The sequence below is a fragment of the Tetrao urogallus genome, assembly GCF_951394365.1.
Source record: "Tetrao urogallus genome assembly, chromosome: 10".
NCBI classification, from domain to species: domain Eukaryota; kingdom Metazoa; phylum Chordata; class Aves; order Galliformes; family Phasianidae; genus Tetrao; species Tetrao urogallus.
This window is the reverse complement of record NC_136823.1, coordinates 15143645-15425166: the sequence shown is the minus strand read 5'-3', so window position 1 is coordinate 15425166 and position 281522 is coordinate 15143645. Positions and strand designations below refer to the sequence as shown.

Genomic DNA, 281522 nt, shown 5'->3' with positions numbered 1-281522 from the left:
TCCTGTTTGTACAACATTGGCCCCAAATTGTTACTTATTTATTTTGCTAATTTCTGTATATAAAAGCTTAGTAAAACCATTGCTGAGGTGTTTTGATCTATGCGGATAAATGAGAATTTCAGAGAAAAGTTACTACTTTTCTCTTTCTGAATGTAAATACAAAGAAAAATTATTTACCAGTGTTCATATGCTAGATCTGTGGCAGAGCTGAGAATTGACCCAAACCTTATTACATCTGATTAAGCTTTTCTTGTGGGGAACATAAAAGAGGTACGTGACATGCCTTACAACGCCCACCTGGAAGGGGCATTCTGTGCCCCTGGGGAAAGGGAAAACTAGAGCATAAGTTTGATTGCATGGGATTATGAAATGCAGCCCACATGAATGACTTCCTTCCTAGATCCTCCGCTGATGACAAAGATTTTGTATTTCTAAAGAATCTTCGTTCCAGAGGATCTTGGGATGATTTACAGCCTTTTCTGACTCGCTGCACAAATGCTGTAATAGATACCTGTCTCTTTTTAGAGGATTGCTGTTTCTTCTAATGCTGTTGTCTGGCACCTCACACCGGTATTGCCCTTCTGCTGAATGATTGCAAAATTAAAGCCTTTGCCAGAGGCTCTGTTAGTAGAATAGATCAGCATCCCAGATTTGTCGTGTGTTCTCTATGGAAGTGGCTTAGTTTATGCATATCTGCTTCTAGAAGAGCAGCATTTGTAAGCAGCATGCTGGCAATCTCTGCTTACTTCCCACTGTTAAGCTTCTGTGAGTCTACAATGTGTGGTTCTTGTGTCCAGGTTTTTGTTCAGGACAGCATTGCCTGCTGCAATCTGGTTCAGAGATTGATCCCCTCCCTCTGTCCTAAAGCTGCCAAGTTTTGCCATATGATTTCTAACCAAAGGCTGTTGCAGACACTCACTCCTTTGGTAAAATATTATTCTGATAGGCAAGCTGAGCTAATTTATGTCCTGATTATACCTATATCTCACTTAACTCTGCTTTCTTTTCCCCTAATTAGTATGACCCTGATGTATTTTCCTTCACTGAATTGACATTTCAGTAGACAAAACGCTATTCACTGCTATTCTAGGCTTGCTTCTTTTCAGCTCATACCTTCTTGTTGGTATGTTCTTACCAGTTCTACTTCAGTGTGTGACCTGGAAGTTCTGTTGCTGAACTGTTACTCTCCCAGGCTGAGGTCACAGGGTGCTGCCTGTCCCTGTGCTGAGGACTTCTGTGTGCCTTGTGGCAGAGCCACAGCTGAATGATCCCAGGACTGACTGAGGAGGATGTCCACCATATCCCACTTTGAACAGCAAGTGCCATTGTTTGCTGCTCAGTGAGTTCCTCACGTTGTCCTTATCTTCGTCAATTAGACAGGGAAATCTCTGTGATATCAAAATAAATATATAGAAGAAGATGTATGCGCTGATATGTAGGTCAAACTAGATTCATGGCATTTTCTTTATCTGGAAAATAAGTTATCTTAATAGAAATCCTTGCCAGGTTTCTTTTGTGTGTTACAACTCTGTTAAATCCGTGATGGATTTTATTGCGTTTTCCTCTAAGTCTGTTATCTTCAAGGATTTCTGTTAGAATTGGTAACTGAAGAGAGTGAATAAATTTTTTACATTTGCTGTAATTTTTTCCAAAGGGTTAGTTCATAACAAACCTACTACAATAGAAAATGTCTTTAAAGTATAGCAGTTTGCTTGCAGACCGAGCAGCCCCTGAGCTAAGGCAGACAAAGCTTCTGTCACAGCATGAGATGCTTCTGTATTTACTGAAATACAGATGATCCTGTCAGAAACTTTTAACTATTTAGGATAAATAATTGCCTATAAACTGTTGCAGTGTGGTTTTAAGGACTGTTTTTCACAGCACAGAGTCCCAAAGTATTGCATTGTGGCAGTAATTCTGGCAGATTCAGAATGGATCTGCTCACCTTGGGATTCGGAACGTGCTGGTTATGGAGAGCCTCTCTGAGCTCATGAGGATGTTTCTTGGTGCTAATGGCTGCAGGGAAGCTTGCTGCTTTGAAAGAAGGAACATGAGAATGGGAAACTGATTTCCCCTTCAGTGAACTTAGTTCAGAAACAAAAGCCCCTTTCCTAAACAGGATTTTTTTAGACAGGTCTAAAAGGTGGGTTATTTATCACCTAGCCAATACAAGTTTTTCATTTTAGAAGGTATCTATGGGCATGATCAGACCACAAGTGGTTACATAGCTCTTAACAAGATATTGGCCTTAACCTGGAGTGCATAGAATGCATACTTGTAGTCTGCTTAACTAAGAAAGGTAGCTGTAACTCCTGTGAAGATTCTAGGTAGGAGTCTGTCACTTTTAAAGATGCACTAACTGTTTCATTTGTAGTTTTCTGCCTCTGCAGTAACCTGCATTGTGCCTGCCTGTAGGGACATTGGACATTTAGGGAAGTTGGACTGTCCAGCGCTACTAGACATCACTTCTTCATGCAGGGTATGAAAGGATTTTGTCTTTGCAAGTGAAATTTCGCAGACTCTTTCCACTTAGATCTTGGTACTGAGTCATCCAAGACTTCTCAGCTGAGGAGCTGAAACTCAAATATTTTGTCTACCCACTGAAGTTATGTTTCATATCATAGCAATCTATACTGGCACAAGATTGCACAGATTAGTAAAGTCGTTTACACAAAAGCTTGCAGACTTTAGGAATCTTGTATCCCTTCTCTTTAATGTATACACTGGGTGAAGGTTTACTAAGCCCACTCACATGGCTCTTAGCTATAGAGTTCTAATTTGTGCTCTCTGTGATTCAAGGTTGTGGGTGGGTGTACTTTCTTCTTTTTTTTTTTTCTTTTTTCTGTATTTCTTTTTTCTTCTTCTTTCTTTCTTTCTTTTTGTCTTAATTTGAATCATCAGGGAGTTTTTTTGCATAAATGCCTTCCAGCCAGGAATCTTTTTGCTCAGTCTTCTGAGGAAAGATTGTTTTGGGTGTGAAAAGAAAGCAAAGAGAGGGGCAAGCTCCATCTTATTGCAGAAATGATCTCTATGTGGAGCCAGAAGAGGTAATGTTGGTGAGATAACTTCACCTCAAGATACTTCATGTTATCTATATAGAGGATTATTACTTTATGGCATTTTCAAGAATGGTTGACCTGTAGCCTTTCTATTCCTGAGACTGAAGAGATTTGCAATAATTGGAAAAATAATTTTCCTGCACTTTAATGGAGTATCTAAAATGTCACCCATCAGCTACCACTAGAAGGAGGTGAGGAATGTTGCAACAGTGGAAAAGTAGCCTAAAAGATTATAAAAAATTGTGTATGCAATCAATTTATCTGCTGTATAATAGGATGTAGATCTGTCTAAGCTCATGCTTTGAATGACTCCAGTTTACAGAAGCACAATAATTATTTTCTTTTACTGTGTTTTTAACAAATAAGCCCATTGCTTAAAATTCACTAGAACAAGTGATTTGCAAGCAAAGCCGTCAGCTGTTTGCTTACCCTTTAAATTAATTGGCCTGAAAAGCAATCTACTACAGTGGCAAAATCAATGCAAAATACATTACTCTAAGTCCCTGCAAAATAAAATCGGTGCTTTGTAAAAAAAATGCTAGCATTCGCAGGACTGGACTCTGCCCTCACTTGGTTTCATATGAAACTCTTCAAGATGATGAGTTCACACTGGCCTGGATGAATGCACAATGTTCTCTAGTCTGTCTTTTGAAAATGTGCCCACAGTCAACAGAAGGATTAACAAATCCATGTGGAATGTTGCAGGGGGAGTAAAGGAATGGCACTGCAACTTTTCAACTAATCTTTGGCAAGGCAACGTCATTCTACTTTGGACCACTTCACAGCCTATGGGTTAGGCCCTACCTCTGTAGAGAGCATAATTATTCAATGGCTTCCAGCTGATGGCTAATGTATTTATTTGTTGGAGATTGTACAGGTTGTAACATAGCTGTGCTGAGTGCCTAAATATGTATTCCAGTCCTGTGTTTCACATGCCACGAGGGCACTTGCGCCCATAGCAAAGCAGATTGATGGGGCAAGTGTGAAGGAGCAGAGGAACTGAGCTTTTCTTTCATGTTGTGCTGTGCCTCTACACGTTCTTCTCTGTATATGTACTGCAAATTCTTTCTAGTCTTCTGACGGTAGGAAAATATAAACAATCACGAAAGGGGTGTGAATTCCTGCAGGAAGGGCTAAAAATAACATTTTTTGTCACTTATAGTATAGCAGACAAGGTAGTGTATCCCACAGGACACTAATGAGCCACCTGATACTACCAAGTGCACACCTGACCTCTTGACACATGAAGCGAAGATGACAGATGTACTGTCAAAATACAAATCTATCAACTTCATCATGTAAATCTACCCACAGATGCTTTACAGTAGGGGCCTGATGGGAAACAAACATTTTAACTTACAGAATAACCTTGTAAACAGGAACTTTTTACAAAAGACTCAGGTTAATAATTTATGAATTGTAACAGCATCATGAGAAAAGGATTCTTTGCATTGATTTTTGGCAGTGAATGACAAGAAAGTCAATCCCCCAGTTTCCACTATAAAAATACCCTCACCGTTCTAGTCTTAAGGTGCATTGATATTCATAATACATTTGCATAAAATCTTGCTTCTCATCTTTTCTATTATTCATTCTGTGCCTTCTGCCTCTTTCCCTAATGTGCTTTGTTGCTCCCTTAAACACATAGACTTCTGTTCTGCAAGTGGGAAACATCTCCGACTCACTTTGGACGCTAATTTTTGCTTTTTAATTGGGCTGGTAGAGCTTGCTACTTAGAAAAGGAATTAATATTTTTTCTTGCTTATAAGTAATTTATTGTGACCTCTTCAAATGACAGCACTTACCCTGTGTGAAGACAGTTAATTTTCGAAGATGTGACAAGCACAGTTTTTAATTAGATTTGGATAGCCCTGCCAAAAATGGTGCTTTCTTTTGTGAAGGACATAAATATTTGCATTTTTTTATTACGAGGTTTTTTTTTCTTTTCTTCTCCCTCGCCTGAAAATTAAGCCTAGCAATAAAATAGTTTTGGAATGCTGGAGCTGATGCACAAAGAAGAAATGCTGAGCTGTTTATAGTATCTTTCAGATCTCTGTTCATAAACTGCACTTGTTACACAGTATGCTTATTGATGGTGAATGCTTCAATATTTTAGTTTTCATTTTAAAAAAGTTTCCTCCAAAAATATTTGCAGAGAAGCACTCTTAATGTGAATTGTCTGGAACTCTGGTTCTCATGGTCATGCCTTTGTTGCCTCGTGCCCTTTCTCCACTTACTCACCCACCAGCTTATCTTCCTCACTGCAACAGCAGTTCATTACCCTAGGATCCTTTTCTGACAAGCAGTGATGAGAAATGGAGTTCTGTGAATGAGGAGGGGGCAAGTGACTGGCTGCTAAGATAGCTCTCACATGAGTTGGTGTAGCTCTTGTGGATCTCAGTGCAGCAGGCTGCAGTCAGTACAGTGACTGTTCATAGCTTTGGCCACTCCTTTCCCTAATATTTGCCTCTCAGGCTTCATTCCTCTGCTCCATCCACTAAGAATGTCACACATTGGTAAGGGCAGAGGCAAGAAAAAAAAGGAGTGTTTGGAACAGCAAGGAGAAAAGGAGAAGCAGCAGAAAATGATGGGCTCAAACTGGATGAAAACAGAAATCTATAGCTGCCGGTCTTTGCTCCTGGCTTATGAAGGGGGCTTGGCCAAGTCAAACGCAGCTGTACTCTACATCAGAGCAAAATTCTGGTAATGAGCAATGATACACCAAGTTCAGACCCTCCTGGACATTATCCCTTTGGAAAAATGCCCTGATGAATATGAATTGAGAAGTTTGGTTGGGCTGTGTGGGGAGGTTGTGTTTTGAGTTGATGCTATTTCGTAAGTGAAGTCTTGGTTTGTCCATTCAAGCATCACACTGGAGTTCTGTAGTCAGGATGTGTAAAAGGAGTGGGATCTGATGCCCCCATAAGCACCTCTGAAGAGGTTTTAGTTAATAGCTCTGATGAGGCTGTTTCAGTCTGCCAGACCAAACCAGAGTTTGCTCCTCCTTTTGAGAGATGTACATTTGCAGACCTATGGTTTAATGGGCTGATAGCAATTTCAGATATGCTACAGTCTGTTGAATTGCTGCAGCTGCATTGATAGGATAGACCCTACGGGCCTCTTACAAGCCATTAATGTCCACTGTGTGAAGAATATTTCAACACAGTTATGTTCCCAGGTCATTGATCTGGTGATCCATATGTATTTAGAATTACTTTCTGTCAGATGAACTCTGAAATCGAGTCAGGAACATTGCTTCTACTCTTCAACAATAGTTACATATTTTTACCTCAGGAGAGTCAATCTAAGGATTGGTTTGTAGATTCCAGAGGTTTTTTGTTTTGTTTTGTTTTGTTTTTTTGTGAAGGAAGGACAATGCTGAGCCTGCCAAGTATGTTCTTCCTGCTCAATAAATAGCCTCTGAAATGATAAACCAAATTCTTTCCCTTCTTAATTTTTTCTGCTATAGCACACTACATTCTGAGGTATGATCTACTGTATCCTGAAATTTAGGGAAAATCAGTGTTTGATGAATAGTATATCAATCCTTTCTATTTTTCTCTCTTAAGTCCATAAAAGTCCTGATGTATGATGGAGAAATTGCTTATTAAATGTCACTTTTATTCTAGGAAGCAGCTGAAGAACACTGCCCTCCAGAAGCCCTCTGTTACAGTTGTACTAGCAGTGTTCTAATTCCCAGTGCAGGACCTTATGAATGGATGGAATATTTTCCTTTCTTTCTCCTTACAGTTTCAGAAAGCCCTTTCCCAAAAGAGTTAATTCATAGCAAACCACCCTTCTCTGTACCAACAAAACTGGCTCTTCCCAAGTCTTAGCCCATTCAATGTCACTTCTCTCAGTTTATTTTGGAGAGTGGCCAAACAGAAGAGTAAGGGAGAAGGTGTCACCTGCCTGGGAGAAGCGCTGGGTTTGGTCCTGCACTTAATCAGAGTCCTGCAATGAGTGTGAGATCCACTTGCAAACTGTGTCGCACCCACAGAATGACAAAATGGTTAAGTACAGGCAGTCCTTTAAATACAGTGTCCATCTCAGTGCACGCATTTATCAAGTAGAACGTCTGCGTGAATGATGGAGCTGATAGGATTTCAATCAATGTTTGAAAGCAATTACATCTCTCTCTGCCTTGCTGCCTATGACAGCGCGGGCTAAGAAACGTCAGCCATTCCTTTTCCATCCCTGTGGCACAGGGCCAAGGGAGAAGCAGACGGCAGCGCTGCCTGGCTGTCTGCAGCTCTGATCTGTGCTCAGTAAGTCGGGGACGGAAGATGTGAAGAGCTTTGCCAACTTGCCTGTCAAACATTGACTGTGTGCTACAGCCACGAGGAATAACGGGATGTGCAGTCGAAGACTTGGCTGGGTGATAAAAGCTATGTTTATACTCATTCTACCCACAACGTAGATCCAAATTTTCCTCACTTCTGCCCTCTTTCCCCTTCCTCTCTTATATGTGTTATGAAGTCACTGAAAAGAAAGTGGAGAGAGATTTGTTCAAGTCTCCTGCACTGCTGTTTCATGGACAAAAGTAGACAATAACTTTCTTCCTTTCAAAATAGCATGTTATTCTTCAAATGCATTCATGGTGTTGTGCAGCAGGGGAAGCTCTTTGTAGCAGTGTTCCTGGTTGGGTCCTGCAGGCGGGTGCTGCAGCATCGCTTCCCATCAAGCACAGCTCAAGGTCTTCCAAATGCTCCCCAGTTGCAGCCAGATGCCACGCTGACACGGCACAGCAGACCTCAGAGCGTGTGGGAAGTTGTTATTTTGATGGTATTGCTCTCATTTACCCATAGAGATCATAACAAGTCACGGTGGAAAACTGTAGAAGGATTTATTTTATGAAGCTGGAAAGGCTTTTATGTTCTAATGCTGCAGCAGGCACGGAATAACTTGCATTATCACTTCAGCTGTTTGCCCTCTGCTACTCCATGATGAGACTGATATGGACTGCAGTAAGTGCAGACAGAACGCAATCCTGAGCCCACGGTCTGCGGAGAGACAGAGGTGGGGATTTTGCAGCACCAGCAATCTTTCCCTGGCTCTGAAAACTCCAGCACTAGCTTAGTCAGTAGAATGCTATCAGGGAAAGGACATGCCTTATCTACCACTGCTTTGCTCATTCGTGTGCCAGGGAAGTACTGAGAGGCAGAGCCTTGGGCTGCCATCATGGTGCAGTAAGGAATAAGACCACGACAGACAAGATGCTGTGAATCTAAGTTCTCCATATTTATTTCCTTCCTCTTCCAAATAAGCTTCATCTCCAGTGGTAGATTGAAGTTGTGTTAACTGAAGATGAAATATTTTATAACAAATTATAAGCAGAAAGAACTCTTTTACTTTCCCTGTCTAGCTGAATGAAATGTTTCATCTGCAGAGGTGCCATACTAAGACACACTACTGAAAATCTGTAATTGATAGGCCAACAATCAATTGTTTCACTTTGTTTTGCTTCTCTACCTCAAGGAGACTGTCTTCTGTGGCTCTGCAGATGTCTGCAAATCTTAATAAATCCTCAAACTTCTGTTAATGTCTTATGTATATTAGTCACATGTGAATTTAATCACCATTATGAGAGCCTACTATGGGTCATGGTTGCAAAACCCATTTCCCTTGGAAATAATTACCCTCAGCTGCAGTATAATGTGTTAATAGAATTGCTTCAAAGCAGGATAGCAGCCCTATTAACACTTGTCACTGCTCTGTGTATTTCTAGTATGCCTTTCTCTTCTATTGTGCACTATTAGAATGGGAATGGCTTGGATGCAGTAAATAGTCTGGTCTACACTGGCAGCTGCAAGCAATGAGCTGACAAGTGATTTAGTCACAAGGAGATATCTAACACTCCAAAGATGGGTGTTTTGCAGGCATTTTTGGACAGGCATAAGGTACAACTCTGCAGTTCCTGTGCTCAGAATGCTTAGGTGAAGCGGTCTGTTTAATTGCTCTTTTGTTGGTTGTTGCATGGTATTTGTAAGGGCTGCTGAATGGAGCTGGGGAGCTGCATGTGCCAATTATGGTCTATGACAAGCCTGTCTTCATTAAAATGACCTCAAAACTAGGCAATGAAACAGATTCACAAGTAAAAGGCTCCTCAGGCCTGTAAGAGAGCACACAGGTGTGTCATCTCTGCCCACACAACCTAGGGCTGCTTCAGCTGGTGGGAGTAGTTTCCTCCCCACACCAGCAGCAGTCAGGGGCACGTGCTGTGAGCTTTGGGGTGTGCTGATCTGATGGAGGAAGTGAATGACCCCACGCCTCATCTTCTGCAAGTGGTGCAAGCAAGGTAAGCAAAGGAGAGAATTAGAAAACCAGCTGGCTCTGGGATGGCTATCCTGAGTGTTTATTTTCTGCAGCACCAGCAAGCTTTCTCTGTAAAAGACTGAGCTCATTACATTAAATTTGAAGCAATTGTCGAAGACATGTGACTGTGGATCTGAATATTTTTTGCATTGCTTTGCTCTTGCAATTAACTTGTTGGCATAGAAGTCATTATCCAATGACTTCTGGGAACAAAACAAAGCGTTGTCTGGGATAAAGAATTCCTGCCCATCTTTGGAACAGCCATTGAGACAAACACTTATCTAGTTCCGTGCAAACAACCTGATCACTTTTTTGGCAAATGAAATCAGCTGGCATCATCGCAGTGCTTCAGATTGCATCCTGACTCCAAAGGTTGATAAGTTATAAATGCTGGAGTCTAACGTGACCTAATGCAGGCCTCCTGGTGCTGGGAAAAGTTCGCAATATTTCAGCCACAGCAGGTGCATTCTGTAATCCTTTATTAAAAACTGCTGCCACACATGCCACCAACATGTGATGGGGTCTTATGCTGATTAAATCTGACATGCTGTGGAGTCACCACAATCTTTTTCTTGCTCCTAATTAAAGGAAGAAAGCCCCCTCCTCCTGTCCCAAAATTAATAAATAAAGTACTTCTAAAAGTGAGGCAGTGGGCAGAAATGATGGTGCCGTGTTTGTCAGTTGCTGGGCCTGAAGTTCACTAGATGGGGAAGGTGCTTGACCTACTGCTCCTCCTGCTTGTGTGTTTAAATTAAATTGTAGGCTTTCTGTGAAAGGTAACTGACATTGTTTAATTAAAAGCCTCTCTTCTGTTCTACCTGGACTTCTAATTCCAGTACAGTGTGTGGGCACACGGTGCTTTGTCTTCTCAGGGTATAATTAGACTCAGTAATGCAGCTGTCCTGTTTACAGTGTAAATCCCTATATTGATAAATGGAGCAGAGTTATGGAGAAACCCTGATGGTACTTCAGACAGGGAGAGTGGCTGATCTTTGCAAATAGCTGGTGGGTAGAAAGTAAATCATTATCTGCTAATAAGGCTCTGATTGCTGGGTGTTTTATAGCAGGGAAGATTAGAAGACTTGACTTTGCTTTGGGTTAGACGTAGGCACATACAGGGAGCACGTTGTTTTACTGACAGGAAAGATCCTGAACTTGTGAATCTCTATGAGAGCTCATCTGGCATTGGAAGCCTTTTGGTGGTGCTGGTAAGACCCTGTGTTAAGTGACAGACAGCAAGAGACTCTGTGTCCCAGTATACCTCTGCCACCAAGTGATGGAGTGAATCAAGTCTGGGAGTGAGTTACCCTGGCTGTCAGGTGTTGGTCTGGCTTCTGAGGAGGGCAGAGCATTGACCACAACATCAAGGGATCAAGAAGAGGAGGTCACTTCAGCTGTCAGATTGCAGAAGCAGAGGGTGCTCAGCAGGGAAGAGATAGGGAACATATGGTGCCGTGGGAGGAGATGACAGTGGTACCGAAGAGCAAGAAATTATAATAAGCAAACTTTTGGTAGGGTGCCGATTTGGGAAATGTTGTGGCAGAGGGCAGGAATTGGTGCGGAGCATGGCTGCGTGTGCAGGGGAATCAAAGTGAGTTAAGGATGGGAGCTGTGAACAGGGATGAGTCTTGAGAGAGAGACTTGGGTGGTACAGTCAGCTTCTATCATGCACGTACTTCTTGTGGCATATGTCAGCCTGGAAGCCATTGAACTTCTGATGTGAATTAGAAGAGCATTTTGAAAGCTTGATGATCTATGCCCATATGTTGCTCCCCAAAGGAATAAAAGTTGGGGACCTCTGCTGGTTCTGAATTTAATTCAGGAGGGGACAAGAGTTATTTGCATGGCACGTATGACTGTGAGAGTCCTGGAGAGAGGGACTGGCTGTGGGAGGAGGTGTGCCAACAGCCTTTCCTTTCCTCATGGTGCCTGGGGTGGTTTGCTGGACTGAATGGAGTAGGACAGGGAAGTGAATGGGGAGGAAGTGACAGATGAGGAGTTCCTTCCACAAGACTGAGTTCTATTTCTCCTTGCCCACTGTGTGGGATCTGCTGGATTGCATTATTTTTGACAGTTTTATACCAAATTGTTGCAGTTCTTGAAGCAGCCGTTGCACAAAGGGATTTAATCTGCAGTGTCTAAAGCCAATCCTAGGTGATTTTAGCCCACCGAGGAGATAAATCGAGAAATAATTCATTAGTGTGTTCTCTGACAATGGTCAAGAACTTTTTGATGCCTGAAGACCTGCTAAGGAACTGTCCCAGATGGATTTTGGCTCCTTCTAGAGTTCGGGTATTGGTTATGGCTGAATGGGAGTTGTTTTCCTAAACTATAAGGAATTTGGGATCTGAAAAATATTGTTGTCCCAAATTAGGCGAAAAGATCCACAAAAATCTCAATTTTAATTCATCAGCCATGGGAATTTCAGAGGAAGAAAAAGAAAAATGTTTCAGCAAATTGTGGTCGCTGCAGTTGGAACAGAACCTTTTCACATTTAGAAGAATTATCTGCTGATCACTTTAAATTTCAGAGAAAGCAAGCAGTCTGTTTCAAGTAGAAACAAATTTTAGAAAGTAACTTAAACAGATTGCAGGGTTTTTTTCTAAAGCAATGGGTTTTTACAAAATGCTTTGATTTAGGTGAATTGGCATTTACTGATATGTTTTCTTAAAAAAAAAATTCTGCACCTGTTGTCCTCCCAGCCTGACTAACGGCAGTAGTCATCAGTGGCTTTTTGCAGATATATTTTGTGTATAATTATGCTAGAATTATATCAAAATAAAAAGATTTTTTTTTTTTTAAATAACAAAGATAACATCAGGAGGGATGAAAATGAATATCAGGCTGTCCATGAAATGCTCTGCACAAAGCGCAAGTGGCACTGCAAGTAAATACATGCTCCACTTTCAGGTCTGGGATGGTAATAAATTGAACACGAAGCATTATACAGACAGTGTCAGATATAAAATATATTAATCTTGTCAGAGAGTGTACTAACTCTCCCAGATTTATGATCAGGTGCACTTAAGTGCTGTTCTTCTCATTAATCTTGATTTACAAAACACTAGCCCTCAGAACAAGGGGTCAGAAAAGAGGAGAGAATCATAGATGTGTCACTTGGATAACCCACCTTTCCTGGCTCGCCTGTGCCTCTCAATGACATCCTTCCATCTTTAATTACTGAGAGGTCTTTAATCTTGTCTGTGTAGGGGGAGAATATGATGGATGTGAGGGGTTGCCTGTGCTGCTCTGACTGTGTTTTTAACAACTGATGCCAGAGAGATTGGTGGGAACAAGAAGATAATCTCAGCACTAACAGGGCTCAGTGCTGAAAAACATCAGCAGGAGAGGAGTGTTCAGGGGAGGTGAACAACAAAGGAGGAGAATGGTTGGAGCCACAGCCTTGTGAAATAATTCTGTTCCTGAAGCTTGGCACACTAGTGGTTATATGATTGTGCCCATCTACAAAAGAATGTCTCTCTGTAAGTCTTAAGAAGGTGGAGAGGTGGAAAACCAAAGTTCTTTCAGTGCAAATAAACCTTCCTTTTCCTTAATTCCTTTGAGGGTATTTAACTGCTGAAGCATTTGTACGTGGGCAAGATCGACTGAGGTGTTAAGATTCCAGTGGACTTAGAATCGTAGAATGGTTTGGGCTGGAAAGGACCTTTAAGACCATTTAATTCCAACCCTCCTGCTATAGGCAGGGACACCCTCTGTTCAAAGCCTCATCCAGTCTGGTCTTGAATGCTTCCAGTGAGTGGACATTCACAGCTTCATTGGACTTCTCAAAGCCTCTTCCAGTTCTCCACATGGGAGCAGAAAACTGTGGCAGTTTATCAGTAACAGATGAGAAAATTGAGAAAAGCTTGGGAATGTAACACTCGTCTGACTTGTATGATTAAATTATGAAATAAGTCTGCCCCAAAGACATCATGTCTGAAGTGTTCCACAGTCTGGATTTACCTCATCTCCATAAGAAAATTACTCCAGAGCTATTGACAAAAAGGGCATATTTTCTTCACAGTTCTCAAAACTTTACTCTGAGCTTTATGACCTCTCATAGGAGTACTGTTACCATGGGTGTTCATGGATGAAAATTCCATCTTTGGTGTCGTTGGGTCTTAAGACACTAATTGCTCTGACAAATGGGAGCAGGGCCCTAAGTTGGCATCAGATGCTGACAGAGAGCTCTGGGAAAGACTTGAGTGCAAATCAGATGTTCTCTTGGCTACGTGAGCCATAGAAAAAGCAGTTGTTCCCCACTCCCAACCAGCTGGAGTTGGTGTACCTTTCCCAAGTTGAGTTTCAAGACACATTGAGTTATTATATTACTTCCCAGAAGTGACATGTTCAGGGGCTAATGATGCAACCCAAGCAGCTGGAGTTTGCCAAGTGTCAGACACAAGGCACAGCTTTGGCAAATGTGGACAGTGTGCTTTTCCACGAAGGAAAGATGATGTTTCCATGATCCCTATTCTGGACCTGCATTTCGGCTGTGCTTGGATTCGTTCACTTCAGCCTCACTTGGATTCAGTTCAAGCCATCTGCTCCTCTCCAAGAGCTAATTTCCTGGAGGTGTTCTGGCATGCTGTTAGTGTCAATGGTTGTGTCTGTGGAGGACAAGAACTCTGACTGTCACTGCAGACTGTTGGCAGCCAAGCGTGCAGCACCTCTACGTCTCTCCTAATCATCCTGCATAATTAATGGAGAGAAGAAGGGATTATCAGAATGCCTGTGGGCTGTTCAAGGAAGGGAGAGCAGAACCTGTCTCCACTTCTCTACTATCTGATCACCAGCAATAGTAACTAGGTTGAGGATGAAGAGTCTACTTTTGGTATAAATTGTTATTACTAGCTTCTTTGATATTTTTTTTTGCATCAAAAGCTGCAGACTGAGCCAGTATAGCAAAGGTGGTGGTAGCCACGAGAACAACTACAGCACAGCTGTCTGTGCTGTGCCATTGGTGATAACCTCTCTGAGGCCCATGTGATTCCACTGGCAGGTAGGAGGGAGAGGTAACAGAGGAATACATGCAGGGATGTTAAAGGTCAAGGAGGAATTTCTGAAAAGCTTAAAGAAACTATTGATTGTTGGAAGAAGACCTTTGAAGGCTTTTTGTTTTTCTTTTAATATATTGAATCCTGTTTTGTTTTTTTTTTTTTTTTTAATGAAGTATTGTTTACTTGTATTTATAAAAGAGTCTTTTATTCTTCTCTGACTTTTAACAGGCAGGAAAGTCATTGATCTTTTTCATACATAGTGATTCTAGTTTTTATAGTATCTATATTTTTATCTGCCTCGTGAGAAAATCCAGATAATGATATGGGTTTCAAAATTGGAATACCTGAGAGTTTTTTGTGAGAAGAAGCTAAGGTGAAAAGGACTGTCTGTTCAAGAGTCAAAAATACCATCGAATCATGTTTTGTTGATACAAACAAGATTAAATACAACATCCAAACTGAAATCCTGGCTTGTATGATTGGCTTTATCAGCATCTGATCTTGTAGTCAGCTGTTAGAACATTAGAGTCCTTTTTTCCTTCCTTTTCATTCAATGGCATCGCAGGACAAGCATCTGGGCTCAGAACTGATTCCATATATGACATGATTGGAAGAAATATTTTCTATGGAATTAGGTGGAGGATGATATTCCAGAAACTTCATCTTGCTGGTTTCCACTTCTTGAGCCCTGAAAGAGGTAGTTTCTTTCTGCTCTGTTTTGCTCTGTAGTAGGAGATTGTTGCTTAGTTGGGTACAACTGATTTCACTGACTGAAGTATATTTCAAAGTGCTGGATGTTCTTGCAAGGCAGCAGAGCCAAATGTCCTAAGACGTTCCTCCAAGTGATGTGACTGAGGTCAGAGCTGTGGTTGGGGGGAAAAAAAAACCTTCAGTGAAGAACCATCCTGTAGTAAACAAGGAAGTGCAGTAACTGCAAGTACACCATTCATGGCACTTAAATCACTTAAATCTACCAGGGCGTCACGATGTGACAGTGTTCATTCCATGAACAATGCGTGTGGAGAGAGGTAACAGCAGGCTTTAAAGTTTCAAATCTACTACTTTCTAAATACGTAAAGCATAAATTAACACTGTAAAGAAAAGATGAAAATGTGATTTTATTTTTTTTTTTGTCCCTGAAAACCTCTGCTCAGTATGTTTCTTTGTTTTGTCAGACTGGAAAGACATCAAATTGATTTATTCATTATTTCTCCCTATGGAATGCTTTCCAACTTTCTATGTGTTGTACAGTTTGAAATCTTTTCAGATTGGAAATTAAAGACAAAAGGATTCCAATTTGTCTTGATAGTGCCTTGTATATTTTACACATGAGCTTAATGCATAAAACAAAAACAAATGAACAAAATAACCAAAACCAAACATGAGAAGAAATTTTTAATTTGATTCATTCCATCTAGAACAAATGTATATAGATCTAGAATTTACTAAAAATAAACATACAAAAAAAAATTAAAAAAAAAAAAAAAAAAAAGGACCAAACTAGAAAAATAAAAAATCTTGTTAAAATAGAAGTACAGCAGGATTCATTCCCAATAATTCTCAGAAAAGCTTAAAAAACATACTTCAAGAATAGTTTGTATAGATATTCTCCTCTGTCAGTATGGAGAGAGTAGGCTTTTTCAACCCCTTTGTTTCTCTGTCTTTTGTTATTCACTGCTGTAATGCATTTCTAACTAAGGAAGGATCATTTTTATAAGAGAAGTTTAGTAGTGCTACAGTTTACTTGGTCAAAGCAGCATGAAGACAAGATGGAGAGCAATAACTTTAGAGCTGGAGGTTTTCCATATCTTCAGCAGGACCTGGGTTATTCTCAGTATGGAGAAGGATCAGTGGGACATGAAGGCTGAGCTGGATTAATGAGTGCAGTTATATAACAACAGGGTTTTTTTTTCCTCAAGGTCAGACCACATTAAGTGTATGTACACAGTGACATGATGGAGGAGCAGGCTATAAAATGATAAAATGTGCAGCAGGTTGAGATGTCAAGTGGATGACTACGTGGGCAGACTCATGAGACCAAAGCACAGGTGTATCTTAACAGTAGTCAAACAAATGTCCACTAACGAGAGTTCCCAATTTGCAAAACTGCTAATACTCCAAGGAGAGTGCTCCTTGGGTAGGGACTGCTACTACATGCTACCTTCCAAGGATAAGAATAGGCTAAAAAGCACCTAAAGGGTGGATAACTCTCTTAATCCAAAAGCTGTGTGCTCTCTCTATCCTTGCGAAGCGATGTGATTTCCATCAGGACCACATAATCCCTAGTATGAGCAAGCATACATTATGAGATGCTGTAGAGGCTGAGGTTCACATCCCACACCATAGCAGTCTTGGAGGTTAGTAATTATCCGTGCTGAGCAATTCAACGTCCCTGGGGAGCCGGGTGGGGAGAACAGTGAGTTGCAGTGTGGTTTTGGCTTTTCTCACTATCAGTGGGTGAAAAGGAATGGTGTGTTGCATGCTCCCCACCATCATTTGCACCCAGAGGTGGATGGGGGGAACTAGGATGTTCCAGAAGATGTGGGTTTCCCTGTGCTTGTTGTGTCTCCCCCATGGAGGAATCACTGGTTTGTCAAACAGCAAGGATTACATGGAGATGGCTTTGTTGTCTTCAGTATTTGCTTGGTACAGGTTTTACCATCAGTGAAGCCACTGCATACCTTGATGCCTAATTTGATGGAATGAGCTTTAAAAAAAAAAACAGATGAGAATGTCTTCTAATCACCTAAGAAAGGGATGATTATCTGGGAACAGGAGACAGGAGAAGGTCATGAATGCTGAGCTTTCAGATGCTGCCTCTGATCAGGCTACTCTGAGATCTGCAATCATAAATTAGGATGTCCTATCTGCAGTGGATGGGGCTTCATGTGCATTGTGCTCAGAGTGCCTCCACAAGTCCGTGCTCATTTTCTTGTCTGTCCCTTCTGTTCCCCCAGCTCTCCTTGGAGTCACCTCTGCTCTCCCTGAAGAGGCTGATCTCCAAAGGTTGTTGTTGACTGAGTTTAGTGGTTGTGCCCAGGGGGCTGGATGGGGTGTCCCCCTCCTCGTGCCTTGGCTTTTTGGCTTTGCTGTGGGTTGTGGTGGAGAACTGGTTTTGGAAAGAATGCATATAAATGCATCCTCAGAGAAAAGTCCTGATGACAGATGTGATGAGACTGATACAGGAGAGAAACTATCAGATTCCTTTTATATTATGAGAGCTAGAAAGGAAGATAGTTATTGAGAGATGCTGGGGCTGCTTTGTTCTATTGCTTTGAAACTGAAGGAAACTCCTTTAATTAAAGGGTGGAGGAACAATCCTTGTGTTAAGTCTGAGTCTGCCAGGTATGGGAGGTGGTGTTTGAAAGAAACTCCTCTGTTATCAAGTCTCTTGCAACTAAATTCGATGCCTTTCTCCTCTGACAAGGGCTCTGGATGGAAACTGAGCAGCTGGAGGGTTCTCTGTGAAATCCTGAGAAGAATGTAGGGAGGCTGTCAAGGGGTGGAAGTCCTCACATCTCTGGTAAGAACACTCAGATAAGAGATTCAAAAGGAAATTTCAAAGGAAGTCAAAATCAGAAGGGCTTCAGATATCAGAAGAAGATGGAGGAGAATGCTTGTAAAGCTTCACCAGCCCAACCTCCAGCCGTGAGCCACAGAGAGAGCCTGTGTGAGAAGCCCAGCCACCCATGGGGCTCAGCCCATGCTGTGGGTTTTACTATCTCATTGCTGAGTGCCAGGTAGGTCAGTCAGGAGAGCAGTCATCATATTTCCTTCAGAAAAGCACTGATCTTATTTTGTAGGGGTCTTTGCAAGTGCTTTGAAAGTCTGTGGAGATGGGCTGATGTTGTTCCATCTTCCACTCTTTTGGCCTTGTTACAATGACAAAGATTGTATTAGAGGCTGAGCAGCTCATAAGGTCAGGGAGTTGCAGCTGTAGGCATTTCATAATGGGGAAATGGGGACTGGGTGCGTTTAGAAATTTGCATATGCACCACACCCATTGCTATTTAATTTGAATTTAATTTGCATGCATCGTGGTTAAATAATACTCATGCAATACTTTAAAAGGGTGAGGATTTTTTTTGAGTTTGTTTTTGATTTATATAGTTGTTGCTTGAAGTACAACTTTACATAGTTTGGAGAGCATAGAGTATAAAACAAATTAAAGTTCACAAAAATGATCAAATAACACTTATCAGCCATACATATCTTTTTGTTTTAAAAACAAAACAAAACAAATTTTGTTTTCATAAAGAAGCCAGACTAACAGTGCTGAAGGTGGAAGACTGCTGCTTATCAACTGTAAAATCATCACACGATACAATTACCAAATCCCCCCCACATGTCTGTGCATGATCTCCTCTTGTAGGGATGCTGGGCTGGGATGGTGGTTTAAGGCCTGATCCTTTCTTGTTTGCTTTGCATTAACAATCTTTCCAGGTTGAATGCAGGAGCAGAGTGCTGGTGTTTGTCCATCCCTGGATGGTAAATGATGCTTATGTAATTCTTAAATTGTGGTTAGAGTCTCATGTTGGAAGAGAGAGGCAAGAAATGTTTCAAGGTGTTTTTATGCATTGCTTTTCTTTTTTTTTCTCCTTTGTTTTAATATGAACTTTTCATGAATTCAAATGTAGAAAGTAAAACCACCAGCTACTGTTTGATTTGTGCCTGTCCTGATAGCTCAGAAATTGCAACACCCTTCTGAGAAGTGTGTTTTCCTTTGAAATCTAGCTGTTCTTTAGTACAAAGACCAGTTCTGTATGATCATTTATTTCTCTATAGGGTGAAGTAGGTGCACAGGCAGCTCCACAAAACCCCAGAGCAGAGGGATGCGGTGCTCCTAACATTGAGGGCATGGAAATTGCACTAAGCCCTGCCCAGGAAACAAAACATTTCAGTGTTTTCCTCCCTAAGGACATGAGCTCTTGTGCTTCTCTGCACCTTTAGGCACATAAGCATCTTTTAGCTCTGAGTACATCTTTGGTCATGCATTAAAATCCTTGGAGTACCATGGAATGCCACCTCCTCCTCAGTGTGCACTCAGAAACCTCACATCGCAACCACCCTCTCTCTAATGAAAAGGAACAAGAACAGCTTTTCCCTGGCAGCCCCACAATAAATTTGCTCTGAGACAGAATATTTCTGTGTGGCAAAACAGATAAATCCTTATGTGTCCCTTCGGTGACAGAAGCTCCACCAGCATCTGCCTCTCACTGTTTGCTGTGCTATCCGTAGGCTGCCTGAAAGGTTGAAGTTTACCTCCAGTGATCTTTCAGCTCAATAATAAAAATAACAACGTGTCACTTGAAACCTGTGCTTAAATTGGTTCAAGTTGGTTAGAAATGCTCTTGGTTTCTCCATAACCTCCCCACACTGGCAATAACTCAGGTGTGAATGTGCAGCCCAGCATTACTGTAAAGCTTTGACTCTTAGATCTGAGCCCTTCTCTTCCCCTGCTCAAGCCATTGGTGATGTGATGGACATGGAGAAGGTCTGCTCTGTGCTGATCAGCATCATTGTACCTGGGAGCATATCTTCCAAAGTCCCAAGTGTTATTTTGCCCTGATTGTTGGCAGCCCTTCCCATGGCAGGGGGTTGGAACTGGATGATCTTTAAGGTCCCCTCCAATCTAAGCCATTCTACGATGAATTTGCTGTGTTGGGATGCAGCCTTTTCATTGTTCTGAGAGCAGCTTTGCTGCTTCATTTTTGTGCTCATGTGAAGCAGCAAAACCATGTGCTGATTTTCTTTGTCCATATTGCTCAGATGGCCTCCAGCTCCTCTTCGCAAATTACAAATGGGTGTCAGTTTTCTCAGCTTGAAATTTATTGATGGGGAAATAGGTGTGTTCATGTAGGCTCAGAAAAAACCCTTTAAGTCTGTCTTTTCATCATCTGGCTTTGCACTTGAATGGCTTTCCTTAAATTCAAGACATGAATGATCAATGGTGTGTGAGAATAAAAACAGGGTTCTCCTGGTGGACTGCTGTGCAGGATTTCCGAATAAGATCTTGATGACTTAGGAACCCAGCTCACCTTTGAAGATGTGAACCCCTGGAAACAACTGCATGAAGCAACGCTGGATGCATTGCTCTGTGCCTTCCCACCCTGCTGCTACTGCTGGTGCAGAGGTGCTGTGTTCTGTGGGGATTGCAGCAGGAGGATGGGTTTGTTATCCCTCCCACCCAGCCCTGTCTGGCAGCCCTCTGAGGTGTAAGCTGTCACCTGCTCAGGCTGCAGGGCATTGCTAACCTTAAAATCCCCCTGTTTACCTGCAAGTGTCCTTGGTGCTGTCAGCTGCTGACTGGTGCCCTGATGCGTGCGTGAGCCCACAGCAGTGGTGCTGAGCTGCTTTCTGCCTCCATTTGTCTTTTCATGAGGCTGAGGTACGAGCGAGGTTTGGGAAATGGTCTGAAAGGAAGCTGGTTGCTTGGTCTTTGCAGAGAAACAGGAACATCCTGTAAGCATGCATCCTTCCCAAGTCTGAGTGAAATAGAGCAAGACACCAGGTCAAGGAAGAGACATATGTAACAAAAAGGGAAGTGGGAAAGAGAGCCATACATATTCAGTGAATGAGTGGGAAAACACATTCTGATTACAACTGTAGCTCTAATGTATGCAAATGTAATAGTTTCCTCCCCTACTAAGGCATCATGTATTACATACATTACATGATGTACTACTGTGTAACAACATTGCTTATGACTCCTAGGAGAAGCAAATCATAATTCACAGCCATTAACAAAAATAATAGTGCTTTCACCCGGAGGAGCTTTCCTTAGAAAGCCTGTACAGATTCTATCTAACCTAATTTAAGCAATGTCATGAGTTGGAACAGATCGCTATCAAGTCTGTCATGCTTGTCATAACATGGCACTTGAGTAGAAGACATCTCTTCCCAGGAGAAATTCCTGCTAAGGAACTGTATTATTTAATGGAGTTTAAGATTCCTTTCAAGTTTCAGAGCTTGTTTACTTGAAAATTGTTCCAGTAAAAAGCAACTGTTAGCCAGGATCCATTTAAAGAGAAATGAGTTTCCACGTACATGATTATAGACTGCTGTTCCTCAAAGTTATAATTAACCAGGGGCTGTGAAGGGGAAGTTGCTGCGGATCAGATGCTTTACATCTGGCATGTATTTTCTCAGGGATGAGGTTTCCTGAAGTCTGTGAATGGATATGGGTATTTCCATGAAGAGATGTTCCCCTCTGACAGCCAACTGTCTCTGTCACACCTTCCCTCAGCCCTCCTCATCCTCCTCCTTTTTATGCAAGCGGCTAATTAACTTCCAGCATTCTGTAACAGAGAGAGAACCAAAGAAGAAAGCAAGAGCCTCTGGCCTTACCAATGTGGTGCCAACCAGCTCTTGAGTGAGGTTGCTTATTTCAACCCTTGGATGGTCACCTTGAGACAAGTGAGCAGCTGCATGGGGTTTGCTATGGAGGGAGTGCTTTGTTTATTAGGGCTGGTCAGGAGTCTTCTCACTGTGGGAACTTTGGCAGCTTGTCACCACGTGTCAAGATCTGCTCCCCAGAAAGCAGAATTTGGGCTTAATGCAATAGAGATGGAGAAAATCGTGTTACTTACTCTTATTTGTTTAGTTGTACAAGAGCTTTTGGTTTTACATCTCTGTTAAAAATGGGTCAATGTATTTTTCTATTCAGATCCCTTAGTAGATATTTAAGGGATACTTAAGCAAGAAGTATAATGGCAGCAAGAAATACAAAGGTTTGCAAGGATGTGGAAAGGAAGGAACAGCACTTCCTTTGTCTTCCCTTTTCCCCTACCTATTAGCAAACTTCCTTGCTTGGAGCAGATCGTGGTCTTTGGAAAATTTGGTGTCTAACTCTGCAAATGTGTTCAAAGCAAATCTGGCCCCATCCTGTGATGGAGCATTGGGCTGATTGAGCCCCACTGAAGTCAATGGGAAGGCTTTCAGTAAAGGCAGTGGGCTTTGGCTCAGGTGCTAAAAGCATTATCATCACTCTCCAGCTGATCCCCTTGATACTGATTTTGTCATGAAACCCACTGACAGAAAGAGAAAATCTGGTCCCTGTTGGCTAAAGCAGCAGCTAAACACAGGCTTCTGACAGATTGAAACCACCGCTATGGAGAAATCAACTTTCCAGCACAGTGGTACAGAAACACATCTACTCACCCCCCTCCTGAGATTCAAAGCAACCCCAGCATTTGGGTTGGGACAGGGCACTGCTGGGAGCTGGAACTTGGGCAGCGCAGTGATGTCCTGGGAATCTCATGAGGTGTGTTTTGGGTCTCCTGAAGGGAGAGGTAAAGAGAAAGAACTTGCAGAGTAGCCAGAGGAGTGTCAGGAAGCCGAGTGCATAGCCTGAAAGGAACGGATATTTAACGAATATTCAGGACAAAAAGAAAATGCCACAAGTGATCAGACTTGCTCTTATTGCCAGTCCTGACATCCTGATACCAAACAAGGCTGTAGCAGAGAGCACACAGGTCTTGCTCTCGTTCCCATTTTAGCTGCACCACAGCTCGTGGGTTTGTTTGCAGGTGCTGCAGAGCTGGCAGGGGCACAACCCCCAGCTGCAAATTTTAAGCATCTTCTAACTTAAACAAGAAGAGAGAGCTAAACAAATCCCTCTTGATTCGATCAAATACCTCTTTCCAGCCAGCAAAAGTAACAAGCTTTGGGTGTTAGATGGCTGGCCTGAGTGGATTAATAACATGCTTTGTCTTATCAGCCGAGTTTCATCTAGAAATAAATCTCACCTGATCTCTGCGAACGTGGCATGAGATGATTCCAGAGGGCGCAGAGGATGAGATGCTGGATGAGATGCTCACATTCTGTGTGGTGCAGGAGGGCTCTGGACTGGCTTGGGGCCGTGAGGTCAGAGCTGGGACTTTGCCATGGCAGCATCATAGTGATGGAGTGAGACAGGACCGGGGAAGGAGGGGGGAGAAACCCAGCAGAGAATTTTTTTCTCCCTCTCTCAGACTCCCACCTCAAGGCTTAATTTTCACGATGCCTCCCATGGGAAATTCCGTGCGGTGTTTTAATTAGCATTAGAAAGACATTTAGAGAAGCTTGAGGCTCGCTACCTTTGCTTTACTCATCCACTTTGTGCACGCCACTCAGCCTTTTGTTCTTGGTCTAAGTCTGCAGTTTCTTTTGTTTCCATTTGTCATGCTTTTAAACAAAGTAAGAGCAACGTTAGGAACGATTTGGTAAAATATGCGCTTGGGTTTTCAGCTGATTTCTGTATGAACTTCTCTCTGTTCCTACAGCCCTGCTCTGGGGCTGAGCTTCTTGCAGAGCAGTGGCAGACCGAGCCCATGCGATGCTGTGCTCTCCCTCGGATCTCAGAGGATGGGCTCAGCCCCTGCTGGGCATCAGCACCCAGAGCTGTACAGAAGGGTTGTTCCCAATGGGACAGCTATTACGAGTGGTGGCCTTTAGATGGTTATTAACTCCTACCCCCAAACTAACATGAGACAAGAAATATGTAAAAATACTTTCCCTTTTTCCTGAGGTCACAAAATAGGGATTTTCTCCTCTTTGCCCCTTTTCACTGCAGAGTTTCTTTCTGATTTGGAAATGCTTTCACAGTCGCTGGTTAAGTTTAAATGCCTGAGATTTCTGAGCTGACCTGTGTCCCCCAGAGGATACCTGCATTTGTTTTAACCTGTCTCTCACCTTCTTTGTCTGCCTGAATCTGTTCTGTTGAGCCCTTCTGTGGAAAGAAGTAGAAAACTCTGTCCTTTGGTCTCCCATCCAATCCTGCTTGTTGGTGTATTTGGCTGGTAGGGGGATGCTGCCATTACCTCCAACCTCACTTCCTGGTTCCAAAGCCGACATCAGTGCTGGTGATACAGTGATCTGATTCCATCCCTCAGCTTCTCTGACAGGAGCTGAGAAAAGACACAAGGAGTTAAAATTTACAATGTAAAAGTGGAAGTGAACACAGTGAATACGAGACTGCAGGTAAAGAGCCATAAAGGGAGTGGTAACGTTGGTGAGGTAAAAATGGGGGTGAAAAATGGATGGGTGACCCAATGCTTCAGTGGCATTGGCAGCGTGAGGACCCTGGTGCTCCTGTGAACATGCAGCTTCCCTTGGCAGGGAGTGCTCCTGCACTGATATAAAACACAGCCTGGGGAAAATCAGTGCTATGGTGCAAGCAATCAAATCTCATGACTGTGATCCTTAGTTTGGCAAATCTCAAACTTTTCTTGATTTGTCCAGAAATCTTGATCAAGACTACACAACAGGGTTTACGTTTTTTCTTCTTTCCAGCTGGAAAAATATCATTTCTCTCTGTCCAAATAGAAAGGATGATTTTCTTGTCAGTCTCCAAATTGGCCTCCTTGGGACCATGCCCTGAGATGGTGATGTCTACATTACAGAATAGAGACAAGTCTCACCTTGCCAAAACAGAGAAGGAAAGAAAAATGGTGGTTAATGGAATCTCTCTTCTCAAAAAAAAAAAGAAAAAAATTACAAAAAAATTACAAAAAAAAGTCCTACAGGCAGAGAGCTCTCAGAGTGTGCTGTTCCTTAGGTTTTCAGCTTAGACTTCTTCAGGGACACTCCAGCCCAATTAAACTCCTAGGGAGACGTGTATGTATATACGTGTGTGTGTATATATTTACACATATATATAAATGCATAAGCCTATAAAAAACCCCGTAAGAATCTCTCTGTTGACTTCAAAGGCATTTCAATCTGTAGTAGTAATGCAACTGTATATTTGTAGCTGATTTGAGGATTTAGAGAATCTCTCTCTGAACTACTTCTGAAGGTTGTTTGAGATTACAGCATTACTCCAGGTAGTTCTATTAAATTACAAACCCTGCTCCAATTGCAGTCCTAGTCTGCCTGTGCTGCACTCTTTTTATTTCTGTCTTGGACTGAAAGTCCCAGACATAGTGATGCAGGATTAATAATGGATTGTGATGCTCCTGGAGGAGGACTTGTTTACAGCACAGAGGAACCAGAAGCTTTGGAAGTGGCAGGTCATCCTGAGGGGAGGGAGTTAGAAAGTCACGTAGGGAGGGTCAGTGCCTGTCCAAGGGAACTGTTAGGAAACCACGGGTCTGGAGCACCCTTTCTGGCAGCAGAGATGTGATGAGTCAGTGCTTGGTGGTAGAAGAGCCAGGAAATGGTTTTGTAGGGGAAGTCAGGGTGCAGAAGTGGCTGGGCCCTCCATTTTCTGCTCTCTAAATGTGAGGCAGGGAAAGTGAGGAAGTGTACGTGTGTATATACACACATGTGTATGTATATAAATCTACTTTTGTGTGTGTGTGTATATGTGAGAACTGTTGCCTTAGAGATACCTATGCCTGATTATTTCGACTTGCTTACAAAATGTTAAGCTGCAAGCTGAAGTACCCACTCTGAGACAGCCTGTGCTCAGGGGAATTTGGGAGAGCTGTCAGACGTTACAGCATTCGCCATTTGCTCAGATTTTAGTTCTGCCAGCGGGTGTCACAGTGACAACCTGCTGCTCCACACCCTGTCAGCACGAGAAGATCCAGGATCTACTGGTTCTCAGGAAATTGCAGCCCTCCATCCCTTCCCACCTTTTGGTTTTGGGACCCAAGCAAAAGAATCTGGATGAAAGAACTTGCCCCCAATATGTGGGTATTGTGGAATACAATTTCTAGATTCAAATGGAGAAGCTCCTATGGGCGGCATGAAGTGATATTGGCTTAGAGCTGCAGAAAGATTCCATGACTGCAGCTGAAGTATTTGCATTGCTTCCTACTAACACGTAAGTATTGAAGCATTCACATGTGCAATGCTAGTTGTGCAAAAAGCAAGGATGGTTTGGGGAAAAATCCTTGGAATGGTTTTCTGTTATTAATCCTCTTACCAAAAGGATAAAGAAGCAATATTAGCTGTTCTCCTTGTCTGGAAGATCTTTGTGACTTTGATCAAATCAGATGGCAACTGAATTTCTTATTGTTATGATTTGTTGTTAAAAATACATCCAAGATTAAAATGTGGTAAGAAAAAGATCAAACGGACAATAGGTGCACATTCAGTACTTGCAGTTCATTGCATGTAGAAGCAAAGATGTTTACAAATCATTGGAAATAGGAAATAGCTCCCTTATTGGGCTCTCATCATGTATTTGGGCCAATGCAATTTTTGTCTCTGATGTCTCCAGGCAGGGGCAGCTGTACTCCACTGAAGAAATCTAGGAGCTGTGCCTTGTGCCTTACTTGAAATGCTGTGTATAAATCTGAAACATCCCATATGCATCTGACCCTTGTCAAACCAGCTGGAACACATAATAAATTTTCAAGCTGGGGAAAAGGTAATGAAAGAAAAGATGCATTAACTCATATTTTGAGCCTGCTGTAAATTATACTGTACTGGGGAGGAAGAATTAAAGAGATTAAAGGAAATACTGTACTTGATGTGGGCAGATCTGTGGATGAAGTGTCTGTTCCTGAAACATGAATATTTAATGATCACTTTTCTGGGCACAGGATGGACATTATTAGTGGGTGAGAAAGTGCATGATGGCGGATGGTGGAGGAGAGTAGATGAATTGTAGGTAGTGCCTTATGTAGCACTACATTTGAACTCGTTGGCTGTGTAATTGTGGTTGTGAAAGTAGCAATGAGACCTTTCTGAGAGGAGGAAAGAGGCTCTCAGCATTACAGACAGCTTCTCTAGAGCAGTAAGTGTTGGACGCTGAAACAACATGAGGGCCAGAGTTGGGTCACAGAAGTAAAGACTGACTGGTGAAAGCAAAGCTTGAGGGCATTGGTAGTATCAATAACTGTAACTTCATGTTATAACACTGGTGTAATGCTTTGACATTCAGTGAACACTGAAGCGTGACGATGCAGGAATCAGGAGTTTGAATGGAATGGCCACAGCTAGTTGGTGTCTTTAAAATAAAAAAGTGTTTTTCCTCACTTATTTTCTCAAGTTCAATTAAAGCTTAGAGCTATTTAGCTGTGTAACAGCACGGAGGAGATAACAGGTAATTGAACAGCAACTTGGAGCTGCTTCTGTGCTGGCACACATCCATGGGAAGGCAGTGGCATCTCATCAGTCGCTCAGCAAGGCTGGGGGCAGAGAGCTGATGCTGCAGCAGCATAAAAATGAACCCTATTTACGGATGCATAAGGCTGAGGTTTCATGCATGTTGTTCTTGCAAACCAATGTTTTTCCTTTGGTGAAAGTATTAAGAGGAGCAGTCCAACTGTAATGGTTCTAACTGTTCTGCCAAGGATGAAACCCTGGTAAGCCAGGCCAGGGGAACACTGGGCTCCCAGGACTGCAGGGTAAGGGCTGTGCCACTGTTGCTCTGGTGTGTTGCTTGGCAGGAAGATTTCCTTATCTGCCTTTCTGAGCTTAGTTTAAATTATATTTTATAAGAAAGAGCAAGTTTCTAAGCCTTGTGTAATCTCCCCGCATTAGGTATTGAAGTACTACAGAAGCCTGTTATTCAACTGCAGGTAAACCAAAACAAAACAAGGCCCTAAAACCTAAAGGAAAATAAATCCCCTCAGGGATTTCTCCTGCTTCTTTTGCTTACAGTGAGCAGTACTTGATGCTGCAGGAAGGCAGTACTAGCACTACAGTTACTGGAGCTGGGAAGGTGTTTCCTGGGGAGAGTCACCAATCACAGCTGTATATATTGCACTCAACTGACAAGGTCTTGTTTTCTGAGGGAGATTTTTCCATTCTACTGAATGCTTAGATATTTTTTTTCTCTTAGCTGATGTATGCCTTTCAACCTGAACTATATCAAAGTCAGCATTTAGCACTGTGTATTTACTTTAGCTTGCATGCAATTTGCAAATGATATACTGTACTTTTCTACAGTTAATTTGTTCATTTCAGTGTATAATGCACCCATGAACTTTGTGAATTTTGTGCTGAAAATATGATAAGTGGGTTATATTATGTAGTGAAGGAGTTGTAATATGAAAACACTTCCATATCATCAATTATGTACCAGCTTAATACAAAATGGTATTAATACATGAATCAATAAAGGAAGTTGTATAATAGGATTCTCACGAGAACACGCAGCAGATGTTTATTAAAGATGTAAGTTCTATGTTAAGAAAGAATGCTTTTCTTTATTCATTTATTTGATAAGCAGCTTGACTGAGTGAAATGATTTTGTTATATATCCACAAGTAACTCTCACACGTGTTTCTCATTTTTCTCACAGAATTCAGAAATTTAATAACCAATACAGATATCATAAAAACCTGACTGTTGGTTTGTGGTCAACTGTGCAGTTTTCTTTGAGCAAAGAGGAAAAGAAATGTGTCTGTGTGTGATGGAGAGTGGCAATCAATACTAAGATGTGCACCCAGTTTGTTGGGAAAAGCAATGGGATATACAGGAATAATACAGATTGAAGGAAGCACAGAAGAGCTGAAGGGAAGCCCCTAAGATTCAGAGGCAATCTGTCTTCTCCCTTGCCAGGTAAGAGGGATCCTGTAGGAAGTTGGTTTGCTAAATACAGAACAAAAATTAAATGATGATTCCATCAAAGAAAATCTTTGCTCCTCTCAGGACCATTATGTGTAATTGCTGTGGGGTAGTTGAAATGAAAGTTACTCTGAAGCAGGGGTACAAAGCAAGAACGCTCCACATTTTGTTACTTATTTTCTTCTCCTGCCTGGCCAGCTTCCAGCCCTCCAGCCGAGGGGCATTTCAGGGTTTAAGAGCCATTTCCCAGCCACGCTGGTGTGGAAGGCAGCAACTGGCCCAAACAGTGTCCTTAAACAAAAGTCACTGAAAGTGCCATCCTCCATGCAATCCCTAGAGCAGACACGAGGAGCAAAAGAATCAGTAGGAAATCTCACTTATTTGTGTGATTGTATGTCCAATTTGTCATCCCCAGCATGCTGCATTGTGATGGATATGCATCTAAACCATGGGAAAACCTGAAGCAAGGAAGCACTCCTATCACTGATGAAGATGCATCATCACTGGGCTTGGTTCAAAAACCATTAAAGCTTCTGAGTGGTTCCAGTGGGAATGAGAACAACCCTTTTTCAGAAGTAGAGACATACATTAAACCTTAATTGAGAAGAGCCTCCACCAGGATTTTCCCTCTGAGGGGAAGGAGCTTTTGTGGATATAATTGTCTTGGAGGGAGTAATTATTCCATGGACATTTCCCAAGGTGTGAGTGATGGCTTTTTTTGCCAATTTTTCTGAGAGTGAGAGAGCTGTAGCAGTCTTATCAAGGACTGGTGGCACTACCTGGCAGGCAGGGGACAGGCCGCTGTTTCAACATACATACACAGCAGTAAGAACGAGTTTCTTATTGTTTGGCTGAATATTTCTCTATTATTCTTTCCCCTGCAGCACAACACAGTTTGCAGCAATTGATTGACTTAGCTGGACAGTGAGATAAAAAATTACAAATAAGATCGGCTGGAAGCTGTTCTGCTGCTGCGATTAGATGTAAAACAGCCACAGCCAGAGCTGTGTTTTGCCCAGAGTCAGATCAACAGACCACAGATTCTGGTTTTCTTTCTTTCTTTCTTTCTTTTTTTTTTTTAACATGTTAATTTTTACACAATTTCAGGAGGGCTGTCAATCATCATTCTGAAAAACCCTGCAAGTGATGATGGAGTTTCTCATTGTGAGCTGCGGAATCATCACTCCTTCCTCTTGGTTAGGAAGACATTGCAGAGTGGTGATAAGCGGAGGGCAGAGCTTGTGGAGATTGGGAAGGAAAAATGGACATAAATCTGGGATGGGATAGGAGTGAAGAGGGAAGATCTCTGAATAGACAGCTGTCATTGACACGTTACTCAGTGGTCCTGCTTGCTGTTTTAAGCAGCACTGGCAAAATCCTATGGACCACTCCCCACCTCTTGCTGGGAAAACTGCCATTGAGAGAAAACTGCCTGAATAAGGGATGAGCGCAGGCTGATCTCCTCAGCATAATCCATAAGCCCTCCTGGATGTGACAGAGAGATGTGGAGGAGGCGAAAGACACTTGAAACAAGATAGCTTAAAACCATTTTGTATCTAATTTGCAGCAAAGTTTTCTTTCATCATTTTCCTCTTTTCCGCCCAAGTCTCCCTATTTGTCTTATCAAATCTTGGCAGAGATAGCTGTGCAGAATAGGGAGCTGCTGTTGGGAAGCAGTTTTTCCAGCGATGTAATAAAGCAGTCTTACTGCAATGAATTTTAAAGGCTGTTTTTGCTGCCTCAAGAAATGCTGATTTATGACTTGAATGAGTCATGCTTTTTGCAATTAGCAGGACACTGTCTAGAACGTACAGAGCATCTGAGGCAGAAATAGACTTTGTCTCTTCTTTTTTTTTTCTTCCCCTGATATTTTTCTATTTTACTTTCATTAAACCACCAAGTGAAATACTCTCCAGGAATAAAGAAGCTTTTGCAGCTAGGCAAGGACAACTCTCAATTTTGCTTTGGAGCTGATAACATTATCAGTATGGCTCTCCAGGAAAAGATAAACTCATGGGCAGGTTGGTATATTTGATTGTATCATCTGTAGTATCCCTATGGGCAAATCCATAAACCTCATCCTGGGACATCAGGAAATTCAGCTGCAATACTCACTAATAGAGCAATTGCAAAAATAGTGATGTCAAATGTTACATTACCGCAGATTTGAGTAGCTCCCAACATTATATAGCATTATTAGATACAGTGGCAGACAATGAGATTGGCTTGAATGCCACACAATTCATTAAGCAAACTAGTTTTCATCTCAAGGCATTCAGATCTGTCACATTTCTTTTAATGAAACCCTGAAATTTTTTAATAAAAATGCTTAGCAAAAATAGAATTTCAATAATGAATCTGATAACATATTCAAGCAGATATCAATTAAAATTTTCATTATAAGGGATGGCTTTCCTTGAATTTTTCACAAGCTGTTGAAATTTTAATCAGTCATTAAAAATAACACTTTTTTGGGGTGGGGGGGGGGGAGAGGGAGGAAATAACTTTCAAAAGTTTAGAGAAGAATTATGTGTAAAACCTGAAACATGATAAAACCTGCTTATGAAGTCTTAATAGCCTAAAGGATATCCACAAGGTTACACATCTCTAGTAACGTTCTTCGAAGCATGGAAAGGCAGTTTCTATCTCCCTCTCTCAGGAATTCTCCTGTCCCATTTCGGGATGGGAAGGAAGGTGACAGCTTGCTGTTTTCCCAAGGACAGAAATTCTGAATATAACTGAGTTTTACTGAATGTCATGAAGGAGAAAATCAAGGCTACAATGACCACTTCATACATTGTGAGCAAGTTCAACACTTATCAGATCCATCAGAATCATCCAGCTTTGAACAGGGCTGCTCTTGCTAATAGAGTTCTCTTGAGTTTTCTATTAAAACATTTCCATTAATGCTCAGTGCTCGCATTTCTAAGAGACACTGCTGGAAATGGAGGAAAATGTACAGTGAAATACTAAGCAATAAAGAGGACATTTGACTCAAATGTAACCTTTGGAGAATGGTGAGTATGGAGGAAAGAGGTAAGCTGTGTAAGCCTAATGCAAGCACTAAGTCATTTGTGCTCCATCTTGCTGCAGAAATGAAGAAGAATATGCTTTTGGATGTTATGGAATAGAAATACTGCCCATTTTAGTGTTTGAAATAAACACATTTTCCTTTGCTTTCCATATGAAGCCATGGCTATTTATAATAGGAATCATTTATGGTTATTGTAATAGCATTCCTCCTTGCCATGTCCTGATTGGATGAAATACTTCTTGGTTTAGTATTAACGCACATTGTCTCAAAGAATGACTTCAGAAGGTAGGAAAAAAATGGAAGCCCCATGTTAAACTAGTAGCCACATTCAAAAAGCATTTGGTTTATCAGACTCCTGCTGTGCCTGTTATGTGCAGATTTTGAGGCAGCCAAGTGAAGTAATGTAAAGCGTGGAACATACAAGCCTTAATGATGGCTTTGGCTCTGTATTCACCATATTTACAATAACAAAAACAAAATGAAACAAACAAAAAAAAAAACCACAACGAAAACCTCTCCACATTTCAAAAGCAAAATATGACCTCAGGAAATAGAAGGTTTATATTCCTGCCAATTCCTATTGCAGTTTCCCAGGGTGGTGTTAAACCCATTATCAGTCATCATGGACAAAATCAGCACTTCCACCATTCAATGCCATTTGATTAAACATATGCAGTGAATGATAGGCTTGAAGTAAAAAATGGGTACTCTGCACTCTGTCCACATGTACATGGAGCCCATTGGGGTGAAAGGCTCAACCTAAACTTCCCATATCATTACTCATGCAGATTGCTCCATAAAGCTGATTTTCCTTTGCTTCTTTGAAAGCCCATCTAATTGTGGTTTCTACTCTTTTCTTCTTAGTTCTACAGAGTAAAAAGAGAAAGACAAATTATGATGTTGAAAAAATGATGACTTTCTAAATTTCCCAACAGTTTTGTGACAGAAATAAAGCAGGGAAATGTCAGTATCATTTGTGGTTGGAACTGCTAGCTATGGAGCGGTGTCTGTCAGCACTTCTTGTTTATACGGACTCTATCATGTCACCATTTTCTAGTTGCATTTGGTGGAAAAAGTGATCCAGTGTATATAGTCTTTTTATTGTTTTTTTTTTGGAAGGAAGACATTATGTAGTAGATAATGTTCTACTCTCCATCGCTAGAAATATTCCATTGCTGAATTTTATTTCTAAATCCTCTAATGAGAGAGAGATTTAAAATAAAGTCATTGTCTGTGCTGGTTGTCAGCAGGAACAGGATTACAAAAAGGGCACCCAGGTGTAATAGTAGCACAGGTATCTGAGGAAACCACTCAAAATGTCTCCTTGGGATCCAATGCCTGCAGTTCTAATGCCAGTGGTGTTTTGTAAACCAGTGCTGCCATGCTTTGATGTTACTTCTATGTGCAGGTATGTTATTTAAACATCCATGCCAATCATGTTACTGCTGTTAATGGTGTATAAGTGCAATGCCAGCTGAACTAATGAACTATTTGTGAAGAGTGGTGGCCTTCAGTCCCAACCAGGAATCCCAGCTCTCTGCTTCCTGAGGCTCGTGCACAGCTGGGACAGGAAAATAAGTTTGGGAACTCAAGATTTTGGACAGCAGCTGGCACGACAGCCTGGCAGGGACACCATATCCTGAAGCTCACATGTGGGATTTGCAGCAGGCTTCAATCAGACCGAGAAATGAGTGTCAATGTAAGTGCTTTCTTGAGAGAAATCAAAGCCTGGTGGAGGTGTTGGTTCCTACCCACTCTTTGAGGTAGGCAAGAAATGTCCTGTTACCACCTGACACGTAGATACATCGAAGTGCACTTACACTTGTACTTTAAAGACTGTAAGCCAGAGTGGTACAAAGTCCTAGCTTCAGAGAATTAAGCCCTGAGGCACAAAGGCCAGATCTGTACTTGAAAAAGCTCCTTTGTGTTGCTGTGCTGGCAAACTCTCCTAGAAGGAATGAAGCATAGGTAATGCCACACAGAGGAGCAAGAGAGTTTTAAAATAGGTATTTGTACACCAGGACTTACATGGATTAAAGAGAGGCTGCATAAAAGCTGTTCAGTCACTGAATAACCTTGCTGCACAGGCAAAAATTTCTGAATGGCCAAGCAGAGGCAGGTCTGAGCAGATCAAGCTCCATCCAGCTCTGGGAGCCAGGCTGAGACCTCACTGCAAGGCATGGAGATGCTGCAGAGGACTCTCTCAACTGCAGTGTGATGGTGACATCTGCTCTGGTGAGGATTTTGAGTTTATTACTGTTGCACTGCTTTTTGTCTTCTCCCAGGGGTCCTCTGCTGGGCTGAATATTCCCCTCTGATTCCTTTTCCACTGTTTCTGTATCCCAAATGGCTGTCTTTCAGACTTGTCCAATGAGAGGAGGTTCAAAGTCATTCTGCTGATGTAGAACCAGCAAGCTATTCTGTATAACCTTGTGGTTGTGCTTCCTTACACAGCTGGAATGCCAGGCAGTTAGTTCTTCAGAGCTGAAGCTGTTTCGAAGGATAGGTTTTGAGAGAAAAGGGAAGTGAGTAAGGATAATTCCTTTTGACTGTGCAAGTTCCTGTCTGCTTTTCAGAATTACAATTCAGCAGAAACAAAGGAGAAACCATGCTGGTGACAAACAAGCCCAGAGTGTTTGGCTGCTTGTTTTATGCAGAGCTCAGAGATTTTGGTTTTGTGCCTGCAGAGTCACCATATTTTAAAAATGGTAATTTCTGAGACCCATCTAAAAGGCTAATTGTTGCTGTTACTGATCTGCTTTAAAAGCCATGATTAAAACCAAAGAGAACAGTCGCAGTTCCTGCCAGCTGTGGGAAGCTTTGCAACTGCTTTGTCCCAATTACAGGGTTCTTTGTAGCGAGCACACTGTATTAGCATAGCTGCAGCTCCCTTCGAACAACGAGTAATCATGACAGACATTTAATGGCATGCTTTGGACCCTGCCTTCCTTCCCATTTCTGTGTAGTATTAGGAGTGAGAGATTCTGATGCTCCCAAAACAATTTTTACCAGTTTAATAACATGTCTGGAAAAAGGAAGCCAAGGTTCCACGTTTATGTATTCAGTATATTTATTCCTCTTCTCCAAAAGAAATAGCTGTCTCAAGGTTTGGGTGGCAGTTTTCGTTCATAATATGTGTCATCACGCTCTGCTTTGGCAGGGAGGGCAGCAAGGAGCCCACAAACAACCCCAGGTCTCCATTCTCCTGAAGTTCTACCTTCAGACTTTAAGGGAAAGGAAATGACTGTGAACAAATGTGCTTAGTAACATCTAGGGATGAGTATATTGCAGGGAAAGGAACACTGGACTAAACCAGGCTCCTTATCCAGCACTCGTCTGTAGCAGCCAACATGAAATTACCCTCAAAAACAACCAACCTCCCTTAGTAGCCCAAGCTCTCTGTTAGAAAGCTGTCCACTAACCTCAGCATTCTCATGGGCAAAGCAGTCTTCTAGGAACAGCATGTTGCAATAATGCTGCCCAGTTCAGTCATATTCTTCCTGGGACTTGATCCAAAGCCACAGAGGTCAATTAGAACCTCCCACTGACTTTGTAATGGCTTAAGCTCTGTTTAGTTGGAGCTAATAATGTGATTTCCACAGCCAGTGCTGCTGTCTGTGAAGCCCCAGTGCCGATACACAAAATCTCACTTGCTGCCAGCAGTAGCCTTGCTCTGGTTCCTGGTTGGCTCTCTCTGAAACAAAAAAGTTCCTACAGCCAAAGCCACAGAAATTTGGATAGAAGTCTTGCAAGGTAAGATAATTTGGGCCATGTCCATTGTAAATGGAAGACTTCCAAGAACAATTCAGTTTATGGATAAAAATCAGCCATATAATTCAATAAATTGGCACTGTTCTGATCAGTGCTGTTCCACATGTTTGTCATGTCAGGTTCCTCTGCACTAGGAGAGGTCATTTCTGGGAAGACACATGAAAATAAGCCAGTAGAGACTACTGAGGAATTCATCCAAAATGGGCATTCATAAATATGCTTGTTATCAATTTATTGAAGTAGTTGAAGATTGAAAGATTGAAAGGTCTCTTAATAGTTGGTGTGTGATAGTGATTCCTAACAGCCTGGGAGGGGCTTTTCCCCACAGACCTTACAGGGTTACTGTTATACTGCTGGAGGCCAAGGCTGTACCATGTGTTGATGAGTCTCCAAAATTAATTAGGCACAGTTACATCTAGGAACTGCTCCATTCTTCCTAGCTGGATGGGGAATCCTATTGCTCACTGGCTGGTGCTTAAAATTCCCTTCCTGCAAACATTGAGATGTGAACTTGATCCTTTTGGTGTTCACAGAGAGTGAAAACACATAGGAACTCAGTAGAACTGAAAAGAAATTAATTTTGAGACCAAGGTTAATACTAAAAACTGCTTGATTCAACTAAACATCTGAGAAGATGTGGAAAGGAGTAAACCAGTGTTTATTTCATGCTCTCCAGGTCACCTGTACAGAACTATATTGATTAGTAGAGCAGTTTAGTTAACTAGCACTTAGCATACATCCTAGGAAATGAAAAGGTCTTTATGACTGGAAGTCAATACCATTCCCAAAAAGGGTATCACATCCATAGCAAAATGGCCATTGAGCTGTGCAGTGTCCTTTAAATTACTGTTGAAGTTATCTTATACTTTAAGATTTCCTAAGTTTCTTTTAATTTCCAAGAAACTGGAGGTGAAGCAGCTGCTATAAATCCTGTACACCCAAAAGTGCCAGATGTATAACAGCAAGTAGTTTATCAACATCCATTTATCTGGGATTTCTTAAAACTTGTCAGATACAATGATGATCAGTGCTGACTTCCTACCAAACAGGTCAATAAAGGCTTCAGTCTCTGCTTCAGATGCCAGATGAGTCATCCATGAAACATCTATTAGGACACAGACCCCAGGTGTGAAAAAAGACAACAAACACCGTGGAGACCTTCTGAAGTAGAAGTGATTTAAGCCATGATACCTGCTTGCTTAGAAATAACTGATGAAATCAGTGATATGATTTCTTGTGATAGCCTGCCTGTTTTGAGGCAGGAAGATACAGCCTTGAAATGTCGGATTCAATGCTTTTAACCCTGTAGTGTTGTGCTAACAGATAGCTATTTGAGCAAGAGAGTTGTGCCATCTGTTTGGAGGGTAGGAGTGAAACACCTGTCTGAATTCTGGAACAGTGTTGGGAATGATGCTGAACATGGCATGGAAAGGAAATGTTCTCTGGAGGAAATGCACGTTGGCCACATAGAAGGTAATGGTGGTATTCAAGAGTCATTGTGCTATGTGCTGCAGATCCAAGAGGTTCAGAGCAGAGTGGGATAAGCTAATGCAGTACTCTGAGACCACGTTTGACTATTAAATCATCTATCATATCATTAAAACATGATAATTAGAATCTGTGCATTACCAAGGAAAAAAAAAAAAGACAATAATTAAAACCAGGCACAAAGGCAAGTGAATTCTCCAAGTCCATTTCTTGTAGATGTATTTGAGGTTTTCAGCAAAGCAGCTCTTTGTGAAGACTTCTGCTACTGCAATGAATCGCTCCAACTCTCTGGAAAAATAATCCAATTATAGTTAACACTATTATGTTATTTTGTGCTTTGAATACAGCTGTGGGTAATATTATGATTACTCCAAAGCAAATAGCTACGTGGTTCGATCTGACGTTTCACACTGATAAAAATATAGATATTTTATTAAAACAACGGATAAAGGAAATTATTCATTTCCATAGGTAGTATAACAAAAGAGGGGAGAATGCCATTGTTTTCCCAGCAACAGGAGAAATATGCTCTGCCAGACTCTGTTCTATGAATACATTTAATTAAAACATTGTATTCCTCTTCTCATGCGCTCTCAAAGCAGGTGAAACTTAACTTTCTCTTCTTTGAAATCTTCCCATATAATTTCCAAAATAATGTCTTAAGCATAAGGCATTCTGTTCACTTGAAGGCTCACAACTGCACCTGAAAAAGGAAGATTAAATATGAAAGAGTGGCATGAAGTCTGAAAGTATGTGTTTAAATCTTCTACTTCAATCTCAAAGAGACAGACTTCATTTTTATTTCCATTTTTTGTTTAATAAAGTTCCAAATGGAAGCCAATGAAGTTGGAAATGTGTTCACGTTGCTTTGTTTTCTGGTGCAATTAGTCACATATTGTTGAATGCTGTGTTAGATGGAACAAAACTCGCCATCAGCCTCTGTACAGAAATGAAAATGAAATTGGAATTCACTGCTTTCCCTGAAGCTGGTTTATTTTCATTACAATCCTGTTGCTGAACGTTCTTAGACCAGGGAAGTTACCTGATGTGATGGCTTTGTTGCCAGTGTTTATGGTGTGCTCAGTCACAACAAACCTCTGCTGGTATTTCTGAGACATATGTCAGGTAGTTGGACTGGTGTAGACTGAGAGTTGGTGTTACGGGAGGTTCTTTTCAATCTTATTTCTGCCCCTTGGGACAGAGTGGAGAGGGTAACTGAGTGGAAGTGAAAAACACACAAAGAGTGTCCTCTGCAGCCCTTATTGGTCCACAACTCTGCAGGTGATGCAGCTGCAGCATGGCAACCTTGTGCACAGCTCACGAGCTGCTCACTGCAGCTGTGCTCTCCATGGCGCATTTCTGCTCCTATGCCTCTCACCTGGGCAGCCAATTCCAGTGGCACCAGGAGGACTGCAAAGGAGCTTCTTGGGCACGTTTGCACAGGGCTTGAGCTCACGTACTGTGCAACATGGAATAGAGTAAAACCAGGCTTTGCTGAAACTACATTAGAGTGGAAGTGAGCCTGTCTGCTATTTGACTAGATGACTGACACATTATATCTCCCACTGAGAAAGCAAATATTTCTTCTGTCAAAATGCCTGTAATACAATCCATTCTCACCCTTTCCTCAGTGTAGAAGCAATAGCTTCTATGATTTTAATCAGTGCTGGATTCTGTGCTCCCACTAGTATTAGAAATCCAAGAACATACACTGCTGTACTCTGGAGACCACTGGAGCTATTCTTTTTTAAGGTCACTGCAAATATAATAATGCCAGCAGCTCATAGTGCTCTTCATTAGGCTGTGTGACTTTCTAACGCATCAATCACTCGGTGGAGGATGTTTACTTACTTTCTTTAATAGGGTGACTGTATTTTTTTTTCCCACTTGTAACCTAGTTTATGTTCTCCTTTCTGGGACAGATGGTGTCAACCCAGTTGCTATTGGGAATTTGGTGATGCAGAGCACAGAGCACAGCAATGGGATTTCACTACCCTGAGGAGGTGCTGAGCACATTCAGATGTCTTCAAAGACAGTGAGGTACCCAAAGCACCATGCATCCCCCTGCACCCTCCTCCTGTAGCATGGCTTGGTGTAGGATGGGGGATAATTGAATAGGTGGAATTTGTACTTGGAGGCGTCTTCTCTCTGTGCAGGTCAGTCCTATAATGAGCCCCTGTCGCGTGCCAGGAGTTGCTGAAGCTTTGGAAAGGAAGATTTTGCCTGCTACAAACCCTGCCATGGTATAGAGGTTAACTAGACACCTGAAATTGCAACGTTGGAGTAGATAAAGCAGCCTGGGATCAGCTAACAAGCTTAAATCACAGTTCACTCTGTCCTATATTGCAAAAGAAAAATCTTTGGAACTGAAAATGCTGAGCTGCATCTGCACATGGCTCTGAGGCATGTAGCTCTGGCCCTGGGTTTGGCTTCAGATGGCTGAATGGGAGCTCAAAGCACAGTGGAACAGGCTGCCCAGAGAAGTGGTGGATTCTCTGACCCTGGAGACAACCAAGGTCAGGCTGGACCAGGCTCTGGGCAACATGAGGTAACTGTAGCTGTCCTGGTTTGCTGCAAGGGAGTTGCACTAGATGACCATTAAAGATCCTTTCCAAAACAAATGATTCTACGGTCTTATGGTGGATGAATACTTTGGGTCTCCCAGTGGAGACTTAGCAGAAATTTAGAGACAAGCAGGAAGTCATGAGCTGGGGATCGGGATGAATGATGGGCATTGTCACTGCAGGCTCTGTCCTCTTCTGAGCCGTCCTGTGTCTGGTTGCCTTGTCCTGTCATAGTCATTTCTGTGGGAACTCTTCTTCCCTTCTCCTTGCTGAGGGCAGAGTACCCTCAGTCACGCTCCAACTGGGGTCTCCTGGTGCTCTGTACACCTCCCTCATGCCTTGGTGTGCAACGGTTTACATGAGCATCTTTAGTGGTATTTAATCAGAAATTTGGGCTCAGAGGGTTGTTTTGGGTTTCTTTGCATTTGTTTTCTTAGTGTTAGCTGGTTCCTGGGGACCTGCTGCCACCACCTGCACTGGGCTTTGGTGCAGTGCTGGCACTCACAGTGCCATTAATTGAAGGTGGGTGAGGACGAGGCTCAGCTCTCACCTCTCATGAGACTGCATGTGCCTTGCAGAGCTCTGCTTAATACGATAGCACTCAGCATTCGGCTGGCACTCAGCCTGATCCAGCCTCTCTATTGTCCCCCAAGCAGGGCAGGCAGGAACTCCGCAGCTGGGCGAGCAAAGAGGAGAGCAGTTCTCTGAATGCCTTCTGCTGAGTGGATGCAGGAGTACAATACAGCACAAGCACTCCATCTATCTGAAGTGCAGGTCCAGTGCTGCCAATAGATTAGCCTTAATGCCCCGGAATTTTTAATTCAGATAAGCAATTGTGTTTCTGAATGCATATGTGAAGCATTTCTTTGTGGTGAAAATCTTTTTTTCAGGAGATTATGTCTGTGGATGCCAGAAGGTACTTGGCAATAAGTGCCTTCTTCATTTGGCTCCCTGAACAATCTCCTTAATCCATTCACTGTCAGGAGATGGTCTTCAGCTGCAAAATTCAGATCCACATCTGAAAAGGCTTTGCTGTCTTAGAGCTTTCAGTTCCTGAAGTTTATCTGATCAATATCTCTCCTCCTCAGGAATTTGGTTTGGGACTAGCTGTTCATAAATTAAATAGTTCAATACTTTTTTTTAATTGTTAATGCTTTTGCAGTAAAGATACATCAGGAAATACTGAGATAATGAGTTTGAAGAAAATCCCAAGAAACCTGTCTGCACCTCTCCAAATAGGTCATCTGCCAGGCAACATCCCTGAAAATTTTATGGGGTACCTCTGAGATACCCTCCAGATTATTTATGGTGTTATAATTCAATTAAGTGGTGGCAGGGGATCAATGAGGGTGGCTGTGGGATCCTCATGTGCCAGATATTTCTGGATCCTACAGAGGAAGAAATGAGAATATTTAGGATCGAGTAATTACAAAGGTTAGGGCTTAATAGGGAATTCACACTGCAATCTGTGGATATTAGACTAGCAGAGTGATTTCGTATGGGGGCATAGTAATGAAAACACTCATTAAACAAGTAGTTATGGTGCTGCCTATAAATAATCAGTAAATGATCTACGGAAAGGAACAGATATGCTTGCACTGTGCTTTATGACCACTCCTAAATTATGGAGAAAGATGCTCTAGACTGTGAATCTGCCTTTTAAGAAGCAAGGTTTTAGGTCAGTAGTGCACAGAGGAGTTACGGGGTAAAACCAGTCGGATTCCTTTCTGCAACAAACCAAGAACAGATTTTTCCTTGAGTCATTTAGAGAGAATAGGGTAAGAACATGTTGCTGGAAGTATAATGCTTGTTTTAATGTAAGGGGCTGGAATGCTGGCAAAGTGCTTTCCCAAGGAAGGAGCATTAACTCTCAGGATCAGAACTTTCATGCTGGAGGTGTGGATGAAACATGACTGAGCTGGAAAACAAGCACTGTATTGCTTTATTTCAGCTACAGCAGAAAAATAGCAAAACTCCTGTAGTACCAGTGCAGTGCTCCCATGTTGGCTGAGCTTAGGACACCTCCTTCAGAGGGAGTCTTTCAAAATTTCAGCTCAGTGCAAGTCAACTGAGAGTAGTAATAAGCATTCCTCATTTGCTTAAAACATGCAGTTTTAGTGACAGGTTTCTTACTTTTTTTCACAAGACCTCAGCCTGCGTTTTCTGTATCTATCATAAGTAATCAAAAAACTGCAGGTTTTTAAAAAGTTACAGTCTTAGCCTCACCCTTGCCAGTTAAAAGTGCATAGGAGTTGTCTCCATCTGCTAATCCACTTGGTGCGGGGAGAGGGACAGCAATGGCATTCCTCTCTGTGGCTGCAGAGGATGCTGCCCCTGACCTTGTCAGAAGCTGTTGAATTGAATCACAATTCATCAAACCCTGGGTCGTTCAGTCAGTCCTACAGCAGAGCAGTTGTGTGCTTTCAGTCTGCATTACGTGCAGGCAGGTGAGCAAAGCCTTATTCCCAGCGGCTTTCAGGAAGCACAGCTGCATGCTGGGCTGCTCCTCTGAGCCAGTGAAGCCCACCATGCCCCTGCCTCAGGTGGAGATGAAAGCTCCATGATAACCCCACCTGCCCATCTTTGCCCTTTCTTTGAGTCTTCTTCACTCAAAATTCAGCTTATATTGCCTATTTAAATTTGAGGATATTGCTTTGATAAATGGGTGAATGAAATCCTAGAAGTGGGGGGGATGCCTGGCTATCCTACCAATGCTCTGCATTCATGCTGTTATTGTCTGGGTGAGAAATCCACATTTCTAAGCCCTGCTAACCATCAGCAGTGAGCAGCAAATCTGATTTATCTCCTGTAAAGCCATGAATGGACATGCTTTGGAAGGGAAAGGAGTATTTAGTGCTTGAAGTTTTGCAGTGGGATGGAGCTAGGCTGCGTTCAGTTCCTGCCTCCACTGCAGGGATCTAGAAGTCAGGGCAGGGTTTGGGCACAAGCCCCAGGGGGAGATTGCAGATATATGCTGCAGATATATGCTGCATTGCTCCACTGTGATGCTCACTTGGGTGCTCAGCCTCCTGCTGGGGACTTAAGAAAGAAAATCAATGGGGTCATGAAAAGGGAATAAGCAACACACAGCCTAACTTTTCAGCCTAGGGAGAAAGGGAGCTCCAGGTTCATTTCTCTGCTCCTGAGAAATGTACATGTTTTTCCTGGAAATACATAGGGAACATTCAAGGCTTCCTGGTATCAAGTCAGCACCCTGTGTGGTTCTGTAGCACTGCAAGTTATAATGACACCTCATGAGGTGCTAAGGATCTCTAAAATGGAAAGCTATGCTGTATTAGTAGTAAAAGAAAGCAGCTGTTTGAGAAGCTGCCCAGGAACTAGCTGTTCTCTGGATAATCAAATAATTTCAGTGTCTACTCCTACTGCTTTTGTCAGGCTGAAGAACTTCACACATAAATAAATAAATATAATGAAAAAATAACCCTGACATGCTCATTTGTCTAGCCTGTCACACTGATCTCTATTTTTGAGTGTATCTTGAGATGAATATCTGCAAAAAAGACCATGATCTTGTTTTGTAAAGAACAGGCTGTCCTTTTAAGCAAGATGATAGATTTATCGGGAGGCCAAGTATCCCTCAAGTATTAATTCCTGTTTGTTTTTAGGTAAACAAGACTTGTTTCTGGCTAGTGCATGGAGTCTCTAACTGTGGCAGTGGCATGTAGCTCTGCGGTGCTTCAAATATGCACCAAGACATCACTCCTGCTTTGCATTTCCTCCCTTTGACTGTCTCTGGTCAGTATTAATCATTAGGCAATTATGTTCTTTAAGATAAATCACCACAAATTCCTCTTCAGTAAACAGACAAACAGCTTTTCTTTGTAAAGATTGATTTAGTTGCCCTGCAATTTCCTGTTTAATTAAGCAGGATCAGTCTGACAAATGCAGGTTTTTAAACACTTTGTTTCCAGCTTTATTTCCTTCTCCTAGGAGTACACAAGGATGGACTTATTTTTCATGGCATTGAGAGGTTTTCTGGGTTAATACCAGTCACTCTGCCCTTGGGCATCGATTAATATCAACTACATCAGATAATCTCATATAAGGGAACTGTCAGAGTGATTCTGCACTGTCCTTTGCAGCCCTCTGCTTGTACAAAACTAAAGTCAGGCCATCCTGAACCAGAAGGTGTGCTTTGCTCAGATATGGGATGTCGTTGCCTTCATTTCTTCTCAGCTGCTCTTAGCCCTGCTTTGTTGAATGAAGTCACAGACCTGTATGTTGGGAATGTACAATGTCTTCTCCAGAGTGGTAAAAGGTCTTGTGAGCTGGGGCAGAGGCTGAGAAATATGTGGCTGCAAATGTCAGAAGTGTCATCAGGTGGGCTTTGGGGCTGTGACTTAAAACAGGTCAGACACAGCACTAATTTGAGGGCCTGGGATAGGGCCACTGCATTTGGAGGGAAGAAGGCTGAGGGGGATGTGGCCATGGGTTACCAAATCAGTGGGAGATGCTGCCAATGAGGAGCTGCTCACCATTTCCTTCAGCATTAGGGCTGGGGTACTCCGTGACCGATGGAAGGCTGACTTTCAAGGGAAATTTGCACAGTGGGTGATGAGGTGGGCATTTCTTATTGTCTTATGCCTTCCCCAGAGCCCATCAGCCCCATGTGCCATACCCCATAGTGCTGCACTAAAAAGGATGCTCTGCTACATTATTATCTTATCTCTAAACAGTCACCAAGATGAATTTAAAAGCCTTGGGAAACAGCACGTTGTCACATTTTTATTGGCTTTAAGATGAATGCTCCCTGACATCAGAACCATCTGCAGATTCACTCCTGCCACTCCTCTCATTCCTGTCTTTGTTTAAACAATTTCTTGAAAGGAGAAATCCAAAGGATTGTTTATCTCCTTTCCCTCTCTTCCTTTGTACCCAGCTGGGAATATTACTCATCACCTTATAAACAATTAGCACTCACTTTTCTCATATTCTTAGTGCCATTTGTACTCTGACAGGACAAAGGTACCACGTTTCTGCTGCCTGTTCTTGAGACCAATAGCAAGAGCAGGGATTTTTCTGAAAGAGATTTTGTTAAATTTCCCCTTCAGGGTTTTAAAATGACACTACATAGCTGCTGTGACCTGAGCTAACCCTAGATTGTGCTGAATGTTGCTTGTCTTTTGTTATTAGTTCTGTTTCAGCATAAACAGTTCCTATTGTCCTACTGGTTCCTATTAATCCCATTTGACATTTGGGCTGTGCTTGTAAGGTATGTCAGGGTTCCTGAGGTACAGATGAATGCAGAATAAAAGGTATTTTCAGGATTTTGGTAGCAGAGGTGAGGCAGCAGGGTGCCTCAGCCTGAGCAGGCTGCAGGGAGCAGCCCGGTTTGTAGAGACAGCCGGAGCTGAGAGAGAGCATCACCTCATCCCTTCGAGGCCTTCCTCGCTGCTTACCCTGCTGAAACATCTTCCCCTCGGGCTGAGTGGTTCGTGGCTCTCGGCTCATTGCTGTTACAAGACAGTTGTGTCTCATGGCAGATGGCCTACTGCACAACTTGTTCCTTGTCTAAAAAAGAAATAAGGTGCCAGGCAGGCAGCAGCTCCGTCTCAGGCAGCCCTGTATTGAGATTTCAGTATTATCTCACTTTTTTTTTTTTTTTTTTTTTTTTTTTAATTTTAAACTAGAAAGGTGTGAGGAGGAACAGGATATTTTTGTATGCAGACGTTTTGTCAGGTTTTAGAGGACTTCAACCACGATCCATCCTGACCAAGTGCATGCCATCGCTGTGACTTTATGCTACGCCACCCTGATTTTGACCTTGGCACAGTGATGTCCCTTCCGCACCTCCTTTTTGACCTGTGCCTTTTCGTAGGATTCATAGCTTTAATTTACAGTGCATTTCCATATACAGGGGAAAAAGTGCTACGGCTTTATCTGTCCGCGGAGTCCCAGCAGTCTCCGTTTACCAGATGTTCCTTCCTCTCTTAAACAGTGCACTGAGCTTTGCTCACTACGATAATTTTAAAATGCAAAGAGTATGGGGAGACATAATGAAGAGTTAGATGCGGTGGCTGTAAGAGTAAAACGTTGCAGGAAAAGATCTATTGCAGTGTGTCCAGCTGCATTACCATAACTGTGGGTATTAATCGTAGTGCTAAAAGCTTATGGGTCACTCTGAACTATAAATTATGTTTTGATTTCTTTTCTCAAGGCCAGCAACCTGATCAATAACCTTCATTTAAAAATAAGTCGGCATTTTCACTCAAAAAAGCCCGGAGATCACCAGATTGGTTTTACTGCAGCAGTGATTGTAGCTGTCTCTATGGTGAGAGGAAGTTTTGCACCCATTGCTCCAACCCATACCAGGACCCCCAGCATTTCCTCTGAGCATAAAGCTGCCAGACTCATGGCTTGCTGCAGAGGAAAGAAGGTGGGAAAGACAGTTTTTGTAGACATACTAATCAGGAGCCCTAAGAACTGACCTGATTACCCAGGGACAGACTCCTTTCTTGTAGCTTTTTGATTTTCAGTCCATTTGTGTCTCGCCCTTGCTCCCTGGAGCAACCCAGCCTGGGCCAGGCATCAGCCTTGGAGCAGAGAAGTGCAGTTCTCAAAGCACTGACAACCCTTGGACAACCTTCTTGAAATAGAACAAGCTCAGTAAACAAATAACTTTTCACCCAATTCACAGACAAAAAAAATCAGCTTTTTACCAGTTGAGAGATAATCTGAAGCTTATATTTCCTAGAGAAGTTGAAATGTAAGAAATCCACATAGTTACATAAGTATCTGCCCTTAAGAAATATAGGAAATCTTCATAGGGATGTAAGTTTATTACACTTTAAAATACATTCTCCTCCCCTCCAGTAAGTTACTGTAATAGTAAAAAAAAAAAAAAAAAAAAAAAAAAAATTCTCAATCATCTTATTCAAGTTTTCAGTAAATAGTTTTTGCTATATATTTACAGCAATATTTACATCAATTTTTTCTCCCTGAATTTTCTTGCATATAATTCATTTGAATGGAGTGGCTTCTATGTCATCTTTAATCTTATAAATGCATCTTATGTCCAAATTATAAGTCCTAGAAAGGAGTGACCTATAATGAATTCTTAACCACAACTATATTGCTGAACAAATACTATTCTATAATGTGCAAACTGTTAAATGTTTTCTTATCATACTAAAAGTGTGAATTAAATTATAATATGATGAAAAAGTAGCAGTTTGCAGTAATTCCAAATGTGGCAAATCTTCAGTAGTGCATAAAATTATTCAGTGAACTGTGGAAAACATCAGAGCAATTCTAGCCTTAAAGCTTTTCTTCCAACAACCAAAAAGTGCCAAAAACAAGCAAGCATAGCTAAGCATTTCATCTTGGAAGCAGCTTATTGAATTAATAAGACAAGTCAATTAATGTAATGCTCTGTTGCTTCAGGATAAAACATGAAAAGGAAAAATATGGAGCTGTTTACTGTAGTGAGATCAAGCAACCATGAAGCCTGTAAAGCTAAAGTTGCTCATTTCTCTAAATCCTAAAGAAGTGATCAGCATAACCATTGTATATGCTCTCTTTATTCGTAAATCATCTGTGAGATGTAGATCTTCAGCTGTCCAGACACTAGTTTTGATACCAATTTGTTCCTCTTGTGAGCATGTTTTTACCTCTATATTACACAAACTTGAAAGTGAATAGTCAGTATCATTCCCATCAGTGCTGGATGTTGGATCATGTTGAGTGGCTCACCTGTGTCGTTGGCATCTTGCTGCTAACAGGTGAGAAGCGTTACCGCTGAGGCAAGGAGGGTATTTTAGGTGGGTTTTACACTCAGTTCAGCCTGTGTGTTGTAGAGCAGTGCAGAAAATCAAGAGCTGCAGGTGAAAACCTTCTGAATTTCAGCAGAGCAGCCAGCTTTTCAATCGTGGCGAGGTTCCGATAAATTGAAAGTTAAGGTTGGTAATCTTTGCTTTCAGGTCAGTTCTTCAATTTTCGTTTAACTTAATGTTAGGCTTGTATGTGCTCAGAAATCCTGATTCTGGGTGCTGTAAGAAAGGGCTGAGAAGGATGGGGTCAATCAGCAATGAACAAATAATTTTCCTATATAATAGACAATATCTTCCTACCTATCCTCATAATGCAAACTTTGGTTTTGACTTGCAGAGTGATAAAATCCTGATCAGTGGCTTTTCTTGTTGTGAACCTATATTTTTCAGCTCTTCTACCCCGAACCACTGCGTTTGATTGTAAAACACTAATTAGATCAGTTTAAATAGGGCTACTGCAGGTTAATGAGGAATATAGCAAGCAATAGGCTTTTGGTAGAGTTGAGTACTTTAATTATTCAGGCACGGATAGCTTTCATGCCTCGCAGCAATATATGGACAACAAGCCTCCCACAGCTATTCCAATCAAATTCTGTTGGGAGCATAAGGGTAGCAGTAGAAAAATGTAAACTGAAGGCATCAATGCGTGGACTGGGGCTATGCGTGCTTTGTGAGGTATAGTTGGGTTTTGGGTCTCCTTTGCTCCTGTCAAGGCTGTGGATGATGTACTGATAGGAGGTGCTTCATAGTGGAGTTATTACAATGTCCAGGTTGGCGTGGGAAGGAAGGATCATAGGGGCTAATAATCAATTATGAAGATGTGCTAAGCTCTTTTTAAAGCTTTGGGCTGCTCTTTGTTGTTTTGCCCATAAATCTTGAACAGCACTGACTATAAGAAATCTTGTTATCTGTACTTTTTTTTTCTGCGTAGCTTTATTCTGTGATGGAGAAAGGGATGTGATGGGGTAGGAGACGTATAAGTATTTTTGTAGGATGTCATTAGAGGCAATATTGAGGTGCTGCTATTGAGAAAAGATGTGGCAGATTTGAGAGCTCTTGATGTTTGTCCCTAATTCAAATGTCTCATAGATCATACGTAACAGGCAGTCTTAACAGTCAAAATACAAATAACTATTGGGGGGGGGGGGGGGGGGGAAGCACTTCTAACTCAAGAGTGGAGCTGCGAAGCAATACTGTAAACAAGAAAACACTGTGGGTCAAATCCTTTTTTGAGGGAAACAGGTGTATCTGAGTTGGTTAAGTTTTGCTGTGCCTTCAGTTGAGGTGAGTGACAAGAGAAAAAATACTAACAGTAAATACTAAACCATCTAAGATGTATTTCAATTTGTAAAATATGTGAATGTCTGGATTGTAAGTTCAGGGTTGGCTGTTTCATTCTGTGTTGCCCAGGGATGGCAAACGTGGAACAAAATTCTTATTGGGAGAGCATTCCAAGCTGGAAACTGTGGGGTACACAGACACAAGGTCTACAGAGGAAAAATGGTAAGTTGGGGCCTGCCAAAGAGGAAAAAGATGGGATCTACAAAAAGGTTTTTCAGTTATGAGGGTAGAGTGGAATACTTGTTATAAGCTCATGGTGCAGCAAATGATGAGATTAGTTTTGCTGAATAAAACCAGTGGGCTCTTATCATCTGCCTTGTTTTGTATGTCAAGTAAAAGAATAGGCTTTTGTGTAAGCAGAATATAATTTTTTGCTACCTACAACAAAAACAGAGCAAAAATAGGCTGAAAAGGAGATAGGTCTATAAAAATATTCAGAAATCAGCTGTTGAGGGAATAGAAAAGCTTACAGGGATTCTGAAATTCTTGTAATAATCACATTTCTGCACGGGTGGGCAGGAAAGGCCAGCCTAGACGTGTAACACTTTTAGGGCTTCAGGTACTGGAGTTTTCTGCCCCTGACCCCTGCTTTGCTTTTCTAAATCTTCTCTTGTGTTAGCTCACGAGAAAGAGTTGTAAGGGCATACCAATTAAGGTGACTGTTTTTATCCACCTTTTTTTTTTTTTTCCTGTGTAGTTGCTGTTTGGTGCTGTTTTGAGCCTGCTAGTTCTTAGGAGTCAAGGTCAGAAGAAAATGAAGCAACACGAATCAAGCATTCATTAAAGCTAGCTCTTCAAGGCATACATGCAGACTGTGAGACTGTTTTTTGTTGCACTAGCAGGTGCTGCTTAGTTTTTTATGTCTTTGAGAGTCTAGTGGCCAAGATGAATGGAGTAAAATCACCAAGCTGCTTAAGGAAAAGCATCACCACCTGATTGTTCCTCTCGAGCAGCTTTGAAGATGCATCCCACTCTGATAAAAAAGCAGGAAGTTATAACAAGGTTGCATGCCTTCTTCTGGAGGGAAGCTTTATTTAGGTTCTTGTACTCCGCGGCAAAGCTGTAAGTGCAATTATCACGCATACATCAATCGAATTCAGGCTAGACTTAGATCAGCAAATTGTGTGGAGAAACAAACCTGCTTACAGCAGATCCAGTGCAGTCCTTTGGTAGCAAGTACTTGGTGTTGTAAATGTTGGACTTTCTGTTGGCAGAGTTGAAGAAAGGCTGGAGGGTGTCTGGAGGTAGTGCTGAGAGAGGCAGAGATGTCTCTGAGAGGTCTCCTTTCCTGCTTACATTCATTACAAAGATTTTAATGAGTCTCAGGGTGACCCGTCAGCTACCGCTCCAGGAGAAAACTAATGGAAGATTTGACCATGGGTTTGAATTCACTAAGAGCCAAGTCCATTTTGTCCTTAAGGATTTTTAGCTGATATTCAGCATTAATGTAGTACTGAGGTTCTCCAAGATGCAGAATTATTTGAAGGTTCAAATACTGTCTCAAAGATTCTTTTAGGAAAGATTATTTGAAGGAGAGGAACATGGGCAATTGGCTTCAACCTGTAACATTTCCTAACTGTTGCTCCATTTCACATTGGTGTGGGTGAGATACTAATGGGGCTTTATCTGTTTCCTCTACAAATCTGGCTGGAGTGTCTTTCTGAAATAAAAAAGAACTGAAAGAGTGGCAGGGAAAAAAGCCCAGACAAAAACTAGCATCTCTGTGCTTGGATCCCAAATAGAACATTTGATAGCAACTTAGGCTCTTGCCAACTTTAGATATCAAGTCCAAGAACAGTCCAAACAAATCAGTAGTGATAAATTTTCCTTTTGCAGAGGCATAAAGAAATGGCAGTCCTACAGTGATCACTGTTCTGAGTTCTTGGTGCTGGTCAGGGTGTAAAAGACTGTAGGTGATGCAACAAAGGGGACAGGTGAAGGAGCTGGCAATTTAGTCCTCTGCTGCAAACAAAGAATCAGCAGCAGCTGCTTGGTATACAAAAGGACACAGCTGAGGTGGATCCTGTGGCCTTGAGCTGAGGATTGCTGGTGTGTGCAGTGCAAATATTGGAGCTGCTGGCACGGCAACAGCAGCAAGGTCAGGCTCTCGTCTTCCAAAGTACACAAGGAAAAGGAAAAGAAAGATGATCACATAAATCACTGCTGCTGGGGGAACAGCTCTCTGAATTGGGTCTTGACAGTGCAGCTGCTTTTCGTTAGTTTGTGGGGTAGTAGTGGTGATAAAGGACTAATAGAGATGGATGAAAATAATTAGGTGGTGTGAAAAGAGGGGATGAGAAGAAATGAAAATTAAATGAAATAGGAAATGAAGAGGAATGGCAGGTGGGAGGAAGAAATTGCATATTTTCCCCCTCAGCAATATTTTAGGTTATGAGTAGTTTACTTCACATCTAGGTGGGCCTCTGACTCTCATTTCTAGCAGTATCAAGGACAGCCATCTGACAAAGAAAGCAGATGAGAAATAACTGGAAGCAGGTCAGTAACCCGATGCTTCAACATGTGCGCTGTTTCTGGTTATACAAATTTGATGGCATTGCTGCATGGTGGCAAAATGCAAGTTAGCTGACAATGAATGTTGAATGAATTCATATTGGCTGGGGCCCTGGGCAGCCTGGTCTGCTATTAAATGGGGAGGTTGGTGACCCTGCATGCAGCACAGGGGTTGGAGATTCACAATCCTTGAGGTCCCTTCCAACCCTGGCCATTCTGTGATATCCAGGCATGAGATATGGGAAAGACCTCTGTAGTCCAGAATTAGGAGCACTTGTCAAGCAACAATGGTTTTTTTTTGTTTGTTTTTTGTTTTTTTCCCTACAGATTTTCCAAATGTTCAACAGGTCAACGCTGTTTAAAATTACTGATGTCTTTTCCACTCCCTAGTTACTCTGTGTAGTATTTTCTCCTGTAGTAGTGATGCTCACGTTCTTCAGATGAATGAATACAAGTCCACTGTGTCTCCTGTTGGCTGCTTCAGGCACTTTCTGATGTCAGGGAATGTGTGCTTTCTCTGCTCCAAGTTAACATTTATATGAAAGTTATTCTATCAGCTGAGCATTTCTGAAGAATGGTGACCCTCCAAAAGCAGGACTTCTGGCTATGTTTGGGTACTTACAACCCAAATGTGTTGAGCAAAACCAGTTTCTGTGCCTTTTCTCATCGTTGGTCTGATCAGAGTAGCTTCCGTTCAGGAGCGACGTGGAGAAACCAGGATGGGACTGTGTCACTGTCCCTGTGGTAGCAGATGTTGGACCAGGACTAACAGTGGTCTTCCATGCATCAGTAGTTTGCAAATCTTATTTGAAGAGAGGTGAGCAAGCTTTACCTAGTTGACGCTTGCATGCTATTGTCCACGCTTGGCTGCAGGCATCCTGATTCTGCTCCCTGTGTCCCAATCTGAAAGCTGGGGTCTGCTGTCAGTGCAGTCACACTGATGTGACCCTTAGATGAACCATCTGTGGTGCTGTCCTCAATCCTTCTGCTGGCTCTACAAATTGGTGTAACTTGGGCAGGTCTCAAGTCTTCTGAGGCTTGGTTCCCTAGCTGCCGAGCAGAGGATTCAGTTGCTTTTCCTCAGTGGCAGAGTTTTATATAGTATAAATACCTGCAGTTAAGTGTTTTGACTGTGTATTTCAGGCAAGAAACCATAAATATGTGTCAGGACTATCATCTTGAATTCAAACCGGTGAACTAGAAAAAGTGTTGACAGCCTTAAACCAACTGCCCTGTTCTCCCTTTCTGTCTACCTGAAAGATCATTTGTGGAATGTATTTCTATCTTTGATTTAAAAAAAAAAAAAAAAAAAAAAAGGCAGAATACCAAGCAAAGGAGCATGACCCATTTCTTTTCAGGCAAGCTTTAAGCCCTGCATGCTGGGAAGTGAGTGAGGCAGTGATACAAAAGGAGCTCATATTAGGACACAGCACTCATCCTGCCACTAAAAAGAGACAAAGGCTGCCACCTTCAGATGAGATGGATATGCTTTCCAAGCTAAGGTAGCTTTATCTCCTCCACAGCTTCTCTATCATCTCTAATTATATTTAGACCATACAGTGAATCAGAAAAGCACTGCTTTACTCTGACAAAGTGACCATGAGAAATGCCATACAACTGGCAAGTGAGGAGAGCTCGAAACATAACAAATCATTTCAGAAAAGAAAAATATACAAGCAATACACCACTGCAAGTATCTGCACGCTCTGTTAATGATGGATCAATAGGTCTGATAGGAACATCACTCATCATAAACTGCATCAGTCACCTTCAGTGTTTATTCACAGGTCTTTCTGTGTGTAATGCCAGGTTTTGGTGCATATCATCCTGTTCAAAGTCACTGGCCATAGCATTGGACTTTCTCCACGGAACATTTTTCTTTAAATATAGCATGAAGCACATTCAAGGCAATATCAAATCATATCACGCTGAGCTCTTTATTACTAGAGACTTTTGGACAGAAACATGTAATCCAGATTCTCTGAATCAATAGGCAGATGGTAACTACTTTGTTGTTCAGTATTTTTTCAGCTGGTGCACTTCAGACTTAACTTGCTTTCACCTATCTGAAGAAGAAACGCTGATATAACTAAGTTTGACTGATATAACTAAGTTTGTCTTTGAGACATTTACAAATATTTGACTTTGTTTTTCCCGTTATCTCTCTCTCTCATCTTCTGCCCAAAACAGGGAACTTTAACATTCTCTTCTATTGAAGTAAATAACCTTTCACACTATGCAGGCTCTCCTGCACAAGGGTGGGGGACCCTTTCATTCTACCACTGAAACACACAGGGTTGCCTAGGTGAAAAGACAGCTCTGACATCTTCCCTCCATACACTGCATTGGTGCTCACATCACTCAGATGCATGATCATCATGACTTCAGGCTGGTTGGAGATTTTTATTTTTGTTCACTTAAACAATGACTGTTAGCTGCATCCAGCTCTTAATTTGACTTCATGTTTTATTAGCCATCATTTCTGCAAAGATCCTAATTCCCACTTTAAAACATTTTAATTAAAACAATTAAAAGCCGTTTCTGAGTGCTGCGCTTCATGAGCAGATTTTTCCTTCGGAACTTCAAAGAGACGCAGATGTTTACGGAATTTGGTGTGGTGATATTTGAGGCTGCCCACTGGCAAAGAAAGGATTCATAAACATCTTTAAGAAACTTTGCTGTGGAAAACGACAACATTTCCTTCTTACATTTTAGCAAGTCTAATATTTCCCAGTCTTAACAGGGGTGTTTCATAGACACAGATGTGAGCGTTGCTGTCTGCTCACATTCTGAGCTGCATCAGATACACTGCTGTGGGTTAAATGCTGCTCAGTGGTGGTACCTTGGAATGTGGCAAGAGGCCATGGGGGCTAGTTTGTTGTGTGCAAAGTAAGGTTTTAGATTGTTGCTAGATTGATCCTAAGTTTTCTTGTTCCCAATTTTTACTGTTTTCTATAGCCTGCCAATGGGGTTTTGAATGGCAGTTTAACTATGTGTGTCTCTGATCCTGCTGGTAAGGGAATGATGGCTCCTCCTATGTTTTAATCCCCTCTGATGTTTGTAGCAAGATCTATCTCTTAGTGCATCAAGTGTTTCCTCACTCTAGAGAGTCTTGTTTTTTTTTGTAATGGAGAATGCTAAGGATTTATTTGGGAAATGTTTCCTCTTATTTCTGCTAGTTAAACTTGGAGTTGGTGTGAAGAGCTCATTTTGGGAATGCCTCTGTCTGTGGGTGATGAGGCATGGAGTGGTCCCTGCCAAACTAAGAGGATGGGACTAGGGATGTACATTCATGGTACACCACTTCTAGCTCAGCCTAAGGCACAGGGATCTTCTGTGGTTTAGGTAGATGTCTGTGTCCAGACATGCACAGCCTGCCCAGCTGGGCCACCTGTGGGTCTGCTTGTGAGGCTCCTATTTAGTGTTTCTGTTCAAGGAAAAGAAAAAATCTTCTCATGGACCTTTCCATTCTGATCTGTTTTTAAAAGTGAAATAATAGAACTACTTGGAAGAAGTGTCTCTATTTCTGCTGTGAGCATCAGGCCAAGACCAGCATGGGAAGCCTTCATGGAGTTTTGCGTGACATGTCATGTAGCTGCTTTAATGTGCAGTATAATTACAGTGACAAATTTCTGCTTCTTGGAACATCAGGGACTGAAGTGGTTGCCCCGAAGGAGAAAGAAAGTTAGTGGGAGAATTCTGACCAACTTTAGGTTGGAAAGTGCAGCACTTCCTTTGCATTGGATTAAAAGTGATTAGCATGGCCAAAGGGGTCCTGTGAGAGATAGGTAAGCGGGGTGAAAGGAAATTGGAAATATTAAAAAAATGAACCTGGACTGGATAAAATGAGTTCTACACTTCTAAATTCCTCTTTGATTTGGTAGCATCAGGTGTGCTGAAGGGTGAGCTGTGCAGACTTATGCGTGACAGCAGGATGCCTTCCACATGAATAACCCCCTGAAACTAACTGAACCGCTCACAGAAGTGCCTGGCGATGTGATCTAGGCTTGAGCGTTTGAACCCTCAGATTTGATCTTTCCTCAGCAACACAAGGGCCAGGCTGAACAGTGAACAGCAATAGCTGCGCTAGAAATGTGAACTCAGACCATTCACTGCTAAGAGGCAAATGGCTCTGCCGACATGTCCCTGCTGAAGGGCATCTCAGCCCAGCTGCAAATTGGCTCATAAGAGGAGAAACCATATGCAAAAACCCTCTTCCATGTTAGTCTAGAAAGAAGGAGCTTTGTTGTTGTTTCAAAGAATTGAGCCAACAACGCAAAGCTTTGGAGTTGGTTATTGGGACTTTACTGTAGTCTCTACGAGCTATACAAAGTCTGAAGACACTGTACATACGGTACATCTTTAATAAGAAGGGAGCTCACAGTCTACCAAACTCTGCCAAATAAACTTTTAATACATACTGTACTTCACTCAGCAGTTGTCCATTTCTTCTCCACGGAATATCTAACAGCTCTAAAAATATTTTCTTGGAAGAGGATAGAATTATCATTGTTATATATCAATTGAGTATCAAGTATGTTTATGAAGCAAAGCCAGCATGCTAGTATTGCACAAGGGGAAAAGCCTCCAGAACACAAAGTGAAACAATGAAATGCCCTCAAAATTCTGCCGAAGGGAACGGGGAGCTCTGGATGCCATATCAGTAGGATCCGTGTAACTCTTAGGCGTCCTTGTACTGCAGCAGGTTTGCTTTGCCTCTTCACTGCCACGTTTCTCTCTGAAACAGGTAGGGATCTTCCAGACCATTACAATAAAGAAAAAAATTACAGCAGCTGCAGCAAAGTGTGGTACTATTTAATTTCTTGAAGAGTGAGGCTTTTATTTCAAAATATCATATATTAATATATATATATTTCTATATATATACTTTAAATGGTATAAAGTAAATTGTAGATCCAAACTTATACTGTTGTTTGTACTTTGTAATCTCAGAAACTTTAGCAAAGGAACCATTTTTCTTCGTTTTTCTTTTCAGCTGTCAAAAACCAGGGGCATTATTTCCGCAGAATGCTCTCTTTCACACAGTAAAGCCACTGTTGTCATCTGGTAAACAGTCAGAGTGCAAATAAGAAATCCATTTGGCTTGTAAATGCTGAGATGGTTTTCAACTTTCGATACTTTGTCCTCATAAATCAACTGGGTGTTCACTGCCTCCATGCAGGCTCTATTAGGTCCTTGGGTGGATCTGCAGGGTGAAAGTGTGAGAGTCAGTTACGTTAAAAATGTTAAGGGAGGGAAAAAGAGCGAGGCTTTTTGGTGTGTTGCCCTGCTCGTTGTACAGCTGAGCTCAAATCTCAGTTTTATGTTTTGCGTCGCTTTGGGCATGAATCCAAAAGCTGTCTACTTTCTCCTAGCTCCTGCAAGGAAGGACTTGTGGATGGGTCCACCAGCTCACTTACAGGGGCTGGGTATGAGAGAGAACCCATAACTCGGTCTGAGTTCATCTGCTCACCTCAGGTGAGATAAATCCACCTGCATATAACATCATAGTCCATGGAATCATCTCTCTCCATGACAAACACTGCACCTGATACATCTAGATGAATAGCAGAAGGGGGTCCAACACTTTGCTAGATCATCAAAGAAAAGCCAGGTGACTTGAATATGAGCTGGACTGTGCATTAAATTAGGGGTAAAAGTTGTCAGCTAAGCACCAGCTGAAACCATCAAATGCCACAGTAAGTCTCATAGCAAGAGATATTTGCTATTTTGTGCTCTACTGCTTTGAACTGGCCTCTAATTACATAGACAGTTATTGCAAAAATAGAGGGTTTTTTTCTATTTTTCTTTAAAGAAAAATGCAGTGTGACATTATTAAAATGCATCTAGTATTAATCTAGTTGGACAAATTAGGAAAAAAAGAAAAAAGCAAAACAAAAACAATCTGTTTCATTTCCCATTTCTTTTCCTTTCCTGTTGCCTTACTCCGCTCTCCCGGTTTGCTGCTGACAAGTGGGATTATCTTTCCTAGGGATGCATGCATCCCTGTCCTGCTAAATGGATGTGCATGGTTGGTGAAGGAGCAGGGAGTGCCAAGGGGCCCCCAGCACTTCAGGTGCCATTTGCTGCAGCATGAGATGAGCCAAAACTGCTGTGAAATGTGCTGTTCAGGTCACTGTAAAAATACATTTCTCCAATGGCAAAACGTGTGCTATAAACCAATGGGCTGCAATGGAGGGTGCAGGCTGTGAAGCTAGAGAGCTGCTCCAAGTGGAGCTGCTGTGCCAGTTCCCAAGTGCTGAAGGCTTTAATTTCCATTCTCCACGGGATCAGCAGAAAAACAGCTTGCTGAAGTACTCAGAGGGCTGCTATGTGAATGCCAGGTGCTATTAGTGCAGATTACTGAAGAGCATTTGGCAGTGCACACAGGACGGGCACAAAGCCCTGAGAGGAGAGCCCTTAGGGACCCTGCAAAGCGGTGCCCTGAAGGTCAGGTGTAGACAGCAGCCTGAGGTTGGGATTTGTGGTTTTGTGTTTATCAACAAGTCTGGTTCTCAGTGGTGTTTATTGTCTGCTTGGTGCACCATCTCCCAACATCAGGGCTGAGATCATGTGTTCCTCTCCTCCCTGTCCTGATTGCTCTCCTGAAATGTCACGGTGTAATTTCCAACCAGGTCCTGGTACTATTCCAAAAATAACCCACCACATTTTCAAAGAAAGCTTGGAAATTTACATTCTTCAGAAAAATAAATTAAAAAAAAAAAAAAAAAAAAAAGGAGTGAACAGGGACTCAAAAAGGGTTGAAACTGGTCCAAAAATTGAATTACAAAATGATTTCTTTCCAGTGTTTGTCACCTGCTCTAACTAGCAATAGAAAACAGATCAATTTACAGAGGTTGTGAGCTCTATATCTTTGACTTTAACAACTTAATTAGTGAGCTGTACTAAAGGACTGAGCCCAGGAATAAATACATGAAAAAGAAGGGGTGGAGGCCATGCTGGCAAAGTCTTCACTGGATTTGCTGTCCACCTTCTGACACTAATTACTTATTAATCACTCCTGAGAACCAAGTATGAAGTAATACACTGTAAAACTGCACACACTATATATACACATACAAACATACACGTGCTTATATGTGATACACTGCAGGCCTCAAAGATAACATAAATAGGTTTTTTTAATACTGTGAGTCATAAACCTGAATGTTTCCCTTGTCAGGACAGTAGCAGCCTAACATAAATGTATTTTGTGTAAGGAAAAGCCTTCATTAAAATAGTTTACAGCCTGTGGTGACTTGCTCTAGCTTTTCTGGCTAATCACCACAGATATATCTAGGATGTTGAGTGATTTGTGTTGCTGCTTCTGCTTTCTTAGCTTCCTTAACTACATAAATTAGACACACATGGCCCAATCTTGCAGCCCAGATTGGGGTCAGTGCAGATTATAGTGTAATCTCTTTCTCTGATGCCATCTGAAATGACAAAACAAAGAAAAAAAATGCCTGTTTCAGGATCTGATTGCTTCCATTAGTTTATATTTATGTTGCTAGACTTGACACAGAAGTACAGACTCAAGCAAAGTTTCAGGGATTATAAAATAGAGTTTTTACTTGGAAACTGCAAGAGACAGTTGCTAAAATCATCATGTCATGTTGCCTTTGTCAGTTGGGTTCTGTAATGATACTTAAAAGCAACAAAGCAAAATTCTACTGGAAGCAGTACCATAAGGTACTTCCCTCACAAGCTAATTAAAATAACTCCTGTGGGTAAATGACAGAAATATTTCTTCAGCTATGAGCACTCACTCTGTAAGTATTTAATTTAAATGAAATACAATAATGCATACTGAATAGATTGGGCCATACATCTGCATATTAATGAAGCTGCTAAATTTCTAGCAATCACTTCTAGATGCAGACTTGCCTAAAACGAGCTTATATGATGATGGTTGGGAGAGTTAAGGGTAGGATAAGTTCACAGAACCTAAATTATGTAACTTGCAGAGAGACTACAGAGCTACTATATTACTGTAATTTAAATAGAAAAGTACAATGTAGTTCTTCATACTGTTCATTACTTCTTTAATATCCCTTTTTTCCATTTTAAATTCCTAATTTAGCAAGAAAGCTGTTGTCTCATTGAAAAGGTCATACAGTGGTTTGTTGGGTTTTTTGTTTTTCGGTTGTAAGAATAAAAAGAAGCAGCATAACTTTAAGTGATGGTGCAAATAGCCATGCCAGGAGAAGATGAGGCTGCTATACAAATCATTCTTCCTGGGATAAATCACATGGAGGCAAAGAAAATAATTCAGGAGCCATGCTGATCAGCTGGAGAAAGATCCCCTTCAGTAAAAGGCATGGAAGACATTAAAAATGACCAGAGTTGGGATCACAAGAAAAGGGAGAAGCCAGAAAACGATGACTGTGAACTTTCTGTGAGTTAGAATCCAGGTATGGGCATGCTGTGCTTTTTCATAAAAAAGAAAAAATTATTAAGTATTTTGCTTCTTCCACTTAACAGGTTTCAGAAGGTATTTTTCACTTCACTGAAAATCAAGATGCATTCATTCGTAAAAAATATGTTTTGAGTTGGCAATCTGCATAAAAAAATTCAACTGTGGTATGAAAACAATCTAATTAAAATTGTTGAATACAGGTATAGATGGCAGCTTTATGAAAATATTTATGAAATATTTGGTCAATGTAAAAAAAATATATACTTTTGAAAGAGACTTCTTTTTTTTTCTTCAGAGGTAATTTCATAATGGGAGAAGCTCAGCCATTTGACATTCTACTTTCTCCATCTGCGTCTGTATCTCACTAAGCTGTAGCCAGAAGCACTGGCTGGCTTGGGAGGTGTGCAGCAAACTTTGGGACATTTACAGCAGACATGATGCTGGAAATGATGTGGTTGAGCTACAGTTGTTGACTCTCATCCCTATTGAAAACTCACAGCTATGGACAGAAAGACAACTTACTCTGGTGGTCTTGATTTTATTGCCGGTCGCACACATCCATCCAGAATTATCAGGCAATGTCTTACATTCCTCTCCTTCTAGGCAGGGCTCCATCTCACACCACCATTTCCCAATCACTATTGAAGCTAAAGGAAGAAAGACAATATCCATTGTTATGTTGTAATGAAAAGAATAGTAAATAATACCTCAAGAAGCCAGCACTGTATTTAAGAGATGAAACCTTTCATCTCAGGCTTAGTTGCAAGGAATTTACATTTGTACTAGCTTTTCATTAAATACTGTCCATCCAAAACAGTGCATTTCTTGCCATAGCTTTCTTATACACGAGATCTAGTCTACTGGGATGCTGTGATGATAGCAATACTATTTCAGAGCAAAAAACCAGCCACCCTAACAGCCCTTCACTCTGAATAGCCAGTCTGGTCTTTATAAATACATAAAAAAGAGTTGAAATAGAAATTCTACAGGTCTTCAGGACTTGTGGTTTGAGGATCTCCAAAATCAGCTGTACCTGATTTGCCTTGAGTACCCACAGCTGGCCTTTTCTCCCCCACACCTGTGCCTAATTGTGTGAACCCATGCAGCCTTTTATCTTCTGCAATATCCTGCTGTAGGGAGTACAACAACTCAACTGGAAATAGAAGGTAAGTTAATACTGAATTGCACAAGTTCTTTTTGTTGAAATGTGATTAAGACTTTTATGGAAACCGTGTGGTCACTAGCAGTTGCCTTTAATTTCCAAGCATTTAGCATTCAAAGTAAATTGTAGAGTTTGAGTCTTGTTGTTTGAGTTTAATTGGCATGAATGTTTACAACCTTGAGGGTATCTTAATGGAAGTTTTTTTTTGCCTGGGAATTGGTATCTTCCTATAACCTTAGCTGTATCTTAATGGCAATTTTTATCTGGGGATTTTGATAAACTTTAGCTGATCTTGCAAATTGCAGCTAATTGAGGATTGAGTGGCTCTGTTTGTGGCTTGTTTTCCCTGGCAAGAATTAATTTCTTGGTTGCACTCCTGAAGTCTAACTGCTAAGGATTCTCCTACACTCAGATAGAGGCTTAACTCTTTTCACCCTCCCCTCATAACTTCTTCAAGCTTATGTAATTCCTTTGATGCAGTAGTGTGAGTCGTGTCACACCAACTCTGGAAAATGCCCTTTTGTGCATGTACTGATTTAAGTGCATCCCAGAATTTATAATTAAATTATTGATTTATTTTTTATCTAGCAAAAATCTTTTTATCCTTACAAAGTCCAAAGGAAATGCTCAAAGACATGTGCTGCTCATTATATCTATCACCTCAATTCACAGGTACAGAAGCGAAGCTGTAGGAGAGCTTTGTCCACAAGCTGAATAGCTGTCCCAATAAGAACACGTTTCTCACACACAGAATTTACTCAAAACCCAGGGAGTAAACATCTTGGTGTGAAAAAACTCCTTTGGTCTTAAAGAAGAGGTCAGCAAGTTTGGAACAAATGAGTTAAGCTGTTTCCTCTCTCCTATTTTTTCTCACAGCTTGTATCTCATTTATATCATGCAATATACCATTTCTCCATGTGTACTGCACACACAAAAGACTTTACACCTGTGCTTGCAAGGCAATGTAATTATGCTATTCCCACATCACTTTCTGAAGGGTATCGTTAATGCTACTAACAGTGGAGAAAAGAATCTCTCTTTGCTATGTGTGAAAAGGCACATGGTGGTGAATCTGCACTCTAATAATACACTGTGCAATGGGCAAACTGCAGATCGTGTCCTGCTAAATGCCCTTCACTGCAAGCATCTGAGCTGGGCATCTTCAGAGTGCGTGAGGACAATCTGATGACATGGAATCAAAAGTGATGATCGTATTTATTTGTTAGTGTTAATGCTTTAGCAATAAGTAACCATGGAGAAGGAGCCTAAGATGCTAGGTGCTAAAATTCACAGCACGAAATGTACCGGCACAGGGAGCCTGCAATGCAAGACAGTGATATGATTTAATACAAGCTAAGGGGAGCATGGGAAAACAATGCTGTTTATTGCAATTAAAATGGTCTTAGCTACTCATTGATGTTGTTCCTCAAAACAGCTCAAGTATTTGGGTATTGACACCGAAAAAAGTCAAACACAAAGTGAATGCTGAACTGTGATGTCAACCCTTTCATCTATCAACATGCAGCTTTTAGTGTATGTGTCCATTTTTTGTGTGATCATAGTGCAATTGCAGTCACCAGTAGCCCTCATTCCTGGTCCCTTATCAGTACAGGTGGGCTGAGGAAAAGGTGGGGGTTTTTTTGTTTTTTTTTTGTTGTTGTTGTTGTTTTTTTTTTTTTTGGTAAAGGGGAAACTAAGGTCATTTAGATAAGAGCACCTATCTGTCTCTCATGCATAGGTGGATGCAGTCTTTGTAAGTCTGAGGCACTACAAAGCCCCCTACTGTCTTGTCCTCAGCCCCATGCTGTGGCAGGGGCATCCAGAGCCTGATGAAAGTTATTTCCTTTGAGTCTTGTGTTTATAGTTCTCCACTTCTATTAAGAGCCTTTGAATCTCTAGGACCAGCTATCTTTCCTGGGCACTGCTGATCCTTTGAGGTCTGCTCAATTTCAAAGTTTTACACTGCAGCTCTGTTCAAAGGACAAGGCAAAAGCTTCAAAATGAAGCACAGTTGGCTGTGTTTGAACTTAAGTACACTTGTGTAGGGAAAGGGTTTGGAGATCACAACCCAGGTTCACTGTTTAGGTGATGTCGCTTTGACGTGTGCTGCGGCAGCTGTGTGAGAGAACTGTTGAAATTAAGGTGCTTTCCCTTGGGATGGTCTATATTGGAGAGCTCCAGGATCAGGAGGAACCTCACCTCCTCTCTGAACCTGAGGTGCTAAACCCAGGTGAGAATTACAGGCTCCCCATAGTCACTGCTGTGAGTGCTCGCATAACGCTGAATGAGACAGCTGTAACATTTTGGAGCAGCTTTCACTGCGTTCTCTCTCACTGTCTGGGGAATACACGAAGTGAAGATTTTTTTTTTTCTTTTTTTTTTTTCATGCAAGGCTGATTTGACTGAGACAGACACCCTCAGCCACAGGGAGAGAAAGGGGATGTGATTTAAAAGAGGCTTGACGGCTCCTGCTTTGTTTGTGATATTTCTCCCCAGCTCCTGCTAGCGTAAATAAGGGATTGCTTCTATCTGAGTTCTTTTCAATAAGACGCATCTTTTATGAGAATATTAAACTCTGAGCACATAACTAATGGAGCTGGGGAGAAAGGGAACTTTCTTCAAAAAATTTTTTTTCCACTTCAATTCACTCTGGACTTTTACCACCTTTATAAAGCTATAGATTTTTTTTAATTTTTTTTTGTAGCAAAGCGTTTAACTTTGGTCGGCTTTAGTCTGCATGAATTAGCAGGCAAAAAAGCACTTGCTTGAAATGTCATTTTCTAATCACGTGTACCATCAGTGGAATAAAACAACAGATAAAAGATTTAATAATCCGACTGTGTATAGGGAAAGAGCAAGACCACAGCTTATGTTTGTTAATGCTTACACGACCCTACTGCATTTTGAAATGCATTTGTTCCCAAACACAGCACCCAAAGCCCTAGCTGGCTGTAGGGAACTTAGTCTAGACTGAACTCAATGGGCTTCAGCATGCAATGATGGCTTTTTGTCTCCTTGTGCACCATCTGGAGCACAAAAGTTGGGTACGTGAAGAGCGCTGGCTGGAGATGTTTTTCCCTTGAATATCAGAGACAAATTGTTCTATTACAGTGGTGCAGTAGAAACACACATGCACTCCCTCAAAAACCTACATCTACAAAATCAAATCAACATGGAGCTGTTAGACATTCAACTACCTTCCTCTTGATTCAAATGATATTTAAAGTCAATGCACAGTGCATCTGATTAGAACTTCCTTACTTGCAGAAACTCCTAAACTTGTTTTCACCTTTTCCAGTCTTCAAATTCTTGCATTAAATCGCAGCTACTGAGCCCTTTAAAGCAAAGTGCAAATCTCTTCTTGGTGCATGCAACGCTCATTTAACTTTTTGACATCTGTAATATTTTACTTTAGTTTTTTTTACATCTGTAATAGGAAATAGTTTTAACGATGTGACAAAGCATGTATGACGATGAGGATAAAGATGTATTTAACAAAATGACTCTGTATTGGCATATTTTTATATATAACTTAAAATTTATGCTTGTGGAAAGCCCTGAAGTATGGAAACAAAGCAAAGTCTCATCATGCATTCTTTCAGCAGCTCAGAAGAAGCATGTTATGTATGAAAGTGTTCCAAGATTACTTCTGCATTTGCCATTAGAAAGCCACATCGCTATCTCTTTTTGCCTGTGATAAAGTAGACGCATTTGGGTTATTTACAGATAGAATACAAAGGAAGAGAGATATTAGATTGTGCTTCCTCCTGATCATAGGTATCCAAGGAATAATGAGCAGAGATGGCTTGCAGAGCCAGTATGACACTCATTGGGGATGGGGAGGTTTTTACTGTAAGTGTAAAGCATTCCATTTAATCTAGTTTCTACCAGAGAAGATTGATATAAATAAAATTTAAATAGCGAACACATTTCACAGATGCCAGCAGTGAAAAAGACTTTGTCAGTCTAATGAAAAGATATCAATTTTCTCCACTTTATTCAATAAATTGTGAGTCATTTTCTAAATGGATTAGATTAAAGGAAAGTTCAAACTCCCTGTGAGAGACTCGTGTACTGATGGAGACTTTTGGCAATAGATATAGCACTGAGGTAAAATCTTCGAGGCCTTTTTTTTGCCTTTAAGAAAAAGAAATCTGATATAAGCAAGAATAGAACTGTTTGTATCTGTACCCTGTGCTCATATACTTTAGAAAACAAAATCTCAGAGAATTGAATGAGATGTCGTTTCTCCTATTTTATTGGGATGTCATGGGGTGCAGAATGAATTACAGGGAAGGGAACACTAGGAGGGTGAGAAAGCTAGAGAGAAAGAACATGTCATTTGAAGGGTTATGTATTTCATAAACAGAGCAAGGTACCATTTACTCCGGGAGCTGTAAACCAGCAGTCTGATAAGTTAAAGAATATAAATCCAAAACTGAAAAATTTCAGGTTGAATAATATTGTCTAGGAGAAATACAGAATTTTTCCTACTGGGAGTCCATCAATCTGCTTTAATTCAATCTCACTGCATTTTAGGAGCATCAATCTAATGCTCACTCAGTGCAATACTTCGCAGACTTTGATACCAGACCTCTAATAACACTGGGAAAACTGACATTTCTCCAGTTTAAAACAGTGTCATCAGTGAGGCAAGCGATGTGTCTTATTCCTAATTACCATAGAGCTGGTCTTGTGAAGTTAATTTAATGTTTTAATTGTAGTAGATGTTTAAAAAAAAAAAAATTATTATTATTTCTTCTAGAACTTCCCAATCCGCTCCCCAGGTTGTTAAACAATGCCTTATTAATTCTTTTCTTTTATAGAGGATTTGAGGTTTTTACATTTTTCCCTTTCCATCCAGAATTTTTTGCTTTTTCATTGTAATATATTCAGCGGCCAGAGCAAGATATTTTTTAAGGGTGTAATATGTGTCTAAAGAACTCTGTGGGCTGCATTAAAATACACCCATAAAATATGAAAGGGTAGATTAGATGCAGAGAATCCCTGAACAATTTCCATTTAAGATCTGCATAAGCCAGCAAAAATTCAACAGCGGGAGAAGACTCAGTAGTGAAAAAACACTTCCATTGCCATTTTCTAACAGTTGGCATACTGGTAGGTAAATTGGAAAAAATAACACGAGCGTGTTGTATGCTTCTCTCACAACAATGTGTCTAACAGAGACAGTGTTAGCTAATGGCCTGGGAACCAGAAACTCCTGAGGCTCCTTTAATGCTAGCTCTGCTTCTGACTTCTTCTATTATTACAGTTAAATCATCCTGTTGCTGTCTCAGTTTTTCATCTGCAATATTATTTACTTGAAGAGATAGTTTTGCACTGTTTCCCTACACGTTCCTTTCTGTATTTATTAACCTGTTGAGTTTCGATGCTGTATTGTAGCACTTTGGGACCAACCCTTCTTTTTTTTCCTCATTTGCACAACATTTAGAACGGTGTCCCAGGCAATAATGAGATACTTCACATACTATGGTAACCAAGAATAACATTAAAATTCTGTGATGTCCATCTGCTGCCATGAGGTTTTTAAGCATGTGCATTACTTTCTGCTGCATAGAGACACTCCGGTAAAGAGAAGATTTCAACCAAAATAGCTCAGAGTTTGCAAGAGAATTTCTGGCCCTCATGCTGCTCAGTTTGGAAAGGTTGGATGCTGCAGCTCTGTCATTTTTATCTACGTGCCCCTCTTTGCACCTTTGGAAATGAATGCTGCTTGAACATATGGCCAAGAGGCGTCTGTAACAGACGCAGGACTGCAGTCTCTCATGGGTGGCACCTTCATGGTGAGTAAATGTGCATCTTCACTTCCATGAGTGCATTAATAATGACAGCACTCAACTCCTCTGAGTACTTAGAAAATGAGTACAGCTGTTCAGAGGGAAAAACTCTTTTGTCAGCTAGGTATAAATACATCCAGGTTGTAAGGAGAGAAGTAGAATTTGTATGACATCTGAATGAAGTAAATCTGACAGATATAGCACTGAACCTTTGGCTTTTAGATTTCAGGAAGTAAAATTTGTTTCACGTAGGTGCTCTCACAAGTGTTTGTATTGGGGATTCTTAACCTCATGCACAGCATCATGCATCTAATGCAAGTATGGATCCACCTACCTTTATTTATAGTTTTAAGCATGTAAGCTTATCAGTGATTAATATAACCTCACTGCAAAGGGTGTGAGTTGCTTCAGAGCAACCAGCTGTCAATGAGTGCTAATGAGACTAATGAAAACACAAAATTCCTGCATGCAAAGAGCTGGAAGACATGCATATGACTGAGGATCCACCCCCAAACTACATGAGGAAAACTGATCTGTAGGTCAGGGAGATCCCTTGTTGCAATTACCACTAAGTTTGGAACTGAAGCTGAACCTTGCTGCAGGACAAAGCTGAGACCATGCTGATAAAATATTTGTGCAGTTTAGCAGTGTTATTTATATCCTATTTGAACTGCTTAATCTTATATATTTAATGAAACGCCTGTGAACTGCAGCATAATTACACATTTTTGGAGAGACAATAGGAAGCCACTTATAAATATTCACACTTTTCAGATCAGGGCTGAGGACTGGCATGCTGTCAAAGGAGAAAAATGCCTCCCTGCAATGTTAATTTTTCATTAGTAATAATTAATAGAGCAAATGGATGAGTCAAAATGGAGAGTGAGGAGATCCTAGTTGTGAGATGAAGATGATGGGGATACTTGGAGGCCGCCGGGTGGCCTTGCACTGCTATGCCTCTGGTTATGTACATATATGCACATATTGCTGTGAACTGTCATGGTCCTGCCTCTGCTGTGCAAATGGTTGCTCACACGGCTGCTGATGCCAGGAAATGGCAATGTTGAACCAGAGATATGATTGCTGTGACTTTGTCCTTTGTGCCTGTGGTACTGAGTGCCCAAGAGGAGCAATTACAGTCTTTGCATTAGAAACCAATGATCCATGTTTACGGTCTGAACCAATGCTTACTGAAAAAAAAAAAAAAACAAAAAAAAACAAAAAAAAACAGGGAAAAGGTCCTCCTTCATAGTCGTGGGCTTTTGAACCAAATCTGGTGTTTGTCAAACCTGATGTTTGCTCAAATGTGAATTCTCTGCATCCTTGGGTTTAGTGAAGTGGAAAGGAAAAGCTGCAAGATGGGGTCCAAAGAGTAAAAGTCTGTAATGAAATTTTTGTCTGAATGAAGTGCCAGAAACGTGGCTTAGCTGTAAAGACATGAAAGAACATTGGAAATGAATAAATTATATAAATGTAATGCATTCATTAGGTGTAACAAAACATGCATAATGCATTGGATGGTTATCAGTTATGAAATTAAGATCTGGTGTGCTCCTAGAAGTATTTGACTCAAGCTGTTTCCACTCTGTGTGTAAGATTCCTCTAAACAAATAAACACACAAAAAAATAACTTCCATTGAATTTCTGGAAATTAATAACATGCAAAGTAATTATGTGCCTCTAATCAGTGAAAAATACTTTTAAACTTTGCGTATGTTTTTTCCAGGGAAAAATGATTATTATTTTCTTTTTAATTATACTGTAATTATATCACACACACACACACACACACGTATGTATGTATAAATATATGTCACATCAAATCCTAATTATGTTTTGCTCTATTGCCCAGAAGGATGAACTCCTAAACTCTGAAAGTGCTGACATGTCTGGGGATACAGAATCTCTTTCTGTAACTGAGAGGGTTGTTGTGTGGGTATCTGCTGGTGAAAAAAGTGTGTGAGGACAAGAGAAATGGCAAAAGGAAGAGAAAAAAAAAAAGAAAAAACAAAAAGCATAATGACCAGATATCATGAGAGTAGGGAAAGGGTTGATGTTTCTCCTATAATCTGGATTTCAAGGAATTTTTGAAAAAGAGACCGCTTAAAAAAAAAAAAAGTGTGAAGTACATTAAACCATTTTCCACTCTTCTCCTAAAAAGGAGTGGAAGAGTTCAACAATCCAAGCTGGAAAATTCCTGAATCAAATCACCCCATAATTTGAAGTCTTTATAAGAATTGGAAGTCCTAAAAGGATCATTGTTGGGCTGGATCTCTTGCTGGGTTGAGAGATGTTGGCAGATCTAACAATATATTGATGAGTGCAATTAAAAATGAATTTCAGCTATTGCTTTAGTGATTTAGTTGTGCCTAAGATCTCATCCTTCTCATCCTTCTGCACAGGCTGACCCTACCATGTGCAAATGGGGCTAGAGTGTGCGCAGCCAGGAGCTGGCATCAGCATGGTAGCAGGACATGGTTCCCAAAGGTCCTACTTGTCCTCTCCAGTGCAATCATCAGTCAGTGCAGTCATGCTAAAATACCCATCTAGCACATGGCTTTTGTCTTTCTAATTGCAGGAAAGCTGCCTAACTGGTGATTGAAACTCTTCTCTGTTAATTGAAGTTCATCTGCTCTTGACCTAATGCCTCATAATACATTCTTGGTCTATTCTCTTTACACCCAAATATTCTGCCTGTTGTGTCTTGCAACTTATTAAAAAATGCATAGAACTCTTTGCCAGGACACTTAAGCAGCCTTTATTAGTTTCTTGTTGGTGTGTTACTGGCTGATTTTCAAGGTAAAGTTGTGGATCAAAGCCATACAAATGTAATCCCATGGGTGACCCCGAAGGAAAGAACGGGAATCCTCAAGGAAAGAATGGGAGCATCCCTTTAGTTTTTCCTAATTTTCAGGCCATTGCAGTCACAGAAATATGTTTATAATGGACTGGATTAGAGTAGAGCTGGTGTTATTTGAACTTACACCAACCCACAAACTCATGCTGTAAACTAGGGTCAGGTGCCCCTGCTTTCAGGATACGAGTGAGTCAATTTCAATGATAAACAAAAGCAGTTTTACTGTGGACTTACACATGGTGTACAACTTCATTCATGGCGGTACCAACAGGCAGAGCCTGCAAATTTCTTTGATGTAACTTAGGTAACTTGCAATTACTTCTACTGTGAAGGGAAGACATGGTCCAAATTCTTTTCTGTGAAATGGGGGATGCTGTGGTATAAATTATAGACCCGTAGAGCCCCTAAACCTCCCCAGGCCAACTCTCAGAAGGGCATTGTTTAAATTCTGAATGGAAAAAGCTGTTTTCAAAGGTTACATTAAATGAGCCAACTGCCACTCCACAAGGTAATTACTCATTTATTAAAAGTGCTGTATTCATGCAAATCTCTTTGTTCTGCAATGTAAGACAAGTCTAATTTTGTATTAAAGATTAAAGGAACATTTGTTTTTTGTAAACAAATCCCTAGCTACTATTACAAATTACATCATGCATAATCTTGACACGATAGATTTGGAGATATTTCATCTCAACAATGCCAGTGCAATCAGAACAAGAACTGTGAGACTGAAGAAAAATTGATGAATTGAGCACACAATACTTTGTAGCTTATATCATAGCTTAATTATGCTGCAGTATGCTTGAATAAGAGAAGTAACTAAATCATAAAAACTTATCAGCAAGACTTAAAAACAGCGCAGTTCATGAGCGGATATTAAACTGACCTTAACTGACAAGCTTTTCTTTGAAATTATGTTTTCCTTCAATGCTCATAATACTTATTTATTCTGAAGCATTTTACAGAGATGAGAACTCTGGGAATGGGCACTTGAAATTTCCTGGCCGTCACACTACTGGCACAGCTCCTGTCTTTTTACCTCCATTCATTGTAATTCTAAATTACATTATTTTAAAAGATTATAATTCACTACCATTACAGTGGTGGTGGTGGTGTCATTTTAACCTTGGAAGAGTCCCTGGAATGCACTTCTAACTCACTCCTCGCTACAGATAATTTATGTGATGACCATACTCTGTTTTCCTTGGGGTGAATTTATGCAAGGATCATTATCTCCTATATTTGTAATACACAAGATGCGTTCTTGAAAAAATAACCAGAGGGAAGGAGCTGTGAGTGTGGGACTCCAGATACTCCAGGAATCTCCTGCATACTCTGGTCAGATGATGCTTAGCTAGAAAGCCACAAGCTTTTTTTGTCATCATCATAAATACAAGTTTAATGCTTTATTTTTCACAAACATCTATCCTTGTTCTACTTGATTTCATTAATGCTTATACACAATGCATGTAAATGGAGCCTGAGCATTCCCAGCACCAGTACTTTTTACAAATTTGAGCATGAATTAGCATGAAATAATTTGCAGAATGTGTTCAGCTCTGCAAGTTGCAAAATGTCTGCAAGCAGAAGCCCTCCAAAGGTGAACAGCTAAACAAAAGTGCAATAGTGACTAACAAACAAAACAGGAATCTGTTTTAGGTGAAGTTTTGGAATACTTCTTGTTAATTTTTAAACTATTCAAGGTTGAAATAGTTGGTTTTCTCTCTAAACAGTCACCTTCACAAATTCTTATAACTGAATAGGAAATATAATTTGCTAGTGAATCTCTCAATGTGGCAATTAGGTTGCTGGCTTTTTTTTTTTTTTTTTTTGCCCTCTTTTATATTTTCCATCCCCTCAGATAAGAATACCTGTAAATTGCAATGGAGCTATCTACCATACAGTTGTGAGATTGATGTTCTTTCCTGCACTTACAGTGTCTGACCTCTCACTCATTCAGTTGACCTTGTTTCAATTATTCCAGGCTTCTCCCCTGTACCCCTATCTCCTCTTCTGCTCATTAATTCAGTCTCCACACCAGCGATCTCCAAGTCAAGGCTGGACAACAATGGCTCCTCCAAGAAAACAGTGAGTACAGGTAATTAAAAGCTCTCATCTGTGATTGTGTGCCACATTTATTACAACCACTCTAAGACTGAAGTGTTGATATTTCCGTTTAAACTCCAGGTACTGTTCTTTTATTTGATGCTACCTGGAGGTAATGCTCTTACCCTGGCCCTTGTGATGGCAGGCAGCAGAAATGTCTTTGTTGCAGCAGCTATCTTCAGAGTTTCACAATTTAACTTTCAATAAAGGCAGAGTATGATAATTTATTGTGAGTGCCTTTTGCATGGGCTTCCTCAAATATTTATAACCTCATTTAAATAATTAATACATGAGTTTTAATAAACTGTTTATATTCACAAAACGAATGTAATTTTCAGAAAGGACTGTTCAGGTGCAAGTAGCTACAGATAGACCGCATTAATTAAAAATAGTGCCTTGCATTTAAAGTTGATATGACCTTTTTCTAAGTTGTTGAAAGTTGCCTTCTTGGGGTGAAAAAGGGCTTCTATTAGTCTGTTACATGGTTAAGCTATTTGCGTTGCACAGACTATTGTAGGAAGAACAAGAGAAGGATGTTCTATAAGCCAGAGGATTATCAAGATCAAGATTTATCCAAAGAAACAAAATACATTGTATTAATTAAGCATTAAGTGTGTGGGTTTTTCTTTTTCTTTTTTGTTTGGGTTTTTTTGAGTAATTGTGGTTGCAAACAATTCTCAAGAAAGAACAAGATTTTAACTCCATAGAACACGTCTACCTTTATTACATCATCAGGTCATTATTTATTCGAACTTAATCTATCTAAGCCAGCTTGCAACCATCTTACTATAGTCAATAGCAATAAAATCCTATTAACAAAAGCAATTACTTGACAGGAAGCCAACCAGCTAGGACCTTCCCAAGTTGCCCAGTAATTTTCTTCTTCTGTCTCTGAAACCACGTTGAGCACGTGGCTCTTGTAGGCCATCCACAAGGATTTCAGATTCAGACTAGTGCTGGCCAAAGGAAAACAGCTCTCACTCTGTGAGTCCCTTTCTGCTAGGTTTTGGGGATTTAGTTAATCCTGATGCAAGAAGCCCACAGTGCTGAACTGAGCTCAGATCCCAGTGCAGAGTAGCTGGAAGGCAGAACTTCTTTGCCAGTGCTGGGCTCTCTCTCCAGTTCTCAGAAGCTAGACTGGGCTTGATGCTCTGCTTCTGCACTACACCCATGCAGCACCTGAAAACTATTGATTCGCTCCATCTACTAGTTGAGCCAACAATAGCAATTACTTATTGAAGCATATCTCTCAATACATGTCTGGGAAGGGTAATCTTTTGTCCTGCTATTGTTTACCCTCCTCAAAGTCAACTTTAAGCTTTCCATGTCACCACCTCAGTGCACGCAGGTGAGCACAAATGTCGAAACAAAGCCATGGTTGGTCTGTGAGCCCCCACACGAGCCCAAGTCTCTCTTACTCTGAGTGCCATCCCTTGAAGATACTGACTGCCCTCCCTGCTCCAGGCAGGGTGAACTCAATGTCACATCACAAAGTCAAACTCAAAAACAACGGGTAGAAAGGAAAAAAGGCAGAATGGTTTTTCTCCCCTCACCTTACATATGTAAGCACAAGGAAAAGCTTATATAAGCACTACATTTAGAAAGGTGATCATGGATAATTCAAACATCAAATAAATCCATGCTTATCTTGTAACTTCTGCTATCTTAAAACCAAGGGTACTGTGCTCTAGGAACACCTCCTCTTTGCTGCACCAGAGGAAAGCACTAGTAATCTCCAACTCCAGAGAGAAATGTAGCAAATAAACCAAGGTTGATACCAGGGTAGAAGAGGAAAGTACGCAAATTTCACCAGGCACACAATAATTACTAATTCACAGCAGAAAAGATCACAGTATTTCATGCTTATCCTATGTAATTCATTCACAGCAGTATTCATTTTACTATTAATTTTAATAGAATAATTACCTCTATGAGGAAGAAACTACGGTTAGCAGGTCAGGTCCTCAGGTGGTGAAGATATGGTGATTTATGCTAGTTTGATGAGTTTCATAATCTTCCTTTTTCCTTCCTTTGAAAAGGAATTTGGTAATTGATTGGTTGCTAGGCTTACTACGCTGTTGATCTATGCTAAATGAAGCAAAATAAGAAGAAATGGTGGAGCAGAGCAATGCTAATGCTCAGTTCTTAATTGTAAATTGTACATATGTGCATTTGAATGCTTATGTGTGCATGTGCCTGGTGGATTCCTACACACACACACAAATACCCATAAGTAAGTGTTAAAACACTTCCAGTGCCAAAGATGAATAGTGGGAGAAATAGCTCCCCTAGTGACACACATTGCTGATGCCTTAATGTTATGCATCCGGACTGAGCTCTGCAAAATGGTGAGCAGTTTGGGATTTCAATAAAATCCTTTCTTGAGATCTGGAGCACGGAGAAGGGTTTACAAAATGAGCTGTATAAATGACCAGCAAAATAAGGAGCAGCCAGCTGTTATCACCTCAGTGCTCAGAGAGATATGCAAACCACTTAAAAGTTTGCCTGTGGTCACCAGAAACTTTTGATAGACACACTTTGTTACCTGGAGCTGCTGCCATTCACGTATTTTCAGCAGCAGCTCAGGCCTTAAACCCTCTCGGTTGCTGCGCTAACATCCATCTCGCCTTTTCTCCTGTTTTTCCTGACATTTTCCTTTCTTGTTCCCTCATTTTCCTGCCTTGGTTCCCAGCAGCAGCCCCAGGTCTGCCTCCTCCCCGGGCTGGTGCAGGAGATGAGAGCCAGCAACTCGCAGCAGCTTCTGCTTTTTCCTCCCACCTTCACCCAGCTCTAGCTGCTCTAATGTGGCTACTTACTTCAGGGTGCTGTTTTATATTAATATGAATTGCATGGAGAATTACTAGTGAGATTAATTGAGCTTACGGTCCCATCCAGGAGCATATGCCCTCTTGCTGTAATTAAGACAATCCATTGCTTGAAACAGAAGTTGAAATATATGCCAATTCTGTTAGGCAGACGTGCTGTCATTGAAGATTTTACCTCTTGGAATTAAAAATAATAATAATAATAATTCGAGATAATTCTTTCCTTTCTCTCTGCAAAGGTTTCATATTCAACTATTTTATTTCAGGTTTCTGTTTAAATGGAAACTACCACAGCATTTTATGCAAAGAGAAACCAATCTCAGAGGGGAAAAAAAGCAGCAGCAAATTCAGATTAAAAAGCTGCCTCTCCACACATTTTGAAATATGAAAAGCCTGGCTCTGCATGTAAGATTAATGACAGCTCAAATCAGGGAAAGTTTTACCCTAAGTATCCACTGTTCCAAATGTTGAAACCCTAATTTCAACCAGCCATGCAGCAGGTGTGCGCTGCTCCCTTCTTCGCCTGCACCGCACAATGAGGTGAACAACAAAGAGAAATAATACCTATGCTTATAATCAACCCACATCACTTCGTGACAAAAAGGTAATTTCTCTCCCTGCATATCTTTTCTCCTCATTTTTATATGTGGTAATACATTGGCTTTGTTCGCTTCTTATTAAGAAATGCAGATACGGCACCAGTGACAGAGCCTTGTCTCACATTGCAGCTTATGAATGGAGCTATTCTTGTATTCTACATTGAAACTATTTTTTTTTTCCTGAAGAATGGACAGAATGAATATTCAACCCATGTGCATTCAGAGGCTCAGTTGGTGCCACGGAGCATCCAAACCTCAGCTCTGCAGTAGGAGCTCATGGGGACATCTCCAGCTCTGCCTCACAGAGAGGACGTTTCCTACAAAGCAGAGCCTTCTTCAGTGGCTGCTTCCGGATTTCGTATTTTAACAGAAATTAATTAGTCAAAAGGTATTAGCAGTTGTTCATTTAAAAAGCAGGTAGAAATAGGCAAGTTAGGATGGCTTTTGACTGCTCCTTTCAATAGTTAATGGGGAGGCTCAGGCACAGCAAAGTCATGATGATATCATTGTTGCCCTTAGTATTTCTTCCACCAGAATTTCAAACAGTTTCCAAGGTCTGCCTTGACATGGTAATCCTGCAACAATGGAAGCAGAAGTGTATTCCTGTCCCTACAGGCTGCTACAGAAAACATAGGCAGAAAGGATACCAAATATTTGGGAAAAATATTGGGTTATATTTGTCTTCTTTGCTGGGGAGAGAGAGAAGTGGAAAGTTTCCTTCCAGTTTCTGCAGGCAGTTGAATAAAAAGGCTCTGATTAATTGTTTGGGAAGGGTCATAACCTTTTATATAGCTATAAAAACAAGTTTCCCTAAGACTAAATAAATTGGACCCAAGAGAAACCTCTAAAGGCACACATGTATATTTATTATCACTGTTGAGAAGAAAACTCTTTGAAAGCTAAGGAGCTATATACAATTATTTTTTAAAGTCATTGTATTTCCTATTAGTTTCAGGTGGAGAAAAATTGAGAAAATATTACATGGTTGTTACTGCTTTTTTTTTTTTTTTTTCCTTCTTTTTTTTTAGAAATTGTAATTCTTAATTCAGACAAGCATTGAGACCAAGTCATGTAGGTCCAGCTGTGGAATTTAGGAGACACAGTGAGGGGAGGAGGAAAAACCCATAACAGCAATCTTGACAAACAGCTGTGAAATGGATTATATGTGTATATACAGTATAATACATTATCTGTACCATTTTGTTTCTATTTCAGGATGCTGAAAGAGATGGGCAATAAGGACACACCTTTGCAGCTTCATCTCCCTTTGTAGGATCACATCAAAAAGTGTCTGGTTGTATTGCAGAGAGGCTAAACTACAGCAGTAGCTCAGTAAGATCTTGCTAAATTGTGAAACAAAGGGGAGGCAGATCAGCACCATAGAGACAATATATATATATTCGATAACCCAAAGGGATTAGGTGTGATTGATCTCTCAGTGCAGCATGCTGTATTATGTATTTGTTCAGGAAGAACAGAATAACAGATGGAAACCATCAAAAAGAACCATAGATGCATCTTCTACCATTTTTTAAGAAACCTAAGAGAAGTCAGCCATGCTGTATGCAAAAGAAGGTCTGAGTGAACTGGAGTAAGACTGAAGACTTGACATTTAAATTGCAAGTCTGAAATGCATGCATGCAGCTATGGCTATGTGAGAAGACGAAGGGAAAGAATGAAGAAGCAAAGAAGCATTCACCCTCTGATGGTGGCTAGCAAAGATGAAGAGAAATTATTATATGAATGTTGAGCATGTCTCTATAAAATGCACTCAGTATTCAAGACAGAGAGACTGTAATCTGCTCATTTTGCTGAAAATGTTGGAAGATATGTGCATATAGGAAAATGGGTATTGGTTACAGTACTCATATTGCATTTCCAGTGATGCTAGATAAAGAATTTCCCACTTGCAGCATCTTATACAGCTTTTCTGTAGTTGTTATTTGTTTGTTCTATTGGCCATGAAATTATTGGCAAAAATCCCCCTCAGAAGCAGAAGTTTCCCTTCAGCTGATGCAGGTCTTTTCAAAGCTGGCAGAAACAGAGTTTTGAGAAACTCCACAAAAGTGCTACTGAAAAACCCTTTAGACTGAATAACAAAGACGGAGTTGAAAATGATTTATGTATAGAGTCAACTTATCTAATTTGAACAGTTATGTACAAATTACATTCTTCAGCTAAACTCCTTGCATTTTGGCTCACAAAGAGCTGGATTTATTTTTCCTTTAATTAATATTTATTAATTTACTTTTGGTCACAACTAGAATTACTGTCTTATCTAATTTCTTAAATACCAGAGGCTCACAATAAGCCTGCTTTCCATATGCCATCTGACCATTTCTCAGGAAAGCTGAATTGCAAGTGGAGGATAACTTTCTCCTAAAATGATACAGATCTCCTAAAATGATACAGGGATAAAAAATGATACAGATCCACTTCTGGATGTGGGAAAATTCACAGCTCTGATCCTCCTGCAAACACAGTGGAGTATGGAGAAAAAAGCAACAACTGCAGTCTCCAGCCTGACAATGGTGTGAATCTTCAATATTACAGCAGATGGACTTCAGCCAAGGCCCTAAGCTATAAAATATTCTAAAAATACCAAAAAACTCACTGCCCTAATTCACCTAGAAGGTGATGACTGTAAATATGCTTTACAATGTGCATGACAAACAAGGGTAGAATCAAACATTAAATCCACAAGCATTTGACAATGCAGGACTTCTTTCTAACCAGATATGCAATCTGTTATCCTGCTAATTTTGATTCTGTCTCTTTCTATCTTCTTCTTTTTAGTGGTGACTAGATATGATTAAGAATTAGTTTGCTCCATTTAATCCTAATTCATGCGTGTCTTGAACTTCCTACCTTGTCTGCCATTGCTGTGCACCTATAATGCTGTAAGTTATAGTTCTCAAGGTTCCTATGATGACAACAACCCAGAGAGAGAACTTAATTGCACCAAACTCATCATCAACTTTAACATAAATGTTGTCCTTTTACCCTCATCTAATCAGCCAGGGATCTTTGCAGATATCTATACCATAGAGAAGAATGGATGCCATAGGCTGCTGCATAGTGCAAGCAGATCCTTTCACTTCAAAAGGCATAGAAGAAGTCAGGACAGCTTGAAAAGATGATCAGTGTTCAGACATCATCTCAGCTGCCTCTTTGCCGCTTGAAGCATTTCCTCCAAAGCCTTCTTCCGAAGCAAGTGAAGGGTGAAAACTCACCCCAATGCACAACAAACCTCTGCTTGCTCAGCGAGCAGTACATGTACACCAAATTGTTCCTGTACAGTTTTTCCATTGGCAGCAGATAGTGGCAGAACACTATCACACAAGTTAGCCTTTGCTTATAGCAGTTGAGGATGAAAGAATAAAGTCAGCTGTGTGTTAATCTAGAAACAATGTCAATGGGATATCACAGAGAGACTAATTCAGTGCCTTAGAATCAGCATAATTTGAATGAGACTTGTTGATTCTCCTAGCAACAGAAGTTCCTTTTATGCTTTTATTGGCAGAAGGGTGAAACACAAGAGAAGCTCTTCTCCACAGGCAACATCAAGTGCTATTATAACTGTTGACACCACCCTGGCCAGAGATAGATATTCAATTAACCAACTCACTTTTTGACTGTAAGCTTCTGCATGCCTTGCTTTGTGATTCAGTTCCCTACACATACTGTACTCAAAACACCAGCACATCTCTGTCTGCTCATAACGTGAGGATAGGTACACATAGGCACAACACCTGAGTGACCTGAACCAGGGAATATCAGTCTGTCCTCAGAGCTGGGACTGTCAGACCTGCACAATTCATTGTGCCCTGTAATAGAGAACAATAAGTCACCTCTTTGCAGAGGCAGTCCTGTTAACATGCCAACGGTACAGCTTCAGCATAAAGCTCTGCTCTCCATCCTTCCCTTGGAAAATATTTTCCATAGAACATCCTGAGTTGGAGGAGACTCACCTTCAAGTGCAACTCCTGACTCAACACAGGATCACCCAAAATTCAAATCCCATGTCTGGCAGCACTGTCCAAATGCAAATTTGGGCAGCTTGGTGCACGACTACTGCCCTGGAAAGCCTATACTAGTACCTTTTATTCTTTCACAATAAATGATTATTTCCTTCTAATTCAGATGAAGTATGGAATCTTTGACTATCAAAAGATAAGAGAGCATTCCCAATTGCAAGAGCTACTAGCCACTGGAATACAGATACTGTGGAATCCCTGTTACCGGTGATTCAGAAGGTCAGACCAGATCAGTATTTGCCTGGAATGGAGCACAAGTATATTTAATTCTGTCTTTAAGTCAGGAGATAAGAATAGGTGAGCTCTTGTGGTCTGTACTTCAGTGAGAGGAGAATAAAACATTTTACAAATTCTGATCAAATTCACATTCTGCATGAAGCTGGAATATACACTGGGCCACGGATGTTCATGAAGTCTTAGAGTGGACCCAAAGATATATAATAGTGTCAACAAAGTATGCATAAATGTGATTAGCTCCTAACTGTTTTCAACATGTAAAAATCTCCCTTTTCCTTCCTCCAATCTGCTAAGGCAGCATTTTCTAAGCAAGAAAGAGAATCCCAGAAAACTCCAGCTTGAGTTGTGTTTTATCTGGATTTCAATTCTTGGGGCATCTTTAGAAAACTTCATTCATGGCCACACCCTTAATTACACAGAGCAGAAATGCACTGTAAGGGCAATAAATTCCTCACAACTGTCAAGATGCTTTTATTTTCTTCTCCCCATGACAAATTCCCTCCTATCCAAAATTATGTGAAAAGGAATAATTGTGAGAAGGCAAATTCATATTTAGCTCTCTTGATGATTTGGCAGAGTTGAAATTTGCAGACAGCAAGCACTGGTCATTTATTTATTTATTTTCATCCCCATATATACCAGGCTTGAATAAAATCAAAAGAATTCACAGTAAAGTACCTATTAATGACATTTCACAATGGAGAGAGACGTGGACAAATGTAGGTCAGAACTTCAGAGCAAATCTTGCTGAAGGTATTGACTATTTTGAGCTGAGTAACTTGCCACTCTCTAAAGATATTCGGTTTTCAGAGTGTATACATCAGATCTCTTAGAAAATGAAACTTCTATGAAGGTCTGTCCATTTGGTGATCCATCATTATGCACCACTTCATAAAAATCTCAAGTAGACTCTTCTCTAGTCTAAATGCTATTTCTGCTCTAAAGCTGTGCAAAAGAGGCTATACTCATTTCTTGTCAAGAACCTGAATCAACACTCCTGGAAAATTCCCATTAGCTTGAATGTGAATTGCCTCATGCCAATACAAGGTTATAAATATGGAATAGCCCCACTGGCACAGAACTGACAGTATTGTGAAATATGAGGAATGCTTACCGTGGTCTATTTTATTCTATGTGCTGCTTCAGTAATACAGCTTCCAAGGCCTACCAGGGTTTGCAATAATCCCCTAATTTGCATCAAATGTCTATCCTACCTTCAATGGCTTTTTAATGTCTCTGTGATTCCAGAGGGCAGCGATACTGGACATTGAGTTTTGGCAGAAGGCCACCTGAAATATGGTGTTTCCTTTGCAGCACTTTATTAGCAAAAGACTAGGTAATAGAAAGACTGTTCATGGAGGTGTAAAATAATAATAGCATTGAGATATTGATTTATAAGGAGCTGGTTTTAGTTTACAGCAGCATAAGCAATGCTTAAAGGCTGACAGCAAATAACAAGAAAAGTATTTGAATTATTACTGGAGAGAGAAATGTGAAATACAAGGAGCTACAAAGCAAGCAGCAAGCTGGAGATCAGAACAAGATGCATCATCAGCACAGGAAGTTCTAGAAGGTAGTGCAACACGTCAGTTTGACGCTAGACCTTGGTAAAGGCAATTAAGTCACTATTTTGCAAGCAAAGAAAATAGAAGAGGAGAGAAACTTGTCCAAGCAAACTAGTGGAAGAACCAAGAAGTCAAGAAAGAAGCTACGATCTTCATTTCATTGGCTGTAACATTTTCTTTTCAAACAAAATGATGTTAACATGGTGCTGCAACACCAGTGTAAGTGAAAGACGAAAGGGACAGATAAACCAAAACAGATTGCATCACTAAATCACCTTTCTTTCTGTCGGGGATGAAGATTAATCAAGATGGAACTAAAAGTGTGTCTTTGATAAAATACTTAAGTAGCCACACTTGAACTGCAAATTATTTGCATCAACTAGAGGATGAAACAGTAGTTTTCCACTATGCTGCAGGAAATAGCGGCTTGCTAAGTAACTCTTTTAACTTTCCTCTGACACCTATTGATTATATTCAATGGAAATTAAGAGTAGAAGGCAATTAAGTTCAAAATTTAATGATGTTCTGCTCCTGTTAATTTACCACCTGACCTGATCGATACATTTCACTAGATAACAATCTATTCCGGCATCCCTTGGTTCCTCCAGCATCCCTTGCATTAAAATTACTATAATGCCAAACAAGTAACTTTTAATCAAAAAATACATTAAAAAAATAATGTATAAGATAATTAAAAATTGGATTATTCACAGTTGCAGTGAAAAAACAGCTTAAAACTATATTGATATTTTCAACACAGAGCTTGGACTTTGTCAAAATATTGGATAAGCTACAACTTTAGCCCTGCAGAACCCTCTGGAAGTCAAAATATCAAACGAGTTTTAAACAGCTCACACACAGAGCAGCGTGAGAGAAACAAACAACCCAAACACCTTAATCTAGAGGGTAAAACTGCAATGTGAAACTAAAGATCAATAGCAGTGAAAGGAACAGTATTGTGCTGCAGTTTCTTTTGAACATAGCAGTTAAGGTCTCCAGGTGAACAAACACAGTGTAGATTTAGTGTAGAATGAGCTCTGTCAAAACCAAATAGAAGTTCTGAGTTGACTGACATTGGAATGATGTGGTGTAGGACCTCTCTCCAAAACTCAGCAAGCACTAAATTCACTAAAACATTAAAGAAAACAGGGATGGGCCAGCACTCAGCACCTCCTCTATTCCCAAAGGTGGCACATGAGAGCTGGAAGCTTACCCATCCCTCACACAACTTCTGGGCATCCCCTCATCTCTTTCCCTGCAGCTCCACACAGCACTGGGTGGCCTTGGTGACCACAGGCACTCTTCTGCCATCCCACCCTGCAGAAATAATCCCTAAAGTAGACAATCCAGTAGGAAATAATGACCAGCAGTACAGCAAGTGTCAAGCAACGGAGCTTTTCTTCTGAGAAAGGACTCCATCCAGCAGCAGAATCATCCATCATCTCTCTCTACGTGTGTGTTTATGTGCACACATGCATGCCAAGGTAGCTGGCTGAATTTCATCACTTCTTGTTTTTGTTTCTTTTTTTTTTCCCCAAAATTCAACATATCAGCATAAAGTCAAAACAAAACAGGATGAGGCTTTCTCAAAATTCTTCCTTGATCGGCTGTATCTCTACCGGCACTCACTGCGTAACCAGAGCACCATTAATCACTATGAAACATTTTCATTTATTTTGACACCCAAGAAAAATTAGAAGGAAAAACATTTTTGGATGGGAATGGAAAGCAGGCTGTAGGAGTATCTCCTTTTACCTTAGGCCTACCTAAAATGGAGCGTAAAACAGGACTCTGTCGGTCTGCCCCTCACCCTTCTACATGTGTTTATCTCATCCTTCACAGATACAGCAACAGTTGTATGGTTTTACTATATTTAGATACTGCACAGAAGCATTTGTAAGGAAGAAAGATTATGGTCCCCTGCTGGGGAAAAGAAACCAAGCATAGAACTCTCGGTCCCTGCAAAACTCCTGGCAAGAACTTCCCAGCATCCACAGGGCTGTTCTCTTAGAGAAAACAAACAAACAAAAAAAAATACTGTAATAATTTCAGGCACATGTCACTTTAGCTGAAAAATGTGGTGGAAAGCAGCAGCATCTACGTTCCTTGATATACTGCACTATGCCACAAAGTGAGTGAGTACAGGGGTAGACAACCAAAATATGTTGTACAGACAGGACACCTCTCTTACACAGCTGATTTATAGGCCATGGAAAGCTAGAGTTAGCAAGATCTAATATTTCAGGGAAAGCCAGCAGAACAAGCTCACAATCCACATCCTGAGCACAGGGATTTCACATAAAGCCTTGCCCGTAACTCTGCTCAAACCTGCAGGCTCAGCAGAACCAGGCTGTGCTCTAGAAGGCCCTCTTACTTCTTTTGGGACTTGCCAGCAGTGCTAATGCTCCCGGCTACGCATTTCCTCCAGATTCATGACCACCAAACAGTCATATTTGGGAAAGGAAAGTAAAAAAGTATCAATACCAGAATAAAAATCCTGCCAAATGCAATCAGTACTCTCTAATAGGTGTAGATATCCACTTAAATAAACCCAGCCAAACAAAAAACCACAAAGCCAAAGCTAGCACTCACAATGGCGGTGAAAATGCAGCAGAACAGGACATTAAAATCCAGATGGTTCTCACGTGATGCACTGTTGAAATCAAGAAAGTGCATTTACCACTTTGCATTTTCAGCAGCAGCAAGTAACAGAGATCCATGTGTTATATGTGCATCTTATTTCATGCCAAGTAAAGCAGAGCCTAACTAATGCTTCACAGTTAGCAGTTTATTTGATTTAGGAATGTGTCCTCCATCCTTGAACAGTCTGCTCACTGAGGGCACTGATTACCCTTTGGTTTTTTAGAACTACTAGATGAAAATTTCCAAGAGGACATTTTGCTTTCCAGCTCTCATGGAAGCATTTCAGTGCCCTACTGCCAGTTTGTCAGCTGAGCTCAAGTCCTTTGTTTTAAACCACCACCAATGTACTCCTGAAGTACTGCTTCCTCACAGGTCGTATGTATGGATTAGATCTGAGACCTCACAGGTTTTTAAAAGCAAGAATTTCTATTGCTATTTCTATTGGTTTAATAGTAATCCAATAATAAGTGATTCTAATCCCCATTTTCTTTCTAAATACCAGGCTACTTTTCTTTATGAATACAGAGAGGAAAAGGAAAAAAACCCTAATTAAAGCAGGTTAAATCAGTAGGGTAGAAGCTCCTTACAGGGTTTAAATTATAAAAGCACTCACAGGCAGTTTTTCTTCTACGCCAAATACATTTTTTAACAATTAGGCTGTAATATTATTAGCATTTCTGCCCCAGACTACCATGCTGCATCACATGCAGATACACGCAGACCTTTCATACCATCTCTTCTTACCTTTGCAGGACTGATTTCCTCACCATTGAAGACCAGGAAAAAGAAAAAGGAAGAAAGAAAAAAAAAAATCCAAAAACTTGTACTCCTGTACAAACAACACCCAACCTCACACTGAACTTTGGGCTTCCCTACTACCTGCTTAGCCAACAAAGCCCCAAGGTGCAAAGTGCCCACAGCTGCTCCTCCTCTCAGCCCTAAAGGAAGACCTCATTAAGACTGCATGGGAGCTCCCACATAGGGCTCCTTCCTAATCACTGATTTTGGAAACAGCTATAGAGCAGTGGGAAGCTGCCAACACTAACTTCCTAAAGGTTAATACTTACAACTACATTTTGGCTGATATTTTCAAAGTTGCCTAAAGGGAATGGATGCCTGGTCCCCATTAATTTTAATAGGAACTGGGCAGGAAGAGTCCTTGTGGGGCTCTGACTATTTCAGCCCATTACTGCTGGTGACATAAGGCTTGATATTGCAGGAGGCTGATTACCTGCTGAGAGTGCTGGAGCTAATGCAGCTCCCATATTTTGGCTTGAAAAATTGAATAAGTGAAATGCATGAAGAGTGTAGCTGTGCTTACCATAAATAATGAGTTTAAAATTAAAGTGGGTCACGTAGAAAGGGTCTCACCCAAAGCTTGATATAACTGAGTGTTCCTGATTCCTTCAGAAAAATACTGATTCAATGCAGGGTACGCCACGCAGACATTTTCACTAAAGATCTGTACGTAAGGGTCACTACATTCAGAGTTAAAGCTTTCTAATCTGTGTTGTCAATTTATTCTTTTCATCAAGAAACTATCATCTTTCAAACTGCTTCCAGCACCAGGCGGCAGCCAATGAGAGACCTCGATGGTATATAATTGAGTTTGAATTTTAGGAACTTTGAAACCTCCCCTATTCATTTTATTTAGGAATCCTAATTGTACACAATACACATAGACTGCATCCACTGTAATTACAGATCACTTCTGATCACAGTCCCCATCTTGCTGTGCGCTACTGAGCAAGCTCAGCTGGGAAATCTGTGAACCCAAACCAATGCTTTTTGTTAGGGATCCTCATTTGTGGGCACCAGGGATCATTTGAAGAGTGCAAGTCAGACAGGAATGCTGTTATTTTCTTAATTTGTGTGTGTGCAAGTGCTGTTTTTGCAAGCACTCTTTTTTCACACATAACTTGCGAGCAGTGTTTCAGAGAATTATTCGGGGCAGAATGCTTAAATCTGTATAGCACAGCTTCTTTCCACTCCACTGTCTTTTGCATGATAGTTACAAAAAGGAAAGGCAGCACTTTTAAAATATTATTGCATTTTGCCATACTACATCAGTGCTTGTGCTTGCTTAACCTTGAGCAGTTATTGCAGTGAACTGGGCGTTTCATGGAAACATTAACTGCCAAAGAGGAATAATGCTTTTCTGGGATAGCAGATTAGCAAACTGCTTTCTGACAAATATGGATGGAGACCTGCTTCAAAATCTGCAGGGTAGATATATCTGCTGAATAGGAAACTTGGCAAAAAGTCTGATTTGAAATAAAGCTTTTGCTTGAAATGTTACTTGGTTCCTAAATGTAAGGCAATTCTGCAATGTCAGTGCATGAAAATCACCCAGAAGAGGTTATGGGTAGACAGACATCAGGTCCTACAGCTACCTGCTGTGCTCTGGAAGGAGAGACTGGAAAGGTGTGTGATCAATTTTATGGATTAGCAATTCTCTGAAATCAATAAAACACCTGCTAACTTGTCTGCCTCTAGCTGCAGTGGCCAGATTAATCCATGGAGTTCAACACAATGGACAATCCTCGAGCTAAATTAGTGACTCTCATTGGAACTTACCGCATCAGTAAAAAGAATTAATGACTTGTATTCTTCTTACAACGGTTTGGTCATTGTCTCTTTAAAGCTGCATTCTGCAATAGCTTCAGGTTCTTGTCTCCTAAAGAGCAGCGTTTTCCACTTTTACTTAATCACCCATTTCCTTTGTGTTCATATCCTAATCCTACAAAACACATTCCAGCCTCATGAACTAGCTCCTTGTTTACAGACACAAAGTAGCTGTGAAAGAGAAGAAAAAATCTTCATGTTCTGCAATACTCCAATCACGCATTTTCTTCACCACGTTGGAGACGCCTGTAGGCAAGCAGCATTTCACAGCCCCAGCACACTGAAAACACGGTATCTGATGCAGAAAAGATGTACGACGTGACCCTATGCAGAATTAGCCACTGAGAAATATGGTCCCTCCTGACAAAGATAAATTGTCATCTGAATTACTGCAGAGGTTTGCTGCAAGGAGATGTAGTACAGATGCTAACCTGACCTTAATGTTTCTCTAAGCTCCTCTTGGCCACTGGTTAGCAGAATGTTGGCTCTTGACATTCCCTAAGCACCACAGGAAGGATTAATAGCCAGACACCATTCTCTTCATTTTCCAAAACTCAACAAACCATGTCCTCATTTGGCAGAAACCAGTGGCTCTCTCTGGATTTCCACAGCTGAAAACCTGGCTCTGGGTGTCTAGTGCTTTCTGGACGCATTTTTGTTGTCGTACTGATACCACACATGGGTGCCATGTCCCATGACACAGATAACCTCAGTGTTTACTTTAAAGCAGAGTGTAAATGTTTAAACCTGTACTTCCTGAGCTGTCATATATTCTATTTCAGCTGGCAAGATCGCTCCATAGTGCTTGGTAACAAAGCTCCTTCTCCAGCCAGCTTGCTGCCTCTGCCTCCAAAACCCTCTTTCCACTATTATGATTAACACTTAATTCCACCTTTAGGACAAGAAAACTCCTACTGCTTTTCCATTTAGCCTCTGGCTGGCTTATGAGAAGTTTTAGAGAAACGTTACTTTCCTCTATATGTTCCCGTGTGCCTTCCCACAGCTACGCAGCCATGCTGGGCTCTAATTTCATTGTAAAGTGGCTGCTTGTGCACCTTGGTGGCTGCAAGGGTTCTCCTCCCTCGCGTGGGCACTGAGGCTGCCAGCTGGGGTGTGGAAAGTGCCTGCTCGTCCTGTACAGGTGGAGGTACAGCCATGCTGATGGCTTTTTCCCTTCTTAAAAAAGAAAAGCAACAGCAAAATTGGAATAAAAAATGTTTTTCCTGTAGAAGAAAATAATTGGGATTGAAATGTGTGCTCTGCACGCTTCAATACTCCATCAGGGGTGAATTAGTCAGCTCTTTGGGCATGGTATTAGAGGGGTGATTGCTTTGCTTTGCAGGAAACCACAATGTCAATCAGAAAAGAAAGAAATATAAGATGTGGGGAGGGAGATAAACATCTTCAGAGATGAAGATGTGCTCAGGTGATCTCAATAGCAGCACCATCCTCACTCCAGAGAGGCAAGCTCACCCGTCATCCTCAGTGCCAAGGAGGGCTGAGGTCTGCAGGCAGCATACACACGGCACAAATGGGAACTTCATCCCATGTTGGTTACAAATTCAACCCCTGAATATCCTCCCATGGTGTGCCTCAGCCATCACAACATGCCTACACTTCCAAACAGCACTGGGTGCTACGACGAGGAGGATGACCCTCCATAAAGTCAGCTCCTCTGCACTGGCTGCAATGGCAGGGCAACTCCAAGGACATTTCAAGAAGACATGTTTCCAGACAAAAGCAAAGTCTGAAAATATTCCAGCACAAAGTTAGGCTTCTCTCTCTGCCTCTATTTAATAGTGTATGTGATACGCTGTGAATTTTTTTTTTTTTGAGCTTACTAAATGGGTGTCAGTAGGGAGCAGATACATTTTTTTCCTCTTCACAAATGAAGTCATCTGAATTCACCAAATCAAAAAATACGAGACTCCCGCTCAGTTCCGTGGTGCTGCAGAAGGACAGGGCTATAGATTTTCCCAGGAGTGTGAAATAATTCACCAAGCCTGCTCGTTATTCATACAGACAGTGCATTAATAATGTGGGACCCTGAGATCTCCTCTCATCTAGGCTCAAGCACAGCTAGAGGGATGAGAAGCTGACTCCTTCCATTGCAGAAAAACATCTTTTTTTCTCCTTTTTTTTCAAGAAATAAAAATGGATTGAAAGTATTTTCAAAAAGTGGAGGAGAGGGGGGGAAGAGGGGGGGAAGGCTTTTTGGTGATACCACCTAAAGTACACACAAGATAAACAGAAAACTATTGGCTTTGTGACGGCGAACCATTTTCACTCGATGTAAGTGCTGATAGATACAGGATTATATCTAACAAAGTATTTGCTGAGGATCTGACTCAAAGTCAATAGAGTCTTTCATCTGACTCTGCAGGGCTCGAATCTTGCTCTCACTCTGGGAGCTTTCCATATTTCCTTTGCCCACCTCTTGCTGGTATGAGTTGGGGCAGGGTGTGTGGGTAGGAGCCAGCTCAGGCTCCTGCAGGGGGTGAGCTGAGCCTCTTCTGGTGCAGGACCATAGCCCTTTAATTATGAATGCTCATTTTACAGCTGGCAACCTGTCCATAATTTACAAATAAAATAGCTTAAGCTCTTGTCAACAGCGTGGCTGCAAGTACTGTCTGCCCAAGGAGCGACCTATGAGCCAAGACCTTTTTATTGGAGGGCAGATGCCAGCAAAGAGCCCAAGTGTTGATGAATGTTATCCTTTCCCTGCTCCTAATAATGCACGGGAAAAATAATATGCAGTATCTATGATCAGAAGCACAGGGAGAGTTGTGAGGTGCTGGCCCAGAGCGGCATTAAAAGTCTTGGTGTTCCCAAGAGTCATTAAGACTTGTGTTGAGTTTGTTAGCACTGTCCTGACAAAGTCTGATGTAAATTCACAGGGCTGTATGGTGGCTAGTGATGGATGGTCCTCAAACTAATAGAAACCTGAAGTATGTACATGCGAGTGCATATTTCATATATTACAGAATGATTTGAAAGCTGATGTGCTCCAAGGCCAGGCTACGGGAATGGGAAACACTGGGTTCATTTCATTTTATAGTTTGTATCAGTGAGTGATTTCCCTCTGCCCTGATGCACGGCTGGTATAAAGCAGGCCAGCAGCAGGTATGTGGAGCTAGCACACTGGTCCTGCTAACACTTTAAATCCTGTATTGCTGACAACATGGAGGGGGATCACTTAGACCACAGCAGTGACATTTCCTAGAGGAACAACTTGGAGAGAGAGAGAATGCACTGAAACTGGGAATAGTTGTAGTAACGCCTTCCTCCTTTCTCACTGACTTTGACCAGTGCTAAAAAGCCCTCATTTCCTAAAAGCCAACATGCGCAGCCTGTGTGATGGTCCCTTCTTGACCAATTTCTAAAGCCAGCACATGTGCTTTTCTTTGATTGCATGCTCTGTGGTCCAATCAATTTCACAGAGAATTGTGTAAAAGATGCTGACTGGCTCTGACAGTTTGAAAGAGAGGGGAGGAAGAGTGAAGAGAAGGGAACAGGGAATTGAAGCATTTCAAAAATACGTGCCTGAGAGCATCATTAACCATAACACAGTAAACTTCAGTACTGTTGAACAAATTATGTATTATTCAAGGCGTTGAAGAACACATGGGCATAACCACCTGCTGAGTGTATAGAATGGCTCGATACCTCTGTAAATGACATGGTAACATGCACATTATTTGCCGCATGAAAGTGACAGTACTAAAATTATGAATATTTTGTATTCCTCTTACATTTTTAGAGCAATGATGTGAAGTATTTGAGCTGTGAGAATATTTCTAAAGCTCTTCTTTTAATACTTACACAGGAACCCCAGGGGGTCACTTGGCCTCTGTGCCCACTTCCTTCACATTTGCTGTTTGTGACCAGTGTAGAAAAGGTGTTCTACACCTGTGTCTGATCAAACACTCATGCTGGGTATACTGAGTACTAAAGTGTAGTACAATTAGCTTCCAAAAAAAGTCTTTGTCTGCAATAAAAAGGTGACCACAAGACTGCTTTGCTAATGGAGGCAACTGAAGAAAACTGCAAGTCATGGGTAGACAGTGGAAAGGGAAAGGGAAAGGGAAAGGGAAAAGGGAAAAGGGGAAAGGGGAAGACATGAGTTGAGTGTACAAATCAGTTCACTGGGTCACTTGCTCATTGTTGCTCTCTGGTTCACCGAGCCAGCTTGATTTGTGCCACAAAAGAAAATCTTATCCCGTTCAGAAAGGTGACGTCAATTTTGCATGAAGATTAGTTCAAAGAAGAATGATGGGTGGACATTACAGTCCTGACTCAAATGTGATAGCATTGGTATAACCTTCACGTTTGATGCTGTTGTAACAAAGTTATTTTAAAGCCTGTTTGAAGTTATCAGACCTCTAACAATGCTAAATCTGGTAGAACCACCAAAACTCAAGCAGCCCCCAGCCATGTATTTTAAGGAAGTGTTTTGAGTAGTAACAAAGCAAAAGTAAAATAAAAGCAGCCTTTTTGTGTGTGTGTGGAGCAATTCTGATTGCGATTCTGTTTGCAACAAACAGTCAAGCATTGACCTTGATGTGTTTTCTGATGCTATTGGACTGAGAAACTCCAAAAGTTTTCTTCTGATCCCATTAAGTCACAGTTTGGCTAATGGTATAAACAGGGCAAGACTGAGATTCAAGTTGTTTTATACACAAAGCTAAAGGAGATCATCACTACCACTATGAGTCAGACTGCTGACATGGTATCTCCTGGTTCCTCTCACCTCAAAAGTGGTTGACCTGTTTGGCTGAGAGTATACTGCTGTTCCTGAATGTCCCCAGTAAAGTAATGGATCCAAATAAGCTTTCTGAATGATGGATTGTGGTTGGACATCGTCCGCACTGTAAAACCCAATGTGGCTAAAAGGTCTCTGTCCTTTCGCTGCAGTAGGTGAACAAGATAACAAGTTGTACACGATCTTTGTAAATGTCCCCATGTAAAAAAGAGACAGCAAACTCCAGATCTTCATGTGAGTTAAAGTATTGCCATCTACAGATCTCTGACAGGAAGTTTTTTGCACCAAACAGGTCAAAGATCTGACTTTACACCGTTCAGTATGTCAAAAGTCACAAAGCAAAGTCTGGGATAAAACAAAGGCCAAAGGAAATGCCCATTCTATTAATTTTTATATGCAACATATTGGGCTTTTGAACTGTTCACCAGCCATTCTCAAAAGAAGCAATGTTCTGACTACAACAACTAAACTTGAAAAGGGAAGACATTCCTTTGTAGTTCACATTTTTGGGCTTTGAAGTCACCGTGAATCTTACCAGTGACTTCAATGGAACTAGCTTTGCACTTTTATATTAGTCATTGTTTTATCCTTAACTCCTTTCAAAATTCCAGACAAAAACGTTTCTTTTTATTGTAATCCTGATAAAGCAATTAGGCTCCAGTCCACACCTGCACCCAGCTTTCTTAACACAGCACTCTTTGAGCTCCTGTCCTCTGAGCAGAATTATGAGATCTGAATTAATGGTGTCTGCTCAACCCAGTGCCTCTCTTTCTCACGACCTGCTGAAGAACATGAGACCTTTCAAGGCTGTACAGCTGATCTCCAGTTAAGATCAGTGGTAGATTTCACCTATGGTTGTTGTTGGTTTTTTTTTTTTGACTGTGCTCAGCGGAAAAGTTTCTTTTTATTGAGTTAATTAAGCAATAATAAAATGACAGAATGTGGATTAAAGTGCAGTCTTTCAGAGGTCCATTCATAGTGCATTTTTAGTTATGAGTTCAGAAGCTGAATGGCATTCCCAGACTAACAAGACACAGATTACTGCCACATCACTTAAGACTTTGAAAGCCTTTTTGAAATCATTCAATATTTTCTTTTAGTCTTTAACCGAAATGCTTGCTGAGAAAACATTAGGTTCTCATCTCTTGAAGGTACCCCCAGTCTTTCACCTTCTTAGTGTAAAATGTAAAAATTAATGTAAAATGTAAAAACCTCTAAGCTTTGTCTACAAAGTCCTCCATTCTACGTTACCCACTGATTCTTCTGTCTCACTTCAGATACCCTTGAAGTGATGCAAGGAATAATTTCATCCAGTTATTTATTAAAGACTTGATTCTGCCACAATATCTTTTACACTGATCTGAGTGGCTGTACTGAATGCTTTACTCATATTTTTGTGAGTAAACCTCGGTGTGATCCATGTGCACAGCTTTCCTGTTGAGTTGAACAGACAACACAGCAAAGTTCCTACGTGAAATCTATAGACTTGAAGCTATTTACTGGATGGTACAGGTACATATATATATACAAGAGAAGCTACTTGCCATCAACACAGGAAGGTCTGTTTCGTGTAGTCCCAGCCACTTTCCCAGGTAGACAGGAACATTTTACTGTTTGTGATCTTTCCTCAATTCGATTCTTATTACAGCATCTGTGTGCTGCTATAACTTCACACGTTCCTCCTTCTGGCAGAAAAAGAAAAAAAAAGGGAAAAAAGAAAAAGAGACAATATTGACTTTCTGATTAGGAAGAGCAGAAGTAGTTAATCAAAGCACCCGGTGTGCTACTGTCCTTTTCTCTGCATGACTTCTATACAGCCCTACTACTACAATGCTATTTTTCTCCCATTGACTGTGACCCTTACTAAGACAGATGTTGATATACTTCCTATAGGAAATGCAGATTAATGACCCTCAAGAGCCGATATTTTTTTCCTGTCATGTATTAAAAGCTTCTCTGACATCTGTAGACTTTTGAACTAAGAAAATGAAGTAAGTCACAGTCTGGGCCTGAGGAAATGTAGGTGATGTACTACCTATGCTGCATGCAAAATGAAATAATTTTGGGATGATTTTATGCTTGTAATACTGGAAGATCTTTCTCCCAGATATTCTCTGTACAAATATTCTGTACAAAGATGGGGGTTATAGGCATCCATCTAGAAAGTACTTGATTCTAAGCCAGCTCACAGTCCATAGTGGGTGATAGTCAGCCTCTCCAAACTACAGAATGGTGCAACAGCATTTCCCTCCACTACCCCACTCACAAAATGGGCAGTTTAAAGCCAGAAATACTGTCATCATGGGCAAGGATTAATTTGTCTTCTCCTTCATTGCCCCTTATGACTATTTGCAATGATCTGTTTGGATGGAGTGCACAAAGGAGTGATAGGCAGAGAAATGAAGTCATAGGGTTCATGAATCCCTGGTGTCTGTGGCATACACTTAGACACAGAAATGAATTGTCACATGTACCATTCCCATTCACCTTAGCAATACAGTGCAAGGATTGCCACTTTGGCATTCCCCCTTTTACTGAAAAAGCTTTGAGAGCTTGTGAGCATGTGTAGATGCTGGCCCATATCTGGATGTGAAGAAGGAATCTGGCCTTCCAGGATGAGTCAGTGCATCAAAGCTGGTGAACACCCATTAAAGTACATGAGCTTGGGTTGCATGGTCTTGGAGTTAAGCACTGATGAGTCTGCAAGCTTGAGACAAGACTGCAGAAAATAACTGCCTCAGCTGGAAAGAAATGCTGCTGCATGTACTACTTGTTAGGTACATTTGATCTGCTGACATGGGATTTTTGAAAGCCAGTAGGTACCACAGAAGAGAGATCCCAACAATTCAGAAAGCCATTATTTGACAAAAGGTCATTTAGTTGTCTCTTTGGAGGAAGAGGAATTGTGACAATCAACTCAGCCCCAAATCCTTGTGTTTTTCTAAGAAATAGTTCTTCACATAAACTCCCTGTTCCCCCATCCAAATCATATTGAAAGCCATAAAAACATTCGCACTGTTTGACTCATTATGGTCATGTCCTAAGAGAAGAAGGATTTGTGATTTTATTGATTGCACGTACAACAATAAAAATAATGTATGTGGTAATAAGTATTTCTAATTTTAGATTATGTATACTGTCTGGTAAATATCTGTGAATAAACTAAAAGCTTCATTTCCTCTATTAATTTCCTGTATGAGTACTAATAACCACATGAGCTAGTCTTTCTCATTTGATTATCTGTTCAAAATAATGGGTTGTGGTTGATGAGCTTTATAACACCTTTAATTGTAATGTGGAAGCTCAAGTTGTTGCAGCAGTAAAGAATTTAACTACAAGTGCATAGCTGCATAGGAGTGGGAAAACATAACAAAACTATAAAAGCAATGTAAAAACCCTTTTGTTACCACTGGGTAGTTATGTACATTAATTGGAACTTTTAATTGTTCCGACTATAAAAATATCAGAATATACCCACAGTAATGCTACTGCTAAGACTAAAGATTGTGCAATGCATTATGAAGTTTTCTCTGCAGTGTCTGTTTCTTGGATGGAAACACAAGCAGAACCGTAGCTGGAAATATTTTCCTTGAGCAAAAGAAAAATATTTTCCCCTTACTTCCATTCCTCTAGTTGCTTGAGCTTCTCAGGTTTAATATTAAAGATTAATTCCATTGAAACCATTCCATGGGAGATGTAGCATGGAAGTAGCAACCTTACACACTGCCAAGAGGTGAATTGTTAATAAAACTACCAGTTAAACAGTGCACACAGAATATTTTGGACTTCACGCCACAAACACAAAGATTGTTTGTGCAGTGCAGGTGCATGATGGCATTTGTTCTCTCTTGATGCTGTTTGCTGTTTCAGTGTTGAAATTACATATGTCAACTTTTAGTTAAAAGGGAAGAAAAAGAAGATGTTGTTCACAAGAAGCATTGCATTTGGAGAGTCAACACATTTTGTTCACCTGCCTAGGGCTTGACACAGAATACTAAAGATCTTCTCACATGAGGAGTAAATTTTATTGAAACAAAACTGGTGTCCAGTCAAAAATGACATCTTTAATCCTGCTGGGTAACTATGGATTTCAACCCTAAGGGCACCCTTTGAAATTTGGAAACTGGAATATTCCCCCCTCAGTTCCATTACTGTCATAGAAATGAGAAGAGATTCAGAGAATATTATTTTTTATTGTCTTTCCAGTTGTCATCAGCAGATCTCTGACAAATCACAGCAATATGCTCAGTGCTCATATTATACATAAAAATATACATCTCATAGGTATATCAACTTGTTTTTTAAAAAAAGAGAGGGAACAATACTCAAAGACATTTTGTAGTGCCTACTAGGGATGACCTGGATGGTAGACAGAAAAATATTTATATTGCATGAATGTATTTCAAAACTGATGGACTTTTAAAGAACATGGATTATTGACTCCAAACTTCTCTTTGGAAGACATTCCCATCTGGGAATGTATACAAAGGAATACTTAGGAATTTAAATGACAATGTGGATTATTGACCTGATAGTCAATATATATGATAGATATATATATATAGACAATGATAGTCAATAGAGTGCAGTGGAAGTTTGAATCTTTGTCACAAACAAGAGAAATAACGCTTCTTTTTCTTCTTCTTCTTTTTTTTTTTTTTAAACAATTTATGGTCTGCTGAGCTAGTCTGTCTTCTGGCTTTGTTTCTACAATAATGGCCTTATCTAACTCATTTAAGACAATTGGGGATTCTCCATTGATTTTAAAAGGAGAGGAAAGCACCCTAAACACATCTCAGTTAAGAGTGCTATGACTGTCTTGCTGACAGCTACATCCCATGAGGTGGTTGCTTAAGTAAGAAGACAAGAGAAATAGCTTTGTTTGGTTGCTTATTTGCTATTTCCCCTCTTGCAGGAAATTGGGAAGATTAGAAATGCATCGGAACTCACAAATCAGGAGCAGTTTTGCTCTTTCTTCAAGAAACTTTGGAGATGAACAGAAATGTCCTATCATAACTTAAATCTTTTTTGACAACAGTCATTAGCAGGACTTGATAGGAAGAGCAGATAACCACTTCTAAGCACTCAGTTCAGGATGCCCTGAAATTTGGGAATTTGCTACCTATCTAAGCAAGAGGGACAGAATCAAATTCTGGAAAGGAATTTGGACTACCAAGGATTGCAACTGTCCGTGGCATTATGACTATCCTCAGATGTCCTAGCTTCCTGGAAGTCTTTATTCTGCATAAGTTTAAATATTAAAGTGTAGAAATTACCTATCATTCTTACTGTAGGACAGGGACAACTGTTTGCTACTGCCTGCAAATGGATTAATTCTAATTGGAAGACACCTAACTCCTGAAAACACGTTCATTTTTTATCTCAGTTATAAAGCCACCTTGAGTTTACACACCACAGAGTGAAATATTTTATCCTAAGTATGAACCTACAGCGGATGGCTGTGATTTAAAACACCTAATCAGCTACAGGCACTGAGCGCATGCCTGGCAGAAGCCAAGAAGCCATCTTCTAGTCATCTCTGTTCTTTATATCTCTAGCTGAGAGGTAATAATAAAAGCATATTTTGCACTTCAAAATTATAACTTGCCTCTGTATTCTAGCAGAGCCTGAACTTATCAGTAAACAAACATAAAAAAGGAAAAACAGCACTACTGATTTGTGTTATACATTGTGGAAGTCATTAACTATGACTCAGGTAGCAAAACTTATACGTTCTCTCTTTGACAGTGATGACAATTTAATAGTATTTGACTCTACTGAGTTGCACTGAGCATCCTGCAGCAATGAGAAAGGTTGTTTATCAAAATGATAAACATGTTTTCATTTCCTCCTTGGCTGCATGTATGTGATCAGAAGTCTAAGACCATCAAGAATTCACTTATTCTGGCCACCAGGCAGACATTAAGCTATTCAGGACCATCTGTGCTTGAAATGAGCTCCATTTAATGGACCTTCCTAGAGCAGGTCAGTCGTAATGAATGCGTGTGTGCATGAATGCATGAGCAAAGCAGCACTTCGGTGAGACTTCTTGGGCTGTTTGGCAGAGGCACAGGCGGCTGATAGATAAGATAGGCCTTTCTTTTTGGGGTCATATGCCCAGTGATTTTAGAATTCAGACCCTCTGTTGCATTTGTTTCCATCTCATCTTCAATGCATCACGCAACCTGATTCAGCTGAAGGTTGTTATGAGAAATTGTTTGTTTCTTTCAGAAAAACAGTGATACCCAGACAACTTATATGCTCTGCTGGTCATATTCTGCCCTCTGTTACACCGTATGTAGTAACTATAGGAAAGTGAACAATGGAGATCATTATGGATCAAATCCTAACAACATTTCCAGACATCTTACTAGAAATATGACTAGATTTGATAGCTGTACTTATTTATATAGCCTCAGTTAAGTCTGTTCCAGTGCTATCATCCTATGTGAAATCATACACCCAGTGACATTATTCTGAAAAGTGCTAAAGTATATGCAGATACTGCTATACCTAGGGGCAGTCACAGAAAACTTTAAACAGAATTGAAGTTCTTCAGAGTGAAAAAAACCAATAACATGACAGCAAAAATTCTTCAGATGCTTACAGATGCACTGCACAAGTGCTTACAGAAACCACAGGATAAAAAAAATTGCACATTTGCCACATCATGTCTTTATACAAACATCCTAGAGAACAAAAAGGTAATGCTGTGATGGTTTCTAAAAAGGATTCAGATTTGGGGGCAGCAGTTTGAAGTTTGTAGTTTGAATAAGCTTTGGAAACTTCCCAGGTGTAATTAATACATTCATACGCTTTAATCAAAATGTTTATGCCAGCTAATGTGCCAGAACCACAGACTACACTGTGCTCAGGGGAAAATATCATATTTTACTTTACTCTAAGAAATAATAAGCCACTACTCTATTACCTACAAAGGAACATTTTTGCTTCTAACAGCAATTCGCATACAAATGGAAAAACGAAGTCCCCATGCTACTCCGTGAGCCACTTCAGTGAACAAATAAAAAACTCATCATAGCCCCACTGCAATTATACTCCCATTTTTATTTTACATATCGTTCTCTGACACGCTGTTTCTGCTCCAGAAAGAGTAGGCTCAAGTTTACAGGACACATTTCTTCACATACAGTGACAATGGCTGCAGAGCAAGCAGGGTTGCTATTCATTTTGGTGAGGGAGGATAACTACAGCTCACCAAGTTACAGAACAGTTGAATTGGGCCCATGAACATTTAATAACACAAAGGTACCCTCAAAAATAAAAATAAAAATGAATGAAAGTATAAAATGGTAGTGTTAAGCCAGAACCCAGGTTTCTAATTCATATTAAATTCTTGCCCATTACGATAACTGACATAAATAGATTCATGGGCTACTAACTATATGCAGCATTGCAGTAAGGGTGGTATTTGTAACTCACTGCACGTGTTCTGTGTGCCTCCTGGTTATACACTGCATTACTTTTGCCCTGGGGATCAGAATAGGCTGCAGTGTTCTGTTTCCTAAATTTATATTTACATTTTCATTAATATTCAGTATTTTCTTTGTCATTACGTGGAACATATACTATTTTCAGTGTGGAGCACTCCATGCAACGCACACGACTCCCACTGTGAATCATTAAGTTTTAGGTTTTAGGTTGGGATATCATTTTTGCGAACATTGTTGCTATGAGAGATTTCTGGAGACAGAGGGTGTCTCCTGCAATGAAAATGCTATTTGTTTGCAAAAGATCAGAACAAGTATTTCCACAAGGAAGTAACAAAATTTGGTTTCTGACAGATTCACTTCATCAGGTTGGATACTGGAAAAAAAACCTTTCAAGAAAGAGATGTGAGGCAGTAGCATAGGCTGCCCAGGGAGTGGTGGAGTCACCATTCTTGGAGGTGTTCCATAGCCATGGAGATGTGGCACTGAGGGACGTGGTCAGTGGGCTGTTAGCGATGGGTTGGGGTTGGACTTGGTGATCTTAGTGGTCTTTTCCAGCCTTAATGATCCTATGATCCTGGCTTTCCGAGCTGCTACTGAAGCTTATTACGATATCTGATCATTTAAAGAATACTTGTGGAGATCACAGCTCAGCTTTCCTGGTGGGTGGTGCAATTTGTCCTCTTGGTTCAGGGCCCTAAGTCCTGTATCACTGATACAATGACCCTAATTTCTCATCAGACTAATCCTCTTGGTTCACACTGACCTGTGGCACATGTGATCTGAGTCTGAGCATGAACTGCTGGGCAAAGCAGGTCCTCTACAGCTGGAACAAATTGCATTAGAGGTAAAAGCTTTCACTGATTTTAGAGTTAGAATTCAAAACCTAAGATGGGCACTGTGCATTCAGCTAAGACATCTCTGATTATTTACTGTGCTCAAAGTTAATTTTCTGAGACCCTTTTTGACAGCAAGGGACGTTTCCATGAAATCAAACTTTTCTACAAAAAAAATCAAATAAAAAAAATCCAGAACAACAAGAAGAAAACACTGTCTTTAAAGTATTTTGTTCAAAGGAATGTTAATATTTCATTTGAATACTAACTCATTTCTTTTTTTTTTTTTTTTTTTGGTTGCATTTGTATTTTATTTCCCATTCAGTATAATAGTGAAAGCAGGGATATGCAAAGCTCTAATTAACACATGGATTTGTAGCCTTTTATAATTTTCTACTAATGCTCTCCCATCAGCCACAGGAGGCTTTTTATCTGGGAGATTTACAGATTCTTATACTTACACTCGGAATAGACTCTGATCCACAATAGCTGGTTTATTCACAGAAATTAAAAATAAGTATTTTTTGAAAAGGAGATACAGTATGGATTCTACTCTCGAATTCACAAAGAAAACGCAGAGCACACCAGTGTATAAGATGTGGGAGGATCTAGGGCAGGCTTATGGATTTCCATATCAAACCAATATACACACTAGAGAATAAGTCTTTCTACTAAAGAGCCTTGCAAATTGATCTCCTGAGAAATTCGCACAGAACCTTATTCTTATGCATATTAAAAAAAAAAAAAAAAAGAAATCTCTTAAAGATGAATCAAAGGAAAAATGGTATCCAGGAAAACAAGGCAGGCTTCGAGCAGCTCCTGCCTCTGGCACTGCATTTCAAATGGCAGTGCAATAACCAGAGCTGGGTGCAGCAGGACAACGGGGCAAGAGGGACTGGGGAGGAATGCTGATGAGGAGCTTCTAGCTTTTAAGTTAAGTTGTTGGTAGATTTGGTTATGATTTTGCATGCCTGTGTACTCATGTCTAAATGACAGAATTTAGGAGAAAATCCCACCTATTGTGTGCGTGTGCTGTTCCTGATAGGCAGCAGTGCAGTGCTGCCTGCAGAGGGCCATGCACATATCCTGTATGTCTGATTGCTTTTTTGTCACAGGAAGTGTTGAAAGTGAATTGTAATAGGTACTATTAACATTCTTGTATAGATGAACTACAAAAGGCAGAGATGTAACCCACGAGGCAGCCAAGAATCCAACGTTCTCTTAGTGGGGATCTTCAGTCTTTTAATGAGACTTTTCTACTTCAAAGGGAGATCAGCTTACAGCAACTTCAAGAAATTAGAAGTTTTGGCAAAATGTACAGCTCCTGAGTGACATTAAGAGACATATCTGAAGAGGCAGGGCTTTGACAGCTCAGAAAGAGAGGAATATTATTTTTGAGAGAACTTAAGTTTGATACAAAAATGAGTAATAGGCACCATGATTCGAATTGCCACTGAATTTCTGTATCGCTTGTAAATGGGATTTCTTTGACTAAGTGATGTCAGCCTGGACAACATGATCAGAAAACCTTGAATCTTTACAGAAATCTTGTCCTTTGTCGCTTGAGTGGTTTGCAAAGTTTAATATTTGATTCTTCAGAGAGGATCTGAAAATATAATACGTGGAAAATGTACTACGCCCGCATTCAGGCAGTGCTCCTTCTATAACTTAAACTGCAGCCAGAAGTACAAGCTAGAGACAGAAAAGACCCATGGTGCTAACAAAGCTGTGGAGAAATGAACTATCCTGCTATTGCCATCTCCAATTCCTTGACAGAGTGCAGACAAAATCTGTACAGGAATTAGGCTTGAAAATGTCCTAACAGAAAATTGAGGTGAACCACAGGATATTGCAAATCCAAAGAATGGATGTCAAATGGAATGAGTCTTAGTAAACGGACACAGTGAAAGATAGGATCATACTCTTTTCAGATGGAATAATTAAGCTGGTAAGAATTACGTGATTGAGGCGCAGATGTTGAGAGATGAACATGGGAGTATGCATGAAAAGCCATTGCTGAGAAAGTTTTGAGATGTTATTCTATGCCCGTGGTGTTTCTAGATCTTCAAAATGACCGATCCTTTTATTCAGTGCTTGCAGCTTCAGCCTATTCTTCAAACTAGTAAACTATACTCCTTTTCCCATCCATCTCAAAAGAGACTCCAAATTGCTGTTGCTATATTCATAATTTATCCTTTGCATGTTTCATACAAAGCTAGAAAATCTCTCACTTAGGAATTTGTGAAAACATCGATAATGAAAAAACAATTTAAAAGATCATCAATAACCAATTTTAAAATCCAGATTTTCAGTGGAAACAAAATGATGCAGGGTCCTTAAACTCGTCAAAAAGCAGAACCATGCGATTCTACACAGTTTGTCTTTTGACATGATTGCCGTAAATAAATTCATCCCCAGATAATTTTATCCACTAAGGTGATTAGCCTATGGAGAGACTATGATGTGTTTACTGAGCAGAGTAACATAGTTTATGGTAATGTTCTTGTCATGCTTTAAAAATGTGCGAGGTGGTTTTTATGAAGTAGTTAGATAAGGGGTGGTGAAAGTAATGTGAACCATAAAGAATGTACAGTGATGGAGAGCCAGGAATGCATAGATACTGAGGACAAACTGATCTAGAGAATTATTACCAGTGCAGAAGCTGCATTAATCTTCCACAGAATGGCAATAAATAAAATAACAATGAGGAACAGGACTGAGAGAATTTGACCAACATGTAGAGTGGCATCAAAGATTAGACATTTTAAATGGAATCTCTCATAGACAGGCTGTCTTGCTATAGTGGCAGTAACTTTTTTTGTCAATGGGGTTGACCACCTGCTAGAAAATTCATGAATAACAAAACAAAGGTCCGTAAGTTACGGCATATGTAATGAAAATGTCATTGTACAGGTGCTGTGTGACATGAGCAGTAGCAGTAAATTCTGTACTCCGTTGCAGCCACACAATGTCAAGCAGTCATTTCTCAGTGCATGAGTGTGCACATTATTCTATCCCATATATTTCTAGAGCCATTCATATCGTTTGGACCAGCAGCTGGTCTCATACTTGAGTAGAAAATGATCCTTTTTCCAGGAAGTGACTGTGCAATGGCACAGAGGGACAGAGGGTGGAGGTGAAGGACCAGAAGCAATCAGCTGGTTTTGCATTGGAAGGTGTTTCACACCGTATGTATTATCCGTAGCCATATGTATTGTCTATAGATGAATCTTATATTCTGCAGCCTAAGGAATTTATAGCATGTTCATTACTGAACTGTATTTAGTTAAATACTTAAGGAAATGTTACAGGCTGGATACGTGAAGAACAATGTTTTAATTTTCAGGCTAATCTACTAGGGTTATAAATTGATGAGTTTTAAAATGTTCTTTGTCAGAATAATCTATTAAATCCAGATTGAAGCATAATTCAACTGTTTAATGTCTAATCTGTACCAGAATAGGTCTGAGGGAGAGATGCAGAAGGTGATGTGGGTTTCAGAAGATGATGTGGGATTCAGCCTTTTCTCCTCTCAATTTTCATCTCTTCAGTGTGGCTACTTCCATGAGAAGCCTTAGTGGAAAGGTGGTTGCCTCCTCCTCAAAAATGTTTTGAAGATGAGGACTATTTTGAGGCACTTGTTTGGTCTGATTATAACGTTGGCTTCCTTGTATTGGCTTCTTTCTGCTTTGTTTCAGTGACGTTAATTTCAAACAGAACAAGTCTGATAGATTTCTCATTTCTCAAACTGATTCAGTCACTCCTAAGCCCTCTTTCCCCGTACATTTCTGAGCAGTCTCTACCCCAAGCTGCCTTTTATCTCAAGTCTCCGAGTTTTGATGTCTCTCTCCTCTCTGTTGCTGTTGATGAGCAATATTTTATTTCCTGTCACCTTGATTTGCTCTGTCTTTCCGCTCCAGCTCTCAGCACACAATTCAAACCATGATTTATTCTGGTTCTCTCTTTTTACCTTTTTTTGTAACTGCATTGAATGCTTCTCTCTTTGACAATTTCTTTCTCGTCTCTCTTGAAGCTCCTGGTGAACAACACAATACAATACTACCTCCTGATAATTGATCATCTGGCTCCTGTTCAGATTTGTACTGCTTCTTTGAATACATGTGCAATTCAGTTCACTCCATTCCCTTACAATACAAATAAAAAGGGCTGCATACTTGAGTGGAAATACATGAAGTCTAGTGAGCACATAATTTCCTACTTTCAAAGCAATGTGTGATACATTGCAGTGTTGGCTTGAAATTCATTTTAATTTATTTTTTTTATTAGTTAAACAGCAGCAGTGTGCTGAGAGCACAGAACCAAAGAGGCCAGGCAGAATATGTGAGTATTTTTCTTTCTCCTGTTTACCCATGATAATGATCAGTATTCATCTAAATACTATCTCTGAGAGTTTGAGGTAGGCTTTTTCTTAATTAATAGCTGCCTTTTAAATGGATATTTTTTTTAACTAAAACACTGTTTGTGAAAAATATTGACGCTCCATTGGCAAACATCAATACATTTCAAATCCAGAAAAAATCCCTGTCTCAAAGGGATTATTATTCAAACAGTTCATTTCTTTTTAGTGAATTCCAGTTTCTTTCCTGTATAGCCAACCAAGGAAACCGGAGCATCAACTACTTAAACTGTGTTGAGTGGTCCTCAGATTTGGGAAACTTCATCATTCTGGGCAGATTCATTTTCTCCATTCTCAGTTCAGCTTCCCCTTTCCCTTCTCACCTGCATTTCCAATCTTGAAAATTTTGAGTAGCATTTAATTTAAATGGGCTGACATTGGAAAAAATGAAAAATACCTGCATACTACATACAATAGGGCATCTCTGCCAATTCTTTCTAATAAAGGTTTAGAAATTATAAGCAGAAGAGGTCAAGTTGCCCATTCCTTTCTCAGTAACTAAATGCTTCGCTCTGCACACTCATGAGCATCTTGCTCAATTTATTTTCACATTATTTAAGCAATTGGGCTTCTGCTGGTGCAACAAGGGATCCTCGAAAGACAACATTCCAGCATTTAATGTGATCCACTATTGGGCTGAAAAGTGAAAAAAAAATATTCTGTGTTTTCTTTTGCTCTGTATTGCTCATTAACTCTAATTGTAATGCTATGACCAACTGAACACCACTACTCCCCATTCTGTGTTTACAGATGTCAGATACATTTTAGATGGTCATCACATACCCCATCATCATTATCACCACTTAGCCAAGCTGTGCATTTGCTGCTTCTCTTCATCTTTCTTCATAAGCCTGCCTCCATCACCTTAATTATGTCTATTGCTCTTCTCTGCATCATTGACATCACCGGTACTGATGGTCTTAGGATTCTACTATATAATAATAACATTATTATTAACCAGTAATAAAAATTCATTGCTCTTAAGTTAAGGAGTATTATTATCTCCTCTTAAGACAGGCAATCTGCCCTCTTTTCCCAACCTAGCATTTATCTCCAGTCTGTTCTTCAGTACAGTACTGTTAGTTAAACACAGACAACAAACATGAGTTAATCAAGTTTCAAAAATATTTGTGCATCAGCGTATAAACTGAAATTTACACAGGCATTTATCTGTTACTGCTTAGGCTGTATGGAGACAGACAAGGAATGGAAAACAAGCAATAGAAATAGAGACAGATGCCATGTAATAGAAAAAACTAGCCAACAGTCTGAGGGTGGAAGAGGAACACCATATCTAATTGAAATGGTGCTCCGTGCTCTCCAGCAGTGCTCACTACCAGGCAACTCAGGAAGCTATCCCTGCTCTTTGACAAAACACCACCACATTCCGGCTTTTTCTTCTCCATTGTAACAGCTAACAATTTTCCAGTGTCAATAGCTGAACACTTCTTTTCCCCAGCTTTATTAGCTCACATTTTTTGAGTTCCACTTGTTCTATTTTCTGGGCCTGTTTTTCAAATTTTTCGGATCATTTTCATTATGACTCATCTGTCACAAAACATATTTAAACATGACAGATAGATGGGTATATATCTGGATAAAGCCAGACCACAACCTGGATAAAGCAATTCCCAAATATTTATCTTAAAACTCAAAAGATGAAGGCATTTTCTTGCTTGGCTCGGAACTAGCACCTGTATTACCCCTGTGGCTCAAAATGGAGTAAGGGGAACAGAGTTTTCAGCCTAACCTGCTCTGATATCCAACAACACAGAGATGTGGGTTTGTATCTTTTTCCAAAGAGAGTTTTCTTCTTACTGCTAACAAACACCACACCAGCAAAGAGGGATTCTTAACCTCGCAGCCAGGAAGCTACTGGCTCTCCACTGAACAAACAGAAATGTAATATCAGTAATACCTTAAAGGCAGGCTTGGTTGACAAACAGGTGTTCTTGCTGTAAGACAGTTTTCTTATTGATCTGTGCTAACATCTTGCAGAAGTGAACAATCTCATTGCCATGTCAAAGGCTAACCATCTGTGAACAAGTAATGCAGCCAGAAAATCCATGTTGCTACAATAATAGCTTTAGGACGTGGGTCTTATTTCAAACACCACAGAAAGAAGTCCACAGAAAACATCGAAGAAAACCTTGCTCTTACATACTAGCGTATCCAGAAAAAAATACAAATTTTGTCTAAATACATTACAATAATTTACATATTCTCTGGGGGAGGTAAGCTACCGTAATCATTATAAAGTTCATTTATGCCATTTCCATCTTTGATCTTAGCCCTTCTCTTATTTAGAAAGCATAATTCACTCTGTGGGACAACTTACCTGTACAATGCCTGAATATATGTATTAATACTTTCAGGATCAGATACTTTTCACAGCAGTTACTAACGTTTAGCCATACTGAAATTGTAGACTTAATAACAGTTCCGAGCGACTGATATGCAATCACAGTTTCATACCACGGGCATTCCAAGAATTAATGGTTCTGGAAGGGAAATCTAATGGCTGCTGTTTCTCAAACCAAGAGATGGCCTTTCTTGTGAGAGCTTTCCTATCTTGGTGAGATAGCACTGGTCCTAAATGATTGCTTTATCAGAAGAAGTAAGGCTGCTTGCCCCAGGTTTTGAGTGAGGGATTTAATAATCTGGTTGCTCACATAAGAACGTGGACCAGGATTTTCCATTTATCAAGGTTATTAACTGTTTGTTTTATCTGCCTTTGTGAGTATCTAAGTATTACAGACATGGTTTTATCATTGGAAAATCTAAGGTTCTGGTGAGATCTATAAGGATTAAATTTTGTCCTCCTGTTTGAAATGGTGCCTATTTGAAATGGCTGGTTATGCACGGGGAACCATATCCATGGGGAACCATATCATGCAATACCACTGAGTGTGGCAGCGGGGGGCAACTGCAGTTCCCCTTCTCCTGATGGGGACCTGTGTGGAGCAAAGCTGAGCAGGTGGCCTCTCAGATCCAGGCAGGAACAGTGAGGGTACATGAACACATATGATTCACTGCCATCACCTCAGCAAGTAGGATGCTTGGCATCACTAGAAACCAATGAAATGCAAACCTGTATCTCTTCCCCCTCATTTACATCCAAGATAACAGTGTCACAGCATAGGGCACAGAGCAGAAAGCACACATGCTTGTAACATCCATGGTCCTGAGCTTCCGCAGTGGCAATGTTAGGGAGGGAATCCTTAAGCCTGGGACCTTTCATCTCAGCACAGCAGAACACAGCTGCCCCAGATTTCTCATTCTCCTTCCCTGCTCTGTTTCTTCATGTTTTCATTGCAGAGATCCAAAGCCTATCATTCCCAGCCAACACAGATAAACTATCTGTGAGGTCCACTCAATTTATTAACAAGTACTGCAAACAGATCAAATCTCCTGGGTGTTTGTGGTCTCCTTCCTTCCCACTATCAGTTTTGTTGACTTGCTTCAGCTGAAAATATGCACAATCTGGGTAGGATAGGGAAAGCATTGAGGAGACTGACAATAGAAAAAACTACTGCAGAGAGCTACAGCAGAAAACAGAAAATGCAGCTCTGTCAGGAATTCAGTAAACTCATGGTTCTTGCTTCTTGGTTCATCTCAGCCCCAAGCCTCAAAAACAGCCAAATGGCACTTCTTGATGTATATGTGCATACTTGTTTACTTTTCAAAGTAATTAGCTTTTAAAGTATTACGAGGGAGCTGAACAAATGTACCGTGCAGTTCCAAACACAATACAAGAGAAACTGTTTACATTTGAATGAATTTACTTTGCTGGAACCATGCATGTATCTGCCGAGTGGACGCTTAATGTTGAACATGCTTAATGTTGAACATTAATTATACAAACAAAAGAAATGGCACAAAGCTGTTGTCTCTGTTAGTTTTCTTCCAAGATTAATCCCTCTTTCTGTTAAAGGTTTTGTGTCCTAAATAAATTACTAGCTGTGACTGCTTCAAAAGAGATGATATTTAAGAAGACTGAAAATATGCACTGATCAATGTCCCCAGACAAACAAGCTTTTAGCTCTTGCTGCTCACTCACCGACCCTCACTTTCATCATGCTGTGAATTTCATCAGATGGTCATCAGCGTGATGGACTGATGATATCTCTGCTCCCTTCTTCCACTTATCTAACTTACTGGGCCTCCCAGTCAACTGCTTTAGGTTTTGTGGCTTTGTTTCTGATTCTCCAGAGGCAGAGCAGGGACTTTGGCATAAAAACAAGGAACAAAACAAGAAGTGTAAAACTGCACTGCTTGAAGGAATATAGGTTTTGTTAACGTGGATGTTTAACACTAAACTCATAGATATTTTTGGCTGTAGATTATAAAAAAAAAAAGGCATTTTTACAAAAGATAATGGCATTCATCATTGAAAAAGATGCAAGCAATATAAGATGAAATCTACTGTCTTGTTTTGGCCAAATTCCCTATAGACAGAATGAAACAGTGTCCCAAGAAAACCCAGTAATTCCACAAAGCAGCAGATATCATCTCATCAGGACTATTTTCTGGGAAATATCATCCACTGTACCAGTCCTACAAGACAGCCAGGTTTATGGTTACCCCACAGATTTTTGAAAGTCTTGCACAGAATTATGGATTGCCTTACCCAGACATCATACCATGATATTCATTATAGTCTTATTTGTCACCTCCTGACAGGAGGTGGATTTGGTGTGTGTGTGTGAAAGGGAACACGAGCTTCGAACAGCTGAATCATATTGCCAGATGAACTAGGAACATTCAGACACAGGAGAACCAATCTCTCTACCTGGTTTTCCCCTGTAAAGCTAAGCCAGATAACAGTCATACTCTTCTGTATGCTGTAAGAATTACAATGAAGAATAAAATAGAAATATCCATTTCCATATTTCCATTAGGCAAAGAATATAGCAACATTAATGTGTCTTTCACTCATGGGAGGTGCTTAAAAACTATGATGCTGAAAGCAAATAAAGGTGTAGGAATAGGGGCAGAATTCTGACCTGGATAATTGCATTGCACATAAATTCATGACGTAGTTCCAAATAAATACACCCATTTCTTTATTCCTGGAATTGATTTTAGTTTTGCTTTTGGGCCCCATGTCCCACCCCAGAGAAGACTGCACCACAGTGTGATTCAAGATGGCATTATACATTTCTTACTTCTTTGCATGAGTTAGAACACTTCTTATGGAGTTCGACCAGCAAATGGTCCCAGCACAGCATTGTGTGATTTCTCTGAAATTAATGGATTTATATAAACAGAATGTTTTCTCACTCTTTTTCTCATAATTATTCGAGTTTTTAGTATGAAAGGTGCTTCTGGAGAAGAATAAAAATAAGAGCTTGAAATTTGTTCAGAATTCATACAGAAAAAATATAAACTGTAAGAATGTACATGTATATCATCAAGGAATGTGTGTACTTCTGTTTCTGAAAAACTTGTGGCTGTGCTTTTAGCCTCTGTGGAGCAGCAAATGATAGCTATAAGGGCAGCTCCTGCACGGGACAGTCCTTGGAACACCTGATCCCACTCCTAGCAGCTGTTCCACACCTCTCTGCCTGCAGACTGCAGTGAGCACTTAACTCCTGTGAACAAAACAGCTCTTCACTGACCCCAAGAGCTAAGGGAATACCTAACTCTGCAGTAGCTATTGATTTGGGGTGTCTTCTTGAAGATGTGCTAAGACACCCAAGTGCTAGAAAAGGTTAAAGATTAATAGGCTGCAAATCAGGCACTATTTAGGAATTTCAGTTGCAGACCCTGAAACAGAGCCCTACAATCATTTGCTATTCTGGAAAGTGTTTACCTTAGTTCTGAATTTATTCATAATAAAGCAAAAACAACAAAAAAACAAAACAAAACAAAACAAAAAAACCAAAAACAAAAGCAAAAGGTAACAAAACTCAGCAATATAACAATTAAGTGAATAGAAGAGGACAAAGAAATCAACTGTTCCTCAATGCAGTAAACCCGAAGGCCCAGAACTGAGCTGAGCTGCCCAACTGTAAAATACTGTAAAAACTGTCAAACTTATCTCAGTGACTAATATCGGCTCAGAATAAAATCTGAATGGTTTTGAAGCAAAAAAAATAGGTGAGTTTCAGGAAAAAGAATCTTACTATGAATGCTGAACAAGAGATGCACTTCCAAAATGGCATTTGATCAGTGTGCTACTGAAAGTCATGGCAATAGGAATTCTCACTCTCTTCCAGCCCCCAGGAGATATGGCTGACTGCAGCTGAAGGTTCAGCCAAATGAGAGAGACTTTCTCACACAGCACATGAGGTAACAGTTTTCCATGGGCTCGCAAAGTGGTTGGAGAAGCAAATGGGGAAAACTCCCTTAAGGATTATTACATCCCAGAGGTCATTTTTCTAATCATCCAAAAATAGTAACCTGCTGCAAAGTATTACTGTTTTATTTAGGACATGTATTCCTTACATAAATCATATATTGGGAATTTGATATACCTTTGTAGGATTTGTATCGCCGTTATTTCTGTTCTTATTCCGTGCAAACCATCACATTTCCATCTCCTGTATTCTGTCTGTACTCCAATGACATCAGTTTTGACATGCTTTCTCAAAAGAAGACTTGTGTTATGAAATGCCATCAGAAGTATACACTCAAAGTTCCATCTATTTTATTTACCACCTGACAGCCTGCCTTGCACAGCCTTGTCCAGCATCACCGCTATAGGACAGAACAAGGAAGGAAATGTCAAAGTGGTCATGCACATTTCCCAGAACAACCCTCCTATTTTTTCTTTTTTCCTGCTAGCCATGCCTTTCTACTTAGGCTTCAAGTGAGGGCTGTATCGCCAGCGCATCCCAGAATTCTCAGACCATCCCAGGTTCACTGCTAAATGGCCATTAAACAAGTACAAATGTGGAGCATAAGCACTGCCAAACTAGATCAGAACAATTGTCCATCATCTGCTCTGCCCTCTTTCTGACTTGGTAAAAAATGAGGGCTTCAAAAGAGCATCACAGAAGCCCATAAATGGGACAACTACAATACAGCTTGTATACTTATATCAGAAGCAGTAAGAGCTCCCATTCCTTCTGAAGCATTTTAATCCTATATAAAGACATGATGCTCAAATGATCAGGCAAAATATCCATATTGTTTTATGTCTCTGGCACTAATAGTACCCTGTGTATTTCATATATATTGCACACTATAAATAAGAACCTTAATCCTGATTCTGTACATCAGTTTCATAAATATTTTGACTGCACTCATTAAGAGAGCTGCAAATTATTCTGCAGTTCTATTTCATGCCTCCTCGTGAGCTTTTCCTGTATTGTACCTCACATCAATTTTTGCTCACACAGACCTACTTGCTTGTGTCTCAAATCTAAAACTGAAACTAAAGCTGCTTCAGATCTGGTGATGGAAGGGGAGATGTGAACCCATCAGACTTTGATTCCCATTAAAACATTCAAGAATTCAGCATTCACTCTAGTATTTCCCACCTCATTTTATAGCAGTGTGCTAAAGCAAGAATTTCTGCAGTCTCCATTTGAGCACACCTTTTTCACTCTGACACTGTTGTTTTCAATAGCCAGTTCTTTCACAGCAGCTCCTTCGCAGTGGCAGCAGATGACCAATGGCTCTCTCACCACCACTGGAGCAGTAGGTGACCGCAGGTGAACCACCCTGAAGACTTCCCTAGCTTTTCTTTTTAATGATTCTCAGCCTCTTTCTCTATTTCCTTCCTGTCCTTTTGGGCTTGAACTCCTGTCACTCTATTCTGCAGTCTCTAACCCCTCTGCTAGTGACTAGAAACAATTCCCCACACATTCCCCTGGGTGCTCTTCTCTCTCTGCAGTTTACATCTTGATAACATCACCTTCCCTGGTTCTTCACTTACACGATCCTTCATGAATCCATTATTCATTTCCTGAGAACAATGTTGCTAACCACATCACACACTGCATCATGTTAACCATAGTGTACAGTGAGCAGATGTTCTACTTAAGCAATTAACCAGGTCTTTGAATTGAACAGCTATTATTTAATTAGAGAACAGTACTGTGGGGGACATGCACAAGGACTAGCTTTAGCCCAGAGATGGTCATTTAGGTGGCAATTTAAATGCCTCTCTCTTTCCACTGAGTATAAAGGCAAGATGATGCCCCAAGGCTAAAATGAGCCTTTGTGATTTTTTCTCTATGTATGCATTTTTCCTTTCATTTTTTTTTCTGATTTCATCAACACAGAAGACAACCTACCCTTATGCTACCCATTCATTTAGTTTTCTTAGTCCGTGTGAAACTCTCTGCCATGCCCTCTGTCACAAAATCTATCAACTTTATCAGTCTTTCTAAGTCTTTCCTATTACAGAAAAAAAGAAGAGATTTTAACATCATGCTTTTCTAGACTTGTCAGATTTTTGCCCAAGCCTTTCCTCTAACCCAATTTAGTATAAACACATCCTCAGTGCTAATTAATAAGCATTAAAAATAAGTTAAACTAACAAATATTCCTCCATAGCTCTGGAAATTCATGAGAATAATGTTAGCACATTAAGGACAGCACTGGAGTTAATTTCATTGTTTGCACATAGACACCCTCACCCCATACTGTACACACTGTAACAAGAACATCATTTTGCTTTAGTTTGTCTGGCTGCTGAAAAAGAAGGAGGTCTTAATTTTAAGACTGGTCTGAACACAGCACAAGAGGGTTTCATGCTACAATAGGGAACGTGGACTCATGCACATATTTTAGCTGAGGTTGTGCACATCAGCCTGTGAAAACTCTGGCTGTCATGCATGGAGTGGGCAACTGTGCACATCAGCACCCATCCAGCTCTGCAGCCATCAGTACTGAGCATGCCTGGCTGTGGTTGGCGTGCAGATCTGCAGGGTTTTGCATGTTATACTCACAGGGCCTATTACAGAAAATTTGTGTTCATTAGGGATGAGCAGTACATTTTTTCTGTATTTTTCAGCACAATAAAATATGTTGCTCAATATATTTTTAGCTCAGTTCATTAAATACATACACGAACATGCACAAATGTATATAATTCCACTAGGCTGTTCTCTGCATTGCTAGGCAATACTAAACACTACACACTGCGTATTTTGTGTTTTACTGTTACAGCTATGAGCCTCACAAACTTAATCGCCACAGTGACAAGATTTCAGACAGAGCTGGGACTGAGGCCTTTGTTGGATATTTGCCATCACGGGTTTTGTGCAGAAATGTGGGAATTTTATCCATGGAAAGCCAGTTCTGCTGCATACCATCCACGTCTCAGAGGTACTGTCCCTAAGGGATCCGTCAAAGCTTTTTGATTCATGATACCAATCAGTAAAGAGCAAATGGAGAAAAGGTAAAATGCTGTTACCCTCATATAAGGTTGCTTTTTTCTTGCTAGCATGCTTTAGACTGTACAAGAGATGTTGATTTGTTTTCCCAAAAGCCAACAGGTTAATGCCCTCATGCTCAGGCCCAAGTGAAACACAGGGGAACAGTTATCTGTATGATAATGCAGGAGAGCTGGTAGCAATAATTAAGTAACCAGATAGTATAACGTATAGAAGAAAGTGGAGGAAGAAAAAAATGTGAAAGGTGAAGTTCAGAATCTGTAATATCAAAAGAATATAAACATTTCTACTTCTGGATAAGCCCCCATTTGTCACTCTTGAGTTTCTTTCCACCCCTGCTCTGACAATAGGTAGCAAAATCTACAGAAGTATCTGTAAAAAAGGAACATAAATTGTCAAGACATCTCTTAAAGTAGACTAGAGATTTGGTCCCACAGAATCTCAAGGCAAACTCCTGGTCCCAGTGAACAAAGTGCCAAATTAGGGCAGGACTTCCCTCTACCTGCTTAATTATTGAAACTGCAATCTGCTTTATTTATGAGATGTGGACAGCATTAAATCAATCTGCCTTAATTTCATCTGCACAACCCTTTTTCCAGACTCTGGTAAGGGATTCCAACCTCTAAATGCAAGAGGTTAAGTGGAATTTAAAAGCTCATTTTGTGAAATTGTTCCTTCCTCCACTGTTCTGGGCTGCAAATGATTTAATTACTTTGACACCTTAACGCCTCTTAAGTTTTGCACTTTTCCCCAAGAATCCAAGCCCTTCTTAAGTTATTTTTAACCTCCCAGATTTATTGTTTTCATTTTTTTTCTCTCCCAAAACAATTCAAGGAAGAAAGGATGAAATGAAACGTTCAAAGGAATGTGCAGCACCTGATCAATGTGCTGGGGCTGAAGGGATCCAGCCAAAAAGCCTGTTCTAACAGAGGCAGTGCTGCATTCTTTTACTGCTTCTAAAGCAAACCCCCAAACTGATATGAATTAGTGCTTCCTGAAAACTTCACTAAACCTAAAGTATTTGTATGACCTTTGCAGATGCTTCTATTTTAACACTGAAAGTATTAACTGGGAGATAAAATATCGTTTGAATTACGCTCTGATAGTTTTTGCTTGAGTGGAATAGACAATGAGGCTTTACTCCTAGTGATATTCATATTTTATCTGGATTAAGTTTGGTGCCTAACCTAACTAGGAACATGAGCAAAATGAATAAAACCATGTTATATTGCCATGTCTCCTCCCATAACATGAATTTCTTTAATGTGATGTATTTCTGCCTTCATAATTGAAAAGTTATGCAGGAATAACAGAAATACCACTGTGATTGTTTTATCAACCTCCAATCACATGATTTAAAAAGTATAAAGATAGCGTTGTCCAAACCTATGGGTACACGGAAATAAATGCACAACTGTTTTCACTGATGTGTGATGAAACTTTTTCCTCCCTCATTATATTAACATTTGAATGCATAGATTCTTGTTCAGCATAAAAGAGTAGGATTTCCAAACAAATCACTCCTTTAAACATCTTTGTGTCTTAGCAGGATGCAAAGCTGTGAATTTAAAATGGAAGCATATGTCATATTTATTTGTATAGGCTGTATTTCAAGTGACTAACTAGAACAATATTAGCAATAAGAAATTTGCAGATTTGCAAGCTGCTGAATGAGCCTTTGTAATATAAATCATATCAAATGGCATATCTACTGAGTAAATAAAAAAGCAAATTTGGTCCTATGTCTTCCATCCGCTGACCCTTTTGTCTGTCAGCATTTCTTAGGTGGCAGTGCAAGTAGGCATCTTGGTATTGAAGAAATCCTTGAATTAGCCGTGACAATAATACCACTGAGATCCAATAACTAATGAGTCCTGTCACTTACAGCTGGAACAAAGTAAAAATCAGAAGATAACCAGGCAGCAATCAGCTCAGCACCTGACCACGTACATGTTCTCAGGTAAGGTATATTAAGCATTCATGTGAGTACTTCATAAGCTCCGATGTTTGCTTTTCCACCCTCCTACTTTCCTGTGGAACAACTTCAGCATTGCAGACAATCACGTACAAAAAACATCGCCAAAGATTGCCTTATTTGTGTTCAAATAGCATCCAAACACCTTTATAATTTCCACTGCAACACACCTTACGAAACTTATACAATTACCGGAAAGTATGGATGAGTGTAAACAACATTATCTATATATCCTAACACTTGCTTTATGGAGTCTGCTGAAAATGTTGCAGAATACTAAAATGTTTCCATCCAGAACATGGGTTTCCTGAGAAAACTCATAGACAACAGCAAAATAAAACGTTACAGCTTCTTGGTTCTGAGTAATATATTGACATAGTTGGACAAAACCATACAACCATAATTCCCAGCCTTTTTTGAGTAACGTCAAGAACAACCAGGACATTTCCTCATTAGACCACATGAGATTCTAATGAAAATCTCAGTTTCATTAGAAACAGTGTTATATAACCATCAAGCTTTGACATACTAGGAGAACCACACTCACTCCTCAATGAGGAATGCTATTATGTCTGTAATGGTGATCACTGTAAGGGAGGAACATCTTTAGCAGTGCAAGTCCCACACTAGCCCTGAACTATGTGCTCTATGAACTACTGTATCACCTCTTCCTGGTGATCTACTGAGGCCATCATAGCATCAAGAATCTCCTTGCTGCATGCTTAAATTCATTGCATTTTCTTAAAAGGGCTGTTGTTTGCCTGGCTGGAGACAGTTTTCCACCTGGATGAGTTAATAAAATAACACTGCCATTGATTTATTTGAGAAAGGTTATTGCCATGGCAAGAGTAACTGGAAGTTACTTGGCAGCTTGTTATATTTTTGAAAGAAAATATCGTTTCAGAAATGATATGATTCTGGGATTCCTGCACTTGTCAGCGTGTATGTCTGAGATTTTTCTGCTTTTACTACAGGAATTTGGCAGTGATGCAAATTGTTAAGATATTGAATGAGTTCTTTGATTGGTTGTCATTCTTCCCAACCCAGGCGGTACTCCCATTTTCCGAGTGAGTCTCTTATTTGTCTGTTGTTTTCTTGCTGCTCCCCTAATTCTTTTTTAATCTTCACACTGTTGCTGAATACTGATGTCTCCTAGAGACATGGTCCCTCAGAAGGACAGATAGCTGCTAAAAATGCAAAATAAAATTCTCAATCACTTAACCATTTGAGAAACACCAGCTCTACTAAAGGTGAGGAAACCTGTTTCAAGTCACCAGACAGCAATTATTTGTACAGATTTCATGCTACAGTAAGCTGTGTTATGTTTGTTCTAGAGACCAAGCAAGAGAAGATAAAAAAAGCGTCATCAATTAATGCTAAATGATACTATCTATTTTTACCTATAAAAATCGTGTCTGAGTGCAAGCTCACTCTTGTGATCTTTGGAGGAAAAAAAGCAAATAAAGGAGAATAAGAGAAATGTTATCAATCGACTGAAGCTGAGCACGTTCTGTACTTACGTGGAGATTAAATTGCCATTTAAGGATGTATTTGCACATGCAGGGAATATCTCTATAATCTGTGCACATGCCTATAAACATATTCATTTTTAAAAATATATGTGCATAAAGGTTCAGTTAGTTCAGACTTTTAAATTCAACTGTATATTCCTCAGAAGTCTGTGACTGTCTTGAAAGATACGTGCGGTTAGCAGATAGCTCGAGGTACATTGGAACAACTGTTCTGCCTTTACCTGCTGTTATTACCAAAACAAGAGGGAGCTGACTGATGTCTTCTGCTTCTATCTAAAAACACCACAGGCACTAGCAAGTGTTTTAAGATAGCTTTGCTTGAATAACTTTCTTAATGTCATCTGGCATATTCTGACATTTACCAGCTATTCACAAGTTAGGTAAGAAATTGAACATACATGTCCTTTTCTACAATGTAGTGTCACAATTTGGTGGTAACTCCAATTCAACCAATGAATACTAACTCCATGTACACCCAGATGGGAGGGAGAAAGGATGATCTATTATGGAAATTAACTTTATCAGGTTTAATAACTCATTGGATTGTTTTTCTGTTCTCTCCTATTTGAAAAATACCAAAATTAGAATTTTGAAATAGATCCATAATTTATGTGGATTATGATAACTGTTATGGCTTGATATGACTAGCTGATAATGCTTCAATTAATTAAAATCAGTTTCATAAAGCTACCATCACCACGAGCTGCCTGCAGCATCTCCTATTAAATGATGGCATTTTCTATCACCACTTGGTTTCTCTTTAGATATCCAGAGTGGATTCTTCACTTTTCCAGGTTTGCACTGTTACGGAAATTCAGACTAAGCACATATTAACACACTTACTTTTTGGCTCTGGTTGTGACCGCGCTTTTCTCAGCCCATTACACAACCCTGAATCACAATTCTTTATTCTTGGTCTGTGATTCCATTATTTTACTGTTTGAGCAAAGCCCAACCGTGTCATCTCCAAATCTGATGAGACAACTAAGTAAATCATGTCTTCCAACAATATCCCAAACACAAAAAGCAACAAGACTTGGTGATGCAGGATGTTTGTCTGCCTCAATATTTCTGTCTAATCTTTGATATTGCTGTTCTGTGTATGTGCCATCATGCAATTATCACCAATGTGTTCCTGAATTTTCATGCATTTATTTTCCTCACGCTTATTTGCACGAGCTCCTTCTGTAGATGCAGTAACTGCTTTGTGCAGAAGCATTAAACAGTCTTCCCAACCATCATGTTCTGTGTTTAGAAATGATCAATAGTAGAGAAACTGTATCCATCTCCTGCCTGCATGTCCATGGCTAATGTGCAGATAGACATACACAGCTCATAGCCTTACAAACCTTGTTATGCATAATTACAAAGCATATTCCCTTGCATTACAATAAATACAGAAATCAATCCATACACGTGTTGTTATGGAATCAGGCAGGATGGATAAAATCCCTCCCCACTGAGGTGATAAAGTCAATGGAATTTCTACTCAGTAATATCTGAAAAAAAGAGATTGGGAATTTGTTTGATATCATTAACAGTTTCTTTCCATATTACAAGTAAAGTGCATTCTATTACCCACTGTTTTCAATTGCAGAATACTTTGGTTTGTCATATTATACTACATGCAGTTAGAAATCCTTACCTCACAGCTCTTAACACTTTTATGTGGAAGAAATTGAACTCAGATCTATCATATGGAAATCTTTGAGGTGTTATTAAAGGGAAAAAAAAATATTGAGGTGTTGCTGGAAAAAAATCCCCCAAAGATGCTTTTGCTTATATTATTGTCTCCAGAGGTGGAGCTCTGAAAATGTAAGAACTACTTAAGATTAAGCTATTACTCATTGCAGTCTTTTTAGCTATCAGAACAGTAAAACCAGAGTGGTACCAGAAAAAGTCCTCACACACCCCATGGAGAGGTACACAGCTGCACATGTACAGATGCATGCTACTATTAAAACTCTCAAGTTAGCTGGAAAAATTCATTCTTCAATCCTAAATTGTCCCTGAAATTTGGATACAGCAGATTTCAGATGAATATTTTATAGTACATCTTAAAGGCTCTACACTACAAGAAGTAAAATAATTGTTATTAAATTCTCGGCAGATTACAAGGCATCTCCAGAACACACTGCAGAGGAGAGATTGGGCCTTTGTGATGCGTAACGTACTGAGCACTGGGGAAGTGGATTTTTGCCTTTTGAAGGATATTTGCCTCCAGCATAATACCAATAATGGAAATAATATCAGATCATATAAAGCTGAAGCTTTTATTCTCTATAGAACTGAGGGATGATGAGAGAAGTACTCTGGGAATTTTCCCCTTTAGATTAAATATTTGAGTCGTGAATGTCTGAGACAATCAGTTTCAGTTCTGAAATTACCTTGCCATCTCAGGCATAGGAAGAATAAAAGACACTCTCTGTATTACAATTAAGACATGGAAAATCTTATTTTCAGTGAGATTTTATGCTTAACATAAGAGATTTTTTTTTAAGTGGCACTTCGCCTTGACGTCAAGTTTTTCCAGCACTATGTGGACTTCAGCCTGTGTGTGCAGTGATCTGCCCCCCCCTTTGCCTAATGCAGCCAGCTCAGTGGAGAAATGTGCCATTAGGTGGAATGCACTGGGGGGGCCTGGTCCTGCTATGCCATTGCATGAATATCCCCCTACTTGGCACTCATGCACAGCTGCTTGTTGTGGCCACTGCCTGCAAAAAGCCAGCATGGGAGGACTGGTGATGGTTCCTGCATCACATCCTCCATCCTCTCAGATGTACATGCAGAGGTTGTAGCATGATGTGGTGTGATAATAAATGTGAGAAATGTATGGTACCTATGTGGTACCTATTTATGGATGTGAATGCTTATGTGGTAGATGTGGCACTGAGAGAAATGGTTAGTGTGTGTGGTGGTGATGGGTTGATGGTTGGACTGGATGATGTTAGTGGTCTTTTCCAACCTCAGTGATTTTACGATTCTCAGCTTTGAAGCTCTCCAGGTACCTGAAACTGTACTGAAATTTTCCCAAGATATTCAACTTATCACTTACAAGAGTTTTGTCAGTAGTTTCTGATGGCATTTGTTCAGAACTTGATTTTTCTCTCTTTTTTTTCCCTCTTAAGATTCTCTATGAACAAGTATGTTCAGCAGTACAGCTGATACACTGCATTTTTCAAGTTTTCTCTCATTCCATATGCATTAGGGCTAAACAACACTCTGTTTCATGCTTCTCTGTAGCAGCACCTTACTGGCTACACTACAGCCAGATTTGAGCTTCCACTTGGTTTGGTTACAAAAAGTCTCATCCAACACCAGAAAATCATAGCCATTAAGTTTGGAAAAGACCTCTGAGATCCCCAAGTTCAACCATCACTCCATCCCCACCATGCCCACTAACCACATTCCTCAGTGCCACATCTCCACTGTTTCTGAACACCTCCAGGGACGGTGACTCCACAACCTCCTTGGCATCCTGTGCCAATGCATTACCATTCTTTCAGAGAATAATTTTTTCCTAATATCCAACCAGAACTTCCCCTGGAATAATTTGAGGCTGTTACCCTCATCCTATCGCCTTTACCTCATTACAGCCGCCTTTCAGGGAGCTGTAGAGAGTGATAAGGTCCCTCCTGAGCCTCCTCTTCCCCAGACTGAAAAATCTCAGTTCCCTCAGCCACTCGTCATTCCAACTGCAGCCTGCAGGATAATGAATCCCAGCTATTTGCTTGACATAGGATGGGCTGAGAGGACTGTACCTCAGCTCCAAGGACTTTTCCACCCTTCTAGAAAGCATCAGGTTGGCCACTGGTGTCTTGGGCAGCAATCAGGGCCAGCAGACATCCAGGGGACGTCTGGCCATCTGTGGTGCCTGGGGAATAGGAGCCAGTGCACAGCAACTTCAATAGGGACATTTTTTCTACCACATTGGAAGCTCAACTTAATTACTGAGTCATTCCTTCCTCTTTGAATTTGACTGCAGTCATTCAGGCTGCAGATGCCATATGCAGATCACTGAAGGTTTGTTAGCGGAAAATTAAACAAACAAGCACAAACCACACATTTTTCATCTTCATTCCAGAAGCGTCGCTTCCGTGAGACAGAATTTTCTCTACTTTATAAATTTGATCTGTAAAGCTTTTGTGAAGTTTCTGAAGAGTTTCCATTGTCTAAAAGAAATGGATTACAGATGCAGAAGTGATCATGGCAGAGGGATTACAAATGTTTGCAGATCTAAGATAATTTTTTCTCAGGGAGACTTTATGAAATAAAGACTAGTGTGTGTGTGCATGTGCATTAAAAGGAGTATATCATATGTGTCTGCTTTACTATGAAGAACACGTTAGCTGTTCTAAAAAAAATAATCACCGTTATATGTGGAAATAAGTTTTTAGAAAAAAGATTGGCATCCTGATTGAAAACAGAGAGGCAAGTGGGGATTTTGCCTGTTTGGGAGAAGAAGAGAAGCTGATTAATGTCTCCAGTTCATTGACTTCTGGCTTGGTAAATATGCTTATTCAACAGACTGTTCAGGGTCCAGCACTGAAACAGCTGGATGAAGTGACCTGTATTCCACAAGAGAGTGGAATACATAATTCCAATGATACTTTCTGACCTTAAAAATTTTTGAGTCAATGGAATACTAGAAAAGGAAGTTTCACACACTTTTGAAATGCTGATCTCACGAACCTTGACAGAATTAATTCAGTTTATTTCCTTTTTAAGCTTTTTTTAGCTTTTGAAATTTTAGATGGTCAGATACATAGGAGGCTGCGTCTAGAATTTGACAAAATTATGCCTCCACCTAATTCACTGGAGTTAATATATAATATAATGAAAAAATTCAAAATTCCATGAATTATATTCATTAAATTGATGTAGCAGATGACATTTATTATGAAAAAAGGAGAAAAGTATATGAATTTTTTTGTATTGGAATTCATGCTTACAAGTGGAGCAACCCAAGCTGCTTTCTGAGGAGTGATGGGGAAAAATCCATCACCATGAAGAGACTACAGAAAAATTAACAAGAACTTTATCTGTATAAATTTTTTTTCACAACAAGAATAATTTGCCTCACACAGGAGGTACAGGTTGGCTTGACAGCAAAAAAGAAGAGTTTGCAAAATAGGAAGAGTAGAGAACTACAGACAAAGAAGCAACAAAATACAGGTGTGGATCTTCAAAAACTGTTCAAGGAGGAAAGAAATACCACTCCTACAATTAAGCCAAATACAAGAGAGAGGATCCTAAATTCAGCAGAACCTGAGCAGGCCCTAATTAAAAGCGAAATGGAAGTAGCAGGCCCTTTAGTTTGTCCAATACTTAATTATATTCCTAAACTGGATGAAAAACATGGAAATGATTCATTTTTTTTTTTTCCTCAACTATTTTCCTTCCAGTTTGAGCTCAGCTCTCTAGGATCACAAGAACTGCACTGATAACTTCAAAATGATTACACATTAATCAAAATTTGAGGTTAGTAACATTATTGAAAGCTATGGGTATAACCTCAGTGGGGGCAATTCTTGCCTACCCGGGACTAAACATCAATTAGCTCTATGACAGTGGGAAGTCTGCATTTAGCAGGCAAACAGAATAAAGTATGTATGCATAATATATGAAGACTGGAAGTTTCAAATCTCATTTTGCATATGAACAGCTTAACTCAAATGAAAAAGAAACACAACACGAGCAATGCCTGTTAGAGATGATCTCCAATCTACCATTTGAAAAGAGGCACTGTGGACAAACACTGTATAACACCATATAAAATTACCCCAAGACAGCTGTCAGCTCTCACACTCAGGATCTCTGCAGCTATGCCAAGGGATCCACCCCTCTCTGAATAGCTATCAAGTTTTGGAGGCAAAGATCAAACAGCTCAAAGGCAAGCTTCATAAAATCACGTCCACCTCTTTAGCAGCTCTTGATTTATCTAAATGGGGAAAGCGCTGCAGGATTAAGACACACAGTATGTTAACACATAATGATATCAGGGCCTGATGTATGTGTGTATGAAGGTTGTTTGAATATCTCTTTTTTTGTCTGTGTAGGGCTAATTGTAGCTTAATGTCGAGCCAATTATTCATGGAGACAACAGGGGATTCACATCAACAACTAGTCATCTTCCAGGTTTTCAAGAGAAAATGAAAGATGCATTTTAACTGTTTGTCTACAAATATTCGACAATTATACAGATATGAAGACATTCAATAACACCCAGTAGTCATGGCAACCTACTCTCACTTTATTTGAGATGGATATTCAAAAAGCTATCTGACTGGAGTAAAGTACGTCATTTTATTTACTGATTTAGGAGCAAGATTTTTAACTTTTTCCTATGTTGTGAACGTGTTGTTATGAAGATTATATCCCAGCTGTGTTGCCGCCTGCTTTCTATTGTCATCTATCCTTCTATTTATAGAAATAATTTAAATTTTTACTCACTTTCTCAGTTTTATTTCAGATCTGATGGACATGTTTTACTGATGAACCACTCTACCTGCTGCCTGCTGGCCGTTGCTCCGCATACTCACACTTCCTCTCCTCTTTCCTCACATACAACAAATTGCATTAAACTTTTAGATGTAAAGAAAGCAGCAGCTGACAACTCTCTGCTGCTCACCTGAAATTATGTTTTTGTTTTCAGCCATAACAAAATGCAGCTAATTTCAAGCTGCTTTATGTTGCCTTATATGTCAAAGATGCAGACAATATGGATGCAGTTCTGGAGCAGGGAGAAGGACACCGCCACCACAATCTTCCATCTCAACCCCTAAAGAAACCGTTTCAACATGAAACTATCAGGCTACAAAGATGGAGTTAGGCCAACCCTGAGTTTTCTGCATTCAAGAACCAAAAAACTGTGAAGATGTAGTTGTGTAAACCTGCAAGGCAATACGCCAGATAGATTTGCTGACAATATTTCCAGACAATGATCCATTCCCAGTGGAGGAATGTATTGATTGGACGTTACTCTTGCTTGTAATCAAAAGCAGAGTTGAAAAAAAGCACCATTCTTTAACAGGGCGTCATCATAAAGTGTATCAAAACATAATCCTTCAAAGTTTATACAAACTACAGAGGATCTTTGGATTGTGCTGTACATCCACGTGTTATTTTATTTCCTCCATTTGCCTTCCATTTGTTTTATTTTTTTTCACACCTTTTCTTGTCAAGCACTTGGAATCAGTAACAACTCTGCCATGGCCAAACACCCAACCATGTGGGGTAGGGATCACCTCAGCCCCGCATCATCCTGTTGAAGTCACCACCACCCTGTGCAATGGGTCCTCTGCCAGTGGACACCGTTGTGGATGAGGGTTTGGACAAACTGATTTTCAGTTCTTGTGCTGAAATAAGCAAATGAATGACTCCATCTTCTGACATGCTTGAAGCACACTGGGAGGTTGCACACTGCTAGCAAAAGCAGAGGTATGGTCTATTTTGTAGGATACTCCACATCCTCTGTTTTTATCCAAAGACAATAGAAAAAGCAGTGTTGAAGAGACAACTTAAATATTGCTGAATATTTAATTTAGCAGACTGAGGATGTTGAAGTACTTAAATGTGTACATTGCACTCATGTTTACAACCAAACCCACTGAACTCCAGCATCTGACTTCTATGTCTGCTCTCCACAGGTGCCATCTTCAAAAGAAAATGCAAAAGATGGCTTCTTTTAGATTTTTTGCTCTTCTGTTTGTGTAAAGCTTAGACTTTTATATTTATAGCTTCTATGCTTTTGCTGTGTTCTACTGCAAGAAAGGTATTGTCTATGTGAAACAAATATGTGTTTGGCTTTAACCACCTCAAAAAGCAGATCTTTATGAATGCAGGTTACTATAGTTACACTGGTGTCGTGGATAATTCTTTCATTATAACTGCTGCATGTTTGTATATAAACAGCTGAGCTGTGTTTTTTGACTTTAATCTAAGAAGCCACAGGAAATGCTTCGATTTGAAACTTGCTGATCAAGCCTGCAATATTAAAAATGTGAAATCGGGGTGAAATCAGCATAATTCACTGCATTATTATTCTAGAACTTAAGGAAAACTGAAAAAATGTGGGAATTGACATACATGAGAGGGTCCACAATCCATTATGATTAAACATGTGCTTAACTGTTTCACAGATTCAGATTTTAATGCCAAATGATAGGCTTTTGCTAAGCAGACCATGAATCTAAAGGTTTGCTGTACAGTAATGCTTCTGATACATTTAGCTCTATTAAAAAGAAAATCTTTTTCTCAAATCCATCTTGATCTGGTCATTTTTTTTTTCCCCACTGTGTGTCCAGTCACCTCAATAATATGCTCCATATATATGCATGGATAGCAAATGAGTATTTTAATATTTCCTAAGAGAAATGGAGGACGTGACATAGTTTTCCCTCTTCTTTTGGTTAGAGTTCCTAATCACTATGTGGAATTACTACCAGAAGTCACCTTAATTCACGACAAAGTAACCCAAGGAGTTTTAAGAAGGAAAGCCCACAGTAATAACCTGCACCTCTTGCAAATATCTTAGGAGAACCTCTGCTTTATTTGACCTACTGCTGTACCTGCAAAGCAAGGATGGAATGGCTTTAGGTTCTCAGGAAGTCTGGCCAAGAAGATGAACAAAACTATGTGAAAGAGAAGAGAAGGAGCATTCTGCAGCAAGAATATTGCACAGCAAGACATGCTGGGAATGGGAATGGAATCATAGAATTGGGTTGGAAGTAACCTCACGGATCATTAAGCTCCAACTCCCCTGCTGCATGAAGGGCCAACGACCTCCACATTTCATACTAGACCAGGCTGCCCAGAGCTCCATCCAACCTGGATTTGGGGTGGAGGCTGTGAGGAAACTACAGCCAGGAATGGGGATAGATCCAGGATCAGGTGGAGGAAAAGCGTGGAAATACAAGCTCTTGTGGATGCTCCTCTCTCAGAACTCTTAACAAATCAGCAGGAAAAAGCAAAAGAAATAGCAGAGGCAATTGCTATAATCAATATTCCTTGCAGATTTTCAGCCAACAGAGAAAGGCAATAGACATCTTTATATGAAGGCAGGCCAAGGACTGCTCTATCACCAGCACACCCATCTCAGAACAACGTGATCGATTTCTCCCTTCAAAAATCAGCACAGAGTGCAGTATGAAATCTGGAACCAGCTTTATTTAAGGAACAAGTGCTGTGTTTCAGGATCCAGACCTGCTTAACAAGTCCAACACACTGCAGATGTGGTTTACAACAGCCCCGTGTTTAAAAGCAAGGGAGGATAGTGAGTGTCATAACTGTACATCTCTTGTAGCATCAGCTATAATTGAACTGCTATCAAAATTAAGTTCAGTAAACAGGGGGACATGGCTCACTGTCCTTAAGCTCTTCTCTTTGAGTGAATTAAGAATTAAAGCACACTGGTTTTGTACCTGGAGTTCCTCAGTATTTGATACCACTGAATAGTACTGAACAGTAACAGAGGAGAAGCCCTCCTCTCTGCTACCCATGCTTTATTTTACGGAATACACATACATTTTTGTTTAAATCAGCCTGCCAGTCACTCAGGACCTGAGCAGAAAACCATTTACTTCTACTAGAGCCACCAAAGTCACTGACAGCAAGCATCCAAAGAGGTAAATGGGCAATCTCAAAACAAAGCAGAAGGGATTGGGATGAAAAATAGAGAAGAATTTTAGAGGGTTTCAATCCTGAACTTCCAGCAACAGATGTTGCAGCTATTTCTGTTCCCTGCATCTTACATATGCACAAATTACAATTCACAACTCAAACAATCTCTATTTCTTGTTCTAATTTGGCAGTTTTACTCTCGGTTCTGTCTTTTGAATTTAATATATCTGTCTTTATTCATTTCAGGTAGGATTGCTTATTTAAAATAACACATTTTTAATATGTGCATTAGCACTGTTATAGGGAGAGAATAGTCTCCACTTGGTCAGATTAGTGTATCTCTCATTTAATTACAACTGGAAAGGTTAGAAAGTTTTATCATGCACACATATTCTCTGGGAATTATCTGACTCTAAAATATAATTAATCATCCTCTGTCATGCTTTTATTATACTCACTGCTCTCTGGAGTCATTCCTTTATTTCTTCTTCATTCATATTCCTCTGACCTTCCTCTTCACTCTGTTACCACAGACCTCAGGTGAATTTTAGCTGACTGCTCCAAAATGAGTGGATATTGTTAAACCCATTTGTCAACCACATTATCAACTCACAAACATGAGATCTCTGCATATGTTTAGCATTTTCCACATATAGCAGTCCAAGTATTAGCATGGATGGCATCTGTCAATGTTGACTAAAATTAAATTTTGGAACTACTGTAAATAATAAAGCAGTCATATAAAGATTATTTCTCTGGAGCATAAGCTACCAGTAAACATGATTTGCATATTGTGCTTACAGCTGTTTCAACATGAACTGTTTGCTGTGGTTCATTAAAATGATTTGATTTGTCAGATTCTGGGATAGTTGTAAGTGTATGCATACCAGTGTGGCTGAATGTAGTGACAATTCAGGTTTTCAGAACTATGCACATGTGTACCAGATTAGTGAGCTGAATTGAATAATAAAGCTTAAAAAGAGATCATTAATCACATGTTTCTGACAAGAGAAATGAAAGAGGGAGTACCTCTGAGAGATGTTCCTAAGAAACAAAGAGTACAAATAGGAAAGCAACATCCCCTGTGAGAAGAAAGCATCATTTATTTATAGGCCTGCATCTCACTTCCATTGAACACATCACAATCTTTTCAATTGACTTAGTGGAAATCAAACTGGGACTCAGGCCTGAAATGATATTTCCAAATAATACTCTTCATCTAGATAATAACATTCATATATCTAGGAAATGTTTTACTCTAAATTATAGCAAATCTGCACAATTTTTTTGTTCCTCATGAACATTTTCTCTATTTCTTTGTCTCATAACATTGCAAGAGCTTAAATTTTCTCTCCTCTCTCTTCTTCTCTATACACATAATCACAGCAGAGCTGCAAAGAGCAGGCAGAAGTCTGATTTCATCTATGGAGCTCTCCCTTTCTCAAACAGAAATTCCCATTTGGGAAGATAGTGGTAAGACAGAATTAAAAGAAACCCTGTGCTCTGAAAGTATGTGTCTGTGGCACTGAGTGACATGGCCAGTGGGCATGGTAGTGATGGATTGATGGTTGGACTTGGTGATCTGAGAGGTCTTTTCCAGCCCCAATGATTTAATGATGGTGACACACTGGGACAAGTTGCCCAAGGAGGCTGTGGATGCCCCATGCCTGGAGGCATTCAAGGCCAGGCTGGATGGGCAGCTGGATGTGGCTCTGGGCAGCCTGGTCTTGTGCTTGACGACCCTGCACGTAGCAGGGGGTTGAAACTAGATGATCATTGTGGTCCTTTTCAACATAGGCCATTCTATGATTCCATGATTCTATGAATGTGCATGAAGACTCACTGTAGAGCCGCTTCAGTGTGATTTGGATTGTATATTAGAAATTCCAGGCACTAGCTACAGAAAGAGCTTCATGGACATCAATTAGGGTTTGGGGGTAAACTCATCACTATATGTTCTGGGCAATAGCAGGGCTGGTTGTGAGCTCAATGCTGGACTGTGTGACTGCATCACATCCCATGTACACCCAGATCCTGGTGCTATGGGAAATTTAAAAGGCATATATAGTGAGTACCGAGACAACTGCAGCTGCTGTCTTGGTTGTCTGTCCTTCCCCTCTGAGCACTCGTAATAGAAGGACCACAAAATGGGTGCTAGATATGCATAGATTTTTCTCTGTTTGCATGCCATTCAAGTTACAGAGAACAGAAGAGGACAGGAGCTGCTTTGTTACAGACAAAGCAATAGATGTGTGACACCCACTTCAACAGCTGAGTCCTGAGCAATATTCAGTTTTTGTATTCTCTGCCTGTGCAACTCTTCACACTCCTGAAGTGTTTTTCAACATTACTGAAAGAGATAAGGACACCAGAATGAGAGATAAGGATACTAAAGTGCAGCACTAAACTTTATATCATTTGAACATCATTGAACATGTCAGTGCAGCTTTTAGAGGTGTATTTTCCAGCCAGGAGAGAGCCTAAGTGGGAAAAAAAATAAGGGATTGTGGTAACCCTGACTAACCAGTGCTAACCTGAGGGCTTCAGTGCTTAGCAAAGATCCATCATTTGACCCTTAAGTCTTCGAGAAGCGCAGCAATGGATCCATCTTCACTGCTGGCAGATTCCTATTACAGGAATCTAAAAACCTAAATTTGCCATAATACCCAAAGCTTTAACACAAATAAACTCAGAATAACAACTCATTGAGTGCAAGGCCAAGAAAAGTGCTCCACAAAGCATTGTGGAGCAACACAGTCTGCCTCAGAAGGAACCCACGTGCAAAATGTTTCAGCAGGAAATGTTATTGTGCTATTCACAGATGGAGAGATTTGCTTCCATAAAAACCTATCCTCTCTCAGAAAAGTCTTCTAAGGAAATGTAATGCTTCAGGAATGCTGGAGAAAGAGAGAAAAGAACAGCTTCGTCAGTTTCTCAGTCTGTTCTGAGATTGAGAAGGAGATCGGTTTAGGTGAAAAAACACGTGGTTTTCATTATCAACAAAATCTCTCCATGTAGAACATGGACAATATGAAATGCTTCATTTAATCTAAAATAAAGTATTTTATTGTGTTTTGATTTAACTCCTCAACAAAGAACTGCTTCCTTTTTTTTTTTAGTACCTAGATCTCTCTTTTAAGCAAAAATAAAATAAAATAAAATAAAATAAAATAAAATAAAATAAAATAAAATAAAATAAAATAAAATAAAAAGCTGATTTGAAGCAAAAAGCTCAGGAGTTGGATCATTAAAGCACTGAAATGAAACATTCTGGTACTTGTCATGAAGAGGTTTTGAATTCTTTCTTGTTCCTATATGTTTCATCAGGAGCTATTTATAGAATTTGACCCACATTCTTTTCTTCCCAGCTAGCTCCTATTTTTCAACTAATTTATTAGTTGTCCAGTAAAGTAGTGCCCAGATCTAAAGGTGGCAGTTTAGTTATCAAGAGGAAGCAGTAAAATAACTCTTAAAAACCTCAGAAAAAGGAGAACCATGGAAAGTCCCTACTGCATTTCTATTTTTCAAAAGATTTCCTAAGAAAGAACCCTCACAACAGACCTACCCTGTCTTCAAAACACAGCTTTCTCTTATTTGATGATATATTCCCTACTTCATGTCTTCTTTCAGGGACAATTCTTATGTCCAACACCTGTGTTGAAGCCCAAGTGCCTGCTGTGAAATCACACCAGTGCTCTGCTGTCCTCCGAGATGATGCTGCAGTATCTGGATGCTGGTGTAGGGAACTGGAGCTGTGCATCCCCCTTAGCAACTACATTCTTCCTAGGAATTTCTGTGCATTTAAATGGGGAATTGTACACTAGGTGAGAACTTGGGTGGAAACGGCCACATTTCTATTCTGTGCCCAAAGACAAAGTGTTCAGGGTAGGGGAGTCACTGATGCTTCTGCCAGCAGATAGATTAACTGAACCAAATCAAACATTCCAAGCTGGACTTCACACAGAAGCCGTGTTACGAACCACAGAGTAGCTACTGAGGTATGCTTGCTTGTTGCTTTTTCCCCCTCTGTTTTTTACCCCTAGTGTTTTTCAATACTCACGTTGTGTTCGAGTTTTCAATCTGAAGTGATTTATTGCAGCCAAATTGTAGCCCAGCTGCTGACACCAAATAGCACCCCAGAAGTCGGCAGAAAGACAATGTGAGAGTAATTGCTAAACGGGCAGCACTGAGTTATTTTATTTCAGCAGGAAGAAAGGCTTTGATATACTTCACATTTTACAACTGCGTTTTCCTCAAGTATGAGAAAGACAGAATTACTGAAGTCAAAAATCAAAACTGCAAGTTATGAAAAATCATTGTAATTTGTACTAACTTGGTCCTTCCATTTCACTAGGAAGGGCTGCTGTCTATTTCAGCTTACCACTGATGGCTTTGCACCCTGATTTTGCACACCAAAACCCGTCAAACTTCACTCTGAGATGGATTTTAGTGCCATACAATTGCAACCAGAACTGCAGATCTGATTAAATAATGCATGCTGCCTCCAGACTAATGAGTTTTTTTAATGGGTTTGTTTATATGTTCAGGTAATCCATTTCATATGAAAATGTAGAAAGGAAAAAAGAAGGAGTACTTGCAAACTCATAAATAGGCATTCACACCCTCAAAAAGGCCTACTACAGCAAGCAGGGAGTAGAAGGAACTGCTTATTACCCTACTGCAGGGCAATATGTACAGGAGTGTGACAGAGCACTAGATGCTGCAAACAGACAGCAACAAATACGAGGTGTCTAAATCCCCATCACAAATCAGCCTGCTACCAGCTTATGAGCAGCTTGCAACGACCTCAGCACTGCCGTGCACCTTCTTATCTGCTAAATTGCTTTGCAGTAACCTCACCTCATGTCCTTGACCACACTTTGAAAAGTATTTGTCTCTTGGTTTTCAGAGAGCTGACAGTTCTTCTTTGGGCTTCTGAATACCAGAGGGATGTTTTTAGAAGAATTATTAACCATTCTTTTCTTGATTTTTAATATGCAAATGCAATCCATGTTTTTCTTCTTACTACGGATACACAAGCATCAAGCTGCTGGGAAGATATCATAAATATCTTAGCAGGTAAGGAGCTAACAAGCACAAGTCTGTTTACAAAATGATGAAATTGATTAGAAAGGATGGAATTAGTTGACATAGAACAAAATTGAGACATTGTGGTGCTAGATACTTACTTAATTTATCCTTGTTTTGCATCAGGGGTCATACTCTGCTACTTTTGGTCCAAGCTCCAAGTCAAATTTGATTAGGGACTAATCTGATTCCACATAATGAGAATACTATTTAGGACGCATGTTTTTAATGTGCCTTTTAGTCTACAGTTTGTTAGGTTAATGAATTTAACAATTGAGATGATTTGTACGTTCTGTGGGCGATTTGGCATGAAAGGCATTTTAAAATGTGCAAAACTGGCTTAAAATATGGCATACCATGCAAAACAAGCAAATGGATGTGGCTAATGCTACACTTGCATTTCTTCTTCATTGGTATATATAGTTTACATATGTCAGATGTTTTAGAAAGTACAATTAGAAAGCATGGACAGATAAAATATGGTAAGAATATTTTACTTGTCTGAGCAGACCTAGCAAAGGCAATTGCTATATCTATTTCTTTTATAAAGTGCCTCAAAGTGCCTCTTAACAAAAGCCCTACTTTTAGCTCATTTCTTTGGGAAGAAGTTCCATCCAAGACCCTCTCTGAAAACGTGCAGCCATGTCCTCTCTTTGAAAACATGGGCTCTGATCAGTCTTCTGGCTTTTAAATGTAGTTGCCAGTGTTGGAGCTTTCCATTTTATTGGAAAGCAGCTTTGTTGCTTGAGCATTCAGCCAGCAAAACAGACTCAGGTGTCCTCATCATCCACCTCTACTGAGCACTTTGGTTCTAAATGACAGTCAGAGCAGCCCTGTGCTGCTGGATAGGAGAGATAAGAGGAGAGCTGATCACTACCTCTGGGAAGGTAACAGCACTGGATGCTGGACCCCACTTCCAGGAATACTGACATGTTTTATACAATCACTCAAGGCATCTGTTAAACCAAAGAATTCAGGTATCCCCAGAAGCAGGTAGCCGCTTGAGCTTCCACAGTCACAATTTCAGACACAGGAACCTGAATTCTGCCCAAGCCTTACAGTGATGCTTAAATCCTTTATTGGATTTGTCTTGCTTGTTCCTGTTCTAGGACCTGAGAGCCAATTGCTTGTCAGAGGCATTGAAGCAGAGTGGTGGGAGGGCAAAGAAACTCTAATAGCACTACAAATCAATAATGACTTTTCTTATATTACATGTTTGTTGCAACACAAAGCCCTGTAATTGGATGCTGCATGTATCATTGTTCTTTTTTTTTAAATCTGAAGGCACAGGGAATCTACTGGCACATAGAGCACTGGGAGATTTGGTGCTAAACAGTCTGCTCTAGAGGAAAGAAAGTTACGTTTCCCAGAGCACCACCAGCCCCTTCTAGAAAGCAACAGCAACAAAGCCATCTAAACGATGCCATTACAAAGGGAAAATGAAAAAAAATCAACTGCCATGGTCACACTGCATCTCAGTGCTTGCTTTGTATTTCCCTAGAGCTCTGCTGCAAAGATCCTCTTGCTGCTGGCATGTCACCATTTCCCATGCTCCCATGGTTGCTGCAGGGAACACAAAGTTTGCTCTCCTTCTCCTTGCTGAGTCAAAACCACAACCTACAGGGAGAAGTGCTGGTGCCTCCAGACAGAAAGGATGACAAGTTCAAAGAAACCTGGAGGAGGGGGAACCTCCTGGCAAAGAGACACCAATCGATGCCTGGGAGGAGAGGGCAGGAGAAGATGAGAAATTCCTCCTCTGGTTCTCACTCCTAACCATTCATGACACGGCGTGTGCCACCCGTGGCAACCTGTCTTCATTGAAATCCATTTGCCTTTACAGCATTCTAAATATCATTTACAATTATGCAAGATGTTCTTTACAGCATTTTAAATATCATTCACAGCTACACGAGATGTCAGGTCAACCCTCCAAGCCTTTGTGTTGCTCTGCGTGTCAGGCAGCCCTGTCCTGCATGGTGCAGAGATGCTGCCCGCTGGCCACTGTGTGCTCACTGGGTCCACATGGAAACACAGATACAGGATCTCAAAGGGTTTTCAGTTCTGTCACACACAAGATAGAAAAGCTCAGAATTTTACTGTTCTGAAACACTGTTGTGTCATCCTATTTAAGCAGAAGTATTCTCTCTCACTAAAGCAGTATCTCTCTGTTAAGTACACAGGGTATATCACAGGATTTGCCTTAGGGCAGAAACTGTACTGACTACATTTCCTAGCTAATGAGCATCTGAGAAAAGGCTTTACAAAGAAGAAAAAAAGGAGCAGAGAAATGCTTTTAGTTAAATATCAGCAGTTTGATCAATCTTATTCAAGCTCAATGTGCATAAAACTATTAATGTCCACACTGTAACTTACAGAGCTGAGAGTAGCAGATATGAGCTGGGGTGGATGATGCCTCTCCCACTGCTGGTCCAGGATCTATCACTTCCAAACATGCAGCCCAACCAGCTGTCAACCTTCTACACATCCTATAGACAGTACATTATCACAGGGTACCTCCTAACTGATACAGACTTACTCAGCTGATTTTCTCCAGCTGAGGATCTTGCCTTGGAACGATGACAGCAGATCAGCTTGGAGGAAAATACTGAGAAATAAACAGGAGGTGTCAGTTCTGCTGCTGACTGGGAGTGGCCCCATTGAGATTAATGGTGATTGTTTACAGCACAGAATATGATGTCAGTTATTAAGTGGGAGAGAGAGTTAGGTGACAGAATAGGTGACAGAAAGAGAAAGGGATATGCACTTCTTTTTTTCAGAAGAAATAACAGAAACTAAAGTATTCTTTAAAATTATTTCCTTTCAGATACAAACTTAGTCTGATCTGATGACAGTAGGAAGTTATGTAGCCCAGCATTTACAGCAATAAGCTGGCATGGTACACTAATATTGGCTTTTAGGAGAATTTGTCTGGATGAGTTAACTTTGGCCACATGTGCATTCTGTTGAAAAAACACATGAAGGGATCTTGAGCAAGAAATGATTGTTGCAATGAGCGCAGCACTGAAAGCAAGTATTGCTGACTGCTGGACGCTGACCAGTGCATTAGAAATCTGAACTCTGAGCTTTGTGTGGATATTTAAACATATTTATTGCTTATAACTTCACCGTTTGCTTAACACTGACCTTCTGATTTCAGCTACTCGTAATAACCAGGAGTAATTTGCTGAAGGTAACAATGGTAACAAGTAAAAATTGTACTTAGGCTCAGCTCCCATATTGCCACAATAATATAACCATATTAGCATCTGATGGCAGGGAAGATTTCAAGTCCCAGCACAGTGAGATAAACGTTACTAAATGTTAGACTACTGTGAAAGATTCAACAAAATATAATTACTATGATTATAGGATATAAAAAGCAACATCAAAATAGAGCTCACTTAATACAAAGGCGAAGAGGAACGAAAAATAGATTTCTGCCTACAGATCCCTTTTACATGATTATAGCACATTTCAAAGCTGGCACAAAAAGCCAGGTGGTTGTATCCATAAAATCAAAGAGACTTGGGTAGTGGTAGTGGTATCTCCTCTCTTGCCTTCCTCAACCTGGTTCTACAGTTTTTGTTCTGGCAAGAATTTTGATGAGCCATAATTTGTCCCACCACAAAGGCATTCAGACAGTGCATATAAGGAGCTCCACGTGGCCCACAGTGGCATGGAGAAGGAAAAGGTCATTGAAGGGTTCTCAAGGAAATACGGAAGTAGTGGAGAAACCAAATGGACATAAACTTTGTGCAATAAACTATATAACATTCTTTTGGGAGATGCAGACCACTTCCTTTAGATTTTCTGAAATTAGACCATCAGACCCACGCATACATCACGTATGATACATCACACGTAACAGGACCATGCATTTCTATATTCAGAGCCACTTTGGGATAGCACTCATCCTACAGTTTGTGCATACACATTGAGTGAGCATCTACTCTTCCTCTCTGCAACATCATCTGTGCCACATCTGTACTTCAGCTTTTGGCTTCTCATGAACCAACATTTGGGGCTTTTTGTGCATTGGCACGTGTGATTATTTACTCAATATTTACTTAGTCATTCTTCTGCTAAATTGCACTGGTATTTTCTATCTATTTGCAGGAGAAAAGTAAACGTACAAAGATATTCCTTTCTAGTAATGCAATGGCAACTGGTTCAGAATATTTTAATGACAAATATTACATATAACTACCATAACTACCATGTTATTATTTTGTATCATCGTGTGTTCTTCTAAATTACACTTTCCTCACTGTGTCAATCACAAGTTGCAATCAGTTCAGACTCTGCTTTGACCAAATTAAAAACATGACCCAGAAAGTCCTACAAGGGGAAAAATGATTGCCAAAATAAAGTTTTAATAATGATTCTCTGAAATAATGTGGAAATAGGTCACCATCTTCTTGTGGGTAAGCTGCTTGCTGTTTTTATATTACAGGAGGCATTTTTTGGCTAGATCAATAATTTCCTGCCCTGCCATTTTGAGGAACCAAAACACAAATAAAAGTTTTAAAAATTGTTTTGAGCCTTTTTACATGCAACAGAGAATTTCTATCTCTAGATGTTCTGTAAGGGCACAGATCTGTTGTGCCATTCACTGGCTGAATGCAAGCAGTTTGAATTCAACGGCGATACACTAAAAAAATACATGGAAAGGATATGGCATTGCTGAAGGGAGAAGATTCAAATAAACACATTGGGTCTGTTTTCTTTATCACAAAGGGCAGAAGAGAAGGATGAAGTGGGTTTAAAGTCACAGAGACGCCCCAGTGTACAGCCAGGACATGTGGGCTTATTTGAACCTCTGTTCTTGCTGGATCCTCCATGAGAGCACGGCACTGAGTGATGCTCACAGAACAGCTTGTCTGCATCTTCAGCTACTTAAATAACGTGAATAACCTTAGTCATAATCAAAACATCACACTGCATTTATTTGCACTGGAGGCAGCATTTCTATTAAACTCATGCCAGGTACTGAACAAAAGAGAAAAGCAAAAATGAAACTCATATTTACTGTCTTCCCGTACAGTACAGTCTCTGAGGGGTATTTACACAGCATGAGGAATGTCCCAAAACCAGCCTCATTAGCGGTCTCCCACCTCCTCTGGCTGCAATTTAAGGAGAGGTTTCAATCATGACATATTTGCAACGTGCCAAAGAACACAGAGCCAGAAGTTGTTAAGAAATCTACAGCATATTCATTAGTAGCCCCAAGAGAGGTGTGCATTTCTCTAGCAGCTTTTTAGGCAGATGCACGTATCGATCTCTGCAAGCTGCCTCCTTCAGAGAAGCCGCAGGCACCCTGGTCACATCTTCTGGAAGTCCTCATCTCTCATAGAAATAACTACACTCCTGTGAGCAGAACACCCTGCTTTTACCCTCTTCCACTTCTGTATCCCTCCAGAGTTTATTCTTCATGTATGCATTGACAATACACTTTCAGCAGCTTCCATATCACCTTCCCACATTTACTTTCCAACTGGCAAGCCATTTGGGTCCCTTTTTATTCCTCCTAAATTCTAGCTACTGAGAGCAAAAGCAGAGAGATAGAGATGGCTATCAGCTGAGGGCAGAAGGGTTTGGAGCAGCTGAGTTCAGCAGTGCAGTCACTCACCCCTCATTAGCAAACTGCTAATGAGCCCCCATTTAATCCTTCTGTGTTATAGACTACAAATGAAGGGTCTTTGAGGAGGCAAGACTTGGTTCAGGTGATACAGTGACTCTGCAGCCTTTGTTTTAGGCTTATTTATCATTAGTTTGCAACTCAGCCTTAAGTATGGGGAAATGATATAGGGGGAATATTTTAAGGGTACAGATGGATTTTTATCTTTAGCATTGCTTAGGTTAGCAATGATGGTCACTTATCATAACTACTGATCAAATCAGAGGTAAAATTTCCTGGTGAAAGTAATAAAAGCCAATGAAAAAGAGACTTTATAGTCAATCTAATTATTTTCTAAATTTGGTTCCTAGGTTATAAATTAATGCTTAAGTATATTGGGGGAATATGTATATTTTATTTAAAAAGCAATATAGATATCAATTAAAGGACAAATTAGTTATACCTTTTGACTTATGTGCAAAGAAAAGAATTGCTACAATATTAAAGAGTTTTTAACTAGTGGGTAGTCTGGTAATTAGGGAACTGTCAGAGCTTGTTATGTTATCTTGCAGCAGTTGGCATTCAAAATACTTCTTGCCACTCATGATCTGAGTGGGATGTTGTTAATATGCAGCTATAGTCTACAAGAGTTCAAAGGGTAGAATTTAATTATGGTACTGTAAATTCCTAATTTTCAATTACTCTGACACTAGGGAACTGCCCTTGTGAAAGGGCAGATAAAAGACATTTTGGCACTTACAAATGTATGAATAAGTAGGAAGGCAAAAAGAAATAATATTTGTAGGATTGTAATGCTTGCAAGTTCTGCATTTTACTTTTTAATTTATTTTTGCCATACTAGTTTGCAAAACACGATTTTCCTCTGTCAACAGTTATAATGCATCACTTGCAGATACTATCTCACTCCAGACAGCAGTTCTGAGGCCTTCAAAAATAATACTGTGATCTGTAGTGTAAGCAGAGCCGATGGTCATGAGAGTTACATACAGAAAGGAACTACATATTTAAGGAAGGAAACAATCTGATTTTGGTGCAAATGAGCTACTTTGCTCATTTAGGTTATTGATGAATCATCTCTAAGCCAGTGATACCCAAATTTCTGGGAGCAAGCCTGTTTCTGACCTTCAGTTTTATCACTGCTCATCATTTAACTCGCCATCAAATTCATCTGGGAATAGGACAGAAAAGACCCAACCTCACCCAGCTGCTTTCTCCCTGGGGACTGTGGACCACAGCAGATCCAGTGGATTCAACACGGACCCTTCCCTGCTGGTGCTCCATCACTCGCTGCAGCTGACTATACATGTGGTGGCAGGCAAGAAGTCTGTTGTACTGAAGCTCATGTATTCATTAAATGAGGTACAAGGGGTTCTTCTGAAGTCAATGTTAATGGGAAAGGCAGAAAAGTGGAGGGAGAAAAATTGCCTGGATAAAATAATTAAGTTAAAAAAACGAATGGCTTCTGCCATTTAGGAGGGGGGACACCGAACATTGTCCCTGTGCAGCCTCTCTCACTGGGGAGCTTAATCCTTGCACTACAGTTCACAGCCTGTTATACATCCCTTACGAGCACAACCTATGCATTTTGTCAGCCTGCTTTTCTCTCCACCATTTCCACAGGTGCCAACATGAATGCTCATCTTAGCGCAGCGCAGCTCCACACAGAACCTTAAATATAAACTGCTCTCCTGTGCCAGCAGTGCAGAGAGGAGCAGAGCTGCTGTTTCTCATCTACATTCAGAGCCGCACTCCATGAGGAGCAGAGCTGGGCTGGGGTTTGGCTGGGGCTCGCTTTGCCACCTTTGCCTACAGCAGAAGTTTTTCAGCTTCTCTTGTCCTAGGAGTTATCACAGGCAGCTCTGAAACAATCCTTAGCAGAAGGATAACAAGCAAATCCCCCACATGAAAGGGAAATAGGAAACACTCCATGACCCCAGGACATTTCTTTTATCGCCGAGAAGCACCAGTGGCTTGCATTTCAGACTCACAGTTGAGTTGCTGCAGCTTAACAAGTTCCAGCAGGCCTGCGGAGCTGCACCAGCCTCCTACACACATTTCTTGCCCACGGCAACCACCAGCCAGCACGGCTTCTCCTCCACTGTTAGGAAATGGTGTTCAGGAGAAGTCACGTTTGCCGCAGAGGTTGTAGAGTTACACTACAGTTTTTCTTGCAGTGGGAAAATGGCCCATTGACTGCAGAACCTTCCAGAGCTGCTGCAGGATCGCGCACCCAGTGCTGGTGCTGCTCTGAGCATCACGGTAGGAGCAACATAATGAAAACTTCATGCTCCTCTTGGAAAGAGCAGCTGCATCTCTCTTACGATGGTCTTTATGTCATCTGTCACAAACAACCGCTGTTGGGGGACTAAAGCAGAAATCAGATTTGTGGGCGTTTCCAACAAACCCAAAACATTTTGTTTTCTACCTGCCTACAAAATAAAGATGAATGAAAGATGTGGAGAATTCTTTTATTCAAGATGAATAAATAGCTATAATTCGAGTCCTGCGAAACCAACTGTCTTTAGTGGAGGAAGGGAGAAATAGTCGTAACCGAAAGTTTATGTAGCATGGGGCTCTGTGGTAGAAAACCGTGCTATTAAAGTTTTTTTTTTTTCTGATGCATTTTTAAAACATTTATAATTTATATAAAAACATCAGGCAGTACCTTGAAGGTTATTTAGCATGAAAGTCCAATAAAAAGGTCCTTAGCTTTTAACAGCGTGATACAATAGCTCTCACAGTATGTATAGTTAGCCAACTCTTATATTCAGTAGTGTAGGGAACAAAAGCACAATTCTTAGTACCCTGCATTGAATCAGAAGTCATCATTTTGCCTCTTAGAGTGAATTACATGCACGGTAAGTCAGTCAAAAATGCAGGTGCCCTGTCTAAGAAGAGAAGGGAAGCTTAAAAGGTCAGAGGCACCATCATGAGCACTAAATACAAAGCAGTTACATTAGGCTTCCACAAATACAAGATACTGAAGGAAATCCCAGCTGAAGCATGCCCTTCAAGAAACACACATGTAGCAATATCCTCAATTGCTCAGCTATTCAGCAATAGAGGGCATGTCAGCTTGTTAATAAGGCAATCAGCATGTGAGACACCAGCACAATAGAAGCAGGAAAACAACCTGTTTTCGAGATGTAGGTGCACAAAAATAATTTACTTGGGGTCTTTAATTTCCAGTTCTGAGCTCCAACTTGTTCCTTGCTCTTTTTTTGCCTTTCTTTTTTCCTTTTCCCAGAATGAAAAGTAAAGCTCAAGCAAACCCTTCTAGCCTCAGGTACCTCTCTATAATCTCTCACTGCAAGTCAGTGGGAGTCTAGAGATACAGATTTCGCCTCTGTGCCTGTGATTAGTGATTTGAGGAGGCAAGAAGTGTAAAGAAAAGGAAAGTATAAACAGAACTTATTTTATGTAGGCCAGATGCTTTTTTGTCATGCTCTGTGCCACTGTGTATGGTGGCTTTTGCTTAGACAAGGACCGGCTCTGAAACAGGCATGCAGCAGAAAGAAATCACGACTGCATTAGCACCCACACGAAAGGAGGGATGGGGAGAAGAGGGGACATTTTTCTCCCTCTGAACTGATAGCTTTTTTATTTTCAACCAACACCAATGAATGTCATTTAAGCATTTCAAGGTGGTCTTTCAATAGCCTGAAGTGTTAATAGATTGCTTAACAGACCCCCGCACCAATCTAGATAAGCGGCCTTTGAAAACTGAGAGAAATCTAAAAGCTGTCAATAAGGATCTGAAGCAATGCCATCAATTTGTTCAGCTCAGTTAATGGCCGGGGCTTGGAGGAGAGTGTAATGGTAGCTTTGTCTTGACAGGGAATTACCTTCCACTTTTTATACTTATTGTCAGAGACAAAATCAAAGACTAAACTTTTAAGCTGCCAGAATGCGACTCTGTTGTGATCCCAGGAGAAATAAATGTTGAAAAATGCTGTCTGCTCCCAGATCCCGAGGCTGTCTGGGGCTGGGTTGGCCCTCAGTACAATAAAGCCACTTCAGTCATCTGCAAACATAAATTCCTGCCACTGTGCCTGCACTGAACTGAACACCAGCACAGAACAGGCTGCCTGCAGGGACCTGGGCACACCTGCTGGCCCTGTCCTGCCCTGGGATCTTCCTGGTGTTTCTATACCCTCCTGCACATGGATGCTGCCTGCCCAGGGAAGCTCACAGCTCACCCATGTTAACAGCCTTCGCGGCACAAAGAAGCAAAGCAGAGAGTAAAAGTTAGGTGCACTGAACTGCTGTCAGATCAAAGGGAGTCTGCCAGGAATGCATTTCTAATGTTTGTGCACTTCTGCTGACTCAAAAACTATGAAAAATGCTAGTAATAACTTTGTAAGCAAATGTGTTCAAAGAACAATTAGTTCTTTTTTTTTCCCCCAATTTACTTTTATTTTTAATTTTACATCCCAACATTGTAGCCTTACTTCATCTTAGAGGTAATACCAAGTGCTTTTATACTGTAAATACACCAACATGGAAATAACGTTTCTCTGTAATGGAATAGCTCATCATCAAGGCCAAGTTCTCCATTGATTTACATTCCACGTAGCCTCAGGAATATTGCAAGGGCTGTAAATCAGTGTACAACAGCATCCTTTGAGTCTAAATCTCCCCAGCCGTTCAGAAGTCATGTTAATATGTTGCTACAAATGTAGTGTACACGAAGCAACTGCCGGTCAGGGCTGCTGCAATCAATGGTATTGAAAGAGAGAGCAGCAGTTAGCTACAGTATTGATCATGTTAGAGTGATAAACAGTTACAACTACCAGCCCAGTATCATTGCACAGGACACTAAATGAAAGAATAAATGAAAGATTCCCACGTCTTTAAGGTTGCTTTTTTTTTTTTTTTTTTTTTTTTTAAATAGTTGATTACATCTTTGTTCAAATTATTGAGTTTTATTTAATCTGGATTTCAACTCTCACTAAATGATAAAAGCACCAGGCTCCGGAGAACAAACACGTCCATTAAATCACTGCAAGGAAGCTGCACTCAAGGAAGTAGCTGAAAAAAAAACATCACATTGCAAATTTTCTGCTTCTCAATAACTGTCACCTTCAAGCTGGTAGCCAAGTTCATAGAATCATAGATGGCTTCGGTTGTTCCAGCCCCCTTGACGTGGACATGATTGCCACCCACCAGCTCAGATAACCCAGAGCCCCATCCAAGGCCTGACCTGGCCTTGGAATTGCTATTCCTTTAACCAAAGGCACTGTGGCTCCACCTGGGGCAAGCCTGGTAGGCTGCCCTACGTGGGCAGAAATGGTGCCAGAGTCTTGGGAAACAGCAGGCTGAATTAAGGGGACAAAGTCAACGATACTGGCTCACTTCCATGGAGACATGGAGACACACAACTCTGCCAGAACAGAGCACACCTCTCTGTTTTCTACGTGAAGCAAAGCCATTAGAAAGAAGTTCCTTGTTTTCTCACAGATATACTTCTGATGCTGATTAAAAACACTTTGAGAACTTAGGCATTTCTTCGTCTTACCAAAGACAGATGAAAGCCACTTCAGTATAAAGATGGAGAAGTCAAGGGTGATATGTGCCATGATAGGCCATAAAGTGACCTAAATGAAGAAAGGGGAAAAGAATTTTCCCTTTATTTCCTTTAGTCTGCACATCATACTATCATAGAACGGCTTGGATTGGAAGGGACCTTCACTTCATTAAGTTCCAGCCACCTTGCTGTGGGCCAGGGAAATGATAGCTCTGCAGTTTTAACTCAGAGGACGTATGCCACAAAACTCTTTGTAAACAGAAATTCCTGAGATCTCATCATGTTTTGTGCCACAGTTGGGTCCACTGGGCCCTGAAACTTTTAGTGCTTAGCTTCAGGAATGAGACCAGCCACTGTGCAGATGTACCATCACACCAAGAGCAATATAAAGAGAACTCTGACCTGTGATGACACCCTCTAACTTTAGAGATCCCAGTAAGTTCTCCTGTGCAAATACACCTCTGCGTAAGCATTTTCCAGAGAAGTTTTACAGCTGATATTTCTACATCAGTAATTCCTCACATGTGTGTGATTCATTGGAGCTACTGCTGCCAGAGTAGGGCTTGGGGGGAATATTGGTGCTTTTGAAAGTACAAGATTTCTTTTCCCCATAGGAATAATAGCATTGCTGACTGAATAAAGAAATAGGAATTAGGCCTCTTAGGCTCCCACATTTAAAAAGCGGCCATGCAGCATGCATATTTGCTCATCAGGTGGTAAGCACGGTGTGGGAGCCTTGTGCACAAATCTTATTAAATAACCTGTGGGATGCACACCAAAAGCCAGTGCACCTCTTTAAATAAACGTAGCATGAACATTTATTTGCCACGTTCATTTTCTGTGTCAATCATCTTTCTGAAAAGAAACAAAAGCAAAAGCCAAAAAAAGTTGAATTGTTGGTCTCCATAATGCCTCTGAGCGACTGGATTACTGTCTCCAGCATTTTTCTAAGCAACCTTTGATAAAATTGGCCATCCAGTCTGGTTCTAGAGAGTTGAGCATTTATCCACAAATGAATCAAATGCAAAGGTTGTTAATAAATAAGTAAATAAATCAAAGGTGCCATCATATAGCAGTGCAGGAAACAACAAGCAGAATAAGTCACTAACCCAAACATAAACAACCCCTGAAACATATTGGAAGGCAGACTGATTTTTGTAAACTCATTAAAACAATTCCCAATTAGGCATAAAATAGAAGAGTCAAGATTCATTTTGTGAAGAAAGAAACAGTGTCTCCGTCCTCATGGCTGATTTATGTTGTGATTTTTCTGAACTTTAAAAACAAAACTCTACACCATCCTCCTTCCCTTGTCCCCATTTTAAAATATTGCTTTCCAAAGCAATCAAGAATACCTCCTGGAAGGGCCAAATCAAACTATATCTTGTCCTTGAGGATATTAGCTGAGAAACGATTTTTGCAAGCAACACTGCAAGGCAAACATTGATCTGATGACAGCTTTTGAATCTTTAGCTAGGGGTGAACTTTGGCCTTTTTTCTCATAATGCTAGCACGCCTGTCTCTCCGAAAATCCTCAGAGTCACCATTTTTTTTGGCCAGAGAAATAAATCTATGAATAATACTTTTGCCATTTCATTTTGCTATTTCCGTTTCTCATGTACGTTTGAGGATCTGCTCCTGATTTCTTTTTTCCTGCCTTGCTATGCACCAGCATACGACTTTAAAGAAAGACAAAAGTAATTGCCTTTTTCTTTTTTCATTATTACTATCTTTTTAATTTCCAGATTTTTTTTTTTTTTAAGGGAAATGATTTTTTTTTTTTTTTCTTTTTCTTATGTTTTCTTATTTAAGAACATCTGTCAGCATTTTCCTCATGCTTCAGTCCAGGCATTTGGACTGATTCAAAACTGCATGCAGAAACAAAGAAGAAATTGAAAATATGATGTCTAATGGAGGGTTATTTAACTCACAGCATAACAAAGGCTGGGATACTTTGCAGAAGAGGAAAACAGACATCATTTAAGAATTGAACAAGAAAGCTCCATGTCCATTGGACACTCATAAGAGCAAGGTCTGCTGTGAGCAGCCCAGCTCACCACTTCCATAGAGTTTATGTCCTGGAAGGGAGAGTTTCTCCATAGCTCCCTTATGGCTCCCAGCAGCTTCTGTGTGCTGGAGTTTTAGTATTCAGAGAAATCTAACTAGGTCTTAAAACGAATAATTCACTACTAGGAAAACAGTTTGATGGCAGCAAGAAAGACAAGATAAAATAACTCTTAAATATGGAGGTAATTCCCTAGAAATAAAAAACTGACGCACTCATCCCCTGCATCAAAGGCTGCTGGTGTCAATTAGACTGCTCCGCTTTGGCAGAGATCTGTAAGTGTGTACATGGTGAAGTCTCAAGGCAAATGGTGGTGGTGGTGGCTAAAGACCTGCTTTTTCTCCCATTGGATGCCACCTCTGTCTTCACATACTAAAATCAAAAAGACTAAAGAACAAAGAAGCTAAAAATGCAACCTGAAAGAAGGTATTTTCTCATCCTTGCACCTCTCAGGCAGATTCCATAGTACGTTAGGGTTGAAATTCAGGTATGCTTGGAGTCCACAAAGCATTGAACAGTTTATGCAAAAGAATATCTATGGCACAGTTTCTCTTAAACATATCTCAGGTCTGTCAGATGTGCACTGCAATCAATGCCACAGTTTCAAGTTGATGAAGAAATACAGCAGCTACCTTTTAAGCTCATATCAGCTAGATATGAATGGATATTGGAATTAATGTTAGCTCAGTCAAGCATGACAGTTTGGTGTAGTGACTAAGTGTCAGCTACTTTGCAAGTTTACATATCTTTTAATTACTACAATTGCCCAACTGAGTGGTTTTCTGCTCCTGTTCCTCCTGCAGGCTACAAACAAGCAACAAGGCATCGTACATCAGCAAGGTTTTGCACGAAACTGTAAGGATCAGATGCTGATCCTTATCAGACTGCTGTCCCCCTGCTAAGAGAAACACTGCAGAAAGCTTTACCACTGCGTGGTATGGGCAGATAAATCCTACTTTTGTCCTTTTACTCAATATAAAAGCTTTTCTAGGCAGCAATACTGGTGGAAACCTGACAGATAAAGGGGCTTTTTTACTGCAAGGCCTCTCCTATATCTCACCAAGTTCAGGGGTGTTGAGAGCCTGCTTATTTTTCTCCAAATTAAGGTTTTCCTCTTTGTCTCCAGGCTAATGCAGCTCTTTAAACCAAATCCTGTGGGTTACATACTACGCAATGACTGCTTTTCCCCCTGTGAGCATGGAGAGGCTGGAAACAAAAGCCTAACTTTTAATGAGTTCTGATTTCAGCTATGACACCTTTCACTCTATCATCTCAGAACTATAAAAAAGCCACAGTTCCATGTGAGAGAGTGCTGGATGAGCACCCCTGTACACAGCACTCTTGACTTTGGTCAGTCCTCATGCAGACCTGCACTGCTTGTCTCACGCAGACCAAGTGCTGTCTCCAGAGCTGTGGACACCTCTGATTTGTGACTGCACACATAGGCACACAGCCTTGCTGATGGAGAGCATTGTGCAGCAGGATCTGCTGCCAGGCTGGGACACCTCTTCACCATTGCTCTTGTCTACCTGTGCTTTGGCTTTCTTAGCGTTCATCCCTCTTCTGTGAATTCGCTCCCAGGTGTACTCCTCCTTAATACAATTTTGAAGCAAGTATTACAAGAGCTACAAGGATACATTTTCGTAATGAGGGTAATTATCACTGCATTTTAATGTACTGTAATACAGAGGCATGGTTCAGTAGCTTTACTTTAGAGATACTGTTACAATAGAGAGCTTTAGATGTATCATGAAACACATCTGTAACTAACCTTTCGTTCCACACGCCAGGATTTTCTCATCCTAAACACTAATGAGGTGTGCTCTGGCCTGCCTGCCACAAGTGGCTGAGTCTCTTCTAATGAGTCTATGGCTGAAAAAAAAACCAAAATACAACAAAACTATCAAGTCACTTTGGCCTCTTTTTATATACAGTGCCATCTAATAACTCTGATTGTGACAGAACATTGCCTCCTAGAGATTGATATCACTACATTCAAAAAAATCAAATCAGAGTGCAGCAGAGGACAGTGGAGCTCAGAGAAAAACAAGATTAGCTGTAGATATGGCCAACTATCAGAACCATAATAGTGTTATAAATCCAATTACTTTCAATATACCTGACACAGTGTACACAGATAGCAAGTCGCAGTAAAACACCACACACAGGTTCATTATTTTCCTTGGCACACAACGCTTGTATAGCCTGTGAGAAGAGGAGGAAAAGAGGACATTTAGGGGTTGGTGAAGGGGCACTGGAGGTAGGCAGCTCCCCCCCCTTTTTTTTTTTAACAAGAAAAATCCCTGTTTTGGACGTGCACAAGGACCTTCTCACAAGAGAAATGCAAGCCACCCCCAGGTATCACCAGCTGATGCTCCAAAGCCTCTGAGCCTTGGCAAGCCTTGAAAATCCTTCTCCAGCCTGTGAAGGCTTGGGAAAGGCAACTGAGCCTTGTTAGCAAATCGGCCAGACAGAATAGGTAAACTGCAGTTATCCCAAAAGCCAATTAAGAAGACTTGCAGGGCAAATCTGGTTGGTCAGCAACAGAACAGAGATTGGCAGCCTTGGCTGGAGAGGAAGGAGGCAAAGTAGCTGGGATAATTATGAAGGCTGTGCGAGTGCACGATGCTCTTTGGGTCTTAGCAAGCAGCAGGCAAGCAGGCAAAGTGCAGCACAGCAGGAGACACGGGGTGGAAATGTTGTTAATCTGAGGCTACAAACAAATCCAAGGCTGAACAGAGCTCCCCTCTGCATTGCCTGGGCTCTGCGTGAAGTATGTTGTTTCTGCTGTGCTGGCTTGACCCTTCCAGCAATCCTCTATTAGACAGCAGAAACATTAGACATGTCACTGTGTCTCCTGCCCAGATATGTACTTCTGCTGAGAAGCAGCTTTTGTGCATAAATAAATAAGTGTAGGGAATCTGGGATGGGAGCCTCCAAGAGCGAGATGAAACTTTAAAGCAAAAGCTGTGGAAAACCCAAACTGGAAGCAGTTTAACTACTGGCACCAGAGTTGGTGGAGGCAGCTGATGGATTGAGGGACAGAAAAGAGCAGGATGCATAAATTGTGAGGCCTGGGGTCAGTCAGAGGAGAATGGGTAAGAAATCTCCTTTATTCCCTATTGTGACTTCCCCTGCAGGAAGTAAGAGCTCTCCAAGTGAAGAAGTCATCAATGCAAGCTGAATTTTATGTCGACTACAAAACTCCTCTCCTATTAACCCTTCCTCTGAGAGTCACCATCGGGCTCTTCCTGTACAACACAACATCCCTCCTGTTCCAGAAAATCTCTTTCTTCATAAAAGTCATGCTGTTGTTCAGCTGCATTTTCCAAGGCATGAGCCGGGTAGCTTCAATCGCCTCCCGCGGGAGCCCTATCTCACCCCAATCAATCACTCCCTTCAGAAAGCCTTCCTATTTCTCCATCTTTCGAGGTAGCCAGAGCCAACTGCAATAAAGAAGGCATGGGTACAACAAATCTATAAAGTGAGGGGCGAGGTAACTCAGAAATGTTAAGTATTCCTAATGTATTACAAAGCCAGCGTGGTAACTGTTCTCACAACTAAAATCTTCAGCATCGAATCTCACCTTCCACACAATTCTAGTATCTACACAGAGAATCTGAGATTATTGCCTTGGCCGTAGAAAGGAAAACAGTTTTCCATTGTTATTCTACCCACAGCTTCCAGCACTGCTGTATTAAAATAACTTGCCCCTGACTTTCACAGTATTCTGAAGGTGACAACATTTTAAGACGTGACATCCTTCTCCAACAGGGAGCACAGTTAGAGGAGTCTTCTAATGGCTCTTGTGAAGTAATAGCTCTGCAACTAGAAAAAATAAATACGAAAAACATGCTTTTATTAAGATCCTTCTTTTCATTAATATCTATATATTGGACCTGAATATCATCCTGTGGATATTGATGGTATTGAACAGGGTTGTGCAGTGCTCAAAGCATCTCCTCCTGGTGATTTATTTTTCTGTAAATACCATTCATTACTTCATGTAAGAATGAAGGAAAAAAAAAAAAAGAACATTTTGATGTAGGTTGTTTTCTTCAAGCGCAGATGTGAGGTGTCTCTGGCAAGGATATTCTGTCAGTATTTAGAGAACAAACTCCAAGCAACACCTACATGTTTCTTCTTCAGTCTACTGGGGAAATCTACCAAGAGACCCTTGGGAGCTCTACCCAAAAGAAGACTTCTGTAGATCAGAAAGAGCCATTTACTGAAAAGTTTCCACGCCAGCAGAGCTGCTCATTGTACAGACTTTCCAGGGACCCACTGCTGCTGGCACCCCAGTGGCCTTTCAGCATCTTCCTCTGGTGCTCCCATAATGACTTTATGTTGTTAAACTAGATAAAAGTTCTGAACCCCTGAACAAGTCATAAAAACGTAAACATACACGCCGCAGCCATCTCAAAAATTCTCGTATCTGTAAAACCTTCTTCTTAAATAGCCCGGCAGAATCATTTAAAGAAAATTCTGGTTCAATTCCCTATAACCTTAGGCTTGTCCTTGACTCATACAGCAGGAAGATTTTCTTTTAGTAATTTTACAGTTTCATAATTTAGTCTCAGAGCTGCTCAAGTACAACACCACTTCTGGCAAGGATCCTTTGTAGATGAGTTTAAATGTCTCAGATGTCAGCGAGTGTGCTACAAAAGGGCACCCCACAACCACTTGATTTCAGTTCATCAAGGATGACAGAATCTCTCTCTTTTTCTTAAAGTTAATATGGCATTTGCAGATACTGACCATACTTTGAACTATGAATAATTTTTATGAGTATTTGTTCAATACTTGCATCTTCCCCCCATACTCAATATCGGTATCTGCCTCCCCAGGGCAGCAGATCAAATATTATTTTGGTAAAGACAGTTATAGTTTAATTTATGTTTTTGACAGGTTATACCACAAAATTCATCACATCAAAGATCTGAATGAATTCAATGAAGCTATGCCACTACCTGTGCTTTTCATGAAAGGGAATTCCTTGAGAAGAATATCCCAAGGAAACTTCTGTGGATTGTGACTAAATTTTCATATCCTCCCTAATTACTCTGTTGCAAGCATGGAGGCCTGGTGAGAACAATATTCCCTCATAGAGGATGTAGGAGAATAGCAGGCATTGCTGGCAGAAGATGGTTAAAGTGGCAGTCATATTATACTGAGTTCACATTTTCTCCCCACTCATCCCAACGAATAACAGAGTGCATCTGGGCATAGTATGGCCCCAGCTGGGGACACATTCGGCTGTCACTGACCCAGTCACAATTATTACAATGATTAAAAATCTCCCTTTTCTCAGTTCCCAGCTAGCTGAGCATCTCTGAGGCCACAGAACAACTGGGGGGCAACTTGGAGCCACCCCTTCAGATGCTCTAATTGAAATCAAGGCTGAAGCAGATGGGCTTTGCAAGTCTGAGACCCGTAATCGGCTCCCTGGAACCTCTCCCCTGCAGCAAGCAGATCTTGAGTCTGGGCCAATATACACTGCATTTGGAAGGGTTCTTGAAGTAGCTTAATTAGGGAGATGCATCGCAAAAGCTGCTCTCATTCAAAACAGTCACTTACAAGCATAAAGTATAGAAACAATTCAATTGGTTTCAACATTTCCGTGTCCAATGCTCTCTGTAAATCTAAGGAAGACACTTATGGCTTCTTTAGAAAGAAAAGGAACAATGGAAATGATGAAAAAAGAGCATGAGACACTGAAAGTCAAGCAATTAAAAGTGCCTAATATCATATTCATGCTTTCACATATCAGATGCTCCCAAACTGTTCTTGCCGCATGCCTGCCTTCATTACAGTGTGTAAAGCTGAGAGTGATAGTCATGGTCTTAAGTTAAATTATCCACATCAAAAATCCGTCTCTGCACTTCCACCTCCATCTTCTCATGCTGGTTGGCTCTAAGGCTGGTCACTTCCCATAACAAAATCCTTATCTCTACTTTCCCCCTCCCTCAACTTAAAGAATGCATTGTACTACAAAACGTGGTAAGGGATTTTAGAAAGAAGGAAAAATCCCCACTGCAGCAATGTCATATCCACACACCAGTTTACAAACTCAAGGCACCGAGAACCTCCCGGGTAGCCTTTCCTTCCCACAGGTTTTACATTTCCCTCCCCATAAGCGACACTCCTGAGATGCCACCTGTCCAACACCAGCACACCGACTGCTCTTACGCAGCATTGTAATTAGTATCAGAGTCAATGAGGATCGTGGATCCAACAGGAAAGTGCAGTGCCAAAGTACATGTTTAGAAGTGACCCAGCACCTCTAATTTCAGCTGATGGAAATGGGAAGCACTAGGATTCCCCTCAGATGTCCAAAAATGCCAAATGTAGAAAGGGAGCAAGTCTCAGTTAATTGCTAGAAGAGTGGGATGAGAAAATGAATCATTGCAACAGAAATCTCAACAAATGATGGTTGTCCTCTTCATTACATTAAAACCTGGCATTTCCTTTGGGGAAAAAAAAAAAAAAAAAGTAAAACATTTTCCTTCCTTTACCATTAATAAAAGCCATGCCAAAAACTCATTCAGGCTTACAGAAATGTGACTAAGTTTTACATGTGTGGAGTTTTACTTTTGGAAAGCTATTCAAGCATGCTAAATAATCCTTAAGCAATTGCATACTTTAGAGTTGATTTTTTTTTTTTGGTGTATGCATTGTTTTAAGATAAAAGAGACTTTTCAACTATGTTTCTGTTAATCCCAGTCCTAAGATACCTCTTTAAAGGTCAGAGCTCTGGCTGTGCATTCAAGTACTTCATTACTGAGAAATGGACATCAGCTGGAAAATCAGAATGTTATCACTCTGACATACAGACGTTATTGGGAAATGAAGATCAAGTACAGTACTACGTACAATCAAGTACAACTACACATACAATAAATATCAGGAGACATTATTATTTTACATGAACTAGAATGGTAAATCACATCAACACAGTGGAGAATAATTCTTAATATTTCGAGAAAGAATAGTTGGAATTTCAGGTCTGGGTTGTCAGATGCTGTCGACATCTTCCTCACTGAAGTCAATGGCAGACCAAGAAGAGGATTCCTTTGAAAAGCATTGAGTTTCCTGCCTTGAAACTCAGAAATTCCAAGGAATCTTTTTTTTTTTTTTCAGTGGAAATGCTTGAAATAAGATAATCCTAGACATGCAGGATGGTGCTTTTTCCTGCACTGGTAAGAAATCTGCGTTACTAAAACCAAAAGACTGTTCCTGTACTGCAATTAAGTCAGTTGACACTTCCCAATGTTCCTGGAAGAAAGATGAGCTTTGCAGTTGTAGAGTTCACTTTGAAATGTTGGCCCTCTGCAGAGGCATTTCAAACACTTTACTCAAGCAGATCCATGATTCAGGAGCTTTACTTGAGTGGAAACAAACTGGCAGTTCCTGCAGGTAGTTCTGCTCATCAGTGGCCAGTTTCATCTCTTTGTTCACTCCAAGCTTAGGGAAAGAAGTCTCCTAATTCAGGATCCTAATTCAGAGCACTGAAATCAAGTACCTCAAGTTTCACGTTGGAGTTTCTCTTCCATAAGCTGCATGACAAGGTGTGTTGACCTCTACTAAAATAAGTGGTTTTCATCATGGACAAATAGAGCCCAAACAAGTACTTCAATACACTTACAGGAAAAGAATGAACTGAGAATAGGCATCATGTACAGAATGGATCAAAAGACTCTGCTGTCCATCTAACCATCTATCTGTATATGACAAATCTCAAATTTCTACTTGAATTTAAAAAAAAAGTGAAGTTTTCCAATAGAACTGCAGTAAGCTGTTAAACCCCGCAGCCTGCAAAGGTTTGAAATGTACCTAATGCAGAGTATCAGGGGTATTTTAGGTCTCTCTCTGTGTCACATCAAGCCGTCAGTTTTTTTATTGATGCGTTACATTCCTGGGGCTGAGATGGCAGAAGCTGCAAGGAAGTCTCTGAGGTGCAGGTCTGGGTAAAACAGAGCATTGTGTCATGAGATATTTATCAAGTGTGATAATATGAGCCACCGGAAAAGAGATGAGGTGGGGACAAAGGCTTCTCCATCTGGGAAGTTATTGAACAGTTGGAGCCTAGGAACAGATAGCTTAGTGGCAGCTGGCTGCCCCTGGCTCCCTGAAAAATTAATCATTGCAGAGAAATGCATAAAAAAGACAATACCTTGGGCTCAAACTGTTTCCCACTGATGCTGGTGGCAAAACTCCCATGTCTTATTTCTACCCACCATCCAATCTGTGCCCTGAGACCCAGATGTGCTCACAGCAATCCTGGTGTTGGGTTAGAACAAATGTGCCAGCACCACAGATTTTTCCTGTGGAGAAAACCCACAGAACCCAGGTCCTGCCACTGGGTGCTCATGCCTGGGTCCCTTTACAATGTACAGAATGAGCTCCCAGCATCATTGTAAAGTCAAGCCTGCAGGTACTAATGGGCACAGACATAGGCAGCGCATACTGAGGAATTTGCTTTCATTCTTTCTGTTACAAAACCAGACTTACAGAACAGTCCCACAAGGAAATGGAGATGTGGTGGTACAGAGGAACCTTACTATCAGCCTTTCCTGGCATTCAACAAATTATACTTGCAACACTAGAACTCAGTTAATACAGCAGGAAAGCTGCTTGTCTAAGCTGTTACTGTTTTCAGCAAGCATTTAAAAAACCAATTCCTTACAAACAATGCAAGAGCTTTGTTTCAATACAAGCACGAGAAAGCAACAGGAGTAGCCCTTGCAAACATAGCTTGGCTTTGACATAGTCATTCTATGAATATTTGTATTGATACAAACATCTTACAGAAACGTTCATAGAAAATTAACACAGGTGGAACACAGAATGGCCAAAGGAAATTAATTTACAAGTATGACAGAATAACTATCCCCAGGAAACACTGAGCAATTGAACCGATTCCAGTTGTCATAGCTCTTTCAGTGTTTTCAACATCAGCGTTACACTTGGAAGAAAAATTCTTCCACATCCAGCAGAATGGCATTCACACACAGGGCTGATAATGAAGCCCAGCTAGATGTCTTTCTACACTGATAAATGAAGGTCTTACAACTGTGGCATAAATAACCATTCCGTGTGAAACTAGCAAATTCCCACTTCACGCCATATGTTCACATCACAAAGTTGATATAAGTATCTTTGCAGTCTATATAGGACAATGATTTCTTTCTTCTTCTTCTTCTTCTTCTTTTTTTTTTTTAAATGAAAAAGAGAGCGTTTAGCAACATGCAGTTCTGTAGTTACAGACTGCTGTCAGCTGACACAACTTGTGCGCTGACATTTCCATGGTGTACAATTCACATTTATCGTTCCAGATTTTTAGTATTTCAAAACAAAACAAAACAACACTGTGGTTGCAAAGACAGCACCTGTCAACAGCATGGACATCTCAAAACAGCCCTGGGGAAGAGCAGGACGGGGTGATCCAGCTGACAGGGCTATGCCGGAGGTGCTCCCACCTCTTGCTCCCCTTGTCCTCTCCACAACCCCATCACTTCTCTTCCTCCCAGCTCTGCTATATCAGAGCAACCACATTCAGCAGCAAGAAGCCTTTCTGGAACTGCAGCCAGGTCGCAAGGGACAGAACTGTACAATATACTGTCTGGAGACATAACTTATGTGATTTTCTTTTTTTTTTTTTCAAGGAGCAATATAATTAAGGAGCTGGATGTTATTTTTCATGCTAATAGAAGGGAAATGAGTGTCCAATTAGGTAAGTTCAAAAATAGCCACTATATTTGGTTATCAGATAAAACGGAGGAGCAATTTTTCCTTGTACACAGAGCAGTAATACCTAGCACCTACTGAAGGCAGGGAGCCTTTGTCATTGAATCAGTAGGTCGGGGTTTCCCTCTGTGTATACAGCAGACCATAAACATCTCATAAATGATTGCAATCAAATCCAAATAAATATATTTAATAGACCAATCTTCTCAAGATTGATTCTCAAGAAGCTCTATAAAGAGATACGTGCTTGCACATATAAAAGGAAGCAGAAAACTGGGCTTTTTTCCTTCATGATTTAAATTACAGAATTCTCCAGACTGGTGCCTTTGATTTAATCGAAGAGGCTGAATTTGCAGATTGCCTACAGATAAATGAATATTCGTCATCTGTTCCAGTAACATTTTTCTAATGTATTGCTTCTTTTGGCAAAGATGTTAAGATTTGTGTGTAGTTTTTATCTCCCGTTGTTAAAACCAAATTTGTTTTGAATGACAAGTAATTCATTACAGAATACTGTTTTTTTTTTTTTTTTTTTTTTTTTTTACCTTTCCATGCCTGAGCTATCTCTTCAATGGCTTCAGAACATTACTCTAGCCAAAGCATCAAATCCACACTCCTGTTTATTGCACCATGCAGTTTTGTGTTTTGCTCTGGCAAGCTTCCCGCTGAATTAATTTGACATTCACTGATCAATCAAACTGTCTCATTACTACCTTCTGCCTGCCTTGTCATCATGGTCCACTGTTGACAAGAGTAAGAAATGAACATCCGCAAGGTCACCTTCAGGAAATCTTCTATTTAATTGTAGCAGACCTGCCGCTAAGCCCTGGGGCTGTCTGCAATTTTCCTGTATGTATCTCCCTCTCTTTTACATGGCCAGTGAATTATTTTATGTAGGTTCATGCAGTTCACAGATGGAGTGACTCCAGCAGAGTTATTTAAGCAGTGGCCTTAGTAATTACACTGAGTTCACATAAGGAGGATTGTTGAACTTCAAAAGCCACGAGAATGGCAGGCCAAGTGGGTCATTCAGAGGAAACTATTCAGAAAGGGGTGCTGGGGAAAAAATGACACAATCCTCGTGGGGTATTACTTGTATTCATTATGAATTGGTTCACAAGAAAGCCACTTTCCATTTCACACAGCAAATTAATCTGATTAATTACCATGTATGCTGAGTGCAAATCAATGTGGTGAAATTTGCCATACAGACAGTAGCAATGCTCACCATTGCTCATGTGCTTGCAAAGGATTTCCAATTTCCATTTGCCTGAAGTAAGCTCACATCTGTAGCAATTGTTATGAAACCCTTCGGTAAACAAAAGCTGTATGTCCTGCACAAGAATAGAGTATTTCAGTATTTGCTTTTCTGACCGTTTCTGAGTTGTCTTAAATTTTCCATAGGAAGTATTGAATTTGTCTTTAGACTCTCCTGGATATTTGTGATAGGGCCATTCTAGGGTGATTTTACACAACTGGTTAGTGCTCCCTAGAAATACACACTGCTGGAAATGTAACTGAAGTCCTTTGTATTCTCCTGAGACAAATACAGCAAAGTTTTGGTTATCTTTAATTACACATATTCAGAAATTGTGGCTTAGGAATATCCCAACATTTACTGCCACCTGGGATCACATCTGACATTTATCCTTATACACCATCAAGTTCCAAGGAAGCACAATTAAATCTGACCAATTTTGTCTGAAAAACAGATGAAAAATGGCTCATAGTAAGATTTGGGCTTCTGTAGAAAAAAGCAAGTCTGATGTAATAGAAATGTTTCCTTTTAGAGCATTGCCCTCTATGTAGAACAGCTTGTCTTGTCTCTCATTTCTTAGAATTTTTAGGCAAGAAAATTTAACAATTAAGCCAATAATTAAACCAGTAATTTCTATGTTGCATATAATGTATTTTCTGTTAACAAAACACTTCTTAGTGTATACACCATGATTGGAGCTCTTTGTGCGTACATATGACAGCAACCACATCCCAACATCACAGATGTGCAGATGATCGATCACTAATGACATAACCAATGGTGCAACATGGAAACTCCATCACTGCCACAAAGTGAGTAAAGAACTTTTTACAAGAGAGAAGCTGTACAATGAATGGGGTGGATGTTTCAACAAGTCAAAGTCATAAGACACCATGGGACCAGTTTATTAGGTACTTAGGAACCAAAGGGTGTCATTATCTTTAAGAGGAAAGCTCACTTTGCAATAAAACACAAGCCATCAAACTGGAGATGGGAGAGTTAAAGGAGTTATTAAAAGGATGGGAAGTAGGCAGGCAGCAAGCATTGCAGTGTATTTCCTGAATGCAAAGGGGAATTAAAGCACTGCTACTCTGGTCTCAAAGGAGAAGCTTGTTGGCTTTAAAGGAATTTGTAGAAACATAGTTAGGCTTACGCAAGGTGTATCTGAACCAGAATTAATATTAGCAAAGTGGAGAAAAAGCTGAAAAAACAGGAAAAATCAATTAAAAAAATTAAAACTTTAATAAGCACATAATTAATTATAACCAGCAAAAGGTATTGGAGGAGCCATGTCCTTTGTTATACACAGGAGGGAAAAAATATATACTTTGCCATTCAGTTTAGTGCATATTGAAACACACATTTTCTGCACTGAAATAAGCTGCTGAATTCTTCATACCACAGAGTCCACCAGATAAGTCTATCAAAACCAACACTAATGTGGGGCACCCGCTCTCACACTGTCCCATAGCCCTCTACTGCCAAACCACTGTGTGCCACTGCCAGACAACAGGGACACTTCTCAGAGACAGCACTAACATAAAGAAGAAGAAAAACAAATCTCTGTACTCCGTACTGCATTTTCATGCCCCGTTTTTAGTAATAATTTAGAGTTCAGCCAAATTTGGAGGTCTCCAGCTTTTCTGCACACAGATAAATTCCTCTACCTAACTGGTCAGGAAAGGCTTTGAGGACATCAGTCCCAGAGGACATGGAATAAACTTGTTAATCATTTACTAAAAATGAAAGAAAAAGGGTCATGGAATACTTAAAATAGGCCCACACATGAAAAAAATCTTGAACATCTCAAAGTGTTGCAAGTATTCTGAAATACCTTGCAAAACCAAGAAGCACTGACTCCTGTTGTGATTTTAAACTGCTAATAGTTTAGATGAGCATGAATGCCTAGAGGGAATGGCCTCAAGTTGCTCCAGGAGAGATTCAGGTTGGATATTAGGAAAAATTTCTTCTTTGAAAGAGCAGTCAGGTGCTGGAATGAGTTGCTCAGGAAGGTGGTTGAGTCCCTGGAGGTGCTCAAAAAATGTTAAGACGGTGTAGTAAAGAACATGGTTCTGTGGGGAAATGTTGGTGATAAGTGGACAGTTGGATTAGATGGTCTTGGAGGTCTTTCCTAATCTTAATAACTCAATGATTCTATGATTTTCTAATTTTGAGCAGCTGAAATATTTATCTGTGTAGGCACAATGGAGAAAGGAGAGAGAGGTAGAAGTGACTTCCAAATGTGATACAAGACGTTGCTCTCACTCAGCCCACAGCTCTGTAGAAGAGTGCAGAAGACTTCTAGCTTTCATACCCTGGAGAGACATCTCTAAATGAGATGTTATGGTCCCTTTACTGCTCAACAGACATTACTAATTTGTCCCCAAGAAGTTTTAATTGATGGTGCAGAGTGCTATTGATAGCACCAACACCACACATCTATGCCATGTTGCAATTTGCATTCTCCCCTTCCTCAGTTTTGTAGTGAATTCTCCAGACTGACTGCTACTCTGGTTAGCACTTGCTATATGGTCTGCCAAAGGCATTTCAAAGGTTTGCTCACCCTTGCTGAAGGAAAGCCTCTCCAGCCCTGGATTACAGGTTACAAGCCCCTGGCTCCCAGCCCCACACCCCAAGCATTAAACTCAAACTCATTAATTCAAGTAGAAGTGCAAGAGTACAATCATGTTTTCACTGGGTGCCAAGAGAGATATTTGTTGACATCAAGGGAATGCTCGAATTTTGTTTCCTACAGTTAAAGCTATAATAAACTGAGAATCCTCTTATTTCCCTTCTTATTTACAGTACTGAGCTGCAAGACAGATGGTAAGAACCGTACACTAGAAAGAAAAGGGTAGTTTTAATTGGCATCTCTGTTAAAAGGATTACTGTTTGATACAGGCTTGTATTTTTTCCTGCTGAAGGGAGGAAATTAAATCTTTGATGGAGGTTCAGGATTATGACTAAAGATAGTATATATTTCAACCTTGGAATCGATGGTGTATTTACAGCTGGCTGTGTAGCATTAGTTTAACAATTACCTCTCAAAAAGTGATTTACCTACGTGGAGGGAAAAAAAAACAACTACACTTTTTATTGTCTCTAATGATTAGTTTTCACAGTTCTTGTTATTTCCAGCTGCAATAAAATAGTTCTAGTGACGTACGTTGAGGAAGGTTTTATTGCTGTCAGCATAGACAGCGCACATCTTCTCTCCATCTTTCATTCAGTGTGAGATTCCATTTAGAATATTAGATGCTAATAATTGTAAGATAGATATTTTACTTTTGGATCCCAAACAGATTAATCTATGTATCTTTACAAAGGTATATATTTACATTAAAAAGAAGTAAGAAAATGACAAGACCATTAAATTCAACTGCCAAAACCAATGAATTAATCTCTCTGAAATTAAAGACAATCTTTCATCCATGGTCCGGATAGGAAAAATGTACAATATATTGGCATTAAGTCAAGTAACATTTCTGAGAGTGTGACCATTTCAGCAACTTTTGAAGTGCAGTGCTTTCTATCTTGGAATCATTTCTTAGAAGCCTCCCTATTTTTTCCTTCTTCGGCTGCATACTGTTCCAGTGTTGGTAAATTAAGTCCTTGATATGGCAAAGGTTGTAAGCATGTGATTAACATTAAAACGGTCTGTCAGCAGTCTCAAAGTGGATTTCATCATGGGACTACCGAGGTGCTTAATGTTCAGCGGGAATTAAGTGCTCTGCCAGTTAGAAGGCCCGTGTGCCATGTTGTGCCTGTATTACTGCTGTAAGTTAAATTACCACAGTCTATAAAGCACCTTGTAGTCCATTTCTTCTGCATGAAAGGACCTATGCAGAATAAGCTGCAGTTTCTGAAACATAAACAGCCACCCCAAAGCGATTATGGGAAAAAAAGGAAAAAAAAAAAAGGCAGGAAAATAGTGGATGTTTTTGCATTCCACTTCAGTATCTCAATATTCAGAGTATTTTGTTTGTATCAGGTGATTCTATCTTGCTAATTTTCAGGACTCACCAGTGACAATTACCAGCAAAATGTGAAAATAACAGGAAGTTAAAGCAGTAGGGGAGTTATTTGTCTATCAATAGTTAAATGTAAATACAGCTCAGATTTTATGTAAAAAAATCAATGTAAGAAATCTTTCAAATAAGCATAGTCCTTATGCTCTCTCTGTGAGCAACATCCTTCAGATTGAGCTTAGAACGTGTTAGAAGAAAGAGATGGAACAGAGATGGAACAAATATGCGTATGCTAACATGGTCTTCAAAACCACATTTCAGGGAGCGTAAAAGCATGTCAAATTCTTCCATATTTTTGGCTGGTCTACAAGGAAATCGCATTAGCAAGTGGCATAAAATCATTCTGTTTTGAGCAGGAACCTGACCCCTTGTTTTCAGTTGTGTCAAAATTGAGAGCTCAAAAGGACAATGGGAAAAGATGGCACCCTAGGGACAGGTAGATGACATATTTTTTCTATCAATCAAACGGTCTTTCTTTGTGCTCAGGTGGGCTGAACTCAGAGTGTGGCTTGAATTAGAATTACTGTCATAAATTTACCTTCGGCATGTGACAGGTGAGCTACATTTCCATGCAAGAATCAGGGAGCTTTTCCCTGATTGAACACACTGTTACTTGGATCATCCAAAACGCCATAGAATTAAGCAGAAAAATTTGACTACAGACCTAACAGACCTACTGATGTGTTCTAGGATACTGTGAGGTGGCAATGACCACCATAAAGCATACAGCAACTTTCCTAATACGTAAACACAGATGAAAACCTACCTGTGTACTATGAACCTGGGCAGCAGAGATTGATATGCCAGTTAGCATCACCCATACAGTTCCCTGAAGAAGTAAAGAGTAAAATACTTTGTGGCTATGTTTGCTCTATTTGGCACCTGACAAGGTTTTAAGAAAGTGTTTGGCTGATGCAATGCTGCAGTCAATTCAACTTACGTGTACATCAGTTTTGCAAAAAAGTTTAGAAATAACTTGGGGAAAAAAAGAAATTGCTCTTTGTAATTAAAGATAACAAAGGGAATGGAACGAAATCACAGTTTTCTTCAGATGTACTCACAGAAAGCACCCAAATAATTGCAAAAAAAAAAACATCTGTGGCTCAAAACTTGCAGTCATACTGAAAGGACCCACAGTGACCTTCCCAATGGCCAGAAGTTGAGGTTAATGGGGTTATGATTAGGTCACAGGGACTCCTTAATTGGCATCTGTTCTCCTTCCCTTGGGTGCTCCTTGTGCAGGCACCCACACATGTAGCTCGATGACTGGGGGGGCAATTTGCATCCCAAAATGCAAACAGCAAAATCAACACTTAAGATGTGGCTGCAGATGGTGAAAGAAATTAAGGGTCATGTACAAGGGGGAGAAGATATTTATGGCCAATATTTGAAAATAGATGGAGAGCTCCTGGAGTAGATACATGTATGGGCTCTTCCAGATGGCCAGGGCTGTAGAGAGGAGGATATTCTGACAGAGCAGCTGTGGGATTTGTAAGGGAATTCGGATGAAGTTTCTGGTAAAATAAGGGCATGAGTCCCTGAGAGAGGTATTCAAACCTTTATCTGCTCTAAAGTTTCATTGACAACTAGCTGACATTCAGTCTTTTTGGCTATAAAGTCTGATCCATTTCTCTGAGCATGAAACTGAAAAGAGATAAAGTGATATGGTATTTAGGCAGTAGCATTCCCAATGATGGGTAGGTGGGAAATTGCCATTAATTTCTCCTTTCAGTTACGCATTATCAGGAATATATATATGTAACATATAGATAGATAGATGCACAAGAATCCTTGCACCTGGTCCGTGGGAGCATTGCAAACTTGTAAATATCATTTAGTGATATTTAATAAACCAGCCACAGTTAGACAAAAATAAACAGCGCCAGTGTGAAAGAAAGCAAGCATTTTCGTTAAACAACATCTCTGAAATCAGTTTCTTAAATAGGCAAAACCCCCAGTACCTTGGCACACAAACTGGTATTTTGCTTGGCACGCTATCTGGATTGCGTCTCTTGGGCGAGGAAGAAAACTTTGGTTCTTCATTTAAGAATCATATGAGACTTAGCATCAATCAATTATTTTTACATATGTAAATAAACGTGTATCTGTATGTATATTTAAAGGCTTCAAAAATACTGATATACACATTTCAAATAAGCACACATATATACACGCATATATGTATAAGCTTGACTTTCAAGCCTGTTCCCTAGCTACCACAGGAAAGGAATGCTGCTGTATTTTCAAACCTGGGCCTCTCATTATAGGCTTCTTCCCTTTGAAGCTTGTAAAAAGTCAGAAAAGCAATTTTAAAACAGTGTAGCTGGATCTTCAGAATGGGAAAAATCACCATAGCTCTACATTCACAGTAATATAAGAAGTCACAGACAGTTTGGTCAGTGTTGTTTGCTTAAAGCCTAAAAATCCCTAAGTTTACTATAAATCTATTTGGGATCCCAAGACTACATGGCTACTGACCTGCATGGGGCTTTGATGTTGCTCACTATTGCTTCTACTGCATTCCTGTTGCCTTAGCTAATGATATAATAATGTATACAACCTACATGCTGTAAAATTACTTCTGAATATCCACAAAATATTAACTGAATCATACAAACATAGGATAGTTTCTGAGTTGAGTCATGCCTGCTCAGCTGACTTTCCAGAAACATGCAATAAAACGGAGACAAAAGACGCAGCCACCTTAATCCAGGTTAATTCAGATGGCAAGAAGGGATACGAAGATATGAAGCCCCTCTCTGTTGCCTCTTTGTGAATTATTTGCAAGATTATCCTTCAACCAAACACATTTGTTGCGCACTGTCTTTACCATGTAATTTCTGTAAATAGTTTGTGGTGTTTAGTTTATTACTAAAAGAGAAGCTGCAAGAGCACCAGAAGACAGAAGGGATGAGGTTAGCACGTGTTCAGCAGGGGCTGGGCAATCATCCTCTCAGTGTTATGCTCATTTTTCCAAACTAAATGCTTTTCTCTGAGTTCTAGCACTGCTCAACACACTTTATTGTTCCCACAAATGTTGCTGCTTTTGTAGGGATTGCAAAGGGTTACAGCTTTTGCTGCTTCCCCACTCAGCTCTCATCTGTGACCTTGGGCAAGCCTACCAGGAATCACTTGCATATTTCGGTTTTTAAATACATTTAAAGACTCCAACCTCACAGCAAGTCTGTATCACAGATAATATCCAATGTGTTGATCTCCGAGCTGAGGTCAAGCAGCAGAATTAACCCTGCTCCCAGCGCCTGCTGACATGGCCATGCTCCTGCTGGGACTCAGCCAGCTCCCTGCGCTGCACTCGGGGGAACAGAAATCCCCATGACCATTCCCACCAGGCAGAGCAGGGACATTATGGAGCTCCTCCTGCATTAGGGAGCAGGGGAGGCTAAGGCTCCAATTGAATGAAAATCAATGCACAGATTTTGCTATTTTCTATTCTTTATCAAATCATTCCATTCTGTTGTTCCAGTTGCTGTTATTAATTTAATTGACCTTAAAGATACACGTGCATAAATCTGTAAAGAAAAGCAATATTTCACTATAAAAGAGATCACATATGCAAAAAGCAAACAACCAAACACCTCAATTAAAACATTCATCTATGTTTAATCTTTTATTCTTAAACAGACCAGAATCTCAGCTGACCAAAACAAATGTACTACTGCCACAGCCAGTGCAGGAATACTGAGTTACTCTGGTTCAAGTTCTTCCTAACGATTGAAGCTGTTGTACACTCACACACTCTCTGCTTGACAAAAGCTCTGATCCAGAAAACATGTTGAGGACAAAAGCAGAAAGGACCCATAACCATGCTGGGCTTCTGCCAAAGCAAATAGCAGTGGTGTGCAGCTGGGAAGGCCAAGCTTAGATGACTTCAGACTTTCTAAGAAATTCATAGTGTAACATTAATTTAACTACATGTGTTCCAAGGATGCCATATAAAGCTGATACCATGGTGTCAGATATAAAATTTAAGATGAACTAGAAGGAAAACATGACATGATTTATTTTTTCTCCCCTAAAATGACAAGACTAGTTCACTTGTCACTTCAGCTATTTACAAGACCTGTCTTTTCTGCTATATTATAAGTGAGCAGCTAACCAAATAAACATGCTAAAAGGCCATTTTTGCATTTCCTATTTAACAAAAGCTTACACAGCAATTTAACCATAGGAAGTCATCCAAACTCCATCAGTCCTCTGTTCTTGAGAGAGATGCCAAGGTCATTAGGTGCCAAAAGATACATTTACAGGAATGGCTACAGTGGCTGTGCTCCTAGGGAATTGGATGCCCAGCTTAATTACTGGTCTTGAAAATTGCTATCTCTATATTAAGATGTTTTTATAACCTTGAAAATTTGGCCTCAAAATACTCCTGAAAATGAGATTTAGAGACATAATATACCGTTGGCATTTAATCTAGGATCTCAATACAGAAGAATGGGCACCTATTACTGAGTAATTAAGAAAAAGGCATGAATTATTCAGGGCGGTTCTGTTTCCCTTTCCAAAGGAAGCATTTGCATCCCAAATCTGAGGCTGCAGACAAACATGCTTGTGTCCTGCTGAGTTAGAGCCATCCAAAGCTGTAGGAGAGCTATTGCTGATACCACCTCTCTCCAGGCATCCTTGGAAATATGCGTGGAGGCTGCTGATCCCAGGAGGAAGCTCAGGGGCTTGTGTTATAGAGAGGGAGTTTCACCAGTTGAGTCCTCTCCTCTAAACTGCCTGTTTGATGGTTCTAATTCTCCTTGCTATCCAGAGAGTCTATATGGACTTAAGATCTTCTACCTGGAGATAAGACTGCCCTGTAACTACCAAATCTTTGTTGGAAAGCTTACTACCAGCCCTCCTGCACTTTTGTGTTAGAAGGTCTATGAGACCTTCTGCCTGGTGGGATGTCAGGGCACTGGGATTTCTGTTCCCCCGAGTGCAGCACAGGGAGCTGGCTGGGTCCCAGCAGGAGCATGGCCATGTCAGCAGGCGCTGAGAGCAGGGTTAATTCTGCTGCTTGACCTCAGCTCAAAGATCAGCATGTTGGATATTATCTGTGATACAGACTTGCCGTGAGGTTGGAGTCTTTAAATGTATTTAACCTATCTATGAGATAGAATCTAACATCCATTCCAGCCATAGCAGTCCTGCATTGATGTACATTTGGCTCCTATAAACTAGATTCAGCTGATCAGAAGCAGTTAAGCTTGAGCATGGACATCATCCACCTTGAGGTGACAGGAGCCTCATGAACTGCTGCATGATGGGCCATGGAGGAGAGCCCCAAGTCATGCCCTGCTGTTGCTCACCTCACCCCCATCCGAGTCTCTCCAGATCTTGCTTTAAAAGCGGTTGAAAGCACTTTTCTCACTCCTCTCCTCTGGCAAAGACAAACAAAAAGGTCCTAGAGCAGCTCTTAAAATAGAAGCTTTTCTCTCTGCTCACCTACTGCCTTAATGACTTGTGCCGATACCTAATTAATTAATTAAGGTTAGTTGATGTCAGGGCCTGGAATCTAAGCAATTAAACTGTTTGCTTTCCTGCTAAAACAAACCACGTGCGTAAGGCGAGCTGCCAAGTTGGGTAATTGTGACATTTGAAAATTTCTGTGGCTGCTGTGCCCCTACCCTCACTGTGCACCTCCAAGGGCTGACTCCATCTGTGGGGTGTGCTGGCAGTTTGGAGGTGGCATGGAAGATTAAAAAAGAAATCTTGCTAACTTCGGTTTTAAGGATGACTTCTCCCGTCCTTACTGTGAACTTGATTATCTGGTATTTTAATTTTAAAGCCCAGCTCTTGAAGTCAAGTGATTAGATACAATATCTCGCCTTTGACAAGAGAGCTTTCGTGGGTTCAAAGATGAACTTGAAAATGAAAGCAGATTAAAGCCTGAGGGGTCAAAGCCCAGGATGGAAATAAAAGTTACCTGACACAGGCTTCTTTTTAAAGATCACACACATTTAAACCACTTGCATGAGTTTTTTGACTTACATAATTCAGTGGAGCAGAAGCAGAACTTATGGTTTGCAGTCAGGCAAAGGTGATGTGGGCTGTTTGAGGCATGGGGAAGAGGACTCTGTTGGAGGACCTCAGTGGTGGCAGAGCCTGGTGAGGAAAGCTGCCTCCATTACTCACTACCTGGCCTGTTGTAAATACAACTAGATAATTCCTGCTTTAAACAGAATAGAGCTACCGGCTGTGAGGATTGTAATCAGCAGTTTAAAAGTTAATAGCATTTTATTGAGAGCTTTTTAATGCAAAACCTTTTCATACTCTTCAGGAAAACAATAAGGAGTCGGAGAACATCCTAAATACTGCTGTAAATGGAAGATAAGAATGCAGCTCGTGGACATTGTATGGCCACAGCTTGGCAAATCCCCTCAGCACACAGTTGTGGATGGATCATGCTAATTATTGTTTGAATTTTCTATCACCCCTTTATCATTTCTGTATCTTGCCCTTCTTGTTAATGAATCTAGACTTATTCCAAGTGATCCAGAAAGTTTTTAGAAGTCAAACATAAAAATATCTCAGAAGCATAGCAGAATTCCTAGATGTAATCTAGGCAGTGGCTAGAAATGTTATAACCACAACATTTCATTCCTATTAGTTGCATTTTAGACTAAGAGATAATAAATTAGAGCCCATTTAAATAATAATACTAGATTTGAAATTAAGATAGCTGTGGTAGTGCATCCCCAGACACACAATTTTAAGTAATTTTTTTTCAGATCACAGAGTTATTGGCTGTAAAAGATATACGTGACCCACTAACCTCTGCAGTGTCACGCATTTTATCCAATTAACTCAGTGTCAGTCAGCCTGCCGGATGGCTTATTTACCAATAAATTCTCTTAATCGATCAGAAAGGCAAAATATGAGATATGAAAAAAAAAAACACCCAAACAAACAAAAAAAAACAACCCAAGAATTTTCTAAATAAAGCACTTACTTCAATAACAGTTTTAACTGATTTACAATAACAACATTCAGAGCCTCAGTAGCCCTGAAGCACACAGCCCCACCACCTGAACCAACCTTCCAGGCATAACCAAGACGTGGAATACGCTTCCAGAAATAAAAGTTGCCACCTCCTGTTCTAAGGGCCTTCCTCAGCTCTGACCTGGAGCCACCAGAAAAGCCTCCCAGCCGTGCCTTCTGCAGATCAACTGCTTGCACCAGGAGGAAGGGAATGGGGACAGAACTCTCTCCTATGATGCAGCATTTCTGCAGGCCAGCTTCATTTCTCACTTGCCTGCTGCTCCCCAGCTATGGATGCTCCAGGTGTAACACTGAGACATAACGAGGCCATGAACAGGTCTCTGGCAAAGCGCTGCTGCTGAGCTGCCTCCACAACTCGTTCAGGGAGTTCACCGTGCATAAGCAGGAGGCTGCGGATGCAAAACCTGCTGATTGCCTTTCCTCTAGGTGGGAAGACTGCTTTAAGTCAGGATAAGAAGCCTGGGTAGAAAAGCCATTCAACAACATCACATAGCAAGCTCACACCTGCAGTCAAGCCTGCTCAGTTTTTACCCCATGTGTATTTTCTGATTGTTACGCCCACAGAAAAATTTACAGGACAGATTAAATGCTTTTTACCCTACAATGCCTCCTGGGTCTAGAGTAGTGGGAACAAATGTCTCTAATTCTTTCTTCGCTCCTCCTTGGCACATGAGAGAGGCCTTGATGCAGGAAAGCACTTGAGAGGCTGTTTGATTTACTTCTGTACGTGCCTATAGTCCCGAGTGAACAGCTGAGCAGAGCTAGACTTAAGAATATATTTAAATATGGGAGCAGGGTGAGTAAGAATGTAGCTGTAGTAAAAAAAGGTGAAGCATTTTTAACATTCATAGTAGCAAAATGGTAAAGCAGGAAGGTCTAGCTGTCATCTATAGGGATAGTCTTCCTCGGGAAGAACTTTGCTTTATGCTAACACGCAAAAAATTAAAACACCTTGCTAAAAGCATGCTGGTTTACAAGGCAAGCAATTCTAGAGAGGAATATAAATGCGTTGGCTGCTTCATTGACAGTCTATACTGCAGATGTATTTTTTTAAAATATGAGGTTTGAAGCCATATTTCCCCAGAGATAAAAATCCCGATAGTAATCCTGACAAAATCCTAAAGGGATAAAAAGCAATGAAGAGGATTTCTAATGGTAAGTTATAAATCCTTTTAGAGAATATCTTGCTTTAAAATGTTTCAGGGAAAAATAAAACCTCTGGAAATGAGGTAGTGCTACTTAAAAATCCTTCAGTGAGATCAAGGACGCTTTGCAGAACTGCTGCTTCCTGAGGGTGATGCTGAGCAGCAGATTTGCTGGTCACTGGGCCAGTGAGCCACCAGGTAGCTGAGGCTGTGATGAGAAAAGGAGAGATCATTTGTTCAGTGCTGTCTGCAATCCCATCTTCTAGAGAAAATATCGAGTTCTCCCGCATTAGGTCAATAAGAAGATAAGTCAAGATCATGAGAAAAAGTGATGTGTGCAGCTGCAGTAAATGGGGTCTTCAGAGCAAACAGTGATTTTGAAATGGAAGCAAATAGCAGAGTGCAGTACATTTGGCCGATTTCTCCCATAGCACAGACAGGGCTTACTTAAACCAATTTTCCTTGTACCACAAATGATTTCCACTTACTGCTCTGCACAAGGTTCAAGACCTGATCCTCAGGCTCTTTGTTTCACTGGGTATTTATGCCACGTGAACATGTGATTTGTAATTTCAATAATTGTTTTAGAGCACTTGCAGTTTTGATCCATAATTTGGAGGTGAAGGAGTGCATGTTTACACCCAAGCATAGCATGCACTTGTGGAATTCCATAGCTTCTGGTGAGGAACAGACGTGTATGTTTAAAATACTAATACAAGAAAACTGAAATAACTTCATTAAGTTTCAGACACTACAAATATGCAGTTCATTCTACCAACACAACAGGCAAAGAACAGACCTATGACAATTCTGCTAGATTTGGAATGAATTTGGTGTGGAAACTCATTGAATGAAATAGGGGGTGGAGCGAATTAATTGGGGTCTTTGCGCCTCACGCAACCGGAGAAAGAACAAGAGATGTGATTAATAATTCATTATGTCCAATCACTAATTTATCAAAGAGGCTTCCTTCTGTAGTCACCTGGGCTTTAACAGGGATGAAATGAAACAGATTCCACAGGAATCGATAAACCTGCTACAATTAAATAAATAATTATACATCTTCTGGAGAGTTTTAAGCCCATTTATAGCCTCATAGAGCAGCAGCGTAGCACTCATTAAATTCTGCAGGCTGCAAAGAAATGATTACCAGTCTTTATCAGCGGCAGCAGTACTGCTTTTTACACAGTGAGTAATTAGAAAAGAGAGCCACTTCTGAAACGTGCCCATGACAAGAGGTTGGAAGAGGCAGGAAGGTCTCCTGGGGACAAGCTTAGAAAAATGATCTTGATAAGTTGGGGAAATGGATTGAAATCAAGAAAAGGAAATTCAGAGAAGTGCAAATTGCTACCACATGGAAAGGTAAACCAGGTGTGCCAACACAGACCAGGACACAGCTGGCCCTGGAGGCAGTGCAGTGCAAAAAGAAGTGAGGAAAGAAATTTTCCTTGTGTGCAGGTACGCAACTCTCTGATTGGATTTACCCTGAAATATTTTATTCAGCAAATTTGATTTTAACTTCTCAGTGAAGCATTATGGGCTAGCTCCAACCTGCATGTGTGAATAGCTTCATCCCTGAAATCATTTACCTGACCCTAAATCTAATCTCTATCTGCAGTGCTCACAGCACAGGTTGTGGAGCCCTTCCAAGGCAGAAAGGCACAGGAGAGATGTGTACAGCCATGCCAGATGCATGGGGAAGGGTTGGGTAAGAGAACACCTCAGAGTGACCACATCATGGGATTCAGCCTGAGGAATTAAATGAATGTGAAGGGGCTGCTGCTGTACTTCCATGGGCCAAGACTAAACAATGTGGCCATGCTTTAACCTACAGGTGGGGAAAGGTATTTAAAAGAAGAGATTTTTATCTAAGAGCAAAACTCCATTTATCCTCATCACAACGGCAGCATTTCCTTCTCAGGACATTCTTTATACAGCAATACATGGCTCAGTTTTGTTTTGGAAGTCATTCTCAGTCACATCTTTAATACGAAACGAGAATGTAATCGTATGGTAATAATGTTTTTCTTCTGTCTCACATTAAACTTGTCCTGTATTCAAATATTAGCTCACTCCTGATAGGATACACATATTAAAGACACTGGAAAGTCATTTGTTTCAGAAGTACTGCAAACATTAAACCTTACAATAACCACCTGGACTACTAAAACACACAGCAACACCCATAAAAATCTTGTATGGGGCACCGCAATCAGTTGCTGAATAGATTGCATATTAAATAAATATAATGCCCAGTGAAATAAAAGTGCTTTGTGATGAGGTGCAAACGCTTCCTAACTGTTTATGAGTAACACATATTGCAGAAATCGATCTAACCAAGTCAGTCACCTACTTAAAAAGGGATTCAGGAATCATATCTCAGAAGACATCTTAAGCTGGCAAAATCATTTGTCTGTCAACCTTCTCCACCTCATCCAGGGAGGCTTGCTCTGCCAAGAACTCAACCCACGAGCAGTCAGTCTGCCCAGAAGAAAACAAGGACTGCAAGGGATGGAAAAACAGTTCATGAAGCGTCTCTGTCATATCACATGGATCATGTTTGATCCAGACAGCCTCTCTCTTTACCTTCAGTTAACTGCTATCTAAAGATAAATTTAAAGAGTCATTAATGCCTGAAGATAAAGTCAGATTTGAATACACACCAGCAAGAAGAAAAATTACTGTTTACTTCCTGATTTGTTAACACTACCCCTAAGTTATTATTAATTGTATTTTATGAAGGCCATTTTTAGTAGCCATAGCATAGCTATTAATATTATTTAGCTTTAATATTTAGAACTTAAATGATTGAATAGACTCACATCCCACCAATATTTTAAGAATTATTTTGGGCCATTTGACACCATTCTCCAACCACGTGCATTCACTGGAGGTAAGGAGAGAAAAAAAAAAAAATCACTATTAAGCTTTGTTTATGGGTGTGGGGAAAGCCAGTATTTTACCCAGGGCTTTTACTTTGATGATTGAAGCAATAGTGAGGAGGTAAAGCAAGCAAGAGTGGCAGGATAACAGGTATTTGCCTTGCTTCTATGAAGAATATTGAAAGACTTGGAAAAAGCAGAACAGGTTTTCACAAGTGTTCAGGCAGCACTTCCAAAAGATTTGTGCTGAACAGTAATACTGAGGGCTTAAATGTGCAAGCATAAACACAAAGAAAATGAACATGGCTCCCAAAGTTGAGCCGGAGTCTGGAGACTTGAACATGCAAAAAAAGGAACCTATTTCCAAAGAAAAAAAATGTGCACATTCAGTTCTTTGCTGTTAAGTTCCTAACTTAATCATCCTGCAACATAAGACGTACATAAAGAAGATCGCCAACTCATGATGGAAATCCATCTTCAACCTCCCTGCTCCCAGCATCTTTATCTGAGATGAAGAGCATTGAAATCCTGCTTATAACACAGCAGAAACAGATACATATTTGTAACACGGATGCATCTTTATAACCCATCTTTATAAGCCAGACCCCATACGCTCATGTAAATACGATATGGAACCAGAAAAAAGGGATTGCTTCAATATGCATTTGAAATGTGACCTTAAATTGAAAGGCTTGTTAATCAGAATTTTACCAGAGTATCCCTGCAGCACATTGCTCTTTGCAGTATATGAAAATATTACACAGATAACAAGAAAATCTGCTCACAAGGAGTTTGTGTTGGAGGATGAGGGGGCTTGTGGTTGTTAGTTAATAAAGACTCGGGGGGAAATCATTCATAAATACACAGCTTATTTCTAACCATCAGAAAATGAAGAGTCTGAGATATTTTAGCAAACCTTCAAACTACACCTTAAACTCCCAAATTATGAAACAAATTGCTCCACATTGAGTCACTACTGAGAGGAAACTACCTTTAATGCTAGCAGAAATACAAGCGCATTGCAGAATTTCTTCACAACTGCAAAGTACCTTACTTACATGATAATTATCTCCTATAAAGTGCTTTTACTTTTAGTCACTATTTGCTTTATCTATTCTGAGTCATATTAAGCCAAGCATCTCAGCTGCAGAGAATTTCTTTACGCCATTTGTTAAAGCATCTTTAATAGGCCAATTTCAGCATCTATTGTATCTTACTAAATGGCTTTTATTTGCTAAATGGTACAGTTCAGATGAAACACACACTTCTACAAGACGTCTGCCTGCACTACTACAGATGTCATACTAACAGCCAGAGTACCTTTCTCCAGATCACCGGCACGGTGCTTCACAATGAAGTGAGAGTCAATGAGTTCAATTTTGAACTCCTATTACTTGAACCTAGAACTTAAATTTGACATTAGAATGCAATCTACTGGGTTTTACTCAGGAGAAACAGAAGCATTTCCTTGATGATTTCATTTGTAAACTCTAATCCACACACATAGATTAAAAGCTCAAATACTTGGCTAGTCAGTTTCAGCCATGGATTCTGCAATAATGGCCTGGGAGCGAGACACTGCAATAAAGAAAATAATTTGGTGTTTGTACAACAGAAAGTACAAAGATTACAGCAAGTCTTGCTGGTTAGCTGCTCTAATTCTCAATGACTCTCTCCATCTAAATTTCCGAAGTAGCATACAGTAAGTGGCCTTGCAGAAAAACTATCAAGTCTGATTTGTACTAGAAGATTTTAGTAACGTGTATGGTTACATTGCTTAGCTAGTTATATGTAAAAGTCCAAGCTTCAACCATGTCTTTTACAGTATGAATGCTGCCCGGGGTTACAGCACCTCAATTTCAGGTAAGCCTGTAGAATAACCTCACAGGGTGAGGCCAGCAGTGGCTAACAATGACAGTTCTGGGGAGCAACAGCCAAAGCAGCAGGTGAGCTCGGGAGCAGATACCTGCAATTAACTCCCCAATGGACTTTGCCTATGTGATGTTTATTCATTCCCAATTAATTAATTCCCTTGGGTAGTTAAAAGCTGCGTGCTCATTTTTAAGTAGTCAGCAATAGTTTCATTATGTTTCAGTGCATCCCAGTATGTTTTATAGTTAGCCAAAGACTGACAGTTGCTTTTCATGAAACACAACCATTTACTGACCTTTGATGCAGAGCAAAATTGTTAGCCCTGGCTATATCTTTGTACTGTTTTCTCGTGTATGCATTTTCTCTTTAATTAAGTTGTTGGAGGTCATTGCACATTGTTAAAATCTCTGCAGGGAAAACATTCTCTCCCTGTTTTGGTACAGCTTAGGTCTCTGACTCCTTTCTTCTCAGTGAAACTAATGTTTCCTTAAAGGACAGAACTATGAAATGGGAGTTAATTTGCAAATGAGTGCAGATTCTGTCAGGTATCTTTGCGAAAACCACTTACCTGCTTTATCGTTCAACACAGCCAAGCACTTAAGTACGTGCTTATCTTTAATAGCTCCATTGAAATCAGTGTAACAACTTGCATGACAACAAGATACTGATCAGGGGTTTACTGCAATAGATGCTTTATGTCTTATGATTAAAAATAATTCCTACTTTGGAGCCGGGAAAGCATTTGTTCAAGCCTGCTGTTTGCTGGTTTCTTCCATGAATGTCCTCTTGATTAGAGCTGCATAAGCACCGCAATCTCCGTATGAAATATTTGGAAGATACACATTTTCTGTGTATCCAAGCAATGCTTTTCTTTTGTATTGGATGCGAATGCCAAGGCAACTTTATGCTCCTTTTATGCTCAAACGCTCTGCTGCCACATGCCTGCAATGTTCTCTGGCAGGTCTCAGGAGTGCTGGCAGTACAAAGTGCACCTGCTGTGGCCATCTCCATGTTTTCTTTTCAGTTTTTGTTGTGGCTTGAACACATTCTTCTGATTATTTCCTAGCATCATTCAATGAATTTCATCTTACTGAGCTGATCTGCTGGATTTTTACCTGCATCCAACTCTTTTGCTGACAGCATAATCTCAGCAACTTTTATTGTTCTCTTTATTTAGCTCCATCTCTTTAACACACACACTCCCTGCACTGTTATGCCTGTTTTTCAGGCAGTAAGCTTGAAAAAAGTCCAACCAACAAATATAAAAAGCATAACTCTATTTTTTTTTAATGGATAGATTCAAAGAAAAAGGTCTCTGTTCTTAGGAGCGTGCTCAAGGGTGCCCACAGCAACTCTGTGTCCCCATTACCACATGCTGGTGGCAGAGCCTGGTGTGGGGACGAGCCCCCTGTGTTCACCTAGAGCACCAGGTCAAGCCCATCCTGTGCCAGCCCTTCAGTTGAACTCCTCCATGCCTGGCTATGTGATAGATGATCCCGTCACAGACTTTTCCACATGCCTTCTCCATGGTCTGCCATAAAGAAGTGACTCACTTTAACTATGCATTTTCATATTTTTGGTTAATTTTATGGAATTTTTTTTTTTTTTTTTTTTGTTTTTTTTTCCAACTCTGTATCTGAATTTCTTGAATACGTTTTAGCCACCTCCAGGCTGCAAATCTGAAGCGTAGCTCACGGCTAGAAAATGACAATGAGAAAATTCATTTATGCAGACTGACTCCACAATAAGGATTTTTCATGTCATTTTGCTGCTTCAAAATGAGACAATCTGCATAACTCCTCCCATAATCAAAAAGCAGATTTGCTTCAGTTGGAGAGAAAATGCAAATTCTGGTTCTGTTCTGAGAGTAAGAGCCCAGCTTGGATTTGGTGTGAATACAGTTAGATCGGCTTTAGGACATTGTAATACACAACTCAAAAGAACTCATCAAGTTGATCTAATCTAAGCTTCTCCTCAGAAAACTCAAATAAGCTTGAAGTCTTGGATTAGTCAATGTTTGCAGCTACTTGAATTACATTTCATATATACATAAATTGAACATATGAATCTCAGCATTTAAGCACTCTGCTGTCAATTTCCTTTTTTTTCTTTTCTTTTTTCATTAAGGAAGGAGTAGAATATATTTAAACTCATCACTCCAAGAAGTAGTATCTGGCTGTGATCAGATACAATCAACTGAAAGAAAAGGAATAGCCATATTTGCATCCATAATCTTTTTTATCTTGACACTGAAGGCTAATTGTCATATCAGTAAATGTGGAATGAAATATAGTATATGTGCCTGAAGGTTTCATATTTGCTAAATTGCTTAACAGCAGCTACTGCTTGCTGTTTTGACATAGATATACACTTGCTGTCTGATAGCACATTTCTGTAGGAGATAATTTTGAGTAGTCTCTGTCAAATAAAGGTAGATTTAATGCAGCTACAATGCTAGTAATAAAGGAAAAGCATTGACGTTTTCTTCTTTATAATTAGATGCTGCCACTGATATCCAGACTGAAGACACTGTTGTCCTGAATAGTGATTGCTGCTGGAATGCTCATTGTGTTTCCTGGAACCTGTATTGTCCCTGTGGGTATGGAGCATGTGTGCGTGACTGCTGTACTTGTAAGTGAACTGTCAGAAATCTATCAAAATGTGAAAGAATACCACCAGATGAACCCTATCTGTTTACCCCTCACTGCCAGTGGTTCTTTGTATTTGTTTCACATTTTAAAGAGAGTAGTTATGTGTTATGCTCTAGGGAAATGTATTTTAATGGTCTAAAAATTATTAGGGGTTCAGATATGCTTTCAAAGGCCATTTATACCTGTATGCTTTTTCCTTTGTTTTCGAAGAAAATTTCTTTTCGGAGGAAGGGAGGCAATACGTGATGATGCATTTAGTGGTAACAGAAATCCCCCTGCCTACCATCCCCAAACATCCTATCACATCAAACACTGCAACGGACTGAAGGGGTCTGCCCCCCCTGCAGCCCAGCTCCTAGGAGATGTGGGCACATCCATGGAGACAAAGACTGCTATGGCTATGTCCAAAGACTCCCCCCAGTGGTTATTTAGCCCCGGGGGATGTTCTTCTAGACTGGAAACAATAAAGATATACACATGATATATGCACTGGTTTGTGGAGCAAAATAACGTAGCTGTTCCTAAGGCAGACACCCTACTGTTTGGTTTCTTGGAGCAATTTGTGGCGCTACGCTCAGCTTACGCATCTCCTATGTAAATACAGAGAACGAGAGTGATGAAAACAAGGAAATGGAAACAGAGAATGTAAAATGCAACTATAAATATTGTAAATCCTGCAGCAACCAGGCAGCCTCATTTCATCCTGAAAGCTAGAGAGATGGAACTGATTAGTTCTCGCTGAGGAAAGGATATTGATGTTTAATACCCTTTTGAGGCTGTTGGATTCGGTTATTGGATTCAAAGCAGGACACCTGATGGTATAGACAGTAGTGTATAATGAGGTTTCCTTTCATAAGAACTAAAACTCCTCAAGAAAATTATCATTTCCAGCTTAGAAATGGAGGTGCTCCTTTGCTGACTGAGAATCATTTGTTTATAAAAACAACTTTGAATTAGTTGCCATTTACAACATCAGGGGAAAATCAGCACATTTCTTACGTAAGCCAAACTGAAGTTCTCTCTCTCTCTGCAGTGATATTCAAAGTTGCCCTACTGATTTTCATCTTCTTTTTAAAAATGATTTCCCATATTGTTAAGAAAGATTTTGCCAAAATAGATAATGTTAGAAGAGATGATGGTTGTGTTTTGCCCAGCAAGGAAATATCTATGAAGGTGAAAAGAAAAAATTCATTCTAAAATGAATGACCTAAAACTTGAAAAATTTGAAAAGTGAATAGTTTAACACAAGGAAAATTGCATTTGTAATGCACAATCCATGAAGAACTTTGGCCAAAAGAATGGAATAGTTCCTTTGGAAAGGACCTTCAAAGATCAAGAAGTCCAACCTGCAACCAAATGTTAAAGCATATTACTGAAGGCATCCAAATGTCTCTTAAATACTGACAGACATGGGGCAGCAGCCTCTGGGAAGCCTGTTCCAGTGCCTGGCTCCATACCATCCCCATACATCCTGTTTGGGATCCCAGGGGCAGAGACTGGCACCAATAACAAAAGGAAAAGCGAGCAAGCAAACAAACGAACAAAAGAACAAAACAGCTCAGCTGGCAAACAGATCTATCAATGATTTATGCAGCTCTACGAAGCTCTCAACTACAACTTTTATTCACCGAATATGTTTTCTAGCAACAAGACATTGCACCTGATTCCCGTTTCAAATCAGAAGACAAACCGATTGTATGAATGATGGCTGTAAAATAATTGGCAAAATGGGACTGTTGCAGATTACAGAAGTTTTGGAAACAAATACATGTATATACAGTGGCACTTACAATGTACCCCAAATATATTGTTTCCTTGTATTTTGATCTTGCAGTGCTCTGCTAACTTCACTAATATCTTCCATACTTCAGTTACTAAACATTAGCCTAAAAGAAGACTTTTCGACCTATGAAGCAAAGTACAGTTATTTGCTACTCTTGGCCTGCAATCCTCCACATGGAAAATGAAAAGGATAACAGCCTAATTCCATCTCTGAGTAAAACACTTTTATTACTTAATGAACTACTTTAATTCTTTGGTCTCAAATAAGACCTGAAAATTAATATATGGCAAATGTACACCATACAATTTGGGAGATATTGAATGAAGGATTTTTTTCAGCTTGACTTACTCTACCTGAGGTGAAGGAATACAACTCTCATTCAAATATCACAGACAAAGAACAACAGCCTACAGAAGTAATAGAAGTTATATAGTACCAGTCTTGCCTTACAACATAATTCTATCCATCACAATTCATCAAATAAAAATGTGTTTCAAATAATGTTCAGATCTGAAATCTGACTGCATTAATATGCACCAAGCTTTATACCTCACTGGAGACAATGCAGAGAGCCATATCAAGTCATGAAGTGCTACCGTGCATGGTAATGCATGGCATGCAGTTCATTACATCCTAATGTTTTGACATTGTTCTTCAATATTTGAGTATAATTAGGGAGTCAAGGTGCTATATTAGCACATAATGAAGTCCAATTAAGAATCGTTAACTTATGACCTCCTTCACACACTTGATGGACAGTGAGCATCTTGGGGAAAAAGTTAAAAGGTGAACTTGAATGAGTGTGGATCAATGGATGACGTTTTGAGGAGTTAAAGATACCTTGGATGATAATTTTCATCTGATGCACCAGGGCATGTTGACATATTGATGGATAAATGGAAACATTATAGGAGATGGTCATGCTGGTTGAGCATTTAGAGTGATTTATGCTGCAACATTTGCTTTTTATATGTGTACCATCATTACATGGTTATTTTATGTTAAAAATAAAGTGCTGTAAATGTTACATTAGTAATAAAATATGCACTAGATATGTGCGTTATTGGTTTTATTTGTGTATGCATAAATATCAACACATCCATGCAAAAATGATATGGCAATAATATACCTAGACTCAGCACAGTGACAACCTGTAGCTGTCTGATGGTGAAATTAATGCTGAAATCCACATATAGAAGTCAGTGCAAACCAAGATTCATTCAACTAATATATGCCAGTGCTTAGATACAGCTTAGACTTTTGATGTCCCTCTGAGATGAATAAAACCATCTCTGCATATTTTATGCACCTACACATGCAGAATAGCTCCACTGTGATATGAGACACAGTGACTAAGCAATTACAGAGATGTTAGCAAACTTTCAAGTATAAGGATGCATTTATAGAGAACTGCCAAGCAGAAGTAATTATCCTTTGTGATTATCCACTTTTTTCCCCAGTCAGTCACACACCTCTTTTTTCTCCCCAGCAATTTTATAACCTCCAGGTGATCAGTCCATATTCAGACTTGTCTGGTCTCCCTTTAGGAAGACCCACTGTAAAAAAGAGACCAGCATGGAGATACACCATACCACAGAGCCATGAGCCACATGCTCTAATAAAGCCCGTGTTCTCCTGGAACACCGGAGTTAGTTTGACTTTCATAACATTGTAAGAATTGGAAAAGACCACTAAAATCATCAACTCCATCTGCCAACCCACCCCCACCATGCCCAATGACCACATCCCTCAGTGCCACATCTCCATAGTACTGCAGCATCTCCAGGGATGGTGACCCGCCACCTCCCTGAGCAGCCGGCATCAGCGCTCCTCCGGAGAAGGAATTTCTCCTAATATCCAACCTGAACCTCCCCTGCTTAAAGTCCCTCTTGTCCTATTGCTATTATCGGAGAGCAGAGACCAACCTTCACCTCGCAACAACCTCCTTTCAGGGAGTTGTAAGAGGGCCATAAGGTTTCCCCTGAGCAAGAAGGTTTCTGCATTCCTGCAGTGCCCCTGACCATGACATCCAGTGCAAATAAAGATTATTCTGTGGCTGAAAAACATTACATAAACAGGGTAATTTTCACTTAGAAAAAAAGGATAGCATTGCAAAGGAACACCAGTACAGAAAACCCCAGACATATGGTGCCTTCAAGTTTGACTCACAATGTATATATATATTTATGAGGTAGGGTAGGAAGTAACATTTGGAATTTGACAGTATCAGCAGCTCTGAGTTAGCAACAAAGGGCTGTGACTTCTTGCAAGAGCCCTTGCACTGAGTGCCTTAATCTCGTAAAGATCAGTTAGCTCAGCCAAGGCCCAGTGCAAGTTATTTTTATTCTAAGCCAAGTAAGGAACTGGGACTTGTGGAATAAAAAGAGCATTGCAGGAAGGGAATCACTGTGCCATTACTGCAGAACGCTAGGCTCTTAATTTAGAGAGCAAAGATTTAGCTCTCTTGCAGCCTGTCACTAAAGTGTATATTATCACAGCATCAAACATCTGGGAAGATACCGCGCTGCCCTGAAATTCAGCTGGCTTTCTCTGGGATAATAGAGCCCTGACACTGTAGGAAACCCCTATTTTGTTGGCAAAATCACCACCCTTGAGGGGACAGAGGTGACACAGATCCTGCCCCTGCCCACAGCAGAGCAGCACTTTCATGTCAGTGGGTTTCCTAAGGCTCTGGCCACCTGTCAGCACAGCCCTCACTGCTACTCCCACGTGCAAATTTCTGTTACAGAAGGCAGCGGAGACCGTGTGTACCTTTAATAATCAAATATCTCAATAACTACAGAATGTTCTGTAAAAGCCACTTCTTCAGTTTAGCAACGACTAAATGGCAATAATGGAGAGGATGAAGCAGGGAAAATGGCAATTAAAAGCAAAAGGGATTAAAAATATCCTCATATGGCTCTTCCCATAGAAACAGAGTCTGGCCATAGAAATGGTAGCATCCAGGCAGCATTTCTTTGATACCCGCATCACAGAGCAGGGATGTTAAGTCCAGGGGGGAGGGGAATCACCTCTTAGCAGATAACAATTACCCCACACAAACACAGGCACAAGCACATTTATCTCAGACACACACAAACAAGACTGCTGGCACCTGTAACGCACTCCACAAACCCAATTTGCTTTCACTTCATTATTTCTGAATATGTAGGGAGAGTTCTGGGAACGCATGATGCTGTTATGCCAAATTCTCCAGAAGTACAAGTTCTTTTGGTGCTAACAGAAGCCTTTCTACTATTTTCATTCTAATTTTCCACTGTAGCAATGCCAAACACCATTTAGCTTCGCTCAGAAAGTTGAAGCTTTTGTCAGCAAAGCCCCAGAATCGCTTCTTTTTTCTTTATTCCTGTGAGCAGCCACATAAATCCCAGATGTTCTCTATTCTACATGAAGTAAATATTGAAATTGCGCTAGGAGATATTCAAATTGAGCTGACAGAGACGTGAGCCTAAGATCCCAACTGCACAGCACTTGAAACAGTTCTATCAGCAATTGCCCACTCTGACAGCACCACATATCCACTGTCTGCAATCAGTATGGGGTGCCATAGATCTTCCTAATCACCTTTCTTTCCAGTGACAAATATGAGCAAGTTAAAGCTAAGGTCAGATGAAAGTACTAAAAACCTTCAATACATCAGGAAAGTTACTTTCCTTCAAATACAAAGCTCACTATCTGGCAAGCTTGAGTGATGCAAAGCATGTTGGGTAGGAGGTTTGTCAAAATAACAGCTTGAAAAAAAAATATGGATGTAAAACGCCTGGAGTGGAGAAGACTGCTCTTTCCACTGAAGTACTGTGAGCAAAGCCATCCACACGCCAGGCTCAGCCATGATAGGAGAGTTGGCGCACACCTAGTGGACATCAGTAATGGGGGACCCTTCTTTCAGCCAGGAGGATGCCATGGGGCTGGGCCACCAAGGCTTCACCGGCTGCAACGATGGCCTGAAGGGCAGTGTTCTACCTCAGGGCAGCTGCCAGGACTTGGAGACTCTCAGGAATGAGTGACCTGTAAATGTTCTCCAGTTTCATCCACTCATCCCCACCAACAACGTGTGGGCTGGAAGTCACCTCCCAGCTTGCCAGCTTTGGTGAAGTCTTCCTCACCCATGAATGCCTCCAGCTCGATTTACACATTAGATTTGCATTTTCTGGGACCAATAACTGCTGACAGTGCATTGAGAGAAGGTCAGATAAACCTGCACAAGTACTGTGGCTCTCCATACCTTTACCGAGAGCTGCCTCTATGGTATCCTCGAATCATACAATGGCTTGGGTTGGGAGGGACTGTAAAGCCCACCCAGCTCCAACTGCTGCTGTAGGCTGGTTGCCACCTATCAGTTCAAGCTGCCCAGGGTCCCATCCAACCTGGCCTTGAACACCTGCAGGGATGGAGCATCCACAGCTCTCTGGGTATTGTCATGCAGAGCAGTTGGTTCCCCAGTGAGCAGTTCTCCTCTGCAAGGTAGTTACAAACCTACCCGGTGTTCACCTGTTAAGAACAAAGCTTGGGCTGGTGACACACTGCCCCTTTGCTACAGTACACTTTTCCCTTAACTGCTACTAATTTCCATGTGAATGTCCTTGAATCCTTTCCCCTTCCTTAGATGACCCAACAAAAGGCGCACAGAGGTGCATCCAGATCACGCAAGCACAGATAAATCTGATTTAACTTGAGGCTTTGCAGGAGGGAGCAGCAAAAAAATATATCAGCGTTGGATTTTCGTGCATTCAGAGCTGAAAGATGACAAAAGATATCCTCCATACAGAAACATGGGATCCAGCCAGGCTGAAGGGGCTGTGATTTACGGCTGGGACCTCCACACTTCCTCAGGACAGTTGTTAAAGGCGGCTGCAGGGCAAACCAAAGCCTTTTGGTTGCACTTCACAGTGGAGCAGAAAGGAATTACAGACTCAGACAGCAACGATAAGGAATTGATTGCCATCTTCCTTCTTTCTTTTGGAAAGAAAAGGTATCAGAAACTTTCCTCAGGAAAAAGAAAAAAATCCCAAATTAATTCCCAGTCTGAGCACCTCAACCAGATGACAGAATCGCTTTAACTTGGAACGAACAGGGTAGATGTAAAAAATGCAACTTTTACCACGTACAGCGAGCACGGACAGGCACAGAGGTACCTGAATGAAAGTTCAAACCCAAACTTTGTACTAGGCAGTGCAAGCAGTCAGTAATTATTTATAGCTACAGGCCAGTGCCTTCTGAGCGTAGGAGAAGCACTAAGCAAGCTACCTTTCACCACGAAAGAAGCTCTGGGAATATTTCAGGAGGTTACGGGAGGAATATCTGCTGAGGGGTCAGGGCGCAGGGCAGGAGGCTGCCTGGTACAGTAGGAATTACATTATTTGCTTTTGCAACCACAGAACATTCTATTTCATCCATCACAATGGCTGTCAGTCAGTTTTTTAAGTAGAGCCTGTATCTAAATTTTTTTTGTGTTATTACACAAGAGAGAAATGGCTTTTCCTCCTCTCGAAAGAACCCCTCAACTTGGTGGATGCACAACCCAGATTCTAAATCCTCACAACACAACAGAACTTTATCCAAAACAGGGAAAGGGATTGAAGAGCAGCTCAGGCCACAGGCTGCTCAGGGAGCTGGGAAGGATGCAGGTCTCACTTAAGGTCCCCAGACCCACACGCAGTGCTTCATTTGGCTCTGTCAATGAATCATCCCCTTCCCCAGTTGTCAAGGTGGCCAGAAATACCCTGTTACAGGGTCACATAAATGTTGTTTTTGGACTTTAGTGCTTCAGTGCTCGTTTTCCAATTATATAAGGCTCAATTGTTCATACGAGAATTCCTTGTTGACTAATTGGCAAAAACATATACACGGTTAAGTAGCACACTGTGTCCTACTTTGATTAAATGTGCTACTGTTCCATCCTAATTAGAAATACTCGTTCTCTCTTTTAATTGCATACCTTTGCATATTTACAGCAATTAATACATTGTAAAAGTGGAACATACTAAGTCGGTCTAATATTTGCATTTTTGCTGGTAAAGTCTGTTAAGGCATCTCTTCTACATTAGGCTTTAATTATGTCAGGAATGCAAAACACCTGATGGCATGCTGGAACACAAAATCATTTTTTTTGGAATCCTCTACCTTTGGTCACTGACCAAAGCAGTGTTTTTCCCATAAAAATTAGCTAAAGATCTACTTCCCAAGGAATTAATGCTCTAATTGCATGTGCTTTTCTAAATGGGTATTATGCCCTTGAAACATTGATACAATCTTAATTATAGAAGTATGAACAATACCATTGCCACGAACTGCTTTCTATTTTATGCCAATTATACAAGTAATAAGCTGCATTCAGTAAAACAACACCTTTTAGCAGCGTTCAGGTTTTTTCTATATCAGCAAGTTTGGGAGCTGTTTATTTTTGCTGTCTGCAAAATTCTGCCCCACAAAACATTTTAAGGGCATCATGGATTAATAGTTTATTTCTGAAACTTGTTGACTGAGCAGACTGAATCCTTGGTTCTTTCTTGATGTCATCGAGACTACGCCACATTGCAGCAGCTGGGAGCCTGGCTCACAGTATGGCGTTACATTCACTTACCAGGTTGAATAGGGTCCTTTTATCCCATGCTAATCAACAATCAGAGGTCATTCATAGATTTTAAATGGTTTGGTGTGCAAACACATTTATATACATGCATATGCACTTGTAAAAATTGTGAAGCCCTTTTCTTCCTACTTTTATCCTTTCTGGACTCAGCATCAGGCCTCAATAAACAGAAACAGATTGTAGGGTTTTTGGATACTGCTTATTGGCTTTGGGAAATAAAAGGGTTGCAGGGAGAAAGGGAAAATACAACACTACAGACAGCATGTTACTGAAATAATGTTTCACACAGTTTCCCCCATGGTCACTGTTAATCCATGGAAGTGTTGGAAAGGGCAGGACAAATGACTAAGGAGAACCTGTCTACTGCCTTTCTAAGCATTTTGTACAGGAAAGTTGTGCTGAAAGAGCTTCTGCCACGGGTAGAGATAAAGCAGGATGGCGTGGAGGGAGCAAGATGTGGCCAGAGCAGGGCTGGAAATGGCAGAGGCATGATGTGCAGGGATCACCTGCCCAGCAGTTCTTAACGTGCAGGCTGCTGCCTGCTACATCAGTGGCTTCAGAGGTTGTGTTTAAGTTCATCTTCTACTTCTTTCCTGATAGAAAGCCAAGCCAGAGTTTGCTACAGCTTAAACTAAAATCACTGTCATTCTCTAAAAGCTATTTCTCACCCACTTTTCTCACTTCTCAACATTTCATGCAGACAAACATTTCAATCATGGCATCAGCGCTTTGGTAGAAAGCAGGATTTGATTAGCAAACTCATCAGCTGTTGTGTTTTGCAGATAACATCCAAAATATCAGACAGGGCAAAAGAGAACACTGCACTGTTCCTCCCACCCACAGTGTGCCAACTCCATCTCTGCCTATTGTGAAGCCTTTATGGCACCATGTTTAAGCATGCAGCTATATTTGCATGCATTCATTCATTCAAAACGAAGCCTGACATTTGTAAAAATATACAGACGGTGAAGGAAAGAGCTGTCTTAGTCTTTATAAGTAGAAATTTCAGATTTTAATGTCACAAGATAAGAACAGTCTTTTTGTTATTTTTTTTTTTCTTTCACTGGGGAGGGGGTAGTTTACACCTTCAAGCTAAACAAGCAAACTGTGTCTGCAACTTCCTTCCTTACCAATTTCAGGTGTTTCCAGAGGAAAAGGGGAGGAGAAGGCCATGTGAAGATGAAAGGGAAATTTGTATCCAATGTTAAGCTTTCAAAAAAGCCTGAGAGTACAAAGTACTGATCAAAAACATACTACCAGAAACCAAAACGCCTGTGCGTGTGGTGGGCTGGGGCAGAAGTGCAATACTCCAAAGCAAAGAAAATATGATAGGAAATGCTGCTGGAGGTCCTCTGGGAGATAGAATGATTTCCTGCAAGCTCAGGGGAAATCATTCAATGGATATCTGTCAGAACGATGGGACATCTCTTGTTGGAAGCGTGTGGGCATTCCCTGAGTTACCTACAGATAAGGGTAGGGCTTAGTCGGTAACAAATACCAACAAATTAAGTGACAGTCTGCTGCCAGGGACACCATTTGAAAGCAGACACAAAGCCCACTGACATGACCAGGTATCTCTCTGCATATTTTGGATGTAAAATAGCTTGGAAGCATAAGACCCACTGACAAGCAAAATTTAATTTAAAATGATGCCCTACAGGAAAGAAGATATTAAACATTTGATTCTCTTGCTGTATCATAAATTACTAAATATTTTTTTTTTAAATTAGTACTTTTATTCCCCAACAGTGACATACAAGAATATAGGCTCTCAGCTGCCAGCATTTTTAAGTGAGCCCATTAAGATTATAAGTGTATAGCCAGAAGGGCATGGCCAGATACGGCCTTACAGCCTGCTGAAGGGCTGCCCAGCACCAGCGAGAACATGGGGCTCACAAGAAACCAGATAGATTTCTGCAAATCTGCACCCCAGCCGTGGCCAGGCAGTGAGTAAATGAGTCCTGAGATGATCTGTACACCTGCACACATACAGAGGGAGAGAGTGCACAAAATGTGTTTATTTACAAAAAGAAAGAAAAGGAAAATTGGCCCTCTGCAGGAAAATGTTTCATTTTTCTCTGACAATTCTCTGATCTTCTGCAAAGCTCTCAGAGGCAATGTCAGACAAACTCAGAGCATTTCTGGAGGCAGATGCTCTCTGCAGAGCATGCCAAAATGGCTTGGACAGAAGGCAGCAGAGGTGTGCAAATGACAGTGGTAGTCTGCTGCAGACAGGAGGCCTCTCCTTACATGGCATATGTAAGAACCCGGTTGCAATGAGAATAGTTAAGAAAAAATAAAATTATAACATTCACAGAATCACAGAATGGCCATGGTTGGAAGGGACCCATGAATCTCCATCATGAATCTCCAACCCCCCTGCCACATACAGGGCCACCAGCTTCCCCATTTAATACTAGACTAGGCTACCCAGGGCCCCATCCAATCTGGACTTGAATACCTCTAGGGATGGGGCATCCACAACCTCTCTGAGCAGCTGTTCAGCACCTCACCACTCTCATAGTAAGGAAATATTCCCTTTAAGAGCGATAAAAAAAAGGAAAAAAAAAAAACAAACACGTAAAAATAAAGACATTATAGACATCATTTTGTAAGTTTGGTGGGAATGGCTCTTTGATAATCTGTAATTTCCAACTGATAACTCTGACTGTCATTTCCTAGCATAACTCTGACATTGAACAACAGCGCTGTGATTGACTGTCTGTACAGAATGAGTTATAATGGGATTTGGCACCTCTGAGGTGGGAGGACACAGGGAGGCCAGCAATTGTTTGCGTTTCTGGAGGAGTTATCCAACTTCAGAAGCGTTCAGCAGCGTGTTTCAATCAACAGCAGGAGAGTACATCTATCTCTGCTCTGAAGAAGTTTAATCTATGGCTGGGATCCAAACAGACCAAGTGTCCTCTGAATTCAAAGGCAGCCAATCTTCATAGACTTGAGAAGAGATTATCTAGAGATTATGTTGGTAATTAACTGAGGAAATGGAAAGTTGGTCTAAACCCTGTGGATCTGTCTCAAAGTCACATTGCAGTTCTCATTCCATAAAGGTTGCACATTGGAGGCTTGGGCAGGCTTTAAAGGGAACCACGGTGCAACTTGGGTAAGGCAGCTTGAATACAAGCATCTGTCTTAGCTTTTTCTTCACATTGTACTGGACAAGTGGCTGACAATAGGTACTTTCTTCTGTGAAATTCAAATTAAAGCTAGCAATTACTCAGCAATACCACCAATCATCCTGTTAGCATGAACACAAGAGTTACTGTCATTAATAGCATTTATTCCAACTCCTCTGCATTATATCAGTAGTTTACTGCAATTATTCTCAATCAGACATTGTAAGCACTGGCTTATATACCTAGTGAAGCCCATCACCGTGCAGATGAGCAGATGGACCCCTCTGCTGCAACCCTGTTAAATGGTGAGGCCTCATATTATATTACTCCAGAGAGCCTCAAGAAAAACCACAGACAAACTCAACAATTAATTCTTATAGCATGACTTCTCCTATTTGCATGGCAATGCTTTACAGTTCTCTGATGTCTTTGATTACATGGTAACTATTTTTCTTCCCTCATCTGGTAGCAGCATAGAGCCTCACAGAGGAGTGCTTCCTAGCTGCAGACACGCAGCAGACCTGCTATTTAGCATTTAGATGGTGCAACTGAACCAGGACCAAAGCACCAGCGAGGCGGAGGGGAAGTGGACATGAGCAGTGACAGTTGGCTGGACAGAATGCCCCTTCTCATTTCTCTCACTGTGTCCCTTGCCAAAAATATTATGCTATTGCAGGCAGGCAGAGGAAACGTGCCTGCTGTCCACAGGTCAGCTCTAATCACCGCATCCCACTCTATGGATATCTCAGACTTCCACTCATCACTGTTTTGCAGAGTGAAGAACAGCTTGAGACAGCTGCAACAAGGCAAGAGGGCCCCGTGCACCGGGCAAATCTCCTGTTGCAAATTGAGTGTGCAGAATAGACATGAATACTGACATCCCACAATTCATCTTCCCACAGCCCTGAACGATTATCAAGTCCCTGGCTCCCCCAGCACAGACTTAGCCCCTTCACCCAGAATATCCATGGATGTCTGGGAAGTTGTGGAATCAGTGCTTCATTTAAATGATCCTTTCACTCTTTCCCACGTGAATTATTGTTATTTGCATTAGCAAACACGCTCTATGCCAAATTTCCCACAGGTCTCTTTTCAGATTAGCCATCTGCAGCCTCGTGAAGCTTTACGTGCACATAAAGTATGTGAATGGATGCCCAAAATACTATCAAATCACACAGGTACTTATCCATCTCTTCACATATTGCATACACACATTGGCCATTTCAGGTAGAAGCAGTAAGATTACTAATGGTGGAACAACACCTGAACACCCCACGCACGCAATCACACTGCTGGCCATCGCTCTTTACCACCAGCTTCAATGCAGCAAACGTCACGCAGCAGGAAAGAGTTCCCTACTTGAAGCGTCCTTCACTCTTTAACAAGAAGGTGGTGTTTTTCCATTGTTTGCTCCTTAACAACAAAACATTTAAAGGTCTTTACAGCCTGCTGCAGAGTGTTAATTTTTAATGGGAGAAGCTACATGCTGCCTGATTCCTTTAGCGCACAAAGCAGCCAACCAATCGTGAATCACCTATTACTCCAGAACAGCAGTTTCAGCAAGGAGTCTTTACAGCTCAGAGCATCCTTGAGGGCTAAAGATGTCAAGCAGTTTAAATGCCAATGAAATCAAGATGACACCAGGCTCAGATGTGTTAGGTAAAAAGGACAGGAAAATGGAGACCTCTACTGAGAGCATAAAACTCTGCTCTGCATTAAGAAATAAGAACCCACTTAAGATGACTATAAAGGACTTGCCTGGTGAAACAGGGAAAGGGATAAGCAGCACCAATGACAAAGTATATAAAGAACATTATAATGAAAAATGAGTGAAAAATGGCCTGAAGGATGCGAGCCCATCCCTCCCTCTGACCATTACTGACACATGCCTTGCCTGTTCTGTCTGATGATGGAAATTCAGCACAGCCCTACAGAAACTGTTCCAAGACTTAACATCTAGAAAGATCATTTCCTGTCTCCAGTTAAGTCTAAGGAGTACTGAAACCCAGTGCAATTTTGCCCGTTGCCAAGTCATATAATCATAAATGTTGGAAAAGACCACTAAGATCATGGAGTCCAACTGTCAACCCGCCCCCACCGTGCCCACTAACGTCTCTCAGTGCCACATCACCATGGTTCTTGAACACCTCCAGGGATGGTGACTCAACCACCTCCCCAGGCAGCCTGCTCCACTGCATCACCACTCTTTTTGAGAAGAAATTTTTCCTAATATCCAACCTGAACTTCCTCTGGTGCAACATGAGGCCTTTACCTCTCCTCCCATCACAGTTACCTCCACCTCACTACAGCCTCCTTTGAGAGTCCTAAGCACTTGAGTAATGCAGGATTTATTACATCTCAAAGCTAAAACTCTCTTGCAAAATAGTTAGTTCATAGTGCTTTCAGGACTGCCCATTCTTGGACATCCTTCCTACCACACACCCTTCATTCATGGGACCTCCTAAGAGCATGTGGCTCCAGCTTCTGCTAGAAGTACAGCGCAGAGCTATCTGTGCATCTCAACAGTTTGCACAAACTGTACAGCAATCCTCAATTTATACCACATCACATTAAATAGAACAAAGTAGCAAATATTTCTATGGATAATCTCACTATACTTTTTTTTTTTTTTTTTTTTTTAGCTTGCAGTAATACCTTTTCAAAACTTTCCAGTATCCTGTGCACAGGACTGGAAGTTATTATCCATTTCAGCCATTGCCAGAATATTTTTGCCTTTGTGTCTTAAAAAATCTCTTCTAAAATGAAACCCTGGGTGCCAAGTTTCAAGGCTGAGTGAATTCTTACTGCAAAATTAGAAATTCCTGAAAATAGAGGATAAAATTGATAATGTTTAATAAGCCTTAACAGAAACACTTCTATCAGTTGTCTCTTCTAATAGTTTTCATAGAAATGCTTGTTCCATAAGAGCATCCCACCTGCAAATGAAGCATTCAGCAGTGGCATCATTCTGTTTCAGGTCAGTATATAAAAGTTCAGTATTTGAAATGCATTGGAGAGAGAATCCGACCTACGCACAGCACCACAGCAGGCAGCAAGATGACAAACCAAAAGTAGGGCAAGCAGGTTTTCCTGTAGGCCACCTGCACACCACCACGGCTGGGCTGCTCCAGGCCTGGGTGCTCCAACTTCAGGAGCTAACCCATGAGCAGCACGGTGAGAGGAGGAGAGTTTATCCTTAGCACATGCAGTATGATCGTTAAATGACTCTCTCGTTTGTTAGCACCAATTGGAATGCACTGAGCTGAAATCACGAAACACATTTCATAATTGCACATGCTGACTTCAGGAGTATTTATGGATGGCTTCTGCCCACTTTCTACCCAGAATGTTGTGAGGTGAGTTGATTTTGTAATGACAGTGTCGTGCTGCTGCACTTGTGCATTTCTGCACTTCAGAGATAAGCCAACAACAAAATGCATCTAGATGGTGTGAAGTGATGGAAAGAACAGCAACACAGGTCCCAGTAAAGGTCCACAGCCCTTGGGTCAAGCACTGAGCCAGTACTTAACTAACAACTTAAACAACAATCCAGCTGCTCTTGTAATGCAGATCTTTGCTATTACCACACTTACACTTACTTGAAACACTGGTTGTTCTTCAAGATGAATCAATTTTTCTGCCTTCCCTTTTCCTCAAGTCATATTCAGATCAGCCCTTCCCAACTCTGGGGAGAAGATGCACTTATTCGTGAAAAACCATCGACCCTTTTTGGTCTGTCCCATTTTTAGCTTCAGAATATGAGCAAATACAGACAGCAGTACAATATGCAAAGACAGAAGAGCTTCAGCCAACATTCCTTAGTAGAAGTGGCAGCTGCTATTGATTTCCTAAACAAAGAGTTTGTGATCATCTCCTCTATGACAAATCCATTAGTAAAGACTCAGGACTCAAGGGAAACCCCACGGTACGTAAACATGAACTTGTCGTTTACTGTTAATAAATATACTCTACAACTTCTACTATGGTGAAGTTTGGGAAAACACAGGAGGAGCCTGCAGGTGGCTAAGAAAAATATTTGCTAGAAAAAGATACCACTGATTGAAACAGAATTGAATATATCAGTCAAAAGAATCAGCAGGTACATAGGAACAACAGGAAACCATGGCTGGCATCAGAATTATCATTAAATTTCTAATAAAAATGAAAAAAAAAAAAGTAAATCAGATTAGCTCTTGTTGGAATATAAAACATACAGTGATAAAGCAACATAACCTACCTTCTGATAACAGTAAAGTGCACTTAATGTAATTAAAATCAGCGTTAGAACTCAGTTTGGCAATGAGAAACATCTTATCATTAACAGCTGTCATGATAGAAAAGACAAAAAATATTTTTCTAAACAATGAAACGAGGTTAAGAAGCTCCTTACCATTTGGTAATACATTTTATGTATTGAATAGGGGCAACATCCTATTTAGTAGCAAAGCAAGTTGTCCCTGCAGCACTGTTCCTTAATATGCAGAGCTCTTCCAAGCAGTACTGGCTGGGCTACACAGGGATGGCAGGAGATGTTTGTGGCCCCTCTTCTCTCACAACTGATGATAAAAGCAATGTAAATAAAACCACTCACTGGCCTGGCTATATTAGCAGAGAGATCAGATGGACAGCTTAGATGAATAACACTGAAAATAGAAACGCTTATTTTGTTCTTGAAACAAAAGCAACTTCCTTACACCCTTTAAGTTAATAATGCTTATTTTGTCTCCAGCTGTTAAGTTTATAGAAATTAAGAGTCGTGACTATTTGTCTTTTGCCAGCACGAATTTAAAAGTGCCTTTAAAATAATCTCATTATCATTGTGCTTTATTTTTTTTCAAGCAGATTCAATACAAAACACATTACATCCTGCCTGCACTAGTAAAGTGCACATAAATTTTTCACAAACCAATTTATCTTAAGAATTTGTCTTTCCTCATTTTGATTCTGAACACAGTGCAAAGAAAAAGGCACTTCAAGAACTTTTCAGATAACACAGTTCTGGAGATGGTGACGCATAAGTGTTTCTGGCCTTACTGTTTTATAACATTATTTCCAGACCATGAGAAGGCACTTTTATGAAGTAAGATCATCTAATATGGAACAACTGCATTAATGTGAGATGTTAGTCTACTGTTCAACCTGGGTTTTAAGATTAGAGCTAGAGGACTCACTCAAAGGTAACAGGAGTAAGGAAATCTGGAAGTACTCAGCAAATCACTCAAATCACTCAAAAACAATCACTCAAAGGGATGCATGGATCCCCTGCAGAATCATTTGGGCAATCTGCTGTCCTGTCTCAGCCATGGGACAATCACCAGTTCCCATAACAACACCAACAGCCAACAGTGTAGTCGCTGGATCAACAATCAGATCATTTCCAAGGTGCAAGATACCCTTTCTGAGACACTATGAGATGTCTCATGGTTCCCACCAAGAGTCTTGAAGAGTAATGGGAAGAAAGGCCAAATTCCCAGCCCCATGGGGAAGCACTGCTCTGGAGAACAGCCCTCCCTCTGGCACGTGGCAGAGATGTTACTAAACGATGCATGGGGAAGAGTCTACCAACTGAGCAAAGACATTTCTAGCTAGTTTTCTTTGAATGGTTATAATGGCTGAGGTACTACCTTTAATGTACTACACAGCTCCTAAGAAAATCAAGGCAAGGACACTTGTGGAGCAATCTTCCACTGCCACTTTTCATGCAGTATTTCTCTCTCTGGAACTGATGACAGCCTTTTCACAAGTACCACAGCTGCTTTACAGAGAGAAAAAGACTTGAGCAGCATTGTGCACAAAAGACAGGAATAAAAGGTACCTTGTATGGTTTTGAGACACTTACTGTTACAACATGTCAAAACTCTGAATTTCTCCTATTCTGTCATTTGCTTTCCTGTCTAAGGAAGGTTTCTGTGTACACTTTCAGCTAATCAATTGTTGACAAGTAATAGATTTACAAATAATAACTTTCTCGTTCCCCTTGTGTGAGACAAAATTGGACTGTCTAGGAATAATTAGTGAGCACTGGGCCCAGCAGAGGAGAAATCAGATGTTTCCTGGATGTTTGGGTGATCTCTCTATGCACCATATTATTCCTGCATGTTTGCTCATGTTGGAGCAGAAGCTTCAGAGTATGTCTTCACCTTTCACAAGAATCTCAGAAACAGTTTGTTTCTAGAATGAGCCCTAATCCAAAAGCAATATGCAAAGGAATCGTTTCTTCAACCACAGCAGACTCATGCAGTGTTGCATACACTATGACCTCAACGCTTCTGATCTTTACAAATTTCAAATCATTTGCCAAAAAATTCCTGCTGCCTAAACTAGTTCAAATTCTTCTTCTATCTTCAGTAGTGCTGTCTTCTGAAATGCGTAGATGAGAAGAGCACATCTCAGCAGGCACACAATCTTTACTATGATTATGTTCCTATGCTTTACAACAGGCACTTCGAGAAAACAGTTGGAAAGACTGGGTGTAAAATTTCAACTTCAGGATGCTAAACCACTGTCTATCACTGAAGGCTCAATGGGAGACTGGTTTAGTAGGAACCCAAAAAGCAAATCAGGTCCTGATACTTTCTTCTCAAAGTAGCCCCTTCCAAAGAGCATTGATTCTTGTGCATTGCTGCACACTAAGCCCAGAGCGAGCAGCCCATGATGAGCAGCAGGAAGCCACCTGACTCAGAGATGCATCACTGAATCACAGTCACCTACTCAGCTGGGAGAGAAAGCGTAGCTAGCAATTTACCACTGGCCTATAACAGGACTGGGTTATTACCTCCCTGTACGTGGGTGCTGGCTCAATTATTTTGACCCAGGGAGTGGGAGGGCTGAGCCAAGGTGTTACCCAGCTCCTGGAGCTGCCTACCATCTCCCAGTCCTCTCACTGGGACTGGTGGTTTAAGCAAGCTGCAGAACGGAGGATGGTTCATATACCCTCTTCTTACCTTATTTAGATAGATGGAGTCACAAAGCAATTAAACTACAAACTATCCCACGCTTATTTTCAAATTAAAGCTGTGTTTACTGCACAGCTACTGTGTGCTTCACACTGTGAGTTCTGCTCTGAGATCCTTTCAGAAAGCATCGATGGACAGCAGGAAGCTGAATGTTAGCAAAGGTTGCATCTTGCAGCATCCTAAAATTGCCAATATTGTTAAAAAAGAGAAAATGATTCTATTTTCTGGCCCTTGGACTTCTATTGATGCAAAAAATAATAGTTCTGTCCTTATTCAGGACAAACTGAATTTAAGGTAACTATCCTTGACATATGTTGCAGCAGGAAACCAAACACTGAATTACCCAGATTGTGTATCGAACTATTCTGTGGCCTGGATAAGCCTACAACACTGAGGTATTTGAGTGCAGATCAGCAATAAAAGATCTGCAATATAAGAGTAAGTGTTCAGTGCAGCAAGAACCAATTATACAAATGAGCATTAAGGTTTTAAAGTTCATTAGTTCAGCATACTTAGGGATCAACAGCAAAAAGCAAATGACAGTACTATGTGGCTATGGCAATCGCCAGCATGAACAGAAGAGCTTTAAATTCTAGCAAAGGCCAGCAATAGGAACCTTTTCCTGAGCCAAGAAAACTCAGTTTCCACTTGGCACAAAAGATACAGTTAGATGTGGCACTCGCTGGTCAGCTAGGAGTTGGATGCACCTCTCTTCTAACACTTCTGACAAAGCAATGATCAGACTAAAAACAATCGTAAACGTCTGTAAGTTTATCATAAAGCCATTAATTTCTGAAGTTTGTTGCTGTGTTTGGAACTTTCTCATAACAATAAGAGAGAGGTGCTGTCATAAGAAGTCTACATTGCTTGGCAGAGGGGAAAAGGCAGAGGAAATCAATAAGTCTGCAAACTCTAAACCAATTGAGTTATTCTCCAACACTGCATGATTTGCAGCAACAACAAGGAACCATTTAGTGACTGTGGTAGTTCAATCTAGGTGGCTTGGAAAAGCATCTTATTAAAGACAACTTCAAATGATGTTAATAACCAGAGATAAGACCTAAATCTTTTTCCTTCACCCAGTGAAGTTGATGAGATATCAGTAGTGCAAAGACTGAATCCAAAGACCAGTGAAGGCCAGGCTTTGGAAGAAACTATTTGAGCCCAAGCAAGAAAATGACCCTAACTGGAATTGGCTTAAATGCAAGGCCCAGCAGATGGACGAACATGTGGGATTTGGTCATCTCATTATCTCTACAAGTCCTGGACTTACACAGATATAAGACTCCAAAATGATCCAACAGAGACAATAATGTATTGGAACTGTGCTTCATCTATCCTATACTGTACCTGCCAAGCACTACAAGAAATGGAGGCGTGATTCTTGGTAATACACTTACCAGCCTAGATACGATGAAGAATATTTAGCTTACACTTAAAATAAACGTCATCCTTGCATGGCCAAGACACAGAGTCCATTACCTCAGTGATGGGGTTAGTCTGTTTGGTGAGAAATATTGCAACCACAAAAGCACCTATCACAGAATTTCATGGTAAGGCCAGGGAACATCTTTCATTATGTCCTCATCCTTTTTTAGAGCACAGAAACTTCTGAAACACTGACTTAACCCTCCTTCCCCCTCCTCCCCTCCAAAACCTGTGACAAATATTTTACACATCTCTGAACATGTCAAGATGTATGGAAAGGATTCAATCTATTTTTGCCCCAGGGCCCACATTACAAGGCAGAAGACCAACTTTATTTGAGGCAGAAAGTATATTCTATTAGCTAGAGCTGCAAGAACATTCCTGAAAAAATAAAAATAAAATTCAGTGAACATGGAATACACAGAAAGTTTCTAGAAAAGATCCTCAAGCAACCAATAGCTTTTTTTTTTTTTTTTTTAGGGAAGAGATTTTGTCAAGAAACACAGTACATTCATATTTAAATTATGGTGACTCCACCTCTCTCCCAGACTCAGTCATTTTATTCTGTTCAGCTTCTGTGCTATTTAACTTCAGTGGTGTGGCTTTTTTCATACATAACAGTGTGAATGAGGACAATCCTTTGAGGTCGAGTTGAGGGAAAGAAGAAGAGTGATGCTCTGCCCACGGAGACAGAAATGACAAGACAAATGTACCTGAGTCTCACACCTGGTCAGAGACAAGAGGCAGCTCATACAGAGAGCAGAAACAGGCAGACACTAACACTGAGAGGAGATCAGAGTGTTTCTGCTGTGCTGATGGAAAGGTTTGAGCTTCACCTAAGCAGTTTGCAGCTAATGGGCTCATCGCTCTTTGCTGGGTGCTCTCATATAGACAGCAGCCACAGAGCAACGTTCCCCGGGACACAGACAGGAACAGAAGCTCTCTGTGTCACCTTCTTTTCCATCTTTATGCTATGCAATAATGTTATGACAGTTCCCTGGGGAGCCAGAGTTTACTCCAGACCTGCTGAAACCACAAGACCAGATTTTACCCCCATAATAACAGGCCAAATGAGACATACTGAAAAATAAGAGGGAAAAAAAAAAAGAAACCGATGATGTTATTTGTATGATTGGAGTCTCAGTGCTCTACCTGTATATTCTGCAAAATGCACTGAACCCAAGACTTATGGTTATATGGATTATAAAGCTACCTGCTTTTTTTCATTTCTATGTTTTTAAACCAAAATGGCAGGAATATTTAGAAGCAGAGGAGGGAAGGTTGTGCAAATTTAAAGTGTTTGTGCAAAACAAATCTATTTTAAATGTATATTACCAATAACTTCTACTAACTGTACTCAACACTGAAAGGTAAAGGTTCTGTACTTGTGCGGGGCTGAACAGCATCCATCATCAGTCAACCATGGAAATAAAGAGCAAAGTCCTGACTAGCTCACATTTCTGAAATCAGTTATCTACTGATTCAACTTTGCCAACAGTTGCAAAAATCAATTCTACAGCTTTACCTCCTTGCAAAGTCTTGGGCTTTGCATGGAAAGGCAATTATTTAAATTAATTATTTAAGTGAGTACCTTCAGAAACTTAAAATATAGCAGTTAACTATGTTCTCTGTTTATCTCATGATTTTTTTAATCAGCAACTCAGATACACAGATGTGATTAAATGCAAACACTTGTAAGAAAAGTCAATATAAACAGTAGACAATGAAATACAGCTCTTCACTTCATTAATATCTGTATCTTAGGTGACTGCAGGTGCACCTTAATGAATTACATGACTAGCAAAATACAATTAAATACAGCTGCATGTTTACAAAACTGCAGAACCAAATTACAGGTATCGGTAGCACCCATAATTCATCCATAATTGACAATTTTCATATTACCGGAATAAGGAATCAAGTCATGCAGATGATTACTACATTTGCCTTTGAGCACTAGAGACCTGGGTTCATTTCCTATGCAGCACCACAAATGAAATAAATTACGTGCTTTCAGGTTAAGATAGACCTGAAAGCAAAAGCACCCTTGAATGACAGCCAAAACTCAAGTCATTCAGGCTCCATCTGACTGTCAATAAATTCATGAATGGCTGACAGTCGACATAACTTAAACACATTGTTAATACAGTATTCTTCTTTACACAAGACTCATCCCATCCCTCTAGCAGAACCTAGCCCTGACCCACGCTCGGCAGATGGATTTCCTGGCTTCAAGGACATGACAGTCGGTTAGACTGGGTGATGCTCAGAGGTGTCTCCCCACTGACAAGAACCCATGGTTGTCAGAGTGTAGTCCTTTACAATATCCCCTTCAGCAATATGTTGTCAGGGCCAAGTGTTGTCCAGTCAGCAGCACACCACACAAGCAAAGACACCAAGGAACCTCTCCTGAAGCAGGACTTCAGATGACAGCATCAAGAAGGCACTTAAGAACGTGGTTGGGGTCCTTCATGAAAAAACTCCCCACAAGTACACACCAAGAAGTCTGACTTGACTTTGTTATATGGGCTTCCTAGAGCTCCAAGGCACTGCAAAGACACCGTGAAGCTCCCTCTCCTAACACAAGGCCAGCAGGGCAGAAAGTTGGCAAGCAGAAAGTTAAAGGCATTGAAGACTGCAAATTAAGCACACCTGATAAACATGAAAACCTGCAAAATGAATAAATGTTGCTCAGTTTAGTTTAATGCTACCATACAAATACATAAAACAAACCTTCCTGAGAAAAACCTGATAAAGAAAAAAACCCAGCTCAAGAGACACCACTAATCTCATAACAAAACCAATCACCATTTCTTCTCTCTTTTAATAATACATATCCATTGTCTGTAATATTTTGATATGTAAAAAAAAAAACAACACAAAAAATTAATTGCATCACCCTTTGTTGCCAGCTTCATTTTGCTTTAAAATTGATGATGGTTTACATTTTTAAAGGCAAAAAATAGTAATTTCTGGAAATCGGAGACAGAAAGGAAACAATTTCAAAAGTTTCTCTTTGACACAATGGCAGATCTCATCTTTTTATTATACTCAACAGTTTTATTCAAATCCTCCAAAGCATTTTAGCACTATATCCTAAAAGAATTAGGTACCCAGGGAACCACTGCTCTGATTTTCCTCTGTAAAGTTATTGTGGGTGAGGTACAGCAAGCCTGGTCTCCCAAAGACAAAAATCATTTTCCTGAGATAATCTGTTTGAAAGTCTCTTTGCTGGATTTAAAGATAAGTTATTGGTAGGATGCTGTTTTTTTAAAAAAAGGAAGAACAATTTTGAAAATTTATACTGACAAGTAGGTGTTTGTTATAACTTAGATTTGCTAAAATGACATAGTTTTATTTCTGGTTGTTTTATGCGTTCTATTATTGAAAGCAATCAAGGCCACTTCTTTACGTGACCAAAGATGGTCTCTGTTTTGAAAGTGGGGAGCCTGAGATCGTGAAATGCCAACTTCCATAAAGGTGCTCAGCACTTTTAGCTGTCATTACTTGCTAGAATTTGAAATAAAGAATGAGCTAACAGCATTATGGGGTGAAAAGCCCAAAATTCTCAGCACAAAATACTTGGAGAGCTAACATACTTAAATTCAATTGTGCTTATTTGGTATCTGAGTATTCTGGACGTATGTAGAATGACATCCCAACATTCTCAGAAGCAAAAAATTGTTTCAGAAACTACAAACACATTTCTTTAATGCTGATGGAGACATGAAAAGTATGTATTTTTTTCCAGATGAACATGGCTCCACATAGCTTCAACTGGACAGTCACAAGTGCAAAGATTGAAAGTTTCCATTCTTGCCTCAGCAAAGCTTTGTTCAGCATTTTTCCAAAACAACTGCCACATCTCACTGCACAGAAATGTTGGGAGACACTACATGACATTCACACCCTTTTCTTGAACAGTCATGGCTGAGAAACTGCCCCTGGCATGGTCAGCTTTGCGTGTGTGGTGGAGCAGTTTCAGTTCTAGCAGTGCTCAGCTGCTGCCCACGGTCAGGACTTGCTAACTGTGAAGATCGGCAGAAAGAAATCATGACAATAATTGGGCAGGAGGAACCTAACATTACCCCAAGTGCCACCATCTTTAAGACAACGCATGTTTGAGGACACATCCTCCTCTCTGCAGATTCATTCTACAGACCACAAAAGAGCCTGGTATGTACCACCTGCCATAGACTTCCTTGGAAGTCAGTGCTCCCCAGATTTCTCCATGACCTCTGCAGGTGAGCCAGGCACACCAGCAGCTCACAAGGAGCAAGACTGGCCCAGACTTCTCTCTGTGAGGACGGCAAGAAAGGAGCTGTGTATGGACGCTGCCCCAGCAGATCTGCACCAGCATTTCAAGACCCAGCGAAGACACGACTGAAAGCTATTGTGGGTTCCTATCCACACAGCCCTCCCCCTCCTCTGCCCCCTGAAGAAAGAAAGAATCGGAATACATCGCAGCCTTAGCAGGAGCTACTTATATCCTGTAGTAGGAGGCTCTACCAGCTTCGCTTAGTTTTTAAGTGATATAACACAAATCTGTCAACACAGATGGTTTAGCTGATAGCATCTGTGGCTGAAGTGCCGAGAAAGGAAGCCATACTTCTTACCACTGTGTATAAAAAGAAAACTCTCCTGCAGTCATATTTCACCACTGACAGCCGAGCATTTTAGTTAAAAAAAGAAACGCTCATGTATCCTAATATTCTGCCTTCCTAAATAATAAAATCAATCTCTACGTTTCCAGCCTGTCTAGTCAATATTTCCCCTATAAAGATAACTTATATTCCATTTCTATGTCAGAATAATGTTTAGTGGAAGGATAATCAACACGTTATAGAGTCCAAATTTCCCTGTTACAAAGATTCCTCTATCTTCGTTAAACAAAAAGGAGGCAGCTTGCAGAAAGATCATTCAAGTCCAGCCTCACAACATTCACTATTCCTTTTGCTATTATTTTGCACAGGTTTAGCTTACAAGCACAGTTACATGCAAAATTCACCTCATGGATTTCTTCTCCATATCTACAGCCATATAATTTATATTACATCCAAAACTACATTGTCTGCCTGCTAATGTGTTTCTCAGTGATTTACGTCAATGTATTAGGTATTTCCATCCTCAGCAGGCTCAAACGGTCATTTTTAGGAAGACAAAAGAATCCCTAAAGTCATCAAAACATGTTTTTCTCATTTTCATTAAATGTAGAATGCCTCTTCACCAATTAATCTTATCAAAGCCAACGAAGTGCTTGGGCATCGCTCTTGGCCATGAAAAGCTTTTCTAGAAGTACAAATGTTGCAGTGCAAAAGTCCATTATCTCACATTCCTTCAAAGATATAAGCAAAGGCTGTTTCCTCAGAAAAGACAGCACAAAATTCAGCGTGACCTGAAAATCCAGCTCAGCAAGTCGAATTTCTTTACTAGATATTCCATGTGCATTTAGATTTCAAAAGCATGAGTCTGCAAGATAAATGTCACTCCTTCTATTGCATTCTAATAGACACTAGAAAAGTAGGATCACTTTTAATTGCTTAATAAATGGCAAAATTTCACTCATGTGCTACCTAAATCCAGGCATGGGATACAAACATAACAAAATATATGTAGACAGCAGATCCTGCAGTTACATTGTGATGGAGATTAAACAAACATGCCTTGAGAAAAACATGAAGCTGTAATCTACTCATGTACTTTCCATAGCCAGCAATGCTATTTGACAGGAGCACATGTTAGGCTTCCTGCTTTTTACTGCCATTTTCAAGTTCACTGGATACAAACCCCTGCTTTTGCTTTTGTGTTCTTTTTAAGTCTTAATATTGTAAGCTGGACTACCGATACATTAGTTTTTTCCCATCTAGCCTAGTGCTCTGGTGTCATCAATTTGTATTAGCAGCCAAAATGCTCTGATCTAAGGAGATAACCAATACCTGCCTCACCACATGATAACTGTGACAACAAGATGGCATGCTATGGTACAAAAGGACTTTAGCTGCCTTGCTTACAACATCTCTCAATCGTGGAACAACCAAGAGATGCATTTGTCATCTTATTTTAAGCAATACTCCCTTTCAGTAGACTGTTTATGACAGTTTTTCTTTTTGGGGAAAGAAAGGAAAACTAACCTATGGGGTTCTATAGAAAAGGTGGTGAAAATCATTAACTAAGAGCAAGGCAGATATGACAAATTTTCTTGCAATTGTGGAAATCAAGCACTGTTCTCCTCCCATGTCTAGGTTTGACACAAACTCATTTCTTCATTATTTTGATAGCCACATTATGCAGTCATCAGCTGAATTTGTCATCAGTACAGATTGTACATAACTCCCTGCTCCTCAAGACCCTGCCCAAATCATTATGTAGTTCAGCTGGCAATGCAGACTGTGCAACATTTATTTTTCCCTTCAGCATTCAATGCACAGTCCCACTGCTTCAGCCTTTGCTCAAAATCCAGATCCAGCAATAAACGAAACAATAAACTTGCTGAATTCCCCACCAAAGAATACTTCATTCACTATCCTACTTATACAAGCAAGGAGATGGGTGTCCTGAGGAAAATACAAAGACTGAAGGAGCTGTGCCTCAGGGAGAGGAACAAGCTCAGGAGACTCATGGAAAAGATGTCACTTTGTTTAAAATCTGCATGGTGCGGAAGAACAGGATAAATGGATGCTTTAAGACTTAGCTATAATAAAAAACAACAGCATCAATCATTTTATTGCTACTGCAAAAAATATTTCTCTTTGCCACATGGGGAAACTGGTGCTGATTGAAATGTATTGCTGCCCATGGAAATTCTGCATTCTCAGCAAGGGCTGTTCATGGATTGCATCGTGGATCCCATGTGCTGCCCCAGCTCCCTTTGGTTGCCCACAAGACAACAGTAAGCAACCCACAGTGGTCTGTAGAAACACATTAAGCCATGAAATGCTTTAATTGTTTTAATTATTATTAAAAGCTTTGCAATAAGGCTAACAAAGCAGAGTCCTCTACAGTTTTTTAGCTTGTTTTCTAAAGGACCTGTACAGGCACTGATGTGTAGCACCAAATCACGCCTGTTTTAACCATTAGAAATGTATATGAATTTCCTATTCAGAGAGTACTTTGAGAGTTTGGATACTTCTCAATGAAGCAGAAGAGTCCATATTTCTGTGATAAGAATTAAATATTGTTTATCTTTTGTTCTCCCTGTGGATTCATCTCTGTCATTTTCAGCAGGAATCCTGGGCTATTTGTTTTTCAAGATAGCTCTTTGGAATTAATTAACGTTAGGCTAAGTGGCAGAATAGGCAGCGCAGAAGCAAGGGTAACAAGCTTTGTCTCACAGCTTTCTAGAGTCAAATTATTCTCCCAGTATGGCTGACATTATTCTGTTTCATCACTATTTTTGCCAAGACACATTTAAAAAAAAACCTAGATTTTCACTTCTCCTTCTGTTTATTTCTCTTTTTATACTGCTGATTGATTTCTTAGTGCCAAAGGACAATTAAATTGGTGTTTTAACTGTTCAAGTCAAATACGTATAACAAAAATTTAATAGATGCATCTTGTTTAAAATTCAAGTAGAGTTTCTTCTACTGAATGGCACTGTATCAAACACGACAGCTGCTCTTCAGAGCCTGCTGTCCAGCCCACCTAGGTATTGCTGCTAGATCTCGTGAGTTTTTGTTGTTTCGGTAAGCATCAGAACTGGTAGAAAGTTAAACTTCCCACTATAACGTCAATTGTTCGCTTGTTTCCCAAAATATCAGGGCTAAAATAGCAATTCTACAGAGGCTGTCAATATTTTAGCTGAATAATACTAGTTTAGCTTTATTAACAACTCTCTTTGCTTTGACTGCTGAAAAACAGCAAAAAGCACTGTTTTATAGTGTAACAGCAAGCCTGTGCTGACCTTTTGTTGACATCTTAGTTCTGCATATTAAGCTCTTCATTGGGTCATAACATAGACTAGATTTCCAAATGTCCATTGGTGAGAGGGTGAGAGCAGCGTACAGTCATTAAGGTTAGAAAAGACCTCTAAGATCACCAAGTCCAACCCCAACCCACCCCCACCGTGCCCACTAACCACATCCCATAATGCCACATCTCCATGGTTCCTCAACATCTCCACGAATGGTGACTCCACTTCCTCCCCAGCAGCCTGTGCCATTGCCTCACCACCCTTTTTAACTAGAAAGTTGAGCAGACAGAGAAAGCAAGACTGGGCCAGCATCAGTCATTCTGGATTTGCTACAAGTCAGCATTCAATGGTTCTCACAAAGAAGAGTGATGATTTTAAAATTAGACATAACCTGCAAAAACTTCCAGAAGCAACCTTAAAAGTGACAAAAGAGCTCTCACATTGTACGTAGCCTTGCTGAAACCTATTAGATAATGACTTTTGTATGTCACACTACGTGGGTTTTCAGGTGAAACAGATGTAATGTGGCTTTATGTATCGGCTTTAAAAAGCCATGGGTGAAAACCTGCCAGCAAAACTGTCAGAGAGCAGCATTTCAAATTCATGTCACCAGGACAGGTGAACTTATCCACCGTTCTGCATATTCATGTGTTCAGCAGAAAGGAGGGGGCCCCATTTTACCCCATTAGCTTTTATAATGCGGCACAGCACAAGGAACACAAAGTAATACACCCAGCATACAACAATAACCCTGCATTTGGAAATGAATCAAGGAAAAAAGACCTTCCAAAAGAATGCATTATTCCCAACGATAGCGGTCTCCAACAATAGAAAACCATAAAGAGAAGCTGATTTCTAAGAAACCCTTGCTCTTGGATTTCTGTTGGAAACCACACTTGCCTTACTAAAATGAAAAGAGAAAATTAAGTCTAAAATAATTGGATTTTTTTGGTGACTATTGTATAGCTGACAATGGATGTGTTTTCTGGTCCTTGGCAAAAAAAGTAGACAGTCCCCCTTTTTAGGAGCAGAACGGCATGCGGAGGCATCACTGATAACCCAGTGAGATGAGTCCAATACGAGAGAATAATCCAGTCAGAAAATATGTTCCTCCCTCTAGTTTATGGGATGAAGGTGCAAAACAGAGCAGCTAGCAAGCCCTGACCTTCAGCTGATGAGAAGGCGGTTCTGAGAACAGAAGTAGGACAATTAATTGCCAGACAGAAAGCAGACTGTGGCTGAAAAAGTGGGGAGAAGAAAGTTGGTGTTAAGGAAACGTTGGGGTGGATGTGGGATGATTGATCAAATCAGTGTTGTAATGTCTGAGACTCAGGAAGGGGATGTGAAAAGACAAGGTAGACAGTTTATTTTAAACTAATATATATAATTTTACCTCCTAGAACAGAGGAAAATGGGGATGCGAATGGAAGAAAGGGCATCTTTGGCTAAATCCTCCCATACACTTGTGCTTTTGTTTGGACCTTCTCATCCCTCCATTCCTAGGGTGAAAAAAAATTTTTAAACACACATCCTAATATGTCCTTTTCTAAAAATAGGTGAAGACACAAGACTTATTTGAAGCAGTTGCCATGGAGAAATTTTTCCACTGAAGAATAATTACTAGGGCAAAAATCACATACAATATGGGGATTGATCCTTCAGCTTTTACCCATGCTAAACTCCCACTGAAGTCAACTTGTTATCACACGTTTTCAGCAAGCCAGGAAAAGAAAAAGCTCATACTGAACTCCTACCAAAAGAAAAAAAATGTTTGCGTAACGCAGCAGAAAAGATAGGCTTTTTCAGCAAAATTCTCTTTTTTTCCCTGAAGAAGACACTGCAAGTCACCTTATAGCACAGGTGGGATGTTCTCACTCTGAGGATCAAAGAATCTAATTAATGAGCAGTAATTATTATTTATTTTTTAAGTGCATAGTGTGCTCTTTTCCATAGTACAGAAATACAGCAGAATGTGTGCTTAAAACAAAATGAGGTCCCTCTTTTTTATTTAATCTGAAATAATAATTGCAAATCTAAAGAGAAACTTTATTCAGGCTGGTACCGGCTGGCTACTAATGCTGACTGGCAGAAAGAAGCAACATTTCTTTGTCCTGAACAGAAATAACTCCAAAATTAGTTCAGTCTCTTCAAATAACAGTGGTTATGCAAATAAGACTCCTAATGCTTTTAACTGGAGCTTGCACAGAAACTTCAGTAAATTAACTCCCAGTTCACCCGCACGACATCTACACTTCATTTTACCCTGGGAGCAAAGCCCTGAGCCTGGCAATGTTCTCCTCCCAGCCCTGAAGGGAACACTTGCTGAGTGTGCTGCTTACATTTCTCTAAAGTAATGCTTTGGATGTTTAATAATACACTACCATACCTGTGCTCATCACTCCATCCCTTTTCAGAATCTGTGGTACCAAAAGAGATGCGCTCCTGCTAGATAGCTCCTTTTGACTTTATAGAATAGCAGCTTAGGCATAGTCATTGTAACCCAACTGGGGTATGCAGTGCAGCCCTCTTCATTTTACAGTAGTGCTGGGACATCAATGAAAGCCACACGTTGGGGAGATGATGGGATGTCCATCTATGGACAGCTTGGCACAGCAAGAGCTCCAGCTCTGTAGTAAGGGCAAGTCATGCCTGCCAAAGTATGCTCCTTTTTGCACAAAGCACATCATGACAGTAACACAATGAGCTAGAAGTCACCCTTATTCTGGAAGACACAGGATATTTACGTTGGTACATTTATAGCTGTATAATTGCACTGATGTAATTACGGCAGTAAATTTCCCCACGTGGAAAAGCCCTTAAGTCCCTGGGCTATGAGTACTGCCAAATATCCTCAGACACTCAATGGTCTGTTCCCAAAGCAGCGATTACCATTTATGAAATTTTGCTGGGAAATAAGGACAATGCTTAGAGAGCTGATGATCTTAAAACCACTCATTCAGATCCTTCTGCTGTGCTTTCTTCTATTAAATAGACTGCACAGGGATTGGACTGTGGTACGTACCCTGTGATCCTAAGACCCAATGGGCCTATTTCTCTTCTCCAGTATTCATTTCAGAGGAATGATAAAATCATTAAAAATTGGGATCAGGCTTAAATGACCCATGGCTTTCATTCTGGGATCTAATCCTAAAAGAAGCATCAGTTCCCAGCAGTGGAATGAAATCCATCAATAACCAACTGGAGGGCTGTCGAGAAGTCAGACCCTGCTCCAGCAGCTGTGCCACCATTTGCCCAGGACTCACATCATCTTTCCCACGTTGCACGTGGCAGATGCTTTCCCACAGCCTGATGTGCTTGAATATTATGAGTGTCATATTGAGGGAAGCTTTAAATGAAAAAAAATTCACAACCCAGTAACAAGAATAAGTTGTTTTTTTTTTTTTTTTTTTTTTTTTTTTCCTTGAAGTACCCAAATTACCTCATGCAGCAAAGAGAGTACACAATTAAAAAAACTTAATTAAGTAAAGCTGAAGGTAATGATTCTTATTTTAAAATCCTTAGAGCAGTTAAATTAGTGAAGCAGCAAACGCTTAGTTCTGAAGAAAGCATCAAACCCATTTGTTTGGCTCAGGAAACGGACAGTGGCTGGGATAGCCCATCCCTCTGCAAAGGAGCAAATGCCACAGAAGTCTTTTCTATATTCCCCAGAGTTAACCAGAGCTATAGACAAAACAGTTTCTGTCTACATCACACTGAGGGATGCAGAAGAAAACAATCGTGGTTGCAGCCAGGAAAGGCAAAGCTGAGGCTGAGGATACAAAGATATATTTTATCATCATAAATGAGGACAATGCATTCTGTCAACAGCAATAAAGATCGGGTGAATCAGAGTGATTTATACAATCACAGAGTATTAAAAGCACGGCTGCTGCCAAAGAAGAGCCCTCAGTAGTACCCAGAAACTCAGAAAGACACTATTAGGGCTGAGGTGGGCCAGTGAGATTAAAGACAACCAGCAATACGATGCGTCAGAGGAGAGCAGTGTAGTTAAAATCCAAAAATGTAGCCCCTCTGGTGACACCTGGCTCTTGCCAAAAGAAAGAAATCACGAGGAAGCCAATCCAGAAAACCCATTACAATACTGCAAGTTCTGACCACTATGAGGGGGCAGGCACAGATGGTGCACAGACCATCAGCGTGTAAGGGAAGGAGCATGCTCACATCACTGGGTGGAAGTGCCTCGCTCAATGGAAGCAAAGCAGTGGAAGCAGCAGCAGACAAAGAGGCTGTGAGCCCAAGCAGTTCTTGCAGCCTGCCCACATGCTCCCACATCTGGCCAAACGAGGGCCACTGGGGCACAGCCAGCAAAACACCTCCAGGGCTTCCTCAGTCTTAAAGAAAGGTTTGCTTCTGGGCTGTTTCCACCACAGCACAGTGTAAAAACAGTCCTGGTGTAAACCAAAATAAAGTGCTCTGAACAGAAATAAGAAAACCAGAGCAGGTGAAACGCTGCCTACGAGAGGAGTGAGGTACAGGAACATGGAAAAGGAGAGATATGATGATGTTCTCTCCCCAACCCTCTTTTTTTTTTCCCCCCCCCCTTTTTTTTTAAATCTGTATAAAAATACAAGAAACAGAGAAGGAGCAGCAGCCTGCATCTTAATTTTTGAAAGTGGCAGTACGAAATACTCTCATTGGCATAAATAAGAATCCAGAGGCATAACATTACAATGCTAGCAAGACTGCATTTAGGAAAACATTTTTCTATTGATTTTTTTTTTTTTTTTTTTTTTTTTTCAGTGAATAACCACAATGAAAATAAAATGCATACACTCATTTACTATTGTGGAAATAAGAGTATCAAGAACTACACATGGAAATGAACTGATAAGTTGCACCCAATTAAAGATCTCTTGATTTGTGTTCTCCCATGATTTCCTGCTGACAAGTCTATAAAACCAATAGACAGAAACAAACTGGAAATACTGCTGACAAATTCCCAAAGCCTGAATAGCACGTCTCAAAGCTGATATTTAGCTAATAGAGAGAAAAGCAATTACATTAAAAAAAATACAAGCAAATTCATTCTTCAAATGACTTATTTCTCATTTAAAAACAGTATCTTCCCTCTGCCTCCACTGTCCTCTAATAGTTCCTTTATGCCCACATCATTTTAGGTTGGATAATGGCTATAACGGCTAATTTCAAGATGAGTTCCTTCCCATTTTCCCATACAGGGAGCACGGCATTGCCTTTTGCTGTAAGGAGCTGACTCCTCCTCCAACTTAAACTTTAATTTCACCTCCCTCCCCTTCTCCAGGGACCATCTTGGACATCTTTCATCAAGAATTCCTCTGTCAAAGAGCACTCAGTGATGCTCCTGCACATCAGCCATCCCATTAGAGCACATGACTCTTGCAGACTGATCTTCAGAGGGATACGTTTTTTTGAGGAGAGCCAAGGAACTGAAAGCTTAGCAGTAGGCTTCCTTCCATTTTCAGCGTTTTCTGCGCCAAAAATATTACTGCCATATTAACGCATCTAACGCTCACAGCATCATTTGGCTTTGGGCTTACGCTCCCTCAGGAACTTTAGCATTTAGAGATAATTGACTTCTGGACCTTTTGACATTATTTGAGGCAGAAATATGTTTTAGATGTGCACATACACCCACTGAGCATAACAAGTGAGATGATCCGTTCTTGGAGCCATTTCCCCCACATTTACTTCTGAAGACTTTGCTTCAGACCCTGCTTGGAAAGGTGAAAGTCCCACTCTTAGTGGATAAAGGAACATTAAATTGCTCCTAAATACATTGGTCACTTCATCTGGAAATTTGGAAACAGAGGGAGCTGGGTACCAAGAATTCTATGTGGAAGCGCATTCCTGGAAGGATGAAATACCAGAACAGAATGTAAATATTCCCAGTTAGGCACCCCACTTCCTTTGTTTCTGGAGTTCTCTTACATTAGAATGTATAGAATTATAGGGCAGAGAGGAAAATGTTGGAAAACGCTGATCTTACTATTCTGCCTGATTACACTAGGAAAAATAACAGTTCCTATGTCAATCTATGCTGTATCTCTTTCTTGTGTCAGGACAATGAATTACTAAGATCTGGCATAAGCAAACAATTTACTGCTTAATAAGTACTTAGGAGAATTAGGGCCTTAATGACTACAACAGAGCCACTCAACAGTCCCCTAAAATAAATAAATAAAATCAATGAAGGCAAAGGAACAAATTGAAAGAGAAAATGAATTATGTGCTTCAAAACTCTTCCTCACTCTTTTCTTTTAATTTGAGTTTAAAAGCTTTGTTATGTTAATTACTTGCATAGCCACCTATCTGAAAATCAAATCTGGCCATGCCCTCGGCTTTCTACCAAGCATGGAATTGCTTTTTTGTTATTATTTTACAATAGACAACACAATGAATTTTCTAACAGATATACTTTATTTTTAATGGCTCTATAACACCAAATAACTGGCCCTGACCTATCAACCTGTGAATATCAGAATGGCATAACAAGGCTCACTTGCAGCCAAGGAAACATGGCACTCTGCAGTTATGTACCAATCTTTGTATTTCTCAGATTGTATTAGGATCTGCCAAAAGCTGCACCATCAACAGTATGAGTAGGCTGGGTTTTTTTGTGGTCTCTTATTTATTTTAATAGTTTATGAAATTAACATTAACCCTGTCAATATGTATTTCACAAAACAATTGAAATTATCCTCTTTATGAAAATCCTTTCCCCACCCCTACATGGTATTTAAACCAATTTATGCAATGCATCATAAAGTTTGAGACTTAATCCTGAACAATCTTTAAAGACACACTACTATAGCCCACAGCACTGCAATTAGAATTAGGCATATTTATAAAGTCATTTTAATACACAGTTTCCACGTCAATCTAAAGCTGTAAAAATGCACAAATATGATTATCATGAGTAGGAGAAGGTTTTTTATATCCCTTTTTTGCTTCAAAAATAACGTTCTGGAGCTCACGTGTCTGTAAATTTCCTTCAGGAATATTCTGTCCTCATTTTCCTCAAGATTTTATTGAGTCATGTTGCAGTGGACATCAAGGAGAATTCTTCAGTTCTCCCTAGCTACAGCCAAGTCCAGCTCCAGCTGCTGGATCCACACGACAAGGTCCGAGGCCGCCTGGAGCTATAGGCAGTACATGGAAACTTATCCTGCTAATGTGACATGGTTGAACTAATGGAAGATACAGAGCCACACATTCTTCTAGCTTAGAAACAAACAAACCAATTTAATTACTTAATAAATAAGTGCTGATTATGTGAAACAAATGGAAGTAGAGAAAAGCTTCGCAGAGGTGTTTGTTATTTCTTTGTCCTAGGGAATTTTGAGGAGTGGGATCAGAGCAAAAACCATCTCCTGCAACCCAGATCCCTAAAGAGATGATACCTGCAACACCAGGTGCAGAATTGCAGCACATGGCATATCAGCATTTTAAATGCTAAGAATAAACATCTGAATAAACCTGAGGATATTGAAACCAGAGGACCCTGAAATTATAGAGGTGATTTCTGGTCCTTATCTCTCTCTCGAAATAATGAGACTTGCTTGAACACAGATATATGAAAATGCATATTTTTGTCAGGAAAGAAGGGAGGATGGAGGATGGTGAGAGGCTGCCCAGACTTCCCAGAGCACCAGCAGAGGATTCGCACAGCAGTATCTAGCACTTGCTGCTCTAAGTTTAATGCTAAGGAGCAAACAGTTGCTTGAACACTGTGTGCTTACAGACACCTCCCATATTTTAGAACAAAGCCGTGTAAACCTTTCAGCCCCAGAAGGCATGCAAGCCAGACAAACTTTCTAAAGAGAAATCCGAGATCCAAAGTCCGCCATGCAGTTGTGAAGTGTCAGGAAGGCTGATGTCAAACATTCCAAAGATCCAAGTACTGCTCAAGTTAAATATATGACCAGACTCTCACAGCTGTCAAAAGCTGCTTATTAAATAAACAAAAGCTGATTAATAAGACACTTGGTGTTAAATGGTTAGCCTTCTGCTTGCTCTGCAGTGTGCATCCTACAACAATAAATGAAAAATCATCATGTCTAAGCATGTCTGAGCTATAAAGATTCTTAATATATTCCTGCAGCGATGCAGACCGAACAAAGAACCACCGACATGAAAAAATGATACAGCATAGACTAATGGAAAATTTGAAGTGCTGTTGCAATTAACATGAGGTCTATTCAAATCTTTGTGAGGAAATAACAAAATCCGCTAGAAGTTTTCTTTTGGGGCTGAAATAGGATTCAAGGTTCTTACTGTCTTGAGAAGAATTTCACAGTGGTGTTAAGACTGAAGAAGCCCGAGGCTATGAAGCATCCATGCACACAGAGGTTGCTCCCTGTCCCCTGCAGCTGAGGACCCTGGTTCCAGCCCACTGCAACTCAGGTAAATCTGCACCTACTGCAGAGGGCTGGACAGGAGCTGGCCAGAGAACCCCTAGGCAACACAGAAACCTGTGGCAGTCCTTGTAGCTCATGGGAACTGGAAGTCAATCAGGTTACTCTTCTGTTCTCTACATTAATAACCTCAGAAAGATTCCAAGCCCTTATTGAGCAGCCTGAATCCCAATTGCAGCCTACAACATCAGGGTGTGGAGCCATGGTACCCAGCACTCACTCAATTAATCTTAGGACACAAGTGAAATACCTCCATCAACATTGAAACGTAGATCTCTAAGAGATTCTGGTACCAAATTTTGACTCTATATGGTATGAGGGGCTTGAAAACTGTGCTTCAGGATGGCTTTGTGTGGGATAAATAATGCTACAGTGAGGATTATGATCACGTGTGCAAGATGGTGAGCTTTCCCCAATTTGAAATAGGAACTACATGCCCTTCAACCTCTCATTTCCAAGAACAGTCACTTGAGTTGAGCAATCTCAGAGAAATGTGCATATTGCATAAACCAAATAAAAACACCCAGGCACAGTGCAGCTTACATTTCTCTTCCCAAGGAGCAGGTGAGAAGGAAAATAAATACCAGATGTTAACAATATTACATAATAAACAGCAAAAGGTTTCCAGGTGCAGTGTATGCGAGCCCACAAAAACCTATAGAGAATATGAAGAACAACACTGGATGCAGTCAGTGCAGAATCTTCCTCTTCCTTAAGATCATGTTTTCACTTCTGGAGTAGTCAAAACTTTTTTTCAGACCTTTGGCTCAAAAATAATTGTTTTAGGGCTTGTCAACACAGGAAAATTGCTGAGAAGCAAATTATAAACACAGCCTGCCCTCGCTACTCTAAAAGAAATCTATGAGGACAGCTAGGACACAGTAAGCATAGGGCTGAATACTAAACTCATATATACTGCAAAAACAAATACATAAAATAATCTGTTATGAGAGTTCCCTGATAGAACAGCAGCACCAGGTAAAAAGAGCACTGAGATTTCTGAAAGCAAATTGCTTCTCTTAATGTTAAATAATGAGGCTATGGTAGATAAATAACTAAGTAATTAAAATGAAAAGTTAGTTAAATAGCCAGGTAGTTGTTGTTGATGATTTCTGAATAAAGAAATAACTACAAGACAGGGGCTATATGTTGTTTGTTCATCCCAAAGGTAGTGCTGTGCAATTCAAATTGATGCTTGTTACGATCCATGGAAAGAAAGGTTTCCAAATACTGGGTTTATGTCAGTCATTATTCAGTTGATTAATAATAAGGAGAAGGACATTTAACGGTAAAACACGATCTCTAAGCAAGTAACAATTAACTTGCAAAAGTTTATAAGTTGACTCCAAGTGATAAAAAGGAGAGTTTCACTTGCCTCCAGTGCAGTACAGAGTGGATGGTGGCTTTTATCCTGCCATGAAAGAAAAGGTAAAACAGCATCATCTACTTAAAGCCACCAAACAGAAATGCAGCATGGGACTAAAGACCACCAACACAATGAGGTGGTGCCAGGGCCTCCACAACCATTGACAAAGGAGGTAACAAAATACGTAGGCTGTGTGTTGGAGCTCATGTGTTACAAATTTGGGTCTGGTTAAACAGGAAAAAAAAGGAGGGTCAGTCATCCATTTTTTGTGCCATGGACTGAACAGAAGAAATTTGTGAGAAGCCTGCTCTTTCCCAAGGGTAAGTATTGCAAAACATTTCCGTCCTGAAGTGGAGGTTGTCTGTATGGAGTGCTAAGATCAGCACTGATCTTAATACACACAGGACTTAGCCTGCTGTGTGCTCAGCTTCAGCTGGGAAACCAGAAATCAGGAATTGTGTCCAATGTGTCCACTTGATTATGACAGCATTTCCTGGGATATACTAATGCTAATTATGTGCTGCTTGGTGAGGGTAGTTGAAAAAACAAACAAACCCACTCCAAACCACACCAAAACAACATCATCACAGTTGTTTTATCTTATTTTTCCTTTGAATCCTCATGGCTCAGGGATAACCTTGGCTGACAGCCTTGAGCTACAAAGATGCATGGATTAGAATTGCCCTGTCTGCAGACTGCAGGCATTAGGCTTGTGCATGTCTTTCTCAGGAGTGACACAGCACTGCAGTTTCAGCTTTCATCTCCTGGAAGTAAATAGGAGATGTAGGAACAGAACCCAGCTTTACCCTGACAGAGTCCAGTCCAGCTCATCCCATACTGCTTTCCTCACAGTGGTGACTCACGTTGGAAGAGTTTGCAAACACCATTTGCAAACAGCTCACTAATGTCTGGGAAGCAAACACGGATATCATGAGGCCTGGGGTTTGCTCAGCAGGAGAAGGTCTCTAGCATGTTTTTAAAACCTGGCTCTGATTCAGCCATCATGAGGGTCTGGGCTAGAATAGCTCTAGCAATCCAAGAGGCTTCCTCTCACTATCTGGAAAAGGAAAGGATTTGGTTCTTAAGGGTTAATGCCAACTGAATAAAGGCTAATGCCTATTAGTTGCCATTATTTTCCATATTTTCCTGAGTTCCTAAGAAATTTCAGTGCTCTGCCAGAGTCCTGGGGGTTTTATTTAAAGAACTGGAAAAAAAATAAATAATAATAATAATCAAACTGGGCATACTGTGGGAGTTCAGCACTGTAGGGAAACTCCTCTCATCTCATTGCCAATGTTTTCTGAACTAGAGCCAAACACAGAGCGCTTAATGTGCATCCATCAAATATCATTTTTCCCCCAAATTTCAGGGTTTCATACTCTAATGATCACTAAAACCAGGTTTGAATGTTCCTATTTTGATACAACAGCTGCAGTCAAATGAGCAACTCGGATAGATTTGGGCTTGCCTCTCCACTCAGTGATGTGCTCAGGCAGACAGAATGCACCTCTTCCAAGTATTCCCCTCTTAAACACCCATACAAATGCACCACAGTGTTTATAGACTGCACAAACCGTGATCTACTTCTAAAAAACAGCGAGATGAAAAAGATGAGTCAATTAAACACCGAAATGCACACATAAACTCACACCTCAGAATCTATAGCTTTTTTCCCTACGTTTGATCTGAAGGATCAAGAGACAGATGGAGGAGGAACGCAGGGAACAATGCAAAAAGTAAATCTTTCTTAAATAAGGCACACATACACGCACTGTTTTGACAGAGGTCTCTCTAAATTTAGTTTGTCTTTATTATGTATATTGATTTTGTAATTCCCCTACAACTCCCCACCTGAAAGTAGATGAGGAAAGTTACTTCTTAGGAGAGATTTAAATGAATTAACAGAGTTGCTGGGGGGAACAGAGGTACTGCGCAGACCGAGCATTTGGGAGCAAGGGCAGGCTGGTGTAGTTCAGCAGCTTTCACTGTGACACTCTGTGATTCTGTGACATACAATAAGGAGCACAGATAAGCCTTCTCTGAGCAGAACTAAACTGCCCGTCCCCCCCCCCCCCAGTATGACTCCAGACTCCCAAGGGAACAAGAAATAACTGCACCAAGCAGTTTAAGTGCCTGTTTGTGTAAAAGGATGACATCCTCGCATTGCATAAATCCTGCTCACCTGCTTTCTTGCTCATTTAGCAAGTGATTTACCGGAGGAAGTGGCAGTGTGACTGCCTGTTCCCTGTGCAGCACCCAGCTGGTCGATACCCCTGTGTGGGCCTTCATCACCTGCACCAGGGCCAATAGAGGTGCATCCCTCACCTCCCAGAGGTGCCTATATCACTGTGCAAAGGACTCACATGCCACAAGCCAATTACTCTGCCACGTATCTGCCTCTCTACAGCCCTCTGAAACATCCAAAACATGAAAAGGGCAAACAAAGTCATTCCAAGGCACTGGCAAATTAAAGCCTTGTTCTGGGCTTCCATACTGTCAGCCAGCAGTTCTCAGGCACGAATAAGCTGAGAAATCTCCCAGATTCAAACCCCACAAATGGAAGTTTCGTGCTGAATGGCAACCCCTAGTGCTCTGCTTCTCTCACAGCACTAGCACTAATTTGACTGCCCTTCCTAATATACCCCTGCAATCCTGCCTGCTCCCAGTGTGCCCAGTTGAAGTGGAAAATCATTAGTGCCTTATGCCTGATGGATGCACTGAAAAGCTGTGCCTGACTCTCAGCTTCGTGACCCCGGAGCAGAGCTTCTGAGCAAAGACATCATTTACCCAAAGCAGTCTCTCCAAGAACTACTCCCAGTGAAACAAAACTTATAGGAGCAACTGCAGATGCCCACTGCTTGAGGCTTTTAAACAAAATATTCTGAAGCTCTACAGGTGAAAAGATTTAATGAGCTGCTGCTTTTAAAGGCACAGATTATTTAAGGAGCCACACTGTTAACATGCATATACTTAAGTAGAAGGTATTTCTGTGGTGTTATCTCTCTATGCAGGCAGAAAAGGATGGGGCCTCTGTGTCTGCAGCTTACCAGGTTGGATGTGACCTATCAACCAGAAAAAAAAATGTAAAAAAAAAAAAAAATAGCCAAAAATCTTGAATCTGATCAGAGCTCAGTAAATAAGCAAACTGAGACTATTCATTCTGAACAAAGTTTACATAGTAGTAGTATGATGAATGCACACTTAAAAGTACATTTTAATTTTTGCTACTTGTCAAGTTCATTCATCATTTATTTTGCTTACAACTGAAAATGCTCAATGTGCAGAATAAGCCACTTTGAAATGAAGTGAAACAAGTCCTACAGTGGGAATGTACTTCGTATTCAACACACCAGTGCCAACTATCATGAATCATGAAGTTTATTGGAGAATTGGGGTGTTAATTTTGACAACTCATATTTCAAAGAGAAGCAGTGTTTTATTAAGCTGTACCCTTGAAGCACAGGAATCACTACAGCTGAAAAGAAACATCATTTGCACTATGAGCATTGGACTGTAAATTGCATTTAAATCCTAATCCAAAGTGAGGAGAAACTCTGTAAGGACACATCACTGATGAGTTTTATATGAACCTCCTCCATCTTGCATTATTTCTATTTTAACGTGATGCCCCTGCGATCAAACCTCATGTCCCACACTGACACGATTTGTGAATGAATGCTCTTGGTTTACCTTCAATTAGCAGCTACCTTCATTAAGCCAACAATAGAAGGTTTTCTGAATGGCAGCTCTCGTCCTTTGCAAAGGTATTTGGCCACATTCTCATGCAAGTTTGTGCAATAGACTGCTGTTCTCAGCTGGGGCTTCTGGGCCCAATTATTTAAAATAACAATATGAACCACATGAATACACAGTGCTCACAATTAAAAATTTAGTATTTCTCCCACAGTTAGAGTTATTTGAGACACCGTTTGTTTGTGCGTATGCCTGAATTAGCAAATAACTGTGGTGAAAATGCAGCATCTGTAAACAAATTCTGAAATGTTAATGGTGGCCCCTATATAGATATGCAAAAATATGGTCTGGTATAAATATTTAATTGGCACTTATCAGGAACGTCTCCAATGCAGACAGCAAACTCCCAGGCAACTTCTGAAGGTCAACCTAAAGAAACGTTTGTGAACTCCTGAGAGTTCCTTAATCCATGCTGCTACATGCAATATAGTTGAACATAAAAAAAAATAAAAATATTAGAGCATTTAAAGTTAATTGTAGTAATTTTCCCTTTTTTGTCAGCTAGTAATTTAGTGCCAGGGGTACATTTACACCCACCTGGAAAACTTCTGAAAATGACTTTGCACTAAACTTTCCATACAGAGTTATTTATTTCCAGGTGGGTAACACAGAACTCTTTGATGACTTCTCATTTCAGGAAGGAGGAGCCCATTCCCTCTGCTAATCTTACATGACAACTGTGTATTCCATCTCAGCCCTACAACACACTCAAGATCAAATCCAGAACCAACAGATACCATGCAACACATCAGATCCATCTCCACCTGTGTTCCACACAGTATCCAGAGAGCTCTACCTTTCTCAAAAAGTGGTAGGAAAGGCTGAGATTGTTGTGAGCAGACAGCAGGGAGGTTACCAGAGATGTACGTTACAATATCAGGCCTTAATTGGTTTTGCAATGTATGCAGGACCATCATTTTTGTATGCAGCTAGTTCCCACAGAAATGTTTATGCATCAGATTAAACAGGAAGACCTATTAATTTACATACACATCAATTTTGGTTTAGATCCATTCCCAGGTATGATATTATCAACACGTTACTACAGTTAAAACAAAGATTAGAATCCCTAAGTAATATAAGTGAAAACAAATCTTTAGACAAATGCTTTGGGAGGGCTCTGACAGTCTTTGTGTTTCCATTCTAATGACTTTCAAGTGGAGCAACTGTGGTTCTGTACCTAACAGGCACAGAGGGGAGGGCTGCTAACATTCTAGCATGTAGAAGGAATTACAAAGGCATAAAACGAACACAATTTGAGAGCATGTAAAAACTTTCACAGGATTTTAAATCCCAGATTAAGAACTGATGTCATCAATTATTTACCTGTATTAAAGGTCTTTTCACCCCATAATAAGCAAATGGCACCGACAGCTGTACACATCTATCAAAAAAGAAGTCTGTCAATCTTTTAATGTTCCAAAGGGATAAATACTCCAAGATGGCCCAGCCTCAAAAGTTCTGAAGAAACAGATCTGAAATCGAACTCAAAACATTAAAAACAGATTTTAGGGTTTGAAAAAGCTCAGGAAGGAGTCGCAAGTCAAGGGCCAGATCCACAAAAGTAAAGCATTCACTAACAGGGACAGCCACTTTTAGGGGGATTTTTGGTAGCACCTTCAGGCACCTACATAGCTGTGTGTAGTGTAGCCCTGTTCCCAAGGACCACAGAACACCAAGAAGGTGTTAGTCCTAAGCAGGACTAAGCAAATGCTGCATGACAGCTTCAGTGCTGAACCTATCACTTCAAGGAGTGATTTTTATCACCCTCTTCATAGATCCTCACCTCCAAAATTAGCCCTAATAGCATCACCTTCAGAACCAGTCCTGTAAAGCACTGACCATAGTGTGTGAGATGCTTAGTGTTTTCAGCTCCTAGGGAGAAATAATAATTACACCTTAAAAAAAAATAAAATAAAATGATGTTGCATCTTGCTGACCATAGCTCTTGATCTGTTAACTGATAACCACAAAGTGAGAGTACATGACTTGAAGCAGCAGGCTGGTCAATTCGACTCGTTCTTCCCTATGGTGTGGATCTAAGCATATAGAATATATGTGGCTAAGAAATCTTTATTGTTCTCACAAAACATGCAAAGGGAAGCATTCAACAGATTCAGACAAAAGCAGAATCCCTCTGCAAATGGGAAGAATTTGGAATCTCTTTTAGCCTTACACTGAAGGATCAGCTTCTTTCAACAAAATGGAGTTGTTTTGGGGGGCCCTTTTGCATCCTTCAGTTCACACTTAACATAATTCTAATTCAAGCCTTGTACCACAACAGGTATCCAATAGTAACTAAGCAGTGCCATTTGCAAAACACATAAATATTTCATATAGTTCTTAAAGCCACAAATGCCAAATTGGAGAACATGCAAACATCAGAGAATTCCACCTCTAAAAAGGGAGCCCAGCCTTGGGATTTGGGTGGTATCTTGTCAAGGAGACTCCTTTTCATTCTGCAGGCTGCAGATAAAATTCATGACAACCTTACAAGTGGGATAGTGTTCAATCATTAAATTTTAACCTCCTGAGCCTGATTGGAAAGCAAAGCTGTTGTTTCTGTGTCATTTAAAAGAGGCTCTAAAGGGCAGCAGAAGTGTTTGCTGTACCAACTGTTAATGCCTCCACTGTACTGTCTTCTGGAGGTGATAGAATTGCACAGCTTTTGGATTAGGTTTTTCTTTTTTCAGAATTGACCTGAGAGATGAAAATAACATAGGAATATCAGTCACACACTAAGATTTCTGGGGACTTGAAGTGAAAGCGGCCACTGCCACCATCAACTATGTGAAGAGCAACAAAATACCATCATTTCTGTCATTCCTATAGCTCCAAAGGACAAAATTAAGGGCATCAATTCAAAAATAGGAAAGGCAGAAATCAGACTAAAATAATCAATATAAATTGAGCTGTAAGGATTGGCTTGTATACGTAGCAAGTGTTGGCAAACATCATCCTGTATTTGTTTACAAATAGGTTTAATGCATTATGCATGCAGTGGACTGATAGTGTTACACCCTAGAAAGCTGCCTACCTTGCACAAGCTTGGACATCAGATAAGAAGAGGACTAAGCAGAAGATTAATATTTCATATTGGACAATTTGAGCCAAATCTACTTGGGAAACAAATTAAGCAAGTTGCAAACTAATCTCAAAAGTCCGTATCACCAAGATTTCATTCAGTTCTTCAAAAGCAGCAATCTGCCTCCAGGTGATGACCAGAGCTGAGTCTGTGTTGTCGTTAGCAGGTGAGAAAATGAGAAGAGTTAGAAAAGTGGGATAAGGTTTTCTTATACAAACTATCATTGCAGAAGCACATTCACCAATGTGGGGAAACAGCCAAAGCATCCTTTCTCAGCTCAAATTCATATACCGTCTGCCTGCCCAGAATGTATGAGGAAAAAGCAGGAAAATAATAATAATAAAAAGTCTTTTTAGAAATGGCATACTACCAAATGAAGTGCCCTGGGGGTGGATGCTCCCTCTCCCACAGAAACAGAAAAGTAAGGTGCTGTTTGATGGGAGCACAAGTCGTGACTGCTTCATGCCATCCCATCCCCTGCATCTCCAGCCCTACACTGAAGAAGTTCGAGATAAAATGTTTTTAAAAATCGTGCTGGTTCTTGGGCAGCCCTAACTTGAAGGATTTGATGAACAACTTCTCGTCTTTGCCATCTGATAACCCCCAGCCACGTGCCTCTCAGCCTTCTCCCCTCCAAACTAAGGGGCCCCACCACAGACCCTCGATTTGGTGCTGTCAGGGAGCACTCTACTTAGGAATATAGAGTTGTCTTCTTCAACCGATTATTGTCAATCCAGAAAATAGGTACATTAATAATTCATCTAACCTATTTAGGTTGACATCTACCAGTCAGTTCTGTGGTACATAAAGACTTGATTGTGTCTGAGATTTTAGACCCTCAGAAAAGGGCTTATTGAAAGAATAACTCTTCCTTTCCCTCTCTCCCACAATAGAGGCTGATTGAGAAAGAGCTCCCAAGCATAAAAAGGGTGTTTAACACCAATCTACTGGAGATTCTGGCAAGGAATATGGAGTCATAAAGGGCCTTTCTCCCTCCCTTCCCCCCACATCATATATTGTTTGCCGGCTCTTGTATCCAAGTGCCAGTCTTTGTCAAAATTGATATTGTTCTGCAGATTCTGTTGACTTCAATAAAAACTTCAACAAAGATATTGTGGAATATAAAGTACTCCAATAAGATACTTCTTAAAATGAAAATTTAGAGACATATTTAGATGTTGTGTATTGAAATGCAGTTGATGTATTTCACATTTTGCAACACAATGATAGTAACATCCTGCACTACATTTCTATTGACATGCCTTAATGTAAGATGTTTGTACAAGTGTCAGATATACCCTTCACTGCATCTCAAAGCAGACACTTTGCTCTAAATAAAGGGAACTGCGATTTGATCAATGCAAACCAATACCGGCTTTCAAAAGAACATGAAAGGAGATGCAGCATGAAAGAGAAGCAGAAATACTGAACTACTATTCACTTGTAAAAACGCATTGCAAAATTAATAAAAACACAAAAATCTGGGAGAACAAAAGAAACTCCTCATGAAAACAAAGGAAAATTCCACTTCCTAGCCTTGCTCAAAACCTGATGTCCTGCTGGGAAGGAGTGCCAGAGAGTGGTCGTGCACCATCCATAGAGGGCAGGAGATCACAGTCAAGAGGGACACTGCTTCAGCCAGGGCCACAACTCCTCCTGGCCAGGGCTTCCCCTTGGCTGCCGTTCCCTGAATGGATGCACTCCTCAGAGCAAAATCAAGCTGCTCATGCTAAGCCATGGTCAGTGTAAGCCTCATCTCATCCCTACTGCTCACAATGCTCAGTACATCCAATCTCAGCTACCAAAGACAGAAAGCAAGTTAACAACGCAGCCCATTCCAAATGTGCCTTAAGCAGTGCTGAAGGAAACGTTGCCAGTCCCTTCCCTCTCTTACTATAACAATTCACCTTCTTGAAAGCATCTACTGAGAAGGGATGGCAGGACCTCATCGGACTGGAAAACAACAAACATATTGTAACAGCAAAAAACTGAGCAAAAAGTTGCACTTGGTGATGAGGTAAAACTGGAGCCATTTATCTAGTGCTTGCAATGTGAATTGTATTTTGCTGGCAGGAATGAAAGGGATCCTGAACTGGAAAATAAAAGTGAATGCTCATTCTCCTTCTCTTCCCTCTAGCCAAATCTTGTAGAAAATGAAAAAAACTGTAAGGAAGGAGAATAAATTTAAAGAGGTACTACATGTTCTGCAGGAAATGTAATATCAGTAATCATTGAGCTGTTGATAAACAGAAGGCACTCCCATGACGAAAAATTAGACAAAGCTGTGCATGTTGTACACATTTTCTCAAAAAGGATAACCTTGAGCCTGAAGATACTGAGGGAATAGGGAGCAACAGGATCATCGTGTTGTACCCCACATGCCTTGCACCCATGCTGCTGCTGAAGGGTGGAAAGCAGCAGCACTCTCAAGGCTCTGGGGAAGGCACAGCTGGTGTTTGCTCCTCTTCAGCTAGTAAGGAGCAGGGAGACAGCAGTGAAGTCATCCAGGGCATTCAGCAGCAAAACTCAGACAGGAAATAGCACTGGGACCGATTATATATTTATAGGGTTCCACACCCCATGGTCTAATCAGCATTTGTGGTTTAAAACTATTATAAAATCATTTGCTGGCCTATAAACATCCCATTGGTTAAGATTATTAAAAGATGACTGCCGCCAGAGAGCCAATAACATCTTTTAGAGAGCTGTGCAACACTAAATTAAATCAAAACAACAAAAAAAATGTAGCAGAAAGGCACTCAGAAGGAAGCGAGCTGGACTCTCTTGCTTCCATAAGGATGACCTTCAGGTTCCCTAATGTATTTAGTACATCCACTGAGACACTACAGCGTACTCGCCTTGCCCGTTTGCAGCCCGCAACACTGCAGCATCATTCTTTTCCCATGTGCCCCGAACTACTTTGTAAACTATGGTCATCCCTGCTCTCTGTGACCAAAATTAATTATCTGATAAATAGAGTTAATACACATGGCTGCTCTGCAACAATCTGTTGGATGGGATTAGCATTCGGAGGCACTGCAGCAGGATGTTTGGGTTACGCATCCAGAGGACCCGCTGCAAAGCGATCCTCCGTGCTCATCACGGCCCAAGGGGCTCTCTGATGCTCATATAGTTCCTGTGGATGGACAACCTCATCTCCAAGCAGAGCAGCAGACATTTCAGCTTTAAATGTAGATACCAGACCCAGCGGCCAAAACATTGCCTTCCAGCATCAATATAGCTAGACAAGTCAGAAAGCGTTCAACGTGTGCATCAGCGCACAGCCACTTTCATTTGGCAACAGCCTAGAATGCAGGCAGATGCTCCATGAGCCCCAGATGCTTTGGATGAGAGGAGACAGAAAACAGCTAGATAACATCCATCCAGAAAAGGGACACTTTCCCCCCCCCCCAACTAAATTAGTACGAGGAAAAATTAACAGCAATAATAGAGCCCAAACTAGAATATCACAGCCGTCATGGCTTTTCTTCAGCATCTTAAATTAGTGACAGGAACTAATGCTGGAAACACACTCGGGTGTGCTCTTTCCATTTCAAAAGCAAAAAAAGAAGCAAAAATATCAATTGACTAAGAGTAATAGATAGTCCAGTGCTAGAAACAGACCAAATTCAGTTAGCATGAGAAAATCCTATCCCGTAATGAATTCACTTTGAAATCACCAAAACAGACACTTTTCCCTCTCTCTCAGCCCAACTATCTCTGACTGCAATGGTCTGTGACCAGAGACATTGAGAACAAAGCATGAGTTTGAGCAGAGAAAACAAAACCCTTCTGATTGCAAGTTCATGCAGCCAGACCCAGAGTAGAAGCACCCCACCTGTTACCAGCTGAAGCCCTTCTTTAGGAAGCTGAAAACACAAAATACACTCCAGAGCAGCAAATTCAAGTAGAAAAATACAGAAAAACACATAACAAAAAGTGTGCTACTCTCTGCCCAGCCCAACAACAACAGCATCTTTGACACCTGACAGACAGACAGATCCTTTATCTGGAAGGAGGAAACGAGCAGTGCCCTCAATAACCAGAGGTGTCTCCTTTAGCAGATGACTGTGACAATTTAGCAGTTTGTTACAGCATTTAATTGCATTTAGACAGCCAAATTGGAAGGGCAGTTCATTCCTTACTACACTGACCGGTGCTTCTTAAAGACAACTGGTAATGACTTGCTGTTTATTTGAAGGTATTTTTTGCTTCAAACAATTGGAAAGAAGAAAAGCCTTTCCCAAAGCAGCTGTGTGTTTACCTGCAAACCTAAAGGAGCCAAAATATAAAGAAACATTCCTGCTTAACAGGTAAAAGAAATAACTATGTCAAAAAGCACAGGTCCCCAAACTCCACAGCACCAAAGCTAGGCAGCCAACTTGGAGCACTGTATCAGCAATGAATATAAAGATGTTATAATTATGAAATAAACAAGAGAGTTTGGCAGAGCAGATTACAATAACAAAAAGAGAATAGACAGAATGCTTACCTGCATCCTGGGCTCACTGCAAAACTCCAGAAGAGGGTTCTCCAGAAGAGATCCTTCCCCACTGGCAGTAAGCACTTAAATAGGTCTAGGAGAGGTGCAGCCAGGCTCTACCCTTCTGGCAGCACAGGTGAATTGCTTTCACCTGTGCTTCCGTGGCTGAATCACTGCTTGCCTCAGGTGATCAATCAGAGGTCCAGGCCGTGATTCAGCAGTGCCCATACAAGCATCTTTTCTGTTTGTGTGATTATTGTGAATCAAGAGCTGATGGCTGAAGATTTGTTTCAGTCTGCAGCCCAAGCTGCTGTTGCCCTTCAGAAGTTCAAAGTGAAAACTTTGAAGATGGATACAAGCATATGAGCTCGACATTTGGAGGATGTAGGACCACTGGAGATAACAACTTGCTGCTACTGTAAAGCAAGCAGGAGCCTGACTGACATATCTGCCATCCCCAGATCCTTCAGCAATGTGCCATATCCCCTGCATCTCAAACTTTACCTTTTGTCATAGATTAAAGGCATTCAAGATATTTTCTTTTATTTTCCCAATATTTTAAAGAAGGGAGACACCGACTTTTAGTGTCACTTGCATGAATCAGGTTGCTTCAATTAGTCAGTGCAGCATAAGCTTGGATAAACATGGATTTATCCAAAACGCGACTTCCAAATAGAGAACATCATTGGCCTGTAAGACATCAAGAATATTTACTCTGCCTTGGTTACAAGGCAGCCCAGAGATCAGAGGGATGAGCCATCCCAGATGTATCCTGCACCTGTGGCAGGTGCTGCTCTTTCCTGGAAGAACACTGAAGCATAATTCAACCTGAAAATCGCAAAGACTCATCGACTGTTACAGATTCAAGACCCCAAGAAATCCTTGATTTTAATCAAATTCCTCAAGGTTTCTCTGAAGAAAGAGTATATATCTGTAGCTTCAAAGTTGACCTAGAGATTCCCCAAACTTGAAATCAGTTTATTAATTAAGAAAACATACAACTTGTCACTATATTTTCTGTTAAGCACAAGTCGTATACTAGAAACCTTTTAGTGCTTTCCATGAAACACTGAAAATTATGCACTTCAGGGTTTTGGACGCAGTGAAAGGCCACCTGCAGTTGAAGTGATTGACGTGAAATTTTACGTTATTACTTTCTCCTCCAGCTCTATGGTAGAGGGCAAATGCCATGATGCCACCTGCATAACGCAGACACAAGTAACCTGTCATGGTGAATCAAAAGCCTTAAAGGAAGTCTTCTTCAGAGTCAAATGTGTTTGAGTACCTAATGCAGAGCAGAAAAATGTAAACAGGCACTGACTGCTAGACTCCTGACAGGCTTTTCATTCAGCTCTCTTACATCATGGGCATCAATGCCAGAACACAGAAGAGAACAAAGGAAAAATAGTTAAACAAGAATGAGAGCTTCAAAGGGATGATATCTTTCAGGCTCTGTTATAAAATATATATTACTGCTGGCAGATCAATATTACCAATCTCTGTCTGCACTTCCATCTGTGGAAGAAGGAAATTCTTCTAACAGTTGCCCTTCCAAAAACAGATTTCAAAGATATGGCTCTACTAACACCCAGAAGATTACGATACTGAAGCCATAATGGTTAATTACACAACAGGTTACAGCTAGTACTCACTAAGGTTTGTCCTAAGGAAGCAATGCGAGAACATGTGCATAGGGATCATCAGCACTGCGGTACTGATTGGTTAATCAAACCGTGCTACACAATGCCACCATTCAGACAGACATCCAGTCACCCTCCTCCTGCCCAGAAACTCCCATCATCTTGCACTGCATTTTGCGGTTTGTAAGGAGAAACAAACAGACCCAATTCTTTGTGGTCACAGTTCTGAGAAATTCACTCTTAATTTGGGGCTGCTATAAAATGATATCCATAAAGCTCAAGCCTTAGACAGTGATGTTATACACTGGAGACCAGCTGACTGAGAAATACCTATGAGACAGTTTTCAGATATGTTCCTGCATTGTGCTTATCTCTGAGCATAGTGACGAGCAGCCGTGAGCAACAGAACTGAGCGAGGAGCTCCTTCCAACAAGGGCATGCAGTGCAAGAGCAGAAAAGCAAATACAAAACATTGGAGTTCAACTGGTCCTTGATAAACACCAGGCCTTCATCCATGACCCACTTGCCTGCTGTACTCCCTCATTTGAGAGCTCATTGGAAAACACCAGGTGTCACGCAGGATTTATTACAGGCCCTCTGTATATGATTAAGTTCCTTCTCAGCTTCAGGCAAGGCTAAATTAATTTGACTTTAAACTAAGCAAATGTTAGTCTAATGTGCGCATGTGTTTCTGCTCTTCCCTGAGAGAGCAGGTCCTGCTTTTTTGCAAGCAGCCGAGACTCCTTTCTGAAGCCAATAAGCATTTTGATTGATTAATCACTAAGGATTTATTGCCTAGTGAACAAATGATGTATTATCTAAAAGAAATGGAGCAAGTGGTGTCTGTAGGGATGTGTCTGATGATCAGACACTGAAGATGAGACACACATTCCTGCAAAAGCATATCTATCATTTTAACTGGTATTATTTGCAGAGGAATACGCGAGGAAGGAAGGAAACAACCTGCTTCCATGTAACTTTTTTTTTTTTAAAGGGTAATCAAGCTTAGTATTTTAGCCCAAGGAGACACGTCCTTATTCACATTCGGAGTAAGCAGCGCTTAGAAGTAGAAATGCTTGACAAAACATGGTAAGAATGGCCAGTACTTAATCACTTTGAACTCAAGGAACTAACTCATTGGGTTTTTGTGCTACATCGATCACATAATTCCCAATTACAACCTTGATGTAAAACTTCAGTTTCTTGGGTATATGAGTTAGCAGCTAATTATTATGTAAGTGTTAATTATCCTTAGCCAATACAAATTTCTGAAGTCTTTGGGCTCTTTTCTTTATATCCACAGGAAAAGGAAAGATGTTCTGGAGAGTGAGCTCTCCCTGTTTTAGCCATAATTTCTACTTTGTCACCCACTTCAGATGAGAAACTCTTCAAAGCAGGAATTCCGAGCCCTGTATCCTGCAGAGAGCCATCCCACCTTCCCAGAAAGGTGAGGAGAAAGACATGGGTCCCACTGGGGTGATGGAAGCACGGCCCCACTTTAGCAGCAATGAGCACAAGGTTGTTTTGAAGCATTGAAAAGGGAAAAATAATGTGAAACAGCAAATACAGGAACAGCCAAGGAGCCAGGCTGGTATCTCTGCGCAGCACTGCTCTGTGCTCTGCACTGATATTGGCTTGCTTGGAGCTAACCTGCAGATCTGCTCATAATGCTGCACTGCACAGAATGGATACTATGCCTTGCTGCTACCACTATACAAATAAACAAAAGCTGAAAAACAGCACATGGGTTTTGCACTTGTTTCAATCCGTTTGAAGCTGACTGTTTGCAGTCCATTGGGTGCTACAGAAGAATCCTAGCTATCCCAGATCCTAATTAACCCTGGTGATCATGTCAGGACATGCACTTCTTTTTTTAATAGACCTGAGAAGAATTTATGATGAAACACCTTCAGTTATCCTTATCGCACCTATTTTGCCAATAACAGATAATTTTAATGACAAATATTATGTAATAGTCTTAACTATCAGAAAACACTTTGCAGGTATAAAACTGTAAGAAAATGAAATGTTCTCTGCAACATTAATGGGCTCTCTTGGACAAGTTACGTTTCAATGAAATATTAATTTCTGATCATTTGTCATGTGTTAATTAGCAGAATAAGCTGTAGGAAGTCTAGATTACCATGCAAATGTTAATTAGGTCATAATTTATGTTAAGCATTTCTAAGTATAGGAGCAACAGAATCTCATTTAGCAGCAGTTGAACTTTAGAAATAATTTGCATTTGCAACAGCTATTTTTCTATTTAAATTTGACAGTTACTACATTTTAATAAATACTAAAGAATCCACGTTTAAATAATGAAAAGGTTTGAAGCTGTCCAGACTTTTCTTACCCTTCTGCCCAAAGACACACTTCTGCTAGAAGTCTTTGGACAGGGATTGGGAAGCTGGGAGCAGATGGCGAGGTTGCTTTCCAGCGTGACAACTCACGGGTGCCTTAGGTGGCCTGGGGATGAACTAATGGCTTTAATTTATATCAGAGCCAAAACAGAAAACCCTACAAGGGCAGAGATGCTAGCTTGTCAGGGTGGTGTTGGAGGTCACCCTCCATACAGTCAGTTGCAGAAGCAACGACCTGAGGAATTCACCTTTTGTTTTTCTAAGCAAGTGGCTCCTAGAAGCAGTTGAGATGAAGATGGCTGAGGAAGAGGAGAATCCTTTCCAACATTTCTCCCACAGCTCCATCAGGAATAAAATGAGGAGATGGAAAAAAGAAAAAAGAAAAAGGGGGGGAGGATGCTCCTGCATTTGTGAGTCAAGAACGTCCTCTCACCTCAAGCTCCTTTGCAGGTGGCTTCATATTTTGTGCTGATTACAAAAAGTGGCTTTTTGTCAACTAATTAAGCAAGACTTGCATCCAGCCCAAGCCACATGTGACCTTACAGACAGCTTTTGGGGCTGCTGTTGCTTATTGGCCCATTACCTGCCAGTCTGAGGCAGCAGAGAAGCTGGCTGTGTCGGTATTTTATGTGGAACAACTATTGAAATAAACAGCTGCAGTGACACATTGCAGTGGGATGAAGATAAATTTATTTTTCTATTTCCACACTCCCACAACTTTTACACCTCCCCACACAAATCTGCCCAAGCTGCTTCCACTTGGTTGGTATTATCAAAGGAAGAAAAACAGCATTGGGGCTCCGAGGGAATACTGGCATCGACTCTCCCTTCCTCACTTTGAAGGTCAACATTAATTGTTGTTTTAATTTGTTGAACAGCACTTCAATTGACTTTTTTCAGTTTTTGTTGTCGTTTTGTTTTTAAGAAGGAAAAAAAAAAAAATCATTAAATTAAATAAGAGTTAACAAAATTGATGCAATCCCATTTCAAACTGCAATGGCCAGATCTGTCTTCTCCACGATACTTCTAAAGCACACAGCATCAAGTTGGAAAATCATAGTTCAGCCATAATGCCATATGAATTGGGAGCTAGAAAAATAATATATTGGAAACAGATATCGTAGAGAAGAAATAAATTTTAGAAATACAAAATTTAGGATCGTTGCTCTGAAAAAGGCAAAGTGGGAATAACACGGGATAGAGAGACAGCAGTGCGAGGGACCAGGAATAATCAAGGGTAATGAACAAAGATTTAAACAGTTAATTTCCAGCAGGTACAAACAAAGGGGATGGACACAGGAAAGCATAAGTAGCTAATGACATGAAAAGATCAAGCAGAGATTTACTTACCATTCTTCATAGTAAAAAAACAAGTGAAGAGTACTAAAAGATGCCACACACCAAACTGATTTAATAGTCATGTCACTTTATTACATGTCTACATAGCACACTCACCAGTATTTTACTCTAGCAGTACTATGCATGGACTTTTATGCATGGTAACTGCTTAGCTCTGGGTCACTACACAAACTTGAGCTATACTACTAAAGGGAACAGAAAGCTAGAAAGGGGGAAAAGCAGGTCCCTGTATCCCACTGTTGCAAGGGAAATCATTTCCCTGTGGCCAATGAATCCAACACCAGCTCACTGAGCCATAGCACCAGCAACCCTTGGCAAATAAGGGATACTTTGTGAGCATGCTGCACATGTACATAGATTAGTCACCACAGATATTAAAAATGTGAGTTTCTCCTTTTCAGAGAGTTGTCTTTAATAAGTATCACTGATAGTATTATGTGTAGTATTGATTGCAGTAATTTAAGCCTCCCAACTCTGAGGGAATTCCCTGCTCCACGTTTTAATTAGTATTATTTTTAAACAGAACATAGTTATTAGCAACATATTTCAGCAGAGATGAGCTACAGTGTCTTGCCCTCTTTTTGGAACATCACTTAAATCACTTTTTTACACTATAGCAGCGTTGATCTCACAGCATCTCTAGCCAAAATAGCTTTCTTTCACACTGCCTATACATTTTTCAGGGCAGAGATACGATCGATACAAGCAAAGGAGTCTGAGGAACTCAAGAGGAACAAGAATAGTTTTTGTGGAATTGATGTCGCCATGCATCCATTAGCCCTGCTCACTAATTAGGAAATTAAGTGTCTGATTGCTCCCCTCTACTGAAGGTCACCCTTAAGGCCCTAACATAGGGATTAGATGCTAATTAAGTGCTTGCTGGCTGCTGCCAAAGCATGGGCTACAAACTCTAGCAGATATCTTGTCCTAAGTCTGATTATTATTATAAACAAATACATATATGCACTTCTCTATAAACAATATTTGAGAGCTCACAAGCCTGAGGTTTACTGCTGCAGTTTGTAAGCTGATAGCCCACCACACACATATACCTCATTTTAATAACACCTTCCTTCTTGCAGAGCAGCATAGTTTGGCTCACATTAACACAACAGGGCAATTCCACATTATGCATACTCATAAGTTAAAACTTAATATTGGTTAATATTACCTACACATTTTAATAGCTTTTTTAAAGTTATTAATCAAAGCCTGAGAACCACACAACACACGTGATTTTAAGATAATCTTTAATTAATTTTTAATTATTAAAAGGAGTATTCAAAACAAGCACACCATCTTAAAACCTACACTAAACAACAGAACACAAAATGCAGAATTGCAAAGAACCCAGATGCGACGCTTGAGCAATACACGTAGCAGCCCAGCTAGGGCAGCAGGACACCAAACACACACAGCAATCAGATCTAGCTAATATCTTCTGCTGCAACTACCTTGGCTTGGGAACCAGTACAGGCTCCAAGAAAGACATCTTTGTCTTCTTTAGCAGTGTGTGGATATCCCAGAATAATCTTTTTACGAAAGGAATATTCAGAGGACTAAGACCCATTGAAATAATAGCCCTATGCAATTGATTTTTTAAACTTGATGCCTTTTCACAGTAGATGCCTAATAAAAATCTAAACCAGTGCCCCAGGAGGGGCCCTTGTATATTAGACACGGTCTCTTGAGTTCAAGAAAAATGTCTCTTATCCAAACTATGGATATTTGCAGTTAGTTTCTAAAGCAAGTCTTCTATATGCTATCAGAGAAACTATTCTAGCATACCAAACCGATTGTTACATCTAATCCCGTATCCCAACAACAACACTGAACTGGCTTAGTACTTTAAAAGGGAACACAAAGCACTGTCTGAACGAACTGCATGAAAGCCTGAACAATGAGGTACTCATGAAAACGCAAACACCACAATAAGCAGGGAATAAATCTGCTGAGAACAGACCAAAAAGGCTATTAAAATGAAAACAAGGAGTTCATGGTTGACATAATAAAGAATACAAGAACAGCAAGAAGATACAGACTAAGGAGAGTTTTTGTTTCATCTTTACAGACAGACATCAGGACTGAATAAAAAAAGTAGGTGCGTAAAGATAGAAATAACCAGAGCATGAGACGAGAGTCTGAACTTCTGATTGAGCACGCAAGCTGGAATGATCACATCTGAGGCAGGCCATGCAGCATGATGGAGAGATGGTCTGAGTGACACAGCTGAGGAGCTGAAAGTGACACTACTGCTATATGCAAGATGGAGGTGTTCAGGGGATGATACTGAAAAGTGAGATTCTGCTTCAGCCACAGAAATATACAACGCTCTGGATACAGTGGTCAGTGTCAAAAGCCAAAAGATATGGACATAGCAGAGATGGGAGCAGATTTTCGTGCAGGCATGACTGAAATTTGCATGACGGCCAAAATGAAGCGGTGAATACAATTACACTGTTAAAACAAAGACTGTAAACAGAAAACAGCACATCTACAGATGTTGTCATTAGTCATTTGAAGCCTCTAGTCTGCTGAATCCGAGATTGTGGTTGATTTGTGGTTAGAATATTGGTCTGTGAGGTGATTCAGTAGTTCTCTCCGCCTTTACTGAAGAAAACTGTCGCCTCTTCCTTCTGTTCCACGACTAGCCAGACACTTCTTTGCTGCCTGCAGACACAGTTATGTATCAGCCGCCCTCATGGCACTGAACGATGGTTGTCCTGATACAGATTTTCTGCCTCAGTGGAAGAGGTTAATTTCGCAGTGGTTAAGATCAAGAGCCTCTATTAACCATTCACTCCTTTCTGTGACGGATCACTTAGCTCATGTGAAATCTTTCATAAGAGCAATGAATACAGCTCACTTTGTAAGAAATTCTACGCACATTTATATATACATATATATAAAATCCCAGAAAACAGTTCTCCAGTGCCCCTAAGACTTTAGGGCAAGGCTTGTAAAAAGCCATTGAATCAGTGCAGTCTTACTTGGCACCCATGTTTGCTGATGGAGTAACACTACAATGAAAACTCAACTGAGTGCCAAGTGCCTGCTTTGGAAGGAGTTCTGTCTTCTCTACAGGAGTAGCAACTTCTTCCATCACCTTTTCCTTGCCAGTTTTGGAGTCTGAGCTCCAAAGTTTGCATCATTTAGCAGCTTTCAGAAGCGCTGCCACCCTCACAGCGTCAGCTGTTTCCACCCCCCCCTGCAGCCCATCTTGGCTCCTGGAATCAGTCTCCTTCTCACACATCAGGAGAGCCTGGAACTGCTTCCCACAAGCAGTGTTCATCTGGCATCACTCTAGCACATTGACCCTGCCATCCTGGTGTGTACTGTATTGTCACACTGCAGGTAAAGGCCCTGTGCCCATACTTTAGGAAGAAGAAATCCAAGTCAGCAGGTTTTACTAATCAAAAAAAGATTAGCACAATGATATTTATGACCTCTACCCATAAAAAGCAGTCAAGAGAACTTCTCTCCCTTCAGAAAATGAACAATTCATGGGAGTCTCACAAATGGTAATTAGCATCAATTTAGCTGATTGTACATTCAGATAAGTTGTACATAAAATGGTTTCAGACGTTAGGGGAAACAACCAGCTACATACACCAATTATTAAATTTTTAAAAGACCTGGAGATAAGTATTTAATTAGAAGAATGCAGGCAATGAAGGGATTCCAGCTCCAGAAGCTGATGGCTGTGCAGTGATTGCAAAGAGGATGTGGGACAGCAGGAGGAGTGAGCCCTCTCCTCTGTGATGCTGGGCTTACAGCCCCATGAGCAGAGGGGATCAGCTCAGCTTAATTGAGTTAAGCACAGTGACTAATGCTAATCGGAATTTTTTTTATTAGGATTATTTTTGAGGTAACAATATTTAAAACCTAACAGCATTGAAGCTGTTCAGCAGCGATTTTAGTAGGAGGGAGTTGCTGAGGGTCAGGGCAGCACTCAGCCCCACAGCCCACGTTAGAACCTAGCTGCCTTTTCCATGCTCTTCTTTCCTGCACCACTGCCAACACAAAGCCCCTTCTACAACAATTCGTGGATCTTTAATTTGTTCTACTCTCCATCAAAACTCTGACAGACTTTTCATTATACTTTAAAGCAGCTATTTTTAATTGTTTCCCAGTCAAATCTAATTGTGAAGTGTAACTGCTGCAGCTTTGGAAAAAAACCCACCGTGAACTGTTACATAGATGGGAAGTGACAAAGTCAGAATGTGAGTTGCAAGAATAAGGAAGCAAATTAGTTTTGAGGAAAGCCTCCTGATATCCAGGAATCCGTAATTCCCACATTTCTACAATGTGTATCTGTGCTCCTGCTGAAATTTCTCTGTGCTTACCAGTCAGAGCCAGTTTTGCTTTCTCTCCAAATGGCCAAAGATCTGTCTGGGCTGCAATTATGAACCAGTGTCACAATGACATGAAAATGTAATGTTACAGTTGTAACAAAAGCAAATCTAAAGGATCTCAAGGTTTTAATATTTCAATAAGGTTAAAGCAGGAGTGTTAAATTATTTAAGTTCTGGAATAAGATATAAGCACTAGAGCAATATAGCATCCATACTCAATATCTGTTCGTGTGCAGAGGTGATATCTACGTGATAAACTGCAGGAGTGTGAGGTAAATTAATTTACTATGCACTTTGATCACAATACCCTCTCCTGGCCTACTAAGCCCCTTCCCAGCAGACTTGCTCTAACATCCCAAATCACTGAACATTTTCATTGCTGCCAGTAAAAAACAATGTTCTATAATCTATCTCATTTTCCCCTCACAGGTGTGGAAGTTTCCTTCCTCAAGAAAAATAATAAATGTAAATTAAGCTACAGAAACACATACCGATGGATCCTTCATATCCTCCACTCCCCCACATTATATACCTATATAAGAGACTTCAAAATGAGAACACATCTTCAGATGCTGACAGCTGGGTGAGACGCTGCACTGTCTGCGTGTGCCTTGGTGGCAGGGGAAAAATGAATCAAGAGCAGATGTATAGTTCTCCAACTACAATGATTTAATATTATTATTCATTTATTGGCATTACACATCTATATATAATTCCTGGAAAAGCACTAATAGTTTAATCTACAAATGCGCTCACAGTTTGACATTTTCAGGCTATAGACAACAACATGAGAAAAATGCTAATTAATACATCCATCACTGCCAGAGGAAGTGCGATGAAACCAAAATGTTTGGCAAGCTTACTGTAAAGAAAACCTGCTACTACCTCAAATCCTCACTCGCTGCTGAACAGCACATCTTTGTACTGCACCCAAAAACACAGCACAGTGCGGGGCAGATGCACTGAACCAGGAGCCCTGAGCATCCTCTTAATGCTGTTGCACACATGGCTACCAGCTGGGCAACTGCACCTTTCCTGGGTGTCATTGAGCAGCAAATCTCTGGAGGAACTGATTGTATAGTTTTGAGGATTCTGGATCTTACCCTATATATATATATATAAATATATATAAAAATTTATATATTTTATATATATATATATATATATATATATATATAGGGTAAGATCCAGAACCATATCCATATATATAATATAAATTTATATATTTTATATATATATATATATATATATATATATATATATATATATATATATATATATATATATATATAAAGTGTATGGCTCCCCAAAAACCCACAAAAGAAATCTAGGCGATAGCAGTGAGCACAAAGCAGAAGGTGAGTTGTCTTATAGCTAAGGTGTAGGTATGTATGTACACGAGAACACCTCAATTACTTTCCACCAATATACTAAAGCTTTGTTTACAACATAAAGTGCACTTACCCAAATATCTAACTGTTAGAAACAGCCATAGCACATTTTAGGCATTTGCTCCACTTGCACTGATATATATTTTACAAGTTCTTACTGGAACCATAACTCAAAATTTAATAAGAAAAGTATTTACTGAGAAGTGAGAAGAAAAGCAAGACAACTCATCCTGCTTCATGCCTCATGCATTTATCCTTTATGATTTTAAGTGCTTCATTTAGAAAACACAACCCTTGAGAGCTCTGATATCTAGCTGGCCAGCTGAGCTTAAAGGTGTGAGCTTAAAGTTCTGTGAGGAACTTCCTCCTGATATCCAATCTAAACTTCCCCTAAGTTTCCACAGTTCAGACCCTGATGTCCCAGTGCAGAAGCAAAGCTTAAAGGTAAAGAAATTAAAAGAGATTGGAATAGACCTGAATAAGGAGGCTTTGCAACAGAACAAAGTCAGACTTCCTTCCTTACAGCATCTTTCCACAAGTTCCAGCTAGAGAAGGGAGAGAGACTTCAGAGAGAAGAGGGTATCCAAAACTGGGTCGTTTGTTTACTGAGAAATAGTTATTACAGATATCAAAGTATTCAGAGCACCAGAGCAAAATGGAAATTTCTCATCTTCTTCCTGTTACAAGATGTGTATTTTTGTTCTTTGTGACATTTACATGCCACAGTAAAAGCAACAAGAAAAGAAATACGTGCAGTCCAGCATAAAGACTCACACTTTCATGTCATAAATGCCAAGACAACAAAGAATCTGCACTTCTGCATCATGGCTTACTGTCCTGAATGTGTTAAGCAGGGTTTTAGTAGGATGGCACCCACTACCTTCTGCACATACAGATATTTCGTAAAACTGAATTGCAAACGAAGTATTTGCTCATTCACAATATCCACTATCGTCTATAATTTATAGGTAAGTCATTGGAGGGAAAAAAAAAAAGATGGACGGATTTCAAGGGCTGTTTGTTGCTTAATCTCAATTTATCATGATACAAGAACAGTGTGAAAATATAAGTCATACATAATAATAAAAAACAGCAAACACACACTCAGACATTCTTTGTTTTCTAATGAACAAATCACCTATAAAACCAATCTACATTTCCTATTTGACGTTGGCTTGCCATTGATCTGGGCAGCAGCACAAAAACACACTATGCACAGTTAACCAGTTATCGTTCCAAAGCCAAACAGTGGCGCTTTGCAAAGCAGAGTTTATGTAAAAATGACAAAATTCGATGCTACCACTTAGAGAAAGACATTTCTAATATAAAGCCTCAGCTAACAATAAGAACTCTGGAAGCACCACCTCTTAAAATAAAGTGAGAATCCAGTTTGCATTTCTTCGAGGATACCAAATAAGTGCTACAGGTGTATATTTGTAAAGAAGGAGCACTGATCTCAGACACAAATAACTACATCACTCTGACAAGCGAAACCAGCTTATTAAATTAGCAGAGGTCTGGAGATGACAGAAGTCAGCTAAATACTGCAATAGCATCACAGACATCAACCCACCCAAGCTGTGCCTTTGCTCCCCACTGGCTCCTGCTTTTGTTCTAAGAGGAAGTGCAGAGGCCAGGACCCTAAGGCACAGCTTCTGCCTCCTCCAAACGTAGGCAGAAAAAAAAAATCATAGAATGGAATCACTGAGGCTGGAAAAGACCCTTAAGGGTCATCAGGTCCAACAATCAGCCTCATGCAAGTCTAACCAACCATGTCCCTAAGCACCACATCCACACATCTCCTAAATACCTGCAGGGATGGCTGTTTCACCACCACCCTGAACAGCCTGTTCTGATTCTGATGCCTGGCCAGACTTTCTGTGAAGAACTTTCTCCTGATATCCAATCTAGACATCCTCTAAATTTCCACAGTTCAGACCCTGATGTCCCACTGCAGAAGCACAGCAGCTGAAACTATGCCCACCTCACATAGAGTTGGCATTGTAAGACAACAGCACTCCTTCTTGAGAGAAAGAGGAGCAGGAAACCAATAAAATAAGAGCATCTAGATACAATACAAAGCACAATTTAAGGAAAGAAGCAGTACCTTCTGCTCTAGACTTCTCTTTTTCCATAAAAAAAAAAATAATTTAATCTGGCTGTTCTTTGCTTTTCTTTCAGTGTTTAGAAATCGGACAAATTATTTCAGGTTTTGTTTTCTTTTTCTTTTCCAGTTAGCAAGGAAAACAATTAAATTGCTCTAAACTAATTTCAGAACGTAAATACTGTGCCAAATCAGCATTTGATATCTTGCTTTGGCTGTCACATAAAAAAATTCAATTATTTACACTGCTTTAGTCACACAAAGGAAATATTGCTTTGCAAAATGCAGTGTTACCCTGTGTATTCCTCTTGCCTAGGAAAATAAACAATTGTCACAATAGAAATGAAAGTCTGCTACAATTCCTTATGCACGCAGAAGCTCATAATCACAAGATGTTAGAAATAATTACTTTTGCATTAATGCAGCAGTACAGATGAAATCAAGTCCAAGTTTGATTTTCAAGATCTAACAGAAGCCTCTAAATACCTTCTGCAAGCCAGGTAGCAGCCATCAGCTGGAGCTCGGCTGCCATACTGCACGAGAGAAAAAAGATTGAGCGGAAGAGCCCAGTCCAACCCAACATGAGATGGGATGTGGGATTCCTGCTATGCTTCTGTGACAGTACAAAACCCTTCTGGGAAATCTAACACTGGTTAAAAAGCATTCAACAGCAGTCCCCATCACACCTCCAGCCTTTGTGAGTCATCTTCCAGGTAGGAATCTCCACAGCATCGTTCTCTTGGGGAGGACCTTCCAAGCCTCAACTCCGAGCAATCCATGTCTTTAGAAGCAATTAAGAGAGCAAAGTTCATTCGCAGCAAATAGGCTGATTCTTTCCCTTTTATTTATTTTTTTTTTTTAAATAAGATTTATCTTGCCACAGGTTTTTATGCTGCTGTAGCCAGCCTGCAAGCGTTTTGAGATAACAGCATGCAGTTAACAAGATCTGCAAGTCAGACGCGTTATAAAAATACACTCTAAGTTATGCAGAATCAGTGTTACACTGCCTGCAGGAGATTGGAAGCATTGTACTCTGGTAGGAAGCACAGCCATGGAGAGAGTTAAACACACTTAAAACAAATCTTTTTGTCCAAAGACAAGCCCAGCCTACTCATCTCCTAAAAGAAGCAGTTAAGCAAAGAAGTGGAGAGTTGCACATTGAAGCCAGTAGAACACTGCCCATCTGCACGTGCTGAGCCTCTTTTTTAGCTGAGAATAGGAATACAAGGAAAAAAATCCACTGCATTTTACAACTTGTTTGTCAATTGAGCTAGAGTAAGTGAACGTGAAGGCTCTTTACACCTCACAGCTGGGGCAGTCAGATAGATTATAGCTTAACCACCATGAAAGTTTAAGCTGCTGTGAAGTTGGCTTACACTAAAGCACTTGATTTCATGAAAAGAAAAAGCAAAAAGCTTCATGATCCTCACTGAGCTCACAGCAATGCTTGCACTTGCTCACCAAGCCATGCTGAGGATGCCCAGGGACAGTATGCCTGCCATGGGTACCAGCTGGGAGGACAGACTCTCTTGCAGCCACCAGACATTACCAAAAGCTCGCTTAAGGAACAGAATAACAGCACCTCCACTACTGAAAATACATCCATGATGGAGATCTCAGTACCCTCATGTGATGCAATGCTAGATGTTATGGAAGTACTGCACATCATACATGGGGATCAGCCACGGTTGGACAAGAAGGGAAAGAAATACCTCAAACAAAAACAAGTGCTGCTTTGGGTGCTCTCTCCACAGCAAACATTGATGCTCTGGAGATTACATGTGCTGTCAGCATATGGATTTTCTTCCAACAATAGCACATAAGAATTTTGTTCATATACTTGGTTCTGATGTGAAACACAGACATTAAAGCCCTTCTTTAAAAGCAGGGAGGTCCTTACAAAAGGAACTCCAAAGCTGTAATAAAAGTGTGCTACATAGTTAGTACCTAAACAAAACACAATTTTGTTCTATTTAAATTTGAAAGCAGGAAAATTCATATAGAGTTGAAATGAAATCCCAAACAGACTTTGATTCATAGATTCTGCCAGGATGAAGGGATTACCCCTTCTCACCTGTTAAAGTGCACGGCCCCTCAGAGGCAGGGAGCAGCACTCTAAAGTCATAATCCTTATCAGAAGAACTGCAGCATAACTGTGATACTACTTTGTAGTTTGTTTCCATCTCTAGACTCTATAGATTCTCTTATTTCTCTGAAAGATTAGAAAACAAAACAGGAACATAAGCGAATAATTCAATTTACTTAAGAACTTAATTCAAGGGGGACTCACACAACCCGAGCCTCAGAAGAAGACCATGACTGATAAAGAAACCACTTGATATCCTACTGCATGTACAAAGCACATCATCATGAAACACTGCAGCTCAAAGCTAATTCAAATCCAATCTAAAAAGTCAAGGAACTATTTTACCAGGGGAAACCATCAAATGACTCATGTTGAAAACAGAAATCCCTTTCCCTTTAATTTGTGCCTATTTTTATCCCCAGCATTTGTTGATTTCCAGAGCCTGCTTCACCCAACCTGACCAGCACACTTATTTCTATGGCAATATCACGACCTCAGTGAGGTGCCTCGATTTCACTACAACATCAAAACAGTGGAAAAAATTGGGGATGTGAAGGATGAGGGTCTGATTCCCGCAATACACAAATCCAAGCACAGAAGGAAAAATACAAACAAAAGCCATAAACTGCTGCAATAGTAAATTTCCTTTGTATATAGTCTGCTGTAGGAACAGGAACAAAACATGTAACTTACCCCACCGGAAAATCTGATTCACAGACAGAGCCTTTCCTGTGGGTGAGAAAAGTTATAGATCATATTTTCCTGCGTTAGAAAATACAGTTAACAAAATTTGGTATCAATGTCAGAAAATGAAAAAGTATCTTACATGTCAAATCTGTTTTTCCCCAAATAGAAATGGTTGAGACTATTTGATAAATACGCATGTTGTTCTAATTGGGATGAATTCAAGAGGTATTCTGTTGCTCGTACCTCACCCAGGTGCATCAGCTCTGAAAAGTTTTACAGAACCTTTTAGGAATGTGAGCGCCTTAAGAGCACACATAAAAGAAACTGATTCAAATGGAGACATTTAGAAAGAGAATAAATTGAGGGGGTGGGTGGAGAATGAGTGTGGCTAAAAACTTAGAGAACAGCAGCTGGTCCGGCTACACTGAGGACCTTCCACTGAGTTACCGCATCTCTGCCCGGTGCTCTCCTAAGGGTGATAACACCACATGCCCACTGTTCACAGCCTGCACCCAATCAGGGCACCATTTCAACGACTGCATTCCCCAACACTTCCTCATACCATTCTTTAAGCAGAAACCTTGGCAAAACCCACATTTATCTTTTAGCACTCTACAGATTCTAGAGTAGACTCGTAATGAAGTTTAAGTAACAAATACAAGCAGGAGATGAAGATAACTTATGGAATTGAATGAGTTGACATTTATCAACGGAACTAGCATTAAACAACTACTTTATTCTCAGGGATAAAAGAAATGCAGAAAGTTTCCAGTCAAGACAACTAGGAATAAGAATGCCACCTCTGGAGTCACTGGAGTGCCCTACATGGCAGCTGACCTGCACTCAACGTGCTGTGACAAACAGGGATGTGCATGGTGGAGCATCACTGACATGGCTTCTGTGTGTCTGCTTCACCATGAGCCCCACACCTATTTCCCACTGCAGGTACAGATGGGCATTAAGAGGCCGTAAACATTCTGCCACTGTGTAGCCTTGGGAAAACCAGGAGGTCCCCATGGACACCCTTCCAATTAGGTAGGGAACACCAAACATCTTAAAGTTTCCTCACTTTTTTTTTTTTTAGTCTTATGGAAATGAACAGAAGAGTGTTGCCTTACACTTAGGCATCGAATCAACTCATTTAGGGACTGCTATCTGTGGTGTTTGGGCCTCATTAATTTTCTCTTCCAAAGTTGCATTCAGACACTCTCAGGCTTTTGTCTATTGCTGTCATCATGGCATTTGCATGCACTAATCCATGACAAATGGTTTCATTTGATGCACATTGGATTTTCTTGCCTGCCAACTAGAAAGATAATAGAAATACCAAGAGAAGCTAAATTAAAACTAAAGGAGTTGCATATTTTCAGAGAAACTCAAAACAAAGTTAAGATAAACACCACCTGGGCAGCTGAATTTGCAAAGAAAGGGTTGAGGTTTCAGCTACAGAAAGACGGTTTCTAAAACACAGCTTTTTTCCCCAGGTCATTAAAGCCTCACAAAAATATTACTACAGAAATAATTATACTACAGATGGGGGAGCTGGCTTAGATGCAATCATTCTCTGTCAAGTCATGCACTGGCACACTGAAACCAATTACAAATTCATTTGTAGACCTCCGTTATCTTCAACTCATCTCTTCAGTTCTCATTTTCATGCATCATGGTGCTCTTTTGGCTGACTGACCACTCAAATTTAAAAGCATCCCATGGAAGCAGCCAGAAAGTTCTTCATGAGTTGATGACAGTCACAGTGAAGAGCTTTAGCGTAGACCTACTGGCTTATAGATTTAAGCAATATTTTAGTTAAGACCAATACTACTGGTCTCTATTGCAACAGCAGATTGAGAAAGCTGATTTAAGGAAAAAAAAAAATTGAGAGCAACTTCTGGCAACAGAAGTCCTCCTTTATGTTCAGTGATTCTGAATACTAAGAGGAACACGAGAACTTCAAGTTTGCTTTGGTATTGAATCTGCCTGAAGCATAGCTGTTACTATGATTTCTCTTCAGCATTTAGGGGAAAAAGGTGCTAAACAATAAGTTCCCTTCATTTATTCGTGTCCTATTAAAAAATAAACATACTAATCAATGAAACTGATTTTCCAAATAAACCATTCTTGCTTGCTCCCAAACACTTAATTAAACACAATTAACTCTCGTTTGTTTTGGCAGCCAATTAATGTCATGATCAAATAAATAGATTCCACGAGAAAAGATTATAATTAATAAATCCCTAACAATACAGTAGAATTACACTGAAGCTTTGCTTGACAAAAATACTTAGTGGCATTTTTTAAAAGCATTAATGAGGACACTGAAAAAAAAAGTTTTATCAAGTGTGCACCAGAACTTGAAAGGCCCAGTTCCTCACTTTCCAACAAAGCAGCACGTGTGATGTGAGGTGTTTCCCAATCAAGTCCTCCATCTGTATGGCTTTCACTCATTTGCAAATTAACTACAAGTGAGATTTTAACTCATTGTATCTGGTAGATTTACTGTGAAAGCTCTTGATTTGTCACCTACAGAATCTGAAATATCGATCCAATAGGAGTGAGTGTTGGATCACATCAAATGACAGATTAAATGCATATTTTTACTGGATCTGCAGCTCTCCTAAAAACAAAGAAACAAGGCTTACCATTCAATCTGTGCTTTAACTGCCTACTGCATAACATACAACCCCATACCCTGCCTACAGCTTGTACGAAAAATATTGAGACTCAATTTCTATTAAGAGTTCAGCCTGCATGACCTTTAGTGGGAACTGCTGGTGTAGATCAGTCTTCTCCCAGGTTCAAAGTCAAGACACCACAATAAGAAAATAATTGAAGAAATTATATCCTGCTTCACTTGATGATTCTGAAGGGATAAGTGAGTTCCAGGCCTTGGGCAGTGCAGAACCTTTACTGATTAAGCCATGAGAGTGCACTGAATTCCAGAAACACTCAGAGCAGATGGGCATCTACAACTGGAGTGCAAGGTGCTGGGATCGCAGCAAGCATTTAGGAGTCGATTCTTAAAATCCCGATTCATTCACATCAACCAAGACCCTAGCAAGGTCCTTCCTTTGTGCCACCAACTCACTTTCCAAGCACATCTAGTTTTTAGCTTTTTTTTTTCCCCTCCACCCTAACAAAGGAAAAGAAGGATTACTATGGAATACTACGAACAATTATCATCAAATAGTAGCCACAGTGATCTTATCACTGGAGAAGTGACCTTCAAGGACAGCAAGACTGGTTTCTTCACTGAATGCAAAGGAAAAGAGGAAGACTCCTGTTCTGAAAGGAATACAGAAGGTGAAAGAGAGATGTCAGATAATCTTCTAAATAGAGCATAGAAATATGAGTCACAAATACATACATGGGGCTTTTGTAACTTCATTCAGCTTAATTTACACCCCCAATTCTCCACTGTGCATCACTGACTGAATCTAATAAATTTGGAGTCCAACTGTGCTGCAGTCGTAACAGTGCCTACCTAGAGCACAATGAAAAGTCCCCAGCACTGCTACCATGCAAAAAGTCCAGCTGGAGTGAGCTGTTCTATACAGAGCATCTGGAAATGGCAAAAATGCTGAATCCCATCACAAAAATAGATCTCGCTCACAGCAAAGGTTGATTTCACAGCAGCACAGAAAAGAGAATATACAAAGAAATCCAAAGATTGCAAGAGGGATAGGATAAAACAATATGAAATTTAATGGGAGAAGAGACGCCTATCTTATGGGGAAATGCACTTGGATATTGCCTTTTAAAATATAAATGAGTCTAGGATTTAAGTAGGCTAATCATTAAAGGCAGGCTTCTGATGTTATCAGCAGAAACACTCCTGTGCAGAGCAAACTGTATTTGCCTTTGGGGGTTATATTTGTAGGTGCCAACTTTTCCTTAGAGCTCAACCACCGCAGTATGAATTCTCACGGTCTTTAAAACTGTGATAGCAAGCTACAAATAGTACAGAGCTTCAAGAGGTCCCTTCTGTGACTCATGGAGCCTCAGGGCAGCTCCAGAAGAGGAAGGCATTGCATTCAGAGGGGCTTTTGTGTCCCTACTCCCCCACAGCAGCTCCAGCCCTGCAGAGGGATGTGCCACACTACTGCCCACATAGCCACCCATAAAGAAGTTGGAGGGGGACTTGAGGTAGCATGAGAAGGATGTACCAAAGCTGAGCACAGAAAAAAATGCATCAATTGCACCTATAAGAGCAGAGCTGTCTCTTAGAATACCACTGTCAGCACCCTGGGCTCCTGCTGTCACACAACAGGACAGCAATGCTCACAGCAGCTCGTAGAGCCACGCTGTGCGCAGTGGGTATCCAGTGCCCATCACACACCTTGGCCACATTGTTCTTCACAGCCCATTGAGCTGCAACACCTGCTCCCCACAGCCTGTGTTGCCTCCCTGGATCAGAAGTAATGAGGCAGCTGAGCAGCTTGACCGGTGACAGCTTTCCTCCACCTGCATACAAGCCATGCTCCCATCTCAGGTGAAGGAGAGAGGCACTCTCCTGCCATCCACCTTCCATCAAGTACCCCATACTCACTAGCAGTGCTGCAGACCCTCTCCTCTATCTGAGGGAAGGAAGACCATTAAAGTAACAGCTCAGAGGCCCTAGAAAAACACAGCCAAGTCTCTGGATGCAAACACCCCCTATAGCCACGTTTCTCTGATTTGGATGTTTGACTCCTCAAAAATCAGTCTGCAGCACCTCTAATATAGCCTGCTGCTGTTAAGAAGTGCATTGCACAAGATTTACAGGCAACTCAGTGTTATCATGCTGGCAGCAGCCCTACCTCAGCCTGAGCTTCATTACATCAGTTCTCTGCCTACACAGACCACAAACATGTTCATCCACTTATGTCCAAATATATTGTGTGGGACCAGGAAATGCAGTCAGTACCTCCAGGCTGGATTGCTTTACATTGCAGTAGGTAATTTCATATTTTCTAGAACAGATCGTGAAGACTACAGTTATACAACAGAAAAGTATTGAGAGAGAAAGAATTCCAGCAAGCACCTGTGGGATACCAAGCTGGGTATTTGGGATTGTCTGATTCTGAACAAAGCAAGATGTATACAGACACAGCATTTCAAGTGCATTTACAGACATAAATGAGAACTAAATCAGGTGCTAAAGCTATCAGTTTGTTTCTTCCAATTAACACAGCATGAAGCACCAGTTGCCAAATTTCACATCCATGAGCTGATCTACTGCACACAGGTGGAGTCATTGCACACCATTATGAACACTGTATAATAAAGGCAACAATTTGCATTCCCACCATATGATTAATGGAATACAATTCTCACAGAAACCATACACTTCTATGCATTAACTACCTGGTTCTACATCTGCTTCTATCAACACCAAGAGCAAAAACCCTGTTAAATGCATCTTCCATATCTCATTTGGCAAGCAGAAAATATTCTATTTACACTTTGCTGGGGAATGAGAGTCAGACCAACATTCTTCCCAGGCTGTTTTGAACGAAATAGCCACGTGTTTAGAGCATATAGTAGTCTTTCAAAATGGGAAAATATGCAGCTTCCTCCTAAGGCTATTAAAAAAAAAAAGCAGTGGGAAGGCCAAGATCGGAACATAGATCTTCTGCTCACCATCACAAACTCAAGCTTCCACAAAATGCTGTCTACTAAGAAAGATGCTCAGAACACTTAGGTTGATGTTGGTGGTTAACTTGTGCAGAATTGCTTTGATACAGATTTTCCTCCTCACAGTATGTGGTATAGAGATTCCTTGAGATGATTTCTAATGGGTACATCATTAAGAACTGTCACAATAAAGATATTTTTATATTTAGTAGATATAGATTCTAGCCATCCTTAATTCACTCTGTGACTTCTTCCTCGGAATAAACTTATTTTTAATTAACATATTTGCAAATGTCAGCATTGCTATAGTAAGTACATGTTTCTGCCTGTGTCTGCTGCGCATCTTTATGCTGAATGCAAGACTAACCCAGCATCCTTAATATGTAGCTAATTATCTTGCATGAACTTACAGGCTCCAGTGTGCTTTCCTGCGTTTTTAAGCAACACATGGCCAGTATTGCCCACTGCGATTCAATGCCAGCTAACAAGTCCTTGCTGGGTGCAAGATGTCCCTCATTTATGGAACAAAGCCAGAAAATTCACTAAGAACTGCACCCTACACAGATTTTTAAATTATTATTTTTAATTTAGGAAAAAAAAAACCTGAGACCCTTTGCTTTTTAAATATCTCATTTTCCTGCCAAATGCCAGCATCTACTCTCTGCCTCTGGGGCAGAGTCAATACTGTCAATCAGATGATCAATGAACTATCACAGGCACTTGGCTAACTCTGCAAATCACAACCTGTCCACTCTAATCCTCAGGCCAATTCAACAGCTCTACAACCGTCTGCATCTTACAGCAGAAAATGGCCAATGTGGAATTCTTCTCATTACTGCCGGTTCTTATTAAATCACACAAATGACATGCTTCTAAAAAATGAAGGGGTCTGCCCCCCCCCCCCCCCCCACGTTACATTCCCCGTGAACTCTTTCATGCATCCTTTGTCTAACAGTTTTCATGAAAATGAAAAATATTCATTAAAACACTGCAGACAACGATGCGTATTACCCAGGGGGAATCATGCTGCAAAGGTGTTCAGTTAGCTTACTCCAAGATCCTCAGATTCTGCTGGAAAAACCCAAAAACCCACCCTGCCCATCTCTTTTGTCTCAACTAAAAAAGAACACCATCAGTTGAAGTACTTAACAGCAGCATCGAAACTTTTTGTTGCGTTAATGAGACAAGAAGGAATTCACAGACAACTACAGACAGCACAATAATCCATCTTCACATCCAGCAATATTTACCGTCCTCTGACTACCTGTGCCCTCCTGCCAACATCTCAGAGAAGATACAGCCCCAGTCAATTACAAACACTGTCACGTAAAATGGTTTATCACATTTGTTTTCAGGTTTGTACCTTCTGCCAAGTCATCTAACCGAATAAAGGCCTGAATTATGAAACTGCATTCTAGACTGAAAGGAAGATTTAAACTTCTGTGATTGCACATTGTGTGTAGAAATTTATTTCAATCCATTCAGATGCTTGCTTAAGAAACTTTCAGGAAGGAAACAGAAAAGATCAGAAATATCTGATTGTAAACTATGTTGCCCTTGATTTCCAGTGTTTCAAAATGGAATTGACAGCAGCACTACAGATAGGTGTAGTCACTGCATTAATCCACTGAGTTCAGTTCAAGTTTATTATGCTAAATCCACTCCATGAGGATTTTATCTTTTAACTGCACCTTCTTGTGCTCAGTGAGACTTCTATTCATCGAGTATGAGAAGCACATGACTGGCTGGAATTTACCTTTTTCATCATCTTGTACCAAAGTAACCCCACAATGGAGCTGAACAGCTCTGTTCTTGTTTTAGAGCTTCTATTATCTATGGAAGATCACAGGCTGAAGGAAGAGGTATGCTGAGCACGCTATTGATCACAGCTATATTTGCTGATTCAATAAGTTGAAATTTCATATACCAAATATTAAATTACTGAAATTATGTATTGGTTCATCTGCATCCATTTTTTACTCACTTTTATTTAGCTGAACATTTTAATCTTACTTACACGGTGACTAACTAAAAGTAAATGACGCATTCCTAACATTATAAATATGAAAAATAGGGGGTGCTCAGGGACTGCAGTTGAATACATTAAAATCACTCTGTTTGCTAATTAACATATTTCCATCCCTTTTACATACAACTTTTTCCATTCAATTGGTGGACTGCAAATTCACTGCCTTGTAAAAAACACTCCCTTGATTTTCTGTTGTGACAGCGGAAATTGCCCAAGATCTGGAACAGTTTCCCTAAAGAATGCCTGCTTGCTGGTACTTCCCAGGTGCCACACAGTCTGAATCAGAGGTGAACATCATGTCAAATTCCACTCATCTGTCAGCGTAGTGGATTATTTCTTGAGAGACTGAAATTGGCTGCCTGGGATCGGAACGCCATCAATCTTGTTCATGTAGGGTGCGGAGATGCTGCCTGAGAAAGGCTCGCAGGAGGGAAAGCTGGGCTGTTTCTAAGTAGGTGATGAGGCAGCTGTAAAACCTTCACTCTATCTGTATCTCATCTCTGAGTGAAAGATTTTGTCATATTTCGCATTTCCCCAACACTTGGTATGCGCTCAGTGTGCCACTGTTCTTGCCTCATAAAGGAGGTGATTTTTCAAGCTTAGGCAAATGTTGCAGAGTTCTGAATCTGTCCAGCTCATTTTTTCCTCATAATGTCACTTTTTTTTCAACCAATTTTGCAAAACAAGATTACATTTTCCTTTTGCCTATCTGCTTAGCTGCACCCTTTTTCCTTATTGCCTTCACTGGAGGACAGATTCAAATAACCAGGAGTAATACTCACAATTGAGTCATAACAAATATTTCTATCTTACTTTCTGAATAAGTGCCACTCAAAGACTCAGACTTCCAGTGGCAGCTGGTAAAGATGGTGGCATTACATTAACCAGTAGCTACTCAGAACTGATCCATCGAAGACTTACGTCTGTTCTTCTGTACTATGCATATTTTACTGCAAGCAAACTAGACTATGCCAAGAAGGAAGATCTATGACTTTTACACAAGGGAAATAACCAGGAAAACTTTGGGTTGCTAAAAATCTGTAGTTCAAGACATGCTCTCTTTGAAGGTAGGTCATTAGATTAAGAAAGACTTAAAAAAAAAAATAAATCAAAGTTTTCTTTATTAAATATTAAATGATGAATCATTGCAAGTTAACATTTGCCATCTTCAATTTCTTAAGCTCTTAAGACCTCTCCCTTCCTTCTGTGGATCTGGAATACACCACTCTGAGCCCATCTAAATTCAACCAGATGATAACACTGCTCTGGAATATGCCAACTCCTCAATTTTTAAACAAGGCTCATTCTCTTCAAAGCACAACTAACAGTTGAAAAAATAACGACCAATTTCTACCAATAAAAAACAGAAGTGCAATAAAACTAATGTGCAGCCCCTGCGGATCACAGTGGTAAACGTGTCTGAGCTCTTCATCGCAGACCTGTGGGACTAACTCCAACCTTACATGTGTTTAACTCCATGGGAAAGCCCAGACTCTTCTAAGCCACACACCCACATCCCCATCGATTTTGAGAGATAAATTTGAGAGTCTTAGACAAGCTCTATTCTCAGTTACGCTGAGGCAAACTCCCAACCTCTGGTGAGCAATAGAGACTGAGGAGATGTGGTAGCAGCATTCCAAATAGCAAAACCTTGTCCTGTTTGGGTTCCATACTGCAAACAAAATTACCCCAAACTGTTGTCACAATGTCTTTTTGAGTTATACGCTCACTCCAGAACTGCATGAGAAGGGGAGAAGGAGATAGAAATAAGGACAGAGACTAAACTGTAATCCAAAAGGAGACTCCCATATTGGGAAGTTGTTACAAAACAGTATTTAAAATAAATATTTTAACATCAGATTGGCAAAGCGCAACACATGTTTGACCAAATGAATTCATGCTCTGTAACATAAAGGCAGTCAACCTAGAAAAGTTAAATAACAAAATGGGTTTTTATGATTATTCAGTCATTCATCAAGATAGACATGAGCATGGCAGAAAGCCTGCAATCTTGGATCAGCTGCAGAATGCTGTCAGTCCTACCTGGTCTGTGCAGGTGATGCTGCTGGAAAGTGTGATGGAGGGATCCCTGACAGAGCAGCATTGCACAGGCACTTATCCACAAATACAGGACCCAGGACATTGCAGACACCACTGCCATTCTCTAAACAAAATATTAGACAGACGTTATTATCCATTGCCTTGCAGCGCGTAGAATAATCAGCTTCCATTACAACAGTATTGTTACTTTTCTACTTGTTTTGTTCAAAATCTTTTGTTGCCTGCCTATTCCCCCCCCTGCAGGATGCAATTGTCATACAACAAAGGTCATGTCCAAAAAAGAACAGTTGCTGTAACAGTATGCAGGAGCCAGGAGAACTTTAATAATTCAGAGACAAAAATGAAACTGTAATGATCTGAGGACCAGGGGAAAAAAAACAACAATAAGGCTGGGAAATTTTCCCTACACTGGTCCAACACCTAATTTACAGTTGTGGGGAAAATCAGCTAAAAAACACTGATATCCAGACAACATCAAAACTAATATAAATGCCTAATAGATAGGCATGTTATGTTATCAGGCATCAAGGCATTTCAACATTCCACCCAAAGACTGGGAGGTTCATTCTGCCCCAGAAGGTAACAGATTCTTGTTTTTGACTTTTGCAAGCATTAATTTTTAATTATGATGCTGCCTGCTAAAGAAAGTAACCATTTCTCAGAATTATCCTCTAACTCCCAAGTACAACCAGCTTTCTTTTGTTTGACCTGTGTGTGCACAGGGACCAGCCTGGCTGTATCCTGCATTTCATACATTCTCCGTAAAAGCTTTGCTCTTTTTCACAAGGCAGGTTGTGTCAAAATTCTACAGAAACTCTTACAGAAAGGCAAAGAGCACTTTGTTTCTGTCTCTCAGCGCTGACATGCTTGGGCATCAGGAACAGGCAATCATTTCCATGCTGGCATTCACTATTGTACTAGCTGCCTGAATTTTCCTCTGACTTTTCAACTTCGGCTCTTTCCCAGTGCCTGCAAGAATCTGGAGGCTTGCAAGGCTCAGCTACGCTACACATCGTCCGGTTCCCTTAACAACACCTTCTGCTGCATTTCATATTGCTAAATTAATCAAACTTGAGGCACTCTCCTTATTCAGCCAATGACATGATGCCATTTTCTGTCTAATAATCCAATCAGCTGAACATCATTTTCACAGGGGAAGAAAGACTTAGAGATCAAATCTCTCTCATAGAAAAATCGTGCCTTTACAAATACAGGTGAAAGTAAGAATTCTGTGTGCTCTATTGGGGGTTCTGCAGCAGGAAAATCAGCAGCATGAAAAGAGAAACTCAGCATCTATGAAACATACGCAAGAAAAATTATTTTCCCCCAAATTTTAAAGGAGTAGACATAGCCTCTGGATAGCTTTAAGACTAACTGTCAGGAGAGAGCCGCACAAACTGACAAATCTAATTAATAGCAAACAGCAAAACGTTGTTTTGATCAGCATGAGACTCTTCCTTCCCCCATTCGGAGTATCTGAAGCACTACTCAGCATATAATTGGTTCCATTGCTGACAATTTACTTCCAGCATACAGTGAACTCTGCTCTTCTCCTCAGACCCGCTTCCCTTGTGAAACATTCTGCCCCCTGAGCTCAGGGAGCTCCCAGCAGGCTCCTCGTGCCTGCAGGAATCAATGCCTTTATGTCACGTTTGGTGCTCCCATGCTTTTTACATGAGGGAAAGGTCACAGGGATGCACACAGGAACGTTTCAGGCATTTGGGTTATTTAAACCAAACTTCTGAAATCCTGGACAAAAAAACAAAGCAAAGCCAAACTTCCACAGTCTGCTAAATGCTTGTGTCAGCCTTCAGGAATCATGTTCCAAACCACATGGACAGCAGACTTCCTTAACCCACTCTCTTTTTTGGTGCTTTCCATTTCTACATTTTTCAAATCTTTACCAAACTGTTCTACTATAAACTACCTTTGCTGAAGCCCCAGCATTTCCTATAAACCTTCCTTCTTACTCTCATTTGTCAGCACTTATCATACACGCAGTTCTATGCACAGATCATCTCCTCATTATTAAGAAACACAGCAGCAAGTATTCCTCCCGTTATTATCTGATGAGTTCCAGATCTGCTTTCTGAATCCTAAATCCTAAAGAAGCTCCTTACCTGAGTAATCCAGCCAAGAGCAGAGCACTCTATTAGTGTTCATTGGAAAGGTCTAACACTTTTTAAAATCCATCTGCACCACAATAAGGGATTTCTAATAGCTTCCCAATAATCTTCTTTATCAGGATTAGGAGGGGAAAAAAAAAAAAAAAAATCTCGTTACAAATCCTGTTCCCAGAGTAAAGACGACATCTGAGCTTTCAGGCACTGCCGTCAGAAAAGTGGCCGAGCTTTGAGGGGTGGAAACCTTCTCATTTTCACCTTTAAATCATCTCCTAGCATCACCTTCTGCTTGATGAGACCTTTGAAGCGATCTTGAGACAATCTGCAGCTTCCAGGCTACTTAAAGACGAGGAGCAGTTTGCATTTAAAGACGGAGCAGCTTCACTTCAGCGCAGGCAGCGCAGAGCCGGGCAGCTGTACGTACACTGCTACAGGATGCTGGAAGTACCGGAGCCTATTTCAGTGCATCCCTGCTCAGGAAAGTATCACATGCCTTAAAGTGACACAGCTCCGGATCGCCCAGCACAGCGCCGGGGCTGTGCTGTCCCCAGGCGTCCCCCCCACACTTGTTGGTGACAGCGTCGCAGCCCTGAGGCAGCCCCTCCTCTGACACACGCGTGTGAGCTCTGCACGCTCGCAGGGCTTTGCTACACCTCGCTGTAAGTGGGAGGGGTGGGGAGGAGGGGGGAAGTTTCCTTTGCAGCACTGCCCCTGTACCTCACGGACAATAGGAAGGAGCCTCGCTTTGATGAAGCTTTTTTTTTTTTTGTGACAATTATTTGTTACACTTATTTATCGTCCACATCTCAAGCAGCCATTTACAGGAACGGCATGGTTTCCTCTCCGTCTTGTACCATGTGTAATTATTTCTTAAAGAGGCACTTTACACCCTCAATGCCATTCACTCCCCTTTATACCTCTCAAGCCTGTCTACAGAAGGAGGAAGGCAAGGAGACAGAACAAACTTCCATTTTAAGAGCTCTGTGTGCACACTGTAATACAACACTGTGGGTTTTTTTTTTTCACCCTCCAACTTAACCTATTGCAGAAAAGCTTTCTACCTTCTCCTTCTACCGCTCCTGACACCAACAATAGCAAGTAACAGCAATAAGTGCCTTTCTTCTCAAGCACCTCACTCACTCTGTGCACCAAGGACAGATGTCTCCGTGGAGACGCTTGCTGAGAGGTGTGACAAGTTTACCTGGCAGTGCACACACTCCCCAGGAGCCCCTGTGTCATTATGTAATAAGCACTGAGAGTTTGGCCCCACCAGCACTGCTTTACACAGGTCTCCAGCACAGTGCTCAGAGCAGCTCTTCCTTACAGCCTTACCACAATACAGCAACGGTGATGTGGGATGAAGTGACACAGGAGGGAAACACTCCAGGCTGCCACTGCCACAGAACTCCTGGTACGTCACTTAGGGCAAGCCCAATAGTGGCCAGAGATCAGTGATTCTTTATGGTACTTTGTGAGGAAATACAGGACTCTGGTTTGGCACACAATATTCTCCTCAATAAGTTTTTTTCCTCATCTTCCCCAAGAATTCCCTTAGATGCTGAAAGAATGCCAAGATCTGGAGCAATCACTGTTCCTTTCTGGCTTCAGAAAGGTCTAGATATTTCCAAAAGCTGCTGTTTATAGAGGCAACCAGGGCACATTGATTGCTGATGTCTAAAGAACCAACCTGGGCCAGTCCCCAGCAGGAGGTGATGGGCAAAGAGCTGGTGGTTGCAGCAGTCCTGGTTTGCTGCTAAAGCCACAGGGAGGCTCAATACCTTCCCTCTTTCTACAGGAAGATGGAAGCTTTCTGCAGTACCTGAGAGGCAGGTGATGGGAGTTTATTTTAAAATAGCACCTGTTTAACAAGATGCATTCCCTCTTGGAAAGGTGATGAAGGGTATAGAATGGGGAGGTGTGAGGCAAGAGGCAGGACTGGGGTCTCAAGAAGATCTTCTAGGAAAGCAAAAGGCCCCCGGACAGCAGGAGGAAACAGAAAATTGCGACCACACACCTTGGCAGAGGAGGCAGAGAGAGATTTATGCAAGATACAGATTTACATAAGGTACAGCAGAACTGTCACTCTGCCAGGCACTGCTAACTCCCAGCACCATGAGGCTAATGCCACCATAACCCCTGACAGATGCTGCTATTGCTCAGGACAAGCTCTGCAGAAGCATGGGACATGTTGCTTTTGTGGGGTAGGAGGGAGATCAGAGGAACAGAAGAGAATATTAAACAGGTTGCACAGCCACTTCCCCGCCCTGGCTTCCAGCATTAACTGGGAACAGAGGCAGCCTTGGCAAATCTTGCAGTAGCATCCTCACACCTGTTTTGGTGTCCTTGCTGCCAGTTTTTACTTTCAGTGGACCAGTAAGACAGGAAAAAGCTTCTCTTATTCTGTCTTCAGCTGGGCATGCTGTCTTCTTCACCTGACACTTTGGGGCTTTACTTTTGCCTCCTTGCATCAAGCATCACTGACTTTGACAGGAAGGGGATGCTTCTTTACAAGCACCCATGGGATAGTGTATTGAATTTGGAGATGGCCAGAAACAGAAAATATGGAGGAAAATAAGATAGGAGTCAACAGTCTGCACATTTCAAAATCCTTTGTCATAACAAAGGAAGGCTGAAAGCAATTCCTTTCTAGAAGGAAGAGGCAACAAAAGGCCGCACCATCCATCCAGTACACCGGCAGCTCCATCCAGCACTGGAGTAGGATGGACCCAGAACCTGCAGCGAGGAGACCAGCCCCTGGGTTGCATGGTATCTGCCTGAGAGGGGAAATGGCAAAAATCAAAGACAGGCCAGGGAGAGTTGCAGGTTGCTCACCCAGAGGCATCAATCTATAAACAAGATATTGTTTGCCCCAAAGCGTCTTGTAAGTGGGAATACAGTGAAGCAGGTTGTTCTAAAAGCAGTCTTGCCCCATCTCCTTCCAGACATTTGGAGAAGCTTACCATCTGCTCAGCTCAGAATGAAGAAAGGCTTTTAGGTATGGAAGAGGCCAGGAACAGTGAAGGTGACAGTGCAGTTTTTAACTTATGCTATTTACAGTGAATGCTTTTCTCACATTGGCCTGGTCTTCCCCCCCACTTGGCCCATCCACCTCCACTATGACACCTGACAGCAAACAGAAAAAAAAAAAAAAAAAAAAGAGACCAGGAGTTTTGAGCTACCCTGAACAAAGAGCAATGGAAAACTGCCTCTCCACTGCTCTGATTGAAAAACTCCATGGGGTTGCCGGCAGGGCTGCCAAAAACAGACTGTTGCACTCAGGCGATATTTCCAAGGTGAAAGTAGGTTGCAAAGGGTCAGCAGGCATCAAACTGCCTTTGAGACAGGCTGCCTTACACAAACAATGATTGTATTCACAAGAATAGCTTTTTCCTCCTGGTTCCACCATTCATCTAAAGATGCCAAGCGGATGACAAAAATAGGCAAATAAAAATAAATGCTCTTCACTCCCTGGGCCTCTATTTATCACAAGTTTCCATGCAGACAGAGAAGGAGAGCATATGCAACTTGGGCAGAGTCACGCAGACAGCAGATTGGGACTGGAACCCAAATAGGGGCCTCTGGCCTCTACTTTCTCATGCTGCTATCTCTGCTCCTCTCCTCCCCCACATATGCCTTTGCCCCATGTAGAGATTTAACACAACAAATCCCAGGAATGTATTTTACAGGGTTCGAAGAAGGCTCAGCACCTTTGAAATGCAAAGCTCATTAGTTCTAGTGCTTCTGGGACAATAAAGCTTTGGTTTTCACAGATTGTGTTCTCCATCTCACCCAGCTGCTTCCACCCACCCTACAAAGCTCTTTCCCATACACCAAACTAAGTGTCATCTGCTGCCCGGGTGACAAACAGTGCACATTGCAGCTCATGGGTACCTACATGTCCCCACTCCAGGTGAGCCAAGGCAGTCTAACAGTACATTTCATCTTATCTCCACTAGAAGGACAATTGCAGACTATTTTCTCATGTCCACAACATTTATGGAAGTTACCTTTAAAAATCCAACAGAGCAGAAGTTTTCCTATCCCACCTCATCACCACGGCAGCTTCCAAGGAAAGCCTGCCCACGTGAAGAAACAACAATTGAGCACATGATGATCAGTATGCATATATGTAATAGTCTGAATGGCAGCCATGAGCACTGAGTAAAAACAGTGAAGAAGCAATCCTCATCCAGGGCATTTCTGGCTCTTGGCTTCTCCCACAGGAGAACAGGGAGCACAAACACTAAAGCAGGATCCTTGCAGGGAGGGGTGAGACCTAGGGATTTCCTAAAACTCATCTGTGGACGCAGCTTTGCCAAGAAAAAAAAGATGTTAATAAGTTCTGTTTAACACATACAAGTGCTTGCAGCAATGTTTGATGTTACATGCACACTTTTTGCAGTCAGATGCTCACAGTGGTGCTTCACTTCCTTTCCAGTACTTTCTGTATGCCCCCCAAAAAACCTCACCTCCCCACTTTGTCCAGGCACTTTTCTTTTTAAGTCCCCACCACCTTAATTCCTTTTTTGTGAGGGGCCTAACCTCGACGTCTGAACTGAATGCATTTCCTTCTCATGTCTTCTGCAATGGTATTAAATTATTTAGTCTGTATTGACAGGTTTTCTTCTCTTTTAGCTTTTCCAGTGAAAAGAAGATGCAGTGATTTTGCTCGTGCGTCTCCATGCTGAGCATGAAAACTCAGCTATAAAACTACACTCTTTTTCATGAAGGAAGAGCATCAAAGAAAGGTTTGGTGATTTGCCTGGCCATGACCACAGCCTCTACTGGCCAAACAATGAGACTGCAGACACCCAAAGCCTGCAGAAGCAGAACTGAACAGCAGCATATGCAGGGAAACCATTACCTGCATGAGCTCAGGAACTAGTTGACATGGTTATTACAGCACATCACATACAGCGTGCCAGGAATTCTGCCCTGTTCCCAATCCACCTATGTTGGCATAGGGGTCTGCTCAAGGATACAGTAAGATCAGGGCATAACGCTCAATGGAGAAGCTCTGCTAGGTATAGGAATACCTGGTGGCTCCTTCCCACAATGTCCGTACCTTATCCTTCTATCACCCCTCCTTGTTCCTCAGCCATAGCAGCCTTGCTTAGTAGAAACTGTTTTTCAGCCCCTCCGACGCACAAAGAAAAGATTCAACCAACAAGATGACACAGCTGGAGCCATTAGAAAGCAAATACAGAAACACTGTAAGTCACTTTCAATGAAAAACAACAAAGAATTAAAAATCCAGTGCAAGTATCAATGGAAGGGGGAGAAGAACTGAGAGCAGAGCACAAAAGGAACACTCTCACAGTTGTTTTTCTCAGCCTACCTTTAAGGTACCACTCTTCCTTGTTAAGAAAAGGCCTAGTTTTCACAGTTCCTATGCTTGGAAGGCAAAGATTCTGCTTCTTACGTCTTGTGCCCGCCTAAAATAAAAAACAAAGAAAAGAAGTGAATCTACCTTTGTCAAGGAAATTTATATCAAGAAGCCTGCACTCCAGATATTTTTAAAGTATATAGAACAACGCACCAAAATCAAAACCCTTACCGTAACACAATGGAAAGCACTGCAATGACAGCAGAGCAGTAAGGCTCCAAGCTGCAGCAAGTGAGGATTTACTCAAACGCAACAACTACAGGTGCAAAAACAAAGGAAAGAAGCTGCTTACCTTTAGAAGGCCTCAGGAATGCAGGAACCTACAGCAAGCAATTCCCTCACCTCTACTGCCAACCCTTAAATGAGGTTTGGTGGAACCTGACTCCACCCCTTCCATCACTCAGGGACATTGCATGCAGCTGAGCTCCCCTGGGTTAGCCCTGCCTTCCCACCAGGTGCTCAATCACTGTCCATGACTTTGCATTTCTGCTACGCTTATCTATAACTTGCCTTTAGCCAATGAGATCAGTATTTAAGAGGAATTAACTATGTAGTACATTATCAATAAGCAACAAAATATCAGTAGCTTATATTATAAACACAACCACAAAAACATGATCAGTCTCATCACACTGTGAGAGGTGAACATAATTGCCTTATAATGAGATAAATTGTTTTGTTTCAGTTCAGAAAATTTCAAGAAAGAAAAAAAAAAAACAAATAACCCAGTAACAAAATCTAAGTTAAAGCAGCCCTAGAGAGATGCTGATCATGCTGATCCTGCCAAGTAACAATATTTTTATTTTTTACCAGCTACCGACATCATATTAATCTGAAACATTCAGAATCTCTTCTTCTCATCGATGTCTTCATGGCATAAACTCAAGATCATGCATTCTTACATTAGCCAGATGCATCCATTAAGTGAAGTACTATTGAAATAACCAATTGCTAGGAAAGAACTCTTTCTAGAATTAGCCTGCTTGTTCCCTTCCAGACCAACTAGAACATTCCATGAAGATCCAGATACAGCAGCCAAATCAGGGGCCAGGGTACATGAACTGAAAATTAGTGCATCTGTAGTCATAGAAGACACTTGGTAGTGGGTTAGTCAGCTTCAAGGAATCAAATAGCAGTCTCCAAGCACAAGTTTAGGGCTTACTTTAACTGCTTAAAAGTCAAGTTTTACACGAAGGTGTAAGTAACTTCTAAATTCACAACATAAATAAAAGCCATTCAACCAGAACAAAGCAATTGCTATACGCTGGTAGGCAAAGAGCACGGAGAGTTCAGCCATGGTCACCAGGGTGCTTTTGTTCCCTTCAGCTTCACTACATTGCTAGCTTTAAATAAAGCTTAACAAACAATAGGTCTCCACTGTCCCAGACCCAGCTGCACCAAGAGAGACCGCTGAGCCCAGGGAGGGCAGCAGGAGAGGCAGCCAGGTACCATGCTGAGCACATGGCCCATCCCTGGTCACCTCCAGTTCCTCCCAGAAGATCACAGGGGTGAGAAAGATCTTCCCCAGCTCATCACAAAAGCTAAAAGTACACATCTTCAGCAGTACCCAAAACTTGTTCCTCCAGCCCCAGAAACCTAGATTACCAACCTTAAAATACAGAGGTCTGAGCTCTCAAGCTGTTTTAGGTGTTGTTTCTGGCTCCCCCTAACTCAGAAATTTCTTTCTATAGATTTGTGAGTGTGTTTCTTTACCTCAGCCCTGAAGCAAACTCATCAGCTCAGCCCTCCCTCCCAACAGCTGCACCCCAGCTGGGGCAGAGGAGCTTTGTAAGCCTAAACACCTCAGCTGCTAATGGCTACTGCCTGGCACAAGGTCCAGGTGCTCTAACAGCTCCAAAAACAAACAATCAAACAAAAAAACAAACAAACACAAAACCACCACACAAAATTTCTTCAGATAGAATAAAACCCTGTGATAACATGGCTGAATCGGAAAGTGTGCCAGGGTGGTTGTGCTGTGTGATAGGGAACGCCAAAATGAAGCCAGTCTGTCTGTGAGTTCAATGCCCTTTTCTGCTCTGAGATGCCTCCAGGTCCCATCCCTGTGTGCCCCAGTGTACATGGAATGCTCATCTTTGCCCAACTCAGAACCCATCCTCAGAAAGAGCTCAGTTCACAAAGTACATATGCAAAAGACAAATTCAAAGAGCCAGTTCTACTCTTCATCCTATCACTTCTGAGCTCCGTAACTGCAGGTGCTACTCTGAAAATAGCACTTAAAAGTCAATTTACTCTGCATTGGTCTCAGCTGCAGAGGGAGTACCAGCTCTTGTGCTGAACCAGGGCATTTAACCAAACAGATAGTTTGCAAACTTGTGTATTTCTTCCACTTCACCACAAAGTAAACCGATGGCAGAAAACAGTTAGCAATTTGAGAAGGTTCTTTGCTGCCTGCACCCTGTAAACCAGCTCTTATAATGCGTTCACAATGTGATCTTAAAATATATTTCACTTTATTTCTTAAAACACGTCCTGGGTTTTGCAGGTGTGGCTTCCAAACCCCTATTTTGGCATGCTTGGAGCACCATGGATTAGAGATGTTCTATAAAGCAATTCTGATTATAATTAAGTAAACTATTGTGCGATACAGTAGCCTTGAAAAGACAAAGCAGGCAGGGAGGGAGGTGAGGGAAAGAAAAAGGTAAAGAAATGGTAAAACTGAGAAGAAAAAAACCCAACATTGGAAAGTAACACAAAAGTCTCCCTTAAAGAGGTAGAAACAAGAAGTTGGGGAAAATTCTTCCAATGGAACAAAAAAAGAAAGTGAGATTCAACACGACTATGTGATATACAGGAGCCAACGGATCCCTGACGCCATCGCTTGGAAGAACGCAATACCTTAAGATTTAACTCCCTGTCACTGCCACCAGCCTTGCCATTACTTAAGAAAAATGCTCCAGGCACTCCCTTCCACAGCTCATCTACTTGTTTGCAGGGCTGGGCAGAGTGCTGCGGCCAGAGCCCTGCGTGCTGAACGGCTGCTGGAAAAGAAGAGCTGCCAGATACGAAATTAGTGCATGAAATGAACGTGGAAAAAATCATATACTGTTCTGCTTTTGCTTCAAAACAGGTTGGTTGATTGACAGCCAACCCTATATAATAATTCCTTCCAGGCAGATGGCAAGATCACGATTTGCTCTTCAGTTGCAATTTTCTGCTGCCTCGCACAAACAACCTAGCTACATGATCTGCCAATAGGAAGGACCTGGGCTGCTTTGTGTGAGTTTTACAATACTCACATCAAAACATATGGATTAATATTGTGACTAGTTATCGTATTCCATTCTGCAAAAATTTGCCTTGAATTTGCCTCCAACATTTCCTAGCTGATCCTATGTAGATAATAGCTTCAGAAATCCACACAAAAGCAACTTGTAAATTGTTCCACCACTCCTGACAGACAATACTCTTTTGAACGTTTGTGTAGGTGTTGAAAATCTTGCCATACATCTCAAGCTCTCTCAGCACATATTGTTTTTAGGCTGCCATCTGCTAATGCGCAGTTCCACCCTAAGAGAGATGCAGTAGTGCTCCAGCCTCCAGTCTGTTCTGTTTTCAGATTTACTCTTTTATTTCTTCCAATTCCCAACACTCAGCCTGTGCCATTCGTAACCTCGACTGTAGTAATGAAGTTCAAGAGACACATTCACATCACTGCTAATTTTCAGTGATAAAGAACATTTATTGAGCGGGTATCCAGGCAGTCGTTTTAATGAACCAAAGAAAAGCTTCATGCAATTGTGTCCCTGGAAGCAAATTCATTTGTCTCCACGTCATTTGGTATGCATGCGGAGCGGTGTGGGGCTGATCAGGAAGCTTTGAAGCACTTGTTTTCAGTGCATGTATATAGTAAAAAGCATGTGTGGTGTTGGTGGCAAAGGAAGATGACTGTGCCCAAAGAATTAACGTGTGTAACATCACATCATGAACAAAGCAAGCCATGCGTGTCACAGTGCAGAATGCTGGGATTGAATTATCATAGCAAAGAAGGAATTATTAACATTATACTCCACTGATTTTGTTCTTCACTGAAACTGTCAATAGAACTCTTCATCTGACAGCTGATTTTGCTTCACTCCCAAGCACAATTGTAAAATTTATAAGACGATATTTAATTCTATTTTTTTTGTTGTTTGGAAACAAATTTATAAGGGACAATTTTGGTTAAGTGTGCTACACGGGATCTGTCACTAAAATATAGTGGAAGCTACAAATTTAACTCTAGGAAACTGAGGAGTATGTTATCACTTGCTAGCTGAAATTTATCCGCTTTGATCCTTTTTTATATTCCTCTTCTCCCACACATCCCTTTTACTACCTCACCTTCTTTTTGGGTTTTCAAAGATTTTGTTGTCATTTGCTTCTGAATAAAATACTACATTTTGTTGGCATTGTAGGCTCTGTACATCAAATTGTTGTTCATGTCACACTGAATTCTGTGCGGCAAGTAGAGAAGCCAGAACAAGTGAGCATACACAGTGGCACAGAAATCTTTCTATGTTGCTTGCAAAACACAAACATGAATAAAGAGGGTCAAGGTAAGAAAACAGAGATTGGAGAATGAAAATATAAACATGTGTTTAAAGGAAGCTTACCTAGTAGGTCTGCTTTTTTTCCCCCAGTGTTTGCAGTGATTATCCCTCGTTTTCTTCTTTGTATAGAAATGGCTGACTTAGGTTATATGTTTCCTTTGGTTCCAGTAATGAGAGTAAATCAGAAAAATCTTTTCCAGTGAAAAAAATTTAATTTTACATCTAAACAACAGTGGTAGTTTTTGTTTCTTCTATCTGTGCTCCAGCAAAAGACTGCAGCCCTTTTTTAACAAGCTTTTGGCTGCTAGAGGCATAAACTCTCTCTCCGAAGTATGACAGATGAATTCTTACCCCATGAAGTATGATACCTTTCAGAGAGCCTGAAAGCGACTAATAGACTTTCAAGAAAATGCTGAAAATTAGCTTAATGTTGCATAAATAAAGATATTTATGCAACCTGGAATGGAATTTCACCATGAGTAGAAAGGTAGGCCCTACTTACAGTACCAAAACTGCCTTCTGACAATTTACATTACTTTAATGGACTTGGGGTCATTTGCTGGCCTTCTCAATCTCAGCTGATAGAGTCGCCATAGCAAGACTTTAAATATGAATCATTTCCCAGGCAGCCTAACATCCATCTGGCTCCTCCTTCCACTTCCCACAGGGGGCTGAAAAATGTTAAACTGTTCTCTTCACAATTAAATTCATGAAACACTTAAATTCTATGGCGGCCAGACACCAAGGAACAGGAAAATCATTTCATCTCATAATGTTTTAGAGCCCCTAGGCAAATGTAAACACTGTACGCTGTGATAGTCAAAGGATTTATTGCTCCTGCTGAACAGAGAATCTGCTGATTTGTTTCTAATTCCAGTAGATTTTTTAGGGCAATTTAAAATTATTTATTACAAAATTTTGATGGAGTTATTATTTAGGAAGTTGGAACGTATCAAACTCATTTGTGTGGAAATACATTTTAAACAAAAAAGGAACAGAACCCAAATCAACCTGTATTGAACTGGCCTGTAACAGTGAATCATTATTGTACTCTCTTTCCTGCCAGAGCATAAAGGTGGCTAGAGCTGTCTCACATCTCACAGTCCTGCAGTCCGAGCAGCATTTTATGGGCCACCACTGGAGGTGGTGGCTCTAGAGAACTCAGAGGCAGAGAATGGTCTAACTCACAATTATGTTCTTGCAAGTGTTTTACTCAAGACCAGTTTCATTGGTTTTCTGTGAATATCATCACTAAAGTGTGTGACACCCAAGTGCAGTTCCAACCACTCATTGCAATAAGACTCAGAGTGACAAAGGTTACCATTTTGAGTAAGTACATTGCTGTTAGTATATCAAATTGATGGAAACATCAGTGTAAATATGACTTTATGTCTTGCCACTTACTTTCATTGTAGGCACTTAGCTTCCTGGAGCGCTCTCGTGTGCTGCAGCTGTACTTAGCAGCCTGGGGAATTGTTTGGAAAGCTGAAGGAAAGTAAATTCACTTTCATGGCAGAGACTGAGCCACAAGACTCCAACATGGGTTAGCAATGGATGGATGCTTGTGGGAGCAGCCATACAGCTGTCTGTCTGCCTGCTGGATGTTCAGGCTTCACTAATGGACTGCCGTATTGTGACATCTTGGCTTTTTGTCCTCACCAGACTAACTCCTGTTGCAGTTCGTAGGTGAGTGCTTTGGGCAGAAGGCACTTGCTTCATGTCTCTGTGTACGAAATCGAACAAAAGAATTCTGACCTGTGTCAGAACCTGCAGTCGCTCCGCAGCACTAAGCTAAAGAAAACCATTAGGAGTTGTAATCTGATCATCAATCATATTTGCCAACTTATCACCTCTGCTTCCACTGAAAGGTGCCTGCACATTACACAAGTAATTCAGAATGCTTCTAGGTCTCTTTTTACCTTCCATGCTTATTTAGAAGTGCCAACAGTAAACAAGAAACTTCTTTAAAAAAATGCATTTGCTGAATTTCTCTCCAAAGATGCCACCAAAACAACTCCAGACTGTCTGCCTAGCTGGCATTCCACTGAGACTGTTTTAGGTCTGCTCTCGCTAACCTGAAGCAAGAACTTGAACCACAACTCAAATAAGTGCTGTAGAGAATCAATTTTCAATTTCCTGCTGCACTTCAGATATATATTTAAATACTCACTACTTTTGGCACCTGGAAAGAAACCAACAATGAAATCAAGTGATGAAACTATTCACCTGATAAGAGAAAAATCTGTAAGTAATCAAGCAAAAGGAGACTCAGATACGGGCCTGAAGGCTACATTTTGTCAGCACTGATATAAAAGCAGTGCTTACTGTCTTCTTTATAGAAAAAAACAAAAAAAAAAACCAACAACAACAACAAAAAAACAACAACAAAGAAAAAACAACACAAAAAACAAAACCAAAAACCAAAAGAGAAAATTGTTCAGCAGAGCTTTTGCCTAAATCAGGATATTTCTGTACAATTCACCGTCAGTCTTACAGAAGTATCATTCTTTCAGGGGAGAGAAAAAATGGATAAAGTTCTTAGTAAGGTTGAAAGTGTTGATAAAGAATTAATTGGAAACAAGACTCAGACAAAAAGAAAAGTGAATCTCTGCTCATACAAGAGAGCCACTGGAGGAAATGTCCTGGAGACTGCGAGTTTGGTCATTGCTCATGGCCAGATTTTCATCCTCAGATTCTGCATCTCACTGCACATTGCTATTAGGATGAGAGCCTCTCAGCAGCCTGCAGGTTTGCCTGCTTGACTTTATTCTTCTCCATCTGCAACGTCCTTGATAATACACAAATAAGTAAATAAAAAGCTACTGAAGAAAATCCACGCCTAAAACAAGGACATTGGAAAGATTCATGTGAAAAGACTGATATTGGTTTTGACTGATGTGTTATTTGAACAAAACTGTAGCAAATAGATCAGTGTTCCCTGAGAATATTAAAATCTTACCAACAGTGAAGCAGTGCATTCTGGCTCAGCCTCTCAACAGACCAACAAATGCCTCTTGCTGCATTCAGAAGGCAAAATATTAATTATACCCATGGAAAATCACAGCGGTGAGGACGTGTGTATTAAACTGGAATAGACAAGCCAGGAGGATGATAGTAAAAAAAATTGTGGCACCTATAATTGTACTTCAGTCTTGCAAGATGTTGCTGCTTTAAGGGACTCAGAAGGGTAAAACGCCTCCCCTGTACCAACTGTTGTCAGGCTGTTCCTGGGAGTAGCTGAAGGGAACAAATACTTTTCTCTACAATGCTCTGTATGTAAGATCTCGTAAAACACTTCTTTGATGTGAGAGTGATTGCAAGCCAAAGAGTGAAAGCCATGCAAACAGTATTAAGCCTGTGTCTCGGGGAGGTTTTATTCCTGCTAACCTGTTCCTGCAGCTTGTCCAGACAGCTGCCGTGCCGGGAGCCTTCTCCAATCTGCAACGAGCCATCAGCGTCTCGCAAAGAGGAAACAGAGAGAAATGACAACAAGGCATCAGATATAAGCTCATCTTGATGCAACTGCTCGGGAGGGAAAGAGCTGTGCAGCAAACAAAATAATGGGCAGGCTGGTGACAACTTCTGGGTTCTTTTGTTTTCGAAGTTGCGAGACTACAACTGGAAAAATTAATTGGGTTCCAATTTTACCCTCACTCTGTGAAAAATGAGTGAGCAGCTATGGCCAAAATGCCAATAATAGTAATTGTGATAACAAATGTGACAGGAACTGACTGAAAAAAAAATAATTGTAAATGTGGAGCTTTTTGAGACTTCTACCTAAAGGACATTTGAAGGCTGTTTCTTGCAGAGTGACAGGACAGCCTTGTTAGTGGAGTTAACCAGGAATTAGACATGTATCTTTCTGTGTGGTACCCTATAAGGCACCATAGCATGGGTCTGTATTTCTGTGGATCTGAGGGAAAGGATGGGAAAACTGCTGCCTTGCTATAAAGCCTTCCTATCTCTGTGTTCTGTTGTCCCTGAGTTTGCAGGTTCAGTTACTGACAGGGCAAAGGCAAGAAAAGGAGTGGTTCTGCATGGCCAAAAGAGGGGTAAAAGGAAGGAGGCACATCAGGCACCAGCTAGGCTTTGCCTATCCACACTAAGTCATTCCTATTGTTTAAAATATGTTCTGCAATTTTCTGCACAGAAGAGGTTCAGAGAGGTGCTCTCTAATTCCACTCTCATGTAAACCATAAAGTAAAGCTCCCACGTCTTGAGAAGAACTAGATCTGCTATCAGTGCTCTGAAAGTCCCACCCTGCTGTGGCAATGCCTTCACCAGCCTTGAAAACAGTGTCATGCAGGTTATTTGAACATGTCAAGCTTCAGAAGGGGTGACAGCAGGGACTCAGGTGAGGACTCTTTGGCAGCCACCAGATGGGCGCTGTGTGGGCAGTCTGGGCCAGCCCTTCACCAGGAGAGTATGCTCTGCAAGCAGTTAGATTCACCTTAGCCTGGAAATGGGTGCAGAATAGAACTCCAGTAGAACAAAATAAATAGATTGGGTGTCTCAGTTCCATAGATATCAGTGGATACGGGGCATTGGTGTAGTTAAGGAAAAAATCTAATTCAAAGTCATTTAGCTGTACGGATAATTTAACCATCCTGGTATTACCGAGCAGTAATGTATATTTGAAAAAGAGAAAGCAAACACCCAAAGGCCTCTTGTTTACAACGCTGCAATTTCAAGAAGTTGCTATATGGCAGAATGGGGTGCTGATAACAGGGGAGATAATCCAGTGCGATAGTACTATCAGCACCTGAGGAGCAATAACTGATCTACTCCGTATTTACCAAATGTACCCAGCGCTGCCTATTATGTTTACCTAATGATTAAAAGGAACAGTAAATGGAATGACTTTCTTTTAATCAGTATGTCAGCTTGAGCAGCGTAATGAAATTAGTCAGGGGTGAATAAAGGCTTCTGAGCCAAGAGGGACGTTTCATTGTTACTTACTTCTAAAATCAGTAACTTTGCTGTTTCTATGGCATTGCACTGTGTGATGCTGGGGTCTGCGTTAAAATAGAGTATATCCAAAATTAAAACAAACGACCTGTTTCTGCATTTTGTTATATCTGCTCTCACAGCTTGCAAGTTCACCGAAGTCTCAGCCGAGGATTCCTTTTCTTTAGGACACATTTATTAATCATCCGTTCATGTCTACCTAGTTACACATGGATGATATCTGACAGTTTATCCCAGTTATCATTAATAACTATTAATGGCCTTGTTGTTACAATTCAGCTGCATCAACTCACAACTTCACTTGGGTTCATCTAATTTTTCACTTAATTATGAAATCCAGGATGCGGCTGTCACAGGCAAACTTGTTTACCTAAGGACACAGATTTGTCCATTTGCTTGCTTTGAGAAGGGTGGTGGATTACAGTATCAGTGACTTTGATTAAATGTGCAATATATGTGTTTCCTTAATCCTCAAGTATAGGTTATTGTCACTCCCATGAAAGTTACAGCATACGAAAGCTTTAGCTGCAAACAAATCCAAATTAAAAGAAGTCATATCTTCTCAATGCTGAGAAGGTTTAATAAATGTATTTAGACGCTAATGAGTATTACTAGGCTTATGTAGGGTCATGGAAAATTAGAGCAGCTTTTTATGCTTTTTAATACAGATTTCTTCATTGCTACATGCTAAGCTCTTTACTGTTAGCATAGCTTTGACTTTTAGCAAGTGGGCAATGTTTGAAGCACGGTGACATGGCTCTCTTTCTGTATTGTTGGTTTCTTTGGAAACCACATATTTTGCGCAGCTTTAATGCAAAGATTTCATTTTTAACTTTAACTCACTGTCCTTTTCCAGAAATCTGCTTTGTGCCTATTCTGAAGAAAACTGTAATGCAATGTAGAGTGCTTATTTACCTCATTTTCTAATCAGAAGTTGATGGAACAATGTATGTCAGTGCTGCAGCAAGAACATCTCCGATAAGAAAAATATGAGTCTCCTAAAGATACAGTGCTGAGCTCTGTCTTGATTCCATACCACTGGAGTCAGTGGTTTTCAGAGTGTAAACAGGAGTACAATTTGAAAGTGTGCCTATAGGGCTAGCATACATAACACATGTCCTTCATTCGTAAACTATCCTATGTTTCAGTGGAGCTGACACATTTCACCCAGTGCAGCTTCCTGACATTAGAGGGCTCCATAATCCACGGAGTATGGCAAGAGGGCGTTTCCTTTTGAGATCAATGGAGATGACGCTGGGAAAGGATTATAGACTCCTCTTGGAGTTGTGGTTTGATGGTGGTATTGTAAATGCAGCTTCTGAAATTTTACTATTAAGTCGCAGCTGCAAAATGTAACGAGTTGACCTTGTATAAAGTCATCCTACCGACTCATACTTGCTTTAGAAAGGCTGAGTGGGGCTTGATTTTGCCATGAGTAGTAGACCATGAGTCCCTCTCTCTCATAATATGCTGCATTGGTGGTCATTCTGGCATTATTTGTCTTCTAAGGGACCAGAAAAACCTGGCATAAGCTCTCTGTTAGGGGATTCTGTCAATGAGACACAAATGTGGTGAGTGTCCATGCCTAAAGCAGATCAAATCTGCATCTCAATGCAGCTGAAACACTCCTAGAGAAACAGCTGGGTGCCGTGCTTGTTGTCCATCACTATCAAAGCTCTGAAGGAGCTGTCACACAGCAGGATGGTAGCAGGCAGTGGAGCTGGGTCAGGCAGACAGAAAGCCTAGGAATATTGCACTTTCAGAAGGAAAATGCAGGAAAGTTTCTGAGGCAATAAAGAATAAAAACAAACAAACCAACAAACTCCCTTATAAAATAATTTAAATGGCCAAATTTCAGAAGGAATTTTTGCATACAATGTAAAATGTCTTTAGAAAGCACGACTTGTCTTTGCTGCTCTTCAAAGAACCTAATCCCTAAAGATATCTTCCTAAGGAGTGAATATGCTCATGAGTTGAACAAACCCCATTCTATACGAGATAAAAGAGTTTTTCTGATGTGTGCTTGCACAACTCCAAATCTGTGAAGGTGAGCTGGCTCTCTGCTAAGGCAGTCACTGATGGAAGAGTTTCATTTGCACCGTACTCCCATAGGTAAACTGTACCCCATCAAGTTCTTCCTGCACCACCTGTATTCTGAGTAAGCGGCCACTTTGGAGCCAGCAGGTTGATTTAATTCCTAGAGACTGCAAAAGAAATCAGTGTCTTAAAGAGAATTAAATGTTCCCTTTTTTCTCAAACACAGTTTTCTATAATTAAAGACTGATATATCGGTGTAGCTTTCCTGGCAAACATTGAAAGAGGGTTGGATTATTTTGGCAGGGAGGGCCAGATTGTTAAAAATACTATAATTTCCTAAAAGAAAATCAAATACATCTCATGCTGTGCATTTTTTTGCCTCATCCTGACACATGGAACATGTTTTTCTCATTGTGCTGCGGGCACAATTTGGTCACGTATTTCTGGAAAATGTCTGCACAAATAATAATTCTACTAGTCAATGACAAGGACAGTAAAAAGGAGCAGAAAACTGCTTCTCTGAGTGCGGACACCAGCAAAGCATGGAAATAAGCAAAGCATCTTTTTCAAAGTTATAGAGGTGGACACTTCAACTTCATCACTTGTGAAATGTGTATACCCAAGATACCAGGAAAATTCCCACCGTGAAAGGCAGCGGCTGCTTTTGTAGCAACGTGTGAAATTTACACCAGCTGAAGATCCAGTGCTTGTTGTTGAATTTATTGAGCTTGAACCAAATCCCACTGTAACCAATGGGGAAAAAAAAATACGGAAAAAAACCCTTCGTCTCAGTTCCTTGCAGAGCAGACTTGCTGTTTGTGGACCCCTTTGGGCCATGTGACACGGATATCAGCAGCTTTGAAACCATGACCATCTGATTAATACAGGGACACTGACGCATTCCTGGCTTACTGAAAAATCTCCTAAGTAATATGGAGCGTGTATTTGGTCACAAAATTGCTATGAAATGCTTACAGATTTATGTATCTGAAACCAAATACTCTCTGAAAAGACTGGGGGCGACAGGGAGCGTGTTGAGCCTGGTACCCAAATCACAGACCAATAATACTCTAGCTGGATGAGTCCTCGCTGTGCTTCATTTTGAGATAAATTCATGCAACACGGAGCGTGAGCCACAGGAGGAGAAAATAATAGCTCGGTATTTCCTTATGGCAATTGGATTTTTTGCTGAGCTTCTAATTTTGTGTCTGCATTCGAAGGGTCACTGATTTAAATAAATTAAAGACATAAATCACATAAAAACTGTGATTGAGACAGTATTTTTTTCACTTCATGTTTATGAATTTATTTATTTCGCAGTGTTTTGTGGCCTCTGCTGTTATTGTACAAACACAGTTTCTTCCCTGGGATTTCTCTCAGCCTGGTTCCCACAAACATAAACTACCCAATTCAGCAGGACCCTTCTCAGATCTAGCCAACCTTCCTATCCAAATCCCTCTGTACAGCAATATGCTTGATATGCCTCCATCCAACAAGAAATTCACTTTCTCTGGTGGCTCAGACATCCCAGAAGCTGCAGGCTCCCTGCACTGACCCAATTTTGGCAATTGCTCTAACACATGGGCTTTACCAGAGCACAGCTGGGACAGTAACAAGAGTTGTGCCAATATGTGCCAGACTTAACAGCTCATGGAGCACCAGAGTGGGTGAAAAAGGTGCAGAACTAGATATTCTAAAGGTGCAGGTGTGACTGACATCCTCTGCCTTGCCACGGAGCCCAGCAAAGGAAGCAAGCTGTCAATGACACATCTGCTCACACCTCTCCTTTTATTCAATTTGAAACAAAATTTGACAGTGATAAAACAGAATGAGTAGATCTGTGTTTGTATTAAAACATCATTTGGATAAGCAATAGCTGGTGATTGGTGTAAAAGAACATCTGTGACATTATCCTGCTATTTCTGTCTGAGTCATGTCACACTGAGAAAGGCACAAAGAAGAAAGAAATAGAAAGGGATAAAATGATCGCATGTGATGGTTCAAATTTAGCTTTGTTAAAGTCACACTCCTTTCTATTATCCAGCGTAATTCCCACAGAATTAAGATAAAGACATCTGTCTTCTCTATGGAATAAAATAAACACTCTGGTATTTCGGTTTGACTGTGAATCATGCTCCTAAAACACTTTTGGTGATTAATTTTTAATTCCAAATTGATAAATTTCTGCTCACACAATAATGTTAACATTGAGATGCAAGCCTTTGTGAGCCCTTAATCTGACTCTCTCTTGTTAGTACTAATGGGGTTTATTTTGTCTATTAGAAAATAATTAACTACAGAAGAAAACAAGCCTGAGATGAAAAGAACAATGGGAGAGATATGATTTTTAAAGCTAAAGCATGCTAGCCTTTTGTTAGGCAATAACAAAGCTACTTTGGTATTGGTTATTGGTATCCACTGTAAAAAATCAGAAGAAATTTACTGTAGCCACAGCAAAATCATTTCCACAGTAGCATAAAAACAAATATTTGGTTTGTGTGTGCAAGAGTAGCAGAAGTGGTTAAAAGCATCTGTAGGACATAAAGCTCAAAATAGTTTACATCAGGCAAGAAAGTGATAAAAGAGGTTGATTTTATCAATAATTTATAGAGGAGCAATATTTATAGCCTGCTCAGTGTGTGGCAAATTGAAGGTCCACAGTAATAAACAACTCATTAGAAACACTAAGCTTTAAAGCTGTTCACAACTGCACGCAAACCATTAAACCCCTTTGAAGGAATAAATGTGCATTTATATAGGTATCCTCTCCGGGGAAGAGCACCCTTCTCCCTTGCATCTCTGTGGGCCCCACTCTTCCCATCACTGAGGGTTGCTTGCAGGCAGCAGGGGTGGTCATTGGGAGAGCCAGGAGGATGCCTGCTGGGTGATCTGCATGTCACTCGTGCCTGACCCCAGCAGTTCACTGTCGAGATGCTGCTTGGGATGTTTGTACTGAAAAAAAAAAATCAATTCTTTATGATTAACCTGAGAAAGTGTTTGTTTACCACTCCTAGCTGAGGTTCACAAGGACAGGCGCTGGGTTGAGAGCACTGGTCTTTGTTCCTTGGTTAAAAAATATACAATACTCCTTTATTAAAATGAAAACTTGACTAGTAGCAATATTTTTAGCATTCAAAATCTGTTTGGTGAAACTGAAAAGTACATATCTCAGATACAGACCCAATCTTTGTTTCGAGCACAGCTAATTGCTGCTTCCCGCTGCCTGGTTGACTGACGCTTCTGTACCATGCTATCAGCTTTCTGTCAAATGTTTTGGGCGGATCTTTTTCGCTGCTTTCTCTGGGGACTTCAGAGGTATTAAATTACTGTTATGGGAGTTGGAAACCAGGGCTAGGATCTAGTTCAGTTCCAGAGGAAAACTGTTTACTCCGCTTACTTCACTTCCTTCCCCAGCAAAATTTCTTAGCTGACAGTGATGTATGAAGATAGCATTTCCTCCACGACAGAACTCCAAAAAGAACAGATATTGAAATGATGTCAAAGCTACCAAAATTATAAGCTGAAACAATTTATTTAATGCCTAATGCTGTAATGCTCCCATTGATCGGATTTCTACCAGTGCTTGCTCCTTGATTATGTGCATAGGTGATTATTATTAAAAGCCTGCCTTTAAAAGACCCTCTCTGTACACTTCTGATCAATAACCTGTCCAAGATGCAGGGAGCTGTGGAAATGAGTTAGAGGGGAAGATAAGTTATATTGAATAATTAAATAAAAAAGCATTTTGTATGATTGATGGCGAGAAGGCATTTTTGTAAATACCTGGTCAACATTTTAATGACTTTTTTTTATTATTTTTAAAAGATGCTGAAACATTCAAATTAGGCCTTTGTATTACTGTGGGCTTTGTACATTTCTTAATTAGATCTAATCTCAAGGGAAGACTCATTTATGATTCTATGCAGTATGTAGGGTGTCACATAGAGAAGACCAGAAAAAAACAAAGGTGTGAGAAAAGACACACATTGCACTGTCATGGTTCAAAAGGAGCAGAAAGAAAGTGCCAATAACTTATAAAGCAGGACACGGCACAGCTTGGAGAGGAAAGAGAGTTGGTCAGGAGCTGAAGAGATAAGGCTGGAACCACAAGACTGAGCCCATCACCCAGTGCAGGGAGCCTGACCTCACCCTGACATCCAAATCCGGAAACCTGAATGTCCCCATCTGACAAATTACCAGGATATTGATTTCATGAGAAATGGAACAAGTACACATTTTAAAATGTCACACTATCCTGTGAATTAGAAATGCCAACCGTCAGCTATCAGTGCCTTTTACAAGAGACTTCAGAATATTAAAGAAGTAGAAGTTTATTTTGCTACTTAATGGCCTAGAACTCAGGACTCAGTGCATGTCTGAGTTTACTTTCCTGAGATGGCAATTGACAATATAAGTTAACACGGTAAATGCTTTTCATTCATTTATGGAGAGCCCAAAGTGATGAAACCACATGGTCTGAGTTTCATAGGCACAACAGTCGTATTTTTTTAGTGTGCCCTATTAACGACAGATTTTTAAATCACATGAGTGCCATCACATTAGGTTACAAGAAATTGGTCATTCTGTTCCCTGCTTCCAACTTCTGTACCAGAGAATAAAACGCTGTGTTAGAGATGTGTAGTGTGAATAGTGCATGTGGGCATTCCTATTTCCTATCACCTGTACAGCATAAATGAATTTATTATAAAGCAATGGATAATGAAATATTTTAACACGTTCTGTGTTTGAGTTTGCATATGGTATATGTGTCTGCAAAATATGTTTGCACAAGTGTATCCAGTAATTTAATGGGTTTATTAATCCTGGAATTACTGCAATAGTAAAAGCATTATTTCTTTAGCCTTCATTGCTTAATAGAAATGACAAAGTAGATCAGACATTTGAAGATGAATGAAGCAATGCTGAGAACTGTTCCCTTGGAAAAAACCCAATAAACATACACAGTTGTAAATCTCACCACTTTTCTTGGCAAAACAACATTAAAGAACTGTTACAGAACTATAAAATGTTGTAAAGTGGCCTTTTCAGGATTGAACAAGAATTCTGAGCTGTTCTGCTAAAGAAAGATGGTTGATTACAAATCAGTTTTTCCATCTTATTTTGTAGGAATGACGTACACGTAACACTGACTATTCCTACCTCTGAACATAATTTTACCATAAACCACATGACATTTTATCCAGAGTCAGATAAATCTAGGAAGCACCAGCTGTGGTAGTGTAAGACCCTTTGTTTAGCAGTGGCTGGGATCACTCACTGGGGATAAAGCTGAGCAGAAAGGTTCTGTAGGCTTGTATTAGGGGGTGTATTATTTCCAGAAGATAAGATGCACTATGCATGCTCCTAATACAGTCTTCCATCAATGCCCGGTCTGCTAAAACAGTGAATGGAAGTGACTGATCTACAATTTGCATTCTCTTTTCAGTCCATCAACACAACATTATTAAAACCATTGAGCCAAAACCCATTAGAACGGCACTCACGTATGAAACAATGCACGGGTCTGCTTGTTCCCATTTTTATGCACTGCTATAGGACTATAAATATTCATCGTAATGTAACTGAAAATTATTGAAGTGAGAAAAAAGAGAAACAGGGAAGCCATTTGCTTCAATTCATAAACAGCATCTGTTGGGAAGTTATTCATAGATTGCTTCAGGGCCTACTGAGCAGTAAGCCCATGGAAAAGGATGCCATTGCAAGCAAATTGGCCAAAACTGCAATGGAGATGCTATTAAACATGATTCACTGACAGCCAGGGAGAATGATCAGGCACCAGCTTGTTTTATGTCTTCTTTTATCACTGGGACACAGAAGTAGCCTCCAGCCAAAGTCTCACACAGTTCAAATTAGAAGAGCAACCTTCTAAGCGTATTAAGGCCTAACTAGTGGCAAGAGAAAGTTGCACGGAGCGATATTACAGTGAACACAGTTGTTTATTTGTCCCTACCCGAGGCACAGGTAAAATCCCCTTGCAAAACAAAGTGGTCATAAACTTTCTTACTGTGTAAACTTCCCTATTATATATTTTTGGTCAAAAGATATGTAAGGATCTCCTTGCAAAAAGGTAAAAAATTTCGGCCTAAAGGATGAGCGAAAATAAATTAATAACCTGCCAGGCATATTTTGGCTTTGTTAAATTTTAAAAGACATTATTGCTGAGAAGTGACGTGATGCCAAAGAAAGGTGGATGGAGTAACGGGCTATATGAATCCATGGAGGAGAGTAAGTGCAAACATCTTCACATACAGTTTACTACTGACAGCAAAATACTCAGCTATCAAATTCTGCTTGCAGATGTACAGAGCAGAGCTACTGGTGTAGCAAAGCTGTTCAGCCCTACAGAACTCAGTGCAAATGCAGCTGACTTTTCAGCCAATGATCCAGCCCAAATTTTTTTATGGCATTTGGGATTCATCACATCACGAGGGATTTGAAAACTACACTTGCAGTCAATATGCGGACAAATAATTTTCTCTCTTGATGCAAATTATTTATACTTTTAATTGACATCAGCAATTCTTGGCCTGTAAGTAACTAAACCCGCAGTCTCCTTAGCAAACTGCTGGAGGCTGTTCCCCACCACCTCCTTGCATCACAGCTAGGATCCTCCATGAGCCACGGTTCACAAGATTAAGCATTTCATATATATTTGCTCTATTTTAATGCGTTGCAACTAAAACAAACAGCAGGAAATACAGAACTATTGTATTTTTGAATATTCACATACATTGCTTTCTTTTTCCACAAAAATCTGAGGAAAAAGCACCTTCTCAGCTGCCTGACCTGTGTAAGGTCTTTCAGGTAAGTGGCAGGCTTTGCACCAGAACCATATAAATGCCTAAATTTGCAAGCAAATACAGATATTTTCTCCTAAGCAAATATTAATCATTTGTCATTTGGTATTTGCTTTTTTGTTGTTGTCAAAGCAGAGTCTCACTTTTACACATTCTGACAGTGATAGGACAAGGAGGGATGACTTTAAAAGAAAAAAGATTTCTGTTAGCTGTTAGGAGAAAATTCTTTACTCAGAGGGCAGGGAGGTTGTGGCACAGCTGCACAGAGCTGTGGGTGCCTCATTTCTAGGGGTGTTCAAGGCCATGGATGGGGTCTTGGGCAGCCTGAACTGATGAGGGCCAACCAACACACAGCAGGGGTTTGGAATGAGATGATATTTAAGGTCCCTTCCAACCTAAGCCATTCTATGATATTATGGTTTTACAAATAAGAAACATTACTGAGGAAATATTTATGGACAATAAACAATATACATGTCTAAACACCTACAAGATGTGATGCACAACATCAACACTGACCTATTCAAGATGAAGAATTGTCACACAATTAACTGCATAAAATTAAACAGCACACCCCAGAGTTTAAAGTCAGGCACAACTATTGGAATGCGTGGGATATTATCAAGTAAGCCTAAATGAGAAAATCAGTGTTTGACAAGCAAAACCAGATCTTAACTCCATGGATTAATTATACATTGCATATGACTTACTTGTCCTTTCATTTCTCCACGCCCACGTTTTATAATCCTGTTAATTCCTTAGAGAACCCAATTGTAAGCATGTGAGATCTGGATTCTGAGTGTGGGTTTTCTATCTCAGGAGCACCCTAGCTAGGGAATCAGTTTAGAGCTCACAGGTGAACTCCAGCACTACCTTCAGCCTGGTTTCACCATGTGGAGTAGATCCTGTCAGTCTCCCTCCTTTGCCAAGACTAGTAATAAAACTGGGGGCTCAAGTTGGAAATTTAGGTCCCCTACTCTCTAAAGAACTGCATTTTGGAGTGCATTTGTGCCTGTCTTCTTACACATCCAGCACACAACTGCAGAAAGCGTTTGCAAAAAACACTTGTACAAATCTCTATACCTGTAATTTCCCTACTCCCTAAGAGCTTTGGTGACTATTTAACTGGGATTGGCATAGATCTAGACAAATTAATTTCAACCATGATCAAAACATAACGTTATTGTTTAAGGAAGAAGATAATTAATTAAAAAAAATCATACTGCATAGATTAGAACAGTCAGGAACAGCTCTCATTTGTGCTCAGACCATTTAAGGAGATTTCCATTCCTTTATTTATTCTTTTATTAAATAAAGGAGATGCCATAGCAACCCTTGTAACACACTTCTATTCACTTATTGATTCTGCATTATTCAATCCATGTAGGTTTTATTGTAGCCATTGTCTCACATTACGCTGCAGACTCTCCAAAGATGAGGTCAAATCAAAACCATTCATCCTAATCCTCCTGCATTAGGGGCCCTGAATTACCTGAGACACAAACACAACCACTTTCACAAGCTGACTGGGGTCTGAGGCAACTTTACCTACTAAGACTTTGACCACATCCTTTCCTCTCTACTCCCATTTTGCAGCATCTCCACCTAAAACACCAAGCAGCCCAGAGCCCAGTCCATCCATTCAAATAGATCACATTTATACAGAGAGAGAAGACAAAAATCAGCAATTTAGCTCAGATTTGGATGTGCCTTAGTGTAATCCTAGGACTGTGGGTTGGAGAGGGCACCTCATGCAATCAGGAACATGGGGACAAAACCTGAGACAGACAAAGCCTTGAAAGGTGTTCATCACCAAGAGGTGGTCCCCACTCGGGGAGGTGCTTGGGAAGTCTTCCATTGACTTACTCACCTCCCCAAGGAGCTAGCACCTTTCTTTTTTGCCTGGTGATGCTTTGAGCCTGTTCTCCCACAGCATTAGAGAATATTGGATAAGCACTCTTAATGGCTTATGGCATGTCCCCCATCTGTTAAGGAAATGGCACATCACACATCTGCTTTCTGGCACTGGCCTGGGAGCAATGCTGCCATCAAAACTATCAGCTGCCTCCCTAAATAAATAAATAAAGAGCAGTACCTTTCCCTGGAAGTAAGCTCTTACCAGCATCCTGAACCCCACCAGCAGTAACCGTACAAGTGCTTCTGCCTGCTGCACACTAACTTGGAGGGGCTCAGCAAACAGCACTGAGTGCAGCTTTTACCCACACAGACCTCTCGTTTCCTATGCGGGTGGGAAGTGGATGAAATAAGACTGGAAGAAAAAGAGAACAAATCTCTTGTAAAAACTTTGCTCACGTCAAACTCTCCTGTCAAGCTGCCCCTGACCCTTCTCACCAAACATGCTGTAAGTAACAGCAGTGGTGACATCGTCTGTCCCTTTCTGGTTTTCTGATCATGCTCTGAATCTTAACAGATTTAATCTGAAAATCTCAGATCTGATTCTACATTACGAGTGCCTCTGCAGGCAGCTGCATCCATAGCTTTACAGACATAAAATACTTTAAGGTTCCTTCCCTTCAAGATTCACTGTATTTCCAGTATGGAGACTCAAAAGGCATGCAAGCAGGCAGCGATTCATTGCCAGGAAATAGCCACTGAGGCAACACCCAGATGTAACTAATCTCATTAGTTTTCTCCTTTGAGGGCAACGCTTTCTCATGTGGGGTGTCAGCTGAGGAAATCTATGGAACCAAAAGTCATTCCATCAAAAATTATTTGCCAGGCTCCTTATGATAAGAATTCAACTCATTTGATTACATTTCTAATCTAAAGACAAATGGAAACAAACGTGAGAGTTTCATGTAGGCTGTTTGTTTCACTCACCTGAAAAAGAAAAAACCTAATCAATAACACCAGAGTAGTTTTGAAAGTGGACACAATCATAAAATACAGGAACAGAGTGTGTTAGTGGGGAAAAAATGAGAAGAAATGACATGGCTTCAGCGTGTAACCCAGGAAACAAACAGACCTCATTCAGCTGGCATTTTTCAAAGTGATATATGTCAATACTGTTGTTCCCTTGCAGGTTAACTAAATCTATCAACAAGGGATACAGTCTCTGACTTGGCTGAACAGCTTCTTTTTTTACAGCTTGCTTTTTTGAGAAAGTTCAATTTCCAGTGCAGGAGGCCAGTAGTTAAAGAGAGTCAAATATCTCTAACTTGCCATTCTCCGTCTGCGTTTGATTTCTATAAATTTGTGCCACAGTACAGTCAGAGCTTTCAGAGCTGAAAACACGCGGCCTCTTTTGTTAACACTTTAAAATTTGAAAAGTCAGCAGCAGGAGGTTAAATCAAAAATTGCTTGCCTTTATTCTTTCATTCAGTGGAGGAAAAAATAATAATAAAAAGAAGTTTTTGTTAGTCAGACAAAGCAAGCTGTTATGTACTACAAACAAGAAGGGTACAAGGGAATTTTAAATAGCAGGCTGACAATTGCTGATGACAGTAGGTGAAGAATGGTGTGATTCTTAACAAAAAAGGCTCAACTGCTTCTTCACTTCTGCTCACAAAGAGAATATGGAGCATCATATGGTTTTCTAGCACTATTATTATACATAAACATTCAATGGAACATTACATGCCATACTTCTGGTACTATTGTGCATAGTTATAGCTGGACACAGCACAAGTTAGCAGTTATACAGAAGGAACCAGTGAAGGTTTTTCCAAGTTAGCAGTTATACAGATGGAATTAGTAAAGGTTTTTCCAAGGCATCCAGATGACAGTGTCCACTCCTTTCCCTTTTTATAGACAGGCTATTCAGACAGTCCGAAAGCATCGATCATTCAAACCATCCACGCAACAGGCAAGGATGTATATTAGTATCCTGTATATTAGTAGTGTTTGTATTCTGCAGCTCAGTGAATCCTGGCAACCTAAGAGTGGGAAGAAAACACTGTGTAATATACATATGTATAATACATGTATTGTAATGTACTCGAGAAAAGAATGTACCTGTCAGATAACTTCTTCTTTCATATAGGAATACTCAAATTTTTTCATGGACTGACAAACCACCTCACAGACTGCTTGGCCTCTCTTCCTGCTTGGGTTTGACCTCACGCCAGCTTGCCCCCTAAGAGTGCTGTGTGCAATCTGTAGCCCAGCCAGCTTTCAGCACAACTCAAGTAACCAAAACACAGACATAGAGGCCCAGCTGTGGCACCCCCAAACTCTCTGGTGGTTCCAAACTGGGGAAGATTCCCAGCAAGAATCCGCTAGGAAGCTTTGTGCTGACATACTAACAAATCCAAGGCTGGTTAGTTTAACGCTGCCTGTAGTATATCTCTGCTTTATAGCATTCACAGCAGAAACTGCAGTGTTGACTTACCCAAGGAGAGGCCAACAGATGTGGTGAGTTGTGCTCACAGTGAGAAGTGCAAAGTGTTTGATCAGCTGCACGGAGGTAATTAGTTCTATAATTTAAAGTTTTCTGCTATTCCTGAGCCTCCAAACTAAGCTGCAACTAGAGAAATGCTTCTCTAAGTGCTAAATGGCAGAGGAAATTTCCATTCATAGGAACTCGATTCTGATTCGAACCAGAAAAAAGTCAGTAAAGATACACCAAAGAGTCACAGGCCCATCTTTCTTCCCGTAAAACTCAATTTAAAAAAACAGTTACACCTTGCTTCTGAAATCTTATTCAAAATATTTGCTAAAAAGCAGAGCAACAAACATTCTGGTAGGTGCTGTTCCAAAGCAAGTATCTGCTTTTTGCTGAGCAACTATTTTGACCACAACTCTGTTGGACAATGGCTCTGAGGGGAGACCTCATTGCAGCCTTTCAGTATTTAAATGGTGATTATAAAAAGGAGGAAATTAACTTTTCACACGGGTAGATAGTGATAGGACAAGGGGGAATGGTTATAGGCTCGAGGAGGGAAGATTTAGATTAGATGTGAAGGATTTTCACAGAGAAAATGATGAGGTGCTGCAATAGGCTGTCCAGAGAAGCTGTGGAAGCCCCCTCTGCAGAGGTGTTCTAGACCAGGTTGGATGGGGCCCTGGGCAGCCCAGTCTAGTACCAGGTCTGGAGGTCGACGGTCCTGAATGTGGCAGGGGGGTTGGGACCTGATGATCCTCAGGTCCTTTCCAACCCAAGCCATTCTATGATTCTATGCATGTGTGATATGTGAAGATGTGCACGCGATAAAGAAATACAAATGGCACTTGCCTCACCTGTATATACATAAATACCCAGGGATTGCTTGCTCACAGCACCCTTACACCAGCTCCATAAGAATTTTCTCTATGAAGAATAAAGAACATCCACTACAAGTCAGATTTTGGCTGCAGTTAGAAAAGGCAATTTAAGAACAACACATTTTTCTATGCCCCGTGTCCTTTTCATATAGCAGTCTTCTTATTTGGCTGACTATTGTGACAGAAATTACTTTAATTGTTCTCAGCCTCTGAGAGCCAACTCAGAGATAAAAGAGTGAGATGGAAATTAATTCCTTCACACCACCATCATCTAAGCTGTTTAATAAGTCTTAGCCTAGTGCAGGCACATTAAAGAACGTGAAGTTCTTGAGGTGTTAATTTGGGTCTAATTTGACATAGAGCCTTCATCTCTGCTGTCAGTGTGCACGACAGAAAGTTTGCGCCTTGATTTCCAGAGTGCAGGCTGGAATTTGAAGAATGGAACAGAATATGTTTCTAATAATAAACTTAATAGGTTTTATGTTGGATGATCGAATGCCAAACGCAAAACTTCATAAGCATCATGTTTATGGCCACTCACTGGAGCAGAACAGCAATGTTGAAAGCTTGCATTTCTGATGATCTATTTTTGTAAGCCCTGCATAGATTTGCCATAAAAAACTTGAAAATGTTTGAATGATACTTCTACCATCTCTCTGCATTCTATTGACTAGAGCACTCCTGACTTTCTCTCTCCCCAAAGCTTTTAATTCAAAGTGTGCATCTCTTTTAGGAGTATATAAGATAATTGATTC

At 40.6% G+C, this 281522-nt stretch overlaps 1 protein-coding gene across 1 annotated transcript; it reads right to left on the bottom strand.

Annotated features, from left to right (window-relative positions):
* Window positions 1–56506: 56506 nt before the first annotated feature.
* On the bottom strand, window positions 56507–249759 carry TAFA1 (TAFA chemokine like family member 1; the record flags this gene model as incomplete). Its single annotated transcript, XM_079540254.1, has 4 exons — window positions 56507–56524; window positions 60260–60384; window positions 92498–92638; window positions 249642–249759. The coding sequence occupies 4 exons, from the start codon at window positions 249757–249759 to the stop codon at window positions 56507–56509; spliced, it is 402 nt and encodes a 133-aa protein (XP_079396380.1).
* Window positions 249760–281522: the final 31763 nt, after the last annotated feature.